The 288,358-nt window shown below is 37.4% G+C and overlaps 2 protein-coding genes across 2 annotated transcripts; both read left to right on the top strand.

The window, feature by feature from the left end:
- The first annotated feature begins 55,186 nt into the window (after nucleotides 1-55,186).
- On the top strand, nucleotides 55,187-111,965 carry LOC143389816 (integrin beta-6-like). Its single transcript, XM_076842603.1, has 14 exons — nucleotides 55,187-55,247; nucleotides 55,976-56,055; nucleotides 58,640-58,844; nucleotides 59,500-59,746; nucleotides 67,585-67,750; nucleotides 69,029-69,190; nucleotides 72,298-72,393; nucleotides 89,622-89,711; nucleotides 93,378-93,512; nucleotides 93,718-94,132; nucleotides 99,945-100,167; nucleotides 102,532-102,687; nucleotides 103,696-103,723; nucleotides 111,771-111,965. Exons 1-14 carry the CDS (start codon nucleotides 55,187-55,189, stop codon nucleotides 111,963-111,965), a joined length of 2,259 nt encoding a protein of 752 aa, XP_076698718.1.
- Nucleotides 111,966-139,657: 27,692 nt separating this feature from the next.
- On the top strand, nucleotides 139,658-201,610 carry LOC143389820 (secretory phospholipase A2 receptor-like). Its single transcript, XM_076842609.2, is given in 18 exon segments — nucleotides 139,658-139,760; nucleotides 139,881-140,054; nucleotides 148,514-148,687; nucleotides 152,089-152,202; nucleotides 152,662-152,805; nucleotides 160,833-161,027; nucleotides 162,153-162,310; nucleotides 164,165-164,263; nucleotides 167,444-167,556; nucleotides 176,892-177,061; nucleotides 177,761-177,768; nucleotides 186,944-187,076; nucleotides 187,835-187,870; nucleotides 188,326-188,483; nucleotides 193,811-193,875; nucleotides 194,362-194,465; nucleotides 196,215-196,354; nucleotides 201,536-201,610. Coding segments are annotated over 18 exon segments (2,163 nt in total).
- The last annotated feature ends 86,748 nt before the right edge of the window (nucleotides 201,611-288,358 follow it).

Raw genomic sequence — 288,358 nt, forward strand, 5'->3', positions numbered from 1 at the left:
AAAGAAAACTTCAATTTCCTGGGTATGCACAAAGACCATGAAGACTTATCCAAGAGCATGACAGGATTTTTGAGGTTTTGTTCATTTTGTGTTTAATTTGTGTTTTTTTCAGCTGTATGAAATGGGCTTTCTGAAGTTTAACTAGTCCGACTTCACCCATGGTGTTCCATGCTTGCTGTGCAAGTGTTGCTGTAACTCAGTGTTGCCATCACGCCTCTTTCCTTAGCTTTCCGTTTTTCTTTCAACGTAGTGTGAAGTGTCTTATCCTTTTCTATGAATTCCAATTTGCCTTAACTCTTTTGATGCTGTAGCTGTTTCAGTAAAAGTTAGTTCAAACTAATGATGTAGAATGCTTTGACCAAATGAGCTGGTCTATTATGCCTTGTAAAACAGCAGCATAGGGCTTTTAAAAGGTAGTCAATAAAAGTTGCTGAAATTTTGGATTTTTTAAATATGTAGTAGGTGTTTTTAATGATTTTTCACATAATGTGTAAGGTAGTGAAATGCAAGAAGGGAAAAACTGTTTTGTGTGAAACACATTTTCTGACTGGGGAACTTTTAATAGGGTTAAAGCGTTTGTAAGGCTGTATTCCAACAGTTTCCTCTCATAGTTTGACTGATGTAGGATATCTGCTGTATGATGCAATGTAAAGTCTTTTTTGCCTTTTTTCAGGAAGAAAAAAAAACTAACTTGATGTTCTAGAATTAGTGTTAGGTAGCATTGGGGCTGGGGGAGGGGGGCGGGGGAGGGGAGTCACCGAATGTTTTGTCCTTCCTTTATACTAATGATAGTGCTTTAGAATGAGAATTATGCCTGCGATCTGGCAAACCGAAAAAAAAAATGTTGCTATTGCAACTAAATGGCAAAAGCTAAAAGTAAGGATTTCTCTTCAAACATAAGCTGAGATATGAATAGAAGCGAAAGGATTGGCTACTAGCGCTCTCTCTCTCTCTCTCTCTCTCTCTCTCAGGTAAATTTGAAAAATAAAAACGACTTGGCACTTTTAAAGGTAACTTCACCAAAGACCGAAGAGCCAGTAACCAGTAGCTCCAACTTGTCTCAGCATCACATCTTCTGTGCTCTTTATTTTTGCCGGACCAGTTTGCGGTTAGGAGAATGTGCCTTTTTTTGTACCTTTGAATATAGGTTTTATAATTTTAATTGATGTATGGACAAACACACACACACAAACAAACAAACAAAAAGCATGAAGGAAGATTTGGATCCAAGCAGTGCCACACTTTACATCATCACTACAAGTGTTCAAGTGTAAAGAAAACAAATTTTGAAACTATGAAATTCCTGATTCATAAACACACAGTTATTTCTACTTTAGTACATATGAGATGATTCACTGTTATTAAAGCTCTTTTATTAAGGTAATTGCATATGTTTTCAAAGCAATGGTAAATTAAGTTGTCTTCCAAAACTGTGTACTTGTCTGGTCAGCTATGTATGATCAGTTATCTACCTCAGAGTCTATTTTCTTTTGTGCTGGGACAAGTTGCTGGCCCTCCCTGTTTCCACAGACCAAATCCTCCTAGCTCAGGAGCTAGGCCTAAGCAGTTATTTCTTTTGAGTATTTTTTAGTTCTTAAATTTTATTGCTTGTATTTGATTATAGATGTCAGTGACATTTCATCGTTTCAAAAGTCCTTGCTGCTCTGAGAAGTGTAGATTCTAGTGAAAATTAAATAGTCATAAGAGAAATGTGTTTGTTTTGTTTTTGTTTCCTTTTTTTTTAAAGTTGTGATATTATTGGTTCTACGCTCCCTGGAATATTACTGCTTTGTGAAAGTCCAGACTGAACACAGCACCCTCCGTGTACCTAGTACATTTATAAACCTGGGTCTCTCACTACTTGATATTTTTGCATTAGTTAAGACAGAAATTTGATAGCTCAGTTAGAGGGGAGGGGAAATCTGCTGCTAGAAATGTCTGAACTAAGTGCCATACTCATCTGGGTAAGATTTGGGAAACATAACCTCTGTACATAAAAAATAAATAAATAAAAATAAATCAGTTAAACATCACATAGTAGACAGCCATTAAATTATAAAAAATTAATTCATGAAGAAAGACCTTTTGTACAGATTGAAAAAAAAAAGATTTTCATAGAGATACCTGTATGATCAAGAGAGTTAATTTTTTATTTTTGTTTTACTAGTGTCACAAACTTGCCAGTGGTAACTTATTTGTCCAGTTCAAGATAACTCTGTAGTTTTCTTTCCTAGGACTTGTTGTTAAACGCCAAAAGACATTTTTGAAGTGTACATTTGATCAGATTGTTAGCTTTTTCTGTTTTATTTCTTTTGAGAATCTTTGAATAAAAAAACATCTGAAACTTTATTATTCCTGTCAATTTTTTTTCAAGAAGATTAAATGTTTATCAGAGTTTCATTTCACTTCTGATCTCCTTCAGGCTCAGTTGATTTAAATCCATGTAGTGACCAAACACATTAACCATCAGTGCACCACATCTCAGCAAAAGTCCAGTCTGAAATATGCTACTCAGACTATTTTCGGTGTTTGTTTTGTTTTGTTTTGTTGGCTATGGTAGTGATCAAACCCAGGGTCTGAGCACACTAAGTAAGCCCTCAATCACTGAGCTACAGCTGGAGACCTGCTGATCTGTTGGGATTTTTTTTTTTTGTTTTATGGTGGGGGTGAGGGAGTTGGTTTTTTTTTTTTTTGTACTAGGGATTGAACCCAGGAGCACTTAACCACTGAGTCACATCCCCAGCACTTTTTTTGTATTTTATTTTGAGACAGGATCTCACTGACTTGCTTAGGGCCTCGCTAGGTTGCTGAGGCTTGATGCTTCCGCCTCAGCCTCCTGAGCCACTGGGATATGATCTATTTAATATGTCTTTAAAGAACAAAAAAATCAGATCCCTTTTCTTCCTCCTTTCCTTACTGCTACCCTTTGACAGTTTCACTTCTTAGATGGACAGAATAATAGTCTCCCACCTGTGGAAGCCAGCACATGGGTAAGGAAGACAGAATGATTCCACCCAGGCCTTTATGACCATGACTTCCTGCAAAGTCACCTGGTTTGGCTCTTCCCAGTAAGAGGTCCCTTGCAGCATTCACTGGGGACTTGGAAGAGGGAGAACTTCCCTTTCCCTCACTGACATGCTATATGGAAAGTACTTAATTCAGGAAATTAACTCCTCCCCAAAGTGCATTAAATGTTTTAATGTTGTACAGTATTTAGGTTTTCTGCTGTCATGGCTCTGTCATGGTGGTAAAAGAAAAAGATCCACTCCCCTCCAATTCTACATGCCTCCCCTCCAGGGCCCTTGGTGTGCTATGTGAACTAGCTAAGGGGGAGTTAGAATACTTCACTTGACTGTGTCAAGAAAACCCTGGTACTTGATACTTCTCCAGAACAGACAGCGCATACTCCTGATGCTAACCAGTGCTTCAGAGAGAGATGTTAGAGCAGGAGAGAAGCCTGGCCTCTGAGACAATCAGGGCTACAGGAATCTCAGTGGTTGGTCTCATTTGCATTTCAGCTACACATGTGAGTGCCCTTTCACATGACTGTAAGAAGAAATAGGTAAGGTAAGAAGAAATACTATTTAGGCTACTGGGCACCATAAGTTTTGTTAACCTCACCTTATTTTGTTCTTGTATTCTAAGGTGCCAGGACTTGAACCCAGGGGTGCTTCAACACTGAGCCACATCCCCAGCCCTTTTTGTTTTATTTTGAGACAGGGTCTTGCTAAGTTGCTGAGGCTGACTTGGAACACACAATCCTTCTGCATTAGCCTCCTGAGCTGCTGGAATTACAGGTGTGCACTGCCATGCAAAGCAAAGAAATCTTTATGTCACAATCCAAGGGACTTCCATCTGAGTACATTATACAGTCATCCCTTGGTATACACAGTAGATTGGTTTTAGGACTCACCACAAACACAAAAATCCATAGGTGCTCAAGTTCCTTATATACAATGTAATAGCATCTGCCTACAACATATTCACATTTTCCCTTTGGATGCTTTCCCTCTAGATTGCTTATAATAAAACAATGTAAATGCTGTATATAGTTGATATGCTACATCATTTAGGGAATTCTGACTAGAAAAAAGTCTGTACATGTTCAATGTAGACTTTTCCATTGGGAGTTGGTTAAATCCACCAATGCAGAATCCACAGAGACAGTGGGCTGACCGTATACTGAAATGAATAAACACTCTTATTAAAAGCATCTCTTCTATATAATAAGGAGGATCAAGCCAGAGTGATGACAGTTCAGAGAAAGTGATGACTCACATATACAAGGTGGAGTGGCACAGCTTTGTGGATAAGCCACACTTTGCCAAAAAGCTGTGGCTCCTCAGGCAGTTAGGTACCAAGGAACTGGGGATATATTTTAATCTGCAGTAGAATTGTCTGAAGAAAAGGAAGACAGTGGTTCTTGTGCTCACACCATCACTGTTACTGATACTGGCAGTGCACTGATCCTGACTGTGATCCTTGTTGCTAGACTGGGGAGAGACATAAACGTGACTTTTTAAGACCAAAGGAAGTCAAGGGTGGGGGATAAGCCATGGGCCATGTCAGACCACAACTTAGGTTCCAGAGAGTGTTGGCAGGTCTCTAGACTGCTGAGAATTGAAAACAGGTGGCTTTGGATTAAATACTGTTATTTATTTTTCTAAAGCACGTGATTCTGAAAGGCTCAGGCCCATTTCATTGCTCACTCAAGACACAGATCATTAACAACACTGCAGGTGACTCCTACCCTCTGACATTCCAGAAGCCACAGGCCCTGCTTGAATATCTCCGCACCTCATGGAGTATTCTGCATCTTTTTGGAACAGCTCTCAAACTTACTTAGTGAGTTAAAATTGTTTGGTGGTAATTTCCACCTGCCAGATTTGGTTATACCAACTAGGATACCACAAAACAAGCCAGACAAAGTCTTGGGAGGTGGAGATGTGACTTCACTGCTCTGCTCTGCCCTGGCTTGAGCACTGCAGCTTTAACTTTCACTCCTCAAATCTGTCTCCACAGTCCACACTACCAGATCACCTGCCAGACGTACCGCAACTGACTCAAGATAACGCTCAGAACCCAAGGGACAGCCTAGAGCCAAACCTGCCACCCTACCTGGACCAGTCCCTCCAATACAAGTAGTATTTCTTTTCTGACTTTTCATGAATATCAACATTCATAAAAGTTGAAGCCCATGAAAATCCTTGTGCTGTTTTACTTTTTAAATCACCATGATTAATTATGACAAAGATATGCAAACAAATATTATGACATCATTTTTTAAAAAAACTTTTTTGGCCAGGCAAGGTGGTGCAGCCTGTAATCCCAGCAGCAGGGGGAGGTTCAGGCAGGAGGATGGCAAAGTTCAAAGCCAGCCTCATCAACTTAGTGAGGCCCTAAGCAACTTAGCAAGACCCTGTCTATAAATAAAATATAAAAAGGGCTGGGGATGTGATTCAGTGGTTAAGCCCCCTTGGGTTCAATCCCTGGTACCAAAAAAAAAAAAAGACTTAAAGTTTTTCTTTGGAGGTGGGGGTTTGTACTAGGGATCAAGCCCAGGACTTCCCACTTTAGGCAAGTGCTTTATCACTCAGCAATATCCCCAACCATTTTTATATTTTTTTGTTCTGTGACAGGGTCTTACTACGTTTCCCAGGCTGGTCTTGAACTTTTGATCCCCTGCCTCAGCCTCCCAATTAGCTGGGATTACAGGTGTGTGCCACTGTGCCAAATCAAATCAAAAATCTTTAGTCATGAAAAATTGATCAGAATATAAGAAGAAAAGTACTAGGTACTGTAGCTACTGCATGATCATAATTATAAAACAATATTTAAGTATAAAAAATGAAAAAATTCAAAATGCTTAATAGTAGGTGAGAATATTATGCAAATTTTCTATCTTCTCGTATTTTTCTGATTTTTTTTCCAATTTTCTACAATGGAAACTTTTTTGCCTTTATTTTGTTGATGTTTGTTTTTTGGGTTTGTTTGTGTTTGGGTACTGGAGATTGAACCCAGGAGCACTTTACCACAGAGATACAGCCCCAAAACTTTTTATTTTTGAAACAGGGTCTCACTAAGTTGGTTAGGGCCTCACTAAGTTGCTGAGGCTGGCCTCATATTTGCAATCCTCCTGCCTCAATCTCCTGAGTCTCTGATATTACCAAGTACACCACCGTACCCAACTACAATGAAAACATAGTTAGAAAAAACTCTTAAAGAGCCTTGTCAGATCATCCTGACAGTGGTTGATATGCTCCTGATATTCCATTTCAGCAAGATTGATTTTTGCTTTTAAGAGATACTGCACCAGATACCAAAAGACATAAAGATCACACAATGTGGGGCTGGGGATATAGCTCAGTTGGTAGAGTGCTTGCCTCACACACACAAGGCCCTGGGTTCAATCTCCAGCCCCACCAAAAAATCATCATCATCATCATCATCATCATGATGTCCTGGTCCTCAGAGGACAGTCTTGTGGAAAGATAAAAGTTCACTGTCTATAGGTGACAATGTTTCATGGAGAAGTAACAAAGCAAGAGTGAAGTAAATTGCTATGGACATACTATGAGGGGACCAGGGTACACAGGCATCTCTCCTGCGATCTCCTCATTTTCACATTATCAGCCAGTTCCTTAGTTACTGATCAGAATTACTCCAGAGATCCATTTCCTCCCTGGTTCCTGTGCCTTCTGAGAGATGGCATTGGTAAGCCAACAAGTGAAGTCTTTGGTAGCTCTGCTCTTATTGGAAGGAGATTTGGAACAGATGTCCAAAGAGTTGACATTCCTTTATCATTCCTGCTCTGAAAATGTTTAGACGGTATGACAAGAAAGTATCATCTTGCTTTTTGCTTTGTCTTCTTTTGCCCTAGATTTCTCATATCTCTGGTTTTTTAAAAAGTTATGTTCATACTAATTCATGTCTTCATATATGTACTTTGGATAATAATGTCCATCACATTCCAACATCATTTCTAACCATTTATTTATTCTTCGTTTCACTTCTTGCACTTTAGAAGTCTTGTTAGGGAAGTCAGTTCCTAAGCCAACATGATGAAGATTTGGGGGCCTACTTTTTATTCTATAGGTGCAGATCTCTGTTCCAGTGCCTAAGGGTTTGATCCACTTTGAATTGAGTTTTGTGCAGGGTGAGATGGTGCAGGGTGTGGGATGCTTTCCAAAGAACATCATTCTGACTCCTTTTGCCCTAGATGACACATTCCCCACATGTCAGATTATGGATTTGTAAATACCTGTATATTGTCTGACCCCTCTTCCCCTTCTTCACCCACACAATGACTGTTTCCTAAAACAGTTTCAGTTAGGGCCCCTTCATGAAAGTCAGAGGCAGCACAGCCAAAAACCTGTGAAAGTCAGTCTGTGAGGACACAGACTCACAGCAGGTACTCCAAATGTTTCTTGCCAAATGATCTCAGGTGATGTCCTTCATCCCTCTCACAGAGCCAATGACTCTCACTTTGAAGGTCAAAATCTGTTCTACAACAGCACAAGTATTCCAGATCCTTCTTTCACTTTCATATTCAGCTCCTCAAATAAAAAATAATAACAATAAAAAAGAGAGAGCTACACGCCACAAGTCCGACAGCCTTTTTGTTTGGGGTTTTTTGTTTGTTTGTTTGTTTTAGCTTTTTTGTTGTTTTTGTTCTAATTTTGTTCAGAATGCATTTTGACACATTTTCCATAAACGGAGTGTAACTTATCATCCTTCTGGTTGTACATAATGTAGAATCACACTGGTTGTGTAGTTGCATAATCATGTATGTATATAGGGTAATAATGTCCAATTCATTGTACTATTCTTCCTACCCCCATATCCCGCCTCCTTTCACTCCCCTCTGCCTAATCCAAGGTACCTCTATTTTTCCCTAGCCCCACTGCATTGCAAATTAGCATCCACGCATAGGGAAGACATTTAGCCTTTGGTTTTTGGGAACTGGCTTATTTTGCTTAGCATGATATTCTCTAGCTCTATCCATTTACCTGCAAATGCCATAATTTCATTCTTCTTTAAGGCTGAGTAATATTCCATAGTGTATATTTACCACAATTTCTTTATCCATTCATCTGTTGAAGGGCACCTAGGTGGGTTCCATAGTTCAGCTATTGTGAATTGAGCTGCTATAAACACTGATGTGGCTATGCCACTATAGTATGCCAATTTTAAATCCTTTGGGTATAAACTGAGGAGTGGGATAGCTGAATCAAATAGTAGTTCCATTCCAAGTTTTCCAAGGAATCTCCATACTGCTTTCCACAATGGTTGCACCACTTTGCAGTCCCACCAGCAACGTGTGCATGTACCTTTTCCCCCACATCCTAACCAACATTTATGGTTGCTTATATTCTTGATAAATGCCATTCTGACTGGAGTGAAATGAGAGTAGTTTTGATTTGCATTTCTCTAATTGCTGGAGATGTTAAACATTTTTTCATATATTTGTTGATCCATTATATTTCTTCTTTTGTGAAAAAAAGAAGACTGTTCAGTTCTTTAGCTCATTCATTGATTGGGTTATTTGTTTTTTTGGTGTTTTTTTTTTTTTTTTTTTTTTAGTTCTTATATTTTGGAGATTAATGCTTTATCTGCATGTGGTAAAGATTTTCTTCCATTCTGTAGGCTCTCTTCACATTATTGGTCATTTCCTTTGCTGAGAAGCAGTTTTTAGTTTGAATCCACCCCATGTATTTATTCTTTTTCTTTTTTATTATGAATTTTTTATTCATATATGACAGCAGAATGCATTACAACTCATATTACACATATAGAGCACAAATTTTTCATATCTCTGGTTGTATACAAAGTATATTCACACCAATTTATGTCTTCATACATTTACTTTAGATAATGATGACCATCACATTCCACCATCATTTCTAACCATTTATTTATGCTTCGTTTTACTTCTTGCACTTTAGAAGTCTTGTTAGGGAAGTCAGTTCCTAAGCCAACATGGTGAAGATTTGGGGGCCTACTTTTTATTCTGTTAGGCGCAGAGACTCTCTTCCAGTGCCTAAGGGTTTGATCCACTTTGAATTGAGTTTTGTGCAGGGTGAGAGATGGGGTTCAATTTCATTTTGTTACATATGGCTTTCTAATTCTCCCAGCACCATTTCTTGAAGAGGCAATCTTTTCTCCAATGTATTTTTTTTTGCGGGGGGTGGATACCAGGGATTGAACTCAGGGGCACTCGACCACTGAGCCACATCCCCAGCCCTAATTTGTATTTTATGTAGAGACAGGGTCTCACCAACTTGCTTAGCACCTCGCCATTGCTGAAGCTGGCTTTGAACTCACTATCTTCCTGTCTCAGCATCCTGAGCTTCTGGGATTACAGGTGTGTGCCACCATGTCCGCTTTCCAATGTATGTTATTGATGCTTTTATCCAGTATAAGATAATTGTTTGTATGTGGGTTTTCTCTGTGTCTTCTTGGTCCATGTGTCTTTTTTGGTCCCAATATCATGTTGTTTTTGTTACTATGCCTCTGTAGTATAGTTTAAGGTCTGGAATAGTCATCCTCCTGATTCATTTTTCTTTCTAAGGAATACTTTGGTTATTCTAGGTCTCTTATTTTTCCAAATCAATTTCATAATTGCTTTTTCTAATTCTATAAGAATGTCATTATGATTTTGATAGGGATTGTATTAAATCTGTATTACACTTTTGGTAGTATGGTCATTTGACAATATTAAATCTGCCTATCCACAAGCATGGGAGATCTTTCCATCTTCTAAGGTCTTCTTCAATATCTTTCTTTGGTGTTCTATAGCTTTCACTGTAGAGGTGTTTCACCTCTTTTATTAGATTGGCTCCCAAGTATTTTATTTTATTTTGAGGCTATTGTGAGTGGGATAATTTTCCTAATTTCTCTTTCAGTAATTCAGCACTGATGTATAGAGATGCATTTGATTTATGGGTGTTGATTTTATACTCTGATACTTTGCTGAATTCATTTGTTAGTTCTAGAAGTTTTCTGGTGAAATTTTTTGGATCTTCTAAATATAGAATCATGTCATTGGCAAATAGTGAGAGTTTGAATTCTTTTCCTAATTGTATCCCTTTAATTTCTTTTATCTGTCTAATTGCTCTGACTAGAGTTTCCAGAACTATGTTAAATAGAAGTGGTGAAAGAGGATATCCTTGTCTTGTTCCAGTTTTTAGAGGGAATGCTTTCAGTTTTTCTCCATTTAGAATGTTGTTGGCCTTGAGCTTAGCAAGTTTTACAATGTTGAGGTATGTTCCTACTATCCCTAATTTTTCTAGTGTTTTGAACATGAAGGGGTGCTGTCCTTTGTCAAATGCTTTTTCTGCATCTATTGAGATGATCATATAACTCTTGTCTTTAAGTCTAATGATGTGATAAATTACACTTATTGATTTCTGTATGTCGAACCAACCTTGCATCTTTGGGATGAACCCCATCTGATTGTGGTGCACTATCTTTTTAATAAGTTTTTGAATGATTTGCCAGTATTTTATTGAGAGTTTTTGCATCTGTGTTCATCAGCGATATTAGTCTGAAGTTTTCTTTCCTTGATGTGTCTGGTTTTGGTATCTGGGTGATACTTGTCTGGTAGAAAAGAAAGGACGCTTTCAAACTCACTCTATTTCATGGAATAATTTGAGGAGTATTGGTGATAATTATTCTTTGAAGGTCTTGTATAACTCTGCTGAAAATTTGTCTGGTCCTGGGCTTTTCTTGGTTGGTAGACTTTTGATGATGTCTTCTATTTTGTTGCTTGAAATTGATCTGTTTAAATTGTGTATGTCTCCTGATTCAGTTTGGTTAGGTCAAGTGTCTCTAGAAATTTGTTGATGTTTTGGGGATTTTTTATTTTACTGGAATATAAATTTTCAAAATAGTTTCTAATTATCTTCTGTATTTCAGTAGTATCCATTGTGATTTCATTTTTTATCATGAATTTTAGTAATTTGAGTTTTCTATCTCTCTTCATTAGCTTGGCTAAGCATTTATCAATTTTATTTATTTTTTCAAAAAGCCATCTTTTTGTTTTGTCATTTTTTTGAATTATTTCTTTTTTTTTTCAATTTCATTGATTTTAGCTCTGATTTTAATTATTTCCTGTCTTCTACTGATTTTGGTGTAAATTTGTTCTTTTTCTAGGGCTTTGAGATGTAATCTTAGGTTATTTATTCATTGACTTTCTAATCTTTTAATAAATGAACTCAATGCAATGAACTTTCCTCTTAGCACTGCCTTCATAGTATTCCAGAGATTTTGCTATGTTGTATGGTATTCTCACTTACTTCTAAGTATTTTTTATTTTATCCTTGATTTATTCTGCTATCCATTCATCATTCAATACATATTATTTAGTCTCCAGGTGTTATAGTAGCTTCTATATTTTATTTTATTATTGACTTCTAATTTCATTCCATTATGATCTGATAGATTGCAGGGTAGTATCTCTACATGTAACCATGTCACACACATTCCTGTGCAAGATGCCTAGCCTGGCTCACCCTGCTCAGAATCTGCTATCTCCCACTGTGTGGCCTCAAGTGTGAGGAAGCTGCTCTCCTTCTATTCTGTCTCCTGAAGCAGTCAGGGTGTAACAAGGAGCAGGAGAGATTTGGCCCTAAGAGGGCAGGTACCCTCCAAAAGACGAGGTTTCTTGTGATGTTATAATTTTGGCTCATGCAGTCAGCTTGCCCGTTGTCACATGGAACATGGTAAAATTGACAATCAGGAAGGCTGTGGCAGTGGAAAACCAGAAAGGAGATAGAAATGAGCAGATGGCATGAAGGAGAAAGAGAAAAGAAGTAGAAAAGACACAGAAAGGAAAATAAATAAAAGTAAGATAAAGTATGGAAGGAAAAGAAGATAAAATAAACCACTTTCTAAATCTGTCCCCTGAGGGAAAATAAGTTCTCAGCCACCAGCTTTGGTGTGTATTATATTAAGGACAAAATGAGGTTTCTAAGATGTCAGCTGGAAGTTGCCATCTCTGTTCGATATGCTTTAGAAACTGATCCTACAGAAATACCTGATTTTCCTGGGTATTTTTTCAAGCACCTTCCAAGAGAAACCCATCTAGTCTCATAGAGCATCAAAATTCCAGTTGAACTATCTTGTTAACTATGAATTATTTATTTTTAAAATATATGCAACTTTTATTTGTCAATTATACCTCATTACATTGGAGGGATAGGAAGGGTGAAAAACAACCTGGAAAACCAAGTTAATTTTTATGTCTCTAAAATAAATTCTTTTGAGTTTTTGAGAATGAAAAGAGCTACAACCTCTTAGAATGGGGAAATAGTGGATTTCCCAACCTAATCCATACCTCACCCATTGCATTTCCACTTGGCCCCTTTTAGTTTATAGCACTGGCCGATACTATAGGGGGGACAGGGAACTTCCTGTTCTCAAGTCAAATGACCCTGCTGAAGAAGTCATATCTCAATGACCTCTTTGCTATGTGTTCCTGTGGGCTCTCCAATTCTTATAATTTCATTCCCTTGTTTAAAATCCTTCTACAAGCCCCACCAAGTCTAAGTGCCTGGCTCCCCCATGACTCATTTTTACTGCCTTTGAAGCCTAACCCCCAGTCATATCCCATCATGAACTCTTAAGACCTCAGAAGAGTTCTCTGCTCTGGACTTTTGCACTTTGTTGTCTCTCTCCTAGAATATTCTCCCCTACCTAGAGAACCCCTATTTATCCTGTAAGTTTCATCTCCATTCCTAATCTTCCTGAGAATTAACAGGCAGTGAGCAGTTTCATGCTAACTATTTCTAACTTGTGAAACATAATAAGCTTTGAAAAGTGCATAAAACAGATGTACCTTTACCAAATGAACACCCTTCTGACTCACACCCAAGTCAAGAATCAAACAGGGGCACCTCCACAGACCACTCCCCATCGGTGTCTCTTCAAAATCATAAAACCCTCCTTTCATTCAGGAAGTTCTACTCTGCAGTCTTCACAGTATTCATTTTCTTGCCTTTTTAATGATTTACCACTAAAATATGAATCCCTAAAATATACTTTAGTTTGCCCATACTTAAACTGTACAAAAATAAAATCATGCATTAAATATTTGTTACATTCGACTTCTTTTGCTCAATCTTTAACATTTAATCACATTTTGGCATATCTATAGCCTATCTGTTTTGTCAAATAGTAATCCATTGTATACCACTTTATAGTTGATAAACGTGTTCTCTTTCTGGTCTTTGACTGTGATGAACATGTCTTCATGTGTCTACTGGGACAACCTTGCATGTTTTCCTGTAGGGGACATGCCCTGAAGTATGACTGCTAGATCATTGGACAGGCCTGGCTTTAGGTTTACAAGGTAATGCCAAAATGTTTTCAAAGTGTTTATCACCGTAAGATTAGAAGAAATCTCTGCATCTGTCTGTCTCTATCTTTTACAATGAACACCTCCACGTGGCATATGGGGTGCAGTCATTAGACACCGGGGAGTTGGAGGGTAAATATTGGCAAAGTTGAGCAATGAGTGACAGCTGACAGGAGACTGGCCCTCAAAGAAAGGGAAAGGGAAGGGAAGGTGCCAGGCCTAGAGTACAACCAGTATCAATGGCTTTCACATAGAATTTCATTTGCTCTTCTCTGTTCTGAAAAGGAGCTGGGTTTATCTAAGGCAGGATGCAGTTTATGGCACAGATCTCTGGTTCCTGGGATATTGTTTCGTGGCTTCCACCAATGGCTGCAGCAACCATGGACCAGGCCAGGTTGCTGCTGGTGCAGCCACTGCTTACCATCCACCCCAGGTCCCTGGACCTCAGTAATTCTCCTCCCTCTCGTGGCCTGGCAGTGGCAATTGTGGGTGTCTCACAATCTCATCCCTTCAAACCCAAAGCCTCTGTATTCTAATGTGGCCACTGCTGGTGTAGGTGGCAGCTCATTCTCCTTGCCAACCTTCCATTCTTGGCTCACCAACAGAACCAGGGAGGGGATATGGGGAAGGCAGTACATCTGAGTGTTATTTTAAAACTGGGACTAAGGTGCCCATCTATCTCCTTCACATTATTGAGGAGTTAGGGCCATGTGCTAATCTTCACCAGGTCATTCCCTTTCCCCAGCACCATCCCCAGTGCCTCACCTAGGTACCTAGCCTGCCACTTACTCACACTGCAACTTCCCATCAGTTGGAGATGGAGGAGACACCTGCTCTTTGAAAGTTTCACTACTATCTACCAGAGAGTTGTCAGAGAGGCCATACAGGTCTACAATGACTGTAGAATGGCCCGGTACCCCCTGAAGCTATACAGTGTGCAGCTTCCTCACCATAACCCACAGGCTACTGGATGGATAAAGAAAACCCAATGCTTAGACCCAGTGCTTATACTCGTGTTTGCCAATAATCCTAAACTCTTAAAATAGAATGACCCAGGCTGGGATTGTAGCTCCGTGGTAGAATACTTGCCTAGCATGCATAAGGCCCTGGATTCGATCCTCAGCACCACATAAAAATAAATAAATAAAAATAAAAATATTGTGTCCATCTACAACTAAAACAATTTTTTTTTTGAAAATAGAGTTGCCCAAAGTGTTAACAAGTGATCTAAATTAGTTACTCCCTCTAGGAGGAAGATCCACTAAACACTTATTTAAGTTCATCCAGAAACTACTAGCCAGATAAGGCTTGAATGATTTAAGTGACAGGTTTTAATTTTGCTATGGCTTAATAATTTTCTTCCTCCAGTTTTCAGAGTATGGCAAGAATATGGCAGACACAACATTGAAATGTATCCTTCAATTGCTTGTGACCCTGGGGGCTGGGGTACTGAAGACTGTGGAGTATGGACTGTCAACCTGAGGTCACAAAGGGTTGTTACCTCAGGTCATACACATTTGGCCTATGAAGATGAATAGGGAATCCACCAAAGTATGCACCCAAAAGACTGCTCAGCCTGGTGGAAGGCACGTTTTCTCATTTGTCTGCCCAGAGGGAAGACTTCTAATTCTCACAAGGACTAATTCTATGCATGATGTTCACACTGTTACAACACACAGAGCTGAACCTAGTAACAGCAGTTTCCAAAACTAACGATCCTGTGCAACCTACAAAACTAGCCACCCCATTCTGACCATTAGTTCTGTTTTCTTCTTTGTTAAATCCTAACAGTTGTAAATCTCTATTTTCTAAGTTCAGCACAGTGACTTTGTAAAATATTATTCCTGTATGTTTCTTCCTTTTCCTCTCCAGACCCCAGCAGGCTGACCATCTCTCAGGGTGGCAGCAAACAGGCTGGCTTGTCTCGGGCTCCCACCATTTAGGTGTGGCCAGTGAAAGGTACTGGCAGACCAGCCACTGCCAGGCAGATCAGAAGCAGCAGCTGTTAAGGTGTGACTGCTTGGGCACCCTCCCTACAGGCCACAGGTTGGCAGTGTCCAGTCATGGGCTAAATTGCACCCCATCCCACTCACACGTTACATTGTAACCCCCCATATCTCAGAACATGACTGAATCTGGGAAAGGGCCTTTAAGGAGGTAATTAGGCTCAAGGAAGATCAATTAGACTCGTGGCCTTTTAAGAAGAGGAAATATGGACCCAGAGACAAATACAGAGGTGACCATGTGAAGACACAGGGAGAAGATGGCCAGCACATTAACCTTGGTTTTCAGAACTGCCGGAAAATGGGCTTCTGTTGTCTGAGCCCTCACGGGAGCCTGAGTAGATCAAGATGGCCCTCTGCCACTACAGCCACCATCGTACTCCCATTGTGGAATAAGAGCTCTCACCCTAGGCTGGGGCCAGGCTTCGGGAGAGAAGTAAGGGCTCCTTGTTCCTCCTTCCCTGTCACTGCTGGCTTCCTGAACTGCACCCAGGCATTGGTAACTGTCTCTGTTAAACTCTTCTCCATCTCCTTGAGCCAGCCCACCAGGTGTTACTGGCAGAAACTTAGATGGATTCATTTGTTTCCCTCAAAATGTGTCCAAGCTGTTCCTAAAGTGTTCTCCTACTGACAGAAACAAACCAGACCAGCTCATCAAGTGAGTACCTCCTTCTGCCACATTACTGGATAAAGAGCATGTCTCTGAAATTTACATGGTGACTAGAAGCTATAGGAATATGCAACCCAGCAGGTATCTCTGCAAAAATGACACCAAGTCTGTCCAGCCAAGTAACATTAACACTGGATGAGTGAGAGAGATAGCGATGGCTTTGAAAAAAGAAATGCATGCTATGGAGAGAACACTTTGAAGCAGGTATTTAGAACTGTTTCCACCCCCTGTATAAATTTTTTTCTGAAAATGATTTCATTTCTTAAAAATTCTGAGATTGAAATATGGGAAATGGTATTTTTCTAAATTATATTAAAATATTGCAAATATATGATTTCAAAGAGCTTTGAACATATCCATTATCTAAATGCTAAATGTCTGTGAATGGACCAGATTTCTTTTTGGTACCAGGGATTGAACCCAGGGGTGTTTACCAATGAGCCACATCCTCAGCCATTTTTCATATTTTATTTAGAAACAAGCCCTCAATGAGTTGCTTAAGTCTTCACTAAGTTGCTGAGGCTGCCTTTGAGCTCGAGATACTCCTGCCTCAGCCCTCCCAGCTGTGGACAGGACATCTTTGTCTTCTGGTTTTCTCCAGGTTTGGCCAATGGGAGACACGATTTAAAAAAAAAAAAACACTTTTTTTATTAGATTATAAGATCATTTGATTGATGCCAAGGCAGATGGAAATCAGTAAACATTCAACAAAGTCTCTGCAAAACATAGATGTGACTAAAAAAATGAGTCACAATTTGTCAATACAACCAACAAGGCCCTTCCTGCATTCTCTCTGTAGCATTGTCTTGAACTATGCTAGTCATTAAAACCAGGTATAAAAATAAACTTGTTAGGAAGAAATTGACACAAGCATCACTGTTTGAAACATATCCTCCATTTCAGGATAAGAGTCACTTCTGGGTCATTCTCAGCCTTACCTAACCACATCAATACTCCATTATCATGCAAAGAACCCCTACTCTATCATTGTAAGAAAGGAAATCCTGAAAACACCCCAGGCTATTCCACAAGGATCCTTCCCTAATAACTTCCCTAGCCTAACCACCAAAATCCTTCTATCTACAGCTTGGGGTAGACATAGACACTCCTATGTCTACCCCAAGCTGTAGGCAGACTGGCCCCAGCCTCCACTGGACCTCCCTCTGCAAGTGCCTTGATTAAACCTGTGCCTGTGGAGCTGTGTCTCCTCTCTATTTCCCTCATTCTGCTCTTTCCTTACAAAACTGAACTTGGAAACAGACTCATGATTCATATCATAAAGTGTTAAAGCCAGTTTTTCAAATGGTCCTTGTTCAGTTCAGTCCCACATAAATTCAAAATGAGCATACAAACTTAATAGGACAGTAAAAACACCAATTGTTTTTCTGCCATCAAGAAAATAATTATTAAATTCATTTCATCTTTAAAATGTTTCTCTTTTTAATTACTAGAAATGTTGGTTCAATAGCATAGGTTTATAATTTATAAATGAATAACAAGGATTTGGAGTATCCATTTAAAATTGTTCACTGATTCTGATGAACTATCTAAAAAGCTTGGAAACTGGGCTGGGGTTGGGACTCAGTGGTGGAGCGCTTGCCTAACATGTGTGAGGCACCAAGTTTGATTCTTAGCACCACATATAAATAAAAGGTCCATCAACAGCTAAAAAATAAAAAAAACTTGGAAACCACTGGACATTAAACCACAGGGGCTATAAAAAAAATCTACTGTGGCCTGAATCTTAGGACTTCAGATTCACAAATTCTGCCTTGTTCAAACTGACTTGAAAGAGAAGCAGGGTGTGAAGGAAGAGGTGGGCACTCACCTCCTCCTCCTATCAGGCAGGATGGTGTGCTCATTTGTTTGAGCTACTACCACTCAGAAAGTTTTGAAAATATTTGGAATGTAGTAGGAGATGCAAGGACCACCCACAAGTTAAATACCTAAAGAAAAGCCTTCCAAATACAACAGGGCAAACGTGGGTCAGCTTCTCCCCAGCTCCACATCCAGACCAGAGCAGGGCTGGGTGGAAGAGCCACCTTGACCAACCCCACTTGAATTCCCCATTCCTGAGTGTCATATTGGGTAGGAGCCTTGGAAATGAATGTTATCACAGCATGCAGTGTTTGGAGGTGACAGAAAACACTCCAGTCATGTCAGAGAGAATGACTATGCAGATTAGACTGGGGGAAATACCCCAGAACTCGACTCAGCATGCTTTCTTTCTAATGCTGCCTGCAAAATGAGTCCAAATTCAGGCAGAGCTCTGAACAATGCATTCATTTATTGCCTGGGTTTTCAGGCAAATAGCTGTGAAAATACATTGATGAGGTGGAGACATCATTACAAGACTTTGAAATTGAAACTGCTTCCAACCTGCTTAGTGTTATTGTTTTTCAGGATTGTCACTCATTAAAATTAAAATCTAGCTATAAAACAAGAGATCTGGGGAGATGTTCACTTCTCTGCAGATAAATCCTGCTTCCTCTAGCTTTCCTCCTTAAAGGCAGGGCAAATCCAAATCATCATCTCAGCACTGAAGGATGCCCCAGAGCAGTTTCACAGCCCTGTAAAAGTCTCCAGAGGAGATGGTCTGAACACTTGAAAAAAAGCAGCCTTCTTTGCAATTATCTAAGAGGAACAGGGTGATGTAACTCGCCATTCTTCCTACTATCTTTGTTCAGAGTCACATCTTTGAAAAACAAATACTAGGGATTTGTTGTTGCTTTGTTTTGCTTTTAATCTCCATTAAGGAGTGGTCTGATTATGTAATGGTATTTTATGGTGAGGGAGGTGAGCCCATCCCTGAGTTTTGCCAGTGCCCGTTATTCAGCCTCCTGCCCAGCTCACCGGGGGCCTTCTAAACACCAGGAGCTTTCAGATGAAGCACAGACTGCTTCCCCCCAAAGCCACATTCTGTGGAGCCAGTGTTTGGCAGATCCTGCTGTTTTACATGACTGTGGCCTCCAAATTGGGTTTTCCTTTCTCCTTTCTGCAAATAAGGTGGCAGCATCTGGTCCCAAATCATTTTCCCAAAATGACCTTCCAAATGAACACCTGGAGAGTCCAAACACCCTCCAACTGAAAGGTGTTTGTCATTTACTCCACACGCCCTGCTCTAGCCTCTTGCAAAACCTGTCTGTCTTCCCACTGTCAAGAATGATGTACACACCTTTAATCCCTTTGCCTTTTTGAAAAATGAAGGTGAGACCTTGATTTACTGTGCCCGGACCACCCTACTGTACAATACCAACAGATTATTGGGCCTGGTGGCAGCCCTGTCCATCATGTTTTATGACTCAGACCATTCCCATCTTGGCTGGGGAGCTAGGAATGGAATTTTAACTATGAATTTCCTTGTGTTTAATAGGACAAAGACAAAAGGCCACATTCTGCCTTCAGATATGCATGAACAACTTCCAACTGGAGTTACTCACGTATATCTGAGTTTAGTTAAAATACTCCAACTCTCCAGCATTATTGAATAACATGCTTTGTTTCTTTTTAAATTTTTTTAATGTGCATGTGGGAGGGTGAAACAGCATGAGCTAAGTAATCAAAATTATTTGCTCTTTTGGGGGAAAGTTTTGGTTATAGTCCCACTCATCTACTTTTTTTTTTTTTTTTTGGTCTGGGGATTGAACTCAGTGGCACTGAATGAACCACTGAGCCAAACCCCCAGCCCTGTTTCATATTTTATTTAGAAACAGGGCCTCACTGAATTTCTTAGGGCCTCGCTAAGTTGATGAGGCTGGCTTTCAACTTGTGATTCTCCTGCCTCAGCCTCCCTAGCTCCTGGGATTACAGGCATGTGCCACTGACCTTTTTTTCTATCTTGATACAGACCAACTACTGAACCCCTTCAAGCTTATCTTAAAGGTCTCAATACCCTTGATACAGCATGTTACTTGAGGGGGCAGCTGTAGGACAGTGGAAACAGATGTAGACTTAGAAGAAGCAAGATCAAGTTCCAGTTCTGATAGTACTTGTATGGACTTGGACAAGTCACTTAGTCTTTCCTGGTATCTATTCATTCATTTGTATTGGCTTTGCAAGGTTATTGTGTGAATGCAAGATAACAGGTATAAATTTGATCCCCCCACCTCAAAAAAGTACTTTATCACATAAGCAAAAATATATAAATAAACAAGTGACGGATGATGACGGAGAGAGTAAGGAGAAATTTACAGGCTAACAATGTTCATGAGTGTGTAAATGGTAAACGCCCTTGGAAAGCAATTGCAATGAATATTGATAATGAACATTTAAAATTATCCTCTTAGGTTTAATAGTTCTATATTTGAAAGTTTGCAATAGGAAATAAAAATAATGGAGGAGAAAACAGTAGAAACAACCCAAATTTTAAGCAAACAAGGGAATGTTTAACTCCTATCAGAATGACACATAGGTTAAATTATTACAGTGTTTAAATGAAGAAAAATGAATTCAAAGTATATATATTCTGTATAGTCACATCTTTGTAACAATTACAACAAAAAGCAAACATTTTAAAAACCTGGAAGCTAATAGAACCTGATAGAAGAGAACCAGAAGACACTTTGAATAGAAGGACTACATGAACCTTTGTCCTTCTTTCAACACTTAATACCATATGTATACAGATGATCCTCAGCATGTATTAAATGGATTTTTTACAGTGTCATACCCTAGCTCATAATTAGCTAGAACATCTTGCTCAACTAACTTTCCAATTAATCAAAGCTTTGTTTTAATTAGTCCTCCAAAATAGTTTTGAAATTTTTCCCAGTGGTTTGATCCTATTTTTCCATCCAGCTATATGTAAGATGATTGATATTCAGACTAGCACATTTGGCATTTGGTCAAATGGCAAAAGCTTGGATTTAAACATTGAGTGTCACAAGGCACAACATCAAAGGAATGTTCAAATATTGCTCCTCACATACAGCACAGCCCATGTCATTTGATCCTCAAGAATGCAGAGCAGCGGGTGATGAATGTCCGTGGCAGGAGAGCCAATGTACATATTCCCATCAACAGAAGAATGGGTGCAAGCCAGACAAGCAAGGTATGCCAACGGTGTACTCGTAGACAGTCATTTTCACCATCAGCGTGGTATTGTGAATTAGAAATACGGAGGGAAATTCAATAAACAAAGCCCCATTAATTCACAACATAGATGAGTACATAAATATTTGTAATAGTTATTGCCTTCAGATAAATCCAACTGTGACACTATAAAATGCTATTTTATATTTCTAGCATGTGCTACAAGCCTTGTACAGTCACGAGTTGAACACCACACTCTACAGAGTAGTCTGCCCAGGAAATAGAAGATAGTCTCTGCTCAGGCAACCCGCATAGGAAACATATTTTACAGCATGGAAGGGATAATACTCTATGGCAAAAATTAAATCAGTTCTGCAATTGCAAGTGGAAAATGTTTCCTTACATCTGAATTCACTTACTGAGCAAGGGACCAGACATGCACCTCAATTACAAGAAATTAAGTTCCTTGAAGGCACATGAAATCATCAAAGGTTAGAAATGAAAGGGAGCTTAAAAATATTCTAACACAATACATACACACACACACACACACACACACACACACACACACACACACAAACTTTTTACAGATGAAGGAGGTTGGGAATTTCCCAAGGTTATACAGCTAGAAGAGTCAGGATTCAAACCCAGGTCGCATGGCTCTCTTTGCTGCTCATTTAAAAATTCTTCAAATACCACAGGGAGTGAGATTGCTCAACCTTGACAAGTACTATCATCAGATTTTCAGGATGCCATGTGGCAGGATGCAAAGGGCTTTGAAGTCACCAGAGTTCATATCCTGACTTGGGCACTTGCAGTGTACAACCTTGGAAGGTCAACTACAGTCACCACAGCTCAGGCTCATCTACAAAAGCAAAGACCATAAACCCTGCCCCATGGCATGGTGGTAAGAATTAAATGGGATAATACACATTAAGTACCAAGAAGGATGCCCAGCACACCACAGAAATTCCATGAACAGCACCTGTCATTACTATCTTCTCACTTCCTTGAAGGCAGACCCAAAGTCCTGAACTTTCAGCATCAGCCTACAAAGAAGAGTGCGATCCAAACAATTCATCCTTACCGAATGCTGTATGGAGGTTTCTGTTCTCAGTTGTGCCCAGCCAAAATAAATCTAATGCAATCTGGATCATTTAATGCTTAGCACCGTTTTTAATAATAATCTCATCAGTTGTCATTTTCCATTTCCAATTTACCTAAATAGGCCATTTTTAGAGTTAGTGACTTTAAACCTAAGATGCCCATAAAATAGAATTATCTTGGATCCCTCCAAGGGAATGTCAACATAAACACACAGGGGAAATGGCCACGCTTGATAAGGAATTGGTCACTGGCTTGGATGAGTGTTCAGTTGTAAACTCATCCAATACTATTCTGAGGAATTCCCATCTATATGTGCTTACTGCCCTCACCACCCTGTCATCCTCTAGGTTTGAATGTCCTTTATGAAGTGAACTTGATCCTCCTGTTTCACTTTTGGTCTCTGTCCAGAGAAGCGAATGCGCTGGCATAGCTCTTCCATTTGTCAGCCAGAATTCTGGCTACACATTTGCTCGTCAATCTAAACCTAACCTATTCTCATATGAGCACTTGGGGCTTCATGTAAATCAAACAGATATTCTGTCATTCACCAGCAATATCGCTCCATAGTGCTCTATACCCATGTGCCTCCGTGAAATATTTCACTATGCCTGTGGAAGAAATATTCAAGTGACTGTGCTTTTTCAGGAATGGTGACACCAGAATGTTGTAATTCTGTTCATTACCACAACAAGGATAAATGGCATTTCTGCCAAAGACTTTTGCTAACGGGTGCAGTAATGCACGTCAGCACTTTCTGAAATTAGAGGTTCTTCCCTGAGAGGTAAGTAGTATCATGCATGACTAACAAAGGCAAATCCAAATTTTGGAGCCAAGTGTTTTCTTATCAGAGTCAGAGTCATTGTTTGTTTCCAACAGACTCTGCCTTGGGGAATTCATAATGTCATGTCTACTCTCTTGGCTTTAACGTCCAGGTGAGTCTGACCCCAAGGTTTGTAAAAGGGCAGATCCTTATTAACTTGGCATGCTGCATGGTGACTTTTCCTACATTTGGAGTCATGCATGCTTTTATCAGTTATATTTCAAAAGTCTGCTGTGGTTTAAGGACAGTCTCTCATTGATGTATTAGTTTGCTACTCATTAAAATACTTTAAAAATTAGTTGAATAATCTCTTGTTGAGATTTTAAGATATTTGTTTCTAGTTGTAGTAATTAATTGTTCATTAAAAAAGTTAGTGAGGAGACTTGGCTTCATTAATTCTTTTGGCATTTTCAAGAGACACAAAGGTACTGAGGAACTGGGAGTTTAAACAAGAAAATTAAATATCAGTTCTCATTGACATGTGCATGGTATTAGGACAGGTAATTTAAGTGTTTCTGGATTCACACTGGTGCTTTGATGTAGAGGTAGTACATGGGGATACTGGAGAAAATGGAGAGGGGAGGACTTTGGATCCAGGTTATCTATAGCGAGTATACTTTATTCCTATAAGGGTCTGAAATGCCTGGTGTCATTACTATTCACTGCAAGAACTGTAAGTATGACCACTGTGCTGTGTTAAAAAAAAATCCAATATCTGTGAAAGGTTATTCATGCAAATAAAATATCCTCTAAAATTAAAGACTCACAGAGCCTGTATTGTATTGGTTTTCAAAATGTTTAAAATGGACAGAACATAGATTCTAGTCAGAGAGAAATGGTTGTCCTTTACTGTTGTAGATTCTGAACAGGTCCTAGAGATCATAAAGTTTTTAATACTGAATTTTCACTATAAAGTCACTTGATCACCAGTATTAATATTAGTGTCTAACTAAGTAAAATGTTGTGCCAGTGTGAAATGCAAAAATGCCTTCCTCTGGTTTCCTTTGTAGCTTTCTGCCTCTGACTCACGCCCTCTAGTGTTTCTGAGACAAAGTACAGTATGTGAAGTTCAGTTCACAGACAGAATCGTTTTTTTTTTTTCCCAGTCTCTCAGTATTTTCCCTAGATATCATATACTAAAGCAAACTTATCATCAGATATTTTGCCCTGAATTCTAGGTGATTGCAAAAAAATTTTTATCTGAAAGTCTCAACTTAGTGAAATCTTGTATTCTGACCTCAGATCCCCAAAGGAGGCATTTACTTCTTATTCTTAGAGTTATGCTCCTTCCCTGCCTTTGAATTCTTGTATTCTAATTTACTTTTATTCTGCTGTGTAGATTGGGGAAAGATACTCTAATGAACTAAAGCATGTAAGCAGGCATTTCTTTGACATATTTCCCAGGGATAGAACTTACACTTTGATTCTCCTGTTACCCCAGAGGTTCAAGGTATTTTGACTCAAGAAAAAGGTGATTAATTTTTTAATGATCTTATAGAAAACAAAGGGATATTTTCAGTCATGGAAGCCCTTAGTCAAACCAGAAGCAATAGTCATTTGGGAAATTTATGGCTCCTGAGCACTTTTTCTTTACAGAGAAGAAAATATACTTACAAGCGGTCAGCTGCTATTGCTGCTACTTTGGAAATCAGCCACAGCTGATTGTGAGAGCTAACTATAGGCCAAGGTCATCTGGGGATCCACCCAGCCTGCTTACAGCCATGGCGCCCCCACCTAGCCACAGCGCATGAGCTTGCCAATCCAGCCAGTCCAGCCCAGACTGCTATTTTTAGTTGGAGTTCCCAAAAGTCCTTGAGTCTGCTGGCATTCACTTTTCTACTATTTTAAACCATTATCTTTTCTATTCACTGGCCACTCCTCGCCTTCATAACACCCACTGCATATTCACAGATATGGCGAATTGTAATATTGAAAATGAATCATTTTATTTAACAGAGTTCATCCACTTGTAGAGATCTACTCCATCAAATTACTTCAACTGAGTGTCTAAACAAGACATCTCAAATTTAGCTTCCTTCTTCTCTTCAGTCAACTCCCAACCTCCAGTCATCACCAGCTCTTATCCACTCAGATTTGCAAGCATATGAAACTGATCCTGTCCTCTCCATCCACTGTCATTTCAGTTCATCCATTCTTCTGGACTGCTATAATAGCTCCAAGCTGACTTTCCCACCTTCAATGCCAAACACTTGAGTAGCAGTTTGTTACCTTCGAGAATTACAAATCAGCAGCCTAAAACAGAATACCACAGACTGAGTAATTTATAAAAAATAAAACAAAAAAAAAACCCAACAACTGGAACATAGCATATAGGCTTCCAGTTGTGGAGGCTTAGAAGTTCAAGATCAAGGGTCTAGAATCTGGTCAGGGTCTCCTTGCTAGGTTATCCCATGAGAGAAAAACAAGAAAGCGTGAGAGAGATCAAAAGGGGGACCAATCACATCCTTTCATAAGTCACACACTCCTGCGACAGTGACCTGACTCCCACAAGGATTGCATTAATCCACCCTAAAGGTACCACCTCTTAGAATTGATATTTGGTAGACTACTAAGAGGAAGTCCAACACATGACATTTGGAGGACGTTTATACCATAGCACTGAGACCGATATTAAGGAGGCATCCCTCATTATGTAAATATACCCCATGCTTTGACAAGACAGAGTATTTACTGACTTCCAACCCTGTCGTGCTCTTCCATGACTCCAGATCTGCCTAGTGATATTCCACTTTTCTTCAAGTCTCATTTTGTACGTGACTTATTGATGGAGTTTTCCCTGACTCCCCACATCCATTTGGCTAGTCTCTCCATTCTGATGCTCTTTAGGCTGTGGGGCTCTTACTATAGGAACTTAATACTAATTTTTTTGTGTTCATAACATCTAGAACCATACCTAAAGAAGTAATTAAATTTTGTTGTATTAATCAAAACACAAATCTCAAATCAGCCAGTATTTATCCAAGAAAACATCATGTGAATACTCTTCCCACTTTGACCTCTCTGCCTTTCACTAAAAAGAAATCGACTCACAAGTTTCCAGGCTGGGTCGTACCTTAAGGCTCCATTCACTTCAGGAAACCTGATTTGTTTGCCGAAAGATGGGGTGCAAAAGTCTTGAGGACAAGGGAATTAGATCAGAGAAGGAGGCAAGAGCAAGAAGAGTTGGAGCTTGCTGCCTATGCAGACCACCCAATTCTGGAAGACTTAGGAAACAAAGGGGCTACTTAAATTGAGATGGACACCAATGTCTGGCTTGTACACAGTATGCCTTCAGGCTATCTCTTCTCCTTTAATATTTGTACTCTATTTATGCCAATTCCCCAATTGGGTATAGGCTCAATCTGAAGAATCTGACTTGGAAATCAATAACCAGCACAGTTCCTACCTTGAATTTCCTGTTTAGCGATACCTAGTCCTTTTAATCAGAGGCAAACAGGTGTGTAGGAAGAGGAAACTGGGACAGTATCCTTATGCAGGGTGTCTCTGGTCTCTACTGCTGTGTGGCCATCACTTGCTCAGCATGGGGCACACGGATAGCAGTGGGCAGAATCTGACCTTCAGTTGGATTGACAGGGTAGCATGTTGTAGTTTTCATTTGATTTCAAACAATTACATCTACTAGTTTGTGAGTGTGTGGGTTGGCAATTTGGACTGTATTCTGTTGAGTGGTTCCTCTGGAGGTCTCCTTTGAGCCACGATTGGTCTAGACCAAGTGTCACTCACATGTCTGGGGTTAACAGGCTATCTGAAGTGTATTCTCCTCTGGGTGTGCCTCCTAATGGGTTGATTTGAGCTTATTTTCATGGTGATCCCATGGATCTAGTGCAGAAGGAGTGTGTGAACCTCAGTGTGCAAATGCCTTTAAGTCTCTACCTGTATCATGTTTTCTAGAGGTTGAACAAAGGCACAGAGTCAAATTCAGAATCAAGGAATGGAGAATAGACTTTTTGGTAGGAGGATAGCAAAGAGGAATATGTGACCATTTTGCAATCTACCTTAGAGACCTTTTCATGGTTATCTGTATGAAGCCTGCATGTCATTTGGGAAATTCCCCCTGCTTTCCTTAATAATCAATACTCAGAGCCAGGCTCAGTGGAGCATGTCTGTAATTCTGGCAGTTCAGGAGGCTGAGGCAGAAGGATCTAAGTTCAAAGCCAGCCTCAGCAACTTAATGAGGCCCTAAGCATCTCAGCAAGACCTTGTCTCTAAATAAAAAAGGGCTGGAGATGTGGCTCAGGGGTTAAGCTCCCATGGGTTTAATCTCTGGTTAAAAAAAAAATCAATACTCAGGCATGAGTGCATTACATTCTGCCCAAGTTTGACAAGCCCACAGGAAGGGTGTCCTCTGTCCTCTGATGATATAGTAAGTAGCCATAAACCCCACTCCCTTTCCAGGAAGACCTAAAGATGTCTCACCAGTCCAGAAGCTTCAGGGAAGGCCTGACTTTGGACTGACATTGAACCTTAAACACTTCAACCTACTGGAACAGAGGGTAAGAGGAGGAATCTTTGCACTTTTAAATCAGCTTTCAAATGGAATGTTATCTGCTGTGTGAAAGTTTCATTTGAAAAAAAGTAAGAGAAAGCAGTATAAAAACAAGACCAGCCAAGCCAGGCACAGTGGTGCATGCCTGTCATCCCAGTAGCTCAGGAGGCTGAGGCAGGAAGATGGAAAGTTCAAAGCCAGCCTCAGCAAAAGTGACGTGCTAAGCAACTCAGTGAGACCCTGTCTCTAAATAAAATACAAAATAGGGCTGGGGATGTGGCCCAGTGGCCCAGTGGCCCAGTGCCCCAGAGTTCAATCCCCAGCACCTCCACCCCCCTCCACCCCCCAAAAAAACAATTCCAGCTTAAAATTTCAAAGAGAAGCTAGAGGTCTGTTAGTTTTCCTTTCATATAAGCTAATTGTTATAGGCCCGGCAGCCCAGATGGCTGTCACCAGGGCTCTCTTCCTGAGCAAGAACACATCCACATTTTTCCTTCTCCCTCAGGAGGACAGTAGCAAAAAGATTATACCAGGCTCAAACTAGGCACCACTGTTTCAATGAGAAGCTGAGGATTCAAGCAGAATTGAGTGAGTCCATATAGCATCACTGATAAATGGGAAATAAAGTTCAGTTTCTTCTGAGACACTTGACTGTCATCTGCCATAATATGGTCTTAATCAACACATGAATCTATGATGATGAGTATGCTTTAAACATGGCTCTCCAGAGGGAGTTGCAAGGCACAACCATTCTTGTGGGTACTGGAACCATTTAGATTTCTAGTTTGAGCCAGGTGCAGTGGTTCACACCTAAAATCCCAGTGGTTCAGGAGGCTGAGGCAGGAGGAATGCAATTTCAAAGCCAGCCTCAACAACTTAGTGAGACCCTAAGCAACTCAGCGAGAGTGTCTCAAAATAAAACATAAAAAAAAATGACTGGGGATATAGCTCAGTGGTTGAGTGCTCCTGGGTTCAGTCCCTGGTACAAAAAAAAAAAAAAAGATTTCCAGTTTGAAGCTCTGGGATTGCTTCCTCTCAATTTCCTTTATTTCAAAAAGCTGGTGTGTTTGGGGGTTTGTCTGTCACTAAGGTGGTTCTAACCCTGTGAAGCTGACTCCAACTTCCTAGGGACCATTGTGCACATTACAACTCCAACTGATAGCTCCAATCAGACTGTTTTGGAATCCCACCAATAGTCCAGCCACCTAATAAACACTAGTATGTACTGGGTTATTGAAAGGCAGGCAGCTTTTACATTCACATTTGAATGAATGTTGAAACCAAGTGTTTCCACCAGAGTCCAGAGTTCCAGGGGTCTAAGCTAGGTGATCCGGTTTAGGCAAAAGTGAGCTCATAATTATATCAAATTATACTTTACAGCACTTTAGTTTATGGAGTCCATACCATATGCTTCATTTGCTCTTTAAAACCACTCTGTGAATCATTCATAATATGTGAATTGTACAGCAAAAAATAAATAAAAACAATGCTCAAAAAGAACACATAAGCACCATTCAGAGCAGCTTGACTGGCTTCATACGCAGCCCAAGCTTTTCCTCACTGTACCACGGGCATCTCCAGACCTACCAAGGCTGCTCTGGACTGAGCTTGATTTCACAAAAATGCATCTGCAGGCCCAGGTATGTCCCCAAAGGAAGCTCCATCCCCAAAGCTTTCCTTCAGGGACTCTCCCAGAAATCATGAGCTCCATGGAGAAAGACATCTAGCAACATGTTGTGAAAGTAGCAGAGTTTTCCAGGTCTCACTCTCGCCTCTATCTTCCTAGTTCGGTTATTTACCAGGAAATCTCAATCGACTTCATTTCTCCACTGAGATAGAGCCAGCTGATTTTAATGGAGGCATATCAGCCAGGAGAGACACCTGGGATGATGCTGGCCAGCCAGGAGACCTGGATCTGCTACCCCTTCAAGGGCTCATCTGAGCGATGCCAACCCCTTCTCTGGTTGTGGACTGGCCACATAGATACCACCATCCTCCAGGAGCCTCAGTGCTGGGACACAGACCCAGAGATAGTCTTTCAGTCCATTTCATGTTGCTATAACTGACACATTATAAAACAAAGAGGTCAGTTTGGACTCACGGTTTTGGAGGCTCAAAGTTCACATTGGGGCGAAGGCCATCGGGGATGGCACCACACAGCAGCAGCGTGTATGAGAGCAGCAAGCAGGTGATGTGTGGAAGAGAGTCTGAGGGGAAGTGCCAGGCCCCCTTTATAACAACTGCCACATGCGGAGCTAATCCAATCCAGGAACTAACCTACCCACATGCAGGAGAAGGGCATTCATTCCTCCCAAGGTGGGGCCCCCTTGGCCTAATCACCTCCCACTCGACCACACTTCTTAAAGGCTCCTCCAACTCTCAGTACCTCACAGAGGACCAAGCACATGGCTCTGTGGGACAGAAACTGAACCCAAACCACAGCACTCAGCTTTGACTTGGTCAGCCTGGTCTCTGCCACCATTATCCTTCTGAAAGAGGGGAAAGGGGTGCTCCTTTGTCCTTGCTCTGTCCAGGACATGCCTATTTGTGTCCTTTGGGAGAGGAGGATGCCTAGTGCAGCTTCCAGAAAAATCCAACTCTGAGGTTCCTGGGTTCCTTTCTTAGAGCACAACAAGGCTTCCACCATCAAGCACCACCCTCTTTCTCCATGAGTCTTGATAATCAAGGACTCTCACCTGTATTGGCTGCTAGACCCTTTTGGCCCTTTATTCCTGATGTCATGGGCTTGTTAGAAAGAGGAATTGATGGGTGTTGCCCTGGGCAAAATGCCTTCTCTCTCTCCAAACTCAGAAGCTGCTTCTGTGCTATGAGCAGTCCCCAGGAGGGACCTTTTTCTGCAGCCTCTTGAAGGAACTGCTGCAAAGGATTAGTCATGCACTTAACAAGTGGTCAGATGTGTGCTCTCACCAAGTAGACCACTCTCTGTTGCACAGGCACTTAACACATCTGAGGGTGTTTATGAAGGTCCTTCTTCCCAGGTGCATTGTTTCTTGGTCTCTCCCATTCAAATCTTGTCTGCCATCAAGAATCATTTAGCTGAGGTTGGAGAGCTGACAATTTCAGGCAGAAAATAGTCTTTGACTTCCAACCACATACTGTTCATGCCTCTCATTGAGGTCACCTCATATTCCACCTGGCATTGTCATTGAGCTACATGTGTTCTTTACCCAGCTAGACAAAGATTCACTGAAGACAGGGCTCTTGGATCCATAATGCTTTATGTGTCTGTAGTACTTGAAATATTTTATTGACTAAGAGCATGAATATACTTATTCTGAATGATGGGGCTGGATTTATAATAGGTGTTTAAGATCTGTTGAATTAAATACATTTCAGATTTGAAAGCTGTATAGAATAGTTCTCCCAGAGGTAAAGAAGAAGAAAAAAAACAGCTCTGTTACAGTGCATATTATTAATATCCTCAGGCAAAAGACTGAATTATCCTGCAAAGTGTATGATCAGAGTAACGTACAAAGCAATAAAATTGGTATGGATATAGAAAAACTTAGCTTCAGGGGAAATTGAAAAACTAATTGAAAACTATGACTCAGCCGTCTGCATTTTTCCTGGCTTGACAAAGTAGCACAAAATGTACGGTGACCATAAATAAACCCTTAATGGCCTTCGAGGTAATGAGTAACTGTGTGACTAAGACAAAATTAGGAGAAAGTCTTATACCTTGAAAAAGAAAATGCTCCCATGTCTGTCTAGTCCTGGAGACTCCCAGTTCTGGGAGTACATGCTGACTTTGAAGCAATAAGCTATTAGCCATTGTTGAGTAGCCCAGGAACCTCTGAATAGTTGTAAAACAAAGCCCTGGGTGTGTGTGTGTGTGTATGTGTGTGTATGTGTGTGTGTGTGTGTGTGTGTGTGTGTGTGTGTGTGTGTGTCTGTGTAGGGAAGGGAAGGTGAAGGGAAATCTTTGTGACAAAACATGATGACAGTGTTCACACATTTGCCAGATGTTTACAACAGTGGAGTAGGAGGCTCACATCTGCATCTCATTGTCCCTTCCCTAAATGGGCTTCCCTGGGACTGCTCAATAGAATATATGGTCATGCTGGTCCATGTAGCCCAGGCAGCATGAGGCCGGTTCTGGAATTCTGATGATCTCCACACTTGAAGCCATCAAATAGATCCCCCAGGACTGTTAGATGAGCTCAGATGGTCTTAGGATTGCAGCATCTTGTGGTTATGTGCCATACTGTGATAGTCGCTGTCACATCACTCCTGCTGCTGTGACCAGCAAAGCAATGTATCTTTAGGAAATGCATCAGTCCTTAAATGGTAGTGAGCCCTTTTTGGAGAATTCAGGCCACCTAAGACCCTGACTTCTAATTTATATGACATGTGGCATTCATGCACCCAGTTTCCTAGAACACCTCCATTCTCAAATTTCCTGAATTCTTGTCCCTGAGTTCTTAGGGTTTGGTGTTCACTTTTGGTTGGGCCCTACTTTGATAGAAGCTAGGTTCTATGGCTTCTGAAATGATAGTGACTCATCTATCCCCACTAACTTTAGAGCTAAAGGTGAGTCATCAGCAAGACAAGAGATGGCTATACAGACCTTGGGTACTCAGGTTTAGGAATTAAAAAGCCAAGTTGGACATGAAAGAAACAAACCAGAAGTTCTTAACTATCCAACCCAGCACCCACCTCCAACACCCTGCCCCCAGCTGAACTGAGCCCTGGTAAGGCTTAAATAAATTTAATCCAGTTTATCTCCCACCACTTTTTATTTTTTATTTATTACTGCCCATTGAGCCAGAAGCAGAATAGTCAAAACATTTCCAATGAAGCTGAATTTTCAGGGTATTTACAGTCAGCCTGGAAACAGGAGGAAGCAGAATTTATAGATTTGCATTATCAGGCAGGCGATTTCCCAAACCTCAGATTTTAATGAAGAAAAAAAAAAAAAAAAATATATATATATATATATATATATATATATATACATATATATATATATATATGATTTAATAGAACTAGATCTCTGAATCCCAGGAGAGTCTCTCTGTAAACTGAGCTAAGGTCCTAAACCCAAAGGCATTTGTATCCCAAGGGAACACTGACAGGTTGGTGTTCCCACCAGTGAGGAGGATGGCTGCAGTGGGTCCAGTATCCCTGGGAGGTCAGAAAGGGCTTGGCAGGTAGGAAGGGTGCTATCACACCGAGTACCAGGCTAGAAGGAAAAGGTTCTTGCAGCTTAATAAGTTTTGTTTTTAGCCATGGAGAGGCAATATCTACCGATGGTTTAAAATTAAAAGTCTGGCTCATTCTGCTGAGGTTCAAATCCAAGTTTCTGCTTCATACTGGTGAGCCTTCCATAGGTACCTTAAATCCTCTAAGCTAAGCCTTCCTGCTTTTATGATGGGGATAATGATAGGAGCAACATGAGAAGTTGCTGTGAGCAAACTCCAATTATCACAATAAAGAGTCAAATCTACTATGTTAAAGATATGGATTGCATTTCCCCCAAGTGCCCTGCCAGGCAAGGGTCAGCTGAATTGAGTTAGTAACCTTCATGCCCATCCCTGGCACACTGTAAACAATCAGGAAACCAGCTTTTTCAATTATAATGCCTATCAACATCAGAAGCACAATGAACAACAATTCTTAGTTGTTTGCTTGACTGAACCTTCAACCCCTCACTCTTACTGAATTTTTAAAATCGTGGCAAGAGCATTTTGAGTGGCATGAGAGTCCTGCCTGCCTCCCAGACTACCCCCCACCACCTCCAGGTGTCAGCCTGATCATCTAAGGCCAAGAGCCATCAGGGTAGAAGGGAGGGGCTTGAGGTATGGGGCAGCCAGTTTAGGCCTGCTGCTGGCTGAGACTGTTATTTTCCCTTTCTGCCAGGCTCTGCTGAGGTCACACTGCATGGAACCCTGGAAAAGAGTCAGGCTGAGGCTCCTCTCTCCCCGCACCCATCTAGCATTAGCCCTACCCACAGCACAGGCTGCCACACATCAAACTTGCAGGAGATGCTCAGGTCTGGAAACCAGTGGCCAAGAAAACCAACTGCTTCTACTGCTCTGTTTTGTTTGAAAAGCAAACAGCACTGCAAATAAATAAATAAAATAAAGGTCCATCAACAACTTAAAAAAAAGAAAAGAAAAGAAAGAAAGGCCTAGAGCAAAAACACATTACATTGGAAGGGCTTTAATTCATAGAGGACTAAAATTTAAATTGTCTGCTTCCTTCCCAAATAAGCAGACCAAAACCTGGGGATCTCCTAGCAGAAAATGCTGTCTTCTGCTTCAGCCAGGCTTACTACCTCCCTAGGCTGTTTGGCTGTTCATGCTCTGGTGCCCCAGTTCTCTTCACCTAAAGCTGCCAGGGGAAGCTGGGCAGAGAGAATTCACAGCCAAGGACTGCAAAGGGTAGTTTCTATAATAACAAGTCCTGAACTTGTGGCATGGCAGATAGAGGCCTTGGCATCTCTCTGCTCCCAATGAGATCAATGCACTGATGCTGTGCACAACCCCCTCCCCAGGCCTTCCATCCTATACTCAGAGGGTGGGGAAAAGAGCAGTTCCTGCCCCAGAATAGTTTGCCAAGTGAGGGCATGCACCAAGAAAGGTAGACCATGATGGTGAGCAAGACAGCGGGGCTCAAAATGAAGCAAAGACCAGAGCAGTTATGCCCAGGGCTCTGGAGTTAAAAGGAGGCTGACTCCCTACTGGAGTCCAGTTACTAGCAGAATGACATTGAGCAGGTTACTTAATTTTTCTTAATAGAAATCATTAGTTGCTATCTATCTATGTCTCTCTCTCTCTCTCTCTCTCTCTCTCTCTCTCTGTATATATATATATATATATATATATATATATATATATATATATGAAAGAATAAGTCAAGGTCCCAGCAGGAGACACAAATGCCACATTGTTTCAACAAAAAGAATTAAAAATAAAGAATTGATGACTAGGTATAAAGTTATTAACTAGGTAACTAAATGGGTAAAAAAGATAAGCCTAAGTATCACTGAGGCAGCAACTGCCACCTTAGGACTAGGTGGACAATGGGAAGAGTTACAATGTTAAAGCCTAGAGACAGAAGGGTTCCCACAGGGCTGAGCCTGGGACCTGTAAGGTGGTGCCTGGCCCGGCTGCATCAGGGTCTGTGGGTGGGTGTGTTAAGGCTGATTCTGTGAGTGTTGAAACCAGCAAATTGTATTCACCTATTGCTTCTAAAACGAACCCACTGTCAGAGTGAGAAGGCATTGCTGGGGACACATACCAGCACAGGAAGCAAAGAAGGAGCAGCTCCTAACTCCTCCACACTTAGAAGCTCCCTCTGTTGCCCTTGATGGCAGAACCTAACAGGAAACAGTAGCAGTAAGCAGGCTTGGCAGTTAGGTGAAAGTTATAACCTATCTGTGATAGGTTGATTGAAGTGGAAACCAATTTCTACACTCCTTTCTTGGAGGTTTCATTGAGAATATAAGACTTCAGGGGTAATGCAAAGGATAAACATGGTATCTAGTAGTAGTAAGTCTATAAATTAGTCATGTAAATTTGATCTCTAAGACCTCTACCCCTCTCCATTCCCATGTCTTAAATGGGATCAGACACTCTATTCCTTGATTGGATTCATTAATTCCCTTTTCCCATCTCCAGCCCACCTAAATTATTGCTACCTGTCCCATACTTCTTCTTACTACACAGTTCTTATCTCAGTAAACTGCCAGCACTTACTGACTAAAGACAAAATCCTGGAACTAATGGTTATCATGTCATATATTCTGTGGTTGGGGAGTCCTGGAAAGGTTAATTCCCATTGGATCTAGCACCCTACTCCTCACACCAGACCCACCGTTAGAAGTTAGAGAAGTGAGGAGTGGGAAGAAAGTCATGTTAGGCCTGACCCCCAAGGAAACCTCCCTTTAGATGTCCTGATGTCAGACCTAACTCAGAACATCAAGAATGACGCCAGGGATCCCTTTGCTTTCCCTACCTCTAAACTTTGAATGAGGTTCTCACCAGGTTGAGGTAAAGTTCTTTTTTTTTCTTTTAATATTTTATTTTAAAAGGTTTGTATTAAACATCTATAAGATATTCCTCAATGCATCATTATTTTACTGTTAACATAATCAATTTAAACTCAAGAGGTAGAAGTAACAGAAAAGACGTAATGGCTGAGATAAAGTTCTAATGCCCTGAGTTCCTGAGGTGCTGCTGTCTTCTACTTCTTTAAATTAGCAACTCCCTTCTCTCTCTTTTTCCTCTTTCTCAGAGTGTGCTTTTATAGTTATCATCTGTATCCATCAGCTAAGGCTAAAATAAGCTGCAGTAACAACTCCAGAATGTCACTGCCTAACCAAGGCAGTGTGCATTCCTTACAAATACTGCATGGAATCTGTGGGTTGACTGCAGCTCTGCTTCACACCCTGTGACTCCAGTGTCCAGGCTGAGGAGCAGCTCCTCTCCGGAACATCACCAGCTTCATAGCATAAAGAAAAAAAAAAGAAAAAACATGGGACCTCAACACAGCCCTTCAAGCTTTGGCTTGGAAGTAGCATGCATCATGTCTACTCATATTTCTTTGGCTAAAGAAAAGACACATAATTTTTGAGTTCAGGAGAAAGAGATAGATGATACTTTTAAAATGAGGAGCCTTGCAAGTCACATGGCCAAGCCTGAACTCACTGAGCATGAGTGTACAAATCCTTCTAGAGATTAAATGAATATTTTGATCAATAAAACAGTCTATCACACCTTCGTAGTCAAGGATAGTTGTTCCTATCACTTTGAACCTAAGTTATTAGATCTAATATAATTATTTTTAGATTACATTATTAAATCTATCTAATCAGGCTCTGAAGGAAGCGTTTCCACCAGAGCTGGTCTCCCTGCCTCTAGTGTCTCCATATTGCATGATGGTGGAGTAGCTGCTTCAATGGATGTTTCTGAATGCTCCTGGCATTGACTTGCTTATACTCTTCTGCAACTCCCTACTGCCAACCAGTTCAAATCTAAATTCTGTAGCCTGGTGTCCAAGGCTGCCATCCACTGCTTTTTCCCCTCATGCCCAACTGTCTCTTAGCCCCAGTGTCTCAGATCAGCCAAGAATCAGATGGCTTTCTTCACTAATCCTCCAGTATTTTGCTTGTGATGCTAATCTTTGCTGTTTCTTGTTCCCCTCTCCCATTCTCTTTTTGAATCCCTTTCTATTCTTCAATTTCAAGAGTTGTCTCAAATCTTAACTTAATTTTTTTTCTTTAAGTAACTGCACTCCCCTCTTTATAACCCTCAAAACTCAGAATTACATCTTTCTGGTCTTGTATTTATGTTTTGTTTCTAGAAACATTGTGTATTATTGTGGGAAAAGATTTTAGAGTTTTTTCTTCCACACATATCACCTCCCCTTGATTTAGATATGAGGAAATTGAAACCTGTAAAAAGAATGAGCAGAAAAGTCTCTGACTTATTGAGAAGCTAAATTGAGATAGAATTGAATCTTCTAGCTTCTTGCTAGCATTCTTCCCCATACCAGATTGAATTTCTTAATCATCTATTTATCCAGCTAAGTTATAAGCTACTTTAGGGTAGGGATATCTCATTTGTGATGTTATATAGCACTCTTCACATATAGAATTTTTAATTCTAGCAACAGTCTTACAAGATAGCAATTATTTTAATTTTACCAATGAGAAAACTAAGAATTAGAGAAGTCAAGATCAAATAATCAATAAATGACAAGTCTAGGGCTATTGAATCCTACTATGTGCTTGGAAATGTGCTATTTCTCAATTCAAAGAAATTGAAATACAGTTACACATTAACAACTTCAGCATAGTTCATAAATACCAAATGAGTAATATCTTTAGGATTATGGTCATTGTGGCCTAAATTACTGGGGGAAAGACTGGATCTGAACTTCGCAATTAAGGATGAACTTCGCAATTAAGGATGCACTTATAATCTAAGCAGATGTGGTTGAGTGCCCTCATTTCTAACAAGGAAAAGGGTGTTAGAGGGTTGGTAACCACAAACAAAATAATGGATTGTTGGGAAATGGGGGAATTCTGTTTGACAAGAACCATAGCTTTCTATGAGAGTCCTGTACAATAAATCACAATAAGAGATTGGGGTGCCAGGTACACTGGGGTGCACTTATAAACCCAGCAGCTCAGGAAGCTGTGGCAGGAGGATCGCAAATTTGAAGCCAGCCTCAGCAATTTACTGAGGCCCTAAGCAATTTAGTGAGACTCTGTCTCAAAATTAAAAAAAAAAATAAAAAGTTCTGGGGATGCTTAATCACCCCTGGATTCAATCTCTGGTACTAAAGAGAGAGAGAGAGAGAGAGAGAGAGAGAGAGAGAGAGAGAGAGAGAGAGAGATATTAGGACAAAATTCTGGAAGGTTTAAATACCGTGTTGATGTAATTGGATTTTGTTCTGTGAGCTATGAAGAGTCACCAAAGATGGTGACCTATGAAAGTACTGTTTTAGTTGTATAATATGGGAGTGGCGGAACAAGGACTGGGAGATGAGAGACCACTTAATGACTACTTAAAGCAGACTAGCTATTCTTTCATCACCCACTTGTGAACTGAGATTAACGTGGGAGTCGGCAGGTTTGGGGCAAGATAGAATTCATCTTATTGACATAAGAATTATTACTGTCATTTGTGGTGGCAGGGGTGGGAAAAGTGAAGTGTAAATGTTTAGGTTGCTAGTTCAAAAGCACACAGCCCTGTTTTCCTGAAATTCATGTAGAAATTAGGGTATAAAAGTTCTCCTATAGGGGACATGAGATGAGGGGACAGAGTTTGGATCCCCCAGAGTTGGAAGGTTATGATCTTCAATTCCAGCCCACCCTTCACCTGGTCATGCCTCTTTTTTATGAGTGGCATATTTCTGATCTATGTTTTTAAGTTTTTCCCTTTTCTTTCATAAGTGAATCTACAATTTAGTGAAGAAATAAAGGTTAAATGTGTGCTGCTTTCAATCTAATGATTTCCAAGTTTATGACATCTCTTCTTCTCATAAACAGCATCAGCACCTTTATTTTTCCCATCCAATTACTTGAAAACATGTCAGATTTATTTAATTTAACAAAATATTCAATTTTTCAAACTTTGATAAACAAAGAAGGTACTGCTTCCCAGTGGAAATGTGTGCCACCCAGACAGAGCCATATATAATAGCTTAAATTAAGATGCTGATTCATCTAATGGAGTATAGAAATTCAAATGTGAATTACCATGGGAAATTTAGTGGGTTAAACAAAAGTTTAAATCAATGCATTCACTGTGTATGTGCATAAAATTCTTCAAACCTTTCTATACAGGTTTTAGTTTTCAATCATGGAATCATTATTGGAATTCATTTCCGTAATATTTTAAAACTCAGGATGGCTATTAACTTTGGGGTTCAGGAGATCTGGAAGTATTGGCTTAAACAAAATCAAAGATTTTCAAAAGTTGATTGAAGGGGTGGTTTCAAATCCTTTCTTATCCCAAAGAATATTCAAGAATTCATCACGTTAAGTAAGAAGCAGTGAAACAAAACAACTTTATGCTCATATGTTTAAATGAACAGACACAGTTCCACATTTCTTGCACCTTATTTTTGTTTTGGTAAGGTTAAACCCCAAAGGACACATGTACAAAGAAACTCCTACCTTGATTTTATACTCAAAAGGACTGAATAATTTATTTACCAAATATATATATATATATATATATATATATATATATATATATATATATATACACATACATATACATACATACATACATATATATAGCATAATTCCTCAGTGCCATTCCTTACTCTGAAAACTCCAGGCAATACTTATTTCACTTCCTACAAGGACAATGTGTGCAATGAGTTGAGTGGTCCCAGAGTGATCCCAGAACAGTGGTGTGGCCCACTTCTGCATATCATGTCTCTATCTCATTCAGGAAAAAGGAAGATGATTATGTCAAGTGGTCTAGAATAGGTACTTGCTTAGGGATTCCAAACATTTTCTCTGTGTCAGGGACCCCTTTGGCAATCTTGAATGAATGAAATTTCTTGAATAAAAATAATGAATGTTATTTTTCAGATAAAAAGTACTGAATTCCTAAAATAAAATATATATGACTACAGAAACAATCCAATTAAATTGCAACAGTTATCAAAATATTGAAAAGCAAATTTACATTATTGTAACACATGTACCTTTTTTTTAACACTTTAAATAACAAGGCCAGTGGCAGATCTAATGATTATAGTGATTTCTGAAGATTGCTAAGTGTTGATAACATTTCTCAATATTTGTAACAACTGTAAAGTAATATGAAAAATCAACATGATTTATCTTAGTGCAAGTTCCAGGTATTGGTAATATTAACATAGTTTGTTGCCTACAATGAAGGGAAATGTTTAATTTCAGACTAGGATTGCTGCAAATGAAGATATAATTTTTCCCCTTTCAAGGTCATAGATTCTACATGTTGTGTTAGTAGACAGACCACAGGAAAAACGGATATATAATTAAAAGGATTGTTTCTAGGTAAGATATAGGCTATCAGCACTCTGGAGATCATACAGACATCTGCTCAGGCAGCTCATAGAAGGCCCACTGCTGGTTTGAAGTCAACCCCTGGAGCTTGCTGCTGGAACCTAGCAGAGCACCTTGCAGGGTTTGGGGCTCACTGCCTCTCTGCTCAACAACTGTCTGAAGAAAGGAACCGAGAGACAATGAAGTAGGGTTGGACTTGGCTCCTAAGGGCCCTAAAATTCTGAGACTGTGACAAATGCAGAAGGAATTCACTGAATCCAGCTCAGAGTCCTGTAGCTGCCAGGAGTGACCGCAGGAGACAGCGCAGGCAGTGGGTGGAGCAGCAGGGCAGTGCAATGGGTGGGGTGAGGCTGATGCTCAGCACCAAGCTGGAATTCTCTCCCTTGGGTAAAGATCCTGAGCAGAAAAGGGAAGTGCTGCAACCAGTGACCACAGAGGGTAACCAAAGGACAGAGAAACAGCTGAGCTGCCCAGCTGTTTTCTTTTCTGCTGCACGTCTATCAACATGGGCAAACAAACAGGAAATTCATTCAGCAGCATCCTGGCTTCATGAGGCTTAAAGAGCTTCTGTGTTTCTGACAAGTGTTATTAGCGGAAGGTACCTCCCCCTGCCCCACCTCTGCCACCAAGAAAAGGAAGAGGAGAGGCTGCATTCATACAACCTTGTGGAGATCCTATTAGAAACTACAACGACGATAATGTCAAGCAATTATAGGGTTAATAATAGTCACATAAACTAGACACAGATGAATGAAGTTATTTCATTTGGGACATTTACACAATTTAACCTTTTGTAATGGGAGACCTCATATCATACAAAACAGTATTAATCAAAAGTGTTAATAAAAATGACTGTCGTGTTGAAGGCATGCCTACTACACAGGTAGCCTGTGTCATTTTATCTCACTTAATTCTCCCAACAACCCTCTATGAGTTGCTAATACCTGGAGTGGGTCAAATGTTGGCTGCCTCCAAAAGATGTGTCTGCCTTCCCAGAATCTGTAGATGTGGATCTTTGCAGACCCTTTATATTTGTTACCATGTCTCCTTGGGCTCCTCTTGAATTCTCCCCATTTCTCTGGCATACAGAGAGGTAAACTAACCTGCCCACAGCTTCATAGATACTACGTAGACGAATTGGCCTCAAATCCAGGAAATCTGATTGAAGGCATGTGGCTCTTAAGATGAAATCATCCCCAATTTTTTTTTGGGGGGATGGGTCCAAATTCATGATAAGTGTCCTTATAAGAAGAAGAGACAGAGAAGGAGAGCACCAGAGCAGAGGTCCATGTGGAGATAAGGCATCAGAGTGACGCAGATCGAGGTCAAGGGGTGCCAAGAACTGCTGGTTACTATCAGAAGCCAGAAAAGAAGCAAGGGATGATTCTAGTGCTCCCACAGGAGCCAGGCCTGTAGACACCTTGCTTCTGGACTTATGGCCTGAACTGTGTGAGAGAATCAATTTCTGTTATTTTAAGCCTCCTTGTTTCCTCTAAGATCTCCCGAAGGCTCTAAGAATGAGCAACTATTGTTCTATTATTGAAAACTGTCTATGTAAGTCCAGCCAGTCACAGACCACCAATGAAATTACCTGGGCCAGGTATGCATACCGCTCCACCATGGTGCTGCCTGAACTGACAAGTAACTCAAGCAATTCAAGATGAAATAACATGATTAAGATATCAATTATTTAGTACAGAGGTTAGACACGTGCCTACAGACTACAGGGATTTGAGGCCAATGTTTCCTCCTAGGAACTCTGAGGCTGGGGGCAAGTCAGTTAGCTTCCTATATGTGACATCTGTTCTTCTGTAAAATGGGGAGAATTCAAGAGAAATTTAAGGAGACATGACTACAAATACAGCACGGTATCCTGAGGGGATCCTTGAACAGAAACAGCAAAAACTAAGAAAATCTGAAACAAACTTTAGAAAACAATAATATATCCAATGCTGATTTATCAATTGCAACAACTGTACCATACCAACCATAACATGTTAATAATAGGGGATAATAAGCCAGTCAAGGTAGTGCACGCCTGTAATCTCAGTGGCTGGCTGGGGAAGCTGAGGCAGGAGGATTGTGAGTTTTGAAGCCAGCATTAGCAACTTAGCAAGGCTGTAAGCAACTCAGTGAGACCCTGTCTCTAAATAAACTATAAAAAGGGCTGGAAATGTGGCTTAGTGGTTGAGTGCCCCTGGATTCAATCTTCAGTACTAAAAAAAGAAAAACAATGATGATATGAATCCAAAATTGTTCTAAAATATTAAGTTAAATATTTTTTTTTAATATCAGTACCTCACCTCACAGTACGATAAATTTAGAATAGTGTCTGACATATTTTAGGGGCCACTGTTAGCTATTATAATTTTAGGATTAGTAACAGGACCAAAGAATTCATATTTGCAATATTCCATGAAACAGGCTATAAAAAAAAGTAAGATGACACTACATTTTTAGAGTAAAGTTGTTAGAAAATGCTATTATAACTTTGCCTAGTTACAAAGCTAGGTAAAGCCAAATAAAATAACTAAACATTCTTTCTAACTCAGGGTTTCTTGGTTTTTTTAGATCTCCTCCAACTGTGTTTCTGACTTCCAACCTACTACTTGCATGCAATTTATGTGAACAAGATCTAGCATGTTTATCTGAGAGATGTGAAAAAGGAAGACTTGCAAATTGCAAATATAACTTTGAAACTTATCATTATGCTTTCCCCCTCCTATCTGCTATGGAATTCAACCTTTTAAAAACACCTATACCATATTTTACTTTTTTCTAGAAAACCAAATGGAATGGGTTATAGTGATTACTATTTTGACATCCAACAGAGTGAACAAATGATGCATTTCCTATGTTCACTTAGAATCCCACAACTAGGAAAGAATTAAACTTCTGATAAAACCAATCATTCTAAGAAGTAAAGACTTTTTTCAAGAGAATTATCTAGTATCAAGAGAGGACATTCAGATTCAAGCAGATTGGTCCCACCTGTGTGAAGTCTGCATCTTAAGATACTAAGAAAGCAGCAGAGACAATTTGAGAACAAAATTTTGCACACTTTATCACCTGAAATGGTGTGCCCTACCCCAAGAGGAGAGTGCTATTGCTTTAAGGGAGCTACACTTCTGGACCTTCTATAAATGAGACAGGTAGATAGACACACAGACAGATGAGAGTTTGGGGACATCGCAAAAAGGACAATGAGAGGCACAAGCAGCAACTGATTCCTCTGCCCAGAGAAGGGGACATCACAGGAAAGTAACAGATGACTGTGCTTGGAACCCATTTCTCAAGGGAAACCATCCTAGGTCATTCATACTAAAACTCTCAGTGTCTGGACTTTTTAAGTAGCCAAGGTCAAAGCCCCAGTCTGAGTCTGGAGATTTATAATGAGCTATCACTACCTCAAGTACTTTGTCTGAATCATCAACAAAATGGATCTGCCTTCTGAGTTCTCTTGGAGAATTTTCTCCCAGAAAACCCATCTTGAAAGGTCTTTGAATTGGAGAATGTATTTGAAAGAGAGCAGTGAACAAATGATTTCACACCTGGGTTTTTTTCTTAAGAAATGTGGTTACACTATTATGAGAAAACTTTTAAATTTAATTCTGTGTTTCCTTGATGGTAGGCTACATAAAATTCCATAATGCTTCCAGTGTATCTGTTCTCACCATTAGCAGTTCTGAAACTACATTAGGTGAGAAAAAACACAGGGATGCCCATAAGTGAATAAAAAAAACACTTTTCTGGGGAAATGGGATTTTGTTTAATTGTTAAACAAAGATTAGCAATTTTCTTCCCTTTAGAGCCTCTTGAAGTGTTTACTAGATTAATGAGTATCATGAATTTCTGATAGGGGGATTTAATAGTCTACATCAAATAAACTATAGGAACATATTCATTATCAGGACAAGGATTAACAGCTTCCTTCAGAACACAGTTTGGGAAAACATGCTTCTTCACTAGAGACAGACATAAAAATAAATCATTCTGTCAGTTAACATTTAAATCCCATCCTCCTAATCCTTGATTGCCTAAAGTTAAGGCCATAAATCATTTTAAGAACAACTGATACTGTGCAACAAATGTCCAATAATCCACCAAGGTCTGTTCTGAGACCAGGGCTGACAACTGCATTTTCCACTCTATTGGTCACCATTCCATGCTATTGGGAATTCAAGATAACAATTTCATCAATATGTAATGAAGTTTCCCCCCTACTATCTCCTCAAATATTTGATTTTAACGGCAATTTTCTTCTATCAAAAAAGCTTTTACTGTGTGTGTGTGTGTGGGCGGGGTGTTTTTGTTGTTGTTTTTGTTGAGACTTTAATATTTTGAACTCCCTGATATATAAAAAAGATTCACTTCCTTACTCCAATGTTGAAATCACTGTTGAGCCCTTAGCAGCATTGCCTGGGTTGAGCAGCCTGTTACACACTCAACAGCTAGGGGGCGCTAAGAGGGGGCTCCAGAATTAGTTGCAAGTGAGGCTCCACCAGAGTAGCCAGGAGGCCACAGTTAGCACTGCCTGTAGATGGGTTTTCTACTCCCTCAAAATCTCTCACATCTGACAGCTCAGGGAAATCACTTTTGGTCTGAAAGTAAGTATGCCCAACAATATATAGATTTCTTACTTCCGTTGCAGTGTAAAAACCCAACATACTGTCTTTAATTAGATGCCAGCTGTATTTGCTTTTAAAGGCTTTTTTTATTTCTCATCTTCTAATTCTTCAAACATCACCAGCTTAATGACATTTTGATTAGCTTGTTAGAATAATTTATTGTTTAGCCTTTTTAACGATTAGGGTGTTCACATCATACTCAATCCTTTACTCTATTTGATTTTGTGTAAACTTTCAGACAGGATTCAGTGAGTGGACATCAGAAACAATCAGGAAAGTCCATAAAATGGGAGTAGAAAGTAATAAATCCTCCACCGATCTCCTCAAGGATGCTCCTCAAACAATCACTGGCCATCGTTTCTCCCAGCTTTTGAAAGGGTAACAATCATCCCTACTGTCACAGCTGCATAAATTCCATCTTTAAGGTCAAAAGAAGTATGAAGTCCTTCCACTGAAAGTTTTTTTTTTAATTAAAATATTTCCATCTCATCTTCCTTCTTACATGCCCTCATGAAGAATGGAGATGGATAGGTGATAGACAAATATACATGTAGATAGAGAGACATACTTAAATCTGTTAAGGGGCACTATTATGTTACTGACCTTGGTGAGTCTACCATCACAGCCATGGAGGATTACAGACCATAGGAATTTTCCAGATTTTCTTTTGCTCCCTCAGTGCAAAGTCATGGGGAATTCCAGAACAGAAGAGGCTGGCTAATCAGACTTTCACTGGACTGGAGGAATGTTTGCACAAGCATATAAGCAATCTCACAATAGAGGACTGGCCTGCATGATTCAGACCTCTCTGCTTCTATCCCAGAGAACCTTTTACAGTTATGACTCCTCATGGCTCCACAGGTCATTGAAGGAGATCAGAGCTCACTGTGACTCCAATGATGGGCAGATATTGCACCATGTCTCTCTGATGCAGCTGGAGCAAACTGTCAGAGATGGTGCGGTTATCAGGTGGGGCCTCCACAACTCCCTGAGTCATCCCTGATCCCTTGATTTTTCTCCCTCCCCATGAGCAATTCATTTGCATATCCTGTCTCATAGAAGTATACTCAGAATCCAACCACTTTGAACTACTTTCCTTGGGTCCACCACAGTTCAAGTAATTCATTATCTGTGACTTTCAGATGCTGAAGCAGCCTCTGGTCAGCCTCCTGCCTCCTGTCCTTGCTGCCTCTACTGTTCACTCAGAGTGATCCTTCCAAACATAAGCTCCTTCGCATCCAACCAAAACTCCACAAGAGCTTCTCTTCTCACGCAGAATACAAACCCAGAGTTCTGACCACAGCGCTGCCCCCCAACCCGAACCCAGACTCTCCTTCAGGAGCTCCTGATGGCTCCTGTACCTCTCTGGCCTGGTTCCTACTACCTTCCTCAGATCACCCTCTCACTCCACTCCAGCCTCACTAGCCACATTGCTGGTCCCCAAATATTCCTCCCCAGGTCTTGTACTCCCTCTTCCCATGGCATGGGCTGCTCTTAGAGACAGCTATGTGACACCCTCCTTTACTTCCCCAGGGCTCTGCTAAATGACACCTTTGCAGAAAGCTTTCTCTAGCCATCCCACCTCAGCCATCTCTTACCATGCCTTATTTTTCTTAACATCTGTGTATGTGTTGTCTGTCTCTTTCACCAGAATGTAAACTCCAAGAGGCAAGATCTTGTTGGCTTTAATCAGCACTGTGTTCCCAGAACTGTGCACAAATTGTGTCTCATGATGGTTGCTGAATGAGTGAATGAATAAATAAATCAGAATTCATTTTTACTGTAACATATCTGCCCATTGCAACCCTAGAAGACATGGTTCCTTTCAGAAAAAAATAAATGCTCAAAATCAAGGAATCCTAATCCTTTTAAAATGAAAAGAAAAAGAGATGCTTATCACTTGTGAAGCTGAGTATGACTAAATCCCTTGGCAATCAACGTCTGTTTGTTCACATGGACTTCTTGCCTTGGCTGACCACTAATTTGCTTCATAGATGGGGAAAGAGCGGCATAACAAGTCTTTTTCTCAGAGTCAAGTCAGGATTAACTCACGCTTGATAGCATTTACTGGAAAACCTCATCTTTGGATTTATTCCACAACAAAAAGACAAAAAAGAGCTCAGTTCTTTTGGACTTCAAAAGAATTTCCGAACCCTGAGGTGAGGGACTTCTCAAATGGTCTGAACACAAGGATGGTTTTCCTCTGACTCCTGTGCACACTGCGCTCTAGTGTGCATGGGGCCTGGGGGAGCTGAGAAGTCAGAGGGGGGCTGCCGCTCAAGCACCAGGAGTTAATCCTGAGTCATCTCCTGGCCACAGGAAATGCCCTGACTGCACTCCCCTGTACTCAGTGCCAGGCCTGGCTGGATTCTTCCTGAAGCTGTTTCCTGCTGCCTTAAGGGCCAGGCAGCTTGTTTTGTTTCATTTTGTTTTTAAGTGATTGTACTAGACTTCAAGCAGAGAAGGAATAAGAAAGGATTGTACAATCCAGGATGACATATTTTTCTCATTTTTGGTGATAAATGATTCACAGGATGAACAAATAAAAAAGAGACAGCCAGGTATAGGGCCAGAGATAAAATGAGAGGGCTAAATATACAGCCCTTTTTTTAAAGTTTCTGGTAGAGTTTCATTTCTTGTGGGCACCTTTTTTTGTTTGTTTTAACTCCATGATTATCTCTTATCCACCGGGAGATGGTTTGCACGGTAATACGACACTCAGGTTGGAGGGCAGTGGCCTTATACCCGGGTGGCCTCCTGAGCAGCTGTGTGATGGTGGGCAGGTTATATAGCTTCTCCATGTCTCAGTTTCCTCATCTGGTAAAGGAAAATGAAATAGTCCCTATTTTATGAGGGTTTTTTGAGAATGAAATCAGGCAATACTAATAAAATATTCAACAGTGCCTGACACTTGTTGGTGCTTAATAAAGGAAGCTACAGTAAATATGAATGCTAAAAAAAATAAATAAAATATAAAAAATAATAAATAAATACAACTCCTGAGGGAAAACCACAGAGGGGCCGCCATTTTAGGAGTGGGAGCTTAGGAGTGGTGGGACCTGTGAGTGGCTGGAGAATGGGAAGTTAGATTACCATCAGAAAACATTCTTAGGTAAGCATCTCTGGTGACTTGCCTAAGGTGATAACAAAACAAAACAAAACAAAGGACTAGAATCTCCAAGGCTTCAGTAACTTGCTGTCATGGCTTTCCCCCCTTATTTGTAATAAACATGCACTTTAACACCTCATTGATTTCCAATTTTACTTTCCTTTTCTCAAGGAAAGCCCCCAAATTGTATATTCTTCAGGTCCCAAAAAATCTGGTTTCTTTCCAAAGTGGTATAATTAAATCTTCACCATGATCCTAAAGGTGATAATATCATTGTTTCAAAAATCTGAAAACAAAAGTGTTGAGAAAAAAAAAAAAAAACATTATCCCCACAGATAGACAGCAGGACCTGGCAGGACTGCAACTTAAACACAGGATTCTCTATACCCGGAACAAAACTCTTACCATTATACTGACCTTCTCCCATCACGAGCATCTAAAGGCTTTAAAAAGTGAGCTCTAGAAAAAAATAGGCATGTGTACATCCATGTTCATAGCACCACTCTTCACAATTCCCAAAAGGTGAAAATAACCTAAATGTTCATTGACAGATAAGTGAATAAATAAAACATGGTATATCCATATAACAAAATATTATTCAGTCTTAAAAAGGAATAAAATTTTGACACATCCTACAACATGGATGAACCCTGAGGGCATTATGCTAAGTAAAATAACAGAATAGTTAAATTCATAGAGACAGCAGAATGGTGAAGGGCAGTTGCAGGACAGGCAGCTACTGGGGGCAACTAATAGGTAAAGGGTGCAGAGTTTAATTGGGGAATTAATTAATGGGCAGCTATTAGGTAAAGGGTACAGAAATTAATTTTCGATGATGAAAAAGTTGTAGAGATGCCTTATGGTGAAGGTTTTACAATATCTGAATTTACTTCATGTCACTGAATTACATGTCTGAAATTTGCAGTGGGGAGACCAGGGATTGAACTCAGGGGCACTCGACCACTGAGCCACATCCCCAGTCCTATTTTTTTGTACTTTGTTTAGAGACAGGGTCTCACTGAGCCATTTAGTGCCTGGCTTTTTGCTGAAGCTGGCTTTGAACTCTCGATCCTCCTCCCAAGCTGCTGGGATTACAGGCATTTGCCACCGCATCTGGCTGAATTTTTTTTTAAATAGTAAATTTTGAAGGCTGGAGATGTAGCTTGAGCTTGGTGGTAGAGCACTTGCCTAGTACACAGGAGGCCCTGGGTTTGATCCCAAGCACCACAAACAAAAAAGTGTAAATTTTATGTTATGTATATTTTCACACACACACACACACACACACACACACACACACACCAAAAACAAATAAGCCCAGCCTAGAATGTAAGGCTTAGGCCATAAAATATTTCCATAGCATTTAGAATATTATGGGCATTATATACTAGGATGACAAAAAGTTGTTACGTTAATTCTTTAAAAGAATTTTCCTGAATGTCTTGAAATGTGAGACAAAGATAGCAGCTTCCAAATTCCTTGTTTCCTATGTTACACACAACTACAAGTCAGCCATGAAATTCTGCAGACAATCCACTGTATATGATGTCACAGACCTACCTCAAAGGTAGACTCTGAGGCAATACACCCATCTGTGCTGTCTTCTTGGAGCTACTTCCTGAGATGTACTTGTAGAGAGACACACAGAAGTAGAAGACTTGTCATTGGTGCTTGAATAAAGCAGGGAGCACGTTAAAGCCCAGCCCAAGGTGATGGTCATTACCTGGTTCCCAGTGTTTCAGATGGCTCCTGGCCAGGCTTACTCGGTTTCCCCTCTCCTGGGAGTGTTTTGTGAGGGCCTGAGTCAGACTCAAGTGGGCCCTGGACTGTCAATTTTTGATGTGGCTGATTGGCAGTTTCCAGGAGAGACCCGAGCTGAATGCAGTGAGCCAGAGGTATATATGGTTCTCTGAAATCAGGGTCAGATGAAAACAGCTCATTTGAAATCTCCCAAGCAAAGTTGCTGCTGAGAGGCTGGAGTGCAGGGGGGCTGCTACCTTGAGCTCTGAACAACTAAGATAGTATCCTATGGGCTCAGCCAGCCTGTCTAAAAGTGTCAATAGCAAGGATACAGAAACTCTCTCCACCACCCTAAGAAATGGGAATTTGTTGTAACAGTATATATTGCTCTAGGAAAGCAGGGTCCTGGAGAAAGCCAGGAAGAACTGTTCTTAAAGAGATCCAACCTGGAAGTGCATTTGGAATTACAGCCACTTGAGACTGCTTGAGAAACTCAGGAGAATGAGTTTGTGGATCTGACTCTACTGCTTTTCAATTAATGTAGCTCAGGGTCCTTCTCTATAGATACCTCAACCCACTCATTTTCAACTCAGTGTTGCTTTCCCTTGCCTTTGGCTTCTGCCTCCATGTAGTTGCTGATTTCTTCTAAAATTGGACTGACACCTGAAGCATAATCTTTCTTTCCTCCAGCCTGATACATTCAATCTCTCTCTCCCTCTCTCCCCCTACTCTCTCTCTCTCTCTCTCTCTCTCTCTCTCTCTCTCTCTCTCCCTCTCTCTCTCTCTCTCCCCGATCATCCTGTCAGTTTTACCTTCCGTTATGAAACTTTAGATTTTTCTGCCTAAATTTCTCAGTTCAAATTCCACATAGTCTTCCCTTCTACATGGTTTGGCTTTCTGAAGTTTCAGAGTTATCTGGTCAACTGCAATCCAAAAGTATTAAATGATTCCAGAAATAATTCATAAACTTTAAGTTGTGTACCATTCTAAGCAGTACAATGAAATCATTTTTAAACAATTTTTAATATGTTCAATTTTTAATAACAGGAATGTTTTATGAACTATTACTATGTCGAACAGCAAATGAATACTTACAGTGATTTTTTTTCCAGTGAATTTGAATTTTTTTTCTTCCTTTAATTTTTTTTTTTGTTGTTGTTAATTGTCTTACTAGAAATTGAACCCAGGGCTTCATGGGTTTGAGACAGGTGCTCTACCACTAAGCTAAACCCACAATGCCTTGAAATTCTTTTAAAAAGAAAAAGGTTTGGATTATATAAACATAGCACAATGAAGTCTTTTACCATCCTATTCTGTTTCACACAGGGTGTGAATCATCTTTTTGTCCACTGTATCCACTTTTTATATGCTACCCACCTGATTTAGTTATCAGATCAGTTTTCAGATCAACTGTCATGGTATCAAAATACTTGTATTAAAGTAACCCATATTTTACTTAAAAATGACCTTTAAGTGCAGGAGTAGTAATGCTGACAATTCAGATATGCCAAAGAGAAGCCATAAAGGGCTTCTCTTAAAGTAAAAAGATGAAAGTCCTTACTTAATAAGGAAAGGAAAAACTTATATGCTGAGGCTGCTAAGATCTATGGAAAGAACAAATCTTCTGTCCATGAAACTATGAAAAAAGAAAAAAGAAATTCATTCTAGTTTTCCTATTGTTAGAAATACCAGGGTGTGCCAGGTGCCATGGTGCATGCCTGTAATCCCAGAAGCTTGGAAGGCTGAGGCAGGAGGATCATGAGTTCAAACCCAGCCTCAGCAACTTAGAGAGGCCCTAAGCAACTTAATAAGACCCTGTCTCAGAATAAAAAATTAAAATTGGCTGGGGATATGGCTCAGTGATTAAATGCCCCTGGGTTCAATCTCTGATACACCCCCCACCCCAATTGTCCCATGCCCAACAAGGAATCAAACATGTGCACTGAAGTAGCTTGGCAAGGCAAACTTTACTTTTGCAGAAGGGCGTGCTACTGATTATGGTAAGCAAGCATAAGTGAGTGAACAGTCAACCTGATTATATCCCTAATGCAGCACTGCCCCTTGCTCTGATATGAGGAGCTCAGGGTTATAATCTACATGATTGGCTCATTTTAAATTGGGGAAAGGCTACAGTTAAAGGGAAGAGCTATATTTAAAATGGCTACCATTGGATCTTACATCCTAATTAAGGCTAAATACTATATTGTGAAAATGGAACACCAAACTTTCTCTTTCTTACAAGGTGACATCTCAAACTGAGAAAGCTACAGTCACAGTATGTGATAATTATTACATTCTGATAGAAAAGGCATTAAATTTGTGTGTACATATGTATAAGAAAACAACATAGTATGTATAGGGTTTGGTCCTATCCTTTGTTTCAGGAATCCTCTGAGGGAATTAGAATTTATCTCCCATGGATAAGGTGAACCACAATAAGCAGAAACAGAGGGAAATAATCTGGTTAGTTAAGGGGACATGGTTTCCATTCAGGGCATCTTGAGAGTTCTGGCAAGCATGGATTGGCTGCTCATGGGATATCAAGGCTGCTCCTTTCACAGTGGTGTGAGTACAGCAGTTCCCAGGGGAGGGCACCAGGCACTACATCTTCAGGAAGCAAGACTGTTTCTTCCCTGTGCATTACTGCTTGGTACCAGTTATCCAGAGCAGTGCCAACATGAATACAGAGTGTGAGAATATTTTATTGTACCATTACTTCACTTTATATTTTCTCTTAAATTCCTCTCTGCATTTTCTCTACCCTACATTTTAAGCTTTCATCATAGCCCAAGCAGGGGACATGTTTTACCTATCCTGGTTGCTTTCTGTACCCTCCTAAACCATTTATGCATGTACTCACCTATGTACTCAATATCCGTTGAATGCCTGCCCTGTAACAATACTGGACAATAAACTACTGGAAGTCTTTATACAGTATGGCACAGGGCACTCAATGTAAAGCACAAATTCAATTTCACAGGTTGAATTGGGTCTTGGGAGTTCTCCCAGGACCTTGTTGCTGCCTGCATCCTGTTGGCAGTGGGAATGAAATTTTATCCACTCCCACTCATGTTCCATTGGCAAGAGCTAGTCACTGGGGTTCTCTTAACTTCAAAACAGGCAAGGAGAGTTAGTCTGATTGTCTTCCAAGAGGAAGAGATTTTGGGTGGTAGCAGAACCCCAGAGAAGTTTCCACAGAGTGGGCAGATAGACAGCTGTTCGGGCATCCCTTACTCAGTTCATCCAAAGAGGCTAATAGTAGCTACTAGGGAGGTCTGTGTGCAGACAACTCAGGACTCATTGAATACCACCAGATTCATATCTTTCAATCCAAGCTGATGATCCCAATCTTACAGTTCATGCTTCAAACGTGTCCCCATTTTTTAGACTTCCATCTCCAGTTGCCTAAGTGGCATTTGGTTATCTTCTAGGATCTCAAACTGATCATGTTCTTATTCACATCTTCTTTACCCAGCCTAACCTCTCTCAGTGAAGAGTATCACTCAGTTACTCAGACCAAAAACCTCTCCCTTTTTTTCATGTCCACATCCAATCCATAATCAGTCGATTTTCAAAATATGTCCTGACCACCTCTTTCTAGTTACAACCACCACCGTGTCTGTCCTCAACAGCCACACGTTATTGTTTTGCCCCAAACACCTTCCAACCTTGCCACAGGAGTTGTAACTTCCACAGCAGTCAGAGTGATTCTCTTAAAATGTAAATTACATCAGATCTTTCTAGGTTTCCAATGACACTCTAACCAGTTTAGAATAAAATTCAAGGTCAAGACTATGTATAATCTGACTTCTGTCTTCAAAACACATCATTTTTCCTTTCCTTTCTTATAGTCTCAGAGTCTTTGCACTTTCCTGTGTCATCCATGTCATCGAGAGCTCTGTGACATAGCACTGGTCAAGGAGACTCTCCAACTCTCCTACATAAACCAACACCTCCTCACTGCCCCCCTTCCTTTAACCCAGCTTTATTCTTCATCCTAGCTCTGATCACTGTCTGAATTTGAGTCTCTTTCCACTGCTCTCCGGGAGTATTTGCTGCAAGAGTTCAGTATTTGATTGATTTTTTTTCAAGGACACAATCTGTTTCAAGGAGAATATCAGCATTATGAAAAAGAAAATGGAGTTCCTAAAAAATTAGAATTAGAACAATCATATTATCCAGCAATCGCACTACTAGGTATATATTTGAAAGAAGGGAAATCAGCCTGTTGAAGAAACATCTGCACTTCCATGCTTATTGGAGCACTATTCACATTAACCAAGATAGGGAACCAACCTAGGTGTCCATCAGTGGGTGAAGGGATAAAGAAAATGTATTGTATGCGCAATGGAATGTTATTCAGCCATAAAAAAGAACAAAATTCTGTCATTTGTAACAATATGTATAGAACTGGGGGTATTACATTAAGTGAAATAAGTCAAGCACAGTAGGAGAAATGCCACATATTCTCACTTACATGTGGAAGATAAAAACTTGATCTTAAAAAAGTAGAGAATATAATAGTGGTTACTAGAAGCTGGGAAGGATGTGAGATAGGGAGGGATGGAGAAAGGAGAATCAATGGTTATAGGGAGAAATAATTCCAACTATTGTAAAGCACAGTAGGAAAACAATGGTTGACAACAATTAATGAAATATTTCAAAATAGCTAATAGAGAGGACTGTGAACACTCCCAACACAAAGAAAGATTCGCATCTGAGGTGATATATATGCTAATTACCCTGAACGGATACATTGTATGTATGTATTGAAATGCCACATTATATAAATAAAATAAATTTATATTTTAAAAGAAATTAAAAAATATATATATAATTAAAAGTGATATTTGACACAAAACCAATACTCAGTAAATATTTATTGAATGAATGGATGAATAACAAGCTAATAGTGGATTTTTAAAATGCAGGCAATATCCAGGGCACTGGAAATGGAAAAGCAAGCTAAATAAACTTTTAAATAAGAACAGTATATGGGAAATGTCTTTTATCCAATGAAAAAAATAAGAAAACAGTTTTCCCTAACCCTAACTTCTAGTCTGCCTATAAAATTATGTTTATTTTTTATTTTTCAGACTTTATTGAAATTCTCTGCAGAGGATTTAACATGGAGAACAGAAACCTGAGGTATTTTCATTTAGCTTGTTTTTCTTTTTTACCCTCCTTACCTGTAACTTAAATGCTTATGTTTTATTTCACATCTTTGCTGTTTTCATTAAATTAAAATCATTGTAGAAGCAATCCTATTTCAGTTGTTCTTTTGACACTTTATCGATCAACATTTCACTAAAGGTATCAACTTTCTCTAGGATGCAGAGAGACTAATAAAATTTACACAAAAATTTCTCCTAAATGAATTTCCCCACCTTCTTGGTTATTGTACACCTGCCTTCCTTATAAGGAGAACAAGGAAGTAAATCATGTGGAAGTTGCTTTTAAACACAGCTTTTCTTCTTTACCTGTCCAGGTAGCCTCTGTGTTCATTTCAGTCGTAATGAAAACTTTTTAATTTACATCTCAAGTTTCATTTCAAAGCAGTGTAAGTAGTATTTAATATTTTACACTTCAAGAAAGAAAGCCTTTAACGATCTTCAGCTTTGGTCTTGTAACCTTGAAGGTAATTCATTTTTTTAATCTGCACAGCAAGAACTGAAACGAATGGGGATTGAGCTGCTCTTCCTGTTCCTTCTATTTCTAGGAAGGAATGATCGTGCACAAGGTAAGACCTAAGTTCTCGGAAATGTTGCTTTCACGATATGATTGACAAATCTGTCATTTGGTTCAGAAACTAGAGCTGAAGTCATTTTTTATTTGACCTATTTGATGGCTCTTTTGCCACCGAGTGAATACTTTCACAAATTACAGGCAAACACAGGGCTGGTCCCACCGTAGATGTTCTAGGCTTAAGGTAAATAAATACAAAGGTTACACAGGCATTTTAATGAGGAGAATTAAACAACATTACTGCACAGTAGGACTTCTTAATGCCTTTGTGACAGTCCTTTTGGAAACTTCTGTTTTATTATACAATAAGTTCTTCCTCTTGAGAGTAATAATCTTGGGAGAGAAAAAGGATGTTATTTCACAAACAGAAATACCACATTTATAAGAGAAGCATTTTAAATGGTTACAAATAATTTTAAAAATTAAAATGACAGGTATTTAATAAGAATAAAAAACAGGATGATTCTGTATTTGTCAACAACTATTTTTAAAAAAAGGAAGAGGATGATAATTTTTGGCTTATAAGGCACATGTATTTTCAACGTGATAGATGTGAAGTGTAAATTTTTATGTGAGAGTTGCTAGTATTTTGAGAATTGATTTTTGAAGACAAAAATGCATTTTGATATTGTTTTGTTCAAGTAATTTAAGAGGCATAAGTCTCGTAAATGGAATGAATGAAAGTGTATTTAATTCCTTGCATCTTGCTGAATTTAAATGTAGGTGGCTGTGCCTTGGGAGGTGCAGAAACCTGTGGAGACTGCTTACTCATTGGACCTCAGTGTGCCTGGTGTTCCCAGGAGGTAAAACAAATGACCTCAACATGTTTTTAAAAGCTCTGTGCAGTTAGACTTATGTTGATTTCCTCAATGATAGCTCAGATAATGTCCTTTTTTTCTGTGGGGTTATATGAGTGAAACAAATCAAGAAAGGATAATAAAAGTATTAGTGGATCAAAGTGGCATTGACATGATTGCTTTCAAACACAATTCATGGGAGGAATGCATGTCAAATTATTCTAAATAAAATAATCAACTCAGGGTCCTTTATTTGACCTGGTTCCTTTTCTTATTTTAAGGTAATTTCTCATGGTTAAATGTAAAATGTCAAGCCTTTCTGGACAATCAGTAATCATGGAGATGTTTTCTGAAGTTAAACACACATTTGATATCAGTACTATAGCTGTATTCCATCCGGGAACCAGGATCCAATGTGAGTCACTGCTAGTTTCTACAAGGAGCATTGTAGTATTGGGGAAAACCTTACTACTCAGACCTTATTCAGTTCTTTTAAAACTTATATTTTCATGAGTTCAGTCACTCTGTATCATACCAATGACAAAGCCCCAAACAGCCATTCCTTTTCTAAAACTGAAAACTATGTAGTGTGAAGATGCCTGGGGGCATATAGCAAGCCATTCTAAGTCACTGCCTGTGCTGTGACACCATAGAGTGATTTGTAGAGTTATCCTGATAAGATAGAGATGCACTAACTCTGAATTTTAAAACAAGTCTTTCCCCAACTGGATCTCATAAAGATAATCTAAACATCTATTCTTCCCATGCTCTAGATAGGGCAGAGGCATGGGAGGTGAAGGGAGGGGGCAGGGGGTTAGCAATGATGGTGGAATGTGATGGACATTATTATCCAAATACATGTATGAAGACATGAATTGGTGTGAACATACTTTATATACAAACAGAGATATGAAATATTGTGCTCTATATGTGTAATAAGAATTGTAATGCATTCCTGTATAATATATTTAAAAAATAAATTAATAATAATAATAATAATAATAATAATAATAAGAGCACAAACCTGGCACACTTCCCCAGTACTCCCTTGACGGATAGGGGCCACAAAACAACATTCAGGTTGAAGAGCATTCAGCTCTTTTGATTTCAAATGCAGGATTGAGAATGTAAATGTGGGGGGTAGGCATAATTTTTTGGACATTGGCTTTCTAAAGAAGACAGCTTTAATTTCATACCAGAGACAGAAAATGGCAAATCATTCTAGAATTTTTGTTTAAATGCACTTTTTATCAGTCATTTGAGAGAGTTTCTCATAGCCTTACTTTTGAATGACCCTTGGTAGCTAAATGATTGTCAAATTTTATGGCAAGATTAAGAGGTCACTCCAGTAGTAAAAGTAGTTATCAGTTTATCAACTGAGGTAATTGGAACAAAACGTAAAATAGACTTCTGCTTAGGAAGAACAGAAAATATGTTGTGTGATTAACACCACCCCTGACCGTCTGGCAAAGGTTGTGACTACAGCCGATAGCAACTGCATGGTGTTGAGAAGGCGCCTCTATCAGCCACTGTTTGCCTTCCTTACATTTTGAGAAGTTAGAGAGTTTGCCAGAGCCTCAAATACACAAAAGCCTGACTGGTAGATGACAAATTATATTCTCAAAATTTAATTTCAGAAGAAAGATAACTTTCCTACTTGCTGAAAACAAGTGGCCTTGAATTCTAAGGGGCTAGGAAAAATATGGACATTGGTTCAGTTCTCTCTAATCATGAGAGTCAATGGGTTCAACTTTTCCTAGTGCCAGCTCTAGAGTAACCTTGTCATCAGGTAAGACAGGTACCTCTGGGCTCCATTTTTTTCTGCTCTTGATGCTGCAAAAATGGAATGGCCACATATCTGCTGGGAAATACTATACCTCAGTGCTCATGTGAACCTAATGAGGCCTGGGAAACTCCAGAGTCCTGTACAGAAAAGCAGACTTTTAAACCATCTTCTAATTTCCTTCCTTACTTCCAAATCTTGGAGGAAAGATCTTGAACTAGAACACTTTAAGATACTGAGTTTAAGGTCCCTGAGAGGTCAGTTTTAGTGAAATAATGCTAATCAGGGCAACACACCAATGATTAAAACTAGTAAAGTATCAGACAGTGCAATGTCATAATCCTTGTCCTTTAGAAATACATAGAAAAATCTCTATTTGCTACCGGATTTGGTAATAGATGCACTGTAAAGCTTAGACAGGCCTAGGATTCCAATAACCAATAGTTCATTCCAAAAAAAAACAGTAGACTGAAAAATGTCAACTCGATGAACTCAACTATTTCAAGAATCTGGTCATGGCAAAGGAGAATCTTTAAATAAATGAGCTTTTAAAAAAACTGCTAATGAATTCAAATGAACATAATTAAAAGGAGACTCCATCTTTACTCATAACTTTGCTGGCAGAATACTCTGGCTATTCAACTATAACTTAGATTTAGACCTATAATCAATGTCAGTCATACAGGAATATGATGTATTTAGGATAGCAAGATGCTTAACTAGGAAAGTATGTAAAAATTTTAATTACTGCCATCTTATAAAGAAATGCAGATTTGTCTTCTTTTTCTCTACTTTTTTCATTTTTAGAATTTTACCCATCCATCTGGAGTTGGTGAAAGATGTGATACCCCAGCAAATCTTTTAGCCAAAGGATGTCAATTAACCTTCATCGAAAACCCTGTCTCCCAAATAGAAATCCTTAAAAATAAGCCTCTCAGTGTATGCAGACAGAAAAATAGTTCTGACATTGTTCAGATTGCACCTCAAAACTTGATTCTTAAATTGAGACCAGGTAAGTTATGATTTTTTAACAGAAGGGGAAGGGTCTTTCAGAAAAAAGAAAAACACAGAAGTGTCTGTTCTTGTAAATAAACATAATGTTATGTGTGTAATATTGCTATTGCTTCAATATGGATGCTACATGTCACAGATCATTGATTATTATGCCTCCAATTGCCCATTTTTAAGGAAATATGAAATTTCGGGACTCACATTTTTCTTTGTTCATGTTGGCCACTTTTACTCCAAATGTGTTACTGAAGAAGTCTTTTCTAATAGTAACCATTTGAATTACTTAAATGTTGCTTAGATTTGCCTCACATTTCTTCAAGAGTTGAAATGTAGATTGAAACTCCCCTTTATTTTGTTCACCTGTTCTAAAACCACACACAAAAAAGTTCAGCTTATCTTTCATCTAAATGGATGCTAATTCTTCCCAGGAGATATAAAATATCCTAACTTATATTTCTTCAGTACTTATAAACTCAGTGCTGAAAGATGTTTGTGGGCTTACTCATTTATAAACTCTACCACTTAGTACATCACATGGTATGTATCTTCAGTAAGTTCTTAAGGGAAAGAAATAGCTAGCTGGTGGGGAGATTGGCCAGTTGCAAATGAACCTTCCTGTGTTTTATGAATTTGCTTTCCATGTGGGGGCTCTGCAGGTGGTGAGCAGACATTGCAAGTGCATGTCCGCCAGACCGAGGATTACCCTGTGGACCTGTATTACCTCATGGATCTCTCCGCCTCCATGGACGATGACCTCAACACAATCAAAGAGCTGGGCTCCCTGCTTTCCAAGGAGATGTCTAAATTAACCAGCAACTTTAGACTGGACTTCGGGTTTTTCCACAAAAGACCCGTCTCCCCTTTTATGAAAACAACGCCAGAGGAAATTGCCAACCCTTGCAGGTAAGTGATTCTCTGGCATCTCTGTGCACTGATTTCCACAGCGATACGCCGCTGCCCACCCTGAGCCGCACTTGCCAGGAACTTGCTAACTCCCTGGCATTTCTATCTGGCTGTCTGATCTCACAGTTCTCTCAGATGCCCAAGTTGCTCGCAGCCTCCCAGGATCTTAAATGCATGGTTCTAGCCTTCCAGCCTCTGCAAAGCATCTGCCTCCAGCGATGGAGGGCGTGGCCACGGAGCGTGGCCAGGGAGGTTTTGTGTTCTGTGGACAAAGGGGACTGTACATTCCATTGGATTTTATCCCCCTCCCTGCCCTTGGGAGACCTTCAATCCCCAATGACCACCACTGAAGCTGTCTGACAGTAACCTCTATTCGTTTTGAGTCTTTTTCTACTGCAATGACTTCTGTCAAAATAATAATTTTTGCGACGTCCTCTGTCGTACTTTGGGAAATATGGGTTTTCTTTCATTGTTTGGAGAAGGCCTTTGCAGCCATCACTGCTACTAAGTTCACAGGAAATGAGTCAGTGACTCCATTATAATGTGTTATAATCAGCTATTAAAACCGTGTCTTCTGCAGGATGGCCAAGGACAAATAGCTTTGTGATGGCTTACCTGTGCAGCCAATGATATGTTCAAAATCAAATTATTTAATACCCTTCTATTGAGAAAGAGCCACCATCTGCTCTGGGCCAGACCCTGCACTGAAGGCTTTACATACATGACCTTATTCAATCTCTATAATGACAGGAGGTTAAGGCAGGTTTCATTAGCCCTATATTCAGAGGAAGTAACAGAGGCTCTGCGTGGTTAATAATTTGCCCAAGGGCACATGACTAATAAGTATACCAAGATCTGATTTGATCCAAAACCAAGCCCTTTACTACTATGCATTTAGTATATATGAAATCATTTTTAAAATGTTAATTTTTAATATTCTTATACACCAGAGCAAGCAATCCTTATAAAAGACAAACAGCTTCTATCGTATTTAAAAACACATCAGTGCACTTCTCAACTATAATCGAACATAGGTAAAAATTATTTAACTGTGAAAGTAATTTACCACTGATTATAACTCTTAGGAATTGTGTTTGGTTAAGAGTATCAGAAACTGTGACTTTAAAAGGAGAGAGTTTTTTTTTTCTCTCTTTTACACAAAGTGAAGTCGGGGCTTGGGTGACAGTTCCACAAACACCAGAAATCCACAACTTCTGTGTTTTTTTGCTCCACCATCTTTAGCACTTGGATTTTGTCTTCATGATCCAAGAGGCTGCTAGGGTATTAAGCATAATTTCTTCACTCCAGGCAGGAAGAAAGGAAGAAAAGTGGGACAGATTAGTTAAGGGCACTATCTGACCCCCTTAAAGTATAATTGACATGTACTTGAAATGCACACATCAAAAATACTGTTTGAAGACTCTTAATAATTGAATATACCAGTATAATCAACACCCAAAACATGATGTAGGTATATTCATCACCTCAGAAAGTCTCCTCATGCCTCCTTCCAGTCATTTCTACTTCCTCAGAGGTACTCACTTTGTGATTTCTATAATTTAGATTGGTTTTGTCTATTCTTGGATTTCATACAGCTAAAATAAAATACTATACACCTTTGTGTCTTGCTTCTTTTGCTCAGTGTAATGTTTTGAGATTTAATAATGATCTTGTGTATACTGAAAATTTGTTCCTTTTTGTTTTAATAAGTAGTCCATTAATGGATTTGCTACATTTTATTTATTCCTTCTTCCACTGATGGACATTTGAGTTGTGTCATTTCTTGGCTGTCATGAAAAATGCTGCTACATACTCAGCCCTTTTTTAAAATTTTACTTTGAGACAGGTTCTTGCTAAACTGTGGAGGTCAGCCTTGAACTTGCAATCCTCCTGCCTCAACCTCCCAAGTAGCTTGGATTTTAGGCATGCACCACGGTACCCAGTCCCCAGGAGTATTTTTTTAAGTTCATTTTTCAATGGTGTGCTGGTGATTTATAGAAATGCAATTGATTTTTCACATTAACTTATGAAACCTTAATAATTTTTCCCATTTATTCTAGTCTGATTTTTATAGATTCTTGTGATTTCACAAGGACAGTCAAGTAAAACTAGTATAGCTTTTATTACTATCATGAGTGCTTGCTGGATATATATATATATATATATATATATATATATTAGGACTACTTTGGACACGGGTTGAGGCACCAGCAGTTGACTACGCTTTCCCATCATCAGAGCTCATGTCAGCACAGTAAAAAAGGCAAATGACATATTTGCACACTGTGAAAACAGTGTGACCCTAAAAGTCCTCTGGAATGTCCCAGGAACCCCAGAGTCTATGCACCATTCTTCACAAACCCTTTTAGGACTGGCGATGTAGCTCAGTGGTAGAGCACTTGTCAAGCATGTGTGAAGCCTGGGGTTCAATCCCCAACACTGTAAAGAAAGAAAAAAAATGCTACTAGGGATTGAACTCACAGACACTCGACCTTTGAACCACATCCCCAGCCCTATTTTGTATTTTATTTAGAGATAGGGTCTCACTGAGTTGCTCAGAACTTCACTTTTGCTGAGGCTGGCTTTGAACTCGTGATTCTCCTGCCTCAGCCTCCCAGCCACTGGGATTACAGGTGTGCACCATCACACTAGACAAAATGCTACCTTTTAAATCTAATTTCTAATGGATTTTGGAGTATTTTTTATTTTTATTGGAAGGAGAGTCACTAAAAGTTCATTTTATCGTAAGAAGGCTGAAGCACTAAAAATTCATTTTACCCTGTAAGAAGGCTAAAGCAGCTTACAGTTTTGAAAGAGTTCTCTTTGCTTTTGTCTAAGATACAGAATAAAAGAAAAGTTTTCTTCATTTCATATTTATAAATGAGTCATAATGTATATTTTAAAATACTTAGCAGCACAAAAATTAAAATTTTCCCTCCATCAAACATTTTGAAGAATTTCTTCTTAACATCAATCCGCATACACTATGTTATGATTTTTTTAATCTCAAATTTGGCTTCAATGGTGAGTAATTCATTGTAGTTTTACAAAAAAGGAGACAGAGCCATGGAATACTTAAATGGATTTCCTATATATATACATACACAAAAGCATATATGAGTATAGAATGTACAGTTTCTTATTGCAAAGTTAATAAGTTCATGTGACACAAAAAGAAGAAAATCAAAATAGGTTCTAACCCTAAGAAAAAGATGATGTTAAACTTTTAGTATATATCATTATAGTTTTTTTTAAAAAAATATATTTACTTATTTAATTTTTAAATTTGTTTTAATTAGTTATACATGACAGTAGAATGCACTTATGCACTTTGATATATTTTAACAATATTTATTTTAAATTTAACAAAATATGTAAGTAGTACTTCTTTATATTATGTTTCTCAATTATCCTACATTTTAAATGTAAATTCGTTGTTGTCTAGGAACTCAACATCCTCCATTGGTAAGAGATTCCTACTCTCTATACTTGCTATACTCAGAAAGCAACATCCAAATGTGAGCATTCATTAGAGTTATTCTAGTCCAAATAAGGGTTTCAGTTCCAATTCCAAGGGCAACCCCCCCTCTAATGCTCTGCTTTGCTTTTGCCACATGTTCTTCCATCACATGAATCCACTCAGTGAGTTACATTAAGATTTCATCCACTTTTCAAAAGCATGGACTTCTGATAATTAGAATTATCTGCTTGGGACATAATTTTAACCAACAAAGATGCAAATTTCTCACAGGAAGGTAGGACTGCCAGTTCTTTGGTTCTAGGAGATGCTCCAACATCTTTTGGTACAGGGTAAATCAACAGCCCCAAGTGAAAGATTAAACAAAAAATTTCCAAAAATAGTTAGGTCCTAGGGACAATGGAATGACAAATACAGCTACATGCTTTTTATCTGAAATAAACGTCATAGCAACTTCATGAAGTAGATGTTATCATACCCATTTTATGGATAAGGGCACTGAGGCCCAGCAAGCTTAATTAACTTGCCCCAGGATAGAACTGTTCTGTCTTTTATTCTAATTTTAATGAATTTTCTATCACTTCAGAGCTACTCTAATCATTACGGGAGTAATTACGACACATGATGAATTATCATCATTAACCAATTGGAAAAAAATTAGAGCTCTTCCTCATATCACACTTTAAAATACGTCTCATATTTGAGGGTGAGTGGGGAAAAATTTGACTTTAATAAAAAGTTTTAAGGTATGTATCAAAAACATCAAAGACAAAAGGTTAATATTTTTCAGAGAGTTCTTCAAATTAAATTGGAAATAAAAAATATACCAATAAGAAAATAAACAAAGGGTATAAACCAGCAAATTGGTAAAAGAATAAATACAAAATGTCAATAAATATAGACAAGTGGATCAGTCTCATTACTAATAAAATAAAAGTTAAAAATAAAATTCAGATTTCACTTTAGCTAATCAGCTATTTTGTTTTTTTGAATGGTACAGTCTCACATACAATTATCAGAAATGACAGCTGATACAAACTTATCTGAAAAGAATTTGCAAATAAGGGCCAAAAGATAACCCAGCAATTCCCTATCAAAAAATTTATTCTAAGCAAAGATACAGACTAGTTTGCAAAAATATATGAAAAGGGATCACCATATTATCTAATTAACAAAAGATTTCAAAATAAATTCTTAGCAAGAGGAATGATTGAACTCTGATATATCTCATAGGCATTGCAACCTTTTTAAAATTTCTTCTTCACATTTTCATATAAAACCTCATTTTTTTCAATGAACAAAAAAGGCATTTATTTTTAATCAGAAAAAAACACTATTCTAGAGATATCATTAGCCAAATCCATGCATTATTGTCCTGAGGTCTGTGCTAATCTCTATGTGATTGATGTAAGAAAAACACTAATGTTTGTGAAGCCCCAATCCCAAAAAGCTCATTGTGCAGTGTTCTCTGCATATTTTGTTTCTTCAAGCCTCACAACAACCCTTCTAGGTAGATACTATCAGTGGGCAAGACTTCAGAATTTCAGAGAAACCTGATACATGATATTTTTTAAAAAGGGAATAAGATTAACTTCTGGGAGTTAAGGTAAAATGTAATGAATAAGAAAGAAATATAAAAAGTGGCCTGGAAACAGCAGACTGGCTCCTGGATCACTAGAACAGCTGTGTTGGTAGCATTGAAATAATAGATGGTCCTGGTGGGTTGGGGAAAGACAGAAAAAGAAGGGTCACAGAATACATAGGCATTCAAGAACCTCAGCCAAGTCACTTCCAGAGTTTCCAGCCCCATTGACTAAAAGGACTTATGAAACATTTGTTAGTTGAGGAGTTTGACCACAGATGAGGGAGGGACCAGATGTAGTCAAGAGCATCTGTTCTTGAGATGGCCATCTTAGGATAGCCCAGGCTGTGCCATTCAGTGTTCTGAAATGTTGGAAAACAATGGATTCTGACCTCTCTCCTTGAAAGTCTACTGACAAGAAGAAAATCACTTCCCTCATGGACACCGACTTGCTGGTCTTCGTGAGAGCTTTACTACTCAGTATAAAAGAATCCACAGCCATTCTGATTTGAATGAACATTCGATTCTCATCACTTATGGTAGTCATTCTATAAACTTGCCTCAGGCACTGAGTTATTCTAATACTGAACATTGCTCCAAAGGGAAAAATAGGTTAGAATCCTGTGAGTCTTTAGTTATAAGTTTAATCAACTGACCAATATATAACCTTGTTTTTTGTGTGTTTATATTTAAAAACATGTTGCTTAATAGATAGTGTTGATTCATTTCTATTATTTACGTTATTTACACTGTGAGCGATGACTCGAGAAAGCAAAACATCATCTTGTTTGACCTCAGCAGGTAATGTGCACATAGGGAAACTCACTTTTTTTCTTCTCTGTGTATATCTACAAACGATGAAGAAAATTATTTATTGATTTGCTAAAGATCAATTTTAGTAAGTAGGTGAAAATTCACAAATGATGAGGATGTATAGGCAGATGAATTTGGTAACAGGAGTCTGACCCTGAAAGACGCACCTGCTCTCTAAGTGCTAACAAGAAAGCCTGCCACACCTGCAAGCTCAAGCCCAGGCCCTATGTGTGCTCCACAAGAATCAACCAAGGCTCCCAGGCAGCGCACCACAGCCTCAATGAAGGCTACTCCTATCTGTCTGTGTGCTGTCAATGGTTGTCAAACTTTAGTGTGTGTCGGAAAGGTTTGGTACAGTACGTGTTGCTGAGCACATTCCTGGCATTTCTAAGGCAGGAGATTTGAACTAGTGCTCCAGATTTTGCATTTCTAACATTTTTCCATGTGATGCTCATGCTGCTGTATCAGGAACCTCACTTTGAGAACCTCTGCTCCATACCATTATCCTGCTTTTATAGATGAAAGCTCAAAGCTCAGAAGGGTTAAGTAACTTGCTCAAGGTTTCGGGCACAGCTAGTAACTGACTTTTAGGATAAGATGTAGCTGAACTCATGATCATCTCTATATGTTCTACTATTAGGAGCAGATTTCATCCTACCATGATATAAGCGGGGGTTTTATTCCCAGGCTGGTCCCCAACAAAGAATTCAAGCATGGTAGAGTTGGACTCTAGAACCTAGGCCCTGCTAGGTTTTTTTTTCAACCTTCAATAATATCTTTTTTAAAAAATATTTTATTTGCTCTTTTTAGTTATACATGACAGCAGAATGTATTTTGACATATTACACATACATGGAGTATAACTTCCCATTCTTGTGGTTGTACATGATGTGCAGTTACACTGGTCACATATTTATATGTGAACATAAGAAAGTTATATCTGATTCATTCTACTGTCTTTACTATTCCCATTCCCCTGCCCTTCCCTTTATTCCCGCTTGTCTAACCCAAAGTACTTCTGTTATTCACTACCATCCCCCCACTTATTGTGTGTTAGCATCCACATATCAGAAATAACATTTGGCCTATGGTTTTAGAGGATTTATTTATTTCACTTAGCATGATAGTATCCAGTTCCATCCATTTACCGGCAAATATCATAATTTCATTTTTATTTATGGCCAAGTAAAATTCCATCATGTATATATATATATACACCACATTTTCTTTATCCATTCATCTGTTGAAGGGCACCTAGGTTGGTTCCAGAGTTTAGTTATTTTGAATTAAACTGCTATAAACATTATTGTGGCCATGTCACGATAGTATGCTGATTTTAAGTCCTTTGATATATACCGAGGAGTTGGATAACTGGCTCAAATGGTGGTTCCATTCCAAGTTTTCTGAGGAATCTCCATACTGCTTTCCAGAGAGGTTGCACCAATTTTCAGTCCCACCATCTACTACGATTTCTGAGCCCTTGGTAGGCAGAGCTGGGAATATAATATTAAAGGGAGCAGAGGAAGAAGACAAGTTCCTGTCTTGTCTTGCTACGAGATGACTCCTATTTGATGACAGCTTGAGATATCAGAATACAAAGAAATTGTCATCAGGTAAACTTAATGGAGGATTTTAGTTGGGAGGTAATAGAAAATAGTGATTACACACACTGGAATGCGGAGTTTGATCACTTGATTATCTGTTATATGAGTCTGAGTCAGTGAATGACTCAAACTCATATCTCTAAATAAGTATTTGCTAATAATATTAGCTAATATAGTCAACATAGAAGGGATGGGCAGAGATGATGACAATGACCTTAATCCTGAGATTCACAGCCAGATTATAGACTTAGGTCTGGTAGCAAAACTAATCTTTATTTGAAGAACTATTGCTAGGATCTCAGATCCATTAACTGTGTGTTGCATCATATTTCAAAAATATTTTTGCACCTTACTTTTGCAGTAGTATCCCCTACTTCTGCATACCTACATTTGGATTCAAGCACATTTTGCGACTGACAAATGATGCTGAAAGATTCAATGAAATTGTGAAGAATCAGAAAATTTCTGCTAATATCGACACACCCAAAGGTGGATTTGATGCAATTATGCAAGAAGCTGTGTGTAAGGTATGCTGTGCCAAGGAGATCACATTTAATTCCATTAACATAAATTGCATCTCTTATTAACAAATCGACTTTGGAAAGCTTGTATATTTCTCTTTCTTTTATTCACCATATTTCTTCAATTGATGCTGAAGACACAGAATTTCTGTAAAATTTTAAATTCAATCATGTTTAAATGGGGACTGTTTTATACACCTAATATTGGAATAATCAAAGAAAATGATAGTAGCTTTGAGGAAATTTTGGTTGGAACAATAGTCTTGTTTTAAAAATCTAGTGTATTTTAAAGACCTAGATCAGGTGAATTTAGTTTTGGAATAACTATGGTTAAAAAAATAAATCAAAAGCAGAACATTAATGAAAAAAGTAAAAATGCCCTGAATCAGTATATACCTATATGTAAGATCAGCTATCTATTGTTCTGGAAACAGAATAAGCCTTAGAAGCCGTTCTGTCTCTAGGACATGCTAGGTTCCTTGCTCCTCTCTAATTGACTGACACCTATTCATGAGAGTGGATGTCTGTCCTGAGACAACAGCCCTTCTTGGGAAATTCAGAATTGGGCAGGCCTGAAGCTTCTAGAAGGTGGGAGGGCCAAGGAATTAGAGGAAGAGGAAAAGGATAAGCAGGAAAAGGCTGAAACAGGTAGGATGAGTTTTTTGCCTAACTAGTTCCTAGCCTGATATGCTTTAAAGGCGAAAGCTCTGCTAAGATACAGACTCCATGTGGACAACCACAACAGCAGGATGTTGAGCCCCCCTTTGATGAGCAATTCTTCTATTTGTATTAGTTCTATAATCTTTAGACAATATCATTAGAAAGAGAAATATATCCCTAAGTGTTGCATGACATTTTTAACACAACAGGCTTTCTTTGTACCATTTTTTACTGCATTTTTGACTCACTTTGCTTGAGCTTAGATTTGGAATTATCTATGACCTCCCCTACCACTGCCCCCTCCTTTTTCTGGCTCATTGAAAGTTGAACAGCAAAAATAATTAAGTATGTAAACATCAAGATCAACTGAATCCTAATCATCACCGAGCTATTTTTTTTTTCTGAAGCATAAATCATCTGAAAATGTTGTCCAGGAAAAAGAAAATGCCACAGAATTTTATGTATTTCCTATATTATCAATTCACAGTAGATGAAAGCGGATTAATTAGATAGGCCAACAATATATTTTTTTAATAATGCAAATGTGTCCGAGCAGAACTGATCCACATTCAATAGGTGCCCGCCTCTCTCCAACGCAACCCGAATATTTCTTTATCACTCTAGGAAAAGATCGGCTGGCGGAATGATTCCCTCCATCTTCTGGTCTTTGTGAGTGATGCCGATTCACACTTTGGAATGGACAGCAAACTGGCAGGCATCGTCATTCCCAACGACGGGCTCTGTCACCTGGACAACAAGAATGAATATTCCATGTCAACTGTCTTGGTGTGTAACCCACACTCTGTGCTGTTGTCAGGGCTACCAGCAGGCAAAGGAAGCAACAACTGCTGTAACACAACACAAAATAGCTCTCGATTGAGAAAGCAGTGCACGTTTCCTGATCTGAGATTAGCAAACTGTCCCCTCTCAATCCTCACCATCATTAGAGGTTTCCTGGAGCATGTCTGAGTTGTGGGGACATCTGAGAAGTTTGGATATGCTATAACAGGCGATCCCAGAATCTCTCCAACTTCTCCAAGATCCTGACGTTAGCAAAAAGCAGTAATTTCTTTGTGTTCTCAACTATGGCCCTAGAAAGGGAGGTCTGGAGCAAACAGTAGCACCTTGGGATTGCTGTGAACGACTGCCCCTAAATCATGCCATGCTTCTGATGGATATGGGGTTTCCTGGGAAACAACTAGTTGGGTAAGGCTAAGTTAGTGCATATTAACATTTGACCTATCTTTTTGGCATTTAAAAATATGATGGTGCCATTTTTTAAAAATCAACTTTTGTAAAACAAGGTCAAAGCTTTTTTTGGAATACATGATCTCATCTGCCCTCAACAGAACCCTGTGTATCCAACCACCTTCCCTGAACAGACCATGTGGCTACTGTTTGTGCACATTATTCCTTCCATTTGGGATGCCCTTCCTCCTCAGCTGCCAGGAAACTCTTAATTGCTCTTTAAAACCAGCTCAATCATTACTGCTCCCAGAGAGTCCTCTTTGACTTTCTTGAGGCCCCGGAGCAATAGTCTCTCCCTTCACCCTTATACTTAGATGTCTTCTTACACATCTCTCTGAGGAGATGTGTTTGCTTACATCTGTCTTGTCTTTACTGCATAGATCCCCGGGGCTACAGCTGGTTTATTATCTGTTTCCTGGCAGTGTAGTGCCTGGAACACAGTGGGCATTGACTAATGTATGAAATAGAGTTGAATTATGAAGCAGCCACCCAGGCAGGTGACATTATCCCCATGGGACACAGGAGAAAATACAATTCAGAAAAATCAAGCCACTTCCTAAAACAATGATGTATAAACGAAAGGCATGAAGGGAAGAGAGTGAAAGTCCACCTTTCTAATATCAATTGGAAAATCTATTCTCTGTAAGCTAATAATTCATAAATCACTTGGTACCATTCTTTGACCTAAATTTCTACACTTCAACATGAATGATTGTCTATAACTTTTATCAGTTGTATTCATATATATGTGTGTATGTACATACATACATACATATATATTCTAGTATCACATAATTTTACTTTCCATACTACAATAGAAATGAGAATAACAATGTTTTGCTTTTAGTCAATGAAACTATTTTCAGACAGGAAACTGTGATAAATGAATTCCTTTTCATTACCTTTTCCTTGCAACTTTTCAAATGTCACATAATAGACATCTTGAAAATAGGAAGATCATATAAGTAAATGCTCCCCATTGCTTAATATGACCTTCTTGTGTAACATGTGTTCAATTCACTCCTGCTGAATAAGCTGTTACACATGTGCAGAAGCCTTGGACTATTTACGCACCCTGGGTCTTTTGAGCATTTTTTTAAATTTTAATTTGATTCTTATTTTTATTTTTTGGTATCAGAGATTGAACCCAGGAGTGCTTAACCACTTAGCTACAACCCCAACACCCTACCCCCACCCTTTATTCTGAGACAGTCTCACTAAGTTGCTGAGACTGGCTTTGAACTTGTGATCTTCCTGCCTCACCATCCTGAGTTGCTAGGATTACAGGTATGTGCCACCACACCTGGCCCTTTCAGCATTTTCTAGATACTCACAACTGGGCCAGATTGCTGGGGTCACAAAATAATAAGATGTGGTTTCTGGGCTTGAACCAACAATATAGTTGTGGAAATTAAACCAACAGATCTTATTCACATAGAAAACAGAATTCTATGGGGGCCACGTGCTGCGATCCTAGCTCCTGCATGCACAGCAGCTGAGAGACACAAGAATGTGTAGAGATAAGGAGGGACTAGCACTGGCAGGATTTAGGCTTTAGGGTGAGGTATGCTTAAGGTTTGGGCAGTTGAGAAGCAAAAGAAATGTAACAAGTCTTGTGTCTCTAGTAAAATTCAAATATAAAAGAAAGCCCATACACATCCAAATTTGCAGCTGGGAAATGTACCTGAATATTTAAGCAAAACTATACCTTTCTCTCAACTTGAATTGGTACCTAAAGATGACTTCAGACAAAAATACTGCAGTAGTGCAGAAAGTATATAAGAACACATCAACTAGTGTATAGGAGGGCTTATTTTCAGTGTTCCTCCATTTTGGCTGACTTCAGTCATAAATGACACATTCTTAATTTATTTAGCTGCAGAGCTACTTACTTATCTGAGTGTCTCTTTGTGCAATATCCACATTTGGATTCATATGTGCTTATGTTTTCCAGATTGGGAAAGTAATGTCTATCTTCAAATTTGATAATTAATGACTGCTTTTATTTTTTAACGTACTCATATCACTTGGGAAAGAATCTGTCAATGGACAAGAAGTACAGTGTGTTTCTAATTATCCTGTAGGATACTATAAATTCATTGATGACATTAAAAAGGCAGTAATACCAAACTCAAGAACCAGTAAAAAAAAAAAAAAAAAAAAACACCTGTCTCGAATCAGATGTAGGAAATGTAGTGTGTCATTCCTCAGAAGACTGTTCCTTTCTTAACCTTTGTGTCACCCTCATCTAATTCCAGGAAGGGTTTCAGAGCCACAAGAGCCACCTCAGACACATACATCAAAGTCTAATTGCCCCTCCCGAAACAAACATTTTTACCTGCTGACTAGTAGCATCAGGAGAAGAAATGTGTCTCTATCCTTGAAAATATGACATGCTGTAAGAAGTGATCTTTCAAATTGTACACAATACATTACATTAACAGGAAAATAACTCTTAAGATTTAATTGAATTCTTAAGATTTAGGAAACAATTATTGAAGCAACTAATCAAAAATTCTAATTGTGTATTTGTTTACATAGAGTGATATATTAAGGCCTGTGAGCAATGAAATGTCTAACTCAGTAAAATATTTTTCTATATTCTTTTATTAATGTGATACTTAAAATCTATATGTTCCTTTTAGGAATATCCAACAATTGGACAACTCATTGATAAACTGGTGCAAAACAACATGCTATTGATTTTTGCTGTAACCCAGAAACAAGTTCATTTATATGAGGTAAGCAAACAAATCTAAGAAATTCTTTCAGGGAGATGATGTCATGAAACTATCTCTGAGTTCAACTCACAGGAAGGCCATTAGATAATCCTAATACACACCGGATGCACTGCACACTTGACAAAGTAGATTCATTTATACTTTATAGTTTAAATGAGAAAACAGAGGTGTGGTGGAGAGTGAGGGCAGACATGGTAGAACATGGAAGAAAGTTATGGAAATAAAAAAAGGTGAGCTGGAATAAAGTACTAGTAAACACAGGACCACCTGCCTAGAGGGAAATTAGTCTATCTCCTCTTCAACTATTGCATCGGATGAGAAGAGAGTTAACAGAACAGAGAAAATAATGAAAGTAGGAGGAGAATTGGCTTCAAATTCTTTGACATTTCTCCATTAAATTTTGAATTTATAGTTTAAGGCTTTAGATGGAAGCACCATTTACAAACAGGGAATTGTATCATTAGATGAAATGATGTTTGTAAGCCACCATGTAAACAGTAAAACAGGTGCTGGGATTGTAGCTCAGCAGCAGAACACTTGCCTAATGTGTGAGGCAAGCATGGGTTCGATTCTCAGCACTGCACATAAATAAATAAAGGTCCATTGACAACAACAACAGAAAAGATTAGCAAAACATATATGCAAATGTAAAAGACTTCTATGGTTTCTTTCCAGCCTAAGAAAAAATATATGTCAAATGATGTCAGTTGAGGTACTAGGAAATGATCTACTCATAATCTGAAGTTTCACAGAGAAGAAGGAGACTTCAGAATGGGCCAAAGAAAATGTGGGGAAATCAAATTATCTGTGCCATCTATGCAGAAGTGTCAAATACTCCTAAATCTAGAGTCTGACCTCTTATTCCTTTTGAAAGGACCTCTTAATTTGTTTGGTGAGTTCACAGAGCTGGGGAAACTCAGATTATTTAGTAGAAGCCTTTGATTAAATGTACTCACTACCAAGCACAGTTCAGCCATGAACTTGCATCAGGTTCTGTAGAAAGGATCCAGGAGGACATGCTATCTGGCATTTTTAATGAGAGGAGGGTATTGTACTCCCAGGTGAGATTGCCTTCTGCTGCAAACCAAGGAAGTCCCTTGCAATCCAGCTGCTCAGAGACCATGTGGGTTCGCCTGATTTGGGCATTTTCTTAAGGCTCTATATTATGTGATACCTGTTTCCACTGGTTTTAAATAGTAGTTGCAGTAAAGATTTTTTTTAATAGCCCCAAATACAATAGTGAGTCTATTCTGCCTTAGATCCTTAAGGCTAAAGTGAGAGGACCCTAGGGGTTACAACACCTCCTCCCCAGCAATGCTCCAGCTCAGAAGGGGGAGTAGGAGCTTCGTAAAACTTGTCTTTGAAGGGGAGTCTGGGGAACACGATTGATGATCATGAATACAGACTCCCATAATTCACTTTGGTAATAGTCTTTAAGACTCAACTCATTTAGACGCCTCCCCCGAACTGCTGTTAAAAAGACAGAGGAAGATGAAAAATAACTATGTGGCAAAACAGAATCTGTTGAATTTAAGCTAGTTGTATCCACGGTTCCCCTGATGCAAAAGAAATGATCATTTCCAAGGAAAACACCAGATTAAAGCTTGCCTGTAATGTAACAGAAGGACATTTATTTTGCCTGCCTACTAATCTCATTATGAGGCGAATTTATGTTCTGTCAAGTTCTGTGGTCTTTGCCATCCAGGCTCCACTAAATTCAAAGGGACACTTTCAGGAAGCCAGGAAGCAGACCTGGTCGGCATCTCATTCTATGACTCTGGTTGTTTCATTATTTTATTTTTATTCTGATGGGCTCATCATTTCATCTGCATTAGCGGGGCCAGGCAGCAGCCTGGTCTAAAGATAATGACAGCAACATTGCACTTCCCTGAAGGCTACACACAGCATGAAAATGCTGATCTCTTGTTTTATTGATAATGAAAACTTAAAATAGACCAATAATGGCTGCACTGCCTTTCAATTTAAATCTCTTAGAAGGAGCCCTAGGTGTGCAAGAGTCCGGTGCAAACTGGTGTTTGGATAGAAGAAAAATAACCACCAAAGAACCAATGAAAAATAAAGCTAGTGATAGCATAAATAAAGCAACTAAGTGTTGAGATCTAATGAAGATTCCAGAAGGCCAGTTGTTCACCGAGTTCTGTGCTAAGCATAGCTTGGTGCCTACGCAGTGAGCAGGGGATGATCAGATTCAATGGCGGCTCTGTCTTGCAGCACATAAGATTATGTTTCCCACTCATGGAATGCAGGAATAAATGACCATTTTTTTCAATAATTTTGGTAAGATGCTTTGGACTGCCCAGGTGCACAGTGTTGCTCTATGTTGTTGTAACAGAGGAACAAACAATGGAAAGGGTACAGTAAGCAATTTCATCTTCAGCAGTATGACGACAGTGTGCACCCCAGACTCCTGCAAACTGATGGTTTTGAGCAAACTTATTATTATGAATAGTTTCCTGTTTGTCCAATTACAGGGTTCAAAAGATAATGATATATAATTGAGTGAGCAGTAGGTAGTATATTACATTCTAGTGCTAAATACCATTTTGAATCAGGATTCAATTACTCAAGTTAAAAAAAAATGTTTATATCTTCTCTGTTGTTTTTAAATGTTTACTGATAATTTACATTAAGATAGTATCAGGCCACTAAACCCCAGCTGTCTAATTTGACTAGTCTTTCCTTCCTAGTGAGATAGTGAGATAAAAAGCAATTAAATCACTGTTCTTCACTACATCATCAAATCATGTTATGAATTACCCCGGGTTATTTGCAAGACTTTACGATATCCTATATCTTTTCAAAATGTCTGCATCTGGCTGGAAAAGATGAGTTTAATGAAGTTAATAGCAATAATTATTATATGACCTGGTGTTGATGATGTGATGTGGAAACCCAGCACCCAGAAAATAAACAAGAAGTTCATTGGGAGAGTTACTTCCAATTTACTTCAACTTCTAATTGGGCTGCAGAGGGTCTTGTTTCTGTGGTTATTAGGACAGAGTGATATATCTAAAATATGGGAAAAAAAGGGTACAAACAGATTTTTACACCATCAAAGTGCTCTTTTTTCCTAAGACAAAAAGCCCTCAATTATCACCTTAATTATGAGAGTACGGTGGGTCTTGCTCATCCTCCTGATTAAGGCAATTCTTGATACACAGGGTATTTGTTGAATGAATAAAAAGTTCAATAAAAGCACCTGACCTTTTCTAAAATTGGGTCAAATATTCCAACTAGTGATTTGAGGTTTTTGTGTGATAAATACTTACCAAAGTTGAGGAAGCCCAGGCACACAGAGCAGGTGGAGGGCACCTAACCATTACTAGGACCCTCTGGAGCCCAGGATGTTTCTTCTTCCACCTTCCATCCTGGACCCAGGTGGCACCAGAGAGGAAAGCAACACTTTGCCATCTGTCTTAGGACAACTGGCTGGAAAAGCTCCACAGCCTTGCTACTGGGCCACGAGAGGAAAACCCCTGAGCAATTACCCGCCTTCATCAGACTATTAGATCTAAAAACAAGCTGGAAGAGCAGCCACAATATGCCACAAGCCAATGCTCTTTTGTGGCTCATGAAAATTATACACTGTACTCAAGTTTCAATTTTTCAGGAATCAATAACCTCATTATTATTTCACCCTTCTTCCTTCTTCTGCCTCTTTTGAACCTTACACTGTAGCAAGAGAAAAAAAAGAGATGATTTTAGTGAAAATAAAATCATCTGGGATTGAACCCAGGAGTGATTTTCCACTGAGCTATATCCACAACCCTTTTTATGTTTGATTTTGAGACAGTCTTGCGATTGCTAAGGATAGTCTCAAACCTGCGATCTTCCTGTCTTGGTCCCCCAATTCACTGGGATTATAGGTGTGTGCCACAGTGCCTGGCAAGAAATTGCTCTTAATTCAAATGTAATGGAAAAGATTTTGATTTCTCCTGAATTGATGGTATCTGGGAGGAAAGACTGAGAAGTGCCAGCTGCCTACACTTTCCTCATTAGTGAAAACCTCCCTCAGAAAGGGAGGATTTGGAAATGAAACTCCTATCCTCAGATTATCATTCAGAGTTGTTGGGAGTGTTTTCCAGGCTAATTAGTAAATCCCACCCATGAAAAAACATCAGTACTCACCACTTCAATCACACGTAGTACTTTTCTCCTAAAGAACCCACATCCTCTTAATCCAGAAAATACACACTCAGTAAGAGGAAGGGACAGACTAAAGGAAGGCCTTCATGAGATACCCTCTTAGGCCAACCCATATAGAAATATGATATTTTATCAATACACGATCTGAGTGTTTCAGGATTCAGCCAATGCCTGCAATATCCAGTGTATCATTGCAGCAAGATGCTACCAACTGCATAGTCATTCATTCATTCATTCATCCAACATCTCATGAGTACCTCCCATGAATCAGGCTGGCACTGGTGATTATAGTGGACAACAAGACACAGTCCCTGCCTCAAGGATCCTCATAGAGCATTTACAGATTTGGAAATCAATAACTTGCCTGGAAAAAAAAACAGAATATGGGCATTTTAGAGACAGTGTTCTGCTACTAAACCCCGTGGTAGAAATTTTCTGAGGACACAGAGTATTCATGTGTGTCAGTGTTGTTACTCCTTTTGATTCTGGAGCAGCAGATTAATTGGCAACCATAAAACTGCTTTTGAGGCTAATAGTATCATCATGTTGAACTAAGTACTTCACTTCATACGAGTGAAGACGGAGGGCCAGAGATGATATGCAACAATGACTGTGATAATAATAGCATAGTAGGGGATTTTGCAGAGAGTTTATTAGGTGGGGATTAAGAGTATCACACTCATTTTATCATTTAATCTCCATCTTATGGCTATAGAACCTAAAATAGCAAAGAAAGTTGCTTGTGAGAACCAAGATTTGGATCCAGACAATTTGACTCTATAGCTGAGATAAACTGTAGCTGGACCCTGTCTGTTATAGGGAAAGCATAGGCCAAATCCCAAACACTAACACACAGAACAACAGCCTTTACAATAATAATTTGTAGTTATGGCTTACAAGTTTAATTTTATATAAGCTTAATTTACATTTTAGTTCTACAACTTGATTTTGACTATTAAAAATCTGGGCCTGATCACTGCCAGCTTTGACATTCAGTGACTGATCCTGAGAAGGGGTATTATTATGAATTCTAATGATTTTTTTATTATATTTTTTATTATATTTTGTGGTAAAATATTCATAGCACAAACTTTGCCATTTTAATCATTTTTAAGCGTACAGCTCTGTGGTGTTAAGTACATTAGCATTGCTAAGCTGATGCTCTGAGTTTGAGGTTCACCTATGGACACCCCAGTAGCTCCCGTGGATTACACTCCACTACTGTGCATGCTCTGATCAGCATAGGTACCACAACAGGTTCTTCCTGAGATTGAGGGTATTGGGTCACTTTCAACTGTGTAGATCTGTAAATGTTACAGTTGTGCATACCCTTGCACTCATATTCTCTTGTCAAAGATCCACATTTATAAGTGATGTTCCTGGGTTGCAGGGGAATGGCATCTTCCATTTTACTGGGTTTGTTTGAGTTGCCTTCCAAAAGGATTATATCAGTTACTCTCCCACCAGTAGAAATGTGGCCAAAACAAAACAAACTTCAGTGATTTTTTCTGGTTACAAAATTAACACACGTTATTTGTTAAAAAAAAAAATGCAGTGGGAATAGAATACTAAAAAGCATAAGGAAGAAAATACAGATCAGTCATAAACTAACCACCTCAGACACAGCTAACCATTGTTGACATTTTTAGACTAATTCTTCCCTGTCTTTTTCTTTGCATGTATTTACATATTTTAACATAATTGGCATCATGCTGTACATAGTAAGTATGTTCAAATTTTTAATGAATTTATATAGTTATAGACTTAGAATGGCATAAAAATTAAATTGTACTCATTAATACATCAATTATTTTTATTAACAAGAATAAGTTAATATTAGATGAAGTCAAGGTCATCCTACAAAATGACAAACGTATTTGCCATGCTTAGAGGGTGTCTGCTTTCAAGTAAATGGGAACTTGTCCTTTTCGAATCACCAGGCCCCAAACCTGTGCATGTACTTCACTTTTACCTCCTGAGTGGTTGCTCTTTAACATACTCACAGGATACATGGTGGTAACTTTTTTACATATCCATGTTCTACTTCAATAGAAACAACACATGATTTCTGAGTATCATTTTCTTATCCTGGAAAGTGCCCCGTGTTGGTGAGGGCTCTAACATCTGTGAATAGTCTCTAAACTGAAAGTGCTCAAAACTGTAATCACTCTTCTCCTTGATTTCTCTGGGTTCCACAGGAAGAAAGGATTCCTGGTTCAGTCACTAACCTACCCCTTCAGCCTTTCACAGGTTGCATTTGGCCACTCCACATATGTGTCAGTGTCTGTGAGACTCAAATTACAGCTATCTTTACAGGCAACGCACCCTAGCTTGGACCACAACGCAAGAGTCTAGCTGGAACTAAGTATTATCCACATGGTACAGCCTTTAAAACAGCCACATATGGCAATAACACCCAGAGGACAAATTAAATTGACAACTTCCTTAACATAAAGTTTGGGAGTATTATATATTTTAATTCCATGCTCAACTATCTGAGAGCCCCAAATATGCTACAAATGGAGCTAATATTAATTATAGCATAATTTAATATTTTATTGCCCCTGAAATACTGAATCTTCAGAAAGAAAACAAAAAAAAATTTTGAAAGCCATTTGTTGAATTTGAATAGTTTGTGAACACTTTATTCATTAATTCAGTGGCTGATCTACTCATTCTGTAGAGTTGTTGAATTTTACACACAAAAATATAGGATACCCATCTAAGCTTCAATTTTAAATGAACAACAAATACTTTTTAGTCTATGTGTGCCCCTTGGTATATTGGGGACACACTTATACCAGAAAAACTTCCATTGTTTCTCTGAAAATCAAACTTAACCAGGCATGCTGTGTTTTATCTGTAGTGTATCATAAACAGTCAGATAGTAATTTAAGCTCTGAGGGCCATATGGTGTCTGTCGTGACTACTCAACTCTACCATTGTTGCATGAAGAGTCAGGGACCATAAACAAATGCATGAGTGTAGTTACAAAAAACAGGTGGAGGAAAAATACCGTCCACAGGCCATAGTTGCTGATCCCTGCTTTCATCCATTCAGTCCATGCACTTTCATTTTTTGTGCTTTCCATGTGCAAAGCACTGAGCTTGGCATTGGGAGAATAAAAATTAAATCCTATTTTGTCTTCATGGGCTTAGTCTATTGCATAGAAATAGGTAATAAATAATTAGTGAACAAATAACCAAATAACCTTAATAGTCTTGTCAGAGAAATGGAAAGTAGTGTGAATTAATTGAGAATACCAATGGGGCAAGAGTGAGCCTCCCTTGGATGAGATTTTTTGGAAAGACTCCTTTCAAGAAGTAATAATAAGGCAGCAACCTAAAGGTTGAGGTGTTTTCAAGAGATGAAGTCATGAGCAAAGGCCCTGAGCCAGCAAAGGATTCTGTGTTCAGTGTGTTTGAGAAACTGGGAAAAATGCCAATCAGCTTGAAATGAGCAAAGATAGAAGGAGATGAAATGGGAGAGGGGGGCTGGAAGCAGACCCCTCAATCTTGAAGACCAAGGAAAGAAAGTTTGTTGCAAATCCCTGGGCCACAGACATTTAAAAATACCACTTTAGTTGCTGAGTGTCGATGTCATAGATGTGTGACAGGCTGAAAACTCTATATGAATTATGGATACTAAGGTTTAAAAGAATAATGCTTAATTTCTAAATTTCCATAATTCTTCTTGGACAGACCCTTGTACACCTACAATTCTCCAACTTTGGTGCCTATTAGAATCATCTAGCAAGCTTTTTAAAACCCAATGCCCAGGCAATTCCCAGATCCATAAATCATCATCTCCTGGGCTGAGAACCAGGCACCAAGATTTTTTTTTGAAGCTCTTCTGACATATCAAATCACCCATCCCAGGAGCTTATAAACATGTAGATTCTTATTCAGGAGGTCTGGATCGGGGCTTGAGATGCTGCATTTCTAAGCAAGCTTCAGGAAGATGCTGATGCTGCCAATCCACCTGCCACACTTGGAATATCGAGGGCTGATAGCTCCTCAGCAGTCCTCGCACACACACCTGCTTTCTGTTTTCTTATCCCCTTCATTGCCTTCTACTATCATCCTTCAAAATTTTTATTATCTGCTCTTGGTTTGCAAAGCACATAGGCTGCTACCAAACCCCACATTGCTTCCATTTTAAAGGGGCTTTCTACAGATGAGAAACTTGCCTTCCCCAGCAAAGATCCACAATCTCTCTGCAAAGGCAGGGTAATCTTATTAAGAGAAGCTCTGAAGTATCCTCAGTAACAAATACTCAACCCATCCTCTTTGTTCTCTGAGTCTCTATTCTCCAATGCCTCTCTGTGCATTTGTTGTCTCGGAGCAGTCATGCATTGTGGGTCCATTCGTCTTCCCTTTTCACTCTGTTACTGCCACTGAGCACTCATTCAGCTGTACACTAGGCTTCTTGGCTGACAAGATAATTACATTCTGTGCAGACTAGGAGAAAGACAGGTAGTGCTCATAGTTCCAAAGACGTTCCAAAGACCTAGTCGTTGCTGGTGCAGACTTCAAGATCAAGCACCTGATCTAATTAGCACACTCCCAGGCTACCTGCCCTACTACAGAATGCTGACAATTGAAAGCCCGAAGGCAAAGCAGATATCATGCAACCAGAGACAGACATTCCCACTACCCTTGTGCCAGAAACAACTACAGGTTCTTTTTGGAATCTTGGGTGTCCTAGTAACGCAGACAAGCCTGGGGGTAAACTTTTGCATAATACCAGGAGCCCTGCATTTACCACCGATAATGAACATGATGAGAACCAGAGAAATAAACCTCACAAAAATGAAATACCTCATGGGAAGAAAGCCTTCTGATTGCCTTCAGAAGAATTTATTTTAGCAAACCCTGCCCGCTCCAGTTATGGAAGAACTCTTCTCCCCAAAAGTGAGTTTCACCAGCAAAAGCTGTCTTCCCCTGACCAGATAAATAGCACAGCAGAGTCCCCTGGAACTTTTTCTTTTCTTTTCTTTCTTTCTTTCTTTTTTTTCTTTTCTTTGTTTTTTTCTGTCTCTGTGCATTTGCTACTTCCTGCATCTCTTTCAAGGTGTAGGCTTTGAATTTGAAAGTTATTATAATCACAACCGTTTTTCTTCCTTTCTTTTTGCTTTGGGTAGAAGTGTCCTATAATCCCAGAGAGTCCCTAAATGTAAATATAATGCATCGTTATCTTAACTTTTTAATGAAACTCTCATCTTCACTTGCTGCTGGAATTTTCGCCAGTTCCTCCTACAGGAACCTGGTAGAACACAGAGAGTATTAATCTTGAAGTCAAGATCTGTCTCTACCACTTTATGACGTCTGTGTCTGGGCAAGATACTCACCTGTCCAGTTTAAACTAGGGGTATAAAGTTAAAGAAATCAGAAGATTAAAGAAACCAACCTATTTCTGTGTTATAAATTGAAGCCTGTTCCCCAACGAGTTATGTTAAAATCTAACATCCAGTACCCCAGATAAGACCTTATTTGGAAATAGCGTCATTGCAGATATAATTTGTTAACATGAGGTCACACTGGATAGGATAGACCCTTGGTTTAATATAACAAGTTTGGAATACCATGTGACAATTTGTTAGGGATTGGAGGGATACATCTACAATCCAGGAAACTTCGAGGAGAGGACTTCTGCCACCATAGGTAGCTAGAAAGACGCAAGGACATCTTTTCCCCAACAGGTTTCAGAGGGAGCCTGGCCCTGCCCACACCTTGATCTCAGTCTTCTAGATCCCAGAACTGTGAAACAATAAACTTCATAAGCCACCCAGAATGTAATCACTAACAGGAGTGATCTGGTTCAGATATCTGTTATTGGCAGAAGTGAGTTCAGATCTATTTTCTGGGGGATAATATCAGGCAAGTTAACTAAATTCTCTGGACCTCTGTATTTTGGCATTAAAACAAGGATAGTGTGATGCTTAAATAATAGTGTGTCTGGGAAGAATGAGAGGATGACACTGCCAGGCAAGGATTTGAGCCCTAGTTACTCTTTTCCCAGTAATGTGGGAGACTCTGGACATCTTTAACCCCGTCTACAGTGTGGGCTCCCCACACCAGCACTGCAGGCAGAACCTGAGCAGCGTGGTCCCTTCCCTTTTCATTCCTGCAACTTCCCCAAGGCCACCAGAGTCTCTGGGAGCTGGGAGTTGTGGTTTCTGAAGTTGCAATAGGTACCTGGGGATGTCAGGACTACTCGGCCCTATTGCAAGAGCCCCTAAATTGGTAATTTCATCTCAGAGGCACTTAGCTGCTCCTAAGGAAAGGGAGAGACAGAAGAGGCCGATGAGATGCCTTTGAAAGCTGAACTCTGCCTGGTGATACCTCTCTTGGTTCTATCCTCAGGTAGAAGGAATCAGATAGTCATTGATTACTCCTTGCAACCAAGTCCTTGACAGATCTGAGCCCCTTTCAGAATTACTGCCCTTTCTTAAGTAACATCCTGATCACCTAGCCCGAACCTTCTTGAAAATATCAACAAAAAATGCTTCTCTATGCACTTTTGCTCCAGAATAGTCACACATTCTGTGGGTCCATTTCTGTTGGATGCACTGCCCTCAGAGTGGAATTATTATGTCATAGGTTATGCTAACATTGGGCTCCAGTAGATACTACCAGCTATGCTTCCCCTACAAGTGGATGCAATCAGTTTCCATTTTTAAAAATTTTAACCATTCTAGGCTGGACATGGTGGCCCACACTTGTAATCCCAGTGGCTTGGGAGGATGAGGCAGGAGGGTGGCAAGTTCAAGGCCAGCATCAGCAACTTAGCAAGGTCCTAACCAACTTAGAAAGATCCTTTCTCTAAATAAAATGTAAAAAGGGCTGGGGACACAGCTCTTTGGTTAAGCAACCCTGGGTTCAATCTCTGGTATCAATAAAATAAAATAAAATAACCATTCTAGGACTGGGTTTGTGGCTCAGTGGTAGAGTGTTCACCTAGTGCATGCAAGGCCCTGGGTTCAATCCTCAGTCCCACATAAAAACAAATAAATAAAACAAAGGTATTGTGTCCAACTACAACTAAAAAAATTAATATTTATTAATTTTTTTTAATTTATATATGACAGCAGACTGCGTTACAATTCTTATTACATATAGAGAGCACAATTTTTCATGTCTCTGGTTGTATACACAATATATTCACACCAATTCGTGTCTTCATACCTGTAATTTGGATAATAATGAATCATCACATTCCACCATCATTAATAACCCCTCCTCCATCCCTTCTCTTCCAATACCTCTGTCCTATCTAGAGTTCAAATATTCCTCCCATGCTCCCCCTCCCTTTCCCACTGTGAATCAGCCTCCTTATAGCAAAGAAAACATCTTATATTAAAGAAACCATTCTAGTGGTTAAAATATTGTCATGATGCAAATGTTTTAATTTATGTTTATCTAATGATTAATGATGCTGAACACTTTCATATATTTATTTGCCACTTGCAGGTTTATTTTTATCAAGATGTCTTTTTCTTGTTGATATGTAGTTCTTTAGATAGTCTGGCATTGAGTCCTTTGTCATTCGCATGTGCTACAGACATTTCTCCTACTCAATCGCTTCTTCTCGCTTTCTTGAAAGCATCTTTGTGAGAACAGAAATTCTTAATTTTAGAAAACAAATTTTAATTTTTTTTTTAGAGTTGTTTTAGGTTCACAGCAAAATTGAGTGGAAGGTACAAAGCTTTCCGATGTATCCCCTGTCTGGCACATGCATGGCCTTCCCTGTTGTCATCCCCCATCAGAGCAGTACATCCATTAAAAACAATGAACATATGTGGATACATCATTATCATCCCAAGTCCATAATTTACATTAGGAGTCACTCTTAATATAGCACAATCTGTGAGTTTTGACAAGTGCAGAATGGAATGTATTCATGATTCTGGTATATATTAGCTTCATCACCCTAAAAATCCTCTGTGCTCTGCCTATTCATCCCTCTCTCCCTCCTATGCTCTGACTGCCACTGATCTTTTTCCTGAATCTGTACCTTTCCTTTTTCACAATGTCATGTAGTTGAAATAATCCATTATGTAGCCTTTTCAGATTGGATTCTTTCATCTAGTAAAATACATTTAAGGTTCCCTCATGTCTTTTCAGGGCTTGATAGCTCATTTCTTTTTAGTGCTGAATAACAAACAGTCTATTGTCTAAATGTACCAAAATTTATTTCTCCATTCACCTATGAAGAATATCTTGGTTATTACCAGGTTTGAGTAATTATAAATAAATATCTGTGTGATGATGTAACTTTTCAACTCCTTTAGGTAAACAACAAGGACTGAATGCTGGATCTTATATATTATTTGTTTAGTTTTGTAAGAAACTGCCAATGCATCTTCCACCATTTTGCATTGCTGCCAGCAATGAATGAGAATTCCTGTTGTTCCAGATCCTAGCTAACATTTGGTATTGTCAGTGTTCTGTTTTGGTCATTCTCAGAATCTCATTGTTATTTAATTTGTATTTCCTTCATGATTTGTCATGCAGTGCATCTTTTCATGTGCTTATATGTCATCTGTATATCTTCTTTGGTGAAGTGTCTGTAAGGTCTTTGCCCCATTTTGCATTTTAAGAGGGGTTTTGTGTGTATTTTAGAGAACACATCTTTATCAGATATATTTTACAAATGTCTTCTCCTAGTGTGTGTCTTGTCTTTTAAGCCTAGCTCATTGACTCTTTCATGGATCGAACCTTTGGTATTGTATCCAAAAAGTCATCACCAAACTCAAGATCATTGAGATTTTCTCCTACATTATCTTCTATATGTCTGATGGTTTTGCATTTATTAATTAAATCAGTGATTTGTTTTGAGGTGCATTTGAGAAAGGTGCCTAGTCTATGTCTAGGTTTTTGCTTTTGCAAGTGGGTGTCCCATTGTCCCAGAAACATTTGTTGAACAGATTGTTTTTGTTGTGTGGCCTTTATTCTTCATTTGAGATCAGCTGACTGTATTTATGAGGGTCTATTTCTGGTCTCTTTCTTCTGTTCCATTGATCTATCTGCCTATTCTTTTGTCAATATCATACTGACTTGATTAATGTAGCTTTATGATAAGTTTTAAAGTCAGGTATCAGTCCTCCAACTTCGTTCTTCTCTTTCAACATTGAGCTGGCTACTCTGGGCCTTTTGCCTCTCTGTATAAACTTTACAATCTGTTTGTTCATATCCACAGAATAACTTGCTGGCATTTTGATTGGGATGGCATTGGATATATAGATGGAATTTTTACTCTTAAGAATTATTTATTAATCTTTTCCTTTATAGGTAATGCTTTTTGTATCTTACTTAATACACTTTTTAACATTAAGGCCATGAAGATACCTCTCTTGGCTTCAGTGGTTCTGACTTTTATTTCTCCTTTTAGCCAGAAGAGTAATAACTGGGAGATAGTACAAGAGAGGACTCCAGGGGGCAGTTTATGTCCCATTTCAGGAACTTGGTCATTATACTTGCTTATTTACATGTCCAATATATATATATATTGCACTGCCATTAAAGCTAGAAAGAGAAAAGGAACAAATAGGAGCCAATGACCTAAGAGATTCAAGGGGGGAAAATTCTTTGAAAGATTAGATGAAATATTTGTGAGCAGATTATATAGCATCATAAATTCTCTCAATTCTCAGTTTATAATAAGCCACATTTTACTACTGGTAATTTATTAAAACTTGTTTACTCAAAATAAACAGCACTGAGCTTGAAGCAGTGCTGAGTATAAGATAAAGTGTGATAGTAGTGGCATTCCTCTGTCCTTAGCCAAGAGAAGTGCACACCTGACAGCTGGTTCTGGCGGCCCAACATTGAGTGGCACTGAACTTGGAGACAGTCTCTGAGGGGAGCCCAAATGTGCAGATGTGAACTTAAGAGCACTCCTCTGTAGCCTCTGATGCCTACCCACAAAATGACCCTCTGTGCACTCATCTCCATCCTTGACAAGGAGATTTTTCAGGGAGCAAATGTAAACTGTTGGCCAACCTTTTTTGAGATGGGAACAGAGTGAACAATAAAATAGGGGTTAACAATGAAAGTTAAGAAAACTAAGGTAATCAGAAACAGTGAGTGAGAAAAGCAACTCAGGTACTCCTGGGTACCATAGCAGGGAAAAGTGGAAGAAATCAATAATTAAGATCATCTTCAGAAAGATAATAAAGAATTCAAGCCCAAGCCTAGGAGTTTGCATTTCTAATCAGCTCATGTACCCTTGTGTTTACAGCATTCACCATTTCTATATCCAAGCATCATCTTTCAGAATCACAATGCTGTAATTCATCCTACTCAGGCATGGAAAATCATCCTTTTTCTAACATTAAGCATATTTAATCATGACGATTTATAATAGTCCTTTAGGACTTTAATGAAAGGAAGGCATTTGATACATGATATTCACAGTAATCATAATACTGCAAGATTTAAAGTATAATTTTTCAAAGTGTTAGATCACAAAGCCAAATGGTCCATGTTTTTAGTTAATTATTTTAAGTGCTTTGGGGGGAGATCAGAATCCGGAAATTAATTAATAGTTTTCCTCTGTATAATTGTCAGTGTTGTCACTGGTTCCTGTTACTGGCTGCCAACTCCTTTATACTCTTGCTCTAGTAGCAATCGGCAAAGGCGATTAATGTTAACCACTTGTCCTAATACCCAAATGCCAAATGTCAAACCACACACAGGATCGTAATTATGCTTTAGGAAGTGGATAGGTTCAGCTTTGTTAGCCAAGAGTTAACCTCAGATTTGGAGGTCTCTTGAACTAGTGCTTGCAGAAAATACCCCTGACGTGGCATCCTTGGGGACACCAGGATGGCAGTTGCATACAAAGCTAAGAGCCTTGAAATTCCTTTTCAGAAGAGTCGAAGCCTTTCTTTGACAAGCTCTAAAGGTTCTCTCTGACTACTCTTCTGGTATCAGTCAAATTTACCCACATTCCAGCTCCACTTGAGTGGAATTCAAGTTCCTAAATTTAGGTATTCACTGTTAACCACAGGTCTCATGCTTCATGGCCCTTTGTGACATGTGTTTATTTGAAGAGGTAAGTCCATGAAGCAATGCCTTCCTCATATTTTATAAGTTCTACCTGACTCAGGGAAAAAGAAACGGGCCTTCCGCCAACAGGCAGTGATGTGGGGCAAGGATGAAGGTGAGGTACATTCCCTGGCTTACTGATTACAGCCCCCGCAGTATTAAGATGCCGTGTCAAAGCACAGTAGCATGTGACACATTTGAGAGAGTTCAGGTTTCCAGTAACTTCAAACATGAGTGCTGAAATAAACAGAACATCACAAAACCCATACATCAAAACTGAAGCTCATTGTTTTACACATATGACCTGTAGAAAGACCACCTCTAACAAGTGCCTGGGACCTCCTGCATGCCTTTGTGTTCTGCCATCAGGTCTCAGACATTCCTCTCCTTCATTCCTTTTGTCCTGATTTATTTACTCAGTTTCACTATCATTATGATGATTATTGATTCTAATTTAGTTCTGTGCATTTTCTAAACTACTAAACTCTTCTATGGAATAAGAAAATCAAGATTATGTTGGAGCCATAGGAGATGCCCTCAATCTATCACTCAAAGCTTATTTACTCTTTTCTATGTACAGTTTTGGTTAATCTCAGTCATCTGATTTCACAACACACAGCAACATAGAAGCCTGAGCTGACAGTGCTGTCATCTGTTGATGTAGCACAGCATATTAAGCTACTTAATAGAAGATGTTGAGTGCACCAGTAAATGAGTCAGCATTGATACCTAGAGCCAGAAAAGAAGGTAGAAACAAGTTAAAAACAAATACAAGCTTGGTATGGTGGTGCACGTCTGTAATCCCAGCAGTTTGGGAGGCTGAGGCAGGAGGATTGCAAGTTCAAAGCCAGCTTCAGCAATAGTGAGGTGCTAAGGAACTCAGTGAAGCCCTATCTCTAAATAAAACACACACAAAAAAGAGCTGGGGATGTGGCTCAGTGGTTAAGTGCCCCTTAGTTCACTCCTCAGTACCAAAAGAAAGAAAGAAAAGAAAAATACATGAAACAGGAGCACAGCAGTCAGGGCCCACATGGTGTGACTTCTGCATGGACGCTGAAAGCCTTTGGTGATTATAGAACAATAGTTCATATTGGTAGGTATAACTATATTCCTTCAACATACTGGGGAGTCTTTGCTCATGAAGAGAGGGATGTTATCACACACTATAGAAAACATTTCATTTGAAGGTAACCAAGTTTTAGAACATAAAGCTTAAGAGAGGAATACTATTCAACTCTCTGGAAAATCCACTTCTCCCCAATACCTCATTCCCAGGCAGTGTTCAATACCTAGATAGTTGATGAACTGGTCTGAGTCCTCCTCAGGTGGAAAACCTCAGGAAAAGCAAGGTAAGTACAGAACTCAGACGGTTTAGAGCTAGGTTGACTCACTGAATCATGATGGGCAGGGAGCAATTCCAACCCACCCAGGGCTGTGCCAAATCCCTGAAGGAGCACTCATTACCAATAAGAAAGGGAGAGTTAACAGCAAGCCTCCAAATTCACTCATCCTCCAGCAAGTGATTACTCATTAGGCCCTCTCAACCCAATGACCTACAGAGCAACCTGACCCCCTCACCGCCCTTCTGTGCGCCAAACTTGGGTTCCCTCAAGGTTCCTAAATGAGAAGGAAGTTCCTGGATGTGTGCTCAAAATTTTTTGGACAACAGATGCTATAGGAGTGGAAGTTATTATATAAATGTTATTATTATTATTTGAGACTTGACTCCTGTCGTGATACAAATCACAGCCCTAGACAATGGCAACCACAAACCCTAGGTTTCCCAGTAGCAACTCTGGCCAATCCATTTCCCACGGAGCCCAGTAAGCAGCAGCATGTAGGGGCTCCAGTTTCGGGAGAAACATCCCTTTATTATCAGGAGTCTGTTTTCACCAGCCAGTTAAATAGAGGTGATCACAGTCTGATAGCTGAACACCACACTTATCACTTCTCAATTACGGAGAACAGAGATTGACTGACTTTTGTTGTTGTTGCTGCTGCTATTTACAGAATTATGCAAAACTTATTCCTGGAGCCACAGTGGGACTGCTTCAGAAGGACTCTGGAAACATTCTCCAGCTCATTATCTCAGCTTATGAAGTATGTATGATACTTTGTAAGAAGTTGGCTTCTTGTTTTGTATTTCTTTAGTATTCACAAACTCAGATGTGTTTTAGACAATGAACTGCACTCTCATTTGTTGGTAAGAGTATTGATCCAAAGAAAATCTCTTTGTATGAATGTAGCCAAAATATTAAAATTGGTTTACTTCATTTGAAAAGTGGAGCATCAGGTAGAAAATCACAAACCTGGACAGAAAGTTGAGATAGTTGAGGTTGTTTTCATAATAACCCACAGCAGCACTGTTCCCAGCAAAATTTTTAAGTTGACTAGAAAGACTCCATGAGTCATACAATCAAGCTCTCTTCGGTCTCCAAAAAGAAAAAAAAAATCTACTTGTAAATTGCCATTTATTGAAGAAGTTATGTAGGGAACCAACTCCAGGGGTTTAATGAGACAAGATCATTTATTCAAGCAAGAATACAGACTCTTGGCTACACACCAAAATACCAAAAGCACACCAGCATGCCACATTCAAGGCTCTCAACTTTAGTGAACCAGGGAAATTTCCATTGGTTTAACAAGTATGTAGGTAATTTTTTTTTTTGTGTGTGTGTGCCTTGACGGTGAGTTAGTACTGAGGACAGAATTCCTCCCTTAAAATGGGATATATACCTACAGGGTTATTGTTTTCCTTTTTTGCCCCCATTTTCTAACTCAGTCAACCTTGCCCAGTTGCCAAATCTTCTTTATTTTGGTTCCTAAATATCATTCCCCTTTATTTGCCTTTAATGTAAAAAAAAAAAAAAAAAGCAAAACCCCACACAGAGGTAGATGAAGCTCTAAATTAGGACGGGCATAGAAAAAGTAAATTTTTAGGAAGCAGTAAAGCTCCAGAATTTGCTTTAAGCAGCATTTCCATAATAATGAACGAATAAAATTATCCTATTTTTGGATGTTTTAAAATTGCAAATAAATGACCCTAGCGAGTATACAATACTCAGCATATACTGAACCAGTGTTTCCTAACTAATGACATATCAGGATCATCTGAGAAGATTTTTTAAAAAACAGGCATACTCAGATTCCTTTGTTTCTAACTTTGAAGAAGTTGAGTGGAAGGTGGAAGCTACACATTTTGGAAAAAAAAACCCTCCACAAAGATTTTTCTGAAAAAAAAAAACACCTCCATTTCACCCCACCAATTTTGAAACTCACTTGAAGGGGAAGGAAGCAACAAATTCTTTTTCAAATATTTCATTTCCTCAGAGAATAAAATAAAGATGTGTCCATTTAAATTCTAAGAGGATGGGGTTTTTCTCACTGATGATCCTCAGAAATTTCTGTTTTCTTAGCTCACATCAAAAATTAATCACCACATTAGCTCATGCTTGAAATTCTTCCAGACAGGAAACCACATCAACAAAACACTATAAAAACCTTCCTCCCTCTCATGCAGTAATTAAAGTTTTAATGTGTAGAATCAAATAAAATTACAAAGCAATCCTTCACTGGATTATAGCATTCTCTGTTTTCTTTAACCCAATACTTTCCAAAGTGTTGGCTACTAACATCTCCAAAGAAATCAAGCAAATTAGAAAACAGTGAATAGTCAAAAATATTTCCCCCTCCCACCTGACGAGTCTATCCATGTCCCTGCTTGCTCTGCCAGAGGTTACGTCCCACTTTATGGTCCCAAGTCACCACATAAGTTACAGTGCAGTTGAACTCAAAGCATTAAACATTTGAATTGAATCTGTGTCCTCATTTTACTGTCCCCAAAATACCAGTAAGTATCCATTATTTTTCTACTGAACAATCTTGGTCTAGAGTTATTGGAACTTTATGATTCAGGGTGAATGAAGTATGTGATCAATCATGACAAAAGCAGAAATTATTTTTCTACTATGTTATTTTTAAATGTATTCTAAAAAAGACTTTAAAATATAGAGACCTACAGACTGAATTTCTTTTTCAGTCTATAAAAAAAGGAAAGACTATATTGAGAGTAAACATAAAATCCATCTGTTTGACTTCTTATAGGGCAGAGGCAGATGTGTTTATAGTTTGTGGCTATAAACATTAGCTGAGTATTTTATGGTGCCATATTGATATTTTTTAAAATTTTAAATACTGGGTGTATACTCATCTGCCTATCTCTTACTAATTTCCTCCCTTTCCAAACCACATAATAAAGGCTCCTGAAATACCAGTGATCCAAAAGGCAAGCTCCTCTACTGGAATTTAAACCCTGGGAAGGAATCCACTGGTTTATTTTGGTTGTCCTGACTCCTAGGCGATGTTCATTCAGCAAATGAATGAAATAATAAAAGATACAAATTAACATGTATGCCCTTTCCTTGGGAAATTTACACTAAAATATTCCTGGTCAAATTTGCAATGATTCTCAATCATACCAATACTGAGACTTCCTTCAGTTAGGTCAGATGATGTCACTTACTGATCCTCATTATGGATGTCACCTATAGACACATCCCTCATTTCTCATTTAGCTCCTGGAGATTCACTATGCATCTCCAATGCTACTTTTGTCTTGATGATTTCAAAATAAACAGAATTTGGAGAAGGTAGGGTCATCTGATTCTGAAGTTAGCAAAATTAAGTTTGAAGCTAAATATGCTTATAAAATGCTATCAATGAAATGGGTATATGAACTCAAAACCTTTTAGATGAATTGAAGTTTAAGTTACTTCATAATATTTTTAAATTAATTTTTATTCTGTTTTTTTATCTTTAATAATTTGGTTTTATGCCCCAAAATATGTACATTGATGTTGTAAGTTTATAAGAAATAGGAAAAGTAAAATGATAAGCTTCTAAGAACAGAAATCCAGTCTCATCCTAGACTTGACTCTACATTAAATGTGCAATAGGCACTCAATGAATTCTAATAATGACTTTAAGGCAGTTTACCCTACATTTTGCACCTCTAAATCTTGGATCGATTCGTTAATTCATGGTGCCTTACAACCACTGCATGCCAGGTGGAAGTCATGACATGGTTTTATTGACAGTTGTGATCACTGTCACTTCAACTACTAGAATGCATTTTTGCTATGTAAGTGCTAAGTTTAATTGCCATTTTAAATATCTTTGAAAACTTTGTCCTATGAGTTGATATTAAGATGAAAGTTATTATGTATGCAGAAATGTACCAAAACAGAGCAGCAGGGTGTAAATCTGATATCAGTGAAGCAAATATTTCTCGTTGGAGGAATGGCTGTAATTCTGAATTTCTTACCAAATTGACAAACAGTTACTTTATGGGACCTAAGAAATGAAGGCACTTACAAGTAAAGAAAACTGTTATAATATTTTATTATCAAGATACAAGCAAAAAAAATTGTCTTTTATATGCCAAACTATGTAATGCAGGAGAATTTGCTAAATGATTCAGAATGGATGGAATTATTTTCAGAGCATTGATAGACTAATGACTATCATAGGTTGTGCAGAACCACATGAGTTATTTTTATCATAGTTTATTATGTGATAATAGCATATCTTATGATTAATGGTGTCTTAAATTCAATATTGATTGTCATTTCCTTGCTTGATTAATTATATGGTAAATTTCCTTTAGATCCAAATTAATTTTATTCATTTATAGTTTAATGACTCAGTTTCCTCTTCTGGTTGTACTTTCTGTTGTGACTTATTTAACCCTTTATGTCTTAATTCAAGGAACTGCGGTCTGAGGTGGAACTGGAGGTATTAGGAGACACTAAAGGACTCAACCTGTCCTTCACAACTGTCTGTAACAATGGCACCCTCTTCCCACACCAAAAGAAATGCTTGCACATGAAGGTGGGAGACATAGTAAGTAGATGGACAATGCAGCTGTATGAAAAAAAATATTCAGATGGTCAGAGGTTAGCTTAGCATACTGGAGCTGGGCTCCTTTCAAGAATTTCAAAGATTTCCTAATAGACACTTTTGGCAAAGCTGATTTCCGCATGACCTTGTTTCACCTCCTGCAGGTTGGTGGCCGGAGGAAGTAGATAATTGTTTTTTTCTTTTCCAGGCTTCATTCAACGTGACTGTGAGTATACCCAACTGTGAGAGAAGCAGGCGCATTATCATAAAGCCTGTGGGGCTGTGGGACACCCTGGAAATACTCATCAGTCCGGAGTGCCACTGTGACTGTCAGAAAGAAGTGGAAGTTAACAGCTCCAAATGCCACAATGAAAACGGCTCCTTCCAGTGTGGGGTGTGTGCCTGCATCCCTGGCCACATGGGCCCTCACTGCGAGTGTGGCGAGGACATCCTGAGCACAGATTCCTGCAAGGAGGCCCCCAATCACCCCTCATGCAGTGGAAGGGGCGACTGCTACTGTGGGCAGTGCATCTGCCACCTGTCTCCCTATGGAAACATTTATGGGCCTTACTGCCAGTGTGACAATTTCTCCTGCGTGAGACACAAAGGGCTGCTCTGTGGAGGTAGGCCACATATAAAGGCATCTCACTGCTATTCAAATATCAGGAAGGGGCTTTGCATCTTTTCTACCTTCAAAGATTCCTGGGCATAGTGGGTATTCTATAAATAATTAATGATCAACTTGGTGGGTTAAATTTTAGATTTAGGATTACTGAATCTTCTCTCGCATTTTTCTTCTGGCTTTTTCTAATCTGTAGTTATCACCCAGGGTCCTCAAAATTGCCTGTGATCTGAATTCCATTATCTTCCAGAATTTTCTGGACAAAGCTGATGGGTGTGACCCAACTCTTAAATGCCTATTGCTTTGCGAAAATAAAAATTAGACTGCTAAAGGGGCATGCTTACAAGGACAAGGAGCACAAGGACACTAAATGGACTCTCATAGCCCCCACTCATTCCATAGATTTCTATTAAGTACCTACTATGTGATATGTATTAGGTTAGGCAATAGGCCTAACAAAAATGAGTAAGAACATAAATGAGAAGCCTATGAAAAGGATGAAAATAGAAAATTTCTTAAGAAATGAAGAAAAGTTTAAAATAGAAATAATTACATTTTAATATTATGTATAGATGTAAAGTAACTAGAGTTTAAGAATTCATTGCCTGACTATTATAAAATCATTCTGATATTTATACACATGTATTTAAGAATGGTCTATGCAGACAAGATTACAAATATCTTAATATATTTTAAAATAATATAAATTTCTACTACAAATGGAATCTTAACTGACGGTTGAATGTAAGCTCTAATGTCTGAGTTTTTCACAGTATGTAAGCAAATGCCTCTTCAAAACAGACAGCCATTATCTCTACAGAAAACTAGGCAAGTTGGGTTTTCAAACCACAGCGTTAGGAACATATAAAAGAGACCAATTTTCAGGGAGGAAAAACACCTGAAAGAAAGGAAGCCACAGAGAATTCCAAGCTTTTTGAATATCATTTGATACCCCTAGGAATCCACTTCCTTTCATTTCTCTGCTGCAGCTATGGCTACAAATGGGATCTTCTGAGAAAATCCACTTTCTCTCACCCCTGTCCACAATACAGAATGAAAAACTTAGAAACTTTGTTTCCTACGCTTATTTTTGTCTTTCCTTTTTTGGCACAGGATAAAGGGGCAGGGGTACTGTCAAACCCAGGACTTTGAGAGTTTGAGGCAAGCACTTCACCACTGAGCGACATCCCAGCCCCTTATTTCCAGATTTTATGGGTGTGCTTCCAAGTCCATAAACTGTCTTCACTTTATGCAGACAGGACACAACCTGGAAGCAAAAAGAAGCTACCCAAAGGCTGTCACCACATCCTAGAAAGAATATATCTGACAGAATTCCACACTGCATTTCTAATACAAGTCTTTAAAAATATATATAAACATTTAAAATAGTTACAATTACTTTCCAAAATATGCTAAATGTAATATAATCTAATAGCTATACTAACACCAGCTGTACATCACCCTTAAAGTCCTGGATCTAAGGAATACAAAACAGCATAAATTGCTCATGTGCTCTGCAGCACTGCACTCCCTGACTGCCTTTCATCTTATTTTATATACAGGGGAAAATGGAATAAACGCAAAAACAGTTGACATGCTCTGTTTGTTGTAGTTACGAAGATCTGACAATAGCAACTTTTTTTTTAATCAAATACAGCAGTTGCTAAAGAAATTCTCTTTAAAGAAAAATACAATGATTTCTTCAGCTAAGCTCAGAAAATTTCACCGATGTTCATTTCCTTCATCCTCTGGAGTACATTATGATCCTCAGCCACAACTGTTTCTATGAAGCTATTTTGTTGATTAGTAACATCACAAAAGATGAATAGTAATTTTATCTTTTAAATGTCTAATGAAAGTAAATACAGCCAAGTGCTCTGGTGCACACCTGTAATCCCAGTGGCTCAGGAAGCTGAGGCAGGAGGATAGCAAGCTCAAAGATAGCCTCAGCAAAAGCAAGGCAACTCAACAAAAGCAACTCAGTGAGACCTTGTCCCTAAGTAAAATACAAAATAGGGCTGGGGATGTGACTCAGTGACTGAGTGCCCCTGAGTTCAATCCCTGGTACAATCCCCCCTCAAAAAAAAAGTAAGTACAATTCTTCAAGTTTGCCAAGTAGTTTTGGAGTATCTACTATGTGCCTGGCACTGTGCTTAGAGAAGGGATAAAAATCTCTGCTCTGAGGAGACACTGCTGCTGCTGTTGCTGCTGCTGATATTTTCAAAGCAGACCATATATGCCCCAGCCTCACAACTTGGACTGATCTCACTTATTTTACCACTAATACACTTGGCAATGTGCTCCTTTTCTGAAGGGCTATTATCACAATGTTCCTTTTCATGCAACTTCTTTCGTCCATCTGCAAGCACTCAGGCATACAGGGCTCCATTGATTTTTTTTCTTGCCCAAATTCCATTAGTCTCTTATATTTTGATTTTTAAGAGACTGGAAGCAGTAACAGAAAAATGGCATTAGAGAAAATACTTCCTGCCATTATTCACTTATACTTGTTTGTCAATGACTTTCCAGAAGAATCTAGCTCTCTAAAAAGATCTTGGTGATTTTTCTGAATCTTTAGTTATCATCTTGCCTCTAAATAAAACTTCTATAGGAAGGTGCTGCCACTGTTGTTGCTGCATGAACACGTGCGTTAAATAATTGGTTGCTTGGATATCAATTAGCAACTTCAGTGACCAGGCTGATGGTTCTGGAAGGTCAGCAGAAAGGAAGGTTTCTAAATTTGAAAGGAGTGCTTTGTTTTTGCTGTGATGGTTCTTTTTTCCTGCTCCAGAATGGGTATTCTAAATTTCTGCAAGTAATTCTTACATATATAATACTCTTGGGCATTCTTGAAACATTTGGAAATGCACATTTCATTTTGTAATATGTATAGATTATATTAATTATTCAGATTAAATTGCAATTTCAACATTTCTCCCCATTGTGAATGTAAGTTTCCCCTTTTGCTAAGGAAGAAATCAAAAAGTATTATAATTCTGAAGATCACTTACATATGAAACTTAAATTGGCTCAAAATACTTAATTATTCTTAGCTTTGAGTTAATTGGCTCAATTATGAATTGCATAGGTTATGAGATACAGTTGGAATGTCTTAATGTCATAGATCCAGATAAATTTTAAATCATCTTTTGTTAGAGGAGTGTGCCCTCCTTAGTATATGTAGAGAGAGAGAGAGAGAGAGAGCAAGAACAAGTTAACATACACACACACACACACACATACATATAGAATATGGATGTACCTGTTCCTACAGCAGCAATGGCAGGAAGTATTTTCTCTAATGCCATATATACATATAATATGTATGTATATATATATATATATATATATATATATATATATATATAATATATGCATGTATAAACATATAACACACACACACACACACACCAGGAACCCAATTTCAAAACGTTTGTGGTTATCTTTGTGTGTATGATTTTGACTGAGCAGAGATTAAGCCGAGGACTCACCTACTCTCAATCCCTTAGGCTCAATCATGAGGAGAGAAAAGTAATCAGCTACAACAGCAAAGTTTGCAAGGATCCCTTACTCCACAGTGAACTTGGCAGTGCCTCTTACAAGTAGAAGCATGTTTCGTTTGTGATTTTTATTTTTTGTACAGTTTTCAGTAAAGGTATAAGAGTTTTAATACTGATGAATACTTTTGCTTACAGGTTCTTGCTACTGGATAGTTTTAAGGAATAACGCTGATAACTAGCACTTATGTAGTGCTTAGTGCTGGGCCAGGCACTGTTATAAACACTGTTAGACACCATCTTAGGTAATACTAAGTTTTGCTGGAAGATCAAAACTTGTGGGGCAAAATGCCTGAGTGCACAGTTTTAAGAAAGTATCAGTTAGGAGACTTTGTAAATAAATGTTATTTGTTTGGAACATCAAATGCCTATTTTAGTATACTGGGCATGGCAGGCACCCCAAAATGTAAGGAGTGGACACACACCATTATCTTAAACACATTTATCATCTCAGAGTATTTCATATACTTTTATGTGGCCAGATCTATAAGGGACTTGCAAGATTAGATGAGACGTTTGTCCACAGCTGGTTTCCGCGTGCCTCCTCCTTGGAATTGTGTCTGCCCCAGGCTTCTGCAGCCACCTTGCTCCTGCTCCCTCAGTCTCTCCTCTGATGGCCTTTTAAATGCCAATGCTCTCCAGAGCTTTTCTCACTCTCCCTGCTCTCCCTAGATGACCTGGTTCACAGTGGCCTCTACCACTGCCTTTCCCTCATGGATGCCCAACCCCAAACTTCAGGCTCATATTCAGCCACCTTTAAGGATGTCCTACAGGCCCCTCAAACTCAACAGACCCAGAGCTCTTTTTCCTCTTCCGCTTTAGATCCAATTATTCATTCCATAATGAAGCACTACCATGTGCCAGGTGTTGGGACACAGCAGTGACCATGAGTTGGCTTTCCTTCCAGGTCAGTGGAGAGCCACATCACTCACTAGCTCCCAGCCTGATCACCTGGGGAGGGTGCCATTCCTCTTTGGTTCTCCTTACACGGCTCCTGGTAACTTTGCACCTTACCCTGAGCACAGCAGCCCTCACTCTTCCCACTGACACTATCATTGTTGTTCAGCCCACTGTTCATGGAAATCCTCTCAAATGGTTTTTCTGTCCTGGTTTGACTCTCTACTGATGACAGGATATATCTAGACACACGTGGATCTGTTCAGGGCTCTACCCTTCTTAAAATTTTATAACCTCCAGGATCAAAGCTCTTACTGTAGTGCTCAGCCATCTCACACTCTGACTTCTGGTATTTTGTTGACCTTTCCATCCTTCCCTCTATCACATCCTACAAGCAGCGTTGGCTCCTGACATATGAGACTGCTACAGTTGTTAAGCAAGCCACATGATTCTACACTTTCAGGATTTGTCTTTTTCTTTGCCTGAAATGTAGGTAAAACTCTTCTTTCATCTTCTACCTTCCTTCAGTCCAGGTATCACTTCCTTTGGAAACTTTCCTAAATTTCCAGTTTAATTGGGAAATTTTTGCCCTGTATCCAATACACTGTTTTGTATTTAGTAATAGTAGTATCTATTTGCCTGCCTCCTGTACTAAATTATAAATTCAATGACTTTGTCTTATTTGATTCTCTATCCTCAGGCGTAATATAACCTTTGGCACACAGTATATGCTCAAAGTTTGTTATAAAACATTGAACTTGTCCAACTCTCATTCTATGCCCATGGGACAGCTAACTGGTGAATGCAGAAGTAGGAGATTCACACTGTATCTCATCCTACCAAAATCATTGGAAGTAGATTTGTTCCCTCTGTTTTTTAGATGAGGCTTTCATGATCAATCAGCTTGATGATGTAGAAGGGTGGGCATTCATTCAAACCTGTCTTGCATCTCCATCTTATGTCATAATAATTAGAGGCAAAAAATCAAAATAACAATTAAGTATATATACATATGTACATATGTGCACCAAGTAGCTGCTATAGGTTTGTCTGGATTCTCTCATTTCATCTGGTTATTAATTCTCTCTTCTATAACATCAGGTAATCAAGTGGATCTTCAGTTAGGAGACCAGATCAATAAGCATATGCAGTTAGCAAAACATATTAATAAAATGTCTACACTTACACACACACACACACACACACACACACACACAAACACACACACACTTTTTTTTCTCATTTTGTTCTTCAGTCTTTTTGCTAGTATTTAAAGGCAAAGAGAAAAGATGCCCTTCCCCGCAAGCCTACAGATGTCTTTGACCATGGGTAGCAGAGAACCGAATGCATGTTTTACAGATAACGGAGACTGTGACTGTGGTGAGTGCGTGTGCAGGACCGGCTGGACTGGCGAATACTATAACTGCACAACCAGAACGGACTCGTGTGTCTCTGAAGACGGAGTGCTGTGCAGCGGGCGTGGGGACTGCGTTTGTGGCAAGTGTGTTTGCACAAACCCCGGAGCCTCGGGTCCCACCTGTGAACGATGTCCTACCTGCGGTGACCCCTGTAACTCAAAGCGGTAATGTCTCTATTGCTTTAGTCCCCTTTGTGGAAAACGTTCCTCACAATCAAAGTTCTAAAGACATTTTATCAACTCAGACCTCAGAATGCCTTTGCCGGGTTTGGTCTCCAGGCATCCATTGAAACAAAAACCCACAGGGCCCCTGTGATCCTCAGCCTGGAACAACAGTCAGTCTCTGGCTGGAGGCTTTCTCAGCCCTGATTATCCAGAATCACAAAGTTAACATTTCTGCCTGAGACAACAGGGGGAAGTGGAGCTGATGTCCCACACTGATAACATCTGATGGCCTGTCAGTTACAATACCAGCCACACAGAAGGAAAGCCCTGGAGGCATCCTGCTGACACCCACAGGCAGTCAGTACCTTTTCAGGGGAAACAGACAAGCTTCTTTCTTATCTAGAAGTTCATAGCCTGACCTTGTGGGATTCTTCATATCAGCAGAATCAGGGAGGCAACGAGGCCCAGAAGAAGATCTTAGCTTTCCATTCTGCCTCCATGCTCTTTGGCACCTTTTTGTCCTTGTCATTGTAGGTAGCTATTGTGTATTGTATTTTTTAAGACTATAAGAACATTTTCTTATTTTCCAGGAAGAAAACTGTTGCTTTGATTAGCAACTACCTTCTTCATGGAATTGGGGCAAAATTTGTCAGTCAAGTGTAGCAAGTTTCCCAGAAGCCTGTTAGGGTGTTTCTTAAGAGGTTGGTTGTCACTACTTCTGATACCCCAAAATGGTGACATTTGCATATCCAATGAAAATGGAGTGAGAAAATCAATTTTTTACTCATTGATAACTCACCGTTTACGTGTCAAAACTTCTCTGTCAGTATCCCTGGAAATCTAAGACAAGTGCCAAAAGCATGGGCGCATGAGCAGAATTATTTGAATAGGATCCAATGTAAAGTGTCCCTTCGTGGTGTTCCTTTCATTATTTTTCTATTTCATCTCCTCTGTTAACATGGTTCAATCTTAAATCTGACTTGGAAGATATGAAATTCATACTCAAGTAGTTCCAATTTGGGAATCAGAGTGATCTTGATGTTTACATTAGATGAGTCTATTTTTCCATTTATCCGTGTGTGTTCGCTTATCTAGTAGATATTAAGTGCCTACTGTATGCCAAGAATGGTGCTAAGCCATGGACATGCAGGAAAGACTGAAATAGTTATAGTTTCTACCTTTACAGGTGCTGATAGACCAGTGGGCAAGATAGAGGTTTTTAAAGTAATGACGGTGATGTCTGGATTGCCAGTTTCAGGAGGGGATACAAAAGGTGCTGGCAGTGGGGAGGGGCATCAGACCAGCTGGTGCAGTCATCAGTGAGATGCACAAAGGAGACTTTAAGGGCTTCCACCATCTCCCCCAGACCCCCACCAAGCCACTCCAAATAAATACGTAATCTAGGAAAATGCAATACACTTGCAGAGCAAAAGCGACTTCACAACAAGATTTATAGCCCCACTCCAAATACGTTACCACTCCTAAGTTTTTCTGTAGAGGAGTTCTAGTCCCCCCACTACAAGGGAACTCTCTAGACTAATGTTAGGAAGGTTTGGTTTTAGGAGATGCAGCTTCAGCTGAGCTTACCAAGCACTTATAAGAGTGCACATTTCCATGTCTGGGGGGAAGGATGCAGCGCCATGCATCCCCACGGTGAGAAGGCTTTTGTTGTTTTGGATTACTCCAAGCACCATCTATTTGCAAAATGATTTGCAGCACAAGATTAATTCAGGGTCTAATTTTACTTTGTTCCCTAGACATCTTTAAGGTAGCTTAATTTCCTTATGTCCTTGCAAATACACTTTTCTGTAAATTAATGCAATATTTTATTAAAAAGCTTGAATTAATGAGGATCCAGGCTTAATCCTAAGCTTTTAAAAATGCTCCTATCGACACTTGAATTTATTTAAAAGCATAACAGAAGAGAGAATTATTAAAATAATCATATGTGGCATATATGAAGACTACGAATCATTCTTGGGATTCTGGTTAAGATATAGATTAAATTCAGAACTTTGCCTACTCTCTAATCATATTTATAAATGTAAGCTTTCCCTGGAAAAAGTAAAATAAAAATATAGCTAAATCAAATATCAATAAGAAGCAATCGCTACAGAAAAATGAGTATAGCAGCGATTATCAGGGATGGCTCAGGGAACATTGATTACTGGGTGGAATTCAGAATAATTCAGCAACCTCTTGGATATTGCCTAACTATCTTTCCAAAAGTGACAAAAGGCCAGTGTCATTAGAAAAATACTTTTGTAGCATAATCTACAACCAGAGTATAAAGCAATATTCTAGCTGCACATCTATTTCCACCAACATGAACTGATAAACTCTGTTAATTCTTTCTGTCTGCAGGAGCTGCATCGAGTGCCACCTGTCTGCAGATCCCAAGGCCCAAGAAGATTGTGTGGACAAATGCAAACTAGCGGGCGCAACTATCAGTGAGGAGGAAGGTGCTGCTTGTCTTAAATGGCTTTCATTTCCTTTGCGTGGTTCTCCAGAGACAGAAATGCTATAAATCAAGAGCCTTTCTGGCCTGACCCCATTTGTACCAGGGCATTAGATCACTTCAATTCTTTGTTTAAAAGTGAGTGCATTCTATAAGGCTGAAAACTCCGTGGCTTGGGATTTAAAATCTCAATTGAAAGTCATGGCTGTTTTATTGGACTTCAGCTCTATCGGCAAGAGTGTCAGCATTTCACCTCTCCTTGTGGAGAATTCCAGAATGCTATATTTTCCAAACTAGAAAGAAAGAAAGTTGAAGAAATGACCAAATGTTAAGCCCCCAAACAGTAAATTGCCCTCAATCATCTGATTGCCTTATTTCAAGATAAGATAAAGGCAGCAGTAAAATGGTTTTCCTGATTGTAGCTCCCAGATGCTGGGCAGGTTCTGGTCAATGGCCATTTTTCCTCCTCCTCTCAAAAGCATTCACTTCCCCTCCCCCACATATGGTACACCCTTAATTTCCTTTTCCCCACCCCCAAAATTCAGAAGTTCCTGTCATCTGTAACTGCTAAGCAAATTGTACTCTTGCTTTCATCTGTTATTTTAAATACAGTTACAATAAGATTCTTCATAATGGAAAATATTTCAATCAGTTGCATTTTAGCTAGGAAGGCCATTTTAAAAAATAATTTGTGGACTTTAAAACAAAGAAGATGACTGATTCTGCATAAAGGGACAATCTAGGAGAATTTGGTTTTGTATCATCACAACCCTGCATTTTCATGCTGCTCAGGTAGAATTGCTACTCTGCATGCAATAGCAATGTGACCAAGATCTATCTCAGGTGAAGGGAAATAATCAAGACAATAATTTATGACACTGTAGGATATGTATTTTGAATAGATGGAATTAGAATACGGAAATTAGTCCATTTCCAAAATGGAATAATATAATGACATTTATATTCTTTTGAAAATTACTTGCCTTGTTTCAAAATTAAGAGTTCTGACTGCACAGTTGAATTACCCTATGTGCAGGGATGTGATTAGTGCTCATAAGACCCCTCATCAGTGCTTTTCTGGTGACCAAAGATAAACATGCCAAATAGCAGTAAATGGGACACGATGGTGTGTAACTTAAACAAATACCAAAGTTAAGAACATTAAAGCACTGAGCAAAGCAGCATTTGTGGGCTGTCCACATTAGTAACTAGTACTGAGTCTCAGCATTTCCTTCTAGGTTCATTTCACAGCAAACAGTGGAAATATTTACCAGATGTCTCTTAGAAATGAGAAAAAATTGCAGAAAATGCCTACAAATGACTAGAACTGAATTCACTAGCAACATGGGAAATCAAATGTGCTGAAGGAAAAAGGGATAGAGCCTTAGAAACATGTAAATCGTGATGGCTTCCACAGGGTCGTTACAATGTTAAGTACACAGTTTTCTGAGTAGATTGTCAAATGCTTGGATTTCAGAGGAAGGCCAGTCTTGAGAGGCATTTAGAATATTTACATTATTCTTTTTGTGTATTTGGCCCAGTTATCTTCAAGAGAGGGGGATTCAGGTATTTCCAACTTGGGGGTTGAAAATAATAATTGGATTATTAATACTATTTAATCTGGATGGACTTGAGAGAAAAAAAAGGTATTTGTCAGACTGTAAATTTAAGAGCCACTTTGCCAATGAGCCTTTTTTATAAGCCATGTTTTGAATGAACCAGTTTTGTTATTGCTCACACCTCCTTGAACAGATCACATCATATTTGCTCTTTCACAGGGACTTTTAGCAACCCATCTTTCCCCCACTAGGACATGGAGAATAAAATAAAATAAGCATAACTTTACTAAGTGTGTGAATTGATCCTAAATTGTGCTGTCCGTGACTTGGGCAGGCACATCTAAGAACATGTGATTTAATCTCACTCTTCCTTTTACTGAGTCATGTTAATTTACCCCAATATCCATGTACTCGTAGAGTGTTTCTTGGAACACTAGCTCTGAAAGCATTCAATGGAGAAAAGTACCCATGGTCATATAAATGTTAGAGATGGGAAATTATTTTTTCCCTTTTTTGCCAGACTTTTGAGAGTTGTTGTGCACATTAAATTAAATATGTGTGTGACTCACCAGGAGGGACAAAGAGAGGGATTCCTAAACATGTTTGACCACAGAATCGCATTTTTTTTCCCTTGAGAAACTGTTTCCACTGAGAATTGCTAATTGATTCCAAAACTGAGGGCTTAAAGCACGTGTTTGTCTTGCCTCAGTGGTACAGACAGTTTCCATTTCCACATCCTTCCTGGACCTTCTAGCCCCAACCTCATCATTCCCATTCTCACATTTCTTCCTTCTCTGAGAATGATTTCCTTGGGCCACCAGGAGATCACATTTTCACTGTATTATTCTAGAGCAGCCATGTGGGCACTCACAAAGGAGAGTAAAAAAGAAAGGGCCATTTTTTATGAACAACAAAAGAAAACTTTAACAGCTAATTATGCAAATCTTTCATTGCACATTTGATAATACTTTCTCAATACCCAAACACTACAAATAAGGCTATGTCTAGAGCCATAACAGTTGGGAAAAGGAGTGGTGAAGTAATTAAAGCAAGATGGGAGTTGTGACTCAAAGGTCATACTGGCAGTTCCATTAAAACTGATGTAATCCTGTTCAAGGAAAGTAAGCCTCCCTGTGCTTCAGTGCAGCTATTTAAAAGAAAATAAAAAAGTAGGATTAATTTTACTGAAATGGGTATGATAAGCCATCCCACACATTTCCTACCTGAGAGCAGAATGTTTCATTAAGTGTATTCAAGGGAGCAGGATCGGCCCGCATGGCCAGGGCACAGAGGGAAGGAAGACAACATGGCACTAAGAAAAATCACATTCCTGGAGACTTTAGGAATCCCAGGTGATTGGAGGGATGAGGTAGGCAGCTGTGGGTGAAGACCCTCAAAGGGATCGAAGTATGAATTGTATATGCAGTGTCATTTGCAATCAAACACATGAAATGACAGATTTCACTAATCACATGTTGCCCAGAGGTTCCCAAACCTTCTAATCAGATTCATCTCATTAAACTGCTTATTAAACCACACACTCAAAATCCAAGTGCCCATGTGTATACCAGCCCTTCACATGCAGCCCTGTGCATACCCCCCACCTGGGGGGCGGGCCAAGTCCTCAGAATCCATCTTTTCAAAAACCCCAGGTAATTTAGACAGTCATAAACATTTGGAAATGACCAATCTAGAATGGTTTATAATTAGATTTCTTCATATTCCTATGTAAATAATGTTTTCAATGAGTTCAAAAACAGTTTATTCTCTTCAATCTCTTGTCTAAAATCTTAATTATTCTGCTAAATGTTTACCAGTCCTGTTTTCATGAATAATACAAGGCACACTTCTCACAGACTTTGCCACATTCTTATCTTACAAATTACATGGAAAGACAACAAACAATGACCTATATTTCTATCTTTCCATAGCTGTAGCACTTTTGTACCCCAAAGGGCTATTATTTTTCTTTGTAAGGAGCAGGGAAACACAGGCAGATTCTGTTTCATTAACACCTTGTTGTTTTTAAGCTAATGAGAGAAGTTATAAATGTGTCCAAGATTATTTGGAGTGGTCTCAATTTTATTATTCTGTCTCATTGTGCCAAACACACTAATATCTAACCATATGTCCCAGAAGTTTGGGTTAAGAGCAAATGTTCATTCTACTTCAGGATTCTGAAAAACAGTGTTTGTAATAGTATCATTGAAAAGTCTCCGATTTAGAAGGTAGGGTAACTACAAGGCAACTTTAGGGTTTGTTGTTGTTATTTTTTATTTTTAATTAAGAAAAGGCTACATCTTGGCAGAGGAGCTGAACCACTAAAATTTGTAATAAACAGATTAAAGATTAGCCTTTTACTTTATTTTCAATTTCTGTTGTGATACAATATACTGTCATTCTGGGTTCCTTTAAGTCTCTAGTTTACCCTTATCCTGTTGGACCCTGAGCTACCTAACACTGCGGTCTCTGTTTCCTAATATTAATTTATTTTTACTGTTGTGACAATACTTGGCCAGCAAGCTTGACTACACCATTGTAAAAAGGCCCCTTTAAAAGTATCAGTATCCATTTGGACTGTGCAGCAATGTAATCTAGACATCCTCCCAGATGCTCTCAGCAAAGAGTAACATATAGCCCCCTCATTACCATAATCAGGGCCATTCTATTCCCAAGACAGCTGTGGGCACCTGCCTTGCAGGTGACAGCTGCATTAAATCGGACCTCATCAGACTTTGTCCACAACCTCTTCTTCCCCACAAAAAATCCCAGAGCCTGAGTTCTGGTCCAGGACTCAGCAGCAGGCCAGGCAATAAAACAGAGGTTCGTTTGCTGTCTGTGCTTGCTCTTCAATGTGCTGACAGAATTTAAGTTAGTCTTGAATGTGAAACCAAGGTCAAATTGGTATCACTTAAGAGCCTAATAACCAAAACAATACAATCATAACCAGAAAGTAAGTTCAACGCATCACAATGCGATCAAGAAAACATGATCAGAAAAATACTACATTGCTGAGCTGAGGGGAAGGGAGAGAGAGAAGTCATCACCATTTGAGAGGATGAGTGTGAACTTGATTTTGAAGCTCAGGTAGGCAGAATGCTCCTGGAGACTTACTCTTGGAAAATCCCGTGTAAATCACCTTCCTTGAAATGCATACACAACATGCAGCTTGCATCGTTCAGTTAAGGAGACTTAAGGTGAATCCTGCTGAACAAGGATTAATTATTTTCTAATACAAAAACCCTGCTTCCTCATTATCTATTTCATAAAGTCAAATTCTCCAATTACAACCCTAACCTTCTATTTGTGACTGGGACAGTGGCTTTAGCGGTTATCTTGAAATCAAAGCCATCCTGTGTGATATAAATTCTATTGGAAACACACATCCCCAAAAATAAATTTCCAGAACTGGCCCTGACCCTGTTTTTTTTTTTTTTTTTTTTTTTTCAAAGAGAGAGTGGAGAGACAGAGAGAGTGAGAGAGAACCTTCTTTCTTTTTAATATCTATTTCTTTTTCAGTTTTTCGGCAGGCACAACATCTCCGTTCGTATGTGGTGCCGAGGATCGAACCCAGGCCACACACATGCCAGGCGAGCGCGCCACCGCCCGAGCCACATCCCCAGCCCCTGACCCTGTTTTTAATTCAAAGGTTTTGTATCATACTGGTTTGATGTGTTGTGTGTGTGTGTGTGTGTGTGTGTGTGTGTGTGTGAGAGAGAGAGAGAGAGAGAGAGAGAGAGAGAGAGAGAGAGAGAGAGAGAGAGAGAGAGAGAAAAAGAGAGAAACATGCCTTCGGCTGATAAATGCTTCCTCATTACAAAACTGTCGGCTATTCTTTTATTCTTCCACACAATATGAGTGGCACATCAACACGCCATCCTTCAGAGCACACACAGATGCCCTGATGCATTTTATTATAGTATTGTATTTATCTCTGTGCTTTTGTAGTGGGGAAAGTGAAGGGGAAAAATTACCTCCCTGAGGCATCACACGAGTCCCCTGATGGCTCTAATGACGCCTCTTCCTTCACACAAGCCCTATTTCCTGGGTAGGCCTGGTGCTTACAGACGCCCTGAGGGCAGAGCCCACCCCAGAAGTCAGAAGTCCCTCCCTTCCCACAGCTTTCAGACCTGGAAATCTGGAAGGACAATTGGAAGTCTGGATAGAAAAGAGACAAAATGAGCACCTAGGAAGGGGAAGGGAGGTTAATGCTTCCCACATTTTCCAAGCAAATGGGAAAAAGGAGCCAGTGAAGCCCCACCAGAACTTCTGTGGACACAGGCAGAACTTCTTCATCTTCTTACCTCTGTAGAAATTTTCAGAGCCTAAAAGCACATCACAGTCAAGGAATGAGAGTGGAAGAGCATTCCTGGCTAGAAGGGGCCAACTACTGCTGATGTTGAACCTGTAGGTTCCAGTGTGGAGGATCCAGATCCTTGTGGTTTAGAGGAAGAAAGGGGAGAAGACTGCATTTGCTATAACATCAGTACTACTACTAGTAATATAAGAGCAACTCTAGCTTATGGAGCCCTTACCAATACCAAATGCAAGCTGTCATTCCATATATTTTACATGTATTAATTCACTTAATATGTGTAAACTACATTCACCGTACAAGGCAGGTACTTTTGTTGTACAGACAAGGAAACTGAGGCATAGAGACATAAATAATTTGCTGCATCTTGCACTAATTAAGCACCAGAGCTGGTTGAGGAGTTCCAAATGTTTGGCTTGGAGCCCGTGCCCTTAACCACTGTACTATACTGCCTCCCACTGGCTGTATGATTATAACAAACATGTGAATCACAAAAAATGTTAGATCATCATATCCAACCTAATTGTTTTCAGAACCATATATATAATTTAAAAAATTTCAGTAACCACATGAAAAAGTAAAAGACACATGAAATAAATTTTGCTTTTATCCAAATACTAGCACTTCAACATGAAATCAATATTAAAATTATTAATGAGAAATTTTACATGTTTACAGAATATGTGTTCAAAATCAGTGTTTATTTTACACCAATAGCACAACTTAACTTGGAAAAGCCATATTCCGAGTGCTCAATAGTCACATGTGTTACCAGATTAGTCCAAGCAACAGCATTGAACACTCAGCACCCTAGAATTAGGTGCAGCATTGACCTGGACTCTATAGGAAACATCACACAGTGATGGAGGTGACTCTCACTCCCACCCAGAAATCTAACTTCAGTCTGAGTATCAAAAGAAATGTCAAAGAAAGTATAAAAAGTGAAGATCTCTGTTCTGTAATATTTGCTTTGATACTTGAATCAAAATCTTTGAGAAATACACAGTGCCCAGTGGATTTAGGTTCTTAAAATAATTATCTCTGCTAAGTCATTCCTCTTCCCACTTTATTCCCTTCTGGGGAGTCCTCCTAATTTACTTTCTGTCTTAGCAAGCTTCATCCTGCTTTGAGAGGCAATGCACAATGCCCCACTCTAACCCATTTCTTAACCAAACTATAGCAATATGGGTTATGTTTTTCATTGATATAAGCCCTTTTGCTTTCTTTTCAGGAACTGAGCTAACCTATTAGAGACCAGAACAGGGTCTTTAGATCTTTGTTCTGTAGTAGCTATGTCATTAGCAACTTTTGTTATTTCTTCCCTATCTTCTTATATGGTTTCTACAAAGAACAAAAGGCCAGGCATGCATCATTAGGCCCCTTTTGATTCAGATCAGTTATAGAGCACACCTGAAAAGCAGCATGGCCAGTTATATATACATAAAACTCTCCTCTATGTGTATAATTCTCCTTATCAAAGAGCAATAAGAGTTAGGAAAAACTAAGCATGAATAGCTACCTCCCCCAGAAACCATGGATTTTGTCTCTCTTCTTGCAGAGGGTTGCAGATATTTAATGATCATTTTTATATGGTATTTTTTCCATGAAAGCAAAAGGAGAGCTTAATTATAACATTTCATTAAGAAATGTATCATCTCCTAGGCATAGTGCAAGGATGATTAGTCATTTTGCTGTCAATGAAGGGAGGTACTGGATAATTGCAAAATTATATTAATACTCTCAATAGAGTCAAAATAACATTTCATGAACTCTTCAAGTTGAGAGGACCATACAGAACATCTAATTTCTCTAACTTCCCTGAGGATAAAAATCATTAGGAACACCCTTAATAAAAAAAAAAGTCTGTGGCCTCATCCAAGACCCATTGAATCAAAATCTCAGGCGAAGAGCCTAGGAAGTTGTAGGTTTAATAAACATGAGCACCTCAGCTTATTACCATCATCAGGAAAGTTGAGGGAACAGTGAGCTTTGTTTTACAGATGAGATCAAAGAACATGACTTGATTCTCACAGCTGCTGTTCATCAGATGGGAATCAAACCCAACCCTCCCCACTGTAGGCCAGAAACTTTCCAGGAAAGCAGAGCATTACTTTAGAAGCACAACCAAACAACAACAAGAAAGCCATGTCTTCTATCTGTAAAAAAGGAAGTCGCAGCAAATAGTAACCTTTCAGGGAATAGGTTTTATATAATTTTATAATATGATCTCCTAGACTGCTCTTAATTCAGGAAGATCGATGAAAAGGTGTCTGCAAGCATTACACACACACACACACACACACACACACACACACACACACAGACTCCATTTCTACTTTTTCATGTACTCAGAAGAGACCATCTTTAGTGATTAGGCTATAGTTTTTTTTTTTTCAAGTTGCTTGAAATATTCTATATGCATTAATTGTCACTCTTCTGGATTCTAATTAGCTCTTTTCAAGTCAGCCATCAAGTATATGGTCCTCCTTGGTACCTGCAAGGTGATTGGTTCCAGATCCCTTGCAGATACCAAAATCTGCAGGTGTGTAAGCCCTCTTATGTAAAATGGGATAATATTTGCATATAACCTAAGCACATCTTCCCATATGCTTTAAATCATCCTTGATTACGTATAGTACTTAATACAATGTAAATTCTACCCATTTTTTTTGTTGTTGTTGTTGTTGTTACAATGCTTAGGGCATAGTAGCAAGGAAGAAAAGCCCTTTTATGTTCAAAACAGACACATATTTTCCCCAGTATTTTCAATCAATAGTTGGTTGAATCTTGAACATGCAGAATCCAAGAGCATAAAAAACTGTATACTGGGGCTGGGGATATAGCTCAGTTGGTAGAGTGCTTGTCTCGCATGCATAAGGCTCTGGATTCAATCCCCAGCAACACACACACACACACACACACACACACACACACACACCAAAAAACCCACTTTATATTTATTTACTTTGAATGACCAAACACTTCCTTTTGTCTTTTGCTCTTTTTTAAAGAAATAGAGAGTTATCCTTCAACAAATAACTTGCTTTTTAAAATTTCAGCAAGACCAAAAAGGTGTCAATATTTGCCCTCTATTGTAAGAAATGTATGAAAGGAAAACCCAGTGAAAAAATGTCTTTCCATGATTTGGGGACTGAGCTCAGTGGTAGAGTGATTGCCTAGTATGTTCAAGTGTTCAAGGCCCTGAGTTCAATCCCCATCACAACAACAACCACAACAAAGTTTTTCTACATCAAAACATTGATAGTGCTAGCTGATTCTTATTATAATTTCATTTGTTTCCACAGACTGTCCAAAACCTCTGAACATTCCTATGATCATGTTGGGGGTTTCACTGGCTATTCTTCCCATTGGAGTTGTCCTCCTGTGCATTTGGAAGCTGCTGGTGTCATTTTATGATCGCAAAGAAGTTGCCAAATTTGAAGCAGAACGATCAAAGGACAAGTGACAAATGGTATGTCGAAACTGAGGGCTACTCTCGGTGCAGTGGTCCAGGCAGAAAGGATGGGAGAGGGACTCCACTTTCTTCTGTCTAAAAAAGAGTTTAGGTGTCACATTTTTCCCTACTGCCCTTGTCACAATCCCAATAGTTTTGGTTTCTATTCTGCTTTGGGAGCAAACCTCTTCATCCATTATCTGGCCACAAGTGTCCCTCATGACATGCATTGCTTCTCAGTGCAGTGGGTATCTCCACCACTCAGAAGAGTCCTGTGAAATTCCTCATACAGCAAATTAGGGACATCATGGAGGTATATTCTATTCAGTGCCTCTTCACCACCAGGAGGATCCCTTGGGCTCCATTTAATAACACATAGGTGCTGGATCTACATATTTCCATGAATTAGTTATGCTATAGCTAATGGAATAATGTTAGTGAATAGTCTGACAGTTCATGCCAATTTTCACGGAAATACTTGTTACTCATATAATCGGTTACAAAGCAAAGTTGAGAAGACTTTTTAAACACCAGGCAGTTTTTCTGAATAACATAAATTTTAAAAAGCTACCTGAAAAAAAAAGTATCAACCTTCAAATATATGTACTCAATAGGCATAATTTGTGTCTTCTCTTCACAATAGGCAAATAGAAAACAGGACTACAATTTTATGTGTTTCTATTCCACAGGAGGATAATTACATTTCTAGAGACCCCTAGAAACAATTTCATGGTTTTAATTTAATCTCTCTATCTCTAATGGTGTGTCTAGCTATCTAATAGCAATTATCTTACATTGCTGAGTCTCAAAACAGTGACATCACTGGAGAAATACAGGCAAACACAATGCTCCTTTGGGCTCATCTGCCCAAATAAATTGATGCTAATGCTGTTTTCTCTGAGCCTATACAATATTTTCAATTTCTAAAGCAAACAGAATTTTCCCTTTTGCATAATTTTATCTCAATAAGGGATATCTATATTTTAGGCAGTTATATTTTAAACTAATCATAATATATGATGCAGGACCAAGGACAATGAAAATTTTTATCTACTTTATCTTCCCATTAAAAATGCCTTTGGATACAATAACCAAATGTGATGTATGTATCTTCTTTGGATCCTGATTTGCACAGTCCAACTATAAAATATGTATTTTAAAACAACTGGGAAAAAGATAAATAACACTAGATATTAGAATAATAGCAAGGAAATATGCTTAACTTGATCAAATACCATTAGGCATGATGTCTTTACTAGAAAATATCCATCCTTTTTAGAGATGCAAACTGAAGTATACAAGGGCGAAAAGAAATGAAGGCTGGGATCTGTTTTGAAATAATTCAGCCTAAAGAGAGGGTGGGAGGGAGAGATAGTAAAAGTAGTTTGGGCAAAATCTTGATAACTGTTGGATCTGGTAATGGGTCTTTGGAGGTTTGTTAAATAACTTTCCTCTTGGCATATGTATGGATTTTTCACAACTGAACAAAACCCTTCAGGAAAGTAAACTATGGAATAATTGATCCATCCCTAAGAATGTAAAATGTGACCTGATGGTTTATCTTGGTGACTTAGAACATAGTGATAATGAGGCCAAAGTTGTGGGATAGTTAACTTTGCCTGATACAATGGCCACAGATATCAATCTTAACTTTCACCAACTGCCAAGTAAATGCCTGGCAATGGTCAGAAGGGTGAGCAGGCAAAACAATGTGGATAAGTCAGCACAAAGAGCAATAGCAGCAAATAGTTGGACAACTATCAGCCCTGTAAAGTAGTCTTGGTGTCCCCATTTTGAAGATATGTAAACTGAAGCTGAGAACGATTAAGGGGCTTCCCAAACCTAGCTGCAGGTGGAACCCTAATCATTAGTTGTTCTTCCAAACACAACCTTTTGTTGATCCTCCTGGAAATAACAAGAAAGTGTTTCACAAACAGGCAGTTGGGCAGTTACATGATACCAACCAGCATGTTTTAATGTTCTTATACCAAGGCATGAGTGCTGGCAAATGATTAATATCTTTAAAATAACATTTTAATTAACAGTTAATTTCCCTCAAAACATAAATTGTTCTCCCTCTGGATGTAGAACATGACTGCAATTCAAATACCAAATTTTTGCTGTTTCTTCAACTAAAATGGGACAAAAACATGCATTAAACAGATAAAAACATAAATGAAAAAATATCATTCCCTTGTTCTGTCGAGTTTCCTTGAATAACAAATGTGTGATGTTCCTGACTAGATAATGATGGAAATAATTATTCACTTGGATGCAAAAGAGGTTTAAATCAAATAATTCAGTTCAAATTTCTCTAATATATCCTCCTAGAAAAAAAAAAACTAGTGTTCCTCAGTGCATATATTTTAATATCTTCAATTTAATTCAATTTTTATATAAAACCTATTTTTCCCCAAGAATTTGACTGATCTTTAAAACTGGGGGACAAAAGGGTCAGTAGGGTCTCCTGTATCCATAGGGCCCCATTGGACTCTTAAGGTGACAAAAGTTAGGACAGGAAAGTCTTCACTCTTGCTTCCTGAAACTTTTTATCATAGCTGTAAAGAAAGGTTACCTTTTTATTATACTTATAAGCCCCCTTGCATATTCCTTATGAAAACACAAATGGAAGATATTTAAATTTATCTTTGATGAGACATTTTTTTTTCTAGGATAACAAGTCATTAACTTGAGGCAAAATAAATGTTCAGGCTGACATTTCTTGCAGTCATGGATTGATTTTGCACTTTGCTAAGCAAATCAGGTCTGCTTTGGGCAGTTAGGCGATCATTATGAAAGCTGTGGGTCATGGCAGAATTTTCTTATTACCACTTTTTTCCAAGCTTGAAAAAAATGTGCCATTGCTTTTGCAGAATACACAGCCTAAATTAGAACCCCAATATTCCTTAGGGGAAAATCAGCCTGGTCACTCCAGATGATTAGGAGAAAACTGTCTAAACGATGGAGTGGAGACTCTCCCGAAATGGGGAGGACCCAAGTCTACATTTCAGTTGGAACTCCAGGCAGGGCCACTGCAGCCTGCACAGCACAAATGCAGGCACATCTGGTGCTGATGCCCCTATTTGCACCCATTCTCCTGGGCTCTGAGCATCAGCTGAGGTCAAGAACTGCCCCATTATACACACCTCTGACTGCAACAGGGACTTCCTTGTGCTCCACCTTTATACTTCCTCCTCAACCTCCTTCAGTAATGGAGTCCACTTTACCCATCATCCACCCCCCAACAAATATCACAGACCTAATTGTTTGTTGTTGATGTTGTTTTAAAATACAGAATAAAAACTGCACAAAATTAAACATTCAACTAAATATCTACAAAATAACATTATTCCATCAATTGAAATTCAAATCCCCCCCACCTTTATAGCACAAAAAATTCTAGTTATTGTGGAATGTGGATGCATTTTAATATGTTCAAGATGACATGGGGTAGGACCTACAAACAAGCGCTTGGCCCTACAAAGGTCTGGCCCTGCTCATAGTCTATTTATTCTTCCAGAATCCCTTTTCTATTCAATAAGTTTCCTTCCTTCAGCAGAGGCTCTGCCCTTCATTTCCAGCCTGCACCTCTTAGGTTTTCTACCTTGCCTCTTTAGCCAGGTCCTTTGTTCTTCTGAAACCAAGTAGATACTAGTGTTCTAAACATCAAAGAATTCCATGCATGATTTTTGTTTCCAAATGAAACTCTACCATCATCAGAGACCACATCAATCTGCCATTCACCCTCAAAAATTCCAAGGTTTTCAGGAATAAGGACTTGAGATCCTTCAGAATTATCCAGGCTGAGATCAGAAGTAGGAACAATACAGCAACCTGACCTTCACCCTCATCCACCAGCAGCCAAGCTACCTTTTCCTATTTGCCCTCAACAGAGAGAGCATCTATCTCCAAAGGCACTGTGTCAGAGGTTGAGCCACTGGGTATGGGTCTGACTACTGCTCACAAACAAGGCCCTGTAGCAAGTCCAAAGGCAATGTGTAGAAGAGGTCAGGGAATGTTTTTGTTTTGCTCAGTTCTTCTGAGAGCTGAAAGAATGTTCTGAGATAGCCCTGCACAGTGGCACATGCCTGTAATCTCAGCAGCTCAGGAGGCTGAGGCAGGAGGATGGCAAGTTCAAAGTCAGCCTCAGCAATTTTGAGGTGCTAAGCAGTCAGTGAGACCCTGATTCTAAACAAAACACAAAATAGGGCTGGGCATGTGGCTCAGTGGTTGAGTGCTCCTGAGTTCAATCCCTGGTACTGGAAAAAAAGAAAAGAAAAGAAATGTTTTGAGATAGCAAATACAATCTTCTTTTTTTTTAAATTTATGTCTACAAAATATGACTATCTCTACAATTCATGGAATAAAGAGACCAATGTAACTCAGAGATAGTATCTGGACTTCACACATATGGGTTTGGGAATGTTAAGACTTCCAAAGCCCTATCAGAAAATATCTTTATAACTTTCTTCAGGATCTAAATGAAAAGAAACTTCCAAATTTGAAGAAAAGTTATAAGTAAGAACTAATAAGAAGAGGCAGCATGCATTGAACAGTTAGTATGTTTAGACACAGTGCAATAGGATCTTATCTCATGGACGGAGTAGGAAATTTGTTAATCCTTCTTTAATAGATGAGCACACCAAGGCCTAAGGTTGCTTAAGTAAAGTCACCTTGTAGGCTGGGTTTGAACACAGACTGTCTGATGCCAAAGCCTGTGTGTCAACCTTGGAAATTAGGAGAGAAGACACTGTACCTCACAGAGATCCCTTGCTCCTGCCTAGGACAGCTCACAGGCTTGGTCCTCTGATCCTCTGGTTACAGCACCACTGCTGCAAACACATCTTCAGCCTCAACAGCACAGCTGTTTTCTCTGGGCATGGACTCTCAATCTCCCAATGACCCCAGGGGCCAAGCCATTTTGTGCTATCTGCCTTCAGACCACCACTCACTTGTGAACCCAGGTTTTACATACCAATCACTTGCAGTCATCTGCTTTACACTCAGTTTTGTCTAGTAAGCATATGCCAGAAAGTTCTTCTGCTCTCCAGAGCAAGTGTTAGCTGTCCAGGGGATCTGTCTGTGCTCCTTCCAAGCAGCTAGCTGCTCCTCCTTCTCAGTTTTGATCTCATTTACACAACGTTATCGCGCCCTGTCTGATAGCTCACCAACAGCAGCTTCAAGAGAGATACTATGTCATTCATATGTGTTATGTTTCTATCAGTTTCACTTTTTCCACTGTTCACATTACCTTACCTCTCACTTTTGGTTCACCAATTGGTGTTCATTCTGCCCATTCAATGCATATTGAGTACCTGTTATCAGCTGAACACTGTTTTCACTGGGTAAAACAGGCAACAGAAAATGTAAACATGTTTTCTATCCATAAATCAGTGTGTTTCCAATGAGGGTAAGATTTTTAGAATGCCCATGTGGAGGGCTGGGGGTATAGCTCAGCAGTCAAGCACTTGCCTAGCCTGCTCGAGTCCCTGGGTCACACACCCACTGACCCCCCTCCCCTTACACACACAGAATACCCATGTGGGACTAGTTTCACCTATTAGAAAAAAAGCAAAGCTATATAGCAACCTGCAGTGGCACTGCCATAAATTTGAAAATGCTAAGAGTATGAAATATCAAATGAATCAAAATTATTCCAATAGCTTCCAAGATTGAAATTGACTCTCATCTTCCAATTTGAACTATAATAAAAATACCTAGAAATATTAAAATAGTATCATAACAAAGTGTGCAGACTTTCATCTGAACTTTTTTTTCTTTTAGGGAACAAATCCACTGTACAGAGGCTCCACTAGTACTTTTAAAAATGTAACCTATAAACATAGGGAAAAACAAAAAGTGGATCTCACCACAGAAGGCTAGACGTGTGGGAAAAGTTGGCTTCACTGATGTGAAATGTTAATGCACTATTTTATTTTCCTTTCTCTGTTGCTTCAAGAAGAGGTTGGCCTAATATAATAATAGGTCATTTGGAGATCAGCCATTCTCTGTATGAAGGTGAGACACTATGTTGACAGGTTCAAAGTAATCAAGAAGAGGAATTTCCTTACATAGAGGTGACTTTGGGGATCATTTGAGGAATACTAACTCTGTTGCATTAATGTTTCAAATAATCATCAAAATGATTCATGGGGGCCTGATTTGCATTTGAAAAATGTTGAAAATTAGAATCGCTTTTGTTTCAGGAGTACAGCTACCTAAAGTCTTTGTCCCAGCAAAGTTACAAAGTCCATACGCTTGTATTGTGTACCCACACTTGCAGTAATTCTAAACTTGAGGTAAATCCATCCTAAAGGAAGTTTTATTTTAAAGCAGGAGAATTGAGATTCTGATTTCACTTCAGTTGAAAGGATTCATTTCTTCCACAGATATCCCAAATTGTAAGATTGATCATTTCTGTGAATTTGTATGCACCTGTAAGTCAGGTACACAAACAGACACTTTGCTTTACAAATGAGGAGGAAGTAATTTATAAATTAAGTCACTAGTAAAACCAAAAATAATAACCCTACCATTTAGCTTATTTTTAAATTACCTGGAAAATAATCTATGCTCAGTTTCCTTCTTGTCCTTGAGTTTTCAAACTGTTGCTTCTCCCTTATTTCTCAATCATCTTACTCAGTATCAGAGTCTCCTAAACCTGTAATTGTCACATGAGAGTTTTCATTTCTTTTTGAAAAAATTACCTTAAATGGTTATCTTCTTCAATGAGAGTTCCAGAAATATAAAAGGAACATGGGGTAAACAGAACAAATGTTTAAAAGGCTGTAAATCAAGCACAATGAGAGTACACAACTCCCTCATGAATTGCAGAATGTTAAATCTATGTTCTTTTCCCATCTGCATTACCCAACGTGCACATTTCAGCTACGTGTGGTTGATGCACACCACACATTTAAGAAGTAAGATTTTACTTACAAAATACACGGGGACAATTAGGGGTCCATCGGTTGATTGGCAAGATGGCCTCTGTAGGATGTTATTCCTTATGGTTTCTGCTGTGTCAGAAAGCACTTTCATCTTAGTTGATCCTTGCAAGGAAACAAAGGCTCAGAGGATGAGTTAGAAGAACTGGGATCAGAATTCACATCCTTTTACTCCAAGGCATTTCCTCCTTCCACTGCATGGGACTGCCTCTTTTGTTGTTAAAATGATAGAAACGTTGTATTAGTTAAGCAATAACATTTGTTTGAAATGTACTAAACAAATAGCAGTTACAGCACTGGAATCCAGGTGAGTTGTACTTTTGTGCAATGTTTATTAGCTTTGATTAAATTGTAATGAGAAGTCTTTTAGAGTTCCTTACATAGTGGAGGCTTCATGGTTGTCCATTGAATTGCCAGTGTAATCTCCAAGTTTCTTCAGTCCTAGCAGATTGATGTGTGTACATTTGATCACTTGGAGACCCCCCCCCCCAAATCCCAGTTTTTAAAAAACTAAGGTAAATCATACATTTAGGGAGGACTGGGCTCTATGAGAAGTATTACTGAACAATCTCCTTGGACATCTGAAGGACTGATGTGCCACTCCGTTATTGATGGGGACGTCTAGAGCAACCTGCAGTGGCACTGCCAGTGATGCGGCAGTAGCAGTCCTCTGTACATGAGACTGCTTGTGCTGTTTTGTACAATTACTGAAATGAGATTTTTAGAAAATAGAAGTTTCCTTTGTGTGTGTTTTAGGGAAGAATCTGCTCATTCTTTATATGTGGTTTTGACCCAAGGCAGGACCTTGAAAAGGCCAAAACATTAACAGTAGTACTTCTATTCATTGAAGAGTTTTGTTACATGAAGATAAAATGGTTGCTTTGTAAGTTGTTGTATTTTGTGTTGACATAAATAAACGTGGTAATTTAAACAAAGACACTTGGATGATGATTCTTTTCATTCACTCAGCAAGAAATCTGAATTTCTGGATATTTCTGTGACCTACTCTGACTGCCTTGTTGATTTCATTCTAGGACCAAGAAAAAGAGCAGGAAGAGGCAGCCACAGAAGGCAGGGGGCATCAGAAAATGGAGTAATTGCTTCCCAGTGACAATACTTACACCATTAGCCTTTGGCTGGACACGACTCCATGTTTGTAAAATCAAATTCTTTAGGGTTAGTGTTCTGGGCTGAAATATGTCTCTCCCCAAGATCACTCCCCACACAACTCATGAAGTGTTAATCGCTATTATCTTAGTTTTGACTGTATAACTGGAATAGGGTCTTTAAAGAGATAATTAAGTTAAAATGAAGTCCTAGCGTTGGGCCTTCATCCAATATGACTAGAGTTCTCACAAGAAGGAGACAATAGGCCATAAACAGGTAGAGAGGGACCAGATGAAGACACAGGGAGAAGATGGCCACTGCAGACCAAAGGAGAGAGGGTTCAGAAGAAACCATCCATTTGGATACCTCAATCTCTGACTCAATGGCCTCTAGAATTGTGAGTAAATAAATTTCTGTTATTTAAATCACCCAGTCTATGATACTCTGTTGTGGCAGCCACAGCAAATTAATGCAAACAATACTGTTTTTCTGGGCATCCATTGGGTATATTCCATGGTGCTATGCCCACTTTCTGCATCAGGAAAATTAAGTACAGAGAGACCAAATGCTCACAAAGGAAGTCAGTTGTTGTTGTTTTTGTTTGGTTTGCTTTTTTGGAAAGGCCCATTCCTTACTAAAGTACAAGGTGAAGTCAAGAGCACTTACTCTCTGAAACAAACTGTTTCTTGTGAACTAAAGGCCAAGAGTCTAGAAATTTAGAACCTGCTCTCATTTTGAAAATTAGCTTCGATTAAATTGTAATGAAAAGGCTTACAGAGCTCATTACATATTGGAGGCTTCATGGTTGTCCATTGAATTGCCAGTGTAATTTCAAAGTTTCTTCAGTCCTACCACATTGATGGGTGTGTACTTTTGAGAAAGTCACTTTACATTTTAATTTTTCCATTTGTGAGATGGTGGCAATGTCCATCTCTTCTAGCACCTATAATAATCCCTGACACACAGGGTCTCAATAAATTTATTCAACAGATATTTATTATCTACGATAGGCCAGACATTGTTCTTACAATTATGGGAAGATTGAACACTGAACAAAACAAGCAATCTCTGTGCTTCCAAATGAGGGAGATGATAATAAATATGTAAGTAGACAACATCAGAGTACTAGACTCAGTTTCTGCATGTCCCCCACCCACTTGCTGCCCCCCAGGAATATCCCTGGAGCAGCCCCAACTCCCACAGTCCTCTTGATAGTAAACTCCCAGCTTCTACCTCACCCCTCACAGGTGGAGGAGCTGTAGGAGTTCCTGTGCCCCAGTGCAGAGTGACTTTGCTGGTTGCTGTGCCAGTGGACCAGTAGTACAACAAGAAATGCAAGGGAATTAGCAGCCCAAGGAAGGACCACGGATCCTTAAGAGACAGAGTGGGAAGGAACCAACAAATGAGTAGGAGCTGAGCCACCAGCACTCATCAGCTTCCTAATACATCATTAAATATTTGCTTCCCCTCATTCCCTGCTTCCCTACCCTTTCTCCCTGGGATGGCCCCTCCCAATCATGCATTAAAATACAACTTTTCTTCAGGTTCTTGTTTTACAGGGCCCCTAAGCTAAGACTTTCTAGCAGTCCTAAGAGCTATGCAGAAGGTAGAGCTAGATAGGACACTCCACAGGGCCCTGGAGAACACGCCCTAGAGTTGAAACCTGGGCAGGAACCTGCATAAGGAAGGGAGTGAGCAAATACAAGGGCCCCAAGAGGGCAACATGGTCATATGTAAAGAAGAGCAAGAAAGTCAAATGGAGGATAAGGAATAAATATGTGCTAAATATTGAATCTGATGATTAAACTGAGCCATTAAAACAAAATACCACTTTTTAGACATGGTGCTCTGAGTTTCTGGGAAGAAAGCCTTTATAGTTCCTAGTACCATTGCTCAGTGATTGCGCTCACAGGGGCGTGGATGAAATTAGTTGCCAAGTGTGTTGCTAGAAAACATTCTAGTGTTTTTATTTAGACACAATACTTAACACATAAGGTGACCTGATCCCTATTTACACTTGCATTAAGTAATTGATTATCAAATGTTATGTGACATCCTCAGAAAATGTTAACACCTAAGCCTTCAGAGCCTCTTCTTTCCTTTACACCCAGAAAAGAAAATGTTAAAGTTTGTTTGGTTTGGGGGGGTAGTGGAGAGTGTTTTGGTCATGATGACTCTTCAGTCACATACTCTTTTCTTGTAAAGGATGCGGGTGAAAAAGAAAAATCAAAATCTCAAAAGAAGAATGAATGTTAGCCTGATGTGAACAGAAAAGCACTGAGCCAGTGAGGAGAGAGAAAAGATACAAGAGTCTATGGGAGAGGAGTCAGGAAGCTCTGGGGAGAAGAAGGTAGAAAGTTCAGGCAGCAAAAGATAAAGGGGTGAGCTTGAGAGTGAGACCTCTGGGGAGAGAGGGGGCTGGCTGTTCAAGTCTGCTCCTCCTTCCAGAGCTGCTGTTCCCTGGCCACCACAGCCTGCTGGAGCTAGCTTCAAAGCAAGAGTGACAAGGCCCAGCTAGAAGGGAGTTTCAGCTATGAGAGTCCATTTGGTGGACTTAATCTGGCTCAGGTTTCCCCTTCAAGATCCTTCAACACCAGAAACAATTGTGTCCTACTCTCGCAAAACCCTGCAAGTAGCATGTATCAGACCCAGAATCCTCCTTGCTTTAATTTATTTTTTTCTCCTTCACCTCACAGTGCCCATTAATTCTAGTGCTCCTTGAAGGGACTTGGCACTAGAAAAACAATCCCACCAATAACACTCCTCAAGTGCAAGAGAGAGTCGACCTTTAGAAAATACATTCATTTAAATGTTGATGATTCATAAAGATTCTGTATCGTTCACATTCCATAGAAATCTAAATGGAAAAAAAAATCCCCAGAGAGCAAAAGAAACAAGGATTGAATGAAATGTGATAAATAGAAATGCTCCCTTTTGTTAAATTTCATTATCCTCCAACAAATTCAACATAGCTAAAAGGCAAGAAAATGTGTTTGTAGCTTCACGGTCGCTCCTTTAACAGAACAGTTGGGCAGAGGTGCACAGGCACTAATGAGTGAGTTCTGGATGCGGCTTCTGCAGCTGGGAGGGTGGGCAGCCATGGGATCAACCCACAGCTTGAGCCAAGACTCCTCTGGGCTGTGAGCAACAGGGGGCTAAATGCCACCCCTCGGGGCTGGGGATGTGGCTTCGGCTGGAGGTTAGGCTCAAGCAGTAGCTCTCTCGCCTGGCAGGCGTGCGGCCCGGGTTCTATCCTTAGCACCACATACAAACAAAGATGTTGTGTCCGCCATAAAATAAATATTAAAAATAAATAAATAAAAAAAATAAATGCTGCCCCTCTGTGCTTTGGAGGCACCTGAATAGGAACCCCTCTAGAGGTGAGAAACTTGATCTTCTGTTCTTTCCTGCTGGTTGCACAGAACTCAGGAATGAGCCATATAACCCCAGAGCTTTCCCACCCAATAGCTTTCCAATAGCTTTCCAATAGCTAGGCCCTGGGAGACCAGGCACGGATTGGACCCACGCACATTTTTTGGTGTCAACGACAACTGCAAGGCTTTACAAATCTCACAGCGGATCTTGTTCTGTTTGAAATTTCAACTGACCTTTGCGATTTCCAGGTATGTGTTCTAGGAAAGGACTTACTACTCAGATAGGATTCACTTTTTCAGCCTAAAATGTATTTACATTCATCATCTTGCACACCAATCAATCTGTTCCAGGTGAATACCCAGAAATATGGTATCATGAAATGCTATTGTTCGTCAATAACTGACTAGGTGAAAAGTCACTGTCTTTATTTCTATCAAGTTGACTTTGATATACTAAATATAGAGGAGTGTGTGTGAGAGAGTATATACACATACAGATATTTCTTATTTTTATAGTTATATCTTAGTATTAAATAGCTTGCATGGTTAGAAAAAAATAGGTAACACCCATTGTTCTAAATACAGTACTTTTGCATGCTAATTCGCTCAGAGCTCACAATCACCCTAAAGGGTGGCATCATTATCTCCTGTTTTACAACCAAGGAAAATGAGGTACAGAGATGCTAAGTGACTTCCTCAGGACACAAATCTAACAAGCTTTGGAGTGTCAAATGTAGCCTGACACTAGTTATACTGATAAGGACAGGTTTTAATCAGTAATACACTATGGCAACAGGGAAAAATTCCAGCATGAACTGAATTCAAATTTTCATTTTTTCAAAGACAACTGAGCATTTTAAATGGAGAGTGAGCTACTAGAGAGGGCAGTGTATGGGTACTCAGAAGAGTTGAGGGAAGTGGGAAAAAACCACAAGCTGGAAGGGTGTTGGTCCATGTGAAACCCACATGTGTTAATTAACTGAAACTAGACTCTCCTCTCCCCCTCCCATAAAGGCTGAGAGACAGAGACCTTATCTTTAGGTGTTGGCTGAATAAACATAATTCTTTTGGCAGTCTTGAGAATTCTCCGGAAGGCACTGTAAGAACTCTTAGGGTTATCCTAGGATGTGGTCTTGAGCTGTTAAAAACTATGTTAGTGTTGGGTCCGGTGGCACACACCTATAATCCCAGCACTTCAGGAGGCTAAGACAGAAGGATCACAAGTTCAAAGCCAGCCTTAGCAATGGTGAGGCACTTAGCAACTTAGCAACTTAATTGCTAAGCAACTCCGTGAAACCCTGTCTCTAAATAATATACGAAATAGGGCTGGGGATGTGGCTCAGTGGTGGAGTGCCCCTGAGTTCAATTCCCAGTACCCCCAACTCCCCCCCCCAAAAAAAAAATAAACTATGTTAGTATAGTGATAAAGTCTTTAGAGGCCTGGTTGAAAGAAGAGTTCAGAGGAGCCAGCCTAAAGTTTGGTCAAGGACAGAGGCCAGTATTTGAACCAAAGCATCCTAGATCTGAAATGCATACTCTTAACTACTCTGTACACTATCTTATAAATTCCAGTTGAACATGTAATAATGATAAAAGCCACCATTTGTTGACTATCTGTTATAATAACTATTATGAAAGCATATTATATATCTTATCATATTTATGTCCTAGAGGCTTATTTTGTTTTTCTCCACTTTCCAGAAACCGAGGCTTAGAAAGCTTGAGGGATTTTCCTAGAGTTACTATGTTTGTAAGTGATAAATGTGAGATCTGGACCTGAGCACGTCTCCCTCCAAACTCCTCAGTCTTTAGCCCTGGGTAGCCCCTAGAGGGCTCACCTCTGCTATGCCCCTTCTGCATACAGGAAGGTGCTACTATTAATCTGCTTGGAGGTATATGTCGTAACTTACTTTCCCAGATGGAGTAATATATTTGCCCTGGTCCATGTAAACTTCACCACAAGATCAGGATGAAATCGACTACAAAATAAAGGCCCTTCCAGGGCATTGGGATCTAACCAACCAAGTAAGGAAAACTCAATTCTCCTTCTATAGCCCCATCTGCCACCCTTTCCATCAGATGGGTCCCCCTACTGTACACTTATGTGTGAAGTTTTATCTCCATATCTTGAGTCCTAGGGAAAGGTTCAGGTTATTTAGTGGGGAGGAAATCTTAGCACAAAGAATCAGCCCTCAGCAGCAAAGACTTCGATTGGCACAATGGCATTTCTGGAAATGCTGCTGTCTATATTCAAATGGATGGAATCCATTGTCTGACAGCAGACTCCCTCCTCCTGTGGCATCCTTCCCTTTGGGGGCTGGTGCTTGTGGAAGCAAAGTGAGCACCAGCAGAGGGGCCTGGCCTGCTCCACCTGAGAGAACTTGAAGGAAAAAGTGGACAAGGTACCAAAGACCAGAAAGCCTTCTTTGCCAGCTGGTTAATTAGAAGAGGGACTCGAGTGGGAATGGGGGTATGGATGATGACAGTGTACCCAGAAAATGATAATTGTGGTATATAAAACTCTCCAATGTAGGTAATTCCAAAGCCTTTAATCTTTACTTTTTTTTCTCCCTCAAGCAAACTACTGGAGGCACAAACAGAAATTGTTCTTTTTTTTTTTAATTTGGATTTTTTTTCTTTTTTTTTTTTTTATTGTTGGTTGTTCAAAACATTACATAGTTCTTGATATATCATATTTCACACTTTGATTCAAGTGGGTTATGAACTCTCATTTTTACCCCGTATACAAATTGCAGAATCACATCAGTTACACTTCCATTGATTTATATATTGCCATACTAGTGTCTGTTGTATTCTTCTGCCTTTCCTATCCTTTACTATCCCCCCTCCCCTCCCCTCCCCTCCCCTCTTCTCTCTCTACCCCCCTCTACTGCAGTTCATATCTCCCCCTTGTATTATTTTTCCCTTTCCCCTTGCTTCCTCTTGTATGTAATTTTGTATAACCCTGAGTGTCTCCTTCCATTTCCATGCAATTTCCCTTCTCCCTCCCTTTCCCTCCCACCTCTCATCCCTGTTTAATGTTAATCTTCTTCTCATGCTCTTCGTCCCTACTCTGTTATTAGTTACTCTCCTTATATCAAAGAAGACATTTGGCATTTGTTTTTTAGGGATTGGCTGGCTTCACTTAGCATAATCTGCTCTAATGCCATCCATTTCCCTCCAAATTCTATGATTTTGTCATTTTTTAATGCAGAGTAATACTCCATTGTGTATAAATGCCACATTTTTTTTATCCATTCGTCTATTGAAGGGCATCTAGGTTGGTTCCACAGTCTTGCTGTTGTGAATTGTGCTGCTATGAACATTGATGTAGCAGTGTCCCTGTAGCATGCTCTATTTAGGTCTTTAGGGAATAGACCGAGAAGGGGAATAGCTGGGTCAAATGGTGGTTCCATTAGAAATTGGTCTTTTTAATTTAAGATTACCATGAGCTGATTAAGGAGATCTTCTTAGACTGCCATTCTGTGCAGTTCCCTGCCTTTAAGTTTTAACCTCCTATTATCAAAAAAAAAAAAAAATCAAAACAAAAGCTGCATATTTCAATGCTACTGATTATTTCATAATCTTTTTTATTAATAAACATTTTACTTCATATTCTCCTCTTTAAAATAAAAATTATACCCCCTTTTTATTCATCTCTTTTTGTAATAAATAACTGCATTCTATTATACTCTACAGAATACTATCAGTTTTATAAATATTACAGTGGGAGAATAAAAATTTAAATTAAGTAGACTGTTAAATATATTTTGCTTACTTTCAGTATATTAAATATCCATTTCATTGATTTCAAGAAGTGAGTCATTTTATGGAATCTTTTTTTTTTTACTAAGAGATGGAATAAAAAAAGATATAAATAAAACAAGATTGAAAACAGTGAACACCATAAAATATATGAGCTTGTTATCATGCCCAAAAAAAAAAAAAAGAAAGAAAGAAAATATACAATGTTTTTTCTTCTCAGGCTTTCTTGGACTTAGCCACATTGTGTTCAGTCATTGTTTGATATAATCGAATCCAATATTCATTTTAAGAGATAACCAATCCATTCTTTAATAAAATTCTATGATTCATTCAAAAACCTAAAAATGGTTTCAGTTCCAGATGGTCATCGAAAAGCACCCATAATTTTTATGCTTCAGTTGCAGAGCAGCGTTCCCATCACACAAATTTTTCATTTAATATCCTCGGCTTAGAATTAGTAACTGGTGGTGAACATTTGTGTCTTAATGTCCCCTGCTGAGAAGTTCACAGAACTTCACAAATAGCAACCTGATGACACACCTGTCCTGATTCTGAGCTCCCCAAATATCCCTGCCTATCCCCTAGGTTTGTTGTGGGAATTTATGAAATCAGAGATCAAGCCTTCGACATAATAGATGACAACGGTCACTGAATTCATCCACTAGGTATCTTCAATGGTTGCCTTCTTGGAAACAGAGTAGAAGTCCAAAGTTGGTGTCTAGGTATATTTGAAAACTGGTGAAGGGAGAAGGGACAATAAAAGACAAGTTTTAAGAAATAACTGTGAAACGCATAAAAAATAATAACATAGATATTTCTCTAATACCATGAAGGAGACAACTCAGAACAAATGTCAAATTTTAAGAGGAGAACACTGGTTATGGATAAATATGGACATGGCTTCTGAAACCAGTCCTTAAAAAGAGGATACATAAATTGAGTCGAACTTACTAAAATGATGGGGCCCAAGCAAATCTCCTGGGAAGCCTCTTTGAGACAAGGGAAGCCCAGATAGGAGAGGCTTCCAAATGGCCAAAGAAAGTTGGCCCAGGTGACAGACCCACATGCTGTGGAGCAGAGGAGAGCAGCTCCTGTGCTGCAGGGGAGACAGGCAGCAGGGAACACAGTAGGTGACTGGACTCTCAGGGGGCTGGAGGCAGGATCTCAGTCCAGGGGTGGAGAGTGGGGCAGCATTATGGGACTGAGCATGGGAATTTGGAGGCCACTGTGAAGCTGCCTAAAGGAGCACCAACAAGTTGCTATGGGGCATGTGAGATGCCCCCAGAGGATTTCCAAATACTAGTGGTGAGTAGGAGCATCCAAAGAGCCCCTCAAGTCTTCTGGATACCAGGGTAAGAAGTGCAGTCCACCAAATTCAGGTCTGAATGTCAAAAAGGCTTCATTCATACCCACTGGCTGCTGAGGCTGGCAAAGGTTTGGGACACAAGGGCAGACTATTTGATATGAGTCTTGACAAAGGAAAAACAATTTAAAGCAACATTTCTCAAATTAGCATTTGCAGACCCTTAGAGGTTATTGCTCAATTCTAAGAATAATTTCGCAATAATGTGTCTTAATTCTTTCCCTAACCAGTCCTCCCAGAGGGACAGCCCACAAAACAAATCACAGGCTTTTTTGAGAAAATAGCATGGCGCTGGGAAAATTGGGGGGATGGAGAAGAGAAATAATGTAGGTCATGAGAACCTAGAGGCAAAAATAAGAATGCCAATGAAATAACAAAGCCACAGCTATATTTGATAAATAAAGAGGACAAGTGACAGACTTCAGATTTTGTTTTATAAAGAAACTCAAGCAATCAAGTCAGGACCAGATGGATTGGGGTTTAACCTATCTTGAAAATAATTGCTCTTACTAATAAACAGGAATTCACCTGAATCAAATGCACAAGTCAAAACACAGAATGATTTAGTAAAAAGAAATGCACAGGTTTTCTGCAGCTCACACAGGTGAGTCACACAGTTCCCTGGGGGAGTACAGTTAAAGGCAAAGGACGGGGAAAATTCCAGAGGGTGGAGCATTTCATCATACTTAGAAAGTGTGGGATGGTTTAGAAAGCACTTCCATGCCTCCTAGGTCTTCGGGTTTAAGCTCAGCAAACCTTTATCTAGCCCCCAAAGTGGAAGAAAGCACATTGCCTCCAGATTTGGAAATCAAATCACTCAGAGAGTGAACAGTGGGCACAAACGGAGTTCAACACCCCCTTGTAGAGATAATGCAAGAGACCATCTTTGAATAAATGATTGGGAGGTATGTTGAAACCCACAAACAGAATTATGGAAACTAAAATAGACTGGGATGTAGTTTCTGCAAAAAAGGACGAAGACAATTGGTATTTTTTACTGCCTGGCCTAAGGAAAAAATATCATTGGCAAAAAGTAAATGTTCTCATGGAGCCAAGGAAGGGAAAGATGAAGGCAGGATCCGGATTAAAGGAATGTAGGGTTTGTTGAACATGAAAATGTCAGTACAGAAATCCACCAAATTAACAAACCAAAAAGAAAAATCATATGATCATCCCATAGATGCAGAAGCAGTATTTGGCAAAATTCAACATCGTTTCCTGATAAAATATCTGATGAAACTAGAAATAGAAGCTGACAAAGAACATCTAAGCCACTAAACAGCTAACCATTATTGTTTTAACCTAAACTGCTAAACATCTCACCACTGTGGTTTTAACACTAAAACCACATACTTAATGGCAAAAGACATAAAGCTTTCCCTCTAAGAGTGTAAGCAAAACAAGGCAGGTCCCTTCTTAAATGTTCTATTCAACATGCACTTCCAGTATTGGACATTCTAGCTAGAACAGTCAGGCAAGAAGTAAAATAAAAGGCATCCAGCCTAGAAGAGAACAACTAAAACCGTCTTTATTCACAGAATACATGACTATCTGTGCAGAAACTCTGATGGAATCTACAACAAGCTACTAGAATTACTAAGTGAATTTAGCAAGATGGAAGTATACAAAATCAATATACAAAAATCAATTGCATTTCTATATACTAGCAACAAAAATTGAAAATTTAAATTTAAAAAACAATATTGGGCCTGGGATTGTGGCTCAGTGGTACAGCACTTGCCTAGCACATGTGGGGCACTGGGTTTGATTCTCAGCACCAGGTAAATAAATAAATAAAGGCATTGTGTTTATTTTTTTTAAAGTTATTTATGAAATACCTATGAATATATCTGACAAAATAAGTGAAAGATCTATACATTAAAAACTACAGCCAGGCACAGTGGCATATATCTATAATTCTAGCAGCTCGGGAGGCTGAGTCAGGAAGATTGCAAGTTCAAAGCCCATATCAGCAACTTAGCAAGTCCTTAAGAAAATTAGTGAGACCTTGTCTCAAAAAAAAAAAAAAGGGTCTGGGGATGTTTCTCAGTGGTTAAGCACCCCTGGGTTCGATCCCTGCTACCAAATAACCAAAATAAATAAAAAACTAAAAATAAAAACTATGGAACATTGCTGAGAAAAATTTAAAAAAACTAAATAAGTGGGTAGATATTTCTCATCCAATGAGTCAGAAAAATTGAATATTTTTAAGATATCATTTTTCCCCAAATTGAGCTATATGATTTAATGTAATCTTGATTAAAATCCCAGCAAGGTTTTTATAGAAACTAATAAGTTAGCTCTACAATTCAAATGAGAAAGCAAAGCACCTAGAATAGCCAAACACTTTGAAAAAAATGAAAAATATTAGAAGGCTAACCATAAATAATTTTAAGACTTGCAATAATACTGCTATAATCAAAACAACGTGGTATTGATGTAAAGATAAATAAATAAATAAGTGGAACAGATGACAGACTCCGTAAATAGACCTATTTAGACGGCTCATTTATTTTTTATTTTATTTTTTTAATTTGGACATGAGGACTCACTTACTTTGGGTATCACTAATTTGCAGAGGCTGGCTTTGAATTCACAATTCTCCTGCCTCACCCTCCGGAGCTGTCGAGATTATAGGTGCGCACCACCACACCCTGCAAGACAGTTCATTTTTGACCAAGATAAAAGGCGATTCAGTGGAGAAAGGATACTTTGTTCAGTACAGTGTTGGAACAATTGGATATTCATAAGTAAAAATGTGAACCTTATCACATGCAAATATCAGCTCCAAATGGACTATAGACCTGAAAGTAGAATGTAAATATATAATGTGTTTTGGGGAAAATATAGGAGAACATCTTTGTTTTCTTGAGCTAGGCAAAAATTCCTTGGATTCAATAGTTTCATCCACAGAAGAAAAAAAACTGATAAAGCACACTTTATCAAAATATAAGACTTCTTCTCTTCAAAAGACAATATTAAGAGAATGGAAATGTAAGACATATTGGGAGAAAATATTTTTTTAATTATATATAAAACAGGAACTTACACCCAGAATATAAAAGAACTCTCAAAACTCATTAAGAAGAAATCAACTCATCGCCCACACTAGCCTGCACGGGACCCAGGCTCACGGTAGACCCAGGTCCATCCTGCCACTGGCAGACACTCGCCAGAGCCCAGCCTCTGGCACATAACCACTCTTCTGACCAGCAGACTACCTCCAGAGTCCAGGGTTGGCCAGATCCATCCATAACAACTTGCCCAGGAACCAGGTCCAAGGTATGTTGGGTTCATCTGCCCCCTACCTGGGAGCCCAAGCCTAACCCACTTCAATCTTGGGACACTGCAGTCATCACCATAGCCTTCCCCACACAGTAGCCCCTATCTTTTTGACAGCAGACAGGTCCTAGAAGCAGCTCAATGCCCTAGAAAAGGAAGAACAAATCTACACCAAAAGCAGAATAACATATACCAAAGAGAGTGTAAGACCCACCCATCTCTGTAAGACATTGCATCCATCTTGGGGCAACTCCACTATTATCTCAAGTTACCCTGGCTATTGCTGCCACCACCTGTAGTTGCAGTAGCATACATTGAGGGAAACCAGCAGGGTCTGGAAGCCCAACATCAAGGTGAGGTACAGACAATCTGCACAGGTACCAAAAGAATATAGAGTAGAAACTGTAATATCTCAGATCCACACTGCAAGAAAGGAAGTGTGGATCAATACGAAAAAACAAGGGAGGAAAGTGCCCAAACCAGGATACTACAATAACAGAACCCATGGACAGTGCAGTTGATGAAATGTCAGAGAAGGAGTTCAGAAGTTTCATAATTAAAATGATCTGTGAATTAAAGATGACCTAAGTGAGCAAATACAGGCAAAAATTGATCACTCCAACAAAGACATAAGAGAGCAAATACAGGTAGCAAAATATTACCTCAAGAAAGAGATAGAGACTCTGAAAAAATAAACAACAAAAATACTTGAAATTAAGGATATAAACCAAATTAAAAAAAACCTCAATAGAAAGCATAGCCAACAGACTAGATCACTTGGAAAAAAGAATGTCAGATAATGAAGACAGAGTATACTATCTGGAAAATAAAGTTGATCACACAGTGAAGATAGTAAGAAACCATGAACAGAACATCCAAGAATTATGGGACACCATCAAAAGACAAAATCGAAGAGTCATAGAGGAAGGCACAGAATTTCAAACCAAAGGAATGCACAATCTCTTCAATGAGATAATAGCAGAAAATTTCCCAAGCATGAAGGATGAATTGGAAATCCAAATACAAGAGGCTTACAGGACACCAAATATACAAAAATTCAACAGATCTACATCAAGGCACATTGTAATGAAAATGCCTAACATACAGAATAAGGATAGAATCTTAAAAGCCATAAGAGAGAGGAATCAGATTTCACATAGGGGGAGATCAATTCATATCTCAGCAGATTTTTCAACCCAGACCCTCAAAGCCAGGAGATCATGGAATAACAAATACCAAGCTCTGGAAAAAAAAATGGATGCCAACCAAGAATCTTATATCCAGCAAAATTAAGCTTTAGATTTGATGATGAAATAAAAACCTTCCTTTTGTTTCTCAAAACAAAAGTTAAGAAAATTTACAACTAGAAAGCCTGCGCTAGAGAACATCCTCAGCAAAATATTCCACAAAGAGGAAAAGAAGAACAATGATGAAAATCAGCAGAGGAAGGTATTACGCTAAAGGAAAGTCTGATCAGAGGAGAAATTAAGTCATGTTAAATACAAAAAATAAACAAAAATGTCTGGGAATATAAATCATGTCTCAATAATAACCCTGAATGTTAATGGCCTAAACTTACCAATCAAAAGACATAGACTAGAAGATTGGATTAAAAAAAAGACCCAACAATATGCTGCCTCCAAGAGACTCATCTCATAGGAAAAGACATACACTGACTGAAGGTGAAAGGTTGGGAAAAATCATACCACTCACATGGACTATGGAAGCAAGTAGGGGTTTCCATCCTCATATTAAATAAAGTAGACTTCAAGCTAAAATTAATGAAAAGGAATAAAGAAGGACACTACATACTGCTCAAGGGAACCATACACCAAAAAGTCTTAACAATTATATATATATATATATATATATATATATATATATATATATATATATATATATATCTCCTATGTTCATCAAAAAAACTCTTCTCAAGTTCAAGAGTCAAATAGACCACAACACAATAATTTGGGATGACTTTAGCACACCTTTTACCCAACTGGATAGATCTCCAAACAAAAGCTGAACAAAGAAACTACAGAACTCAATAATACAATCAATAACTTAGACTTCACTGACATATATAGAATATTTCATCTTTCAGTAAGTGAATACACTTTCTTTTCAGCAGCTCATGGATCCTTCTCTAAAATAGATACCATATACTATGCCAAAAAACAACTCTTAGAAATTATAAAAAGTAGAGATACTACCTTGCATTCTATCAGATCATAATGAAGTGAAACTAGAAATTAATGACAAAATAAAAAATAAAAGCTACTCCAACATCTGGAGACTAAATAATATGCTACTTAATGAACAATGGGTTGCAGAAGACATCAAGGAGGAGATTAAAAAATTTTAGAGGTGAATGAGAACATAGATACAACTTATCAAAATCTCTGGGACACTATGAAGGCAGTTCTAAGAGGAAAGTCCATTGCATGGAGTTCATTCCTTAAAAGAAGAAGAAGTTGGGGCTGGGGTTGTGGCTCAGTGGTAGAGTGCTCGCCTAGTGCATGTGGGGCACTGGGCTTGATCCTCAGCACCACAAAAATAAAATAAAGGTATTGTGTCCAACTACAACTAAAACAAAATATTTTTTTAAAAAAAAAGAAGAAAAATTCAAGAAATAAATGACTTCACATTACATCTCAAAGTCCTTGAAAAAGAAGAACAAATCTACACCAAAAGCAGAAGACAGGAAATATTTAAAATCAGAGCTGAAATCAATGAAATTGAGACAAAAGAAACAATTAAAAAAATTGTACATTTTTTTTTTTTTGTAACATTTTGTTAGCAAAACAACTTTTAGTTGGTTCTTTGAAAAAATAAATAAAATCGACAAACCCTTAGCCAGTCCAATGAAGAAAACGAAAGAGAAAACTCAAATTACTAACATACATGATGAAAAAGGAAATATCAAAACTTGCACTACAAAAATATAGGAGATAATTAGAATTATTTTGAAAACTTGTATTCCAATAAAATGGAAAATATCAAAGGCATCAACAAATTTGATATTTGATTGTAGAGTCCTATGATTTGCCCAAATTGAATCAGGATGATATTCAAAATTTAAACAGATCAATTTCAAATGATGAAATAGAAGATGCCATCAAAAGTCTACCAACCAAGAAAAGCCCAGGACCGGATGGATACAGAGCAGAGTTTTACAAGACCTTTAAAGAAGAACTAATACCAATACTCTTCAGTTTATTTCAGGAAACAGAAAAAGAGGCAGCACTTCCAAACCCATTCTATGAGGCAAATATCACTCTGATTCCAAAACCAGGCAAAGGCATAAAAAGAAAACTTCAGAACAATATCTCTAATGAAAATAGATGCAAAAATTTTCAATAAAATTCTGTCAAATTGAATACAAAATCATATCAAAAAGATCATGCACCATGATCATTCCCGGGATTCATCCCAGGGATGCCAGTTGGTTCAACATATGGAAATCAATAAATGTAATTCATCACATCAACTGACTTAAAAATAAGAATCATATGATCATCTCAATAGATTCAGAAAAAGCATTTGACAAAATACAGCACCCCTTCATGTTCAAAACACTAGAAAAATTAGGGCTAACAGGAACATGTCAACATCATAAAGGCTATCTATGCTAAGCCCCAGGCCAACATCATTCTAAATGGAGAAAAATTGAAGGCATTCTCTCTAAAAACTGGAACAAGACATGGATACCCTCTTTCACCACTTCTATTTAACATAGTTCTTGAAACACTGGCCAGAGCACTTAGACAGACGAAAAAAATTAAAGGGAAACACATAGGAAAAGAAGAACTCAAATTAGCAGTATTTGTTGATGATTTGATTCTACACCTAGAAGACCCAAAAAGTTCCGCCAGAAAACTTCTAGAAGTAATAAATGAATTCATCAAAGTAGCAGGATATAAAATCAACACCCACAAATCAAATGCATTTCTGTATATCAGTGACAAATCCTCAGAAAGGGAAATGGGAAAATTACCCCATTTATAATAGCTTCAAAAAAATAAAATACTTCAGAATCAACCAAAGAGGTGAAAGATCTATATAATGAAAACTACAGAACACTAAAGAAAGAAATCAAAGAAGGCCTTAGAAGTGGAAAGATCTACCTTGCTCTTGCATAGGCAGAATTAATATTATCAAAATGACCACACTACCAAAAGCACTACACAGATTTAATGCAAGTCCAATCAAAATCCCAATGACATTCGTCATAGAAATAGAAAAAGCAGTTATGAAATTCATCTGGAAAAATATGAAACCCAGAATAGCTAAAGAAATCCTTAGCAGGAAGAGTGAAGCAGGTGGCATCTCTATACCAGACCTTAAACTATACTACAGAGCAATAGTAACAAAAACAGCATGATATTGGCACCAAAACAGACTGGTAGACCAGAATAGAAGACACAGAGACTAAAACACAAAATTACAATTATCTTATATTGGACAAAGGTACCAATAACATGCATTGGAGAAAAGATAGCCTCTTCAATAAATGGTGCTGGGAAAACTGGAAATCCATATGCAACAAAATGAAATTAAACCCCTATCTCTCACCATGCACAAACTCAACTCAAAATGGATCAAGAACCTAGGAATAAAACCATAGACCCTACATGTAATAGAAAAAAAAAAGTAGGTCCAAATCTCCATCATATAAGATTAGGTCCCAACTTCCTTAATAAGATTCCTATAGCACAAGAATTAAAATCAAGAAATAATAAATGGGATGGACTCAAACTAAAAAGTTTCTTCTCAGCAAAAGAAACAATCTGTATACTCTGGATATTAGGGCTCTATCTGAAGTGTGAGGAGTAAAAATTTGTTCCCAGGATGTAGGCTCCCTATTTACCTCTCTTATTGTTTCTCTTGCTGAGAAAAAAACTTTTTAGTTTGAGTAAGTCCCATTTGTTGATTCTAGTTATTAACTCTTGTGCAATGGGTGTCCTATTAAGGAATTTGGAGCCCGACCCCACAATATGTAGATCGGAGCCAACTTTTTCTTCTATCAGGTGCAGAGTCTCTGATTTGATATCAAGCTCTTTGATCCATTTTGAGTTAACTTTTGTGCATGGCTAGAGAAAGGGATTCAGTTTCATTTTGTTGCATATAGATTTCCAGTTTTCCCAGCACCATTTGTTGAAGATGCTATCCTTCCTCCATTGCATGCTTTTAGCCCCTTTATCAGATATAAGAAAGTTGTAATTTTGTGGATTGGTCTCTGTGTCCTCTATTCTGTACCATTGGTCCAACCGCCTGTTTTGGTACCAGTACCATGCTGTTTTTATTACTATTGCTCTGTAGTATTGTTTGAAATCTGATATCGCTATACCGCCCAATTCACACTTCCTGCTTAGAATTGCTTTTGCTATTCTGGGTCTTCTGTTCTTCCATATGAATTTCATGATTGCTTTATCTATTTCTACAAGAAATGCCGGTGGGATTTTGATTGGCATTGCATTAAACCTATAGAGAACTTTGGGTAATATCACCATTTTGATGATGTTAGTTTTTCCTATCCATGAACAGGGTATATTTTTCCATCTTCTAAGGTCATCTTCTATTTAATCAATAAGATAACAAATAATCCAATCAACAAATGGGCCAAAGACCTGAACAGACACTTCTCAGAGGAGAATATACAATCAATCAACAAGTACATGAAAAAATGCTCACCATCTCTAGCAGTCAGAGAAATGCAAATCAAAACCACCCTAAGATACCATCTCACTCCAGTAAGATTAGCAGCCATTATGAAGTCAAACAACAACAAGTGCTGGGGAGGATGTGGGGAAAAGGGTTCTTTGTGCATTGCTGGTGGGACTGCAAATTGGTGTGGCCAATTTGGAAAGCAGTATGGAGATTCCTGGGAAAGCTGGGAATGGAACCATCATTTGACCCAGCTGTTGCCCTTCTTGGACTATTCCCTGAAGACCTTAAAAGAGCGTGCTACAGGGATACTGCCACATCAATGTTCATAGCAGCACAATTCACAATAGCTAGACTGTGGAACCAACCCAGATGCCCTTCAATAGATGGATGGATAAAAAAAAATGTGGCATTTATACACAATGGAGTATTACGCAGCACTAAAAAATGACAAAATCATGGAATTTGCAGGGAAATGGATGGCATTAGAACAGCTATGCTAAGTGAAGCTAGCCAATCCCTAAAAAACAAATGCCAAATGTCTTCTTTGATATAATGAGAGCAACTAAGAACAGAGCAGGGAGGAAGAGCAGGAGGAAAAGATTAACATTAAACAGAGACATGAGGTGGGAGGGAAAGGGAGAGAAAGGGGAAATTGCATGGAAATGAAAGGAGACCCTCATTGTTATACAAAATTACATATAAGAGATTGTGAGGGGAAAGGGAAAAAAAAGAAAAAAACAAGGGAGAGAATTAAAATTACAGCAGATGGGGTAGAGAGAGAAGATGGGAGGGGAGGTGAGGGGGGATAGTAGAGGTTAGGAAAGGTAGCAGAAGACCCAGCAATATATGCTTCTGAGTAGAAGGCAGGGGATTGAAACCAAAGCATTTGGTCCCAAAACGCCTCTGGCTCCTAACAGATGTAACTGCTAAGGCTGGTGGTGGGCTATGAGCTCAGTCTAGCCCCTGCCAACTCTGGGAAAGGGACGGGAATCTCCATAGCTGACCCTTTTGTCCAGGACCTGTTGACTAAATTAAGGGTGGCCTTAATGCCCCCTACCATAGGAAGCCCCAGCTGAGTCATGAAGTTTTTGTTGACTCCTTCTTAACTCAAAGGATGGTGGATGATTGCAGTGTATTGAGAACACAGCCAGCAGACCACATCTGTGTGGTCATCTTTCTAGCCAATGGGCCTCCATCACTCTCTCTCCATTTAGGCTGGTTGCCACACTGCACCCAGAGATTCTTTAAAAATGGAAATCTGTCTCAGCAGCTCAGAAGCCTGAGGCAGGAGGATAGTGAGTTCAGAGCCATCCCCAGAAAATTAGCCAGGGCCTAAGAAACTCATGAGACTCTGTCTCTAAATAAAATACCAAAAAAGAGGGGGCTGGGTATGTGGCTCAGTGGTTGAGTGCCCCTGAATTCAATCCCCAGTAAAAAAATAAAATAAACAAATAAATTAAAATAAATTAAAAATGGAAATCTAATCTTGTCACTTTCCCTTTCAAAACTTGCCTGTGACCTTTCACCATACACTCCACCACCCTCAGAGTAAAAGGAAAAGTCCTTAGCAACATGGCAGATAGTCCTACGGGAGTAGACACTCCAAGACTTCACTGCAACCCTTCCCCTGAGCCGCCTTGCTCTTCTTCATTCACCCCACACACTCCTTTCTCTACACCTTTACATTTGTTGTTCCTTTTGCTGGCACAAATATTTCCACAATAAACACCCCCATTTTACCCAGTTCTTATTCAGGTTGACTTTACATTGGTGCACACACACACACACACACACACACACACACGTTCATGCACGCACATTTGCACATGCTTGCACAGTCTTCTTACCCCATTTTATTTATCTTCATGGCACTTACAATGACTTGAAATTATCATGTTTGTTTCTTTGCTTTCCCTTTGTCTCTCCCCACTAAAGCAGAAACTCCTCATGAAAAGGAATTTTTCTGTTTTGTTCACTAAGATATCCCCAGTGCAAGGTACATTAAATGCTCACCAAATATTTATTGAATGAATAAATTAATAAATTCCTATGAAACCATTGAGGTTTAAATACCAACACTAGTGTATTGGGGAACTGGTGGATACTTTGAAGTAAAATCTTCATTAAATTTTCCTTTTCATCCATTCACAAGTTCTGTGCTACCGTAGCAGCCCACTGTTGTAAATAAACAAGTGGATGAATGTACAAGCTAACCATTTAACAGTTCTTCCTCTGAACCCAGGCCTGGAATTGGCTCTTCTACAGTCACTGGACAATGAGGACCTGGGGGCTCAGGAGGGTTAGTTAGTGCCTGCAGATAGGAGGATTTCAGTCGATAAAAATGCATAACAAGATGACAGTGTGCGGAGATGATGCTGATACTGTATTTATCTGACTTTGTCATTTTTTTTTCTCTTAGACATGTATACAATCAAAGAGAATGCCTATGGGATGCCATGAATGTTTCCCTTCCAGTATAACCATCAGTGGTTTCACAAATGCACCCGGGAAGGCCGGGAAGGTGACTTGCTCTGGTGTGCCACCACAAGCCGATACAAAAGAGATGAGAAGTGGGGATTCTGCCCAGATCCCAGTAAGAATAAATCTAGTCTTCTCTGTATGTCATGAATGAATCAAGGATGAATAAAAAGCATGCATATCTAAAGAAAAGCACCAGCATTGATGTATTGAAGTCTGAATAAGCACCCTGATTCCATTTATCCCGATCTTGATTTGGGGCTTGTTTTTGCCTTGGAAAAAACAATTCAGATGCATATTCCCTTTTCCCCCCTTACATTCAAAAAGATGTTAATTAGTCATTCTTCATTAAGCTCAGTACATAAGGATGCTTTAACCAGAATCAAATTATAATACTCTGTGATCTCATTAATCCCAGCTTCCTGGCAGGGTACTTCAAAACAAACCTGAATGCGCATAAAGCCCAGTTATCCTTTCAATCCACTGCCTCTTCTGAGCTGCCCTAATTTCCCCACATCCATACTGCTTGTCTTGGCCATTGTCAAGTCCAGGCGTCAACTGGCCCCTTGATGATCTTTACATAAAATCACAGTTCCCTCATTATTTCTCCACAATGGGTTCTCAATTGTCTCCCTTTCCTTACTATTTATTTTCTAGCTATAGCCTCAAAATCCCTTTATCTTCTTAACTTGACTTTCAAGTTCTAGTGACAGATGCAAAGTTCTTTTTTTAAAATTAATGCTTTATAATTTTTATCTTATTTTTATTTAACATAAAGGTTTCTAATTGTTCCTACATATTGGACAATATTTATATACACTTTCTGCTTTCTCTATTCCATTTCTTCCATCTTTGCTCCTGCAAGTCAGAGTATAGTTTTTAGAACCTCTTCATCTTTCATGCCTACTTCCCCCCCACTTATGTAATGAAATGAGAAATTAAAAAAAAACTAATTGAAGAGATTAAGCCCAAAGAATCTGATTTACAAATTATCTATAGAATTGTTTTCTAGTCTAAGACCCAATATGGCTTAGTAAATACAAAGAATGATAGGCTTTGAAGTCTGATAAGCCAACACTAGAGTCCTGTTTCCTCCCAACAATGAGATTTTAGGAAGTTCCCTTTGTCTCTCTGGGTTTTAGATTCCTTGGCCATAAAATGGAGATAATAGACTACCTATTAGGGTTATTGTATGGATTCCATTAGTTAATCCATCTGAGGGATTTACAGCACCTGGCACACAGTATGCACTCATAGGGATTTGTTGCCACTCCCACCACCATCATCATCAAACTTAATTTATCTTTTCTGCATACACGTCTCAATCAACGGTCCTTCCTCTTTATTGCCTATCAACAAGCACTAGGCTAAGCACAGTGGTTAATACCAAGAGTTTTAGAACTTTGGATTCTCCCTTGAAAGAGGCATCTACATGGAAGGCATGGCTCTATGGTTGGCTTTATGCCAGAAAATGCAGACTATATTTAATAAGATGTTCTAGAATCACCTGAGACATAGTTAAAAATGCAAGTGCTTGCTCTTCTAGAGATGCAGAGAGTCCAGGATTCAGGACTCAAGTATCTGCATTTTTGACAAGTGCCTTAGGTGATCCTGATGCAGATAATTCATCATCAAAGAATTCATAGGATGCAGGTAATTCCATGCAACACACATCTATGAATAGGGTGACATTAGGACAGTTAACAACCAATATGGTATAGGCTATTAAACAATCCAAGTAGAGATCTTAGTGTGGGGTTTGGAGTTCTAGAAGCCCACTGCTGGTATTAACCCCCGAGCTGCTGGAATGTGAATGAAGAGGTGCAGGGAAGTTTGAGGTAGCAGGGTGCTTGGGACATTAGCTATTCTACAAGCATGACAATATTTTGTCATTTAATAAGTGTCAGATCACCAACTTTCTGCATCCATATCCATCTCACATCCAGATGCACATGCAAGGAATCCCTACACACCCTCAATTCCTTAACCAGATGTCACATTACTTGCATTATCTTCTCTATTTCTAACTCCAGTAGATGTCATTAAAACCAAATAAACTAACCAATACTACTAGAATTAACACATATTTCACATGGATCTAATACTAGTGACTTAAAACAAAAGAAAAAGACTGATAGTATTCTTTTAAGATTCTCAGAAAAGCTCTGTTACTTATAGCCATTATATCTTCTCAGTGGAAGCCTGGGTTTCATGGGGCTCAGGACTTTTCACCCCCCAGACTATCTCTTTGCTTGGCTTCCAACAGCTTAGAAGCTTCCTCTACTTGACGACTGCCAGATTCCCCTCTCCTGACCTTTACCATAACCTTGTGTGGACAGTGCTGAACTGCTGTTCCAGTTTCTTCCTTTCTTGTTACTTTCGGTTCCAGGTGGCCAACATAACTCAAAATGCTGTGTCAGAGACTGAAATCTGAGCAAAATGATAGCTCTTTCCATGGAGTCAACAAGTGGATGGGACAGAGAGGAAAGGTTCATACTTCTGCATTTCATCTCACATTTCTCACATGGAAATCTTTTCTCACGATGCTGAGGTTTTTTTGTTTTTTTTAAGTTGATTCTAATTGATTTAAATTCAAAACTTAATACTGATGAACACACACACACACACAAACACACACACACACCACAGTGAAGGGTGTGATTAAAGATCTTCAGGAATAAGCATGATGCATAGGAATCTCTCTGGGTTCGTTCAGAGGTCATTTGGGGCCATTCTTGGTCTCTCGGGGTTCGATGCCCTACAAAGCTGGAGAGTCACAGTTGATTTGAGATATTTTTAGAATACCAGTCTCTGGAATGACCTGATGGCCCTTGAACCTTATTCAGTTGATATGATTTTGATATGATAGAGCACATTGATACCAATGTCAGTGCATTAATTGCCAACTTCACCTGAGCCTCCAACAAGAATCAGAGAAGCTATTATGTCTCTCTTCATCAGAGTGAAAAAACTTTTGCACTTCAAAGGACACTATCAAGAAACTTGAAAGAAGGGCTGTGTATATGGCTCAGTGGTAGAGCACTTGTCTAGTATGCACAAGGCCCTGGGTTCCAGTCCCAACACTGGAAAACAAAAGGAGGAAAATGAGACAAAAGCCTACAGAAGGGAGAAATGTTTGCAAATATTTTCCACTGGGGAAATAGAAAATATTTCCTTTGAAAAATATTTGCAAATATTATGTATCTTACAAGGAACTTATATCTAGAATATATTATTACAAGTTAACGATAGAAAGACAAATAATTCTATTTTAAAAAGTGGATAGACACTTTTCCAGAGATTTACAAATGGCTAATAAACACATGAAAAGATACTCAACATCACTAGCCATCAGGAAAATTCAACAAAAACCACAGACACAACATTTCACATCCACTATCAAAAAGAGAGATAATAATAAATGCTAGTGAGGATGTAGAAAAATTGGAACTTCATCCACTACTGCTAGGATTGTAAAAGATATAGCTCTTTGTAACACAACCTGTCAGTTCCTCAAAAGATTAAATATAAAGTTCCCTATCATTCTGCATTTTGCTACTAGGCATATAATCAGAAGAAATGAAAACATGCCAACACAAAGCTTGTACATAGATACTTATAGCAGCAAATTTATAACAGGCCAAAAGTAGAAACAATACAAATGTCTGCCAACTGATGAACACATAAATATAGTGTGATATAGCCCTATGGTGGAATATTACTGGGAAGTAAAAGAAAAGAAATACTGGTACATATTACAATGAAGATAACTCTTGAAACATTATGCTAAGTGACTGAAGTCAGTCACGAAGAGAACATATTTTATAATTCCATTTATATTAAATGTCCAAAATAGTCAAACCTTAGTGATAGAAACTAGATTCATGGCTCTTGTGGGCTGGGGGTAGAGAGGAAGATCGAAGGGAAAGTGGGGAGTGACTGCCAGTGGGTACTGGGTTTCTTTTTGTTGTGATGAACTTGGTCTAAAATTGATGGTGTTGAGCTGGGGGTGTAGCTCAGTGGTAGAGTGCTTATCCGACATGCATGCAGCCCTCAGTTCAATCCCCAGCACAGTAAAAATAAATAAAATTGATGGCATTTATGGTTGCAAAATGTTTTGAATATACAAAAAAAAAAAGCAATGGATTGTAAAGTTTTAATGGGTGAATTATACGGTATATGAATTATATTTTAATAAAATTGTTTTCAGATAAATAGGAAATGAAGAAATGTAAATCATATGTCTATTATAGTATGAGACTGGTGGAGATGGAAAGAAGGCAGTAACTGGGATAGGGAGGCCAAGGTAAGGAGTTTTGTTGTTGGTGGTGGTACTGGTGGTGTAGTTGTCTTCATTGTGATTTCTTGCTTTTTAAGGATGAGAGATGCTGAACCATCTATGAATGCATCTGAAAATGATCTCTAAAGACATTGAAAATACAGGAAAGTGAGGCAGCTGGCAGAGGCCATGTGATCTCTCAGAAGACAGAAGGAAGTAGGGTCCAGATCAAAGATGCACAGATTGGCCTTTTATAGATAAAGACAATTTCTCTAGGAGAGATGAGGTAGGGTACAGTGCAGGCCCATTAGTTGCATTAGGTGATGGAAGAAAAGTAGAGAAACCAGTCTAGTGGCTGTGACTTTCCCTTTGTAGAGGAGAAAGAAAGAATGAGCAGTTTGGACAATAGGGAAGGTGTGAAATGGGTAGCATGGTGCTGGAGAGAAAGCTTCTTGGAAAGCTAGTGATGTTTCCAGGGAGTATTAGGGGTGGTTGATAAATGAGATGGGTGGAGGGACTTTTCTTGGCAATGCTCCTCTGTTGGATGCAGGCACAGAGGGGACAGATGATTGGGCTCCTTCATTGAAATAAGACACCATAAAGTCACTAATGAGCTAAATCTTCATATTCAAAGATAGAGCAACACATAACAAAATTGATACCATCTCTTGCCTGGGGTTTTTGTAACACAGGCAGACTCATTTTTCTTCCTTGAAGACTACTACTTCTCAGCTTCCTTTGATAACAGGTCCTCCTCCACCCAACAACCTTTAAATACTGATAGGAAGCTTAAAGGATAGAATGGACAAGGTAGAACATGCTTCCTGCTTTCCTAATGCTTCTATCAAGAGGAACAGAGGATCAACAAGCAGTCACATAACGAATCGTCCAATTTCAATTATGATCAGAGCTGCCTTCCAAGGAGTGTATAAGGCATTCAAAAAGTGCATTGCAAGGATCCTGCCTCTGCCTGTAGACGCTGTTAAACGAGATTTACCAGCAGGACACTTTATAGGCAACAGACACCCAGCAACTATTTGCTGAGTCCAGGAGGACCAAAATGAGACAAAAAGTAGTAACTTTACAAGTTGGCATTCAATAGCAGCTTTGATAGTACCAGTCTTCATTTTTCTAAAAAATGCAACGATTTTAAAAAGTGACAAGAAACAGTACACCTGGGACAAGGGCGAAGCTATATCCTTAGGAAAGAAAAAGAAGCCACACTTAAGAGCAAGGAAAGGCTGATATCTGCCATAATTCACAGTAAAATCAGGGTTGGTATGAAAACAACTCAGCCCATTGCAACAGAGGTGGCTTGGAGGGGAAAGATCTCCAACCTACAACATCATGCAAATGATTTTGATCATCTCTAGCAAACAATCAACTTCCCTCAAGGAGTTCAAAATTCAGTGACAGAAAAGATTATAGAAAGACAACCAAATATGCAAAGAAATATGATGATGATTCTATCCCTTAGATTAAATTTTTTTCCAGTATAATTAAACATATTGAGACGTGGACTTTCAGTCTTGCATTTTCAGTGGCTTAGAAAGAGAGAGATAAGGAGCCTGTGGCAGGTAGGTCCTGGAGAGAAGTCTCTGAGGCAGAGGTTAGTATGCAGGGAGTCTCCTGGGAATCCTCTCAGGATGAGATCATGAGGAAAGGAAGGGAAGAGAGCAGAAGCGCACAGAGGTAGATATCATGTAGTCTGATGACCCCTAGACCAACATGATGAGGAGTTCTCAAGTTGGTGTGTCCCTTCCAAGTTGCTCCTAGTTGGGAAGGGGGTCTTGTCCTTGCCTTGACCAGTCATGGTGTGGAGAAGGGAAGGGAGAAGTGACACTGGACAAAGAGACTCTTCAGCAAGGCAACACTTGAAGAGGGTTTAATGCTGAGGGTTGTCCCTTGGCAACTGGAGAAACAAATCCTTTGGTCCTGACAGGGAGCAGAGCCACCCAGAACAGTGCTCACTGCTATGCCTGGACTTGTATTTAACAACCTTCCAGTGAGATCTGTGGAGTGACACTCCATCCATCTAGGGAAACAGACAGCATTTGTGTCTACCTGCACAAAAGAACACATCCTTACATTTCAGGTAAGCCAAATTTCAATGACAAATGAGTTGACTCATCAGGAGTATATGAACACCTATTGCAAATATTTGTCTGAAGTTTCTCTATCAAATAACTTTGAGAATTCAAAACCAAGAAAAACCTAACACCAACTGGGCCATGTGGTGTGCAGCACAGACACAATCACCTGCAAACCTTTAACCTTGACTGTTGAGTATGTAGAATTCAGGTAGGTTCTACAAAAGGCCATATTGATAGAGCCAGACTAACTCTTGGGGGGAAAAATGGGAATGAGATCAATTGAAATGCCATGCAGAACTTTTCTTGTCATGTATTTAGCTGAGGTCTGGAGGCTTATTAGGATTTATTGCCAAGTCTCCGTGGCAGCAGATGAGAAGCAGATACCCCACTCACCAGGACTGAGCCTCCTCTCAGATCTGCTGAGGATTGAACCCAGTGCCTCATACATATTAGGCAAGCGCTCTACCACTGAGCCACAACCCCAGCCCTCAGATTTGCTTTTCTAACATTCTACTCTCTTCTAATAGCCAAGGCCTACTTGGACATGCCCTCCTTAGAAAGGGCTTTGAATTTTTTTCCTTTAAGACAGTGTTTTCTGGTATTTGCTTCCTGGAGCGTCTGCCTTGGATACCATGTTTTAAAAACATGTTTTAAAGACATGTTCTTGAATCCTTCCCTAGACCAACTGTTTCAGAACCTCTGAGACTGACAATCTACATTTTAAAAAATAATCTGGCTACATGAATCATTTGCACCCTTAATTTGAATAACAGTTCCCTCCCTGCTCCCCCTTGTGGTCTCAGCTGCTGCACTGGAAGAACATGACAGAACTAAGCTCTAAAAAACAGGAAGGCCTAGCATTTTAGCTGAAGACCATCTCTAAGGATTCCATCTCATGGGGAAATTTCAGCCACCAGGGCAAAATGGTTACTAATTTCCCTCTCTCTTTCCCTTTTCTTTCTTCATCTGTTGTTCTGTGATAGTCTTGTCTTCTGCCCACTTCAGTTTTGGACCTTTCAATAAATACATGTATCAGCCAGGAAATTCTAAAGACAACCTGAGATTTATATGTGATTTAATAACTTCTGATTATCTAACTCAGTTCTGGGGAATGTGTGTTGTAACCAAATATGAAAAAAAAAAACTTTCCACATTTCCCAAGAGAACCACCTAATAAAGCATGGGGAAAAGAAACTAAAAAGGCTTTTACCATCAAATAAGCTTAAAGAATACTGAATTAAAATTACCTGAACTGTAGAACATTTCATTCTTTAATAGGCTAATACACACCGGGAATTTCCCAGAGGACACCCATGTGCATTATGGCCTGGATCTACTTTGTGGAAACTCTGAATTCATCTTATTCTGAGGACCACAATTGGGAAAGGATGTTCTATATTGTAGTAGGTGGCCTGTCCATCAGCTATATTCATGCTATCAGATGGATCACATTTTCTACAGTCTGAAATTCTTTGTCTGCTTACTCTATCTTGGGGCTTAATTTAACATTTTAGCAAAAGCACCCAAACTAGGACGTCATTTTCTGTTATTTCAAGAAACTTTAGATTTCAGATCCACATTTCATACTTCATGAAATTTACTTTCAGGCATACTATGCAATCTTTGGCCAATGTCTTACAAGTGGATTTTTGCTTCTATTCCTCTTGGCTGAAAGAACTATTCAAATATCAAGGTTCCTGTGCTTGATATTTATTTGAAAATTTGTGTTCACTATTGACTCATGTAACTATTCTATTCTATGTATTCCACTTAGCACTTGTGTATTTAGAGAGAAAAATCTTTTGAAACAACATTTGTGTCTGTCTCCAATATACATTTTAATTCACAAAGCTTTTGATGTAGAGCTGTAAATGATTACTCACCAAAGAATACAGATTTTATTTTTTATCAATGTTTCACTTCTATTTCCTTCTTTTAAAACCAATTTTTATTATTTTCCTTGAATGTATCAGAGCTTCTTTATTGATAATTTCTTGAATATCCTTAGGTAAATCTTGAAAAAGTTTAACTGTAAGACATCAATGAAATAACAATGCAGATTTTCATCTAACAGACCTAATCAAGAATAGATATGTTTTAGAGGTTTCAAGTTGGACTCATTCCATTCAAAAGTGTCTTAGAAATATATGTCTGTATGGATAAAATATCACTATAGTGAATGTTTTAAATGGATTTTTCCAGCCTCTACAGAGATAGGTTGTGATGCTGTCTTGGAGAAGGACCTCAATTCACACATTTGCTACCAATTCAACCTGCTTTCATTTCTCTCTTGGACTGAGGCACATTCTTCATGCCAGATGCAAGGAAGTGCTTTATTAAGTATTGCAGATGAAAGTGAAGAAAATTTCATAAGGAGTAAGTAGGTGGATGACGCACATTAATATTGGTATGATAAAATGATTATTGTTAACAGTTATGGTCACATATGCAAAAATGTCTCTTCTGAAGACATTAGTCATTGAATTCCATTTATAAATTATTAAGTACTCTATTAATTAACAGTTTATCTGCCACTCACTGCATGCAGTACATACTAGGCTTTCTGGAAGATGCCAAAGAATTGAACATTTTAGTGGGAAAAGCAAAAACAGACACATGTGAACTAACAGTATAAGACAATAATATAAAATGTCAAAGGATTTGTACTAACAAGAAAGACTTGTGTTTCACCCATTCCCTAAATCATTCTTTTACTTTTTTATAGTTTAAATGTGTTTGGGAATCCCTTTAATTTTTTTTGGAAACATTAAAAAGTGTAAAAAAAATTAGTCACTTTCATTAAGAGTTTTTGACACTTCTTTCCTCAAATTTTATTACACATGTAGGACAATGAAAATATTTTTTACATCAGATATACAGAAAGAAAAGCAAATAAAAAATTACTTATAGTTCTATAAACCAGAGTTAATCATGTCCTTTTGCAAAAACATATAAATAAATGGGACATACATAGCATATATGAATAAATGGCATCATATGAAAGTATGAGGCAGCTATTGCACATAATATAGGTGCAGGGACCAGAGAGCTCCCTGCATGGGATTGAATCCTGCCTCTACCACTTACTAACAGATTTACTCAAGCAACTCACTTAAACACTCTGTGCCTCAATTCCTCCACTATCTAGAGGAAATAATATAGTACCTACTGCTTAGTGGAGATTACATCTTATAATGTAAGATGATGTCTTAGAAAAGTGCCCAGCACACATAATGAATTCTCAGTGTGTGTTAACCATTTAACAACCATGCACACAGTGGGTAAGCTGCCTTTTTCATTCGCCTACCTATAAGAAACATGTGTCCGTGTCTGTAAATATAGAGTATACATCATAATTGTTAATGATTACCTAGTAGCATAGTTAGGCAGTAATGTATTTGTGTAATCTCCTTTTAATTAGAGACAGATAAAATTATCTTATTTACTTATTTGTTACAATTATTAACCATTCCTGCACATTTCATTGTTCATAGTTCCACAATTATTTCTCTGTAATAGTTTATAGAAGTGGATTCCCAGAATGGAAGAGGAGGCACCCTTACTTAAAAGCTTTTGAAAGTCAGTAACATTTTCCAGAAGAATTGGTACAAATGGATAAACAGTGCATGCCTACCCTTCCCCCCAGATTTGAGTGAGTCATATTAGAGGAAAACACCAATTTCCAAAATTATTATTAATCTGGACTGGTTTTATGTAAAATTTTGCACACCATTTATGAATTAGTTTTATCTATCTTAACTGCAAAGATATCTTGTGAGAAGATTTGGAATTATGCATTGAATTTCAATAACTATTTTTGAAAATAAAATGTCAGAGACTTTGATTTATATTCCTCAATTCTGTAATTAGACTTTGAAAGTTGTTTAGTAAAACAAAAGTCTATTCATAAAGACAGAATTCTGTTCTAATTAACCTATTTTTAATGATGAGAATAATCTAATATTTCTTGCTAGTCACTGGTGATCATTAACTATGGGAATAAAGAATTATCTAAGCTGTCATGTATGCCAAGCAATATCCAAAGGAATTTACATTTGAGTTTGTTATTACAATATTGAGGGTCAATTTAGTTGTAAAAATAAGTAGACTATGAACTTTAAACATAGATCATAAATTGCAGAATGCCTTTATGTGTGTTAATAAAACAATTGCACAATGGACATTCAAAATTCAAGAATAATTTATATTTTAATTAGATTACTTTAAAAAATCACTTGGCACTTGCCTAGATATGAATTATGGAAATTTCTCCCTGTTTTGTCAATGCATTATTTGGGGGGGCGGGGATATTAGGGAGAGAACTCAGGGGGCACTTAATCACTGAGACACATCCTCGGCCTTATTTTGTATTTTATTCAGAGACAGGATCTCACTGAGCTGCTTAGCACGTAGCTTTTGCTGAAGCTGGCTGTGAACTTTCGATCCTCCTGCCTCAGCCTTCCAAGCTGCTGGGATTACAGGAGTGCACCACCAAACCTGGCATCAATGCATCTTTCAATACATTTCTTGTCATCACAAAACCTGTTTCAACCTGTTAATGGTTATATGGTGCTATTGAAAGGAATAATTAAATCAGCATTAGGAAGAGATTCCATGTTCAATCACTGAGGACGCTGCAGACTTGCTATGTGAATACCCTAATCTCATAACCTGGGTAATTAAAACATGAGATGCGTGATGCAATGGTTAACCACAGGAGCCACAGATCTAGCCTGCCATAAACTGTCTCTGACCTAAGTAGTGGGAGCAGCCTCAAATGTTTTAGTCAGCTTTTTCACTGCTGTGACCAAAAGACCTGACAAGAACAATTTTAGGAGGAAAAGTTTACTTGGGGGCTTACAGTTTCTGAGGTCTCTGTTTGAACCATTCCTCAGGGTTCAAAGCAAAGAACATCATGGTGGAAAGGTATAGCAGAGAAAAGCAGCTGAGGACGTGGCTCCAGGAAAGGGAGGGAGAGAGAGAGAGAGAGAGAGAGAGAGAGAGAGAGAGAGAGAGAGAGCGCTCTGCTCAATCAAGACAAAATATATACCCCAAAGGCATGCCTCTAGGGACCCACCTCCTCCAACCACACCCTACCTGCCTACAACTACCACCTAATTAATCTTATCAGGAATTAATGCACTGATTAGGTTAAGGTTCTCATAACCCAATTATTTTGCCTGTAAACTCTCTTGTACTGTCTCACACATGAGTTCTTGAGACATCTAATAGCTAAACCCTAACATATTGCATGTGGCTTTAGTCCACACCTGATGGGGATCCCTCTGGATGCTCTCTGGTCCCTTGCATTTTGCTGCTTCTGTTGGCCACACATTTCTGACTGGCTCTCCCTGCTCTGCTGTACTTCAGCACACCTTCTGAAATTTAAAGACTTGCCTCCGTTGGCTTTCTGGGAGTGGCCCTGGACACTTCCTCATCTACACTCTAAAAGTCTTAAATGCATGAACCCATTGAAAATAAGATGGCTTCAGAACCTTAACAATGCACCCCTGAGTACATTGAGAACCCTTGAAGGACAACATTTTTGGATGCTTTAATGAAACATTGACAGCCAAGGGTGAACTTTAGGAGATTGCTGGGTTTCTGAGAACAGTGGAGGTTTGCTTTTGTCCCTCTAAAGCATCAGGGTGGGTTTTAGTAGCACCTAAACCCCATCCTGTTATTAAGATTGATTAATGACTCCATGAACCAGGAATAGGAAAACAAGACAGAAGTATAACATTGAAAACGTTCTAATTCCATGATTTTCTTTTCAGAGCACATAAGTGGTAAAGCAGTAGAAGTATGGACAGGTTTGAATCAGCTGGATAAAAACACAGGCTGGCAGTGGTCTGATGGCACCCCACTTACCTATCTGAACTGGAACACAGGTACCCACAGTGTTTTACTTACCTTCGACATGTGGCATCATTCTGTGGCCTTAAGCAGCAGCATGTCCCATGTACATACAAGACATTATTCTCGAAGTGGTTTATAAATATTTTTTAGCCTAACTAAATATCCTGTAAGGCAAGTTTTTCCAGACAAATAAGGTAGAGGCCAGGAAGGTAAGCTATTTAGCTGAGGCTTCAGGAGAATGTGGGTTAGAGTTCAGTTTCAAGCTGCTGTTTTTAGAAATAACAACAAATTGCAAAAAAAAAAAAATCACTTTAAAGTGAAATTGGCTCTTTTGCCATCATTGGGAAATCATTTAATTGTCATGTCTGGACATTAGCTGCAAAATCATAATATCTAATAGGCTTGACCATCTTTGAGAAGTATCTTTTGATGCTAAAATTACATTTCAGTGTGTGTTGAACTCACTTGAAACACACACATTGTATTTTCAGAGACGAATGTTGATCCATTTGTTGAATATCGCTGTGGAGTATTTAATACATTTATGTCAAATGCCTGGAGGAGTAGGGACTGTGAGTTCACCTTGCCTTATATATGTAAAAAATATCTAAACCACACATATCAGGAAATAGTTGGTAAGTGTTTTAACTTGTTCTTGCACGTTGTTTACTCATCCTCTCAATATATTCAAATTCCTCTATTTTTGTTAATTCATAATTTAAATTTAGCTAAAGCTGATTTATGTTTTTATGAATAAAAATGTGTAACTAGATAATATCTGTAATTCCAAAAGCACAATGAATCTAACAGATGTATTTCAGCTTTTACTAAAAGCTGAAACAACCTGAGCATGGCAAATATTTTCTTCCTCTTTTTAAAAAATTTGCGTTCTTTAATCATTCTGCATTACATGCCTGCTCTTTTTTGCTAATCTAGATTTGAGTTTTATTTATGATTCCCCTAGAAATTAAACATTTACTTCATTAATTTTCTTTTTTGTTAATTTTTTAATTGACCCACAATAATTGTACATATTTATGAGATAGAATGTTGTTGTGTTTCAATATATTTCAATACATCTATGCATTGCATAATGATTAAATCAGGATTATTAGCTTATCCTTTATTTCAAATGCTCATCATTTCTTTGTAGTGAGAACATTCAAAAATCCCTCTTCTGACTATTTTGAAATATACAATGCATTGTGTGTGTGTGTGTGTGTGTGTGTGTGTGTTTGTACGCGCGCGCACTGGGGATTGAACCCAGGGCTTTGTGCATTCGAGGCAAGCACTCTACCAACTGAGCTGTATCCCAAGACTAATGCATTATTTTCAACTGTAGTCACCCTACTCTGCAGCAGAACCAAATACCCCTATTTAATTATAACTTTACACCCTTCTCGATTTTGTACCACATCTGTATCTCTTATTAGTAACACCCTCCCCCTAAAAATAACACAAAAAAATTGTATAATTAAGACTTAAATAATACCAAATTATAATCTAGCCCAACTGTTTCTGTCTTTAAGGTCTATTACCTCCTTTTAATTATTGTGGGAATAAATGTCTTAACTGAAAAGTAGAAATAAAAATATAACCATTTTTAAAAGAATCATTACAAGAATAATTAGAAACAACTGTACATTTTAAAAAAGCTAAATTGTCATGTTTAAATATTGCCCCTTACAATCAGGTTTTAACTGTTATTCTCCTTTAAATAGCTCAGCCTGCAAATAATGTACAACAGGGGTAGGGACCCTGTCGTTTTTTTTCCCCATAGGGATTTTTCCATTCTTTCAAGAATTTGCCTAAAAATGCTTCCAGCTGTTTTTGTCCTTTTCCCTCTGTCTCTTCCTTCTTTCACCTTTCTTTGTCCATGTCCTTCTTCTTCATCCTTTCATTCTTTCTTATGCCCTCCTGCATTCCCCTGCCTCCTTTCTTCTGTTTTATGTTTTTCTAATCTACTAATTGAGACAAGAAGAGCAGACAGGGAATAGTGGCATTAGGTTTGTTTGCAGTATATGCTGTTGTTTGAGATCAAGAAATTCTTCTGATGATTCAGTCCAGTATCTTCACACTGTGCTTCTGGGATCCCAGGGTTTTTGTTTGTTTGTTTTAACTGGAACATAAAGAAAATAAGAATTGTACATGTTAACAGGGCAACCTTTAATGGTTTGATACATGTACACATTGCACAGCATTGACATCAGGTTAAAATCTCTACCTCCTCAAATCATTTCTTTTTTTCATTGGTGCATTCTAGCTTTATTAGTGGAATTCATTGTTACTTATTCACATATGCACACAACGTAATTTGGCCAATTTCATTTCCCAGTAAAACTTTCAAAATTATTTCTTACAGTTTCTCAAAATGCACAATAAATCATTATCAACTACATTTACCTCACGGTGCAAAAACACCAGTTCCTCCCATGTCCATCTAACTGTAATTCAACACCCATTAATCAATTTTTCCCCATCTCTTCCCACCTATTCTCCCTGGTCTCTGGTAATCCTCAGTCTTTTCTTAACTACTATGAGATCAACTTTGTTACAAACCACATATGAGTGAGTTCATGCAGTACTTGTCTTTCTGTGCCTGGTTTAGTTCATTTGACATACTGATCTCCAGTTCCATCCATGTTGTTCCTAATGACAGGATTTCATCCTTTTTATGTCTGACTAGTATTCTGTTCCATTCACCACATTTCCTTTACCCATTTGCCAGTTGATGGATACTTGGGTTGTTTCCATTTCTTAACTAATATGAATAGTGCTTCAATAAGCATGTAAAACAGATGTGTCTTTGACATACAGATTTCATTTCCTTTGGAAATATAGCCACTAGTGGGATTGCTGGATCATGTGGTAGTTATATATTTATTTTTTGAGGAACTTCCATATTGTTTTCCTTAATGGCTGTACTAATTTACATTCACCACAACAGTATGCAAGGGTTTCCTTTTCTCTACCTCCTTGCCAGTATTGATTCTCTTTAGTCTTTATTATAATAGCCCTTCTTATCGGGTCAAGGCTATATCTCATTGTGGTTTGATTTGCATTTTCCTGGTGACTAGTGATATTAAACTTTTTTTATGTCTGTTGGCCATTGGGATATCTTCTGTTGAGAAATGTCTACTTAGATCTATTGCCCACTTTTTTTTTAAGTTCTCTATCTCCAACTGTTAGCTCCATGGGAATAAGGAACACCTACTGCCTTTTTTTCAGTTTTAGATGGACACAATACTTTTATTTTATTTTTATGTGATGCTGAGGATCTAACCCAGTGCTTCACACATGCTAGGCAAGTGTTCTACCACTCAGCCACAAGCCCTGCCCAAAGTCTAGACTTTTTTTTGTATCAGTTATTGAACTCAGGATCACTCAACCACTGAGCCACATCCCGAGCCCTATTGTATATTTTATTTAGAGACAGGGTCTCACTGATTTGCTTAGCACCTCACTTTTGGTGAGGCTAACTTTGACCTCACAATTCTCCTGTCTCAGCCTCCTGTGCTGCTGTGTTATAGGTGTGTGCCACTGTGCCCTATCGCCCACTTTAATCAAGTTATTAGTTTTTTTAATTGAATTTTTGGAGTTCCTTCTATATTCTAGATAGTAATTCCTTGTCAGATGCACAGTTTGCAAATATCTCTCCCTTTCTGTAGATTCTCTCTATGCTCTGTTGATTAATTCCTTCACTTAGCAGAAGCTTTATAGTTTGAAGTAATTTCCATTTTTGCTTTTGTTTCCTATATTTGTGAGGTCTCAACCAAAAAATGCTTGTCCACTTCGAAGTCCTGAAGCATTGCTCCTTTTTTCATCAAGTACTTTCATGTCTTACATTTAAGTCTTCATTTTTTTAGCTTATTTTTGTAACAGGTAAGAGATAGGGGTCTAGTTTCAGTCTTCTGCATGTGGATATTTTTCCAGCACCATTTATTGAAAAGACTGTCCTTTCTCCAATGTGTGTTCTTAGCACCTTTGTCAAAAACCAGTTGGCTATGGAAGCATGGGTAGATTTCTACGTTCTCTCTTCTGTTCCATTGGTCTATGTGTCTGTTTTTATGCCAATACCATGTTGTTTTGATTGTTATAGCTTTGTAGTATGTCTTGAAATCAAACAGTGTAATGCCTCCTGATTTGTTCTTTTGTTCAAGATGACTTTGGCTATTTGGAGTTTTGTTTGTTTCCATATTAATTTGAGGACTGTTTTCTCTAGTTTTCTGAAGAATATCATTGGTATTTTGATAGGAATTGTACTGAATCTGTAAATCATTTCATGCAATACATAACAACACTGATTCTTCTAAGCTGTGAACACAAGATGTCTTTCCACTTTTTGTCTCTAATTTCTTTAATCAATGTTTCAAATTTTCATTGTAGATATCTTTCATCTCTTTGACTAAACTTATTTCAAGGCTTTTTGATAGCTATTGAAAGATTGCTATCTTGATTTCTATTTCAAATAATTCATTATTGGCATAAAGCAACATTACTGATTTTTATATACTGACTTTCTATCTTGCAACTTTATTGAATTCATTTATTAGTTCTAAAAGTTATTTGGTTAGATCATGTCTTCTGGAGACTGAAAATTTGATTTCTTTTTATCTAACTTGGATGTCCTTTATTTCTTCCTCTTGCCTGCTTGCTCTGGCTAGGACTTCCAAGACTATATTGGCTAAAGTGACTATATTGGCAACTTTGTCTTGTTGTAGATCTTAAAAAGAGAACTTTCAGTTTTTCCACATTCCATATATTGATGAACCACATCCTCAGCCCTTTTTATTTTTGTTTTAATACAGGGTCTTGTTAAATTGCAGATGCTGGCCTCAGACTTGCAATTCCCCTGCCTCGGTCTCCTAAGTTGCTGGGATTACAGTTGTGTGCCACTGTGCCTGGCTACCCCTTATTATTATATAGTGACTTTCCTTTTCTCTTTTTACTGCTTTTTATTTAAAGTCTGTTTTATTTTATATAAATATGGCTACTCCTGCTTTCTTTTTTATTCTACTTACATGTCATATCATAGCAATCTCTTCACTTTCAGCCTATATGTGTTCTTAGAGGTAAAGTGAGTTTCTTGTGAGCAACGTATGTTTGGGTCTTGGTGTTTTCTGTTTTTTTTTTGTTGTTGTTGTTGTTGTTGTTGTTGTTTTCTTTTCTTTTTTGCTCCAGACACTGTATGTCTTTTAATTGGAGAATTTAATTCATTTATGTTTGAGGTAATTATTGATAGCTAAGTTTACTACAATCACTTTATAACTTGTATTCTAGTATTGTTGTAATTCTTTATTTCTCCCTCTCTTACAGTCTTCCTTTATGGTTAAGTGATTTACTCTATCAGTGTGTTTTGATTCTTTGCTTTTTATTTTGTTTTGTCTATTATAGATTTTTGCTTTGTGGTTACCATGAGGCTTACAAAACATAACTTTTGATTATAACAAGTTATTTTTAATTTTAACCAACTTAAAGACCAGAACAGAACAAAATACAAAAGAACAAGAGAAAATATTCTACTAAGAAAAGTACACATTCACAGCCCCCTCCTCACATTTAAATTTTTTGATAGCCCATTTTACATCTTTCTATATTGCCTATCTCTTAACACATTAATGTAGTTATTATTTTTCAACATTTTGAATTTTAGTTTTTATATTAAAGATATGAATGGTTTAACACCATACTTACCATATGAGAAAATATGAGAACATTCTGAAATTGTTTATATACTCTTACTAGTAGGTTTTCTACCTTCAAATAAATACTTTTACTCATTAATGTCTCTTTCAGTTTTAAGAACTTCCTTTAGCATTTCTTGTGTAATAGATCTCGTAGTATTGTATTTTCTCAAGTTTTCATTTGGGAATGTCTTTATCTCTTCTTCATTTCTAATGGATAGATTTGCTGGGTACAGTATCCTCAGAAGATAGTTTTTTTAATTTCTTTTTCCTTCAGTACTATGAAAATCTCAGGCCACTCTGTCCTGGTCTACCAGGTCTCTGCTAAGAAGTCTGCTGTTGAGTAAATTGGGAGACTCCAATGTGCTGTTTGTCTTTCTTGCAATTTTGAGAATCTTCTCTTCATCTTTCACCTTTTAGAGTTTGATTATAAAACACCTTGGGCTAGCTCTGGTTAAGTTAAATCTGACTGGTAACTTTTAACTTTCTTGTACTTGGATATTTGTATCCTTCTCTGGGTTTGGGAAGTTTCCTGTTATTATTTCTTTGAGTAAGCTTTCTACCCTTTCAGCATTTTCAAGTCCTTCTTGAACACCAATAACCCCAGATGCCTCATCCACATTTACTGGCCTTGTGGTTACACTGCAAGGTTCTACCTGGCCCTAGGCAGGTAGATGAACCAGCCTCAAGTTCCTATGTCATACCTGTGGCCACCCGAGCTGCATCACATCCTGAGCCCATAGCCCACTAAGACCAACACAAATTGGATAGGAGCAAGGCTGACTCTATGGGCTGCCTATTGATGAGGTGGACTTGTGGCCTATTCTGCCATTAACTAGAATAGAAATACAATAGACTGAGGCCATGTATCTTCCTCTGGCACTGGAGCTGTTCCAGAGGCTTCATCTGTAGACAGGCCTGGGGATGAACCCACAGGATCTGCCTGGTGTTAAGGTTCACCAAATTAGCACTGAGGTCTAGGGCAAAGTCTTGTACTTACTGCCCTCTCCTACCCACAGTCAATGGCATTTTGCCACATATTATACTGCCCAAGGTTGAGGTAGTGTTGTGAAGGCAGTGCCTTGGCCACTAAGACTGTCACTAAGCTTAACACCTGAGTCTCATAGCTGCAAAGGCCTGCACAGTCTCAGGGGTATTCTGAGGCCCATACCACAGATGGCAGAGAAACAGGCCAAAACATGAGTCTGTGCCCCTGGGATGTAGGTCTTTCTAGTTCATGAGCAGTTCTAAATCACTATCTGAGAGCACTGCCCTCAGTGGCAGTGCTGGCTAGCCGAGTTAGGTGGCACAAGCCTGTAATTCCAGTGGCCCGGGAGACTGAAACAGGAGGTTTGCAAGTTCAAAGCCAGCCTCAGCAAAAGCAAGGCACTAAGCAACTCACTGAGACCCTGTCTCTAAATAAAATACAAAATAGGGCTGAGATGTGGCTCAGTGTTTGAGTGACCCTGAATTCAATCCCCAGTATCCACCTACCTCACTCCACCCCAAAAAAGAAAAGAAAATAGCTGCTGTCTGAGACTGGTGGTGGAAGACACCAAGGCTGAATTAAACTAGGTTGTACTTGAGTCTCATAGCTGCAGGGGCCTTACATTCTCAGGAAGAAGATAGGTGTACCCGTTTCATTCTACAGCCAGAGATGATGCAGGCAAAACTTAACCGATCTCCGGCTGATGCTGGGGCTGATGCAGAGGCTCTATCTAGGAGTTGTGGCCTGTGAATGAGGTCTTCAGTTTCTAAGAGGTTCTGGGTCTCACTGCAGTGGGCCTGGCACTGGGGCTCCAACACAAAGCCCTGTGCTAGCTTTCATGCCCTGTTCCCCAAGAAGGGAGTCCTGTTCCCTGCTCTGCTGCTGGAGATTGGAGGAAACTTAGTGGAGACAGTCAGCCTAACAATTTGTGGGGGTCAGTCCACAGGAATTGGTCTGGCAATAGGGGCCATGGTCACTGGTTTCACTATGGTGGGCCTGGTATTGGGTTTCAAATTGAAGACCTCGAACATGGTTCTCTCTACTTCCCCCAAGCGGGAGGCATCTCTTTACATGCCAGACTGCTTGGAGTTGGAGAGAGGTGACACTTTCCTTCCTGCCTTCTTCAGTATGCCCTTTCATTTTGTACTAAAAGCAGGGCCTAGAGTCTCTCATCTGATTTCCTTGGCTCTTGTGAAGGTAGTTTGGTGCATGAATAGCTGTTCAGCTTTGTGGTCTGTGGGGAAACATCACTGGAGGATCTTACTCATCTCCATCTTTGGGGTGGGGGGACTGTGCACAGCAAGCACACAAGAGCGAACATACTGAGGAGCAGATCCAGCACCTCCCACATGTCAGGCAGGCGTTCTACCCCTGAGCTGCATCCCAGCCCTCAACCACCATCTTGCTCTGCCACACCAGGTTCTTGCTTGGCTCTACTATTGCTTCCGTAAGAAAAAGTTCCTCCTTCACCTTTTTATCGTACCTTTAGACTGAGGTTTAAAACTCCATATTTTAAAAGGATTCTGTGTGGCTTTGTTTCCTAACTTGAAAACCACCGGATGATGTCTAAATATTCTACATTCTCGGACTATGATTCTAATTGTTGTCAGAGTTCAACAATTAGAAGCAATTTTAAAAGAATGTTTTCTTCCCCAGATAGCAGTGAAATCATTCCTAACCCTGTTAACTAGCCCTGACTTTCAGCTTTTGTTGTACATGATCTTTGTAAAGTCTCCTACTGCTTTGTGCCTTTCATTTCTCATCTGGAAAATAAGGAGCTGAGATTCATTAGACCTTAGATCTAGATCTAGATCAGAGACCAGGCCCTTCTCAATTCTGAGGATCTAAAATTCCACAATTTATATGTCATTGCATTTATTTTGATTTTCACATTTTCAAAGTAATCATATTGATGGCAATTTAAATAAAGAGTAATAAGTCATGTTAAAAATAATTGTGGAAAATTACATTGCTTTTTGCTGAAAAAAAGATAAAGATGCTTGGAAATATCACGCTACCCACTGTGAGCCTGGCTGGAATCCCTACAACCGTAATTGCTACAAACTTCAGAAAGAAGAAAAAACCTGGAATGAGGCTTTGCATTCTTGCCAGTCTGATAGCAGCACATTAATAGACATAGCTTCATTAGCAGAGGTGGAGTTCCTTGTAAACCTCCTTAGAGATGGTGAGTATCTTTGCCTTAGATTTAAGAAGAATGAAACATGATGCAGTAACTTTTTTAAAAAATATTTTATTTGTTAGTTGTAGTTGGGCACAATACCTTTATTTTATTTATTTATTTATTGTTTTGTGGTGCTGAGGATCAAACCCAGGGTCTCACATGTTCGAGGTGAGCGCTCTACCACTGAGCCACAACCACAGACCACAGTAATGTTTTATTAGTGGAGTTGAAAAGAAATTTAAGCTATTTAAAAGTGTTTTGGGCACATTTATTTAAAGGTTCTCAATAGTATTCAAGAATGCAAATTCATTGGATTTTTACTAAATACATGTTCAGAAACTTTGTAACTTCTCCACATATGCCAAATATGATTAGATGGCTTTTAATTGTTTTAAGGGGTAATATCATTTTCTGAAACTTCTAATGCAAAATCTAAACCTATGATTTAGTTTTATGCCCATTATGTAGTAGTTGTGTGCTGGTCATGTAAAGGGAATTCCTTAAGCTAATAATTAAGTGAAATAACTTCAGGTATAACTTATGAGAAAGGCATGATTTATTTGGCATGGTGATTTTCAGGCAGTCTGTCATGTGTGGGTTCCTGGCTTCCAACCTCTTCTACCTTCAGCCCTTCAGATCCAGTCTGCTCCTCCCTGTTCTATAGTTCACAGGAATCCTGCTGGAAAACATTGAAATCATTCATTTCATTTTTCAGTTTTTAAAAGTGAAAAAAAAAACAGATACTACACTTGATCTTCTTTTAAATGTCCCTTTTCATAATCCAATCAACCTTCCCATTTTTTCCCTTTCTCTAGGCAGAAGCAAAACCATATTTTTCAGGTCTATTTTACTCACTATAATAGGAACTAGAGTCCAAGGAGTCTGACTTGCTTTGGTTTTGTCATTGTGATGGCTTTAGCTCACCCTTTGCCTCACTTAAAAGATCTTGAAGCAGATCTGAATATTGTGGGAGGGGAAAGTTTAGACAGGTATTTATATGAAGCTTAAACGGGTTTCTTCACATGAAGCAATTACATGTAAAGTAGTATGTTTTGGTAATAACTTCAGTGCATTATCACCTTTGCAAATAATAGAATCTCTTAAGTAATTTACAATCGTCTCTTACAGAAAATGCATCCGAAACATGGATTGGTTTGAGCAGCAATAAAATTCCAGTTTTCTTTGAATGGTCTAATGGCTCCTCAGTCATCTTTACTAATTGGCACACACTTGAGCCCCGAATATTTCCAAATAGAAGCCAGCAATGCGTCTCAGCAGAGCAATCTGTAAGTTGATTTGTTTTTTTCAATGCTCATGTTGCTGGACCTGTGTCAAGGATCTCCTATGCCTGGGACTTGGGCCACATCACAGACCAAGACACTTACTTCTGTGACACCTTTATTGTTGTGTGCTTAAGGCCTGCGTAACATATGCAGTCACAATTATACACGTTAATGCAGTGCCTCTGAGTTCCTTTGGGGGAGGGAGAAACAGTGACCTCCTAAATCTTTGTCATGGGTCTGACTCTGCTGAAATCCACCACAGTTCATGCTCCTATAGTAGAAACATTATTGACTCATTGGTTTTGATATAATTAAGATGACCTTCATTTCCTATTGACTGACAAGAATATTTCACTTAGCTTTTTTATAGAACAGGAGCCAACATTTAGATAGATAGTATTATTTTAAAAGAGTGAGGTAGGTGTTCTCCTCTAAGTGGGATATTCTGTAACCCCCTTTGTAACAGCTTATTTCCTTAAGTAGTAGGTATATAAAAATTAACACTTATTTTCGTCAAATAAGCCTTAAAATGAAATACTCATTATATATAACAAGTTACCTAATCATGATTAACACCTAAATTTGAATGTGAAAGCTTAGGAAAACCACTCATTCATCCATCTATCTATCCAACAGTCATTAAGCAACTCTGGTATGCCTGACTATTCTATAATTGGATGGTTTGCTGGAAGATTCCATGGGGAGGGACAGTGCTGCTCTTACATGTGAAAATGTCAGCCCTTGACAGAGTATGCAACTGAAGGTCACGGAAGGTCTCCATATTCCCCTAAAATTCCGTATACCTGAAATACCAACTGAAATTTGAATTGTGAGGTTTTAATCTAAAGTTCTGACTCGAATTAAAATAAAAAATCATTTGGGAAATTAAAATTTTAATCTGCTGGCAGATATTATATTATTATTAATGAGGAATCTGAGAACAGCCGTTGGTAGAGCTGAGAGAAGACAGCCTGTTATATAAAGAGCTGAGTGATGCTCTGAAAACTTAGTGATGGAGAAGGACTTTAGGGGTTGAACATGAATTTCAACCATGTGAATGTTATCTAGGATGATTCACAGTGGCTACCAGGTATTTCCCCAGCATCAAGTTTATACACAAAAGCAGCAGAGGCTTTGATTTAACACTCAGAAGTGGTTGGGAAGAGAAAGCGGCACCCTCAATCGATCAGAGGGATGACTCCATCCACGTGGTTTCTCAAGGCATGACCTTAGACCGGCAACATCACCATCACCTGAAGCCTTTTACAATTACAAATCCTCAGGTCCCACCAGACACACTGAATGAAAAATCTGATCAAGGGCTACAGCCATCACTGTTTTAGGAGTCCCTCCAGGTGATTCTGTTACACACTAATGATTTTGAACCATTACTCCATCCCATCTTTTTAAAAGAAAATTTGAGAGCAGCTTAATGCAAAGCCAGACTGACCCAGATATCAATCCTAGCTCTAATTTTTTTTTTACTGACTATAGAACTTTGTGCAAAGCATCAAGCCTAATCTTCAAATTAGAATAATTGCTACCTGATAGAAACATTGAAATTCATGAAAATCACCCAACATTAGGTCTAGTACACAGCAGCAACCAAGAAATATCAGTTGTGTCCTCCCTCCTAACCCATTTCTAAATTGTGGACAGCAAAACTGTTGCATGCTGGAGAGAGAGTGGGGCTTCCCATCCCTGGAGGGGCTACTGACCCTTTCGTAGGCAGGGTCCTGAAACATGGCCCCACTGGAAACACTTGCTATTAATCAGATATTGGGTCATAATAAGGGGTATTGCCCACAAGCATGAGCACTGAGTGTATTCATTCATCTCATAACATTTTCCACATAGGAGGGACATTGGAAAGTTAAAAATTGCGAAGAAACCTATTTTTACATTTGTAAAAAAGCAGGCCGTGTTCTTCCTGATGCTGAATCAGGATGTCAAGAGGTAAGTACGAGTAACACTGCAATTTAGGTACAGGGTCTACATAGGTAGAATAATGTATCTGCCCTCAATTTAAAGTAAATCTCTGCCTTCCCCACCTTTCCTTTACCTTCCCTCTCTTGGCTCTCCATTCCTCCTCTCCTTCCCACCCCCTCTCTCTCTTTCTCTCTCTCTCTTTCCTGAGTGTGGGCTACTTTTTACAAACCAAACAATTCCCAGATAGAGGCACTTGAAGGATTTACAACCCTGAGAGAGATCGTTGTCTTGCTGTGCTCTTTGACCCAAGACTACTCTTTTTTTCCTTGAGATAAAAAATGTAAATTATCCTGTTATGCCATCTGTACAAACAATGGCTGTGGCACGATGCCTCCTCTCACACATGGTTTTCATAGTTCTCAAATGGGATGTCAGAGAGAAAGCGAATGTGTTCCTTGGAGTCACCGTGAACTTCGGCACCCAGCATCTTGCCTTCTTCTTCCCCTTCTGAGACCTAAATATTGGAACAGAATAAAATAATGGAGAGGAGAGCATGCTTGTGATATATTCTTTATTTGGAAATGCAATAATAAAGATACTTTAATATAAGTCACAAAGTATTTTAGATGGTTTAAATAAAAATATGTAATACTTTAGGTTTAAACCTAAAAGGGAGAAAATTATCTCTTTAAAATTTCTTGACTATTTCCTGCCCTGAGATAAAATTGCACTTAAAAATCAACTTCTCAGTGTCCTCAGCATATGGATCCATGTACTCTCTCCTTCCCTCTGCCCCCTCCCTCTTTTTCATCAGAAATTTTCATGCTACGTGTTATTCTCAAAAAGTTCCCAGGGGCTGAGGCTGTAGCTCAATGGTAAAGTGCTTGCCTCTAATGTGTGAGGTACTGGGTTCGATCCTCAGCACCACATGAAAATAACTAAAGATACTGTAAGTTCATCTACAACTAAATAAATATTTTTTAAAAATTCCCAGACTGATTTTTATGTAACTCCACTTTAAATCTTTTCTTCTTTAATCCAGTTATTTATGTTAAAACTAAACAGTGATCCATCTCTGCAAAAACTGTGTTCCATTTGTTAATGAATGCTTATATGAACTACAGCTTCAAACTCCAGATGGATAATATATGTACCATAGCTGACATATCACCAAACAGTTTATCTAAGGATTCCGGTTCCTGAATTAGTTATAGCTGACCACTGACCTAATCTCTATCTTATGTGGCTTTCAAGGCAACTCCACATGTTTTATTTTTGCTGAATGAGCAATCAACTTCTTATACAAAAAAGCAGAGTGCTCTATATGAACTTTACTGCTTCCCTTTTCTGTCTAGAATTCCCAGTATTTCAAGATTCTGAGTTTAGAGCTAGTTCTTTTGTTGTATAAAAAAATTCCTGATAATTTTTTGCTTTACATCAACCTCTGAGTATGGTTTCCAATGACTCCTTTCTTTTAACCATTTGTTTTAGTGGAACTCTCTAAACAGTGTCCCCTTGCAACATGAATTTACAAAATCAGTCTTATTCAAAGCCAAAAAAAAACAAAGTGATTTATTTTTTCCTCTGAGTCACTTTTTGGGGATTGGACAATATAAGCAAATGCTTCAACATTATTACCCTCATCCTTTCATTTAGAAATGAAGTGGCAGATAGAGTATACAAAGGGTGACGCTCCTGTCACTCTCCACTCTTCCAATTAGATGGACAAGGGCTAGCAGTGCAGAGGTTTTGTTCTCCTGGTTACTACTCAGCCACTTCTTTTTACCCTCCCTTTTCTTGAGGCTGTTCAGCTCTTGGATTTTTGTTTTGCTAAGCTGCCCATGATCCAAAAACTGCTAATAAAGAAGGAATAGTTAGTTAGAAAGGTCAAATTGTCAGCCTCCCTCCACCTGTACTTCCAGGAACAAAAGCAGTCTAACCTCCCTGCCCCTGGCCCACAGAGTGCTCACAGGAGTCTCTCTGCAGCTGTCAGTTACACAGAGAGGATCAGGAGTGAGGTAGAGGGGAGTGAGTTCAGAGCAGACCCTGAATGGCTGGATGTGGGAGCCATGTGAACCACATCATTTCATGAAATGTTTTGAACCAAAATATCAGATTTCTAAATTAAGGTTTTCTTTAATTGACAAGACTGAGACCTTTCCAAGAAATATTCTAGAAATCATTTTATGCCTGATCAAAAGCAGGTAAGCATTTCCATGGCACAAAGTGAAAGGTATTTTAAAACTGGTGAATAAGTAAAAAAGAAAAAAAAAGGCACATTTAAGCAATGTGGTTTAATAATACTGAAGCAAAAAGACCTAAAATAATTCAGTTGAAATATAATGAAAGTATGACTCCTGTATCATGTGATTTTAAAGAACAGAGTGACCCTAATTTGCTCCTAGGGCTAATCCATAGAGCAATATATTTGTCATTTTTGTCTGAGTGTCAAAATTAGCTTTCTTCCTCTCTAAAAGGCCATCCAGTTAATTTAGGAATATAATCTTTGTCATATATATGTGTATATATTTTTTGGCCATTCTCTATTTGGAAGTATCATGATCGAACTGAGACCATCCTCAATTGCATGAGAATTGGGTTCCAGGCTCAGCTGGTCCACTGGTTGGTGATTTTATTTAAGTCCCTAAGCTCAAAGAGATAACATGAAACAATATGAAAGAAAGTTGAAAAAAAAAGACTCCAATATTATCTAGACACTTTTCTGCTTTGCTCATACTGATTTCCTGTCTCTACTCTAAGATCTCTGCCTGCATTGATTCTTTTTGATTCACAATAGCCCGATAAATATTGTACTATACCATTTTACAGATGAGGAAACTAGATGTGGAGACATTATACTTATTGAAATTCATTCAACATTAATAGATAAACTCACATTGTGGTTGGATCCAAAGTTGGGGTTCTTTTGTTTGCCATGTTTTCCCCCTTTATTTTCATTTGTGTCAAAGTTTTTGCATTTTTAAGTTAATTAAAATTTCTAGTTTGTTCAGATAATTTTAAAAGTGTCGAAGTGGCTATAGCTATTGGAACCACCAGATAGGAGAAATATAAAGGTAGACAAAATTCAAAGAGATTTGAGTGAGTCCGAGAAAAAAGTTATATATATATGAGAAAATGCAAAAAAAGACCTATTGGTATTTAATTAAAATAAAACACACTGTTAATTTCCCCCTTTTCTTGTTTAAGGGATGGGAGAGACATGGTAGATTCTGTTACAAAATTGATACAGTCCTTCGCACGTTTGACTAGGCTTCCAGTGGTTACTACTGTCCTCCTGCTCTTGTGATCATTACAAAGAGGTAAAATTAAATTTTTCTAGCTGAAACATTAGTATTCTTTGATGTGAGGGCTCTTGGGATGATAAAATCTAACCATAATCAGAGCTTCTTAAAATGTAAAGTGCTCTGTAGAGTAGGGTATTCAATTACCTAAAGCATTTATGGAGGTGAATTTAAATCTTCTGATGTTATTCTTAAATTGATTTTTGAATGACAAATAGTAAAATTTAAGATGACTTGAACTTTCCACAAAGATTTATTAATTATTAGCTTTGCTAATATATTCAGTTGTATTTAGGCTTTTATCTTCTAACTGCTTGTCATGGAAAACAAATATTTACCAAGTATTTTTTAAACACAATATGTATAAGCTGCATGGGGTCTTTCTTTAGCACAAAAGGAAGTGTAGTGAAAATGTGGAGGGTATTCAAATACCTCCCCATTGCTGCTTAGGTCTATTTTGTTTAGACTTAGACTTCTTTGTGCACAGATGTCTTCCTGATCCTGCAGAGGGTTGTGCCTTTTTACTCTTCATATAATTTGCAGCATGCTATACTGGGGATAAAAAGTGCCATAACAAAGATGACCTCCTGTAACAATCAATGTCAAGGACAGTGAGGGCTGGAAGGCCAGTTTCTCCATGCCTAAAACAGAAGCAGCAGGATAGAATTCTTCAGTGGTTCCACAGGAAAGACACCTGCAAAACAAGTCTCTTGCTTTTGTGCCAAGGCCATTACCTTTGAAAATATCCACTGAAAACTGCATGTGGTGGTACATACCTGTAATCCCAGGTACTTGGGAGATTGAGGCTGTAAAATTACTTGTGCAAGACCAATCTGAGTAATGTAGTGAGAGATCTGTATGAAAAAAAATCCACTGACTACTAGGAAATAGGAGAACTGGTGCTTTGGTTTTGTCTAGAGACTCTTCATGCATCTGTCTACTTTGTAGAGAGAACTTGTATGCTTTCTCTGTTCTCCCTTGACTTGGGAGTCAACATTCTTAGTCACCAGTGTTTTTTCTCTTCTCTCACCCTCTTTCTTTCCTCACTCCCTCCATCTGTCCTGAAATCTTTTCCAGTATATACTCCAAAAAAATGCACAGGAATGTGCATGCATGTGTGCAGAGAAATGGATTAATACACTGGGGAATGGGTTGACATCGAGTGGCAGACTAAATGACCTTCTTTAGGGTATAATGCTACCTTTGATGTATCTCAGCATTAGTTTTAGTTCTGCCATTCTCCCTCCCAGGTATAGGTACCAGGCAGAAGGAAGCCTTTATCCCCTCAACTTTCTAGGCAGCTTCCACAAGCACCTTGGATCATAAATCCCCAGTCAGCAAGTGAACACTGGACATTACAGGAGCTTGACCAATGAAATCAGGGTCCTCTGTTCATTATAATTGAATTGTTCTGTATTGAAGAAAATAAGTATAATTGTTTCATCTATTTTTATGTATCATTCTTCCTTTTCTTTTTTTTAAATTTGTGTTTGTTTGTTTAATGTTCATGGAGATCTTGTTACATACCAGGCATGCTAGTATTTTATTTTTCATATGTTATCTGACTATGCAAAAAATTAATAGTCAAGAGTTTATTTTAAAAGTATTCATTGAATGCCTGTTTTGTGAGAGGCACCCTATTAAACACCAACAAGATTTTAGTTAGGTAGGTAGATAGATCAATCAATCGATTGATCGATAGATAAATGGTATAATTGTCCAGTGCCTTTTGCAATATAGCAGCTGACGAAAGAGAACACAGACATGTGGAACAAATGAAGAAGATGGAGTAACAGGACAAAGTGATGAACTCAAAGTCACATTATAGATTGTTCACAGTGCCAAAGTGACCCTAGCTAGGGTGGAAATCAGCCTTAGCGTTCAGAGGCTTCATATTCTACCAATGCTTTGGGGACCTCATACAGATGATGAATAGTGTCGGGGGGGGGGGGGAAATCTGTTTTGTTTCCCCAAAACTGGATACAAGTGTATGTTGTGAACACGATTTTTTTCTTTGCTTAACTACATTCAGTAGCCCACATTCATGTGTGTTCCAACTCTGAAGCAAAATTATGGGAGAGGTAAATTTGGTTTTAATCCCTATTTCAGCTACCTAGGCCTGTCCAAGTTGTCTTGCACTGACCACCAGCCCAGTTGCTAACCACACCTGCAGGACCACCTCTGAGTAAATGAAGCCCTTCCAGGTCAGTTAGCAGCAAGTACACTACTGGCAAACAAGACCACATCCAAAGCAGGATGTTGGAAAAATGAAGAACGCTGGACTCTTGGTCTTTATCCATTCAGACCCCAGGAGGCAATAAACCACTCTTTGAGTAACACACATGTTGGAATGTTCTCCAGCAGTATATTCTGTCTGAGAAGGCTGGACAGTAGATGGAAAGCCTCCTCAGACCCAGGGGCATCCACTAGCCTTAGTAATCATTTTCTTCCATTACTGATTTCCTGTTTGAGTTAAGACACTGCTGTCACTCTTCAGCACCCAGGCTTGTAGTTGCTAATTGATTTTCCACTCTTCTGCACAATTGAGTGACGGGTTTGATGGGCACAATTAGAACCACCTGCTACAAATTACTTATTTCTTTTGTTATCCAGCAACCACTCTTGCTCTAGAACTTTTTAACACTTTGTGGAATTGAGAAAGTCAGAAAAATAGACCCTTATTACTAAGTATCAGATTTTTATTTACTGGTGTACTATTACAAAATCTTTTCAGGTCCAGTGACTTTGCTGCTTATAAGAGCAGGAATGCAAAACTCCAATTCCATAGATAATTGTCTAGGTGCTTGTATGTTGAAATCTTGATCAATCAGCTATGGAATATTTAGCAAAAAAAATAATACAAATGATATTTGATTTTGTGAAGCTTACCCAGAGAGAAAAATCCTGCAATGTCTCACTTTTTTTCTGTTTAAATATGCATTATACTTAAGTATTAAGTATTTTTAAAGTTTTGCCACTTTCCTGCAACTGCCATATCCCAAACACCCTGGCAGTTAACTTTTGTGTCTGTGTGGGTAAAATACACATAGCATAAAATTTACCATATAAACCACTTTAAGTGTATCATTCAATGGCTTTAAGTGCATTCACATTGTGGTACAGCTACCACCATCTCCATCTCCAGAGTTTTTTCATCTTCTCATATTGAAAAAAAAAAAAAAAACTCCCAATTTCCCCTTACCACCAACTCCTGACAACTACTGTTCTATTTTCTGTCACAGTAAGTTTGACCACTCTAGATTCCTCATGTAAATGAAATTATAGAGCATTTTTCCTTTTGACTCTGGCTCATTTTACTTAGAATAATGCCATCATGGTTTACACATGTTGCAGCATACATCAAAATTTCCTTTGTTTTTAAGGGTAAGATAGCCTGATATGTATATACCATATTTTGTTGACCCATTTGTCCATCAGTAATTATTTGGGTTGCTTTTGCCTTTTGACAATTATAAATAATGCTACCTTGAACATGAATATACAAATTCAAGTCCCTGCTTTGAATTCTTTGAGTATATACTCAGAAGTAAAATTGCCAGGTCATATGATAATTCTATTTTTAACTTTTTGAGAAAGTGTCATACTGTTTTCCATAGTTGCAGCACCATTTTACACTCCCACCAGTAGTTCACAGGGTTCCAAGGTCACCACACTCTGGTCAATTTGTTATTCTCTGGTTGTTTTGTTGCATTTTGATAATAGCCATGCTACCAGACATGACATGGTATTTCATGGAGGCTTTGATTGCATTTCCCTGAATGAGCATCATTTCAATATTGGCCATTTAGAGACACGTGTATTCAAATATTTGGCTCATTTCTTAATTGGGGTGTTTGTTTTTCTGTCATTTAACTATAGAAGTCATTTATATATTCTGTATATTAATCCTATATCAGATATATATTTGAAAATATTTTCTCCCATTCTGTGGGTTGCCTTCTCACTCTATAGTGCTTTTAATGCACAAAAGTTTTTCATTTTGATGAAGCCAACTTTATCCATATCTTATTTTATTTTCTACACTTTTGATGTCACTTCCAAGATATAATTCCCATATACTGTCGGGAATCACTCTGGAAATACACACCCTTAAGTCCTAAGCAAGAGATACTGAACATTGTTGTGCCCCACAGTAACTTGGGCTTTACCTCCGCTTGGATAATGAGGCATGGCTCCAGGAGTGGGCATTACCCAGTGGGGTTGAGTTACACTCACCTGTTCCTTTGTAATCCTACCCCTTGTCTCATTTGGACGGCTTCTCCCCAATAAAATAGGGTTCCAGGCATGCTCATTCTCTTTCATGCCTGACTTGCCTCTTTTGTTGGATCTGGGTCAGAGGAGATGTCAAAGAACCCAAAGAAAAAGGTATCTCTCTGTCTCTGTGTGATCATTTCATGCCAGCCCAGATCACCTGGAGTGACCCTGACTGGTTTAGTCATGTGTCACAACAGTATACAATATTGTTGTATATTGTTGTGATACATGATTTTCCCTACATTTTCTTCTAAGAGTTTTAAAATTTTAGGTTTTATATTTAAGTTTTTAATTAACTTTGAGTTCTTTTTTTTAATGGTATAGGAATCCAATTCATTCTTTTGCAAGTGTACATCCAGTTTTCCCAACACCATTTATTGAAAAGACTGACCTTCTCCATGAATGGTCTTGAACCCTTGTTGAAAATCATGTGACAATATATGCAAGAGTTTTCTCTGGGCTTTCTGTTGTTCCATTGATCTATATGTCAGTCTTTCTGTCAGTACCACAGTTTTGATTACTGCACTTTTTGGTACATTTTTTAAAATATAGTATAGACTTTATTTGGATTCTAATTGTAATAAGTTTTGAAATCAAAAAGTGTGAGACCTCCAACTTTTTGCTCTTTTTTATTCTTTCAACTATTCAAGGTCCCTTGAAATTCCATATGAAATTTAGGATTACTTCTATTTCTGAAAAGAAAAATTATATATATGTATATAGGATATTGATAGGGATTATTTTGAATACATAGATCATTTGGGATAATACGGACATAGTAATAATAGTAATCCTTCCAGGCCATGAACATGGGAATGTCTTTCTGTTTATTTGTGTTTTTAATCTCTTTCATCAGCATTTTGCAATTCTCAGTGTACAAGACGTTCTCCTCTTTGGCTGACTTTATTCTTAAGTATGTCATTCTGTCAGGTGCTATCCTAAATGCAATTGTTTTCCTAATTTCCTTTTTTGGACTATCCATTTTTATAGAACACAGCTCACTTTTGTGCGTTGATTTTGTATGCTGTAACTTTGCTGACTTCATTTATTAGTTCTAATAGTTTTTCTGTGTGTGTAAAAAGAAGCTATTTTTTTTAAAGAAAGAGTGAGAGAGAGTGAGAAAGAGGGAGAGAGAGAGAATTTTTTTCAATATTTATTTTTTAGTATTTGGCAGACACAACATCTTTGTCTGTATGTGGTGCTGAGGATCGAACCCAGGACACACGCATGCCAGGCGATCGCGCTACCGCTTGAGCCACATCCCCAGCCCAAAAAGAAGCTATTTTTTTAAAGTCACATCTTAGTTATCCACTTTAAAATAAGACAATAAAAAAAACTCTCATTAGTAAAAATTAAACACCAAGAATATAGACTAAATAGTGACAGTGCTCCTTCACCTACTGTCTATTCTCTTCTCTTCCCTAAAAGGAACCACCACTAACAGCTTGGAAGTTGTTCTTCTAGGTTTATTTCTTCTGTCTATATTAAGTATGTTTTCTAATTCTACATTTGTTTTCTAATAGTTTTCAAGAAACAATTTTCAAAAATTTAACATTCCTGGTTATTACAGGAGGCCACTAGAAACTTGTGACAACAATGATCATGGTGAGTGTCTCCATCTTAAAACTATTGATAGTCTATTTCGGTTCTTCATTTACAAGAAGGAAAAAGAAGCTGATCATTTTTATATTTTTCAACAACAAAGTCTGTGATTTCAAATGGCATAGAAAATGTTGATAATTGTGTAATTGGGAGAAAGCAAATTGCAGTTACTCAGTTCAAAACCAAGTCATTCCAGTGAAATCTTAAACTTCTCTCTCACACACACACACAACCACTATTTTTTAAATTTCATTTGCTAACAAGTAAAGCTATACTTTCTATGTGTTACTTTTGTTTTTAATTCATTTTGGATAATACAAACACAATCGTTATAGTGCTGCTATCTACTACGTGCTGTGTTGTTCATAGACAAGAAACCTTTTTTTCCAATTACATGCCAAATTTTTTCCAGTTAGCCATCACTGCTAAACTGATGAAGAAACATAATGTTCACTTATATATTAAGTAAAATGTACCTCCTCTTAAAGTATGTACTTTTAAAGTGCAAAATGCTTATTCTGAAGTGAAAACAATTTATCAATGCATATTAAAAATATGTTGCTATCTTTAAATTGCATTTTTAAATGAAAATGTAATGTTTAGCGCCATGAACAATTTTTTGCAAACATAATGGAACTTCAAGATGTATTTTTCTTATTTACATTGAAAACACAAGTGATTTCTTAACTTTTTCTAAGGCATTAATTGGAAAAGTTAATTTCTTTCTGACTGCAAGAATTATTCTCCTAGAATATTTGATTTTGTAAGTAGGTGCACATAAGCAAAATATTCTACCAGTTTTTTTTTAAGATGACAAATAGTTTTAACTTTATTCAGTTCCTAGAGATAGCATGCTATCCTGGTTCAAATAACAATACAGAAGAATGTACATTATATTTGGTTATTTTTGTTTCCTTAAATCCCAACAACATTTGAATTAAACAAGCTCAGCAAATCAGACAAAGAGACCAGATAATACAAAACTCTGGAATGTTCTCTTATGAATTATTCTAAAACACAGGGTTAGAAAAGCCTCTGAAAGGTGAACTTCTATATTATTGTAAGGCAGAAGTTTTTTTTTTACCCTATCAGTGTTTGAAATAATGAGTAGTAAAGAATATAAAATGACCTCTTGCTTCTTTACTGGCTGGAAACTGATACTCGAAGATATTATCCAGATTTAATATCTTCATATTGTTTAGAAAAAAATAAAGTTTTTTAGATTTTTTTTATTCTTTAGAAGAAAGACACATTTGTCACATTTCTTCACCTTTTAAAACTGGATCAAGAAAACCAGAGTCTTGTTTTGACTTGAAGGCTTTAGGATTTAATGTATGAGTATTATATACACTACTTCAAAAATACACTTGCCAGTTCAAAAAGCCAAAGGTTTCTACTGTTTCAAGCAATGATAAATAGAAATAAAATAGCAAATCAAAGGGGACTAAATAAATCTACAATCAACAGGGGACACAAGCAATATGTTGTCAAGAATAATGATACCCAAGGCCAAGTTCACAGAGAAGGTCATTTCGCTGCATTATCTGATAAATGCCACAGTATAAGATAATGGAAAACCCAGCAACACCCCCAGACTAAACACCGGCACAATAAGCAGTGCCTGATCATCGCACCCATGGTGCACAGTGTCTTGCTGGCCTCTAACACAGCAATTTCAGGCACCATGTGGGGACAATAACCATGCCATGCTGCCTCGGAGGGATCAGGAAAGCAGACCATATGTTATGACACACAAACCAACAATGTATAAGGAAAATTATGACAGCATCCAGGAAGCATTCAGCTTGATATACCTTCTTTCTGAAGCACATTTATGTAAGGTTCTGCCCCTGTGTGTAATTACAAAAGAATTTGTCTAACTTCAAATGGGTGCGATTTAGACTGTTAATAAAGTATTTGCAAAAAATATTTACTAAAGCATGAAGAAAACCCATGAGCTCTGCAAAGATGCATACCACGGATGTTTTTAGTCACTAAACATTTCTAGTGGTGTCATTTCAAATTTTACTTTTTTCTGTTCCCCCCCCCCTTATTTCCTTTGTGACACCTCTGTTTTCCAATGATCCCATTGTTTTACTTCCCTTAGCAAGTTAAGAATGCATGGAAATTTTTAAATTCCGAATAGTATTTTAAAAGTCTAATTTGCTTTCTCATTGTGTTCCTGGGTAACTTCATCAGGACTTTATTTCCCATTGACTCAGCTGAGCTGGCCAGAAGTCACCACTGTTTGAAATTTCTTCTAACTATATATTTTGAAAATAGATTTCTCAAGACAGTTTCAAATTTAGCTTTAAATTCTTATCAGGTATGCATTGGCGTTTTCTGTGTGAATGTATTCATGTTGGAAAGGAAGAATTGCTAACAATCATTGAACACTAATTCATTCAGCTGTTTGGGGAAAATGCTAGTGGATGTACTGGCTTGTAGTAGCTCCTTCTGCTTGAATTTATCATCAGTGAAAATGCACATTTGAATAAGCCAAGAACTCCATGTGCCTGTGAACAAACTGATTAGGGAGACACACAGTTACTACTCATATTCTTTTCTCACCAAGCAAGTGTGGTGAGTGGGTGTGTGTGAACTCTGTAGTGTTAAACACTCATTCAGAAAAATTTACTATTCTTCCTCCTCTCTCCTGCCAGCCCCTACCTCCCTGCACATTATGGCATGGTGTGTGGTATGTGGTCTAAACACAAAACAGGCCCCATCTAACTCTAATAAATGTATGGTTGGCTACATGGACTTTCCCACCTACACTCTGAAACCAAAGTCAGCCTCTGTTCCTTGAAACAATTTGTTAACGATTTGAATATGAGATTCTCCCCAAAAGCTCTTATGTTAATGCAATAGGTGAAATGATTAGATTATGAGGGCTGTAATCTAATCAGGCTATCCTCATTTGATGAACTAACTGGGTGGTAACTCTAGGAGTGTGGGGCATGGCTGGAGGAAGTGGGTCATTGGGGGGCGAAGGTGCTGGAAGGGTTCATTCCCTGTGTCCCATACCACTCTCTGCTTCCTGGCCACCATGAAAAGACTCTATCCATCATGCCTCCATCACCCCTCTGCCATGATGTTCTGCCTCAACCTGGAGGCCCAGAGCAATGGTATTGGTCAACCATGGGCTGAACCTCTGAAACCATGAGCCAAAATAAACTTTTATTCCTCTAAGTTATTCTGGTTGCTTATTTTGGATACAGTGATAAAAGGCTGACTAACACACAGTTATAAAAGTCTATAAGAATAAAATTCTCCTCATGTATTTCTGGAAATTACACTGACATTTGGCATTTATTAGTAATGTTCAGTGTCTTTGTGTATTTTCCTGCTCTGTGTTCTAAAGAATTAGCAAGAAATACTTACTCTGGTGCCATTCTGTGCACTTCATTATGTTTTAATGAGATTTTTTATTGCCTAGAAACGTAATGTAACCATTTCCTTTTTCCCTTTTCAAGGTTTGAACAGGCTTTTATTACCAGTTTGATCAGTAGTGTGGTGAAAACAAAGGACAGTTATTTTTGGATCACTCTGCAAGACCAAAATGACACAGGAGAATACATTTGGAAGACCACAGGACAGAAGTCTGAGTCGGTACAGTACACGCACTGGAACGCACATCAACCCCGTGAGTGGAGAGGGCTGCAGCACCTACTCCCCCTCACTTTTTCCTTCTCTTTTATTGGTTCCAAATCCCTTCCACCCCTTGGTCACCTCGTTTGAGTCTTCCTTAATGTTTTCTTACTGCCTATGTTAACTAAAATGATCACCCCGTTTGCAGGGGGTAACAAAATAGTCAGTTTCTAACATATTGTCCACATGAAGCTGTATAATTTGGGTAAGTCACTTAATCTCTCCATATGTTTCCTCGTTATTAAGGATAGCAATAGTATCTACAGAATTACTCTGAGGACTAAGTTAAATATTACACAGTTCCTGCTGCACTGTAAATCATAAATACTAGCTCTCACTGCAGAGAAAGAATGTGTAGAATTTTTTCTAAAGACTACATAGAATATAATATCATGGTTTTCCTGTTAGGATTCCTCACCCATACATTCTAAGATGTGGGGCCTCCTCTGTGCTGCACCAGCCACCAAGGTGAGCACCCTGGAAAATCCCAGGACCCTACAGGAGGGTCTGATTGTTGTCTACACGCTTAGATTTCCTCAACATTTATGAGCCAGATTTAACTGTTTAAAAAAGATTCCCTAAATTTCCTGAGGTTAAAAGAAAGAAAAAAGAGATCAAAGAAAATCCATTTACAGTCTCTCTGTTGAACACATGGTTTAAGTACCGGTACTTTTTGAAGACTTCCAATTCCCAGCCCTGCATGTAAGAAGCTTAGAAGTTGCCATGTCATCCTAACAAGCAAAGAGCTGAACAAGCTGAGAAACCAAAATTCTTCTTAGAGCCACCAAAGATATGAGATCACAGAGCAAACCACTGCCCCCAAATTGGAGAGAGAGACAGAGGATACAGACATCACAACTTACTGGAAGAGAGACTGACCAGCAGAAACCTCCACTCAATCCAGTGCTGGGCTTAGAAATTCTGAACTGCAATGGACGAAGTTGCTGGAAGCTCCGTGTAGACAACTCTGAGAGTAAAACTCCAGGAGGGCCCGGGTCACAGGAGTCGCACACACTGTTACAGCTTCTTCCTCTTGAAACTCTAACAGGTCCTCACAGTGAGGATCAGAGAAAATTTTCCTCATGCTTTCACTTGAAGGAGAAGGAAAAGAACCTCTATTTTTTTGGGGGGGTACTGGGAATTAAACTCAGGGTCACTCAACCATTGAGCCACATCCATAGCTCTATTTGGTATTTATTTAGAGATAGGGTCTCACTGAGTTGCTTTGTGCTTCCCCATTACTGAATCTGACTTTGAACCCATGATCCTCCTGTCTCAGCCCTTCCAAGCTGCTGGGATCACAGGCATGCACCACTACGCCCAGCCAGGATCCTTTTTTAAATACACAACATTCTGTTAACAGAGTCTCACCAGAGCCTGACCTGCTTGAGTTTAATCAGAGCATAACCTACCTGAGAGGGAGGGGAACTACCGGGCTCCAGCACTCTCCAGCTGTTCTATCACACTGAGGAGAGAAAAACACCTGAGAAGCTCTCACTGATGAGGGCCACAGTCCAGAGGCACAGGACGGATCATTTAAAGACTGAGGCCAAGTCATAGGATGTGGACACTCCCTTTCGCCCATAGTTTCCACCATCTTACTAGAGGCCTGTTTCCTGGAATTCCTTTTTCCAAGTACATTATGTCCACCTTTCAACAAAAACATTACAAGGCATACTAAAAGGCAGAAGACAGATGGAGAGTCTAAGAAAAAAAAGTGAAAATGAAATGCTATATATAGATATATGTATTTATCAGAATAGAAGAATGTCTTGGTGGGCTAATGATTCACTGATGAAAGAATCTTTGAGTTTGAGGATGTGACCATAGAAATTTTCAGAAGTGAAAAAAAATTTTTTTAAAGAAACAGAACAGAATATAAAAGAACTGTGAGACAACTACAACTGTATAAATAATTGTAATAGGATTATCAGAAGGAGAAGAGAGAAAGGAACACAAGCAATACTTAAAGCAACAGTAACCAAGAATTTCCCCCAATCAATGTCATTACCAAACCACAATCCAGGAAGCCCAGAGATCACCAACCAGGATAGTTCCCCCAGAATAACTATAGCTAGGAAAATCAGATTCAGACTTGAGAAAATAAAAATATAAAGAAAAATTCTTGGACGAAGCCAGAGAGGGAGCAAAGATGAGAATTAAATCTGACTGCTCCTCAGAAACTATGCAAGCAAAAAAGAGAATAACGTGAAATTTATAAAGTATTGAGGGGAGAAAAAAACCCAACCTAAAATTCTATAATTTTTAAAGTATCCTGTAAAAGTGAAGGAGAATTTAAATCTTTCATGATTTTATTGAATGTGCGCCAGTAGGCTTGCTTTGCAAAAATATTAAATGAACTTCTTGGGAGAGAAGGAAAATGAAATAGAAACTTAGGCCTATCTAAAGGAAGCGCATTGGGAATGAATAGTGAAGATAAAATAAAAACTTTTATTTTTCTCATTTTTAATTATCTAATATATGTTCAAAATAATAATGACAACAATATACTCAGTTATAAATCATAACAACTAATTATCAAATATTTGCTTCTATGTAAATGAAACAAATGACAGGGATAAGAGGGACATTGGGTGGTTGTGATGTGTCAGAGTAGCTTTAGTTGTGACAAATTTGGCACTGTGATATGTGATGTCTACTGTGAGGGAGATTGTGTAGGAGGCAAGGGAGAGGGATGATATGGGAATTCCCTGTGCTTTCAGGTTCATTTTGGTATGAACCTAAAACTACTATAAAAAATATTCATTAATTTTTCAAAAATTATATATTTTAAAGATACAAGCAAGGTGTAATCAAGACAAATATTTTTTGTGTGTGTTTGCATATAAATGGTACACCTGTAATCCCAGCAACTCAAGAGGCTGAGGCAGGAGGATCACAAGTTTGAGGCTAGCTGCAGCAACTTTAGCAAAACCCTCAGCAACTAAGTGAGACTCTGTCTCAAAACAAAAAATTAAAACGACTGGAGATATAACTTAGTTCAATCCCCAGTACCCCTCACCAAAAAAAAAAAAAAAAAAAAGCATTGGTTTAGGAAATTGTATAGAAACTGATGATTTCCCATAGCCCAAAATAAGAAACATCACAATTCACTCAACAGAACAATCTTCTGGTTCTGCAACTCTATATTATTAAATTGAAAAAAAGAAGTAAAGTTCCATGTCACACCATTCTACAAAACAAAAAAATTAAAGCTCAGGTATCATTTCTATATACTTAGGAATTTTGATGGGAATATACCTGTCAAAATAAATTAATACATTTTGAGAAGACAAAATTTTTGGTTTTTAAAGTTAACTTCCTTGGGGCATATTTAGATGTCTGAAGTCTGGAACTAAAGCAGAGCTTCTTGTCATTCATAAGTTTCTGCTGTAATTTACTTGAGTGGCACTACACTTTTTCTCTTTTCCCTGAAGCAAAAATAATGCTGTGATGCTCAGTTTGGCTGCTCATGCTGATTGACATTGAGTAAATTGTCTCTGAATAAGATGAAAATGTAAATCTTTTTTGAAGAAAATAGCAATAATAAAAGCTCCAGTGTTCCCCTTTTTCTTTTAAATTACAGCTTGTAGAAACACCACCCTAAATCACATTTTCTTTACTGGCTGTCAAAAAAGAATCCATTATCTTGGGCCTCATATGAGAATCTTAATCCAGCAGAAACTGACTGTCTGAACTGACCACTGAACAGGAAGCCTGTAGGTTTTTATAAACTCGGACTCTGTCCTTATGTCCTACTAGCAAAATATTCCATCTGTGCTAGAATCACAGTTCTGCCATTTTTTCTCAATTTTGTATTATGTTCATCAAATAGCACAATACACCACCACGTACCCTTTACCAGGAGTCAGCAATGATCAACTTCATGGTCACTATTGTCTCAGCTTTACCCTCACCCATGTCCCATATTTTCTCATAGCAAATCCCAGATATATATCATTTCACCCACAAGTATTTCAGAATTATTTAAAAAAAATAAAGACATCTTTTATAAAAACATGATATAATACAATTATCAAACCTGAAAATAATTAATTATAGTTCCATAACATCATAAATCTTCAATTAATGCTCATGTTTCCAAGTGACCCATAAATATTATATAGAGTATTTTACACTTTGTTTCAATCAAGATCCAAATAAGTTCACACATTGCAATTGATTAATAGATTTCCTAACATCTGTTTCCCACCTCCTTCACCCATCTTTTGTTTTTCTTAGAATTTATTTGTTGATGATGCAAATGAATTATATGGCTTAAATTTCCGTAAAGTTTATGCTTTATTGTCTAACACATATTGTGTAATGGGTTACTCTATCCTCTTTATTTTTCACACAAAAAAACAACATTTTTTTTTCTTAAACAGAATCAGAGACCTGATCAAATTCAGTTTTTCTTTATTTTATTTTGAAATACTATTTCTCACAAACTTGCATGTTTTGTCTGGAGATGCATAATGTCCAGTTTTCTTTCTTTTTATGTTATTAGCAGCTTTTTAATTTTTTAATTTTTCTTTTTAGTTATACCTGACAGTAAAGTGTATTTTGACATATTATACATTCAAGGAATATAACTTATTTTAATTAGGATTCCATTTTTGTGTTTGTATGCTATGTGGAGTTACACTGGTCATGCATTCATGCACAAGCATAGGAAAGTTATGTCCAATTCATTCTATTGTCTTCCTGTTCCCATCCTCCTTCCTTTCCCTTCATTCCCCTTAGTCTAATCCAATGGACTTCTGTTCTTCCCCTCGTACCATCCCTAGTTGTGGATTAGCATCTACATATCAGAGAGGTCTTTGATTTTTTGGACTGGCTTATTTTGCTTAATATGACAGTCTCCCATTCCATCCATTTACCAGCAAATGCCAAAATTTCATTCTTTATTGCCCATTTTTTATTAGGTTTTATTGTTTTGTTTTGTTTTGATTTGGTTTTTTGGTGTTGAGTTTTTTGAGTTCTCTGTATATCCTGGAGATTCATGCTTTATCTGATGTACAGGTAAAGATTTTCTTCCATTCTATAGGTTCTCTGTTCATGTTCTTGATTATTTTCTTTCCTATGAAGAAGCTTTTTAGTTTGACACAATCCCATTTATTGACTCTTGACTTTACTTATTGCACTGTAGGAGTCTTATTTAGGAAGTCGGTTCCTAAGCTGACATTGGGCCTACATTTTCTTCTAACAGGTGCAGGGTCTCTAATGCCTAGGTCCTTAATTCACTTTGAGTTGAGTTTTTTGCAGGGTGAAAGGGGGTTCAATTTTATTCTACTACATATGGATTTCCAGTTGTCCCAGCACCATTTGTTGAAGAGTCCATCTTTCCTCCACTGTGGCACCTTTGTCTGGTATGAGAAAACAGTATTTATATGAGTTTGTCTCTGTGTCTTCTATTCTATACCATTGGCCTTCTTGTCTGTTTTTGTGCCAATACCATGCTTGTTTGTTACTATAGCTCTGTAGTATAATTTAAGGTCTGGTATTGTGATGCCTCCTGCGTCACTTTTCTCTTTAGGGATTGCTTTGACTATTCTGGGCCTTTTACTTTTCCAGATGAATTTCATGACTGCTTTTTCTATTTCCATGAAGAACATCATTTGAATTTTAATAGGAATTGCATTAAATCTGTGTAGCACTTTTGGTAGTATGGGCATTTGACAATATTAGTTGCCTATCCAAGAACATGGGAATCCTTCTATCTTTTTGTGTGTTCTTCAGTTTCTTTCTTTAGTGTTTTATAGTGTTCATTGCATAGATATTTTACCTCTTTTGTTAGATTGATTCTCAAATTTTTTTGAGGCTATTGTGAATGGGATAATTTTCCTGACTTCTCTTTCAGCTGATTCCTCATTGGTGTATAGGAACACAATTGATTTATTTGTGTTAATTTTATATCCTGCTACTTTACTGAATTCTAGCAGCTTTCTGGTGGAGTTTTTTTTGGGGGGGGAGTTTCTAAATAGAGAATCACATCATTAGCAAATAGGGATAGTTTGAGTTCTTCTTTTCCAATTCATATCCCTTTATTTCTTTCTTTTTTCTAAATGCTTTGGCTAGGGTTTCAAGAACTATGTTGAATAGATGTGACAAAAGAGGGCATCCCTGTCTTGTTCCAGTTTTTAGAGGGAATATTATTAGCAGTTTTTGATGATCGATGCATAGGCCCCTTGATTCATTATGGTTTGTTTGTGTTATTTTGTTTTTCTGGAGATGGAACCCAGGGCCTTAAGTATGTTAGACAAGCACTCTGCCACTAAGCTATATCTTCAGCCCCCAGTAGGGGTTCTTGATTCATAGTTGGAATACTCCTATAAGGAAAAAATTCTCGGCCTGTATTTTAGTAACTTTGTGGTATGGTTTTTATAGGAAAGCCAGAATAAATGCTTAATTCTTTCCCTTTACAAAATAATTATTTCTTCATTAGCATCTTCCAGCATTGATGAATTAGAGGTTTGCAGGATTTTTAAAAGCTGTTAACGAGTAAGCACTTTAAAACATATTTGATATGTTGATCTGTTTTAGTTCATTTAACCTCCCCTACCCTGGAGGCTGAGGGGTTGAACCCAGTGCCTAATCACTGGACCACATCCCCAGACCTTTTTATTTTTTACTTTATTTATTTTTATTTATGTTTTATTGTGTTGGGGATTGAACCCAGGGCCTTGTTCATGCAAGGCAAGCACTCTACCAACTGAGCTATATCCCTAGCCCTTTTAGTTCATTTCACTTATCCTTTTTTAATGCTCAAGTTGCCCAATCTTTGTAATGGGGATCTCCTCAACAACTACCTCCTGAGTCCTCCTGATGTGATGTTAACTGTCTCTGATAGCATCCTTGCTATCTGGCATGACAAGATGTAAATTTCTGCCTCAGACTTCAAATCATTCAGGTCATCAATGAATCCTGGTCATTTTAATGGGAAGTGGTATTATTTTAATATGCAATCTGAGCATATAGGTATTTATTAAACATTTGTGGGTTTTTTTTTTCATTTCTAGGCCATTTTGGTGGGCGGATATAGGAAGTAAATGATGTGTCTATGTATGTACGCACGTGTGTGTTTGTGTGTGTGTGTGAGAGAGAGAGATGAAATACTTTTTTAGTTCAAACTGATAACTGATACTTTCAATTCAAATTCAGGACTACAAGGTTTTTAACCTTTATCTGTATTTCCTTTCTTTCACTCCAAAACTCTCCTTTATCAAAAAAAAAAAAAAAACCAGGAAACTCTGGTATATATTTTTTTAAACAACAACAACAAAGGCACTCTATAGCCCTTGGTATTTTGAGAGAAATAAAATATTCAGGTAAAGCAGGAAAGGTGGTTTTGATGTCCACTAACCATTGCCACTGATTAAAGGGGAAGATGATAAGATATTTTCTATTAAGGGAGAAACTAATGCGTCAAAACTGAAATATACTTTGTACTTAGATTAAAGATACCATTGTAAATGAAGGCTGCTCTATGGGAATGAAAAAGGTGAATACATCGTTGTTAAGATATTACAAAAGCTTTTCTGGGTTACACAAGAGTTTCGTAGGAATCTTAATAGAGGGAAAGAAACACTTGAGATCGCTGTTTTGCGAACATGCATAACTGATATCTAGATGCGGAAGAAGACAACTTCAGGGCCCATTTGCCCCAATTGGTCCAAGTTAGTGGAAATCTGCCAAGGGCAAGAAAAATGGGATCCTAGCAGAGCAAGTCAGATTTGTTCTCCTGAGAATGCCATACAGATAGTGAGTACAGAGACATCACCAGGTCAGCAGACACAGCTAGACTGATGATCTATTCTAAGGCTCATCAGAGTTCTAGAAGAACCACATAATGAGGACAAACTCAGCCTTGTTTCTGAGCACCTTTTGGACATTTTCATGTCTTTTCAGAACCACACAAGTAATTGCCATACAAGTAAAAATGTGATTGTAGATCTTCAATCTACAGAAACATGACCAGGGAAATGAGAGAGCTCCATGGAGAAGGAGGAGCATAATTTGAGCAGAATTCATTCATTCATTCATTCATTCATTCATTCATTCAACTACTCTTTATTGAATACCCACCCACTCTGTACCTTGACATTGTCTCATAATAGTCTCAAGTAAAATATGATTTCAAATCCTGGATTAAACACTCACTATGTGGCCTGTGGCAACTCACGAACCTCTGTGCCTCAACTTTTCCACGTGCAAAATGCAGATGCTAATCGCTGCCTCAATGAGCTTCTGAAGTTAAATAAGGGAAAGTTCATATAAATGCATAACACAGTTCCTGGCAGAGGTACAGAGCTATGAAAGCTCAGCTTCCCTGCCTGCAAAATTCCACTTTTTTTCTGTAGATAAGGAGAGAGGGAGGGAGAGGGAAGGTGGGGAGGGCAGAAGACTTGAGAGGTGAGAATATGAGAGGGTTATTGCATGGAAGGGGACAATAACTAGAGAGATTCAAGTAAAATATTCACTCAGAGGCACAGAGGTCTGCCTGGCACAGTTCCCTCCTGCCCTGAAGCCACAGGTTGGCTTGCAGCTTAGAAATCACTCAGCTGCATCTATTTTGTTAATGAAGAAACTGAGACCAAGAAACAATGGAGCATTAAAGTCAATATAGCACTTAAAAAAACAAACATTCACCAGGTGGTGCACACCTGTAATCCTAGCAGCTCTGGAGGCTGAGGCAGGAGAATCGCAAGTTCAAAGCCAGCCCCAGCAAAAACCAGATGCTAAGCATTTCAGTGAGATCCTGTCTCTAAATAAAATACCTAATGGAGCTGGAGATGTATGTGGTTCAGTGGTCAAGTGAAGTTCAATCCCTGGTACTCCAAAAAATAAAAATAAAGACAAACAAACACGCTACAGGTTGAGAATACTTCATTTTGTTTTACTCAAACACATTCATTAGTAATAAGAGGAAAAAAGACTATGGTTCAGAAAACAATGACAAAAAGGCCGTGAAACTATAGACTGAGGTCCTATGACCACTTCCTGCTGGGCAGAATGAATTCACAACATTCTCTGAACCTGAGGATAAATATATTTATGTCATATAAATTGTTGCACGACTGTATATATTGAGGAGGACTATAAATCGTTTCACACATCCTTTTTTTCCAATTTTTTATTGCAATTTTACTTGTGATCCATCCACTCTTCTGTCAGAGTAAGCATTAAATAGTTGAGAAGGCTAAATCTTTATTTATGAATTATGGAGCTATATGACCTATGTGGTCACTCAGGGAAATTTTTTGGTAGTTTCCTGACTGAAAAGCTACCTATGGATTAGAATTTAGTTATGAGAAACTAAAAGCTTAGCATATACACAAAGGAACCAATATCAAAGGTGATGCCCAGATCTGGCCCATTCTTGTGCCTCTAAGAAGTTTACCCAGGATCCCAGGGTGAGACTAATCCTGCCAGTTAGAAAATAGTGCTAACTCTGAACAAAGCTTGCACCAGATTTCTTCCTTCTGGAGAAAGGAGTCACATTCCCCCTTTTTAAGAAAAAGCATCTTGGGGCTGGGGCTGGGGATGTGGCTCAAGCCGTAGCGCGCCCATCTGGCATGCGTGCGGCCCAGGTTCGATCCTCAGCACCACATACAAACAAAGATGTTCTGTCCGCCGAAAACTAAAATAAATAAATAAATAAATAAAAGAAAAAAAAAACAAGCATCTTTAAGAAAAAAGATGCTAAACACTAATTAGCTTGTTCTTCACAAATGTGGAACAACCTTTAACTAGAACGACACGCAAACATTTCTGAAGCTTCCTCTAGAAATCTATAATGATTATGTGCACGGAATTCTTCTTTGATCTTCTGAAACTTCAATCATTAAGGAATAACAAACTTCATCTGCTGCAGGTTGTCTCTTCATTTTTAGACAGTATTTATTTTGAAGAAGATCCAAGAAATTGTGCTGTGTATAAAGCAAATAAAACATTGCTCCCCTCACACTGTGGTTCCCGCCGTGAATGGATATGCAAAATCCCAAGAGGTAAAAATATTAATAAGGTTTTTACTTTATGTTTGAACTAATAATGTGTATAGCACTTTCCCTTTTGAAGAGATCTAGAGACTCAAAATCGAAGCACCCTGAACCACAATGCCAACAACCTGCATGATGAAGCAAGTTTCACTATTTTAGTAAAGAATATATCACAGGGAACTGATGAAAGATAACCACCAGTGCTGTATGCCATTAGTTCACTAGGAATTAGGGCAAACAGCCAATATTACAGAATATTTATTATGCAAGTACAGTTAGAAAGAAACGTCACTGACATTACAAGCAAATAGGATTACTTGGGGCTGGGATATAGCCCAGTTGGTAGAGTGCTTGCCTTATATGCACCAGGCCCTGGGTTCAATCCCCAGCACCACACAAAAACAAACAAACAAACAAACAAATAAATAAATAAATAAATAAATAAATAAATAAATAGGATTACTTGAACCATGAGTAAGTAGAAGTCTGTAGTACAGCATGTAACATGCAGTAGGCTCGTGCCCTTTCTTCTTTAATCAGAAACCTTTCTGGGGGAAAAAAAAGAAAAGAAAAGAAAGAAAGAAAACTCTTTGGAGCCTCCTTTTCAAGATGCAACTTGAACTGACCATATTCCAACAACACAAAGTACCTGTTTTTTATAAGATTTTTTTTTAAGGTGAAGTGAACTATAGTATGTGTAGAGCTGAAGTGAGTCAGAGACACCTGTGAAGACAGGTCAGTCAAGGTGGTTTGCTTTCACTTTACAGATGTGAGACCCAAGATTCCACCCTGGTACCAGTATGGTAAGAACCACCTTGGCATTTCTCAAATTTCTAATTATAAACTATCTAGGTGCTATTATATACCTTTATTATATTATCACCTTCCTCCAATTGAGCCTCTCTCTTCTCATGTATATCTAGAGCTAATTTGTTCAAATTAATAAGTCAATAATTAATTGAATAATTAATAATTAAAGTCATTAAATATGATTGAAGACTAATATCATAACTTAATTCCATTTTTAAGACACATGATTTTAAAATATCCTCCACCCTTGAACTTTGAATACTAGTATAAGTTTCTTATATGATGTAGAACAAAAAAGTAAATTATGTATTTATTTATATGTGTCCATGTCTGTGATTGTGTTTCTGTGTGTGCATATGTCCTGACCAGATTACAAATTTGATGTCAATCATGTATATTATAACTTTCAACAGATTTGGCACCATTTGCAGGTTTATTTTTCTTTCAGATGCGCCCTGGCTCTTTTATCAGGATGCAGAGTACCTTTTTCATACCTATGCCTCTGAGTGGTCTGCCTTTGAGTTTGTCTGTGGCTGGCTGCGCAGTGATCTTCTCACAATTCATTCTGCACATGAGCAAGAATTCATCCACAGCAAAATAAGAGCGGTACTTGAATATAATTCACCTTGAGAATTTCTCATTAGCACCTTCTTCTGTCCTTGTACAGGATTTTTTTTTTTAATTTGACTTCAGACATTCATTTAAATTTCAGTAAAAGCCATGGATTTTTGAGAATTGTTTTTCTTCCAGTTATAGAGATTAAGAGAAAATACTAGAGAGATTTACTATGTTGCTTAATCATTTCACATCTCATTATTTATTAGCAACGTTAGTGAATAAGTAAAGTTTATTGTTTTGTAAGTGCACTGATTATTTAAAACATTTATTGAGAGCTCTCTAGGAACTAAGATTCCATCAGTGATTAAAACTGACCAAAATTCCTTCCTTTATGGAGTTTATAATCTAGTCTGGGATGAGAGATCATAATCAATACAAGTAAACAGAATTACATAATACATTAGAAAAGCATAAGTGGATAAATGCAATGAAGGAAAATATAGCTCAAATGAAGGATGAGGAATGCCTGATTGGGTGGAGGGATGACAGTTCTGATGTTTCAAATCTTACATGAATATATGACTTTTAAATTTGTAAAGATTCAACATATAGAAAATTACAATTTTCAGTTTCCACTTAAGATAAAAGACCAGCCTGAATCTTTTGAGGAACTAGGAACATACAAGACCTGACCTGATAAACAATAAAATAAACTGCCAAGGAATAGCATAGTCTTCAGTGCATGTCTACAGTTAAGATTTTCTAAGTTATCAAGCATGTTCCAGGCACTGTGAGATTTGTCACAAAAAATGACACAAAAATGTAGGAGACAGTCTCAGTTTTCAAAGAAGCTGGAGATACACACACACACACACACACACACACACACACACAATACACACACAATATATATATATATGTAAATATATATATACACATATATACTTCAAAACATCATGTTACACATGATAAATATATATACTTGATCTGCCAATTTTTTTCAGAATTATAAAATAAGATGCTAAAAATGAGAATGCAGAAAGTAAATTGGCAGCTCTAAGGAGGAAAAAATCTCCCTCCTAACTTCCCCTGAGAAAACTTTGAAAGCAAAGCCAGTCATTTTTTTAAATTTAACCATATTTCATAATCTCTCCAACTCTTTTAATAATCTTTTCATGTCTTTGTAAATTGATGGTTAAAATGAAGCATGAACATATAGGAAAATATCTTTTCCCACAGTTCATGGAAATTTTCCATTTCTTTATCCTTTGCGTTACACATACAGCCAGCAAGACACAGGCAAGTTGGGACTTCTGCCTCCTTATGATGGAAAAGCCAAGAAACAGAGATTAGGTGACAACCACTCCGTCCCACATAGACTCAGTAGCAGAACAACCCCTACTGCCAGCACCCTCCCACTATTGGATCATATGCTATTTTGCCACCTCTTTACTGCTACAAATGGAACACTCCAACCAAAACTGTCATTCATGTTCAATATCAACACATCACATACCACAATGTCAGAAAATTCATTTTTTTTCTTTAGCCAGATACCAGACTCTGGCTGTAGGTGGTGATAACAGGAAATCAGGTGAATGGCTGAAAACCTGTCTACCACATGCAAAGTACACGTTCCAAAAGGAGCTATGATTTTGCAATACTTACTGAACAGAGCCAGGCACTGGGCTAAGTACTAACATCTAATTCCACTTAATCTTTCCAAAAGCCGTCTGTGGAAAGTCTATTATTAGTATATTTTACAGATGAGGAAGCTAAGACTCAGAATAAACTAAGCAACTTGGACACATAGCAACTAAACCAAGGCATTTGGAAAGGAACCCAGATCTTTTAAAAACCCTACACTATGCTGCCTGTGACAGCAGACAGCAGGTTCAGGGTGAATAAAAGCACAATATCTACACTATATTAAAATGCTCATTATAAAATCCCTTCCCAAAGGTGGCTGTCAGCTATGTCTCAGATGTGAACAGTGAAGGGCTTCTTTCCAACAGAGCTGACCTCTTCTTGGTATTTCTGTAGGTTGTCCCTCTTCGTCTTGCCTCTTAATTCATCTCCTAATTTGGGGGAGGTAGGAAGACAGTGGAGATAGCAAAGTTAATACCTCCCGTAGAAGAGAATATAAGGCTCCATGGGTTTAGCAGTTTGAGAAGTGACAGCCAATGCCATAATGTAGTTGAAGACTCGGATCTAACCTTGCAGCGCCTTATTCAGCAAAACTGTAACCCTACCTATGCCTGTGGGAATATAGAGGGCCCTGTCAGTGTTATAGGTGACCTGCCCTTATGGGTATAGCCTTCTGTGCCACAAAAGAAAATTATTGGAAGATACACATTGTGGAGACTAAGAAAGGAGAATGAGGACTGTCTCTGTCCATTTGGGCTATTATAACAAAATACCATAGCCTGAAGGAGGGGAACTCACAGACAGCAAAATTTTATTTCTCACATTCCTGGAGACTGGGAGTCTAAGATCCAGGCACTGACAAATAAAGTGTCTTAGGAGGACCTGCTTCCTGTACAAAGACAGCTGTCTTCTCACTGTGTCCTTACATGACAGAAGGGATGAGTTCACTCTCTGAGGTCCCTTTTAAAAGGGCACTAATCCCATTCATAAATACTTCACCCTTGCTACCTAATCACCTTCCCAAAGGCCCTTGGGGATTAGGCTTAAAACCTGTAAATCTGGGTGAACACAAACATTCAGCCTATAGCAGAGGCCAAGGGAAAGAGTATCAAATTAGAAAAATTAAAGTTGTAAATTTCCAAGCAATTAGTGAAGGTGATGGTGGTATTAATGGTATCTGTTAATGTATAAGTAAGAAATCCCATAACTAAGAATGTCCTACTGCAATGGGTCAATCTAGGAGAAATTATTTTATTCAAGAATGAAGAGCCAAACTCATAGAGGTCATGCCACTTGCTTCTGTGGCACATCCATCTTATAAATGTAGGAAAAACTGTCATAAATAACTAAATGCTTTTTAAAAATTGTGAATGTGTTTTATATAGCTTCCCTCCCTATGAATAGTTATTATTAGAATAGCAAAGAAAAAAAGGTTTAGTTGGAGTATAAAAGAATTATGTACCGAAAACCTGGATACAATTTTTAAAATCTGAAGGAAAAAAAAATTTTTAACAAAATCTTTCCATCTTGTGGAAGAAATTAGCCAGTGCTTTCTCCCTGAAGTTTTGAATAATAGAAGGCCACAGACACCATCAGAGTGAATTCTGAGTATTTCTTTGTTGAGTATTCTTGATAATTAGATAATGCCTTAGGTAAAAAGCACTTAAGAGTTGTTAGATATGAACACCTATCATCAGTTCACTTAGCTGTATTATATTTTATATTATTAACACAAAATTCACATTTTTATATTATATTACACAATATTTGCATTTCAAAATGAAAACAACTTATTACCATTATTTTTTTTATTTTTTTAGTTGTTGATAGATCTTTATTTATTTTTATTTATTTATATGTGGTGCTGAGAATTGAACCCAGTGTTTCACACGTGCCAGCCAAGTGAGCTACTGCTGAGCCCCAGCCCCTATTATCATTATTTTTATATTTTATTTCTAAATACCTACAAATATATATCAAATCCATTAGTCCTCCTCCAAAATATAATTTTAAGCCCTTAAGGTAACTTGGTTTTTGCCATTTTCTATGGAAATGTTTTAAAAGGTGACAGGCTGTTCCTCTTTATATAGTTTAGTAAATTAAATATATTGACTGTTGTATTTTATATCTTTTTGGTAAGCTCTTCCCATATGATGTTACCTAGGTACAACAAAACACAATTGATTTTATAAAATTCATGATCATATCACATTTATTAATAATGTTTCTATTGTTGTGATCTTGTACCTAAGCTAAAATGCAAAAGATCCATTTTTCACAGGGATTTTTCTGTCTGGGTATCTTCTAGCTTGTCCTGTGAAGCTTTGTGCCTTATCACAACAGGTCATGATGGGCTATGTGGGAGATGACTGTACCATAATTGAGGCGGTAATCAATATGCCTCTTAAGATGCAATAGTTACCATTTCCCTTTAGAGATCCTTAATTGGGGGAGTGAACAATCAGGCCATGATTTGCACTATCGTGGCACAGGAGTCCTCTTTAGATGGAATGAAATTGTTGTGGTTCTCCCACTAAGTTCCCAGGCAGTCTCAATGGACCCATTCCCAAGTCTGACAATGAGAATCTAAATTCAGCATGTAGGAACATGTCCACGAAACGACACCTCAGGGATCCAAAATTACAATTGTTCCACCTTGCATTATTCTCAAATTGCTGATGTGGCAGACAGCCACACTGTTTAAGGAGTAAGAATACCTGTTTACAAACTGGAATGTTAGCAAGCTATTAGGTTTTGTTGTATGATGACCTGAAATTCATGTGGAAATATAATAGATCTTAAAATTTATTTCCATCTTTACAAAAGTAACGAGTGCAGACTTAAATATATATGTCTTCAAATTAACAGATTTTAGCATAGAAAATTAAGTTCCAATTCAACACAAACATACGATTCATACATCATAAAAAATACTGACTCAGAGATCTCAGAGAAACTCCCTCCTTCTCTCTTATGGATAAAGAAGAAATTATAATTCCCTAGGTCATGAGTCCATTATTACATCAGCTGTAATGTGTGTTTATGTGTGCATACACACATGCATGTAGATTATATTTCAACTTTATACTTTTTGTGCTTAAGACTGAAGGATTACAACTGGTATAAAATTAATAAAACATATAAAGATAATTTTCTACTTGTCAGACACTGGAATTCTGTAGTATTCTTTTGTCCTGTATTCTATCTCTCTATTTGAATGCTATTACTGTTTAAAGCTTAACAATCAGACTAACACCTAAAATTCAAAATCTTTATTCTATTGATGTCTTTGTATCTTGAATTGTTTTTCAAATAAATGTGACATCTGCAATGAACTTCTATAATTCACTGAGAGGAAAACAACACTAATTTTTTAGTCAGAAAAAGAATCCATCTTCTATTTTACTTTTTAAAAACTCTTTAAATCCCTTTTACAGAGTTAGAAAATTTAGTTTCCATGTTGTATGGAACTAAAGTGATTTCAGTATTTGATTCCAATTTTCCTTCATAATGAAGGGAGAATATTTTAGAATAATAAAGTTTCAGGCTTTCTCAAGATCCTAGGCCTTAGTTCTTCTTTCTTAGATAATTGGGTGAAGTATTCAAGATTAGAAAGCTATTAGCCACAACTCCATTAATCTTAATGGTGAAAAGGGAAAACAAGGAGAATAAATGCTGACAGTTTCTTTATTTTATTTTATTTTTGTTGTTGTTGTTGTTTTCAATAGCTATCAAAGTATGGTGCAAATTGGTGGATTGGACTTCAAGAAGAAAGAGCCAATGATGAATTTCAGTATGAACCTAGATTAATTTGCACTTAATTTTGTTTGACAAGTTTTATGTAAAAAATAATTAGACTATATTTTAGCAATCAATTTGTTAAACAACCTTCAAACATTATCTTTAACTTATAAATTTTCATTTCCCTAGACAACGACATATTTTCTGAAGTCTACACCCATGAAACCATTACCCCATTCTGTGCCATAAACATATTCACACCTTAAAAAGTTTTGTCTTGCCCTATTTCTTTGCTTATTTTTGTGATAAGAACAGTTAAAATAAAATCTACCCTCTTAGAAAATATTTATGTGATACAATATTGTTAACTATAAGTGCTTTGCTGTATAATAGTATTTTTCTGAGTTTCACAAAATATTATACCTTTAATCCATGCCCCAGAACTCCAGAATGGTGTTAAGAGTTAATACTGTTTAAAGCTTAATGATACTTAAAGATGTAAAATGAAAGGCCCTTAAAGTTTTTAATTTTCCTGCAGTTGGAGAGATGGATCACCAATAACATACCAGAATTGGGACAAAGAAAGTGAAAGATCTGTGAATAATCAGAGCCAGAGATTTGGCTTCATTTCTTCCATAACAGGTTATTGTATTTATTCTTGATTCAGTTTATACTACAGACTTTTCTGGAGGCTTGAAATCTCCTTTTTTATTATATCAGTTCAGTGAGGAGTTTGGTGACTTTTCCGTTGACTGTGTTTAATGTCATAATCTTAAGGCTTAATGACATTCCTTCCATTTAATCCATGTACTTGTGTCCTTGAAAATAATGTACATCTAGATAAGTTCCTCCTCATGAGCCAAAACAGCACCAAAAATGGGCCCATTGAGACTGCTAAAAAAAAAGTGCCTGACAAATCTGTTTTCTCTATGAAATTTTAATGTAGAACCATGTTTTTTCTATTTCTTGTATCCAATCTAAAGATATTCAGAACTTGAACCTCTATGAAATTTACTTCTATTTTCCCTAGCAAACATTTTGATTCAATTCGGCATTCTTTTGCTTTTTTTTTCTTTTCTTTAAATACCTGGCATTGACTAAGCCTGCTTTGTGAGAGCAAGGGTTTACAAATTGGGTTTAAAAGCACACTGATGCTGAAGTCTGCTTTATTTTCATCAGCACAGAGCTTTTGGGGTTGCTTGTCCACTGTCTCCTCCCACACTTTCTAATTAAAGATCACAATATCCTGGAATCTAACAGATTCATAACTAACCTGGGACCCATGTCAGGAGAGGGAAAGCAAACCTGAGTGGGAGGGCCTCTGCAGAGAGTTAGGAAAAGAAAACAACAGTGTGGTTAATCAGCTTGCTTTTGCCAGCAGGTGTCACAATAGCCTACAGAAAAGGGCTATTTTTTTGAGTCTGGGAAACAAGCAGCTCATCTGCATTGAAAATAGCATTCCAGCCCCTACTTTAAAGCCAGCATCTTTTTGGCTCATATTTCTGATACTAGACTCCTGAACTTTCCCTTACAATTTTCATGCATTCTGCCCTATTCTGGAATTTATTACTTGAATGCTAATGAAATGCACTCTATATTCTGAAAACAACTCTTCTACAATTAAAATCAGTTTTCAGGAAGCTAAGGACTTGAGGATGTATCTTGCAGTGGACATGTTTATATGAGTCTGATTTTGTGAAGGGTCAATACTAGAGAACTACTAATTTCTTAGAAGTTCCTAAATTAATTTTTCTAAATTATTATACAGGTTGAGCACCCTTACAGGTAATGCTTGGGACCAGAAGTATTTAAGATTTCAGGGTTTTATGGATTTGGGTTATTTGAATAGGTTATGCCAGGTGAACATCCCTAAATCAAAATTCTGAAATCTGAAATTCTTCAAAATCTGAAACTTATTGAGCATTATTGCAGTGCTTAAAAAGTTTGAGATTTCAGATTTTTGGATTGAGGATGTTCAACCTGAATTTTCTAAAAATAATAATAATAAAGTGGAAATGATCATCTGTTGTTTTGGAACCTTTTTTCTGATCATTGAAGCTATATATCTGGAAACAAAAATATTACTCTATTAATATTATTCCACCCAAGTCAAATATTCTTAGAACTTTAATCAATTCTGGGATTTTAGTTGAGTTACTTTCATTTACTTATTTATTTATTTTTTGCATTAAAAATTTACATTCTTAAGAATTACTGATTTAGCACCTTTCCCAGATAGCTGGTGTCACTACAGTCAGTAATTAAATTTAATTTCATTTCTATATTTAAAGTAATAAATTTTGGAAAACCATAGCAGTTGCATAGCATGGAGGATACCTACAAAGAGTCACCACTGTTTCTGAGCCACTTCTAACCCACTCTCTCCTCCAGGACTCTGGGGCAGTGCAGACTGTTCAGTCTCTATGCCTAGCATTTGTAAGCGAACCAAGTTTTGGACCATTGAGAAGAAGAAAGAGATACCAAAAGAACATGGAACGTGTCCCAAAGGATGGCTATATTTTAACTCTAAGGTAAAATTGTTTTCAATGAGCTGCCTCTGTTGTAGCTTTTCACTTTAGAAAGTATTCAAAAAGTTGGGGTGACTTTAAAAAGCCATGAGTTATCCATCAGATCTAGACTGCTTTTGTCCAAGTTTCAAGAGATTGGAGAAGTTCTCCACATAGGAACAGATCTTTTGCAACTAAAAAGACTTTGACAAAAACAGTCTTGACACCACTCCTCATTGTATGCTCAGTTTGGTTCTTATTTTTGGCAGAGCCCTTCACTGTATTGAATGTTTCTTCAGGTGCGATGCATGTTTGTGCATGTGTGGTGTGTGTATTGTGTGTGCAAGTATGTATGTGTGCATATGCAGTGTGTATGTGTGTGCAAATGTATGTGTGCACATGTGCCTGCTCGCTTATGTGTCTAGGCTCTGCTCTAAATGAGCTGTGAACTCCAGAGGACCCAGACTTGGTCTTCTCCTTTTGTGTCTTCCCTGCCTGGAATCAGCAAAGAGCTCTATGCACCTGCAAATTGATGAACTAATAACTTAGCTTGGTCAATGTCATCTTGAGCCTCATAAAGCTGATGCTTCCATGCAGAATTGAATTTAAGAAAAAAAAAATCGCCAGTGGGGATATTGTAAACCAGATTTATTATTTCTGATACTGCCTTCAATTAAGGCCTAGACTTTCCTTCCACTCCTTATGTTTTGTAATAAAAAAACTTTATAGGCCTTAGGTGGAAGTAATTAAAATGCATCCCAAATTTTAACTGTTTAACTCCTAGAGAATTATAAAACCTAAACTGTGTCATAATTTTATATGCTAATATGGAATTGGTCTTCAATTGTGGACAGCCAATTTTCAATCTGAGTGTTCCGTTATGTTGGCAGGGCATTTTCTCCTTCTTTGTGATTTTCCTCTCATTGTTAATACATGAAATGAAGTCACTTGGATTTTCTACACAATTATTGAGCGCCCTCTATATATTTGACACTGACTTAATTTTAATTTTTTTTATTCTGTGGTAAAATACATATAACACCAAATTTGCCATTTTAAAACCAGTAAACAGTTCACTGGTGTTAAGTACGTTCACATTGTTGTGCAAGGAATCTCCAAATTCTTTTGATCCTGTAGAACTGAAACTCTACACCCATTAAACAATAACTTCCTATTCTTTTTCCCCACACCACCCTGGCCCCAGACAACCACCATTCTGCTCTATAATCTATAGATTTGACCATTTTAGATACCTCACATAAGTGGAAGCATACAATATTTGTTTCGTAACTTGCATATTTCACTTAGCATAATGTCTTCAAGTTTTGTTCATGCTGTAACATGTGACACAATTTCCTTACTTTTTAAGTCTGGATAATATTCCATTGTATGTAAATACCACATTTTGTTTATCCATTCATCATCCATTGGTAGACATTTAGGTTCCTTCCAACTGACTTTGTTGAATGATTTCATATGCATTTCTCCTTCCTATTGAACTTTTAAAAGATACAGAATTACTATTAAAAATTTGCATATTGAATAATTGTGTTACCTTTCTAAACACTCACAGTAAACAGGCATTAGACTGAAAATCAACCTCACATTTTCTGTCCTGAATCTGGCAGTCCTACTCTTTCCTACACCATAACATCATGTTACACATGATAAATATATATACTTGATCTGCCAATTTTTTTCAGAATTATAAAATAAGATGCTAAAAATGAGAATGCAGTAAGTAAATTGGCAGCTCTAAGGAGGAAAAAATCTCCCTCCTAACTTCCCCTGAGAAAACTTTGAAAGCAAAGCCAGTCATTTTTTTAAATTTAACCATATTTCATAATCTCTCCAACTCTTTTAATAATCTTTTCATGTCTTTGTAAATTGATGGTTAAAATGAAGCATGAACATATAGGAAAATATCTTTTCCCACAGTTCATGGAAATTTCCATTTCTTTATCCTTTGCGTTACACATGTGTAATAACAGTGCATGGAAATAAGGTTTACACACACACACAAAAAAAAACTTTTTGAAAAAAAGAAGAGATTAGCACTGTAATATATATATATCTGCCCCTCTGGGCATTTTGGCTTGCCAGTATTTTTCTATCTTTTCCCAAGAGTATGCAAGTTTTTAACATAACTGCACACATTGTCAGGAAAATTAAGCAGGTTCATGTCTGTTGAAAAACATTTGCTTCAGACATTGTGACTTGTGCTTTTTGGAAACATGCTGGAAAAGAGGGTCCTCAGGAAGAAAAAGCAAAAAGGGGGGGGATTTTTCCATATTCAGCACAATTTAAGGGGTTTGTTTAAAGATGAACTAAATGGGTTCTACCTTTCCTCAGCCATCTGAGCACTTCTTGTCTTTAAGAAAAATTGGGCTTGGACTTGGAGACTAGGTAATTACTGTGTCCTCTCAAGTCTATTTCCAATTCTATCTTCTCTGAGAAGTAATTCATGATCTTCCTTTTCCATTTGGAACTCTTGAACATTTCCTTGCTCCCTTTTCCATATTTTTAGAACTGGAAGGGGCCTTAAATTTGGTTTGGCCCAACTTTCTAATTCAGCATATGTGAAAGCAAAACTTCAAACATCCCGGGTTTTCCATAAGCCACTTGATAGACTGGAGGGCCTGGGTTTACAGATCATGTCTCCTGTGTTCTCTCCACTGCACAGTGCCACCTTCCCAACCTCATCATTGCTGACACATCTGATAGACATGTGGGTATTCTCTTCAACTTAAGTAACCACAGCAGAGATGCTTACAATTTGAAAGTGCTGCCCTACTTTCTTAAAATACTTATCCTCACTCAATATGAGTTTTTCTTTTTAATCCGGATATTCATATATCAGAAATGTTCACAGTGAGATACATTTCTATCCATGAGTCTAATTCTTAAGCATTTCTCTGTTTCATAAATATGAACTGAATATATTTGCCTAGGTTCTAGACTTTTATTTTAATAAAGCACTTTAAAGCCAAATACATCATGATGATATTAATTTCCAAAGAGAAGCTTTTATGAACTCTTCTACTACAATCAGAAATTATTTTCTGAACTACACTACAGCTTTCAGCTTTTATGATGAAGCGGTTAGCAAAGGTTGAAGATGTGCTGAAGAGGCACTATATTCTCTCCATGACCCCCACAGTGCTTTGTTAATTTCCATTATGATCTTTCTGCCTGCTTTTCTTTTGGTTTAACCTGTTAACATGTTTTATTGTCAATGTGCCCATTATTAGCAAAGATTGGTTCAGAGTCCCTTGCAAAAGATAATATAATAATAGTCAATTAGCAAGACCTTTTTATTTTCTGAACATCTTATTATAAATCCTGTATGCTCTTCCTTGTTAACTCCATCTAGCAGAACCATTCATATCTTTCAAAGCCTAGCCAAGTTTATGACAGAATCAGAAGAGTTCTTACTCACACCTGTCGGTTGTTGTATATATATTTACTCTTGCCACTATTCCATACCACCTGCATGAAGATGCAAAATAGATTGATAACCAAAAAAAATAGTCCATGTGGGAATTATGGCAGAGATGAGCAGGGATTTTGCTATGTGTTTTTTCTGACCAAGAAGAACTGTCACCATACAAGCTTGTCACATAGTTTGAAAATAAAGTTGGAGGAATTTCAAAAACTATAGCTTAGTATGGTAGTAATAGTAGTCTGTCTTTGATACAATTACAATATTATTATTAAGCTAATGTCAGCACAAGACAATTGTAATCAATTATAACAGTAAACATGAAGTTCTGGAATTAAAAGTTATTATACAAAATATCCAGTTAGACTATGCACCAGACATATAATTTTATGTGATGTAATTATAATTCTAAAGTTCTAAAAATTTTTATATGAAATAGTGTTTTAGGATAAATAGTCACTGAACAAATTTTAGAAGTGTAAGCCTATAATAGGCATGAACATATCATTTAATTCATCTTTCTCTGTCTTGGGAAAGGACTTTATCTAAATGTATCTTAATAAAACTTTTCTCTTAAAAAAAAGAAGAGGAAAAAAGGATCATGCCTTTTCTTAGAAGAATGTTAGTATTCTTCATTAAGAAATAAAAATGGATCCAGCAGTCTCACTTCTGAGTTTTTACCCAAAAGATCTGAAATTAGTTTGTCAAAGAGATATCTGCAATCCCATGTTCACCAAAGAATTTTTTACAAAGTCAAGTAATAGACAACCTAAGTGTCCACTAAGTGATGAATGGATAATGAAAATGTGGTATATACATACAATAAGAATACCACTTATGCTTAGAAAAGAAGGGAATTCTGTTATTTGAAACAACATGGATAGAATTGGAGGACATTACACTAAGTGAAATAAGTCTGGGATAGATAAATACCACACATTTTCAGTTGCTATGTGGTTTTTCCTGACCAAGAAGAATTGTTGTCATACAAGCTTTTTTACTGTGAAATCTAAACTAAACAAACTAATTGAAGAAGAGGGTAGAATTTGGGCTATAGAGGCTGTGAATGGAGAAGGTGGGGAAATGATGGTCAAAGGGTACAAAGTCTCAGGAGTTTATGTTTTCTCCATGAAATCTATCACACAGTATAGTTCAAAGCTATTGAGAGTAAACATCATGTTGCTACCACAAAAAAAATATTTGAGATGATGAATAGCAATTAGCTTGATTTAATTATTGCACATTATATAATAAATCATAACATTACTTTGTACATCATAAACATACACAATTAAAATTGTTGATTTACAATAAATTTTTTAAGTTAAAAAAGTTTTCTTTTTAATTATTTAAAAATTGTAATCCATATATGGATAAAAAATTTTTTTTGAAGCATACAGTTCTGATTTTAAGATCTCAGTTGGCCTTTGGGGAGTGTTGGTTCTGTGTGACATCTTCACACATGCATAATCACAGTTTGTTTATATCCATTCTCCCTCTTGCCCCCTCCCTCAATGTTTTTCTCATATTAGTCAAAAAGATAGGAATTCTTTTATTATTTGGGAAATAATTCACTTTGTAGGGATTTTTTTTCAATGCCTGCAGTATTTTATTACTTGCTGTACATCTTTATAACCCTCTGCATTTGGAGAGTGAAGAATGCAAAATCATAAAGATTGTGGAGCCAGCAGCACAGGGAGCTTGTTAAGCCTACTGTACTCAGCTGTCTGGACCTGCTGATTCCATCCCACCTTCCCAGCCAGCTCCACAATGTGGAGATGTTGCCCTATGAAACCTTTTCCATTGCCACAGCCCAGCAGGTTGCAGATGAGGAATAGGGAATATTACATGCAATAACACATATCGCATCAAGATGTGACTTTGCTGTTGCTAATTTGGGTCTTGGCTCTAACAGGAACATTAAACTCCAGCCTTTTCTCCTAATCAATTCTGCTTCACTAAATTTGCTTCACTAAATATTGGTTTTCACAGGTGGCTTTAACAAACTACTGCAAACTTGGTGTTGGCTTAAAACAACAGAAATCTACTCTCTTAAAGTTTTAGAGGACTAAAGTGTCTGCCTGAATGTGCTTCCCCAAAGGATCTAGAGAAGAATCCTTCCTTGCCTATTCCACCTTCTGGTGGCCTCAGGGGATCCCTTCTAGTGGCTGTATCGCTTCAATCTCTGTTTCGTTGACTTTCCTTTCCCATCTTAGATAGGTTGAATTGACAAGGCTTATATACTTCATGGTGCACAGCAAGATGTTTTGATGTAAGTTGTGAAGTCATTAGCACAATCAATTTCATATTCATTACCTCAAAAAGTTATTTTTATGGTGAAAACACTAAGATATACTCATGTAGCCAATGCCACATATTCAATACATTATTCTTAATATAGTTCTCATGTTGTACATTAGGTCTCCAGAGCTTATCTTATAACTGAAAATTTAAACCCTTGAACCCAGATTCCATTTCCATAGTCCCCTCCCCTCAGCTCTAGGCAACCACTTTTCTACTCCGTTTCTATGAATCTGTATTGAAATGAGATCATGCAGTATTTGTGTATGTCTGACTTCTTTCACTTAGCACAATGACCTCCAGGTTCATCCGTGTTGTCTGTCTTCACATGGATTTTCTTCTGTCTCAAATTTCCCTGTGCCTTTTTCTTCTAATGTTATCTCTCATTGGATTTAGTGTCCACCCAGATAATCCATGATGATCTCATCTCATAATCTTTACCTTATTTACACTTTCAAAGATCCTTTTTCCAAAGTTATAGATTTTCAGGGATTAATAGATGACATAGATTTTAGGAGCTACCATTCCACCCATTATTAAGATATTATTTTGGTTATCATTCTTATGCCTGGATCTGGTTTCTTCAACCTTCAGCACCTGGTTGATACTTTAAGAGCTTCATCCCAACCACAAGTTTTCTTCCACCTAGAAACTCCATTCTCATGTTCCATCCATCTTATAAGACAAGGGGGCTTCCCTGTGGAGGCTTTGGAAGCAGAGGGCCTGGGTTTGAATACAGATTCCACCACTCCATTCATTTGTTCATTCACCCATTCATTAATAAATACTTACACCTACTCATTGCCAGATACTGTTCTAGGCATTTAAAATAGAGCATTACACAAATAGGCCAAGTCTGCATTCTTGAAGATAACTTTGAGGGTAGGAGGAGACAAAAAATAACCAAATAATACAATATATAACATGATCCTAATGTCAACAAGTGCTCTAAAGAATAATATAGCAAAGTAAGTGCAATAGAGCCACATGCCTGTGGAGGTGCACCTTTATTTTTATTTATTTATTTTGGTACTGGGGATTGAACCCATGAGTGCTTAACTACTAAGCCACATCTTCCTATCATTTATTTTGAGACATTGACTTGCTCAGTTGCTTAGGATCTTACTATGTGGCTGAGAACTGACCTTGAACTTGTGATCCTCCTGCCTCAGCCTCCTGAGCTGCTAGGATTACAGGAATGCAACACAGACAGATGCACTTTTAGATGAGTTTGACAGAAACAGCCTCTTCTTCTAGCAGCTAATATTTCAGCAAAGAGTTGAGCTAAGTATAAGACTGATCCAGGAGAATTTGGGAAGTGCTTTCCTAGAAGAAGGATAGCAAAAAAGCCGTAGGGTAAGAAGAACTTTAATGAGGTCAGTGTGTTTAACAATAGGCAAGAAGATCAGCTATTACACTATTACACTCATGTTCACAACAGAATATTGTTCACAATAGCCTAAAGCTACCAGCAACCCAAGTGTCCATCAGTAGAGAATTAATACACAAAATATGGATATATATATATTATATATATATATATATATATATATATATATATATATATATATATGTAATGGAATATTATTTGACTTTAAAAAGGAAGGAAGTTATGACACATAGTAAAACATGGAAGGACTCAATTACATTGATCTAAGTAAAATAAGCCTGTTACAAAAGACAAGGACTGTATGATTCCATTAATATGAAATACTTAAGACTGGTCAGATTCATAGAGGCAGAGGCTAGGAGGAGGAAGGAGTGGGTAGTTGTTTATTAGGTATAGAATTAGCTTTGCAAGAGCTGGGGATGTGGCTCAAGCGGTAGCGTGCTTGCCTGGCATGCATGCGGCCAGGGTTGGATCCTCAACACCACATATAAACAAAGATGTTGTGTCCACCAAGAACTAAAAAATAAATATTAAAAAAAAATAATTCTCTCTCTCTCTCTCTCTCTCTCTCTCCCCACCCCCAACTCTCTCTTTAAAAAAAAAAAGAGTTAACTTTGCAAGACGAAAAGTTCTAAAGATTGGTTGTACAACAATGTGAATGTTCTTAATATCATTGACCTATACACTTAAAAATGTTTAAGATGGTAAATTTTACATGTATTTACTGCAATTAAAAATCAAGTTTAAAAACGTTATTAAAACTTTGTCTTAGTGTCTTCATTTGTAAAATGAAGATAATTGCAGACATCTCATGCATTTGATGAAAGAATGAACAAAATCATCCATGTGAAATGCCTTTACATGCCCTGACTTGTAAATGCTGTTACATGTTGACTGTCCTTATTATCACAGTTGCTGTTCTTTCTGTGATTGTTCTTTCTGTGGATGAAAGAAAATATACAACCCTTAATGTTCTGCATTTGGATTATTTTCTTAACATAATAGTCTCAAGTACTACCTGTTTTATGCAAATGACATAATTTCATTTTTCTTAATGGCTGAGTGAAACTCCATTGTGTATGTGTATATTTTCTTTATCCATTCATCCACTGATGGACATCTAGGCTGGTTCCATAATTTGGTTATAAACATAGTTATGCATGTATCACTACAGTAAAATGACTTTAATTCTTTAGGATAAATAGCGAATCATATGGTGGTTACATACCTAGTCTTTTGAGGAACCTCCATACTGATATACCCAGTCGTTATACTAATGTATAATCTCACCAACAGTGTAAAAGTATTTTTCTGCACATCCTCTCTAGCATTTAATATTGTTTGTATTCTTGATGACTGCCATTATGACTAGTATGAGATAAAATTTCAATGTAGTTTTGCTTTGCATTTCTCTAATTTCTAATGATGTTGAACATTTTAAAAAATATATTAGTTGCGCATTTGTATTGCTTCTTTTGATAAATGCTGTTTCATTTGCCCTTTTATTAATTGGTTTATTGGGGGGTTGAGGAGGGTTTACAAAGTTTATTGAGTTCTTTATATGTCAGAAGTGTAGCTAGCAACGATTTTCTCCTACTCTGTAGATTCTCTATTCACATTCTTAATGGTTTCCTTGCTGTACATAAGCTTTTTAACTTGATGCCGTCTCATTTATTAAATTTTCACATTGTTTGAGGAGCCGAAGGTGTCCTATTGAGAAAATCATTGCCTGTGCCTCTATGCTGGAGTGCTGACCCCACGTTTTCTTCTAGTAGTTGCATAGTTTCTTGTGGAATTCCTAGGCCTTCAATCTATTTTGAATTTATTTTTGTGCAGGGTGAGAGGGAAGGGTCTAGTTTTATTTTTCTTCAAATAGTTAACTGGTTTTTCCCACCAACATTTGTTAAAAGGCTGTCTTTTCTCCAATGTATATTTTTGGGATCTTTGTCAAGAATCAGATGACTGTAGATATGTAGGTTTGTCTCCATGACTTCTATTCTGTACCATTGGTCTATGTGTCTGTTTTTAAGCCAGTACCATGCAGTTTTTGTTTCTCTAATTCTGTAGTATAATATGAAGTCAGGTATTATGATACCTCTAGCATTGCCTTTTTGACTTAGTATTGCTTTGGCTATTCTGGGTTCTTTATTCTTCCGAATGAACTTTAGGACTGTGTTTTTTTTTTTTTTTTCTAATTCTGTGAAGAATATCATTGGTATTTTGATGGGGATTGCATTGAATCTATGTATTGCTTTTGGTAGTATGTTCATTCTAACAATATTAATTCTGCCTATTCATGAACATGAGAGGTCTTCTGTCTTCTGAGGTCTTCTTCAATTTCTTCTAGTTTTCATTGTAGAGGTCTTTTACCTCCCTGGTTAGATTTAATCCTGGGTATTTTATTTTATTTGAGGCTATTGTTAATGGGATTGTTTTCCTAATTTCTTTCTCAGCAGATTCATTGTTAGCATATAGGAAAACTATTAATATTTGTATGTTGTTTTCTAAACTGCTACTTTGCCATATTTGTATATTAGCTCTAGCAGTCTTTTGGTACAGCTTTTTGCATTTTCTAGGTATAGGACCATATCATCTGCAAATAGTGATAATTTGAATTTTTTTAGATTTTTCTCCATTTTTTTTCTTTATTGTCAACTGGTTGTTCTTAGGAGCCAGCCAGTATAAGAGGGCAAAAGGAGATAAAGAGAAGTTCCTGATATCACCATTTTAACCATGAAGTGTGGTCTTGCCCAGAAGAGTCATCTGCAGCATTTTAGAGTTTTGTTACAGTCTCTCAGTGTTGGTTTTAGCTGTCAAAGCCACTCATACTTTGGTTCTGGTACTTAACACTAAAAGTATTACACTAATATAAATATCATTCCGTGTTGATAAAGGTGCTGGGCAATAGGAATTCTCATAGGACTGTTTATTGCTGTAAAATTTTTTGAAAAATAAAATGTTCCTGATCTTTAGAAAAGCCCATTAAAATTTTGCAACTAAAATTTAAGAAAGCACACACATATAAAAATAAAAATAGTTCAAGGACTAAAGGTCCTTTCTACTTCTCAGTCATAGGACCCAGTAAATCATTTGATGATTCACTTTTTGAACTCCATTTTCTGACTTCTATGGCCACCCAATTAACTGGATCTTCTCCTCCCAACCACTTCAAATATGTGTTTTGGATTTCATTCACAGAATATTTTCTTTTGCTTAAATTTTAGTGCCTCAGGATGGTACCCTCAGATCTCCAATCTACTCACCCCACGTTCTTCTGTTGATGCCTTAATTATTCACATACACTTGATGGTTTTTCAGTTCTCATCTTTCATTTGAAATCCAGATGAGTTTTTCCACAAGTCTATTTGCTACCTCCATCTGGAAGTCCTCAAATTCAACTTGTGCCAAAGGGCATGTGTTTTCATTACTTCCTAGTCTGCTACTCATCCTGCCTTCTCTCACTATGGGGACCAACTTCCAAACTAAACACTTTGTCAACATCCCATCTCGTTTCTACAAATCACTGTTCTGCACCCTATGGATTGGCAACTCTTGTTAATTTACCTTCTAAATCTTTCTCAAAACATCTCCTCATCTTTATTTCTCAGATGCTCTTTCATTAAGAATTCCAGCTTTCCACTATAGACTTTATGGAGGATCACTGTGGCAGGTGCCTGGGGTCTGCAAAATTATGGACCCAGAACTCTGGCCCACCATGAGAAGTGCACAAATATGAGAAAACTGAATGGCAGACTTAATATAGATTATTGAAGGGAGTGGCCTATAATAAGGTTGCATATTAGCAAAAGGATCACCAGCAGCTGAGTACTAAAGCCTGGAACATTGGGTTTTCATGAGGTTTTGAGAATGGAGTGCTGAAATACAGGCTATAGACCTGGTGGCAGTACCTCAGCCCAGGGGAGGCTGTATCTCCCAGAGGATGGTCAGTTCCAGGGATCAGTAACTGCCATTGATCTGGGATTCTGAAAACCTAAACAGCCTCAACATTTGGAAACATGCTCACCCATGTATCAGGCTGTTCTCCACAGTCAAGAGATTATCTAGCAACTTTATCTAGGATAGGCCCATTTGGTGTGATTACCCAACCCAACAGGAACTTCTAGACCTTCTAATAAATTTATGTGTACAACAACAATAAGGAGTTCCACTACTGTTAGCCAAGTGCAGTGGTGCACACCTATAATCCCATGGATTTGAGAGGCTGAAGCAGAAAGATCACAAGTTTGAGGCTAATCTCAGCAATTTAGCAAGGCCCTCTGCAATTTAGTGAGACCCTTCCTCAAAAAGGGTGGGGGTTCTGCAGTGGAGGGGTAGCTCAGTGGTAAAGCAGCCCTAGGTTCAATTCCCAGTACCAAACAACAAAAAAGAATTCTACCACTTTTAGATTAACAATTTACAATTACAAATGTACAAAAAAGAACCACTTGGGCCCAGTGCAATGTAGCACAACTATAATGCCAGCTGCTCAGAAGGTCAAGGCAGGAGGATCACAAGTTCAAAGCTAGTTTTATCAGGCCCTAAACAACTTAGCCAGACCCTGTCTCAAAACAAAAAAGTGATGTGAGAAATGGCTCAGTAGTTTAGCGCCATGGGTTTAATCCCTAATCAAAAAATAAAATCCCCAAAACCTGGAAAGCTTACTAAGAATGATACCCCAAAGTACAATTCCTCAAGAAGTTCTGATGGGCTTGGCCTGAGAAACACTATATGAATCACAACAGTAACTCTTCTGATCAGTTAATTGGCTCCCCTGCTTGAAAATATTCAAAGATTCATCCCTGCCTACAAGATACACTACAACTCCTTCACATAGGAAACCATGCTTTCAAACTGCAGACAACTCCTCAAATTCTATTTCTCAATTCCTCAAAGAAGCCATCTGTCTTAAGGAAATGTCTCTGGAGATTAGATCTTTCCTTCTATCACTGACTTAGATCAATCCCATAATAGTTAATACTCTTTCATTTAATTCCCATTAATGGTGCTTCTAACTGTCAGGCTCAATGCTAAATTCTGATCTATAGATCTTATTTAGTTGATCTTATTTAGTTAATCTTATAGCCATATGGAGCAAATGGCATTATTATTATAAATTTACCATTTGAGGAATCTGAGGCTAAAGGAAATACTTGCTTATGATCATGGAGCTATTAAGTCCTGAAGTGGGATTTTTAATCAGGCAACAAACTTGCTGCTACTTCTGAAATACAAATTCCTCAGGACCTTGACAGGGTACCAAACACTAATACCAAGTCTTTCATATAGGAAATGCTCAATTTGTGCAACTGACTTTCTGAATGACCAATGCTAGGAGGCAGACAGGACAAGAAAGCAATCATACTGTTTATTAACTTTGACAAATGTAATTTAATTTTCAGGTATTTTGCTCTTAAGACTAAGTAAAGATCATATGTATTGTTTACTTAATTTCCCCCAAAGTTTTACAATTTGGAAAATTGTAGTACTTTCAAACCAGAATATTGACATGAATACTGTCAAGTAAAAACAATTCCTGTTGCTCTTTCCTAATCACACCATCTTCCCTCCTGTCTACACACGAATCTGTTGTCTATTTCTATCATTTTGCTGGTTGAAAATTTTTGTATGAATGAATGATACAGCATGAAATCTCTTGCAACTTTTTTCAGAATTCTTTTCTTCAGAAACTAGTGATTTATGTGATGGTTTTCCACTTCTCTCCCAGTCTGCAACTCACTTTTCATTGTTTTCAGATAGGCTTTAAAATAGAAAATGTTTAAAATTTTGATAAGGTTCAATTTATCAACTTTCCCTTTTATGGATCATGATTTTCTTTATGTCAAGGCTCAAAAAATCTGTCTAGCTCTAGATATTTAAGAATTTCTTCTCAATTTTTTCCTTCAACATTTTGTAATTTTATATTTTAAATCTAAGTCCACCATGCATTTCGAGTTTTTTTTTGTGTGTGTAGTGTGTAACATTTAGTTGGAGGATCATTTTCAGGCCTACAAACATCTGACCATCCCAGCCCCATTTGTTGAAAAGGCTATCCATCCTTCATTGAACTGCTTCTCCACATTAGTAAAAAAATGTGAATCTTCAATTGTCTCAATATAATATAAGCTTTAATTTTAGAATTCCCCATTTCAGGGTGATGAGAACTATTTGTAAGTAGATAAAGGTGACATTGTGAATACACTAAAGGCTGTGGAACTCTGGATTTTAAGATAGTTAATTTTATGTTGAGAATCTCAAGAAGAGAATGAAGAAAAGAAGTTTCTCCTAGCAAAGCATCTGTTTAATGACTTATACAACTCAAATAAGGTTTTCAAAATTGTGTGTAGAAGCCTCTCAGCACCTTCCAGTCTATTCATCATTCAGTATTTCCAGCTTCCAGTTTCTAGCTCCCTCCTTGCTAAAGTTAGGTAACGTCCTAATGTCTAACCTCCAGTAAACATTTTTAACAGTGAGGCAACATGTGGGCAGTCAGAACAGCAGCAGTTCTTAGTAGACCTAATATTTCCTGGTAATCAATCCCCACATGTCCTTAGTCATTCTTTGACCATTATTTATGTTCTCACTTGTCTTCATCCCTCTGAAGTAAAGTGCCCTCAACAGAACACTCTATTTTATCATGGGGTAATCACTCCCTTTCCCTCTGAGTACACAGCTCTGGAATAATATATTTTATCACTTTTCTGGCAAGGAGTTCACAGGCTTCTGCTAAATGAGAGCAACATAGTGAGTCAAGGGCAGAGAGTCTAAGACATCTAGGACTTGCTGAATTTCCAGGCAGTCTGGTACTAAAACTTGCTCCCATGGATTCACAAGGAAGAGGGTCCACATTTAGTTATCTGGAAAATTTCAGATTAAAAGAAATCTTGGAGGTGGCATAGGTGAGACAAATATCTTTCTAAATCTAGGTCTGTTTATACTGTCACAGTATGACCTGGCTTTGAGAAATCAAACAGAATTTATATTACTACATTTAGATAATCTTCAAGTGGTCAACCAAGGTCAAGCTGGAGAACCCCATACAGTCTATGTATTTTTAATACTTCTTGTGAAGAAAAAATTAGTCTTTAAGTCATCTAACTTTTGATACCTTGGCCATAGCGATCAAGCATTCTAAATTTAGTCCAGAAATCAGAGCAAACTGGAGACAAATTTTAACATATCAAAGTGTCCTCCAACCAGATATCGCATCACATGACTAGGCATGGGAAGGGAGAGGATACCTTTGAATTCCCATGGAATAAGCTCTTCCTGGCCATGGTATCCTGAACATAGGTTCAGGGTGAAAGAATAATGCTTTTAACCCTAACTTGCTGTGACTTTTCACTTATGTAAATACTTGTCATCTCTTCCTTCAAGCCTCAGTGACACCCCATCAGGTAAAGACACTGCCATCCCCATTAGTGTGTTAACTATTTTTTTTTCCTTTCATGTTATTTCCCAGAATAGTTTCCCCATATTGTCCTTTGATGAATACTTGAATTTCAGGGAAATATTAACAAGTCTTCCACAAAACACATCCCATTTTCTCATGAGATCAAAGAATACTGCATACCACGTCTCTCCTCCAAAATCACGTTTGTTATTATGACATTAGGAGGTTGGGGAGTCCTGTAATAAACTTGCTTAACTTTGTGTTTCTAAAACCTAATTTTACCCCCACACACACTCACACAAATCTTTTATGGTGTGTGCCTGGGTGCCTGTATGTCCCAGGAACATCTCTGTAACACAAGGGGCCGGAAGGCTATTTTAAAACAAACAGGCTACACTTGCTGATACTATTTTCTCACTCTTATAGCAGTATTAAATTTGCCATCTCAGAGCCTACTAGCAATCTGCAAATAGTAAAATCCAGTTATTGATTTTTTGCTTCTTCCATTAATATTGTTTTTGACATTTCGAAAGCTAGCCCACACCTTCAACAACTACAGACTCTTCAAGCTTCCCACTTGGAATTTTTAATTCCTTATCACTGCCATCAGCTATTTATCTCAATTTTCTTATACTCTCCATGTCCAGACCTCTTAGCCCAGCCTTCAGAGATGCACAGCAGCCAAACCCCATCTTATTTTCCATCTATCTTTTTCTAATCACATTGGCACATTTTTATCCTCTGTCCAGACGAATCTGTTCACCACCCTACCAAAAATACCAGTGCATTTCTGTCTTAGAGTCGTTCAGTTCTAGCTAACAAGGTTAAAAAGTTTCCCTTATCCTGCTGCTTAATTTTATTTGTCCTGAAAGCCACTGCCCTTGCTAACCTAGCCTTCTCCCATCATTTTTATATTAATATAAATGTTTCCTCCTTTAGCCTGTAAACTCCATTACAACAATGGCCATATATGTGTTTCTAGTTACAAATTCTTCAGCTTAGCTCAGTAGCTGCTAAGTAATCTGTAGATGTTCCAGAAGTTCAAGTTTAATTGAATCTAAATTCAATTTCTATTGCCTGTGCTTCTCATTGCTTTCCATTGGTAGTTAACATTTTGATCTGTGCACTCCATGAATCACCTTAAATATACCTATTTCTTTAACCTTATGTTTAGGGAATTATGTGTATTTGTAACACCCTCAGCAACCAGGAAAATGGCTCATACATAATTTAAGAACTGGAGACACCTTGAAAGCTCAGCTAGTTAATTCAGAGAACAGCATAGGTCTTATCTCCCATGAAGTTTCCTATGCCATGTCTCATTATCAAGCTTCTTATTCTGGTTCCTTCCTAGTAGTTCCTATCTCTCCAGCTCATGTTTATACATTTGCTTCATGTACACATATCAACTTTATTCTACTGAGCTTATGATATTTTTAATATCAGGGATTGAACCCAGAGGTGCTTAACCACTGAGCCACATCCCCAGCCCTTTTTATTTTCGAGATAGTGTCTTACTAATTGCATAGGTCCTTGCTAAGTTTCTGAAGCTGGTTTAGAACTTGTGATTTTCCTGCCTCAGCCTCCCAAGTCCCTGGGATTCCAGGCACACCCCACAGAGCCAGTCAAGTTTGTGAAGTCTTGAAGGGTGAAAAAAATTCTGTTTCATAGTTGGTCTTTTAGTCAGGGAAGAATGTAAGAGCAATTAATTACATGTAAATGAAAATAAGCTGAACTGCTTACACTACAATTCCCTTTATTGTTGATATTTATGATACAATGTTACTATTTCAATATTTAATGCACACACAAATAAATGACATAAAATACATAATGCACTCTGATAATTTTAATCATACACAAAATATGAAGTGATCAGAACTATATTACATAGATATTTTACAAGAAAAGGGGCTAATCACACATTCAGATGAAATATATCATTAAATTTGGGATGTTATATGATGTTAAATATAGATATACTTAAAACAATTACTATTTATAGAACCAATTTGATATTTTGCTATTTAAAATAATGAATACTGTGTAAATGAGTACTTATAAAAATATTTTTTAATCAGAAAGCTACATTCTACTCATTTACTTGGCAGTTACAAAAATATATATTCATCTGAAACTCTAATAAATGTGCTTGAAGCATTAGATATTCAAATTTGAAAGTGTTTTCAAGAGTATTTCACCAACTTAGTATTCTTGACTACATACAATATTTATATGCACATGATATTAGAATAGGTTTGTTACAAATATTGCCATTTTAAAACATACAAGTGATAAATAAACACAGACACACTGAAGAATTCTGAACCAAAAACCAACACAAACACTTCACCCACCAGCTGCACCATGTACAACACAAAATCTTGAAAGCATTTGTTGAATATCTACATGACATTTATTCTGATATTTGCACCTAAAATTAACTTTCAAAACCTTCCTGTTTCTACTAGAACTGTAATTTTAAAACTTAACAATTTTCTTTTTAATCAGCTACTTCTTGATGGCAAAGCCAGATCAAATAATTTCAAACTGAATTGTGAGTAGTATGGTTTGTATTCTGAATTTCCCTCAAAGATCCAAGTAGTAGAGGGCACTACTGGTGGAACCATGCAAGTGGGGCTTATGAGAAAAAGTTATGTCATTGGGGGGTGTACCCTTGAAAGGGACTGCAGGACCCTGGTCCCTTTTCTTTCCTTGCTTCCTGATCACAAGTTGAGTGGATATGCTCTGCCATGTACTCCTGCCAGGATGTGTTGCTTTGCTGCAGGTCCAATACCATGAGGCCAAGTGATCATTTAGAACCTCTCAAACTGTAAGCTGAAATAAAGCTTTTTTCTTTATAAGCTTATTATTTTAGGCATTTTATAATGGTTACAAAAAGCAGACTAACATATACCAAACCAGCATCAGTGATTGAAAGATGTTCAACCAAGTACACTTACTACTTTGGAGAGCTCTGATGTCTACATTACATACACTGAACAATTTTATTTTTCATATCTTAATGTAAAACAAGACATAAGAATCTCAGTGACTTCTATAATGAGTTATCATATAAACAAAAGTAGTAAATACATACAATATATATAGACATACACACAGATATATCTCATTTTGTACACCTAGTAGACTTCAGAAATTTCTTTTCAGAGAGAGACACAAACTATCCTGAGTGAAGTAGGCCTTGTGTCTAGGGAACAAAGGCTAAAAGATACACAGGCCATGTAACAGTCTTCCATGCTTGCTCATAGATGTTTGCCAATATGAATGTTGGCATTGCTTTTAATGGAAAATTGTTGAAGTAGCCAAATTCTTCTGAAACCAAAGATTAGCCATAATGACTATTATGGAATTGCAGCACCAAGGAAGATAGTGGCGGCCAGTATTTGTAAAGGGAATCACCTGGGGCTATTTTTGGCACAACCCCTCTTATATTTTTTCCAACCTGTTCTGAAAGTTAAAGCTTTGCTGAGAATTATCACTAAAACTGCAAACACTTGAGAGAATACAAAATATTTTTTCATAATTGAAATTCAGATCATCCTAAAGTGTTTCAAAATCTTTTCCCCTAATAGTTAAAGAAGACAACTGACAACCCATTCAACAAACAGGTAAATGCATATATATAAGATATATATATATCTTATATATATGAAGTTATATATATATATATATATATATATATATATATATATATATATATATATTAAGTCACTATTAATATGAGTTGTCAAACTATAATTTAGTAAGATGTTACACATAAAATTAGTCCTTAAATATTAAATATAGTTTCCAAAAATTCAGGAGCAACTCAGTCCACTCTAGTTTCAATAGTACTTGTAAAGGAAAATGACATTTAAAGTAAAATATAAAGTACAAGTGACCTGAAGGATGACTATTGATTTTACATTTTCTTATTATGAGTTTATAAAAACATAAGTGAATAAAAATATGCCCAATAATCAGCATTATACCATGTTATACAGAAAAAGATCTACTTCATCTAGTGAAAGAATATTCAGTATTTTAGGTAAAAATATATTCTTAGTTTTTAAATTCATGGAGCAATTATTCTCAACCTAATACTTCCAAATCAATACATACTAATCTTGCCTATAAAATGTGCTGCCAGAGGACTTGAAAAGGGTTTGCTTCCTTTAAATCAGTTTGTCCCTTACAATTTTCTTGCCTGTTCATTTTCTTGGCTAGTACAGTTATCATTAAGATCAACTTTATTTCCTTTTTCGTTTAATGATCACAAAATTTAAATGAATAGTTGTAATCAATGTCATATGTTTTTTAGTATCCTAAGAAGTTGACCTCATTTTAAATTGAATATTGTTGCTGTAAGAAGAGTAGCCAAAATGCACAGGACTCTAAACCACTGGAAAAATGTACTTGAAGGGACAGAAGAGAGTGTGGGACTTCAGGTTGGGATACTAGTTTTTAAAATAAAGCTTACAAACTAAATTCAACATCACATAGCTAACAAATGTAAAACTAGTACAGAAATTATTCCCCATCTTTAAATTTTAATGGAAATAGATGTTTTCAAACTCCTCATACTCTTTAACAGCACACTAAATTTTATAATATTAAAAAACATGTATCAGTTATGATAGAATATTTATGATGCATTGATTTTGAATTACTAATCATTATTTTAAAAATACTTTTTAGTTGTAGATGGACACAATACCTTTATTTTATTTATTTATTTTTAAATAGTGCTGAGGATCAAACCCAGTGTCTCACATGTGCCAGGCAAGTGCTCTATCACTAAGCCACAACCAAAGCCCCACTAATTGATTATTTTTAAGTCAGGTCCTATGCAGAGATCCCAAATTTCAAAGCATGACCCTCCTTTCCTTTTAGGTAGGAAGAGGCAGATGTCCAAATCCCGAGTTTGGATGAACAGTTAGCAGGTTTTAGCAATACTTGAAGGAACCATGGTTACAGAGGAAGATGGTTCTAAAATTCAATGAACTTAAATGTCCAGTATCTTAAGGAGACATATTTATATTATGGTATTGAAAAAAATTGATCCATTAGATGATTTTTTGTTTTGTTTTTCTACTATTACCACTGTTTTGGAATTAACAGTCAAATTTTATATCATTACATTCCAGACATACAATATATATCTAAAACTGCCATCTTAGATTATAAGGCAATGATATAAAATATTTTGTTCAGTTTGCAACAGTCATGGGTTTCCTCAAAATGTGTATCCAAATGGTAAAATGTCCAGGAAATCCTGTGATTTTCATGTGTTAAAGTCATTTCACATAGTTCCATTCACTTTTTCAAATTACAGATGGACACATATCTTTATTTTTTATTTATTTTTTTAATGTGGTGCTGAGGATCGAACCCAGTGATCTATATATGTGAGGCAAGTGCTTTGCCACTGAGCCACAACCCCAGCCCCCATTCACTATTTTTTTCAGCTCAATATGTATATTCTCATGGCAACACATGCCATATAACTCCAACTTTACTAACAAGTAATTGGTAATATTACAATAGTTGTTATATCAACATGGAAAAGCAGCATAACATATTCATAAAAAGGATTTCCTGGGTTCGAATTTTGCTTCTATCACTTGCGAGTCATACGAACTTGTACAAGTCACTGGAACATTCTTTGCTTCAGTTCCTCAAATGTAAATAAAATGGGAATGATAAAAAGAATACTAACTAATATCAATGTAATGAGGATTTTGTGAATTAGTAATAAAATGTGGGAAAAGCAATCAGAGGTGCCACTTAGCACACAGTGATCATTTAGTAAATATTAGTTACAGATATTATTACAGTAAAAAAAAAACAGTGACTCATGTTAATGTAAACCATTCAGGCTTTCATGAATTTAGTAAGTGGCATATACACTGATAGATTGTACACTTACATTTAACCCTGAAATATTATTGAGCATATTCTATTATAGAGATTAGACCCTTTAAAATATGTTAATTTGTAAATAACTAAAGAGCAGATAGTGGGGCCCAGGAGATGTGGCAAAGTAAAATGTTTAGGTGACAGGCCTCTGATGAGGATCACTGCCAGGATGGTGATTAGAAGACAATAATGACAACATGATTAAGTACCAGCTAATTATCCAGTTGTGTTCACTCATTAGCCCTGTGTTGAAAGTTATTGAATTTTTAGAATAGGAAAAAAAATCACAAAGTAGATGAGCCTTCAGGATCACTTGCTGAAAATGTCAAGAATGTGAGACCTCTGAGAGTCAAGAGTTATTTAACATAGAGACTTATGTGAAGGTCATTATCTTAATTAAACTCAAAATGTCCAACTTTTTCTCTGATCTTGGTTCCCTTGTTTATCGCTGTACCTATGGGCTCAACAGAAGAGTCTCAAGTGCTTCCATGCCAAATGACAACTATTACCTTGACCAGTAAGTTTACAGACATAATATAGAACACATTCTTTTTGTTATTCAAAACACAACTGCTAGTGATGAAGATTTTTAATGATAATATGAAAGCCATTATTAGATTTTGCAAATTAAAATTTAATAATGATTTGCCTAAGTCATACTTATTTCACATATTTAGTCTAAATCCACATGCAGTCATGTGCTGCATAATGACATTCTGGTTAATGAAGGACAGTAAATATGACAGGGGTCCCAGAAATTACACTATCTAATGATGTCATAGCCATCTCAGCTTGTGTAAGCACATGATATCTGCATGATGATGAAATTGCCTAGTGACACTTTTCTCAGAGCTTCCTCCTGTTGTGAAGCAAAGTGTGGCTCTAATTATTATAAACACAAGAAGAATCTTTCCATTATTTTGAGAATTATGAATTTAAAATAAAATGTTAACTATTCACAATGATAAAACCACACTATTATATCAATGCAGAAATTACAAAAATTACACATACTTTAGGATGAACATGGAATATACTTTGTGTCCACAATCAAGGTTTTCAGTGGTCCTTTTAAAGTATAACAAGTAAAGCTTTATTTTTCACATCTTGTACAATACTTGGATGAAAAAAGCACTCCTGATGGTGAATTCTTTTGAGTCTGACATCTTGTGGAAAGGCTTCAAAAAATTGAGTTTTAGGTTTCTTTCTAAGGTAGACATGTGAGTTTTTGCATAGGTTTACTTTTTTCTTCTTGACCCATTCCCCTTCCCCTCACCTTCCTGATCCCCACACCATGCCCTACCCAGGGCCACTGATGCTACAGCATGTAAGACAGGTATCCTTGGGAAGCCAGGCCCACAGCAGAGACCAAGGACAGCACCAGCTCACTGGACTTATTCATGAGCATAAAGTACACTTGGAAGTAATGGAAGAAAAGTCTTGCTGGAGGCCTGAAAACTCTCTTCTCCTCTACTGAGCAGCCCTTAAGACAAACAGAGAAGCATGTGTTTCCACATTCCACACATATACCCTCCTCTGACATGAATGGGGGATGGAAAAACCTATGCCTCTCAGTCTATACCATTCTTAACTTTCAAATGAGGATGTGCCAAGTGTGATCATGTGTTTTTCAGTGACAGACTTCTTCAAGCAAAACTATCCATTATTACATGTGTCCATTTGGGGAAACTGAAAACAGATACAATCAAATGAATGAATCCAAGAGGAGACCAAAAGTTAATAATTTTATCTTGGACATTTTTTTTCTATAAATTCTGGAGATGAATTTTTGTCCAAAAATGAAGACATATATCAATCTTTGGAGATCACTTTGTGAGGCTGAAGTCTGAATGAATTCCTACCCATTTCCACCATAAATATCCAAGTATAAACTGAGCATTAGTTATAAAACACCATGGGAAAACATATAGAGGAAAGAAAAAAATGCAGTTCTTTTATTTTCAGTGGAGAATGCTGAACCAGCATGTATTGGTTAAGGCCACTGTTCAGAAGCTTCTACCTGCTTGGTTCCTTGGGATTCTCTTCATTCTTCTCTAGCCAAGGGAGGGGGCTCACTCAGCTTGTACAGCCTAGAAGAGGCACAGGTAAGTTTGACAGCTGCCCACTTTTTGTACCTTACCTGATATAATTTTATTGGTAAAACAAATACATATTGAAAGTAATTATTTTTCGTTCTGTGAGTCAAGGACGCATTGTTTACTTCACTAAACATAGCATATGAATAAGCAAACTCTAAAACTTTGGTTCTGTGATTTAGAAGACCAGGTTTCTTTGCATCTCTCAATGGCTACTGATTATGCAACATTGCATTTTTAAAAACCTGCTGCTCTGCTCCAGTGCTGCCAATCCAAGCCTGCTTAGCTTGCTGGTAGTAAAAAATCTATGCTCTGAGTTCCAGGAGGTAATATTATTATAATTGCCATCACCTCTATCATTATGAATATCTTATTTACAGGAAGTCAGCTCTTATCTCACAGGGTTCTGCTGGTTTTTTGACCAGTTTTGAAGTTAACTGCATTTTGGACTATGCCTGTAGTGTGGATGTGAATAGCCTGATATGGCAGATTCCTGAGGCTTGAATCTCAAAGGCACACTAGCTGGGGTTTCCTAAGAACTGGGCACCTGGTTCTGCCGTCTATCACTTACCTGGTCAGTGGATTCTAAAGTGGGTCAAAGAATCAACATTAATTGTGGTGATGCCTGGAGATGCTCCCCTTTGCAGCCCAGGTCTACTTGTTTGAGCACTAACAAAAAATTCTAAGGAATTTTCTAAGGTTACACAAGTTCCAGTCTCCACCTTCTTTTTAATAGTTGAATCCTAATTCCAGAACCAAAGTAAAAGTGAACATGATAGCTGCCAGATAACCCTAACTCTAGTGACCTCAAGGCCATGTGCATAACTTTCAATGTATCCTTAAAGAAGAGAGGCTGAACTAGAGTGGTTGGATATTGGACTACACCTGTTACCCCTAATAGTGACCAAGGTGCCACACTGGTGCCACTGCAGAGCTTAAGCTAATGACTTTTTTAAACGCAGAATCTGACACTACCCCTTCATCTGTTTATTTATTTCTGGTGCTAAGGATTGGACCCAGGATTGCATGCATGCTAAGCACACACTCTACCTTTGAATACACTCTGAGCCCCAACTTTTCCCTTTTTCAAAAGCAGTCCAAACTCAGGGCTAGCTGAAGTGATTCACTCCCATTTACACATTACGTTGAACACAGCTTAAATGAATTGTTAACCTATTTAGTAAATTATAAATTCCCTCTCCTTTGACATTTAATTTCATGCTAATTCTAAATCAATGGGGAAGAATGAGAAAGCTTTAATTTAGAGTTGAAAATTTGGTTAAAAACATGAATTTTCTTAGGAAACGCAGAATGTATTATCTTTGAATGTACTTCAAGTGTGGAAGGTGGTTTATGTTCTATATGTTATCTACATTGAAGAGATGAATTCTGAATTAAGGACATGTCACATTATAAAAGCTTATTTCATCTTTACTAGAGAAGAGAATGCATTAAATTGAGCTGGTGTACTTGAAATGTTTTTTTTTTTTTTTTTTTTTTTTTTTTTGCAGCTGAAAGATTGGGTGTTACTTCAAATTGCTTTCTCAGGTTTGAAAAAATTGGATGATCAGAAGTTTTTTTTCCTCCTTAATTTCTGTCCTCTTATTTCCCTGAAAGTGCTGCATAAGGAGTAAGAAAGCACAGTGGCCTTTCTCAGGTAGAAAAGAAAGAAGAGGATGGGTGGTGGATGTCCTGCCCCATGAGATCTGCGCTGCACCACCACATCCATTACCTTGCTCTGCATGTTTTAACAGAATGTAACTAATGCCACTGGGTAGATGAGTCTGAAATGTCTGCCTTGCAAATTGGAGAAAAGACTACTCTCTGTGATCACCTAATGAAATAATAGCTCTGGGTTCTGTGGAGCTGGACAGATTCAGCTTCTGAGGCTTCTTGGAAGAAACTCACAGTTATTTGAGTTCAGACACATTTGTAATGGAAATTGTAGAGCTCTGGGAATTCAGAGCAGGCAGATGAAGCTTGGAAGTAAAATGTAATAGGTAAAGAGTTGGACTCCAACTGTGCTCTGAGGCATTTGTATTTTGGCAGCTAAATTGTTGGGCACCGGGAGGCCTTTTTTTGCCCAACATCTGGGGCTCTTCCTTTAGTTCATTACACTCATGCCTACCAGTGCCCTGCAGGAGTGAGGTCTGTTCCTGGCTCCATTTTCTTCTATTCCTGTTTGGGCTCAGGGAGCCATTTTTGGAGCTGGTGATTCAGTCCAAATTTAAATTAGCAGAGAGAAAAATTTTCAAACTTTATTCTATAGATCAGGCTTTTCATCTTTCTTTTTTTAATATTTATTTTTTAGTTGTAGTTGTAGTTGGACATAATACCTTTATCTTATTTATTAATTTATATGTGATGCTGAGAATAGAACACAGAGCCTCTCACGTGGTAGGTGAGCGCTCTACCGCTGAGCCACAACCCCAGCCCACACTCTTTATCTTTCAATATGGGAAAAAAATATAACATGTATTAATAGAGACGACAAAGTAAATGCCTCTTCTGAGGTTCTCGTACCAATGGTGCTCTATCTCAAGACAATTGTCTTTATCCTACAGATTGGAAAATAGAATCTCAAAAAACGAAGACTTCACTAAGATCATATAGCAGAATCTGGGATTCCTCAAAATCACTTTTCTTCTTTTCTTCATTTTTAACCACTATAGTATGATGTGGTCTTCCCATTACACAAATAAAGTCTTTACAGCAAAATACTTCCAGATTTTCTGTAACAGAAATCAAGGCCAATATGCCACAACTAGTGATATGACATCTGGAGTGTCATATTTGGTTGTTGATGAAAATTTGACAATTGCTTTGCAAATGAGGGAACCAAAGAGAGGAAGTCTGCCCTCAACCCTTACTTCAGCGCCATTCAATCAAAACACATTCATTGATCACCCAAATCTATTTTTATTGTCCATTCTATTGGACTGCAAGCGCCTGGAGCACATGGAAAGCTTCTCATCCACCTTGATATCCTAAAACCAAAAAGTAGTTTCTGACACGTTTCAGACAATGATTCCTAGAGGGGGAGTATGCAAAATGTGATGAAGCCAAGATGTCCAGGAAACCTGCTCCCAGGAGTAGACTTTCCGTTGTCACTACTCAGAACCAACCTACCTCAGCACTATTAAACCCTAACACTCCTCTCTAGCATTCTGATTCCCAAAATTATTACATTCACTCTTTCTATGGTGTGACACAGCCACTTCCTCCGTTTTTGAATTTCAGAACAACCAGCTCCTATTTTACTTCCAAGTTTCCAATTGCTCTCCTTTGACTGTCACTCCTGTTCCTTTGCTTTCTCTTCACTATTGGCATTTCTCTGGTGGGTTCTGGATCTTCTCTCATCTGTTATCCACTCACCATGGCAATAAAATTCACTTCTATATCCTCACTGACTTTCTAAATATTGATGACTCATTGAACCACAGCTCCACCTATTTGCCTCTCCTTGGCTTTGGACCAATGTGTTGAACTGCCCACTAATAAAACCACATGGAAGTCCCTGTGATCCACTATCTCAGGGGCAATAACCGCCAACCCTTTATTACCCAAGTCAAAGATTTTATAGTCACTCTGGAATACTCCATTCCCCTATTTATCTTCATTCAATTTGTGTCCAAAGACTAGTAAGTCTGCCTTCTAAGCATTGTTCTAATCCACCCTTCCATCAGGGTTCTCAATAGTCCCTTTCAAAGTTCTATCTTCAGTCTTAGAAATAGACCCTTCTAATATCACCTGAGACGAATTCTAAAAGTCAGATCTTCTTCCAAGTAGGAAGATTGTTGATGCTACCCTATTGTCTTCAAGTTAAGATGAAAACTCTTCAGTATTTCTGGTATGTCTCTTTCTGGTCTGGCCCCTGCCTGCATCTCCAGCTTTGCTTTACATTATTCTTAAATCACTTTCAACTGTCAGTCACACAGACTAAAGTATGGTTTGCAGAATGTGATGTTTTCTCTGGGCCCCCATGTCTAGACCAGGAGCATTCTGTGACCTTCCTTCTCCCTCCTTTGGCTGGGCAGGATTCTTCCATGTTCTCACGATAATTTATGCTTGGTTTGTGTCACAGTTATTATCACATGTAGTGTACTATGATGTAGATGGGCGGGGGATTTGAACCAAAGACCATCTCAGGCAGAGAGAGTACACTAGACTTTTGTGAAGGCACCTTCCAGAAACACTACCCTAGCTTTGCCTTTGGGTGGTCTGAGCTTGAGAGGCAAATGTGTCTTTCAACTCACTGCCTTTGAGGATGGGGTGCTGTTCCAGCTGAGGAGGAATCCCAGCCCTCTGTGCTCAGAATTCTCTTTGCACCCTCCAAGGACAGCTTCTCACATTCCACCTTTGTTTACAATGATGTTTTACTCACTAAGCCTACTTAACTAAAAGCTCCTTGAGGGCCAGAGCTACTTCTATTTCAATTTTACATTTTCATGAGGCATAACAGAGTGGGCTTCATTTCTTGTGTCCTAAATAGATGCTTGTAGAATGAATAAAAGAGTAAATAAAATCCATTTTTTAAATTACTCTTAATCTCTCTCTCTCAGGGTTATTTTAACTTTATAGCAGTCTAATTTTATTGTGCTTCATTTCAAGTATTACATAAACCAATAAAGAAGAAAGTGAGTTCATCCATTGCTTTTCTTGTGTTCAGCTTGCATATTGGCTTATTGATCAGGATGCTAAAGTCTTATCCCAAACCCACTGTTTATTAGTTCTTATAAGATCTAGCTAAAAACATCCTGTGAGCCATTATCTTGTCATTTTTTATTGAGATTTTAACACTTCAGTGGGTCTGTTATATAATATACCATGTCTGCTCAAGGCATTGAGGAGACAATGCTTATGAGAAATGATTCTTCAGCAATAGAAACCGGTAGATTCTAATCTAATCAAATGTGGAAGATAATGATAACAAGACAAGGATTAAACAGAGTTAGGAGTTAGCACTAAGAAAGAAATTCAACTATAAAATGAGTGCTCCATCCATTTCCGGGTGGGGGATATGTTTTTTTCTTTTCAAAGAAATTTCACTTCCCATGTAGTTTTTCAGAATGAAATATAACTTCACAAATGCTCCAATCTTCATTCTTGCTCTGGTAATGGTGCTGCAAATAAAAACAAATAAAAAAGTGTCTTGTCTATGACAGTGTTTGCAGGAGACTACTTCCTGTCCAAAGGCAAATGTATAAAACCAATTGAATGTAGAAGAAATTAGTTAGCTTTGTCCCACTCCAAGATAGATGACTGCCTACCCTAATCACCAGGGAAACTGAGAGGAAAACATTTTTTCTGTGGATGCTAACTATGTTCATTTGTCTTAAAAGTAGACTGGTGTCCTTTCTTATGATGCTGTATGAACTGTGAATATTTAGCATCTCAGACAATAGCCCTGTTAATATGCTTACTCATTCAAGTGTTCTTGAAATCAGTTTAGATATTGCATGTCTGTGGTGAGCAAAGGAATAAAATTTAAAATCCATACTGACTCCTGAAAACTCTTACTCAGGTTGGGCACAGAAACATGTTAACAAAATACCACAGCATAATATAATAACATAAGGGCTATCATACAGCAATATACAAGATACCTAGGACAACCAGAGAAAAGGAATACAAACAAGACTACTAGAAGGAGATGATAACTAAAGTAGATTTTGTGGGTTAAGTAGGAGTCTTCTATATAGACACAGATAGGAAAGACAATACCAAAAGAGGAAAGAATATGAATGATAATAGAAGAATAAATGAAAATGGCATCTTGGTTATTGGCCCAGCTGGATTAAAATTGTTAGTTGTATCCATGTGGATTTTTTAAAACTCATAATGGAATGTGCAAAATAGGAGGGTATCCATTTAATTATGATCATTTATCCCTAATCACATTTAGTGACTGGGTGTTTATGAGGTCAATTCCCAGGAATACTATAAGAATGATAGTGGGCATATTCTAAAGTAGGTATATTAGTCATGCAGAACAAAAGCTGGTGAACCCTCTGGAAAGAGAAGGCAGGGATTTACTTTTCTTGGAGCTGATCGAGGGGTCCAGTCTCTCACTTCCAAATTCTTTGCTGTGTTTTGAACTCTTGCTCTCTGAAGTCAGGAAAATCACTTTTAGCTCTATACTGGATTACTATTTATTTAAATATCATTAATATGTGAATGTATAATACTTATTCCTACAATATATTTAACATCAAGAGAGACTGGCTAAGGACTAACAGAAATCAGCACCTGAACATCTTTGAAATTAATGCTTTTAAGAATCAAAATATGGCATGAAGGTTTTGTAAGGCTGCACCTGGTGGTATACACACGTATTCCCAGTGATTCAGGAGGCTGAGCCGGGAGGATACCAAGTTCAAGTCAGACTCAGCAATTTGCCAGAGATTTAAACAAATTAGGGAGACCTTGTTTCTAAGTAAAAAATAACAAGAAGAGGGGGTATGCCTCAGTTGTAGATCCCCTGGGTTCAATTCCCAGTGGCAAAGGGGGGAAATAAAAGAAAATATGCTATGATGTTCAAAATGATTAATAATTATTTCTAAAGACATCTGAACCATTCAAATAAGTTTAACAGCTTCCTGTTCAACATCCCATCTATATCTTTATTTTTAGACTCAATAATTAATAACTTCAAATGCAGAAAATAGGAAACAATTAAGTATAAATACCTGCTGTCCCACCACCTTCTTGGAACAGAAATCACAGTCCTGTTACAGTCAGGCACCTATTTTCCTTAGCTAAATAGTTGACAGTACAATGATAAAAACCAGGAACTGTATTGGTACAATACAATTAACTATATGGCACATCTTATTCCAGTTCTATATTTTCCCCACTAGTATTCCTTTTCCAGAACCCAATCCTGGAACCTGGTACTCTAAGAGAGATGCAATACAATAAAATTAACGATGCAAATACAATTCTAATGTGACTAATTATAAGTTTATTTTGATTTACTTTTTAAAAGATAATTTGCATATTTACTCTCCAAAAATTCTTCCCGAACCCTCTGGCAATTTGCATCTGTGTTTGTCCTTTGCAGCTGGACAACAGTTTATCCCATACTTCTGCTAGATCTAACCTTTACTCAGTAAATCCTTTGACCTTCTAAGATCTTGGTTGTCAATCTTTGGTTCTTGGGTTCTTACCCAGAAGTGTCATGTATATGCCCTCACTGTACCTGATCTCTACAGCGCAGGTGCCAGCTCAGTGGTAATCTTTTGTTGATTTTTTTCATTGGCTTGGTTGTCATTCTGTACTGTTATCTTGGGAGCAAGCCCATAGGGATATATGTGTCTCCTAGGAGTTATACACTAAATCTTTGGTAAATGCAAGCAGTCATAATTGCAAATGCATACCTTAAAAATTAATCACTCACTATCACTGGACAACTTGAACCAAAGCAGCAAATAAAGAGTTTTGCTATTGTGGTAGCTTAAACGTGATAGAATAAAGTAAAAAAAAAAAAAAAAACTAATATCTTTTGATTTTTTGTCATTCTGTAGGTTGCCTTTTCTTCTAGATTAAGCCCATTTCCTAATTAGAAAACTGAAATTAGTTAATTTTTTATTTTTTTAAAGAATTTTAAATGTTAAAAACTAAGATAAAAACTAAGCTATTACTCTTTAAAAAAGCTACAGGGTGATGGCATACAAAGTTAATTCTATTAATTCAGAGAGTACATTCTCAACTATGAGTATTCCAGTGACCTAAACACAGCCCAAAGGCTGTTTATTCATTCTCTAAAGCAAAATTTGAAGTCAGCACTTTATCCTTGAAATAAAACATATACTTCTTAGCATAGCATGGAAGTCTGAGAGATCACCAGAAGTATGTAATAAGTAAACATATTGCTAAATTTGTTCCATCTTTTTTCTTGCCTGTCCCTCTCTCAATCCATTCTTCAAGATTTACTAAATCACCTACAACTTCCAGAAAATTCCAAATGTCCTTTATCTTGTCCCTTACACAAGCCCCTAGTCCATTCCTGTCTATTTTCATAGCCGATTCCCTTTTCTCCTTGAGATTATTGCATAGACCTCCTTTTGCCCAAAATTCTTGGAGAACCCTTACCTAAGAGTCTGTACCAAGTTCTCATCCCATGGGATTGCTTCTCACCCATGACTTACCTTACCAAGTCATGTGTCTGGAAAAGTGCCCTAAACATCAAGGCACCAGTCAGACACCTGACCTGATGAATGAACAAAGGAACCTTCAAACACAGGGAGTTCTAAAATTCCCCTAAACAAGCATTAGACTCACCTGCTTCTGCATCACATCTGTAGCCTGCATAATGTAGCGAGGTGGCAGCCCATGGCTCCTGGCTAGAATGATGGCTTGCTCCAGTGTTACTCTCAGGGTGCACCTGTGTGCCGAGGAAAGAGGAAGTGAGAACACACTGGTTTCTAAAACACTCTTCCAGACAGTGTGAACTATTGATTACAAGATCGGAAATCCACCAAAATCAAAGGGCTAGACAATGAACCACTGATTTCTCTCTCCAGAATCAAAGGGCTAGACCATGAAGTACTGATTTCTCTATCCAGAATACCTGAAAACAGGTTATAGAGTCAAAACTAAGAATTCAAAATTGAAACAAACCTATAATGAGTTGGTTGCAAAAGAGCTCCTCCAAAGGCATTTAAATAACTTTTATAATTAACTATTATTTTTATTGATATTTTATGAAACTTAGAAGAAATGAATTTGTAATGTTTATCATTCATTTCTACATATTGATAGTTATTGAATTTAAATGCATGCACAAATATCTTAGAAAAATAAGCAGTGAAATTCACTGTTTCACTAAGTTCAAGTTTGATTTTAAAAAATTATTTTTTGGACCCAATCTAAAACATTATTTGTAAAAATTTTAAAAGAAATTTAAATTAGTTATATGGAAATATAATGCAAGAATAGCCCTGAGAGATGTGTTTTAACCAGAAATGAGGGGACTTGTCAGCCTTTGTTCTTTTCCTTTCACTTAAGCCTTTTTTTTTTTTATACCTTTCCACCTTTTCTCCACAGCACCCATTAAAGCCCATGTTTATTTGTTACTATTTCAGGTACTGGCCTCTGGATTGTTTAGGGTTATTTTTGTACACACTTTCAAAAACAAATGCTCATTATGTTGAGATGTTTTCCCTAAAATTTGTATTAGTGGATTAGTGGATTTTACTTCCTTTCTTGACTTGTTGATAGTTTGATTACAGTCTTTTCTCCACTCTGGCACTGACCCCTGTATGGTTTGGTGTCCTACTCATGTATTTTTTTCCAGATCAGTCCAGTATTTTCTTCTATAAAGAACAGTAATAAGCAACAAACAAATAACAGTGGAATTGCTTCTGTGTAAGGAATATCTAACTCCTGATCCTTGGTTATGAGGCTGTAGCACAAAAAGTCCAATACGTTTGGTAGATTTTGATACTGATGAGTTGAGAAAAAGAGAGATTTAAAACATTACTGTTTAAATAATAGAATTTGACAAAATATGAATATATATATATATATATATATATATATATATATATATATATATAACATAAATTATATATATATGGAGAATTCTTTGGAAAACCTTAAATAATGAACTTTTCGTTGTACACGATGTTCACGAATATTTAGTGTATGAGTCTTATAGGAATGCATATTGTTTTCTGTGCAAATTCTGCAAAAGAATCCATGCTGATGAAGGCCAAGCAGAGTAACTGACAGTTCAAGTTTAAGAAATCAATTTTCTACAAAGCTTTCAATTGCCTCCCTACTCAACAGACCATAACCTTTTTCTCCTCTGTAAGGTCTCCTCTACTGTAACTTTAAATCTTTATTGATCCTAACATTTTAATCAATAATGCTCATTACACTAGCTGAATGACACTAAGGAAAAAAATCTTTACCTTTTTCTAATCATACTGAAACACGACTGTGCTTTCCTGGTAAAACGTGACTCACTCTACTTTTGAAAAACACTTACACACTATCAGGGTATTTTAACAGGCAGCCTATAATTTTTATCCTTTATCTTAATCCTTTCAAACTGAACTATTCCTCCCTTCCTCAAGCTGCAGTGAACAGCAGTACAGCAGCAAATTATCTGCCAGAGACTAAAAAGATTTTACTATGGCTGGGGATGTGGCTCTAGTGGTAGCGCGCTCGCCTGGCATGCATGCAGCCCGGGTTCGATCCTCAGTACCACATACCAACAAAGATGTTGTGTCCACCAAATACTTAAAAAAAATATTAAAATTCTCTCTCTCTCTCCCTCTCTCTCCCTCTCTCTTTAAAAAAAAAAGATTTTACTATGATCAGAAAATCAATATGGCCAGTAACATGGTCCTTGACAGGGTACCTCAAAGTTTTCACTGCTTTAGAACCAAAGCACATCACCTCCCAGAAAAATCCACCATCAAACGGATACACATATTTTCCTTCCAAAATATCCAAAATGAATAGCTGCACCTACATTTGTCCTTTCATATTGAATACTGTGTATATCCAATTAGGTCCCAAGATTGTCTTGAAGTTTTTAAAAATATGTGAAAGAGACAAACATGTAAATGGTGGAAATATTTTCTGTATTTGATGCAGGATTGCCTGGTATTTTCACTCACAGCATCACAAAAATTCTGTCATCTTAAATTAAGCACACATATAAAAGCCTAGCAATAATCCGCAACTTTGCTGTCAATAGATCATTATTTGCCTCATAACCTTTTATCTTCTTTCAACTATATCCATCTGAATGCCTAGAAGAAGAAAAAAATCAGCTTTTGCAAGACATATTTTGATTCTGGTATTCTCTAAAAGCCTCTAGACCCAGAAAATGGCACATGGCTTTTCAATGGCACTTAAATGTATACACAAGAATCTGGTTTTATAAGGCATTATTTGATTTTATAGGTTCTTTAAATTACCAGAGAGTGTGATATGGTAACCATGGGCAAGAGTGTGAAAGGAACATTCTGAAGACCAAGAACTCTAAGCAAATCCCATTCAATATGAAGTTTGTTACCTGACCAGCCAATTTCCTTTCTATTTTTATCCCTAGTTTCATATTAGTTAAATTAAAATTCATGTAAAGTTATATTTTTATATCATCTGGAAAACATGGACCTTCAAAATTTTCAGCTCCCTCTAACTGCTATGTCAGTAAAAATTTTTGGAAAACTCCTTTCCTAGATGTTGCAAAAATAATAGAATAAATGTCACAGACTAGCATTTATTCTTCCTAAAAAGACATACATATTCACTGAGAAAATTTTTCCCATAACGTCAGTAATAAGACATTCTAAGTACTGGCTCTGCCCTGCACTTGTGAGGAAGTGCACTTGATGGAATGATAAAATTGCACAGAAATTGCTCATTTCCCCACATAAAGGAAAAGAGTCAATGTAACTGTGCTTCTCATTAATATATTTTCTTGACATAATTTATATTGAGAATAGAGCCCAAATCACTCAGAGTTAACATAGTTCAATATGATAGATGAAACCTAGAGTTAATGGGTCCAATTAAATTTTATGTGCATGTATAAATATGTAGCAATGGCACCATTGTGTATAATTGTAATGCATAAATAAAAAATAAAAGAAAGATGTTTAAATTATGAGAAAATGGCGTCAGAAGAACCTAAAATATTCTCTGAAATTTATACAATTTAAATAATCATTATAGTATAATTAGTTTTCATTTGCTATTCTTTTTCTTTTCTTCACAATTTTTTCTTCATTAGTGTGTGTGTGTGTGTGTGTGTGTGTGTGTGTGTGGTGTTTTTTTTTTTGTGTGTGTGTGTGTGTGTGTGTTTTGCTGGGAATGAAACCCAGGGCCTCTACCATTGAGCTCCATCCCCAGCACCCTTTTCCTACATTTTAAAAGAAAATATTTATATGTTTATGTCTGACTTAAAGATATCATATGGACTTTCTCTGATGAACCACAGTAAAATATCCAGGTTTGAATTCTTTAGCTATCACAGAGACAGGAAGTCGCATTTGCCCATGCCTGCCTTCTTGAACAACATCTAGCAATCATCTGACACCTCCCTCGACTTCTTCCCTCTCCTAGAACTTGAAGTTCTTAGTCGTATTTCTTAGAATTATTTTTCCTTTCTCTTTGCAAATGTCTCTAAGATCTTGATTTGAAAAAAAAATTCTCTATGCCCTATGTGCCGTATTCTTGACCTCCCTTTATCCAAACCCTAATTATACCTTTTCATACCATTACCAATGCAAATGACTGGCACAGGAACTTAGAATAGAACCACAGTCACATTGAAGGTCCTGACGGAGCATCCCACAGGGACCACCTTATCTATGGGGAACTCATGCCCTCTGCACCCCCTCACCTTCACAGTTTCTTCTGTTACATTCTTGTCCACTTTTGCTGCAGCACACTGGCTCATTATATGTAAGAATGCCTGCATGAAACAAGAAAAGATGTTATGAAGGGAACAGAAGGTTCATAAAAATGACTGCCTGTTGATCAAGATTCAATTCATTTTTTACAAAAAAAAACAAAGCTCAAAAATCCAATAGTTAAGTAAAATGCTGTCCACTAAGCTTTGATGGGTGCCAAAAACAGTTTTGTTACCATATGTCAAATCCTGGTGTGTTGCTCTCTACCTGAGAATCAAACTCCTTTTATGATGTCGAACAGAGCCAAAAATGATCAAATCTATATGAATTAAATTTATCCATCATTCTTTCTAAGTTCTGAAGTAAATATTTAGGGCCAGGTGTTTCCTAAATGTACAAGCATTGCAAAGTACAAAGAGACCAAAATCTAATTAAAAAAATAGTAATTCTGATAAAAAAAAGAGACAGGAATTCTGAGGTGATTCCCTTAGAACTTAGAGAGTCAGAAATAGATACATACACACACACACACACACACACACACACACACACACACACAAACATCCTTTCTAATAACTATTTTCAGGTCCTAAATGGAATGAAAGAATTTCCTTTCCTCACTTCCACCCCATACAACACACTTTTAGGAAGCCAGAATTTAAATATCTGGGTTCAGATCAGAGCTCTTCATTTCCCTGTTGTTGATAGATGAGCACAATAGTATTTCAAAGATCCAGGCTAAAGCTCAGGATGTATCTCAGAGGTAGACAGCTTGACTAGCATGCTCAAGGGCCTGGCTTCCATCCACAGATTGTGGAAGGGAGGGGATAGAGACTTCTCAGTGGCCATTAAGCTTTGACTGATACCTAAATAGAGCATAATGATTGATTGATATTGAGCTTTAAAAAACAAAGTTTTAAAAGACAAGTAAAAGGAGACATTCCATTTTGCAAATCTGGTTTATACCCTCAAAACACCATTTATTAACTATATAGTGACCAGGTAAGATCATCCAGAGCCTGGGAATGTTGCTTAGTGGTAAAGCATAAGCAAGAGTCCCTGGGTCCAATCCCAGAACCACCACCAAAAAAAAATTCATTCCTTCCCTTGTCTAAGAAGTTTGCCACCACCCGCAAGTCAGGACAGGACAGGACTGTACAGGACATCAACTACTAGGGTGATACAAAAGCATAGGAGAACCTCAGGCTATCTCATCAAACAAACAAAAACCTAAGGCAAGAATCATATCTTTAGTAGGTTATATTTACTAAGATTTAGGAGATTAATAAAAACTTACAAAGACTTAAGAGATTAACACAGCCAACAATTGATCATAATGTTCCAAAATTATCATTGCTACATATTTCTAAGGACAATTTGAATATATCTTAAAGGGTTTTGTTTTCTTTTTCTTTTTCTTTCTTTTTAGGATGTAGGCATTGAACCCAGGGCTTTGTGCATGCTGAGCAAGCACTTTACTAATGAGGCACATCCCCAGCCCTTTCTCAAAAATTTAAAAGGGCATTTTTTAAATCTAGAAATCCTACTTCTATAAATTTATCCTAAAAATATTCAGACAATGGGTTTCAGAGCCTGGCATGGTGGCGCTCACCTACAATCCATTAGTTCATGATGCTGAGACAGGAGGATCACCAGTTCAAAGCCAGCTTCAGCAATGCTAAGGAGCTATGCAACTTAGTGAAACCCTGTGTCTAAATAAAATACAAAATAGGGCTGGAGATGTGGTTCAGTGGTTGAGTGCCCCTGAGTTCAATTCCTACTACCAAAAAAACAAAAGCAGGGTATGAGATGAGGGGTCAGAACATTGATTAGAAAAGGAGAAATACTGTAAACTATTGAAAGGTCTATCAATAAGGGAATCATTAAATACACTACAGTATATACAAATGATACTTTTGTAGTTATGACAAAAGTACAACCATAAATGGAATGTGAAGGGGCTGAGGATGTAGCTCAGTTGGTAGGGTGCTTGGCTTGCATGCACAAGGTCTTGGATTCAATCCCAGCACCATTAAAAAAATGAAATGTGAAGAAAACTACATGTAAACACATATGCAAATGTGTATATAGGACAGATATTCTTAAAATATTTTCTGGTGAAACCCATGTATTAAGTAGCACACCTAATATATATGTATATCTACACACATGTATAATGTGTCTATTCATATTGAAAAAAATAGGTAGCATATATACCAAAATGAAAACAACAGTTACCTACATGTGGTAGGAAGGTGGCCTTTGTGCACCTTATTTTCAAAATATTCAGCATAACTTGTGTTTTGTTAGAAAAAAAACATTAAAAAAGAAATCAAACCAATGAGCCCTCAAGAACTCAATTCTAGCATAAGCATCAACACCATCCATATTTCTGATTCTACCAATTCATCTTTCAGATTCTATAACTATAAAGACATATCAAAACTAGTTGCCCCAGTCTATAATCCCAACAACTTGGGAGATTGACACAGGAGGATACCAAGTTTAAATCATCTCAGCAACTTAGCTCGACCTTATCTCAAAATCAAAAAAAATTTAAAAGGCTGGAGATGAAGCTCAGGGGGAAAGTACCCATAGGCTCAATTCCTAGTACCTAACAAAAATAAGATGCAAAAAAACACTATTAGCCCCAACTCTTTATCATCAGCTAAATTAAATACAATGAATAAGTATTAGCTGTAACCTTTATTTTTATTGAAAATATGTGATACAATTGTTGAACTATTATCTGAAGTTATCATAAATGACCATGGAAAATTATTCTTGAGTACCATTTTAATTGGTTTTATTCCGTTTAATTTTTAATTTTAGTTTTGCTTTTCTTGAGTATTTTCCAAGGGCTTATACCAGATATTCTCTTTAGATCTTTTTATTTAGTCTTAAAATAACATGGATGGTTTATTTGCCTAGTTTACATTTTACATTGATCACACAGTCAACAGGTAACCTCTCATGCAAGTAGAATTTAAACTTCACCTCTGCAATTATAAACCCCTTCTTCATAAATAGAACTCAGTCACATTATGAACTCAAAAATTTTAAAGCTACAAAGTTGAGTCAAAATGTAAGTTAAAAGGAAACATACAAACTAATAAGGTACACCACATCTTTATCTGACAATTTTTTAAACTTCTTATCCTCCAGGACAGTATGAAGTATTTTGTTAAACTGTATATATAAGGAAACCTGGAACATGCTAGCATCTCTGACCAAGCATTTATTTTTCCTAAGGGCTTCATTTTATACAACATTGAAGGCAGATTTAGATGTTTTACTGGAAATGCACAATCATGAAAACTGTTGACATTTTTTAGAAAATGTTTAAGTCTTTCTTCCTGAAAACAAAAATAAATACATGTTTTCAGAACCACCCTTTAACAACCAGTATCCACAGAGTTATTTCAGTCTCTGGCAATTGGGCATTTAATCTTCATATCAATCAAGGAAGCACTAGTAATCTAGTCAAATATATATATATATATATATATATATATATATATATATATATATATATATATATATATGATTTTATACACTGTTTTCTGTCTGCATTCATTTATTATCGCTTGTCCACAATTTCATTAGAATTAGACAATCTTCATTTTGAAACAAGTATATTGGAAAATAAACATTGGAAAACAGCTGTTAATGCCAGTGATTCTCAAACTCTATATTGTATTTAAGACTTAGACAGTTTCTCCTAAATATAGATTCCTAACTCTAGTCCTGGAAGGCCTGATTCAGCAGACTAGTTTACAACTCAGGAGTCTGCACTATGAGCAGGACTCCTCAGTGACTTGCATATTGGTCAAGGGACCACCTTTTGATGGACAATCTCTGATGTTTATTCTTCCAGATGGAAAAAAAAACAAGGCTTAGAGGAGCACATATGTGACTCTTAATGGGAAAAACAGGTCCATTTATTTCATTCTGACTCTGAACTCAAGTAATGGTTATCTTTGTCCATCACCTTCATATTCAACCTTGTGGGGCTTTTGGGTCCCTGACCAAGGATTGCCTTCCACCCCACCCCATGAAAATTACAACTTGAACTACACACTGGTCATGGTCATCTTGGAAGGCTTAAGAAATACAGACATAGGTGGTTGAAATATGATAGAATGTGAAATTTGGAGTAAGTGAGGCTGGAAGGTGCCACTCCAAGGACTTTTCAACCCACAGGTTTTACAGCAATACACTCAGTACTCCAGCATTCCTCTAACAGTGGCACGATTCAACAACTTCCTAGGTACCATTCCAGTCATGAGCCACCTTTTTCCCACTCAGAGAACAGATTTTTTTTTCCTTTTATCATGTATTTGATAAAAGCACATGTTAAATTAACTATCCTGATCAAAATTTCATAACCCTAAAAATGTCACCAATTTGCTACCAAGAGGTCAAAAAGAGGAGGAAACCCATTAAGAAAGAAGAGGAAGATGACAGCAATCTCTTTTCTCCTTGTTTGTACATCTGCGCTGCTGCTAGTTCAATAGTAAGGCCATGACATGCAAAAATTTCACTCTCCAAACACAATTTTCTTATCATTATAATGTTCTAAATAGTCTCCCTCAATTTTGTCCTTCCCCATTCTGTATCAATCCAGCACTGTTAGCCAGTTTTTCATTGCTATGACCAAAATACCTGACATTAAAATCTTAAAGAAGTAAAGGTTTGTTATAGCTCCTGGTTTGCAACTTTTTTCCATTTATTGCTCTGAGCATGAGGTGAGGCAGATCATCATGGAGGAAGGGCATGGTAGAAGAGAGTTGCTCAGCTCACAATGGCCAGCAAGCAGAGAGAGTGGGTGGAAAAGAAAGAGTGGGGGGAAGGGACCAGGGACAAGACATAGTCCCCAAGGGCACAAACCCAGTGATCTACTTCCCCCAACCACTACAGTTTCCACTAACTCCCAATAGTGCATTCAGTTATCAATGAATTAATCCATAGATGAGGTCAGAGCCCTCGTGATCCAATCATTTCCCAAAATCCCACCTCTGAACACTGCTGCACTGAGGACCTAGCCTTCAACACACAAGTTGTGGGGAGACACTTCTTACACAAACCATAAGAGGCACACATAACAGATCACTCTCAGAAGTCCCACAGATTTTACATTTTGGATTCTAGACACATGATGCCAATATGAATTTCACAATGTCATATAGGCACTAATCATTATTTTTCCTATACATATTCTACATTCAGAATCATCTTACCAATACCCTATCATCTAGGAAATATGGCTATTTAGTGTGGACAGAGATAACATTATATGCAATGGCAGAAAGGGAAAATTTCAAAGGGGCTACACTGATATAGAAATAAAAAAGTACATTCATTGTAGGAAAACAAATTTAAAATAAAAATTAACTGTATTTTCCTTTTATCTTTTGAATTTAAGTTAATATCATCACATCACAGTTCTTTAAAAGATCGACTTTTTTTCCTGAGAAAAAAATAAAGTCTTAATAAATGAAAAAACTTGCCATTGAATTTGCCTTAATCATGTACTGCCATTTTATTGGAACGGTAAAGACTGAAACAGGAGAAGGGTTTGGGATGAGAGAATCAGAGTTCCTTGTGGCCATGTTGAGTGTGAGATGTCTACTGGACACCAATACGGAGATCCCAAGCCAGGAGTTGGCTGTACCAATCGGAGCAGTTCTGTGGGGGAGATCAGGACTGAAGATAAAGAGTGTCACTAGCATGAACATATAACCCAGGGAAAGAGAAAAAAGAAGAGACACCCAACCCCTGTCCACTGGAGAAAGTGTATAGATGGAAAAGATAAAGGACCCCAAGAGAGAATCTTAGGGCAATCACATTTAGAAGCCAGGGCAGAAGAAATGAAACCAAAGAAGGTAAGAACAGGCTTAATAAGAAGATGGTGTCACAAGAACCAGGAAAATAGAGAGCTTTGAGAACAAGGCAGTGGTTAACTGCTCAACAGTGGAAAAAATCCAGTGAAATAAAACATATACAGGAATTGACCACTTGAAGACTGCTTAATATATCAGAAATTATATGTGAGGATTTTTTAAATAATTATTAATTAATTCATTCATTTATTTATTAATTTATTTTGAAGTTAATAATTAAAATTTCAATGAAAAGTATATTATTCTAAATATTTGAAAATTTCTTCAGTGCTTAGCAGAATTCTCATGAATGCTCTGATTTGATTTGTTATCATATGTGCTTTTGATAGAACTATATGAAGAAAATACACCCCATTGCACAAAATAGTTCAAAAATGAAAGAGTATGTTCCTTGTTATAACTTATTCAATTATGGGTATTATTGTTCCATGCAATGCCAAAACTCAGTAAATAGCAGTTTCTTAAAAGTCACTAGTAGTATGGAATGGGAAATCATATCTGTTAAATTTTCATACAGTTACATTAAAATCCATTGGTCTATCTTGCATGTTGAAGGGATAACTTCAACCATGTGTGGCTTTTTAAAATATTTTTTTCAGCATTGATTCACTGAGAATTATAGCTATCTTCCAAATAGTGTCATACTTCATCAAATAATGAAAGAAATTTATCACATTTATTAATACCGTAGTCAGCTAATCAGAAAAGTCATTATGTATTAGAAAGCTGTCAAGCTCACAGAGACGAACACAAATTTTCCAAACCCCAAATTCATTTAAGAGCTTGAATTCTATTATCATCAACAGTATCAGTTGTTTTCCTTGAAGTGACAGACTCTCTTTCAAAACTTTTTTTTTTTTTTAGGAAAGGTAGCAGAATACAACAGTTACTATTATGGTATTATGTAAAAATGTGGATGTGTAACCGATGTGATTCTGAAATCTTTGTAATGTTTTGAATAAAAAAAAAAAAAAAAAAACTTTTTTTTTTGAGGAAATGTCTGCCAAATACCCAAATACTCTGAAATAGTAACCATAGTTTGTCCTGCAAAGTATGATTTCAAGTCAATCTGATGTTCCTAGTAACTCAAGCCGACACACAGTTCTTTTCCTGGAGACCATCATCATACTTGGACAAGCAACAGAAGCACTTCTGGATACACAGGATATTAAAAATGATGTGCTCTACAGCCAAGGTTTTAATAAAACTCATCTTTACAGTTTTAGCAAGAATATTCTTAAGCAAAACTGTCTCTCCCCCTACCCCTTACAAGTGGGTGACAGTAAAGTCCACAGTAACTACTTTGAGTAAAGGTTCATGCCACTGTTTTGATTCACACTAAACCATCAGTGTTTTATGCACCATTGCCTTTGCACCATCACTGCACATGTCAGAATAATAAAAAAAGAAAAACAAGTCCACAGCATTGCTTTGAAAATGGTTTTGACCTTGTGTATCTCCTGAAACGTTTTCACAAAATGCCCAATGTCTGCAAACTACTCCTGGGGAAGCACTGGTCTAGGCATATGGGACATAATAATAAACAAAATAGCCAAAAGTCCCTGCTTCTATTCTGGGGGAATAAGCCAGATATATAATAAATAGTAAATCATCTGGTATATTAGTAGGTAAGAAGGTTAGTCCAGGCACAGTGGCACATGCCTGTGATTCAAGCTACTGAGGAGACTGAGAGAAGATTGCAAGTTCAAGGCTAGCCTGGGCAAGCCAGAGAGACCCTATCTAAAAAAATAAAAATAAATGGCACAGGATGCAGCTCAGTAGTAAAGCACTTGCCTAAAATATATGAGACAAAAATAAGTTAAGTGCTAAAACTGTGTAATAACTTCACTATAATAACTTGAAAAACAAAATATTTGAGAACTCTTATAGTAATTCCAAATTTAATGCTCAAGAATCATCACCATAAATCTGCGCCACTCAAGGCTACCATTTAATTGAACTCAACCTTTCTCTTGCCATGTCCCAAGCATCACTTCTCACAAAAGTCAGCTTCATTTGCTCTCCTTCCCTAGGTCTCTCCTAGTCTGGCCCCTGCTGTATACCTAAGACGCAGTGTGAGGGGAAGCCCTAGGCTCCCTCTCCATTTCCTGATTACCCCCAAAGAAAAGGATACCAGTATTCTTCCATCTCATTTTTGGCAAGAAAATAACAAAAATTGCAAACTCATGAAAATGGCCAACTCAAAATAGTCTTATAATTATTTTACCATAGGTTTTAGACTTCTTATTATTAACTTCTAGACTTTATTCCCATCTCCCTAAACCTTTTCTCTATGCAATTGTCAATGATCATTTTTGAAAATGTAAAGCAGCCTGACTATCCAGCGTAAAATCTTCAAAGGATCCCTTCCTGCAAAGAATATAATGTAGACATCTTTCCCAGGCCCCTAAGGTCTTTCTTAGTCCAAACAAACTTCTATGACAAAACAGCTTAACTTGGGCAATTTATAAAGAATAGAAATTTGTTACTCACTGTTCTAGAGGTTGGGCAATCCAAATAATTAATTTCCCTGGTATATCATCTTCCCAAATAGGCATGACCAACTTGGAACAGGACAGCACATCATCTCCTTTTCCACCACGTGTGGCAGCATATCTGGATCCTGACACCACTAGCATTTGGAGCTGAGTAATTTTTTGTTGTGCAAGACTTCCCTGTGCACTCTAGGGTGGTGAGCAGTGTCTTTCCCACTCAGACACACTAAGCAGTTGTTATAAAATAATATTGGTTTGCACTCCTGCTTCCCACCAGACCACAGATCCCTACAGAACACAGGCAGCATCTTTTCATCTTTGGAAGAGTCATTCACTGGTCCTTCAGCTGTCATAACAAGGCTCCATCCATACAAAACAGCAACAATGTATGGATAATAAATCACTTGTTAGTTATTCAGTAGCACTTAAGACCAGCCCTCAAAGGTATTCACCTCTCTGCAAGCCATTGAAGGATCACACTTGGGTTACTCAAATAACTGCCCACAAAAGACTGCAGGCCAAACCCCCAGTGAAAGACTCTGATGGTCATTATGATTCACAATTATAGGGACTTGTGTCACTGTTACTTTTAATATCTGCTCAATTTCCCACAAAAGATGTTTTACTCCTTCTCAGATCAACTAAAACTCATTCATCTCAGAAGCTGGGCAAAGATAAATTTTTATCTTATCCTTTAAACTTTCTTTTTTAAAGACTCCCTTAGCCAGGATTCAAAGACAATTAAAACATTTGTAGTGTAGTCTCTTTCACCTCAATAAGACAAAAAATAAATGTAACAAAACTTCAGAAGTTTTCAGGAGAAAAAAATTCACCATTTGTCCACATGACAGGTATATTTTATATAAGACACAAATTTTATAGACATTTAATAGATGACTGAAAAAATGAACAGTGAAGTTGGAAAACATGAAAGAGAAATCCAAAACATTAAACAATTACAGCTATGCATGAGATTATTAAAAGTCAAAGTGAAAATTGGGAAACATTGAGATGCCTATAGTAAAATACTACAAAAATGCAAACTTTTCTTAAGTGTGTCTTTTGTTATTGTTGTTGGTTTTGTTTAACTTTTTAAAATTTGTTTTTGTTTTCTGCAAATTCAATTCCTATAAATTCATCTCACAACTCAACCTGCAAAAATATTATTTTAAAAGGACATTTAACTTTCCATTGTCCTAAAACCACAAACTCTAATGTAGAGGTCAAAAACAATGGAGGTATTTCTAAACATAGCACAATGCAATTAAAATATTGACTTAACTGCTACCATTTAAACTGGAGGGGAGGTAAGCATTCACATAGAGTCATAATAACAGTCTCTGAACTTTCAAACACCTAGAGAAACCCAGGATGGGGCTTATCTATAAGCCTCAACGGTAGCAGGCTAGAGCTAAGGGGGTAACATATTCACTTTAGTTTGCCACAGTCACCACTATTTCCTATTAACTCTATATCAAAGTTTAATGTTAAATGGCATGCAATCACACATTAATATTGTATACTTTTTCTAAATGCAAAGCCTGCTTTGCTCATTTTTCTGTAATCACAATCTTGAGTCTTTGCTAAGGTTCTTTGCTCTTACAATTTTTTAGTACTGATCATTCCAGAGTTCTAAGTTTTAAAATGGCACGTAAATTTAAAGTGTTTGTGAAAAAGCACTCCCATGATGAGAGGGAAGACATTAAAAACTCAAAAATAACCTGCAAAAATCAGGGCCTATTTTACTTAACTTTTACTTTCCCAAGGAATCTAATATTAAGTGGGATGTTAACCCTTAGAAATGATATTTCCTAGAGTCATCTCTGACAGGTGTGCATATGCCTAGTTTACACAAGGATTGGAACAACTTCTTGTTCTTTATTTTAAACTGTGTTTGTAATGAGGCAACTTGTTGGCAATAACCCCTGCTTAGTATATTCATTTGAAGGATCATTTGATTCATGAAGATCCTGTGTTCCCTATATTGTCTGGGGTGATTAATGTCTCTTTCCAGAACAGCCATGGATACATGAAAGTCTAGGGAGAATTCAATGGAAGAAAGTGAAGAAGACTCTTTGGAAGCCCTTCAAAATTTACTCTACCTCTCCCCCAACACACCTGGAAATATTCACCCAACACATACATAAACACAGATGTCTCCTGGGGGTGGCAATCTGTTCTGTGGTAAGCATTTATGAAATACCAAAAGCTCTGAGTCTCAGATTCCTCACCTACTGTTTCAGGTTAGTAATAATAGCTGCTTCAGAAAGATGGAGAGGATTACATGGAGGTCTTTGTAGTTGGCACTTGGCACAGTACAAAGACACAGCCAGGGGCCCAAAAAAGTGATAGCTGGTATTTCTGCTCCTGCCACTACCATCACTATCTACATCTACAGCCATATTTCTTAATCCTAACACTGAAAAGAACAAATCCACTGCTTTCTCTTCTCTGCTCCTCTGTTAATACCAAATCAATCTAAGGGATTCTTACTTTTGGATAATTCCTTAATATCAAAACAAACATAATTCAGACCTCTGGTGGAAAATTTTACAAAATTTACAGAATATCCTCAATTTATGGAGGGGGTCACGTGTTGACAAACCCAATGTGCTGGGAGCCATCAGCCAAGTAGGTATGACAAATTCCTTGCCAGCTTACTCCCATGCTGTCTAGTGGAAGGACTTCTGAAAGGTGACCTTGCTCAAGGACCAGGGCAGGATCCGTGTTTAGGGTGTTCCCCCTTTAGAATAGGGCAGTTTAGCATAATAGGAGAGTAGGGTGTTTCCCCTTTAGAATAGGGCGGTTTAGTATAATAGGAGATTAGGGTGTTCCTCTTTTGGAATAGGGCGTATCCTGCTGCTGAGTTCCTCTTGAGTGCTTAGGGTCAGACAGTATATTTTGGGAGACAGAAGCCCATGCGGTGTGGATTTGGGAGAGAGTGGATTCGGGCAGAGTGTGGATTTGGAAAGAGAACGTGGATTCCCCCAGAACGTGTTTGTAGACGGCCGGTGTGAGTTCGGGAATAAAGAATTGCTGTTTGAATCTACAAGCTGTGTGGAGACTTGTGATTTGTGCCCAGCCAGAGACTGCGGCACCAATGTAAATTTGAAAATATCCTAAGTCAAAAATTATTTCGTTCACCAAACGTACAGAACATCCTTGCTTACAACAAGGTCCTTTGTACAGTATGAGTTGTTGTCCCTCATGATCAATCACAGAGGTTCATTTGGCTTCCTGGGAGCTGGGCTCAAGGTCACTGCCCAGCATGGTGAGAGGACCAGAGGGCACAGCACTACCAGGGAAATGATTCAAATTTGAAATTCAAAGTATGATTTCTATTGAATACACAATTGTTAAATCAAAAACTCCCAAATCAAACCATTCTAAATCAGAGGCTGTGTGTGGTCTAAAATATTGGATCTTTCACAATGTATTGGATTCCAACTTCCCCCCCCCCAAATTGTGTATACATATCAATCTTTCTATTCATACATTTAATTTTTCAACATTCCATAAATTTGGAAATTCACCAAGAGTGGAAGTGAGGGGGGAAAAATCAGGATCAAACTAAAAGATCTCACAGAGATTGAAGTCTGCCTCCTCAATCCTTGACAGGTCTTAGGGTACAACGTACTAATAAAAATTGGGTAACATACATGAAGCACAGCTAGAGCACAGCTTTTATTTTAGTGAGATGCTACAAGGTCTAAGTTTAGATGAGAATCACATAGGCTGATTGAAGGAATATGACAGGCCAATCTCAGATGGCCTATTCAGAAAAAATGCATGACCACTAGTCTGGAAATTGCCTTTGTTCTTCTCTATTTAGCATCCAAAGAACAATGACACAGTGACAATTGCTCAGACTGGTTTACAAAAATTAAAACAAAATGTATTCCTTTATGTCTGACAAATCATTACTTTTGTAAAGGCATTTAACATTGGAAGAAAACAATAAACTTTTAATGAGGTTAAAAAAGAAAGAGAAAAAAAACACACACAAAGAAATAAAGAGATTTCAAGTACCCCATAATCATTCTGGTGGTATTTCACATAAAAGTGTGTTGCACAGTGTCAGATGGTAATCATCATGGAAGAAAATGGATATCTAAAAGTAGTTCACAAGCTTACATGGACATATTTGTGAATTGTTTTTCCTTAGTAAGACATTGGCAACACAGCCTTATTTTTATTTTTACAGAAATATTCATACTGAGATGTCAGTGGACTATTGTGGCTCTGATATAATACTTTATATTATGCTGGTCAGGAATTTACATGGATAGCAGATAAATAACACAGCACAATGAAAGAAAAGGCAAAGCAGGAAGTACGAAGTACACTATAGAGATAATATTCTCAGACTTTTCTCTAGCACAGGAAATGGTTCATTTTCTAAATTTAAAGTGCAGAACACTATTCCTGTTCAAGTCCTTTTTCAAGAATTTGGTTCCCATGAAAAGGAAATGTTAGCAGAGGGGGAAGGAAAAGTATTTGATGCTGGAAAACAACCCAAAGAAATGAATCAGTAGAGCAATGTGAAGCCCTCTTTTCTCTCCCTCTACTCCAACTCATTTCCCAATCCTGTGAGGGACAGAGAGAGGATTTTCAAATGGCTTCATGATAGATGTTTGTTCCACTTAATAAAAGGACCTTTTTTATTCTTGAAATTTACTATCCACTTTGCCTCTAAGTTTTATACCTGAGAAATTTAGGTACCTACGTTACTGGTTCTTTAAAAGTGACTTCTAAAATTGCCTATCCTTTTCCTGAAAACCCACAACTATAACACAGGTCAATACCCTCTGGCTCCTTCTAACTTCATATATCCCTTCCTCACCTTTTCTCATGATCAAAGATTGTCTTTATTTTCTTCATTCAATATGCTGCCTGTTTCTTAGTCTATATTTTTGTTTCCCTTCCTTCTTAATTCTACTCATTCTCTATTCCTAAAAAGAATTAATGTATGATAATTGAAATGGTTATCTTTGGGATGATTTATATACAAAACATCAAAGGCATTAAGATGCTCTGGAAACATCCCAGGTGGTAGGGATTCAGTATTTGAAACAGAAAGCATTTCAAACCAGTAGAGAAAGAATGCCAGGTGTTGGAAAAATAAGCAATCCAATTTGTAGATCTGACTAAAATAGAACAAAAGATAAAACTGATTTTTAAAAGCTCAAACTCTGGCCAGTGTGGTGGTGCATGCCTATAAGTTCAGCAACATGAAAAGTTGAGGCAGTAGGATCCAAAGTTTGAGGCCAGCCTAAGCAACTTAGTGAGATTGTAAGCAACTTAACAAGACCCTCTCTCAAAACAAAAAATTTTAAAAGAGCTGGGGATGTGCTCATTATTAAAGTGCTCCTGGATTCAATCCCCAGTACCAAAAAAAAAAAAAAAAAAAACACTTTAGCTCTCTGGGTTCAATTCCAAATCTGCCAAATACTAGTTAACTTTACTCCTCTGAGACAGTTGCAAATTAATATGGCTTCTATCCCTATCAACTTACTGTATGAATTAAATAAATTAATACATGTAAAGTAACTGGCATATTCATGATCAATATATAAGTGTTTTCTGTTACTAATTCATTTGTATTTTCTTTTTATCATTAAAAACACTTGATGGATGCTGTTTTCATTATTTTTCTTTTTTCTTTTTTTTAAACACTAAAAAATTTATTAGGAGCCTATGAAGTATTTATTTAAAAATTTATTTACTAACATATACAAGGGTACCATCTCATCTACCACCTTATAAAACTAACTACTTAGTTTGGCATAGATTAGTGATATTTTATTTTATTTATTTATTGGTGCATTATAATTAAACATAATAGTGGAATATATTATGCCATATTTATACATGCACACAACACAATTTAGCCATTATTTTCATTAATGACACAATCTCTGAAGTAATACTTTCAAGGAGAATCATGATTTTGTACAATATCTACACAGCAAGTCATCATCAATAGCATTAATCTCCAACTAAGAGGAACAGGTATTGAGCATGCATCAATATGTAAATTATGTTTTATCTGTTTTAAAGACATTCATAATTTATTATTCATAATTTGCTTTCTAAAAACTATACTAACAACCTACAGAAGGTCATTGCTTATGCATTCGGGAAATACATAGCTCATGTCTGAACATAGCCACAAAGATACAACAGATTTGCTTAACTGCTGCAAAAAGGCAAATATCTCCTAGCAGCAATAGTTTCTTGTCTAAATAGGACCTGCAAAATTTTAAGTTCACAAGCAGCAGCCATTTGGGGATGCAAATGAAATGGTCCCTAGGCTGAGTATGATCATTAAACTGATTTAGGGCAATTATCTTCAGAGTCTGAAACCTGTAAATGCACATAATATGTAATAGAATATGGTAAACTGAAGCCTAATCTGAACAAGACTCAATCTTTGGGAGTGTGGACTGGAGGCCCTAAGCACCTCTGAAAATAGACTCCAGGCAATAGTAATAGTACTCAATTCAGGGAGAAAGAAGCAGATTGCATCTGGTCACTGGGCTGATGTTGACAGGAATTACATGCTTGCTTGAAGAAGAATGAAGGTAAGATGGGTGTGAACAAGGGGTTAATAGCTAATAGGATATTATTATTAGTATTATTAGTATTATCTTTTCCCAATGCAGACTGACTAAGGTTTGAGGCCCTGATCTCCTCTTAAGAGCTAGAATAAAACATTGGGTGAGGGTAGAATCTAATTTTAGAGACCAGATGGACACTATAGAGACAGATTGGTGGCCTACAGCTCAGTGGTGAAATTGGGACCTCTTCCCATCCCAGGATACCTGATGTTCCAGGATGGCAAAACTAATTTCAGATCCTTGCCTGCTAGATGAGGCTCCTCTTACCCTCTGGATGGGAGTAAGCTGTTCACACAAGAGCTTACAGGACCTGAAAACTGCTCATGAGCTGTTCCCTCCATGTCCGCTGAAAAATCATATATTCTGATCAAAAGGATTATGGAATAAATTGATTACAAAATATATATGCAATAATATATCCTCAGATATATTAGAAGTGAGTGTCTACAGATATATCAGGACTAATGCATATGTCCTGAAGTATCTGAACCATTTTACCCCTTGTCATAGATCAAAAGGAGCAATTCTCTCATTGTTTAAGGCAGTCATTGTGTATTCATTCTTTCTATGCCAGGCTCTGTCTGGGAACTGGTAAGTGATGATGGAAAGTCCAGTTACCTGCCCTCAAGGAGCATGCAAAAGATGTATAAATTGTGGAGCACAGTGGTACACATTTGTAAGCCTAGTGGCTCAGGAGGCTGAGGCAGGAGGATCATGAGTTCAAAGCCAGCCTCAGAAACTCAGCAAGGTCCTCAGCAACTCAGCAAGATCCTGTCATAAAATAATAAATAAAAGGGGCTGGGGATGTACTCAGGTGTTAAACGCCCCTGGGTTCAATCACTGGTATAAAAAAATAAATCACTAAATGGAGGATGTAAGATTAGGTGGTGGTAAACATTTGGAAAAAATAAATAAAGCAAGTTAATGGGGAAGGATGAGGATCTGACAGCTGGAGAAGCTTTCTCTAAAGAATTATCACTTGAGAAGAGACATTGAAGGGAATTACAGGAATAGTGGACAAAGGTACCAGCAACTGAAGTGAAGGAAGGAAGGGCATGTGCAGACACCAAGTATGGAAGGCATGACTCAAGAGAGGAGGAGAGAATTGGTAAAAGCAACTAACAGTTAGACAAGGACAACTGACAGAGGGCTGAAGGGGTCACGGTAAGGACTTGGCATTTTATTTTCAGTGTGATGAGAAGCCATTGAAGGGCTGTAAGCAGAGGAGTTGGTCAAAAGACTATTGCCACTACTGAATAGAGACTGATCATGGAGGAGACCAACTGGGTTTCAATTGAAATAAGACAAGTAGAGATGATGCTGTGTGTGGCTTAAATGATAAGTGGTCTGCATGTGTTTTGAAGTTATTGTTGGAAGGATTTGCAGGTAGACTCATGTAGACTTGTAAGGGAAAGAGAAAAAGCAAGGTTGACTCCTAAATTTTTGGTCTGAGCAACTTAGTGAAAACTGTAGCCATTTACTGGGAAGGACAGGGGATGGCAGAGTTGGAGGGAAAAACATCAACAGATCTAATCTTGCCAAAGCAGTACCTGAATCAGCAGGGAAAACTCAATCCACTCAAAAATGATATCAATTAATAAGCACTTATCCAAGGAATGTCTTTTCTATTTCTAAAAATTATTTTTTAAAACACCAACTACTGAACAGATGCATAGCTATTTCATTTGTTTTGTTTCTTATCTCATTAAAATACCCTTCTGTTCTACATAAAAAATTAAGGGAAGTCATCAAAACATATTACTAGTAAATAGCATTAATAGTAATAGTAAATAGCAATTCATTTCTTATTTTCTACATGTAAATTGAGAATGAGATGTGATCATGCTTGGTTTAGAATTCTTATTCCGAAGTGACGTAAATAAATGAAACCTCCTGATACCAAAAGTCCATGTTTGAGGGTATATGAATTCAGAAATGAAAAACATTGTGTATATTTTTATGAAATTACTAATATTAAAGAGAATATTAAAACTTATTTTCATCAAGAAATTGTTTCATCACTATGAAGTTGCAAATCTAAACTAATAGAATAGTCCAAATAAGTTGACATGGTCCTTTTATTAGTGGCCAAAAACAAAGAATTTTGAATTTTCAACAGAGACACAGTCAGTAAGGAAGGGTAGAGTGGATTCACACACAATCGCTAAACAGGCAAATGAAAACACATAAATGGGGGCTGAGATCATGGCTCAGTGGTACAGCGCTCGCCTAGTATGAGTGGGACCTGGGTTCCATCCTCAGCACCACATTAAAATAAAGGCATTGTGTTGTGTCCATCTACACCTAAAAAAAATAAATAATTTTTTTAAAAAAGAAAACACATAAATGAATGGCCAAGAAATAACTACCCATATTGAATATCAGATAATACCCCATTAATATGAAAAATTTTATGATTTTTATCTATCAATTTTTTTTGTAAAAATTAGACTGAGGATTTATCTTAGTAGTACAGTGCTTACAGTGCTGGGATCTATCCCCAGCACCCCCAAAATAATTAAATAAATATATAAATAAGCAAGCCCCAGCCTTATTAGATGAATAGAAAAAGCAAGAAAAGCAGCTACAGAAAATTTAAGTAATTAATAAAATAAAATTAATAGTAAGTTGACTATTCCAACTTACTCTAACATAATTAGCCATAGTAAAGATTACAATGTGCTCATTTCTTTACCAGCTATACAAACTATCTCAATTAATCCTCAATAATCCGGTGAAGGTGGAAGTCATTTTACCTCCTTTTTAGCAATGAAGAAACTGAGTCTCACAGAGGTTAAGTAACTCCTCCAATGTGAAATAACCAGGAAATGAGTCAAACAGCCTGGATTCGATGCCTGCCTGAGGCAGCAGAGAAATTTTTAAAATTTCTTCAGTAAGATTAACAAGACTGGTTGAACTGACTTTCTCATTAAAAAAAATTACAGAATTTGAGTAACCTTGTGTTTCTGAAACAGAGTGTTGCTTATAGAAGAAAATTCTCCAGAAATCCTTTCCTCTCATCTTAATTACAGCATGTAAGTTAAGAAGATTACTTTAAAAAACACAATGCCATTGAGCACCTACTTCTACTTAATAAGTTCCAGCCATTATCAGGGGCTGGCTAAAGTTTTCCTGGTTAACATACTACTCACTAGTTTCACCAGGAAAGGTGTCCCCTCCCCACCTCAATGATCTTATGTCTTTTGAGGAATTTAGATCTTAAAAAGTCACAATTTTAATCAGAAATTACCATATTAAGAAATTCTGGGGGGAGGGGATTCTCCATGTTACTTATTTATTATTATTATTTATTCTAATTTGTTATATATAACAGCAGAATGCATTGTGATTCATATTATACATATAGAGCACAAATTTTCATAGCTCTGGTTGTACACAAAGTCACACCATTCATGTTTTCATACATGTACTTAGGGTAATAATGTCCATCTTATTTCACGTCTTTCCTACCCCCATACCTCCTCCCCTCCTCCCTCCATTTACTCTATCGAAAGTTCGTCTAATCCTTCCATGCTCCCCCCCCCAATCCCATTATGAATCAACATCCTTATGTCAGAGAAAACATTCCATATTGGTTTGGGGGGATTGGCTAACTTCACTTAGCATTACATTCTCCAAATCCATCTATTTACCTGCAAATGCCATGGTTTAATTCTCTTTTAATGCAGAATAGTATTCCATTGTGTGAATTAAGAAATTTTTACAGAGAAATATAGGAGCATAAAAAGAGTTTACTATATAGGTAGGATAAACCTCAAACCATGAAAGAGTCTTTAAAAGTCTTAAAAACAATTTATGAGTTAATTAAAAATAATATAAAACTCTTTTTTGAAACAGACCAATGAAGTCAATGATACAAATTAATCATAATTAGCCAAGCATAGTTTTATATGCCTGTAATCCCAGCAGCTCAGGAGGCTAAGGCAGGAGGATCACAAGTTCAATCAACTCAGCAAATTGGGTTTCAAAATAAAACATACACAATGCCATTTTTGTTACTAAAGCTTTATAGTATAGAGTAAGGTCTGGTATTGTCATACCTCCTGCTGCACTCTCCTTGCTTTAGCTATTCTGGGTCTCTTATTTTTCCAATAAATTTCATGATTGCTCTTTCTATTTCTATAAGGAATGACCTCAGGATTTTAATTGGAATCACATTGAATCTGTGAAGCGCTTTGGGTAGTACAGACATTTTGATAATATTAATGTTGCCTATCCAAGAGCATGGGAGATCTTACCATCTTCTAAGGTCTTCAATTTTCTTCCTTATTGTTCTGTAGTTTTAATTGTAGAAGTCTTTCACCTCTTCTGTTAAGTTGATTCACAAACCACTCTTTGGTCTATACCCCAGAAAACTTAAAATCAGCATACTACAGTAATGCAGCCACATCAATGTTCATAGCAGCTCAATTCACAAAAGCTAAACTGTGGAAGCAACCTAGATGCCCTTCGATAGTCGAATGGATAAAGAAACTGTGGTATATATACACAATGGAATATTACACAGCATTAAGAGAATAAAATTATAACATTTGCAGGTAAATTGATGAAGTTGCAGAATATCATGCTAAGCGAAGTAAGCCAATCCCAAAAAACCAAAGGCCGAATGTTCTCTCTGATACGTGGATGCTGATCCATTATGGGGATGGGGGAGGTATGGGGAAAATGGAGAAACTTTGGGCAAAGGGGAGGGAGGGGAGCGAGAATGTGTGGTGGCAGGAAAGATATTGGAAAGAGATGGATATCATTATCTTAGGTATATGTATGACTGCACATAAGGTGTGACACTACATCGTGTACAACCATAGAAATGTAAAGTGTAACTGAAATTGTGTACAATGAATCAAAATGCATTCTGCTGTCATATATACCTAATTAAAATAAATAAAGAAATTTTAAAAAATAAATACAACATAAAATGGGCTGACGCTGTGGCTCAGTGGTTGAGTGAACCTGGGTTCAATTCCTGGCAACACCCCCAAAATTAATCATAATTATCATAGTAATCATCTATCTTCTGGAGAGCTATTTGTTCCCTGTACAATGTTAAAATGTGAGTTCCTTAAACAACACACTCTACCTACTAGCACTTCTTTGAAATTCATAAGTTGAACAGTCATGTAACTAGATTTACTGACTCATCAAACTATGTAATATCTTCCACTTTTCACAAGCCAAGCATTAAACAAATTGTTTTCTACCATGCAACTGGCATTATGCTTTCAAATCTCTTAAATTTGGGAAGTTCTACATACATTTTGCAGCACATTTTTAGGAAATGCTGCTCACAAAAAAGAACAAAGAAAATGGAGTTGGATGGGGTGTGAAAGTCCACCTAAGGCTGGACACAGTGTTGCACACCTATAATCCCAGCAATTCAGGAGGCTCAGGAGGGAGGATAGAAAGTTCAAAGACAGTCTCAGCAACTTAGTGAGGCCCTAGGCAACTTAGCGAGACACAGTTTCAAAATAAAAAATAAGAAGTGCTAGGATGTAGTTCTACTAAACATTCAGGTTTAAGTCCCCAGTACAAAAAAATCCACCTAAGAATGCTATCTAAATTTCGTGAGTTCACATATTACAAATATATTACCAATAAGCTCACATATTACAAGCAATGCACCAAATACTTTTACCAAGACAGGGACAAATGTATTAAGAAAATTAGTTTCTTCTCTGTGCATCTTAAGTGAATATTTTTTAAAACTTTACATTACACTTCCATATTTCAGTACATTCACAGATTTTTCAGAAAGCTAAATGATGCAAAGACACTTGAATTGAATGCATTCTAGAAAGTGATGCACCCTGACTAAGTACACATAGAGCTATAGCTGCTCTCATACCTGGAGACACAACAAGAGGAATAAGAACCTGCTATAGCTCAGGCTCAGGGTAATCAGCTACATGATTAAGGGACTTTTATTGGCTTCATCTAAAATTGGAATCCCAAGGAGTACTAGTCACAGGTTGAGTTCCACAAGCCTTCACCAAGTGCTGAAGTGTGTTGCAGGGAGAGCAGCCAAATTGAGAAAGACCTACAGAGCCTTCTCCACTGCAAGGCAGGCACCTACTTAAAGCAGGGGATGGGGCAGATGAGCGGAGAGGAACCCTTCTGAAATCCTTCAGTTCTTCACAGGTACCATGCAGTAGCCCTCAGAATGTCAGACTCAGGAGTATTTGGACATAAAGAGAACTGCTAAGGAGCAGAAGCCAGCTGAGGGACTAACACACTACATAATAAACTGACAACAGGACTGCAGAGCATGCTGAACTCTCCCAGGCTGGCGGCTGGACTGAAAAATACAAAGGGATCTTCTGATCCTCACTCAATAGCACACCAAAGCCCAAGCCCAGCAGAAGAGGAAATCCTGACCCACATTCAAAACATTTAAAGATAGTAGTGAAAAATGAGTATAAGGTACAACTTCTTTTAAATATCATTAATAAAAAGCTTAAAATAGGGGGTGAGGATGTAGCTCAGTGGTAAAGTGCTTGCCTCCTATAACTGAGGCACTGGGTTGAATCCTCAGCATCACATAAAAATAAATAAAGATACTGTGTGTTCATCTACAACTAAATAAATTTTAAAAAACTTAAAAAATAATGTTATAGTTTAAATTAAAGCAAAATCAAGCTATTGCAAATAATCAAAAGAGAGAAGTGAAAGATCTCTACATTGAAAATTATAAAACACAGCTAAAAGACATAGAAAATATACAAATGAATGGAGAGACAGCCAATGTTCACAGATAAGAGACCTATTTTTAAGAGTAAGATATCAATTTTCCCCAAAGATTTTTAAAATATTTATTTTTTAGTTGCACACAATAACTTTATTTTATTTATTTATTTTTATGTGGTGCTGAGGATCGGACCCAGGGCCTCGCACATGCTAGGCAAGCACTCTATACCTGAGCTACAACCCCAGCCCTCAATCTTCCCAAAATTGACCTATAGATTCACCACAAACTCAATCAAAATTTTTGTAGGTTATTTTTTTAATTGACAAGCATTTCCAAATTTTATTGGAAAAACAGAAGCTCTAGAATGGTCAAAACAATATTTACAAAATTAGGAACTTAGAAAACATTATTTCAAGAATTATTGCAGAGGTACTATAATCAAAACAACGTAGCAAGCGTATAGAATAGATAAATCTATAGAACAGAATATCTGTCAAATGCAAACTAGATGATTCCTGGGCTTGAAAATGTCACTTTAATACACGTTGTCAGAGCTGTGTATATTCATATGTGGAAAATAAAATACTCCTCAACTCCTGCTTCATTCCTTACTAAAAATCATAGTGTTATCACAGACCTAAATAAATAAGGTGAAAATATAGAATTTAGAGAATAAGAAAAAGTAAAAAAAATATAACGTGATCTTGGGATAGGCAAATATTTTTAGGACAAACATGTGCAACAGCTTTTATCATAATTGAAAACTTTTGTCATGAAAAACAACCCTTTGGGCCACAGATTGCATTACAGTATCATCAGTATCATTCATATATACATATATATGCGCATGCACACACACATGCACACACACACACACACACACACACACATATACATACATATACACACACACATTTCCTTATGTACAATATATTTAAAATACTAAAAGTCAATACTAGAAAAAGAAAGCTACCCAATTTATAAATGTAAGAACAAGATAGAAATTAGTATATGAAAGGATGCTTCAGATGATTGGTTATCAAAAGTGCAAATGAAAATTAGAATAAGACACCACTAAATAAATACCATGAACTAAAATTATAAACACTGACATAACAAGCATTGGCAAGGATATGGAACAAATAGAACTCACACACATTGTTGCTGAGAAGGTAAAATAGTAAGCATGACCTCTTTAAAGAAACTGCTTCTTAAAAAGTTTAATATATAGTTACTGTATGACCCATCCATTTCACTCTTTGGAATTCACCTAAGAAAACTAGAAATATACATCAAAGCAAAGATTCATGTTGGAACATTCATAGAAGCCTTAATTCATAATAGATAAGAATTGGAAACAACATAAACATCTGTCAAATAGCGAATGAATAAGTAAATTATGTTTTATTATGTGCTATAAACATGAGTGAGCATGTCAATTTTTATCATAAATTGTATCCACTAAGATATATTTAAGTTATTAATGATTAAGTAAATATTTACATATCTAATGAAACAACTCAATAGTTTTTCACTCATGTTGACTCTGAAAGTTTTCCACATAAATAAAGTTTTCTCTAAATAGGTTCAGCATGGATAATGAAACACAGTGAAATAACAACCTAATTTGATCTGTTGTGCAAAGATAACTATCTTCAAATTGCAGTATTACATAATCAAGTGCATATGGCTTTTTTTAGAATACAAAAATAAGGTAAAGGGACAATCATCAATTATCTTCAAATCAGGGCCTTATATTCTGTTTGTGATTCATATTAATGAAAATAAAAACTTAAAACTAGTAATAAAAGGGCTTATAAAAAGAAAATATTAGTCATTGTATTCAACATAAAGAACATAATAATGAAATGCCATGTAAATTCTATTTGGCTTTACATAATTCTAAATGTATACTTTCATTATTCATAAAACATTTCTTAGGCATCCCTATGTTTGGAGAGCAGTAGACATAAAGACTTCATCAAGTAATCAGTCTTAAAATGGGAAATAAGAGAAGACTGTAGAAGGAAGAAAAAGAGAAATAAAAAGAAAATAAATAAATAATTAAAAGGAAACAAAGTGGCTGGGGACATAGCTCACTTGGTAGGGTGCTTGCTTCACATGTATAGAGCCCTGGGTTCAATCCCGAGCACCACATACACACACACACACACACACACACACACACACACACACACACACACACAAAGGAAATAAAGCCCCTCCCCTCATAATGCTTAAAATTCAGTTTTAGGTAGAGCTATACACATGTGAAATTATCTAAAATCTCATAGAACTGTTAGTATAAAATGTCTTCTGGGAACTAACCTCTAGGAAATCTACAGAGAAACTTCCTATTTCTGTTGTTATGTTTTCTTTTTTTGTTTGTTTGTTTTCATTTTCATAGTTTATTTCTTTATTTTTTTTTTTTAATTACCCCTAAATTTGACTGTGCCTGGAACATAGCATTTACCTGTGCTAACTCACTGCCTCCACCTTATGGTGAAGTTGTCTCCCTGAAAATGTAGTCAGGAATGCTAGGTTATTGATAAAATTCAAGACCAACATTAAATCTATTTCTCTGATTTGTCTACAGAATCTAGCACAACACTAGATAATAAAATCAAATGCTTAACACAGGCACGCTAAATTTACATTATGCAAATATTTTCTTTCTCTAAGGTTTCTTTCTGAATTGATCTTTCCAACAATTTTTAATGCACTATTAATGTGACAATAGTTCATAACCAGCCTTATCTTCTTTAAGTATAGAAAGATACTTCATTCTACATATACGGAAACCAACTAGTTGAAATATAAAGTCTGCAATCAATGAATCTGTTCTGTTCTCTACCCTCCTCTTATAACTCTACCCTCCCAAATTTAAAATAACACATCCAGTAATAATTTAAGGTAATTACAACAACTGAACTTTTGTTTTTCTATCCACGCCAGGGTGCAATGTCTGCCAAATGCAAACAAGATGACCTGGACTAACACAGGCTTTCTTCTTTAACGGAATAGTGGTGATCACGCCACTTCACCTGCAGAGGCATGTTTCTGAGGCAGTTAAGTGTTGTCTATCATCTTGGACCAGAGCAAACACGTCCATTAGAAATATGCTTTATCAATGGAATCACCCAGAACCAGTTGACAATTACTGATTAATACTCATTTTAAAGATAAATACAATTGCTATGCACAATTTCTACAGTACTTAATTTGCCTTCTCAAACATTATCTATTACCTAATTTAATATTATCTTTAAATTACTTTCCTACAGTCACTCTAATCACTTCTGCCTTCAATCGTCATCATCAGTGTTACAGAATATTCTGAAATTTTCTTTGAAACATAATCCAACAGTATTTTCAAGTGGCTCAAGTTATAAAATAAGCCATTCAAATTCTTCAAATATCTATTTTATTCAAGTTAAACACTGATTAACAAATGCATCCACTTGTCTATATACCATTCAACCCATCCCTGAATCCCTAAGTCAAAGACCAGTTTCTCCATGAATATTTCTCCTAATTCCTTAACCCAGACATTTTTCTCTTAATTAGTTCACTGATAGAACATATTAGATAAAATGCTTATTTATCATTTAATATTCAATTGCTCCCATGGTGATTTGGCACTGTATAAAATATTCAATAAACAGCTACTGAAGTGAAGTAACAGTCTAAAATGTCAAAAAAATAATTGCAAGAGGTAGTATTCTAAGAAACTGCAAATTGAAACATTTAATTACAAATTAAATATATCATTCTCAGTCATAAATTCTTTTTTTTAATTTTTTTTCTCAGTCATAAATTCTAAAGGCATCCTGGCATAGGTGGATGATCCAATAAAACAGGTTGTGAATATTAGAAAATACAGCCAAAGCAAGGTTTTAATTTGAGAAACTATTTGTATTTAAAGATGCAGATTTGTACAGAATTATTAGTTATAACATTAATCTATAAATACTTAAAAATCCATAACCACTTTAAATCATTGTTTTTTCATTACTAAAAAAAAATCCAGAACATTCTGAAATTTTCTTCTAAGCATAATCCACACTATTTTCAAATGGCTCAAGTTCTGAAATAAGCCATTCATATTCTTCAAATATGTATTTTCCTTCAAGTTAAAAACTGCAATTTTTAATGACCTTAGAATTTTCAACTGAAATGTGTTTATCTGAAGTTCCTCCTTAAGAATAACTAATTACATTGCATCTGTTTTTGTAGGGTACCAGTTATGACCCCCTATATCCCCTGAAAGAATAAAGTTTGGTTCTGCTAACAAGAAGACAGCTACTATTATGTTCAGATGAATAACCCAAACTAAAGGAATCTGGACCATTGCTATAGCGGTTATGGAAATAAGCTTTTGTCCTCTTCAACATCAAAGTGCCAACATTCAGATCCTGTAGTTATATAGCCACTTATGATGTATTTGTTGCAACATACTGACTGTTTTTTAAAAATACCTAATGCATTATAATGAAAAAGAAATGAATGTCTTAAAATTTGCTTTTGACACTCTTTAGTCTGAAATTCTTTTTATAAAAAGGCTCAAAATCTACTTCAGGAGACACTGTCTCAAAAAAAATGGCTAGGAATGTAGTTCACTGGTAGAACACTTTCCTTGCATATAGTACCACTAGCTAGGTTCAATTCCCAGTACCCAGGGGAAAAAAGAAAAGGTCCACATCTGATCAAGTCAGATTTTAAGCAATGCCCCATGAAATTACAAATGCTATATTTCTCCAAGTTCTAAAATGCTTCTCAGCCTACATGCTTACTGAATTAATACATGCTAGAGAAACATTAGTCATTCTTCTCAGCCATGCCTACTTAATATACACAAATTAGAAAATGATACAAGAAAACAGAGCAAAATCTATGCTCTGCAGTAAATTGATTAGAGGGTTGTATCTTTTTTTCTTTTTTGTTTGCTTTGTGTGTGTGAGTGTGTATGTGTGTTTGTGTGTGAATGTGCATGTGTGTGTGTCTGTTTCCATATCTACAACATTCTTGGTACTTGAGTTAAAATCCAGGACATCACACGTGTGAGGCAAATGCTCTACCACCAAGTATACCCCGAAACTTATTTTATTTGGGACAGCGTCTCTCACTAAGTTTCCCAGGTGACCTCGAATTTGTGATCCTCCTGTCTCAGCCACCCAAGTAGCTGGGATTACAGTTCTGCATCACTAGCCTGGCTAAAGGTTTATATCTTAACACCTGTCTATGACATTATAATATTCTCATCCTTGCTGACCATAGAGATGGCAAGGAAACTGGGCCTTGACCTTGACATCATAACCTTCAGAACATAATGGTTTTTCAGTATTCATAGCTCGGCTTTGACTTCCCAGAACACTTGTCTATAGCAATTCCAGAGAAAGAAAGATAAAGAGCAAGTATAGGTCAGTATAGACCCTGTCTATGGGAAATATCAATCCCTCACCATGAAAGTACAAAGCTTAATGTATTATTTGTGCTATCATTCAGCACCTCTGTCTTGGCTAGAGCTTTCTTTAGCAAGAATGAAAAATAATGAAGAGAATGTAGTCTGTAATAAAGGTTGAATGGCTTGTTTTAAAGTTGTAAAATATTCATGCTTAAAATTTCAAACTCTTTATACTGTTTCCTAGAAAATGAGATGTCTCATCTATACTGGGGATCACGTCCAGGCCTGGTAACAACTGGCCAGAGCTGAGTGGCAATGAGTCTCTGCATTCCCCAGACCCCACTACTTCCTAAAGTCCAACCTTCATTTCTGCTCCCTGTCTTATATCAAGAATATCCTTAGTGGGTTCCCTTGGTGTGAAGGTGAATCATGTAAATGCTGCAGTCAGACTTGCTTTGGTTTAAATTCTACCATCTACTAGTTGTGTAAGCTTGGACATATTTCTTTCTTTGTTCATTCTGCCCTTTTGTTTTCTCCTTATAAAATTATAATTCTAACTACTTTGTAGGGTTTTTGGGAGAATTAAACATGATTCTGACAGCAAGTATATAGCTCAGTACCTCAATAAATTACCTGCTATTAAAGAAAACACAAATAAGTTTAGATGAAATTTCCTGTACTGCCATCTCTTGGAGATAACCTTGGGCCAAGGTGTAGGACTCAGAGCCTGGAAGCTTCATCTTGTCTATGTCTGCTGCTGGGGTCTGGGGAGAAGTGAGTATTAAAAATCAAAAGACATTGAGTCTGTTTGCTAACATTCTCCTCCAAGGCTGATGATAGTTTTTACCCATGGATGCACATTAAAACCACCTGGGTAACAGTTTAAAAACTAGCAATTCTCAGTCCTTACCCCATACCCTGTAAATCAGGATCTATTGAAATGTACCTAGATTTTTTTTAAGGTCCCACTGTGATTCTAATGAACAGATAGGCTTCAGAACCACTGAACCATGGCACAAAAAGCAGGAGGCCTATCCAGCAAGACTCATGAAGAGGTCTACATTCTTTCTTTTTTTTTAATTATAGATGGACACAACACATTTATTTCATTTGTGTATTATTATATGGTGCTGTGGATTGAACTCCGTGCCTCATGCATGCTAGGCAAGCGCTCTGCTCACTGAGCCACAATCCCGGACCCGAGCTCTACATTCTTAAAACAAGCAGCTTAGGAAGCTTCACAACTCAGAAATTCCTTGTTCATCTAGCAGAAAATACTGTTCTAAACATGCCTGCCCTGCGGTTACAACAGTTGCATATTTAGAAAAATATGAAGACAAATGTTTATGGAATGTGTTTGTGTTTTTTACAATACTGGGGATTGAATCCATGGTTGTTCCACCACTGAGCTACCCCTGTAGACCCTTTCTTAACTGTTTATTTTAAAACCAAGTCTCATTAAGTTGCTGAGGCTGGCCTCAAATTCAAAACCCTGCTTCAGCAGGATTTAAATTCTACTCTTTTGACCTTGACATGACCTGTGAGTCAGGCTCACAGTAGCTGGGATTACATGGGTGCACCACCACACTCCATGGTATACGGTATTTCTTAAAGTGTGTTCCCATGGGGGTTATTTTAAATACCGGTTCAGGTGCATTTACATAGATTCAGGAATAATAATTTTTAAACTTCAAAACATCACTGAATTTAGCAATACCATACTGAGTAAACAAGAAATAACAGATTAGGCTATTTGTATTTTATACTGAGGTAACTTTAAATTGCTGTAGTAAAGTCCTAAGCTTTCTACTTAAAAATGGCAAAATCATCAATAGTTTTGCATGAAATGTAAAGCAACATTCTTAAAACAACACTCATATATAAGTTAACTTCTACTCCAATTTTGCTAATATTTATTAAACTACAGTAACATATCTAGGATGGCAAAAAAAAAAAACACTAGTCGTTCAAGCAATTTTATGTCAATAAATAAAATGTTATTTTAATTCTTAAGTAACTAATATGCAAATTAACTCAGAATATTTAAGTTTAAAAAACATTGTTAAGCACAATTTAGGCAGAGAGATAACTAATTTTGGAAAGGGGGCTATTTTAAGGACAGGTCCATATTTTTTCAGGTCACTAAATTAGAATTCTGTTTGTATTTAAATGTAAATTTAGATGTGCTCTACTTATTTTAGCATGATTTTTTTAAGGAAAGAATATATTGGGATCACATAAACAAACCAAAAAAAATTACATAAGAAAACATAATGTAACAATTTTTGTAAGTACCTAACATGAGCATGTGCTTAACATCTAAAAACAAAAGGTACAATATTGGTACATTGGAGATATATATATATATATATATATATATATATATATATATATATATATATATATATATATATCTGACAAGTGTGCATTAGAGAAGTTTCTAATATAAAACATTTAAAACATGGAGAATACTTGATTTTAAAATACAGAAAATAAATGTTAAGATAGGCACACCCACAATTCTTACAAAAACATGCTTGAAAAGATAAAATTCATCTGAGCACTCATTTCTCAGATATACAAAAGCTATGAAATCAATCAATGAATATTGCCTCCTGCTTTTGCACTGTTTCACCACTGATTGGTATCAATTCTGAATACACAATTACTGTTGTTTTTCATCTTTCTGCCATGTTCTATATAGAATGCATCTACCTAAAATGAGTAGAACTTAAAACATCAACATTATTTGTATTACAGTCACTTCCGTCACTTCCTTATGTTATTTTTAAAAGGCACTATATTTAAAAAATAATATTACAACAAATAGTGCTTTGGAAGATCTGAAATTCCAAATCAATGTGTTCCATCAATCATAAGTAGAGTTAAGAAGCCCTAACTTAAATTATATATATATATAAAGTTGATGGATTTAAAGATTATAAAATTGGTTTATTGTAAAAGCAATTCAAGAATAACCAGTTAAAACCTTATCCCCCTACTACCCAAACAACCAAAAAGCGTTAAACACTTTTACATTAGGAACAAGAACATAAAACAAGAAAGACCACATCAAAGCTATGATTCAAACTCAAAAAGAGAAAGGACTCTTAAATCTCTTCCAGATCACTACAATGGTATGATAAGATCAAAGCACTATTTCAGGTACACAGCACTGCTACAACACTGAGGTATAACTGGGCAAATTAAATTTGGGAGAAAACAAAGACTATGTATGTGCAATCCTGTATGTGCCCTGATATGTCCTATAAAAAATACATCTTTTCTGTCCCAGATTAGACATTGTATAGTGAAAAACAAAGAGAAAACAGTAGAGGAAGGGGAAATCCTACCAACATCTTCAAGGGATACTATAGCATTAACTATATACTGACTATCAGAAAATAAATTAAATACAGAATCTTTAAACATCACAAAATCTTGTAATACTGCATTAAGCTCTACCTTTTGGGCTGATTGTTTGGGTACTGAAAATGTAAAAGTTTGATCAGGGGTAACTACTACTGCTGTACCATTTTTTGACCCATCAGTGAATATATTTGTAGCATTCATGATAGGTGTTTTTCTTGTCATTTTTGGAAAAACTATAGGATGCGAAGACCAAAAAGACAATAAAGGATTAGATGGTAAGTGGTTATCAAATTAAATATTAGATTTAATTATTGCCCAAGTATTTCACTCATTAGCTAACTCAACAATTTGATCCATAGTATATGGAGTAATAATTTTATTGGGAGAAATTCCAAACACTCCCTTTGCTGCTTTTTATTCCTTTGAGTGTTAATTGTCCTACAGCCTCAGGATACCTAATAAGAATAGTGTTAGGAGAATAAGATAAATGTATCCACAATAATGGACCTTCTTGCCAAAATACTTCTGTAGGAATATTTTTTTTGTTGGTGTTACAATAAATAATAAAGGCAAACTTATATCAATTCTATCCAAATGCATATTTTACATGTATGTTTCAATGATTTTTAATGCCTTTCTTGCTTCAGGCGTTAACATGCAGGGTGAATTTGGATCTGATGGACCTTTTAGGATAGCAAATAAAGGTCCCAACTCTCCTGTTGGTATGCCTAGATAAGGTCTTATTCAATTTATGTCTTCTAATAATTTTTGAAAGTCATTCAGTGATTTGAGTTGATCTACTTGTATTTGAATTTTTGGTGAATGCACCATGGTTGAAGATAATAGAACTCCTAAATAATTAATTGGAAAATTTAATTGTACTTTATCTATTGCTATCTCTAGATTATAATTTTTTACTAAATTTGTAAGTGTGGCATAATATTCTAGCAACGTGTTTTTAAGTTTATGTGCTAATAATAAATCATCCATATAGTGAAATATTTGTAGTTCAGGATTTTGATTTCTAAGTGGCTGAATTGATTTGTTAACAAAAATTTGACACATAGTTGGGCTGTTAGCCATCCCTTGAGGGAGTACTTTCCATTCATATCTCTGATCAGGAACTTCATGATTTAGTGCAGGGATAGTAAATGCAAAACGTGGACTATCCTCAGGATGAATTGGAATTGAAAAAAAAAACAATCTTTAATATCTATAGCTAAAACATAGCAGGTTTTTGGCAAAGCAGACTATTGGGGAATCCCTGATTGAGCAGGACCCATAATAAGCATCTCATTATTAATTGCTCTTAAATCTTGCAATAATCTCCATTTACCAGATTTCTTTTTAATGACAAAAATGGGAGTATTATAGGGAGATATGGAAGGTTGTATATGTCCCTCTGTTAATTGTTGTTTGACCAGGTCATGGGCTGCTTGTATCTTTTCTTTACTCAGGGGCCACTGAGAAACCCATACTGGTCTTTCTGAATTCCAAGTGATTTTTATTGTCTCAGTGACCCCTTCTGAAAACCCAATCCATGTCTATTTATTCTTTGATCTATTTGAATTGGTGCTGCTATACCTTGTTCTTGTTCTCCTAATCTTTTTTCTTTCCTAAAATCTTGTCTAGCCCTAATAGTGGGCGCATTTGGATTGCTATTATTTGTTAATTGCAAGCCTAATTGATCTAGGACATCTCGTCCCCATAAATTTATATGAAGATGATCCAATAAATATGGCTGTATAGTTCCTTCACATCCTTCAGGATCCTTCCAATCTAACACCATTGCATTTCTATGGGGATTAGTTGCCACTCCTAGGCCTCAAAGTGTTTGACTGGCTTGTTGTAATGGTCAATGTTTTGACCATTCTTGATGAGATATGATGCTAAGGTCTGCATGTGACCAGTAGCCCATTAAATTCATATCCTTGAATATTTAGTTTTAGCATTGGGTGAGAATCTAAATTTAAAGACAGCAGAGACCAATCTACAACTGTGGAGCCTAATCCCCTGGAACCTCTTTCTATTGTACTACTGGAAAATTTATCATGTAGGCTGGGTATTATTAATAACTGTGCTATTCTGTCTCCTGGTGAAATTACTGATATACCCTTTGGAGAACTAGCTATAATTTTTATTTCACCTTCATAATCGGGATCAATTACCCTTTTGTAGTAGAAGAACTGTGTCCCAATAATAAGCCTACTGTTCCTTGGGGAAGAGGTCCTTTTACTCATGTGGGAATGATTTGAACTCCCATCTCTGGTGTTAGTACTGTGCTGGTGGAGGTGCAGATGTCCAACCCTGTGCTCCCTCTGGTTCGTCTGATGAGAGATCTGATGGATAATGTGTCCTGGGCACTACCCTGATGGTATTGCTGGGTTCCTCCATGGTGTTTCTGGGTTCCTCCAGTGACCCATATATTTGAGGTTGTGGGCTATGTACTTTATAAAGAAAAGAGGTTTATATATTACAGTTTGGGAAGCTGAAAAAATCAAAATCAGATGTTCTTATTAATTCAGCCTCTGATGAAGGTTCCTTCTTTGGCTATATAACATCATGGAAGATCGCATTGTTGCAGGAATACAAGCAAAAGGAGAGATCACATGATGAGCTAGGAAGCCAGAGACTGTGGAGAAGTCTTACTCTTTCATAATGACTCTCAAGATGCAAGAACTAACCAGAGTCTCTTCTAAGGGCAGCATCTTCAGGTCTCCCTTTCTGAGGGCAGTGTCCTCAGTGACCTACCACTAGCTCCACCTCTTCAAGGTTCCACCATCCCCCATATCACCACACTCAGGAGCAAGCTTCCAACACAGGAACCCTGGGTGGACAAACCACAGCTAAACTAAGCACTTGGTTACTGTGCTTAGTTTAGCTGTGCACTGAAGCTTTGCACTCAGCGCACAAAACTCTCACAGTGGGGAGAAAAATCTGGAACTTCTGCAGAAGCCCAGCAGATTGGAGAGGAATCAACATCCTATAAGCATCCAGAAAGTAAAAGGGAAAGAATTAAGCTTTAAGATGATAATAGTAGTTCTCAATTAATTTATTTGGCAATGATAACCAAATACCTTGCTGGCTTAACTTTTACAGAGGAGCAGGGGAGGTTGGCTGCCTGTACATGGTTCCAGAAAAAGGAAAACATTAATGATAAAGAGGGAGAGCAACCAAACACACCAGAAATGAGTGCTTTTCTTTTTTAAAATCATCTTTTAGCTTTGATTTCAGTGAACCCTAAACAATGATCCAAGACATTACCTCTGTTCATCCTGATAAGAGCTGACAAGAGTCATGGAGAAAACTTGAAGCCCTCTGCCTTCCTGTTCCACTCTGACCCAGGTTGATGACATGGAGATCTGCAAATGGATACAGATCCTAAATGGCAGGCATCAAGCAGGGTGCCAGGACACAGAATAGAACCCTTCCCTCCAGGAGGCTACTGGAAGTGATGAAATGCAATTGATGACTTACACCCAATGGGACACTGCTTCACAGAATGCCATAGAGCTCAGGAACATATCCAGCCATACTATCTAGACCCTCCCTGCATGTCCAGGTAATGCAGTATACTGGCCACAACCAGAGACTGTGTCACAAGACTGCAGTTCAAATCTTAGCTCTGCCATTTACCATCTGGGTGATCTGGGTGGCTCCTCAATCTATCCACATCTCAGTTCCCCATCTGTAAGGACTGGGGAGTGATGATGTCTACCCTCTGACATTATAGTGGGAAGTAAAAGAATCTGTACATACAAAAGTAGCTCATATTGTGCCCTGGATATGTAACCACATTCATCAATCTAACCCAATTAGCCCAATGTATAAAAGCACATTCATCTTTGCCCCATTTATCCTATCTCCAGCCAAAAGAAACGTTATGAAAATGAACTTTTCCCTCAAACTTTTCTGCCAACTGAGTGAAACTAACCTTTAACTTCCACCTCCCAAGGGATGGCTGGTCTGAGATCTTTCCACCACTATGTGGATTTCTATTCACAGAGTTTCCTTACAACCTCTTAGGGAGGTGTGATCCCAGCTAGAAGCCTCATGGTCCTGATAATAAAATTAAAAGGTCATCACTCTGGACAGCTCTGGTGGGGGACAACAGGCTGCTTTTGTGGATGAAGCAGCCACTGTCCACAGGAAAACAGCTGCCCCACGTCCACCTGCACCCAAAAGTCCTACCTAGAACACCACCCAACAATTCCCTGAAAATCTGTCTGACCATGCAGAGAAGAAGTGTAAATCGGAATGTCAGCACACATGAAGAGTCAATCACAACAAGACACTTGGGGAAATAGATATCAAGAAAGATGTTAGGAGATCAGGCAAAGTACGAAATGAATGATAAGATCAGGGATAATTTCAACAGGGGGATAGTTGAACACAGTATCCTTGAAAGAATCAAGTGTATACTCACCATAGGATTGAAATTTGAAAACAATAGGCAATGCAGACGTAGATGATTTTAGAAATCCATGCTCTCGCTAAAATGAGGCTTTGGGAGAAGAATAAGATAAGTGTGAGTTTTGCATTCTGTGTCCAGAACATGATGTGATAAAGGAATATATGGACAAAGTGACATGCGTATTTCTTCCACCATTTCTGGGAGCATGTTTTGAAACCCTATCATTTAGAGTTTGGGGATAAAAATAGGTGTACCCTGAGTTTATGTATATAGAGATGATGCATAAATAGATCATATGGTGAATAAAAAATATAACAGGTTACTATTTTAAATAATGGATTGAATTTATATTTTAAAAAATACATAAAGTCTGGTATTCACATACAAACATTCAATCCAAGTAGTTATACATGTAGTGGTAATATTAGGGTTACTAATTATAACCAACTGTGTTTGAGTTTTGCTTCGAAAATGATGATGGAATTCAAAAGTTATGTGTTATAAAAGAAATCTCATGAAAAAGCAAGAAAAGCAACATGGAGAAATACATGGGATCTGATACAGGGAGTGAATGAAAGTGAATCATATGCATATCAATTTGTGAATTGTGGATGAAATGATACATCCTATGATGTACATATACTTAAGAAATAGAAATATAACAATTTTGAATAAAAATTTAATTCAAAATACACATCATGTCCCATATGAATATACTTCCATTGATCTTAACCTGGGTCACTTACTGTAGAAATATTAGGGTTAGTACTCAATATTCACTGAAGTTCATTTTGAGCATTCCAAAATGAATATGTATGTCAAGAAAATGAATATTTCTGAAAAATATCTCCTGAAAAGTTGATTATAAATCCACACAGATGGACATAAAAGAATCAAGGTAGTATAAGTATATGACACATATAGTTCATGTTTGCAAATTCATAATATATATATATATATATATATATATATATATATATATATATATATATATATTTAGTACGTTAAAATGTAATAGTATGTATGCCAATCAAAATTCATAAGGGGATATATATATCCTTCACATATGTACCCAAAATATTCATTTTCCTCTACATTGTTTCATGTCTAAACTTGTTGAAGTATAAAGCTAACCACAGCTTGAAATTTCAGTTACCTCAGTGTATTGGGGGGCAGTGATCTCTTCATGAAATTCGTATTTACCAATGTGAAAGTACTCTCAAGAATATACCTGTGAGGGCAGTAGGATTATATATATGTATATAAAAACATACATTGTGATCCAGGCGACAGAGACAGGGAGTCAGGAAGTTACATATTTGTTAATTTTGAAAATTCATGGAGAAGTAAAATGAGAAAAATGTGTCACAGGTTTTATAATATGTATCTCTGATGAAGCAAAGGCAAGTCCAAGTATACACCATGCGTCCTATCAAATGCCTCTACTTCTATTCCTTTAGGATTATTTTTATCGATGTTAGAATAAGTAGTCAGAGCCTAGAAGGTTATGGGTTAGTGTCAGAGATTCAATATTTCAAATGGCAAAACGGAAAATGAGTCTAACACATATGAGAACACGTGGCACATAAAAATCTTCCACTGTCATCCACCACAATGCCTGGACATTACTATCACCCCAAAGAAGACACAATGAGAGGAGAAGAGGAAAAAAATCTGTGAATACATATCTGGAATTGGAAATTCTGACGAGCTCACAAACTTGGGTGTGGCAGAAGAGATCCCAAAAGTAGAGGACAGGGTAAACATTCCACAAACATGGAACTTTGCTGGCCTAATGACTTCTTGACTATCTGCCTCTGACATTCGTCCACTAGAAATATAACTTTGTGTTTTAGCTTCCTTTGTAGTGAGATCATGAAACCTTGGTCTGAGTCTATGTGAACAGGAGGACATGGGTTCATATTTCCCAATAGGAACAGGAAGCAGCAGAGCTGAATTATCTCTATGCAGGTAACTGTGGCCTTTGGGATATGAATGTCTCCCTAGGTGGATTGTGAAGCCTTTGGCTCACTGCCCAGTTTTAATGGCATTTCTTACAGCTTCCCTGGAAAATTGGTGTTTGTTTTTGAAATACAAAAAGGTCAACCAGGACATAGTGCTGGAGGGAGCTCTGTCACGTGGGATGAGTCAGGGTCTGAAGGCAAAAACGCAAACTGGGCTGCTACCCCATATATCTTTCCCACTTGAGCGTACCAACTTGTTTCTGAGCATCGCACCAAATCCTCTCCCCACAACAACATGCCTTTATATTTTTGGGTCTCCTGGATGCACCTTGTCAGTCAAATGTCATTTGGAAGCCAATGACAGAACCACAGGGGCCCACCACAGATGTTGGATCACACACCTGCACTCCATTGCTCCAGGCCCAGTTCCCTGCTGGCTCTTACTCACTGGCATCTCTTTTCTTCACCATGGTCATGAATTCCACTCAGTCAAAAATGGCACTCGTGGTTCAGTCATTATGAGCAACAGAAGATCTAAAGGTTCTCCAGGGATTTCTGGTCATGGGATTCTCAAAAACTTCATGGTATTGGCCTAGCCATATTTCAAGAATGAGGAAGTTGACACTGTGGGTTTTGATTCATTCAGGAGCCACTAAGTGTTGAGGAATCTCCTGTCAGTAAAAGCTCTGGATTTCACATGCAGGCAAGGTTCCCAAGGAGTGGCGAATGGTCACAGGAATCCAGGCTCATTGGGGTATAAAATATGAGGTTCCTGTGAGTTTGGGCTCTCAACTATAGCTGAGAAGGCTTTAACAGCAAAATCATGTGAAATCCTGGCTGAGTTTCCCAGTGCTGTGGAGAAAGCCACCCTCGGCCTAGATCTCCGTTTCCAAAGGCTCCTCTAATGCCTGGCCTTCTAAAATCCCAACACAATTCATGGCAATAGTTCTCTGAGATCAGTTCCAGAACTCAGTCTCTAATGGCATCACACCAGAGTTCAAGCTGAGGTGGACCCAGTCATCTTTTCCAACCACCACACAAAAGACCACTATTCTAACAAAAACACTCCCACATGGCCCTCATCTTCTTCCACATAGACACTCATCATAACATTCTGGCTGGGGGTTTCTATAGGGTGAGCAGTCTAGAAGGTTTGCAAACAAAGCTCTCATGCCCATCATATGCCAAATGTCATGGTGGCCTGGACACCCATCCTGAGAAACAGGATAGATAAAATGGGCCTGTAGTTAATACTGCTCTGCTTGTCAAGATAGAGGCCTCCTGCCTGCCAGGGGTAGCTTCTTTATGTGTACTGGACTCATGAAAAAACCCAAACACCTGTGTGCTAGATACTGGAGGGCTTGCCACAACTCATTTGTCCCAGAGGATCCCTGTTCTGACTTCATAGTGGTCAGAAGCCTGACCAGAGGAAGGCAAGAGACTTCATCCAATAGTACACTTCTTTTTCATCCTTTTAGATTGGGATGGACACATGGGATTTTTCTTGAGTTTCCTGGGGTGCTGAGAATGTAATTCACAGCCTCACATAGGGCCAAGAGTCTGATTCAGACACAGCTTTTACAAAGCACTTTACTTCAAAGGCACAGATTAGGCCTCTTCATTTCCATTTGAAACTGTTTTCTTGAGGAGTCCCAGAGGAGTGCCCTAAGGCAAACACCTCCCTGACATTCAGGGAAACAGAACAATAGGGAAGAAAGAAGCCTGAAGAAAAACTTTTCTTTAATTGAACACTGTGGCACTGACAGCTCCTAATCATGCAACTTGGGTTACTATCTAATCCAAGCAGGGATTCTCCAGAGAGCTACTTACCAGTGTTAGACCAGGACGCAAGAAAAGACCACTGACTCCAATTAAAATCAAATTAAAGCAAGCTTATTATTTCGACCGGCTGGGCTGCTTCTCCCTCCCAAAATGGCGGGAACAAGACAGAAACCCACCTTTCCTACAGCCCAGCATTATAGCCCAGAAAGTTACACAAAGGGGGGTTACAGATAACAGAACTCTGACAAGCATCACACTAATGGTAGGTTACATTTTTTGCTGGTCCCAACATCAGAATTTATGAGGACCATTAGAGCCTCAGAGAGGGTCATTGTCTGCCCAGGGAAAGCCAATATATTTGAGGTGTCAATAAGTTTCAGAGAGAGCTGCTATCTGGTCAGAGAGCCAGGCATGGGTGAGTTCAAGGCACAGGCAGGCATTCCAAGCAGGTTCAGAATTTGCAGGAATTGATAGTAAAGCCGAAATTATCTTTTCATGGCTTTGTGGCAAGAAGGCTCCCAATTTTAATAAAAGATCAGGTTGGGTCTATCAACCAGTCATGCTAATTTTTGATTTTCTGAGATGCTTGTCATGACCTTCAGCAATTCAGTCCATGGCCATGTCACAGAGCTTGAATGTGGTACACATCTTGGACACAAAACCACGAACCCCTTCAGAGAGAGGCCAAAATTCAGGAAGAATACAGGAACTTAGGATCTTGGTAGGTGTTGCCCATCTGCAAGGCAAGCAGCAGTCCTTCATAAATTGGCCATTAGGAGTTCTGCAAAGATATCCACTAGACAGGACACATTGACGGCTGCATTCTTCCCTTTACTCTCTTTAACCACAACCCAGTGGAATCCACTGACATAAAATGGCTCACTAGTAAACAGTCCATTTCAAACCAACAACAACAAAAAAAAAAAAAAAAAAAAAGTTTTTCCTTCATGTTCTCAGAACATGAGACAAAACGACAAATTGAAACACACACCCACTGAGACACACAAACCACCCCTGTATTTGGTCTGCATCTATCTACCCTGTCTTCTGAGTGGTGGGTAAAAATATGTTCCTCAGCAGTGGCCGGTCCTGTCTCAGCTCTGGTCTCCTTGGCCATCTCTGTGTAGTTGTCAGGAGCCAGCAATGAGCCAACACTTCTTTCTCAGGAAAGGCCCCTGTTGAGACCATTCAAGGCATTTGGCTATCCACACATCACTAGGTACCAACAAAGAATGACTCTGGCCTTGGTACAGACAATCAAGTGAGCCCACTGGGAGTGAAACTGCCTCTGGATGCCTCGCCTCCTGGATCCCAAGTTCAGAGAGTTCCATCACCAAGGAAGTGAGGTGAGGTCACTTCCTTTGGGGAAGTGAATGAGGTCACTGCCTTGGCAACCACTTTGTCCTAACAGTTGTTTCCAAGGGTCCCATGAGATGGAGGCTGCCCCACCTTCCTGTGACATTTTCACAAGACATAATGGTCTATATACCCTAGGAGCCAGGGATCAGCAATCCACACAGACCTAATTGTGTCCATCTTCCCTGCATTGAGAAGAGAGAGGCTGATTCAGCCTCATCCCTTCATCCTGACTGGGTTGTTGGCCTTGGAAGATGACTTTAGACCTCACAGGTACTACCTAGCTGCCTACATTCGCTCCAGGGTTCATTTTTGCATCTACCTTTGAGCTTCTCAGCAGCTGTAGGATTCCCTACATACCTGTATGGCAAGATCAACTCAGGACCTGCTTTTATGTGAAAATAGATTGAGGGAAGAGTATGGTTAAGGGTCATATCATGTTTGATTTGGGTTATGAGTCATTCTGCTGGATGAATACGGGTATTCGGCAACTGGGATATTTATAGGAATGTAAGGGGATATGAATTTCTATAAAATTTATGTTGTTCTGTATACATGAAAATACAGATAACAAATTATTTTTTGTGTGTGTTAGGATATTTAACCCAGAACATTGTACTTGTTTGGCAAACACTGCTACTGATCTCTATCTCCAGCCCCCCACAGATAACAAATTCTTGGTTCAAATAAAGCAGTTTAATTGTGGTTTTTATGATAATGTTGTTTTTTTTTTGTAACAGAATTTTTTAAGTCCAATGAATGACAGACATTCAGTCATAAATTTCTGAAGACTGTGGCTGAGACTTATTCATCTGTTTCCCTTTACAATTTAGCATAACACCTTGTTTACAGAAGGCCATGAGTGTGTGTGTGTGTGTGTGTGTGTGTGTGTGTGCGTGCGCATGCGTGTGTGTGTGTTTAATTTATATATGACAGCAGAATGCATTACAATTCTTATTACATATATAGAACACAATTTTTTATATCTCTGGTTGTATATATAGTAATTCACACCAATTCGTGTCTTTATACCTGTACTTTGGATAATAATGTTCATCACATTCAACCATCGTTAATTGCCCCATGCCCCCGCCCTTCCCCTCCAACCCTTCTGCCCTATCTAGAGTTCATCTATTCCTCCCATACTCCCTCTCCCTATCCCACTATGAATCAGCCTCCTTTTGTCAAAGGAAACATTAGGCATTTGGCTTTTTGGGATTGGCTAACTTCACTTAGCATTGTCTTCTCTAACTTCATGCATTTACCTACAAATGCCATGATTTTGTTCTCTTTTATTGGTGAGTAATATTCCATTGTGTATATGTGCCACATTTTTTTTAAATTCATTCATCTATTGAAGGGCATCTAGGTTGGTTCCACAGTTCAGCTATTGTGAATAAACATTGATGTGGCTGTGTCCCTGTAGTATGCTATTTTTAAATTGTTTGGATATAGACCAAGGAGAGGGATTGCTGGGTCAAATGGTGGTTCCATTCCCAATTTTCCAAGAAATCTCCATACTGCTTTCCATATTGGCTGCACCAATTTGCAGTCCCACCAGAAATGTATGAGTGTACCTTTCCCCCCTGTATCCTCGCCAACACTTATTGTTGTTTTTATGCATAATAAGTGCCATTTTGACTGGAGTGAGATGAAATCTTAGAGTGGTTTTGATTTGCATTTCTCTAATTGCTAGTGATGATGAACATTTTTTCATGTATTTGTTGATTGATCGTACATCATCTTCTGAGAAGTGTCCCTTCAGGACCCTGGCCCATTTATTGATTGGTTTATTTGTATTTTTGGTGTTTAGTTTTTTGAGTTCTTTATATAATAGAGATTAGTGCTCTATCTTATGTGTAAAGTTTAAATATTTGCTTCTAAGATGTAGGCTCTCCATAAACCTCACAGATTGTTTCTTTTGCTGAGAAGAAACTTTTTAGTTTGATTCCATCCCATTTATTGATTCTTGATTTTAATTCTCATGTCATAGGAGTCTTATTAAGGAAGTTGAGGCCTAATCCCACATGATGAAGATTAGAGTCTACTTTTTCTTCTGTTAGATATAGGGTCTCTGGTTGTATTCCTAAATCCTTGATCCATTTTGAGTTGAGTTTTGTGCATGGTGAGAGATAGGGGTTTAATTTCATTTTGTTGCATTTGGATTTCCAGTTTTCCCAGCACCATTTGTTGAAAAGACTATCTTTTCTCCAATGATGTTCTTGGCACCTTTGTCTAAAAAATGTAATTGTAGTTTTGGAGGTTAGTCTTTGTGTCTTCTATTCTGTACCATTGGAATACCAGTCTGTTTTGTTGCCAATACTATGCTGTTTTTGTTACTATTACTCTGTAGTATAGTTTAAGGTCTGGTACAGTGATGCCACCTGCTTCTCTCTTCCTGCTAAGGATTGCTTTAGCTATTCTGGGTCTCTTATTTTTCCAGATGAATTTCATGATTGCTTTTTCTATTTCTAAGAGGAATGCCATTGGGATTTTGATCAGAATTGCATTAAATCTGTTTAGTGCTTTTGGAAGTATGGTCATTTTGATAATATTAATTCTGCCTATCCAAGAGCAAGGTAGATCTTTCCATCTTCTAAGATCTTCTTTGATTTCTTTCTTTAGAGTTCTGTAATTTTCATTATATAGTTCTTTCATCATTTTCATTAAGTTGATTCCCAAGTATTTTATTTATGTATTTATTTATTTAGTTTTGAGGCTATCGAGAAGGGGGTAGTTGTCCTCATTTCCCTTTCTGAGGATTTCTCACTGATATACAGAAATGCCTTTGATTTATGGGTGTTGATTTTATACCTTGCTATTTTGCTGAATTCATTTACTAGTTCTAGGAGTTTTCTGGTGGAAAACTAGAAAACTAGTTAGAGTGTTCCAGGTATAGAATCATATCATCAGCAATTTCTATTTCCTGAAATAAATTGGAGACTATTGGTATTAGTTCTTCTTTAAAGGTCTTGTAGAACTTGGCTGTGAATCCATCCAGTCCTGGGCTTTTCTCGGTTGGTAGACTTTTGATGGCATCTGCTATTTCGTCACTTGAAATTGATCTGTTTAAATTGTGTATATCATCCTACTTAAATTTGGGCAAATTATATGACTCTAGAAATTTGTCGATGCCTTCGATATTTTCTATTTTATTGGAGTATACGTTTTCAAAATAATTTCTAATTATCTTCTGTATTTCCGTAGTGTCTATTGTGATATTTCCTTTTTCATCATGTATGTTAGTGATTTGAGTTTTCTCTCTCCTTCTCTTTATTAGCATGGCTAAGGGTCTGTCAATTTTATTTATTTTTTCAAAGAACAAACTTTTTGTTCTGTCAGTTTTTTCAATTGTTTCTTTTGTTTCAATTTCATTGATTTCAGCTCTGATTCTAATTATTTCCTGTTGTCTGCTGCTTTTGGTGTTGATTTTTTGTTCTTTTTCTAGGGTTTTGACATGTAGTGGTAAGTAATTTATTTGTTGACTTTTTCTTCTTTTAAGGAATGAACTCCATGCAGTGAACTTTCCTCTTAGAACTGCTTTCATAGTGTCCCAGAAATTTTGATATATTCTATCTGGGTACCTCTAAAAACTTTTTAATCTCCTCCTTGATGTCTTCTGTAACCCATTGATCATTCAGTAGCACATTATTTAGTCTCCAGGTGTTAGAGTGTATTTTATTTCTTATTTTATCATTGATTTCTAATTTTATTCCATTATGATATGATAGAATGCAGGGTAGTATCTCTACTTTTTTATATTTGATAAGAGTTGCTTTGTGGCATAGTATATGATATATTTTAGAGAAGAATCCATGTGCTGCTGAGAAGGAAGTATATTCTCTCATTGAAGGTTGGAATATTCTTAACTCAGTTAAGTCTAATTTTTTGATTATATTATTGAGTTCTATAGTTTCTTTGTTCGGCTTTTGTTTGGAAGATCTATATAGTGCTTAAAGAGGTGTGTTAAGGTCACCCAAAATTATTGTGTTGTGGTGTATTTGACTCTTGAACTTGAGAAAAGTTTGTTTGATGAACATAGCCGCTCCATTGTTCGGGGCATATATATTTATAATTGTTAAGTCTTGTTGGTGTATGGTTCCCTTGAGCAGAATGTAGTGTCCTTCTTTATCCTTTTTGATTGACTTTAGTTTGAAGTCTACTTTATTTGAAATGACGATAGAAACCCCTGCTTGCTTCTGCAGTCCATGTGAGTGGTATGCTTTTTCCCAACCCATAACCTCAGTCTGTGAATGTCTTTTTCTATGAGTCTCTTGGAGGCAGCATATTGTTGGGTCTTTTTTTTTTTTTTTTTTTGGTCCAATCTGCTAGTCTATTTCTTTTGATTGGTGAGTTTAGGCCATTAACATTATTATTGAGACATGATTTGTATTCCCAGCCATTTTTGTTTATTTATGATATTTAACATGACTTGGTTTCTCTTTGATGAGATTTTCCTTTAGTGTAATCCCTCCCTCTGCTGATTTTCATCATTATTTTTCATTTCCCCTACTTTGACTATTTTGCTGAAGATGCTCTGTAGTGTAGGCTTTCTAGTTGTAAATTCTTTTAACTTTTTTTTTATCATGGAAGGTTTTTACTTCATCATTAAATCTAAAGCTTAGTTTTGCTGATATAAGATTCTTGGTTGGCATCCATTTTCTTTCAGAGCTTGGTATTTCTTGTTCCACGATCTCCTGGCTTGGAAGGTCTAGGTTGAAAAATCTGCTGAGATAACGAATTGGTCTCTCCCTATATGTGATCTGATTCCTCTCTCTTGTGGCTTTTAAGACTCTATCCTTATTCTTTTTGTATGTTAGGCATTTTCATTATTATGTGCCTTGGTGTACATCTGTTGTAATTTTGTACATTTGGTGTCCTGTAAGCCTCTTGTATTTGGTTTTTCAATTTGTTCTTCATGCTTGGGAAATTTGCTGATATTATCTCATTCAAGAGATTGTGCATTCCTTTGGCTTGAAACTCTGTGCCTTTCTCTATCTCAATAACTCTTAGATTTGTTCTTTTGATGCTGTCCCATAATTCTTGGATGTTCTGTTCATGGTTTCTAACTTTCTTCACTGTGTGGTCAACTTTATTTTCCAGATTGTATACTTTGTCTTCATTATCTGACATTCTTTCTTCCAAGTGATCTAGTCTGTTGGTTATGCTTTCTATTGAGTTTTTTATTTGATTTAAGCTATCCTTCATTTGAAGGATTTCTGACTGTTGTTTTTTTTTTTTTTTCAGAGTCTCTATTTTGAAGTAATCTTTTGCTACCTGTATTTGCTCTCCTATTTCTTTGTTGGAGTGATCAATTTGTGCTTGTATTTGCTCATTTAGGTCATTCTTTAATTCACAAATCATTTTTATTATGAACCTTCTGAACTCCTTCTCTGACATTTCATCAACTTCGCTGTTCATACGTTCTGTTATTATAGTGTCCTGTCTTGTTTGGGGCACTTTCCTCTCTTGTTTTTTCATGTTGTCTATGTGTCTTCCTTTCTTGCAGTGTGGATCTGAGACATTACAGTTTCTTCCCTATATTCTTGTGGTACCTGTGCAGACTGTCTGTACCTCACCTTGATGGTGGGCTTTCAGACCCTCAATGGATGCTACTGAATTCTGGATCTGGGCCCTGCAGAAGCTGGTGTGGGTGAATCTGGGCCACTGGGCTTGACCTCCTGTGGTAGTCTGCTGGTAGGAAGAGGTGGTCTTGCGCCAAAGGCTAGGCTCTGGAGGTGTCTGCCCCGCTGGGGGAGAGATGAACCTGACCTACTCAGAGCATGAACCCAGTGTGCTGGAGTGGCAGTCTGGGCTGGATCTGGGCTCCTCAGTAGTCGACTGGTCAGACGGGGTGGTCCTGCACCAGAGGCTAGGCTATGGCGAGTGTCTGCCCCACTGGGAAAGGGCTGTGCGCCTGGGCCCTGCGTGCCTGGGCCCTGTGCAGCAGAGGCCAGTTTGGGTGGATCTCAGTAGTTATATTTTGAATGTATCAGTCTATGATGAAATGTATCCAACCAAGTTTTTGTTCCTTTTCAGTTGCTAAAAAAATAGAATAATAAACTAGAATTTATTTTAACTTTTGTTTTCTTACAGAAATTATTACATTTCTGAAACGTGAAAAGCAGGTAATAAAGATGAATGCCAACTGGCATTTGAAAAGTAAGATTTACTAAAACAATTCATCATGAGGTGATTGATTACTAGTTTTTATGAAAGAATATTGTTTAAAAATTGTTTTTATTTAGTAATTCGTTGTATTTATTCAATTATTAAGTGCTTACTTCAACCACCACTTTATTTATTTAATTGTGTTTATTTAGGGATGAATCAGTTATATGAGTTATGTATATATCAAACATATCCAACTTAAAAATTGAGCTTTTTATAGGAAAAAAGAGTTTATTGTAGTTTAATTACCCCACCCTAATGATCATATATCTTTATTTTACAGAAGGGAAAAGAGATATAACTTGCTGCCTTGTTTGGAGTCACATGGTGAGTTTTAAGATCAAAATTCTCCCGAATAATTTCTTAATCCCAAGTCCCATGTTTTAATATTTAGTCTTCCTTAAAGTGATTCATAAAATTGACTGACCTCATGTATCAGTACTTAGGTGACAATTTACAGAAAATTAGCTCGGCAACTTGATGGGCAAAAACCCTTTTCAACCAAAAGGTAATTGTTGTGGCCACAACAGATGACAGTGTGTATGGCTTTTGTTTTAACTGCTTCAAGAGAAGGTGGAGGACTTTTTCTTAAAAAGTTAAAATTGTTGGAGTAGCAAATGTTCATATAAAAAAGTAAAGTAGAAGTGAACTTTATTCTTTTTGTTAACAGAGATAAATATCAATTTAGTATATTCATGTGTTTCTTCTATGCATAGACAAAAAATATTTCTAGAAAACATTAAAAAAGTGCTATGTGACCTTAACGTTTCTCTCTGCAGTGTATTTTGGATATTTTAACAATGGCAGAGTCCTGTGAGAAAGAACAAGGAAGATCTTTGCATACTCTTATCAGTTCTCTAGGGCTGCCACAACAAAGTACCACAGACTAGGTGGTTTATAGGATGGAAGTTTGTTTTCTCATAATTTTTGAGGCTAAAAAGCCAAGATTAATTTGATGGTAGGGTTGGTTTCTTCAGAGGGCCACAAGGGGAGGGCCAGGCTTCTCTCTTGGGCTTGTAGATAGCCATGTTCTCATTAGGTTTTCACATGGTCCTCTCTCTGTGCATATGCCTGCATCCCAATTTTCACTTATGTTAAAAGACACCAGTTATATGGATTTTATTGCCACCCACATGACCTTTTTAAAAAATATTATTTATTTATTTATTTACTTATTTATATGTGGTACTCAGGCTCAAACCTAGTGCCTCATGCATGCAAGGCATGTGCTCTACCACTGAGCTATCACCCAGCCCCTAGTGACCTTATTTTAACATAATTATTTCTAAAGGTCTATCTATAAATATAGCCAAAGTCTGAGGTAGTGAGTGTTAGGAATTTAGCATATGGCTTTTGAGAAAACACAATTTAACCCATTACATATATCAGGTGGAAATAAATAGTACTTTTATTATCAGTTCACAGTGGATCTTTCCTAATTTTTCAAAATTAGGTACTCTCTTACTTCACCTTATCTATACGTTATCTCATGCTGTGGGTATGTTGATTATCTAATGTTCTGGGGGAAATGTATTCTCAGTGAATTAAATTTGACTGTGGCTATGTAAAATTAAGACATGAAGAAAGAGAGTAGTTTGAGATCATGTGTTTTAACATTTGAATTGAATGATATTGACTGTCAATGTAGTTCAAAATTCAAAGGAAAATAAAAATATAATGGTTTATTGAGGAAGTTATAATTGAACCAAGTATTAGTGCAAACAGGCAATTAATTGGTTGAGTTTCTAGTTGAAAATGGATGTTTTACATGGTGTTTTCCATTTTCTTGAATGTATATAAAACTTAGGTAGATATCATAAATAGCTTCAAGTAATTTCTTCAGTCACACAATTACAAGGCAGTGAAGATTTGAAACATTTAATTTGATTTCAAGTCCATGTCCTTTTTATGTTGTAGACTGGAATGATATAGACTATAAAGGTAAGATACTCTGTGCAGAAGTGATATAGATTTTAGTATTTTTAATGATCTGAGTTGAAAAACTTAAAGAACTCTTATATAACTAGTAAAATAGTACAATTATAAAAGAAAGGGGTCAGTTTGTGATGTCGATGACATTTGAAAAGATAGGAAGGCCTCTGATAGGTAGATTACTAAACATTTAAATATTAGACCAGGGAATGGTTTGTGACATACTTTTCTATATATTTACAAAAGAATGGCATCTAATTTGTTGAAATATTTGCTTTGTATGCCGTCTCCAGAGCATAATTTCAGTTGGTATCTTTCAGTTTTATGGTAGAATATTGCTTGAATTTTGAGTTAAAAGTAGAAATGATATTATTTTAGTATAATAAAAAAATTATCTTTTAAAAATGATGTATTAAAGATATTGCCAGAACCCTGGAAATTTTTATTTCTTTTTTGGATAGGAGGTTTTCCTAAAATCCTGGTGCTATTGGTGTTCCACCTATATCTAAGTGCTTCTTAGGAGCTCAGTATACTTGGTCATAATTTCTGAGAAGTAGTATTTACTGTATGTATTGGTTTGATCGGTTTCTTCAGGTGAGAAAATGTAATATAACCTGGCTGGTATAAGCCTCCCTCATTTCCTGTATTTTAATTTAGCACCTATCTCTGCTTTGCTTTGTGCCTAATGTTCCTGAATTTGGTAGTAATTCTAGTTTGTTTCCTACCTGTTATTTCTTAGTCTTAGTCTACCCGTGGTTAATATCTCTTTAGAAAGATAATGATTAGATTATTAGATGTACTACTGAAGCTCACTTTGGATTTTATTATCTCTAAGTTTTCTATCTATGGTAAATAACTAATATCTTTCATTTTCTGTCTTTCTATCTACCTTTTAATCTATCTTAATTGTACTAGTTTTTATCCTAGAGAGATCTGAATTTCTTACTGTTATTACAGGGTACTGACTATGAATATCAATTCAGAAATTGCTATTAGAATTGTTAAAGTAGATCTTCAATATCAGGTATTACAAAAATGTTTTTACTGCCAGGCATGGTGGTGCAAGCCTGTAATCCCAGCAATCTCAGCAGCTTGGGAGGCTGAGACAGGAGGATCACAAGTTTAAAGCCAATCTCAGCAAAATCGAGGTGTTAAGCAACTCAGTGAGACCCTGTCTCTAAATAAAATATAAAATAGTGTTGGGATATGGCTCAGTGGTCTAGTGCCCGCTAGTTCAATCCCTGGTACTCACCCTGCAAAATGTTTTTATTTTTTTTTTTAAAAATAAAGTTACTTCTCTCCTTTTGAAAATTAGATAATTTAAAAATAGCAGAACTCTTTATAGAATGTGAAGAAGAAGAACTGGAACCATGGCAGAAGAAAGTAAAAGAAGTTGAGGATAATGATGATGATGAGCCCATCTTTGTTGGAGAGATATCGAGTTCAAAACCAGCAATTTCCAGTAAGCATTTACTTTTACTAAAGCCAAATTTTATAAGATATTATTTTTAATGGAAAACTTGTGAATGTCTTATGGGACTCAGTGTACTTATTCTACTGTAAGGAGTTAAGGATGAGACATGAGGGGGAGGCCAGTAAGAACTTGAGAATCAAAACGGGGATGTGATTGGAGACTAGAAGGAACCCAAAGGTTAAATATCAGATGTGTGAGAAAGAAGTAGGCTTAGATTGGCTTGTTGCATTGGAGGTCTTCTGAGATTGGAAATAATTTCTAGTGAAACTGTTAATCCGAGTGAACTGTTTATCTGTTTATTTCTGTCTTTTCTCATTTAGCAGTTACATAAGGAAGGATTTGGAATGCTTAGATTAATTTTGGAATATCCTAAGTGTATATTAGTATCAGATGGAAGTTCTCACACAGTCCTCGATGGGTTGTAGATTCTGACCATATCCATTTTTCAGCAACTTATATTCATGAAAAAGAGGGACATCACCTATAGCCACTGTACTTTGATGATGTAGCAGTTAGCACACTTAAATCCTTTTAACTTTTTGGAAGAATAGCCTCTATGGATTTCTAGCTTTCATATAAAGTAATTGGGCTGGACATTGTTATATTGTTAGAGTAAAGATACCAATACTTGCTAAGATATCCACTCTGAGATGTCTGAAGTATAGAGAAATAACATAGATTTCAAGTAGAAGAAGAAAATAGATCCTTTCTGATTTTATTTATACATTTGTTTTAAACCAGGAGAATTTATCAAAGAATGTAATTTGCCCCGCATATTACTGTTTTCTTAACTTACTATGGCAATGCTTAAAAGTGTGAATGAGTCTCAAGTTTCTGTACAACCTTGTCACCATTCAAAGAAAGATATAGATTATATATAAATACATTTTAGAACACTTCAAATATGTAGACTCTTTTTGTGTATTGGACTGCTGTTGAATGTGTGTACTATTTCTTTGTCTTGCAGAAAGTTTTGATTTGTGTATAATCAGATTTGTCATCCTTTTTCTTCTGGCTTTTGGATTTTGAGTTTTAATGAGAACAGTTGTGCTTACTCTTTAAAATAGTTAAGGCTAATAATCTTGTTTCTTTTGTTTCTTTGGAAGCTAAAGATGTATGTGTTTAAAATTAACTATATTCTTAAATTAGTGATAATTTATATATTCTTTCTAGTAACCTGTTTGTTTTCAATTTGTGATTTCTATTTTCTTAGTACATATTTTAAAATTAATATAATTTTTTTAGATATTTTGAACAGAGTTAACCCCAGCTCATATTCAAGGGGAATAAAGAATGGCATACTCAGTCGAGGTACAGTATTATTGTACTATTTTAATTTTAAAATAAAGTATTTTGACAAAATTAATAGAAACATTTTCAATATATTGTGTAATTTTAAAATACAGGTATTACTGCTGCATTCAAGCCTACAAGTCAAAACTATACGAACCCAACATCAAATCCAGTGGCTGCCTCGCCAGTAAATTTTCATCCTGAATCTAGATCTTCAGATAGCTCTGTTATTGTTCAGCCTTTTTCTAAACCTGTGTTTTTGAAACTACATAGTCAGCCCAGGGTTATGTTTGATATTATTAATCAGTATCAGCAGTACTCAGTTAAAATTCTGGACTGTCACAGGTAGTTATCCAGTAGGAGCAAAATCATAAGAAAATGTCACCATTTTTATAATAGCTTAAATAGTACCCAAAGTAATAATTGCAGGCACTAAGTCCCCAGCCTTTTAATAAGTCAGGTAATATGCTTAAGTTGAATAGATATAATGTTGAAAACTATGTATCAAAATTTGAGTTAAAATATTAATAATGAATATTGCATAATGGCAAAATATTTAAGATCACAAACTGGGTCAGGTGTTCTTAATAGGAAAAATTATTTAGAGACCATCATAGCTTTTTATTCTAAAAACATACCTTCTTGGTTTAGTTTTAAAATCGTAATAAAAAGTCATAGTTAATAGTAATAGTTATCATCTATTGAGCTATTAATATACATAAGGATTTATGCTAAGTTCTATGCATAAATTAACCTTATTTAATTCTTAAGCATCCCTAGGAAGTATGTGCTGTTATTATCCCCACTTTATAGTTGAGGAAACTTAGGCTTATAGAGATTAAATGATTCACTCAAGATCACACAGCTGGCGAGGATCTGAGATTTCATTGTAGGCTAAACCATTTTTTATGTGTGGGTACACACACATAACTATACATTGTATATGAATTTTTGCTTTCTAAAAATTGTAAGCATTGCCTAGTTCTAACAGTTCTCAATGGATAGTCTGTGAAGTCCTCTGGGGTTCCCTAAAACTCTCTCTGGGTTTGGATATCAATGATATTGTCATCGTAGTTGAAGATACTAATTTTGCCTTTTCTACTTTGTTGACATTTGCATTGATGATGTTGAAGCAATGGTGTGAGTAAGCTACTTACACCTTAAGTGGAAATCAAAGCAGTGGCACCAAACTGTACCAGTAGTATTCATATTAGTCACCTACCGAATATTCACAATAAAAAAATTCCAGTTATACTCATTTCCTTGATGAAACTACTAAGATCTATTAACACCAGTTTAAGTATGAAACATTAATGTTATTAATTTTTAAACTCTACCCATTAATATTTGTCTTTTAAAATATTTTGCATGATGAAATAGTATACATAAAGTACTTCTGTGTCTGAAGTTTGGTGCTTGTGTGATTGAATTATGAGCTACACTATCTGTTTTTTTAAAAATAGAACATCTTATCTAAATAGACATTTCCCAAATTTATTCTTGAACTAAATATTTAATAATAGCTTTGTAATGTAAGTGATCCCTATGTAGGGCATATAGGTTTTTTTCTCGTCTCATTAAACCTGAAAAAGGTGACCATTATGAGCCTCCCCTCTTTTCTCCCATAAGGCGGAGACTATGTGTAAGACATCTGCTTAATCCATCATACTGGAATGTTTTTTTTTCCCTAGATATTACTAATCCCAAATTATATATAATCCTTTTGTTAAAAGACTGTAGATTCTTACAGAAGAATTAGCTCTTTTCTAAGCCTAACAGTTCAAGCGGTGTGACAAGTCCTTTTCAGAGCCCTTCATGGAAAGTTTCATGAAATCGGTAGATGGCACCAGATGGTCTAAGGGGTAGGGATCCAGGTGAGTTTCCAGGTCATGACCTTTTGGATTTCAAAACCAACAGTTATTTTTCTGCTTCATTTTAATTACCTTTCAATATTGGTCATGCCTTAACTAGACTATAAATGGAATTGGGGTATGGAAATTTGAAAGTTTGAGTTTGTTTTACTTATATCTTAGGAAATTCTCATTCCTTAAGCCCAGAATCAAAAGAGTTATCTTTTTCTTATTGTCTTATATTCTTTTTAGTCTAAATTTTCTTTCCTTATTTATGGCATGGTATATGGAACCCTTACCTGGTAATTTAATGGCTACAGGCATAGAGTTTTGCTGGATAACACATGGATAGAAGAAGGCTGTGTTTTTGGTTGTCTTTCCTGTGTACCAGGAAATTTCTTTGACATTTCACTCTATTCCCCGGGTATCCAGTTTTACACACAATAGACGGTATTGTGCTCCTACGTTTCTGTTGTTCTTGCTGGTCCCTTACCATATCTTTACACAAGTCTTCCATTTCAAGTGATTTGGAGATAGAGCATCCTATACTTAGGAATAGTATTCCAAAAATGCAGAAAGGGAATCATTACACCAAACATAGATAATCAGACCAATTCTGTGTATAGATACACAAACCTGGGCTCAAATTTTTCCTACAATGTGCCTAATCACGTTTGAGTGGTTCCTACCCTACCCTCAAGCAGCTGTTGATGGTTTTACTGGTAAAGGATAACTTTTGGTAGAAAAAACTATAGGTCCTTTGCACAAGATTGCAGTCCTTTGTTCAGGGACTGTAATCTTGTACTTATACAACTAAGTATATTGTATCTTTCACACTTCAGAAATTCTCCGCATCTGATCTTTTCTTTCCTTTTGACTAGGACTACATTTTTCAGGTAATCCCTAAGAACTAATAAATAATTCTTTATAAGAAATATAGTGATGGATTTAATTTGAAAAATATATGCCCATTTGTGTACATTGTATGACTCGAGACTTCCTTATTGTGCTGTTTTTATTGTTTATCTTTATTTTTTGGCAATTGTAAAGGAATAAAATTCCAAGATTAATTACAACAAAAATTAGAACACCATTTTTACTTGAAACAATGACTGACAAACCATGGTGTATTATTTATTTATTTATTTTTGTATCAACATTATCACACATGTATGTACTTAAAACAACACATGCATTATCTCACAGTCTTATGTAATATTACTGTGGGTCAGATGATGATTTAGCTGGCGCCTCTTCTTTTGGGTCTCACAAGGCTGCTTTCAGTATGTGGTTCCTGAAGTTGCAGTATTATCTGAAGCTTTGTGGGGGAAGTATCTGCTTCAAGTTCACATGGTTGTTGGTAGCATTCATTTCCTTACAGGTTGTCAAACTGAGTCTCAGTATCTGACTGTTTTTTGGTTCATTCTTTGTCAGATGGGTCTTCCCAGGTTGGCTACTTGCTTTCTCAAAGGTATTAAGGGAGAATCCTTAGCAAAATGTCATTAGAGTCTGAAGTAATGTAATTACGAATAGAAAATCATGTTTATCCTATTACTTTTGCTGTATTCTACTGGTTAGAAGCAAGTCAGAGGTCCAACACAAAGGGAGGGAATCACACAGGATATGATTAACAGGAGGTGGGAATTGTGGTGGCCACTTTAGTATATATCTGCCAGGCACGGCTTTTTAATTTTGGGTAGTTGGCAATCACTTCCTCAAAATTGAACACAGTGTACCTGCCATCTCAAGGAAAATGACTGATAGTAGTATTTCTTGATTATGGTAAAATTTGAGCTTTCAAGCAAAAATTAGAATTTTGGAAAACTTAACATCTGCCACTCTGATCTTGACAGCATCCTACTATTTCTTGAAGTGAGGTGGAAGGCTACCCAGAATGTAAAAATTATTTGCTGTTAGTTAGAATCAAATTAACTTAATGGTGTTCTCATGAGTGTCATAGCTGTTTGGCATTTAGGGGGAAAAAGAGAAAGCGAAAACTCAATTATTTAATGAAGTTTATAAGTAAAAATATTTCAAACATAACTTGGGGGAAAAATAACAAAGCCAGGTGGTATCTTTGATGTTACAAAGTTAAAAACTAGAGATTTTTTTGACTTGGACTGTTGTGTTTTTGTAGGCCTAGTTTTAAAATCAAAGTACTTCAATTGGTGGTTCCAAATTCTTGGGTTCTTTAAAAAAAAAGCAACAAATAAACCAACAACAGTTTTGCCAGTTGGTCTGGGTGGGGCCTGGAAATAATAGATTTTTAAGAACTCCCAGAGATCTCCGTAAAGTTAAGAATGATAGAGGTGTATTCTAGAATGAATTGAGAGTCCTATTTAAGAAATTTTCTCCCTGTATTTTGGAAGCCATTGGTTTTAATAAATTGATTAATAGTTTCCCATTTTATGTCATGTTTTATATGTGTGTATGTTTACTTTTTCCATGAACTGTTTTTGTATTTCATCATCTCTTTCAGGTAGGCAGGGATGGAATATATTATTACTTATAAAGTTAGTATGATACTGCTTAAGGGTCAGACCAGGATTCTAATTTCGGCTCCATCCAAAACAAATGGTGCTGTATTAGGAACCTTCCTCAACCAGGAAGGGCTTTATTAGTTCTTTTGTGATGACTACTTGATATATGTACTATGACGAGCAATTACATATAAACATAATTGTGGCCGTTATTTGTTGGAAGATGAATAACTTGAAGTTCAGAAGTGAATTGCCCAAGGTTACATAGTTAAATAAAAATGCAAATCTTCTGAATGCCAGTAAAGTGCTTGTTCTACTCTTATTATTGTATATGACATTTTTCTGGACTGTTTTTATAATACATTAAAAATTCTCAATTGAAGAAATATTTTAATTAGTTATTGTTGATTAGTGGATTGCCTGCTCTCAGAAATTGTGATAATTAACCAGAGTTTTCTTCTAAAAAAGTGTTTAACAGCATTAACTTTATTATACTGATGCTAAAAGAACTATTTTAGAAAATGAAATTTTCAATTCTTAAAGTGCATATATTTAGAAAAAATATTTAAATTGAAGTGAAATTTTGCTTAGTTATAGTTCAGTATGGCATTATTGATTTTTTTAAACTACATTTTAAGGCTCAAATATCCATATCTGCCTTTTTGGTACTAAATTCTAGATGTTATTTGTGTTACATCTTATTTCTATAACTTCTTAACAGTCCTGTGTCAATTGGAAAGTTAGTAACAAAGCAAAATTCTTAAACTTGATCAGCCCTCAATTTATAAACAAAATACTTCAAATTTTTTTATAAAATAATATGTATTTTGTGAGGAAAGTTTAGAAAAGAGAGAAGAATATATCCGGATCATGTTGTATATGTCAATATGTATTTCACTTTTTACTGAACATTCTACTTGGATCATATCATTGATTATTTCTCAAAATCTTGATGTTAATAACTGCATGATTATCCATAAATTTATTTTACCACTCCTCTATTATTGGATATATAGGTTTTAATGTTTCTGCTATTATAAATAATTTTCCATTACACTTTCATTTCCTTATCATGAATCCTTGAATGTAGAATAATTTAATCATGTGAACCTTATTTTAAAGGCTTTGGTAACTACTGCTAACATTTTTATGCAGATTATACCAAAATATAATCTCTACTTTGCCAGTAGTGAATGTTTCATCATTTTTTTAAAAAATTATTTATTTTTTTAGTTTTTAGGTGAATATAATATTTTTATTTTTTATTTTTATGTGGTGTTGGGGATCGAACCTAGCGCCCCATGCATGCCAGGCGAGCGCGCTACCGCTTGAGCCACATTCCCAGTCATCATTTTTAAACTTTAACTTAATTCAAACTATTATTAATCTTTTTAATTAAATTATTTATTTATTCTAATTTGTTATACACAATGACAGAATGCAGTTGATTTCATATTACACATATAGAGCACAATTTTTTCAAGTCACTGATTGTGCACAAAGTATTTTCACACCATTCATGTCTTCATCTAATGATGCCATTAGAAGGAGCCAAGGAAAGGGCACATTTAAGCAGAAGCCAATCAAATTTAACATGATTGGTGCAAGAAGCCACAGGGAAAATCAGCTCAGTCAAAAGATCATCTGTTAAGGGAGATACCATGGAGCTAAAGTGTTATTCCTTTTGCCCAGGAAGGCTGGACAGCCTCATGCACACTTCAGGATCTCACTCAGTTGTGGTAAACCCAGCATGAGGTCTGCCCAGGGTCTGGGTGGCAAGCCACAACAAGCCTAATCAGAGCTGGGGTATTGAGATTTCCAGAGGTCAAAGGTCTAAATTCAGGCCCATCTTCTCCTTCTGTTCTGATTTTGGGATCACAGCAGTCTTCAGAGCCAC

The sequence above is a fragment of the Callospermophilus lateralis genome, unplaced genomic scaffold, assembly GCF_048772815.1.
Source record: "Callospermophilus lateralis isolate mCalLat2 unplaced genomic scaffold, mCalLat2.hap1 Scaffold_805, whole genome shotgun sequence".
NCBI lineage: Eukaryota > Metazoa > Chordata > Mammalia > Rodentia > Sciuridae > Callospermophilus > Callospermophilus lateralis.

Coding starts and splice junctions, on each gene's coding strand:
- LOC143389816 (XM_076842603.1), top strand. CDS start 55,187: ATGGGGATTGAGCTGCTCTTCCTGTTCCTTCTATTTCTAGGAAGGAAT. Junction 69,191..72,297: donor ATTCCATGTCAACTGTCTTG/GTGTGTAACCCA, acceptor TGTTCCTTTTAG/GAATATCCAACAATTGGACA. Junction 103,724..111,770: donor TGGTGACCAAAGATAAACAT/GCCAAATAGCAG, acceptor TGATAGTGCTAG/CTGATTCTTATTATAATTTC.